We start from the raw sequence: 265131 nt of genomic DNA, 5'->3' as shown, positions 1-265131 counted from the left end.
TTTCGCGCGGGGTTCCGTTAAAAATTGCAAAACATTATATTTGAGACATAAGTTTGCGATAGCGTTGATGCAATCAATGACGTGAGCGATCAGCAATTCAAAAGAATCGGCTTATTAGAAATTGTTACATGAAGTGACACATTTTGTTCTTTCCTCGGAATATCTTAAAATCGTTTTTAAAGAAATTGACAAACGTGTTATTAGTTGTAATTCAGCTAATAACATGCAGCATACGAGTATGCATAAATTATTGCTGAAATTATTGAAGATTTATTCTAATATTGAAACATAATTTTTTAAATTTTTTACTTAAAGAAAATAATATATTTTCTTAGTTATTATTTATTTTTTACTAAAGTAGCGACAATGTAACTTTTGTGAGTCAGCAAAATTATAAATACATGCTTATTTGTACTATTTTCAATGATGATAAAACATCATACAGAATGTCTCGGGAAGTTGCGAGCTAGTAGAGAATTTTCCCATGGCAAATTTTGAATTTCAGCATCGCGCCACATGAATGAGATATCTGAATGCGATTCTTTGTCTCGCACTTTTCATCGACTTCAGAGTGTGGAAACTTGAAATCGCATTCAATCAGCGGTGATTAACAAGAAACCAGGAGAGTGCATTGTCATCGTCTGAATGGTAACGACAGCGTGAAATTTTACGAAACGCCGGAAATATTTCTTGCATACGCACGATAACGAAATTGCAGAGCGGGAAAAGGTAGCATAATAATCACCTTCGTGATCACTCTACGTGAACGCGAGGCGGCAAACATTACTGAACCTGCGCCTATTAAGTACCAATCAATGATCATATCTGAAATATTTTAAAAAATCAAGGATATATTTTTTTTAAATTCCTCATTATATGACGCAAGTTGTTGATCAACGAATCTATGATCAGTGAAAAATAAAAAAAGAAACAGCAAAGATTTGCTATTAAAGAAAATATTTTTTTTTAATGTGACTAATTTTCAAAGAACTATTGGTTTTTTAAATTTTACTTTCAGAAAACTTTTAAATTAACTAAGTATATTGTATTATTATCTGACGCATCGTAAATTTAAAAAGAATGGCGCTAGAAGTGCGCAAATGTCGTAAAAAGCATTCTCTTACCTTCTTCTTTTTGCGCGTGAGAATGTTGTTAAATTGCCGCTAAATGTGGGAATTCAGTAATTCAGTTTCGACTATAATTTACGCAAAAGGATTCGTGCTGCGATTATAATACTGTGACTGAATAATGTTCCATGGCAAACCGCCTACTTGTCGGATGGAACTAGATCTGGCTTGCCTTCCACGACAACGTTTGTGACGCATGACGTAATTGCTGGACTTAAAATTTCGCTGCGTTACCGCAATACTATGCCAGATAAAGCGACGTGGGCGCGTCAATATTTTTATCGTTTTCTAAGAGAGGCCTGCATATCCTTGTCGTCGGACATTCACCCGGGATCGTTGACCAGAAAATCATGAAAACAAAATCGTCGAAAATTTAGGCAGATTGCATTCGAAGATTTGGTCAGATATTTTTCATCTTTCTTCTCCATGAATGACTTAACATAAATTATCAATGAATTAATTCTTGTAAGATTTAAATATATAAATACTGCAGCTTATAAAATACTTGAGACTCCACGAATTCTCATGCATATTTAATTACTTTATCTCTAATGCAATATGACACAGTAATGACACGGTAAATGTCTTAATAAATTTTTTTCTGCGTCAATTAAATTCTCTTGCTAGATACAATTTTTTCTTTGATGATATTAAAAACCTACTGTTCGTTTCAAGTGGAAAGGGGAAGGATTACGCTAATATAAATACGGTATGAAAGACCATCAACTGCTATTTCAGTCTCACACAAAAAGATCCGTTTAAAATATTCTCATTCAATAAGCCAATCATTACAACATCCATTTCACAAAAAGCTATCGCCCGCTCGACTGAACACAAACGCGGCGCAACCACTTCTCAGATATAACTGTCATTCGAAACGAAAAGTTTTATGTCGATAATATCGTCTAATAAAAAAAGGTATTGTCCGATTTAACGTGCGTCATCTTGCTAGAAAAGGAATCCCAAGAATAAATAATCAAAGAGAATATGGAAAGAATCTCTGTTTATATATCTATATCTATCTAAAGAGTGAGGAGAAGAAAGAGAGTAACAAGAGAATGATAGTACAATTAAAAGAAAGCAGTATAGGCTCATAATGAAATAAATCCTTTGATAGCCGGAGCCCTTTGAGAATCGAGAATTGTAAATAATATCCCTAATCACGGTTCTCTTTATATTTTATAGCGCAACTGTCCCCATTACTATGAGTTTCTTAACTAGTGCCATTTTTTCATTGATGGAATGAAGAGAATCGTGTATTAAAAGTTTTAATGTTAATCTTAGAATACTACTTTGATTGAATTTTCACCCAGATGTTAATTTAAATTTATTACAGTTTTGTTAAAAAAAAATTTTGATAGTTTAAATTAATATTTTATAACATTTTTTTTTACATTAAAATAGATCAGTTATTTTAACATTTATAAAGTAGAAAAAATTTTTTTTTAAATTCTTTAAAGTGTAAAAAACTTTTTAATTACGTAGATTAATTTTCATATAGTGTTGATTTCAATAAAATATGAGTATTATACTATACGGTTAAGGTTATTATATAAAATCATTATATAAATATAAGTAAATGTGTGACAGGCAATATTAGATACTTACATCAGTACCTAAGCGGTAATAATCGGAAAGCAATATTCAATACTGACAGTTATTTCTTCATTATATTTAAATTATCGATCAGTTTTCGAGCTTGTTACTTTTACTCTGTGCATATTAAAGTTTTTACTTATATAATGACAAAAAATGTTTATAACATGTATATTTAAAAAAAAACTACAAAATATAAGCAATCAACTAACACTGTATGAAATTAAAGCGGAAGTAATTAGCACAGTTACTCTAGTTACACTTTACTAGTAAATAATTTTACACTGCAAAGCAGCAAGGATCGCATGTTAAGGTTTTTGATACATTTATTACTTTTATTAATGTAGAGGTGAGCTTTAATGGAGCCGATGATTGCCTCATCGTTACTTCATACTCTTCTTTCAAGCATCGCGCGTTGGGACTCAATGCCGGATTTAATGTTGCCTTCACTTTGGCCTTGCTCGCTTTTCGCATTTACCTAGACCCGCGTCTCGTTGAGATAAACGAAGCAGACCTCGTAATTATACAGATATGCCCACGTAACTTTTTTAGTAATTATTTCTCATGGCTAATAAAACAGTCTCATCGATACTTTGGAATTGTGTATCAAGAATTAATTTGTAATCGAGGCAGTCATACGTGACTTGTTGCCCTTCGTTTCTAACGAGACGCAAATATAATTAACAAAATGCGTAGTATAACAGATTTTACAAGTAGGTAACACATAAGGAGAAATGATAATCGGATCGACATCAAATCGATATCATTTTGAAATAAAATTAAATTTGACGTCTACATCGATGTTAAAGTGTTCGAATTTTGATGCTATTTAAATGTTAATATCGACATCAAATTAATATCAATTCGACGTCAATTCTATTATTTCTCGAGAATTGTTTAATATGGACTGAAAGAATGGAAAAATATCAGAAGTTAAAATATTTGATTAAAAATACATCTTATTTAAAAATATAATATGCCTCTTTTTAAAAATATAATACTTAAACCTGCCTATAATACTTTAACATATTTCTGAAATAAAAGCAGTAATATAATACTTCGTAAATTGCACATAAGATAAAATAAAATACCATTAATATAATACTTCCCAAATTGCACATAATTTATAAATTATTAAAAATTATTACAGCTTTGAACATGCGTATGAAATTGTTAGTAACATTCTTTATAATTTTACAAAATAAATATAATAAATATTTCATAAAAACAATAATGAGTAGGTATCTTAGCACACGATGCGATATCACACAATTCGATAGCACAGATTATTTGGTATGTTCACAATAATCGACGCATCTTTTTTATGTAAAAAAAATATATATAATTAAACAGTATTTAATATATGTTTCCTTATTGTGTTTTGGCATTGAAAATAATTTTAAAAATCTAATTTTAAAAATTACATTTTAGTATAAAACAATTTATACAAATAATACATTTAACACTAAACTTTTGATTTAACTTAATTTAATTTCTTAATGCAACTTTTAACTAATTTAGCTTTTTGTGCAACATTTAAATTTTTTATCAAGATTCATTAATTGCACATATTAAAAATTGAAAGACCTGTCGATGTCTGATTGAGATACCAAAAGGTAAAACATTTTATTAAAGCAAACAAAAGTGTACATTTAAAAGTATTATAAGTACGTGTGCTACGTGTACTACATGTGCTACGGAATGCTACGAATGCTATGGAGTGCTACGGAGTGCTACGGAATGCTACAGAGTATTACGGAGTGTTACGGAATGCTACGAATGCTACGGAAAGCTACGAAATGCTACGGAAAGCTACGGAGTGCTACGGAGTACTACGGAATACTACAGAGTGCTACGGAATGCTATGAAGTGCTACAATTTAATTATTTCTCGGGAGTCGTTTAATGAAATAAAAGGACAGAAAAATCATACCAAAAGTCAAAATATTTATTAAAATAATTAAAATAAATAATACTTCTAAATGTAAACTTTTAATTTAACTTAATTTAATCACTTAGTGCAACTTTTAATTTAGCTTTTTGTGCAACTTTTAAATTTTGTTTTGGGGTTTATTAATTACACCTATCAAAGATTGTAAATGCTATCGACGTTTGGTCAATCTGATTGATATTTTTTGATGTGGAAAAATTATTGACGCGCCATCAACGCCGAATCAATGTCAATTTGATTTATCATTTTTCCCTGGGAAACACAATGTATACTTGATAATATTTTTCAAAAGAGTAATGACGAATTAAGATTTACAACTTCGAAATTTGTATTTTATATTTTAACCCAATTTTAAAAATATAATACATACTTATAATAATAATATATCCAGTTTCTTATAAAGAATTAATTAAAAAGCGACGTGAATATGGATACCTGTCTTGTAGTAATAATATATTCTGAAAGCTTCAACCAATAGATAATGCATTTTGCATATCGGTGGAATTTTAATAACACTAGTTTGACAGTCAATGTAACTTTTATAAATTGATACGTGAGATACCTGTCTAATAATAGCCAGGTTTCGTCACATACAAAAATAACTCAATGATTAGTATACATATCCGATGCAAGCTACTTTAGAACATGCGTATCTTAAATAACGTGCGACGCACCATGCGTACATTATATCATTAGATGTTTCATGACGTGTTGCATCATCGCAAGGCATTTGAGTGTCAATGTTAACGCAATTTCGCGGTGATGCAGCCGCGGCTTAGTACGCTACCAGTTCTTCCGTCGACAGTCGATACACTTGCACATCGAAGATGGATGTTTCCTCCCGTCACCAACCTCTTTTAGGTGAAAGTATAAAATCACGATTATCCTATACACATGGTCTCCCACGAACATTAATCATAGCGTTGTGTTTAAAAACAATGACGTGTCATCAGATTTATATTGTCAATCATAATCATGAAAATCGTGGGCTAATTCTAACAGCAATATACGGTTATAAACAAGTAGCAAGACTAAAAGTCACTGGACTGAGCATTCACTTCTAGAAAGTGCTTTCAAGAAAGAAGTGATGAATAATATAAAATCCAGCTGTATTTGTTACAATTGGCGCCAAAATAATAGTTAATCACTATGAAAATCATTTTTTACTACTATTTATTTCATAAAATTATTATATACTTATTAAAACTATTATATATAAATCTGTGTATTTTTTATATAATAAGATGATGTATTCGAAACGAATATGTGTTTATGTATAATATATAAACACGTAAGATAAACTACTGTATAAAATTTTACCGACAGTTATTTTACATTGCTATACTTAAAAATAAAATCCAATCATTTTGGTTTTTTATTATTTTTATAATTGTTTATAATTTTCGTAAACATTTCTATAATTTAATCGTAGCAATAACAAAATACTTATTAATTACATTTTAGTATACAATACATTAATTTCATTTTTTTGAAATCATTACTCTGCTGCGATGCTTTATCTTTTGGTAAATGAAAACAATGCTTCTCAGAATATTATTTGCAGCATATTGTAATTTATAACATAGAATTGTATTTTATTATATTGCTAATGTGTTGTTTTATACATATTTAATGTATATCAAAAAATACATTTGTTTTTATTCCGCGAGTTGACGCGAGACAATTTTCAAAAGCGTGTTAAGATCTCCTTCAAGCTCCAAATGCAAAAGTCGGCAGGATAAATTCCATAATTTCTTGGCGTATTGTTCATCCCTTGCTCTCCATTGCGGAGTAGCAACATTACAGTTTCTATTAAAAATTAAAAAATGTGAAAAAAATATTATTTTTTAAAAAATAAAATATTCTTAAAAGTAAATTAAAATTTGCTCGGTTACAGCATAAACTGAATTATAATAGTAGTATAGTAATTCACATTTATATAATGTATTCTTACGAATAATACAGCCCAGTCTCATTAGCTGTTTTCTCATCTACTGAACAATATATCATCGTTTGCGCTCCTTGAACAATATTTTTGCAAAATATTCTCGTAAATAAATTCCAATAATAGTATGCTCCCGGAAACATCGAGCTATCGCCATGTCGAAATATTTTCGTTGGTATTAGACCAGGATGCACGGAATATACGTTTATTCCATGAATGTTCGCCTCTAAAGAATCGAAGTAAGATTATATTTACGAAGTAAGATAATAAAAACTTCTTGATAAAGACTTCTTTTTTATGAGCTTATTGTTGTTTTACATTACGATGTATAAAAAAATTTTAACACCATTATATGCCATAATAAAATACTAATAATAGAAAAGAACAATTTTATTAAAGTATTTAAAATTTTAGCTGAATATTGTTCTATAATACAATTTTTTGTTGGAATATCAAATTAATTATATAAGATGCTCAAGCGTAATGAGCAAAGGTTCAAAAAGTTTTGACATTTTACCAACCAGATTGAACGGTCCACATAATTATTTTGATCCAATAAAATTATTTTTATATTTATAGGTACCTTGCTAAATTTTAGACACTAACAGAATTGTTCTTTTGTGATAAAACTTATTCTGTAATATATTATTAACAATTAATTATTAATTAGTATTTAATAAATGATAATGTATGACTCATTATGCGTCGACGAATGAGAATTTATTGCTCTCTTTATAATATCTTTTATTTACTTACCTTGCAATCGACGTGCAAGTTCCTTAGTAAATAAAATATTTGCCAGTTTACTTTGATTATAAGCAGGCCAGTACTTGTAAGATTTTTCCAAATAAATATCATCGAAATTTATATCACCTACTGTAATAGAATTTCTTTGTGCGTGACTTTTTTTACGTAACAACTTGTACATGACAGTAAAAAATATTCAAATATTAGTCAAAGAAATAGATTCTTTCTTTCTAAAATTGTTAATTTTACATACGGAAATGTAATATAGAAGAGATGTTGACTATCCTACATCCAGGAGCAGATAATTGCATTTTTGGTAGTAATAAAAGCGTGAAAAGAAAATGACCGAGATAATTTATTTGAAATAACAATTCGTGTCCATCCTCAGTTTTTTGGAACGGAAGAAGCACTGCACCGGCATTGTTTACAAGTATATGAATAGCTGCTTCATTTGTCACCAAATTTCTGGCACAATTTCTCACGCTCTTCAAACTAGAGAGATCGAGAGAATAAATCACGAGTTCGCCTGCACCATTTTGATACTCGTCCACATCAATCCTAAAAGTTGCATCGCGAATTCAATTTATTACAAATTTACAAATAGTTAATTTAATTTATTTAAAAAAAATAATATATAACTTTAGATATATTTAAATTATACCCTGGAGGTGGATTATCTTTTATATCCTTGACTGCTTCCTTTGCCAATTCCATATTCCGACAGGCAAGAATTACTCTAGCACCTAAATACAAATATTATATCTAAACATTCTACAATTTTTTTTATTATTTGAGTCACTTATCTATTTGCAAAAAGATTTAAAGAAATTCGATTAATACAATTTTAAAAGTACGTATTACAAATTTTGTAATATTAGTATTGTTAATTACATAAATTAGTAAATCATAAATTTGTTTTTGAATCAAGCAGTGCAAAAGAGCATGCATAGTTACTTTTTAAAAATGATATGTAATTATATTTTACTAATTACATAACTTTCTGGAAAAACAACTCTAATACAATAATTAATCTCAATAGTTTGTGCATAAAAATATCAAGGTATAAATATTTCTTTTTCGAGCATCTCACTCTATTATTTTTATATTAACATAATGTATAAAAAATCTATTTACGAACAATAAAAAAGTACGATTTTCTTAAGAAAAAAGTGAAACTTTTTAGTGCACACATCATTACGCTTATGATAAAAAAGAGTCAATAGAAAAAAAACAGATATTATATATTATTATTATATTATCTTTAGAGATAAAATTTTGCCCGTACTAATTCCTTTTTTGAGTATTTGTTCTATCTTCAATAGAGAAGATATTTTTAATTTAAGTGATTTCCCGCATGCCAATTACAAATGTTTTTTCCAACAAGAAACTCGTTGAATAAATAAATAAATAAAAATAAACAAAAGATCTCTCAAACATTCTCAAAAATTATTGATTTATAAAAGTATTGTTACATTTATTTAGTTTTATTACAATATTTTATTAGAAAATTGAAATTTAAATCACTGTGGACAATTTGAATCACTGTTTAATGCAATATTCAAATACCTCTTCTGTAAAAATCTTTGACAGTTTCTTTGCCAATTCCACTATTTGCCCCCGTTATCACAGCAATTTTACCGTCAAGACGCACTTTGCTTGTACACATTCTATTAAAGAGCCACATTTTACAATATCTTTTTGTTCACTAATGTACATCCAACTTTGCTTCTATTTCTCGTTTTGTTCGGTTGATCAACGTACAATGTAACATTTATTTTTACTGCATATCTTATAATGTTCGTATCTGGAAAACGAGTGCAGTAGAAATGGAATTGCGTAATAAAAAAAGACTGTCATACTATAATTGCAAATATAATAGTTATGAAAATCGTGACATCTCCAATGTGACTTCTTATTTTAAATATAATACAGATTTTTAAGTCAGCTATTTATTATTTGACATACACATTTTCTTAGAATATTCAAGCTTATGCAAGCCGATAAGCATAAATGTTTATGTAATATAGTGATTATGTACATAATTGTTTTAAGATATAATATAAAATGTATCTTAAATGTTGTATTTATGTCATCAATACTACGCCGTATCAATACTATGAAATATTCACGACCATTTATATAGAGATAAAAGAAATTGAAATAAAAATCAAAATTATCGTTTAGAAAAAATCTTAAATATTATACTGAAATAAAAGAATACAACAGGTATAAAATTTTACGAAATCTTGTCTAAATATTTTAGAATGTTTTAGTACTATTAACTAATATATATATATATATGTGTGTATAATATATAAAATATAATATTAATTACCAAATTTTAACTTTTTGCCATAATGACTTTTAATCATTAATTACGGCTACAGAATCGGTGAAGATATATAAACAATAATTGTATATATATGTAACAATGTAGTCATCATTTATCGAACTAATTAAGCGTTTTAATTACAAAATAATCTAAATAGTAACTAAAATGCAAGCGTTGTTATGTACACGTGTTTTCTTCTCAACACATGTACATTGCAATACTATGTTGTAATAAAATAATTAAAATAAATGTCATAACTTTTAATATTTATAATACAGATATGCAAAGTAGACATAAAATACTTTTTTGTAAAAGTCATCTTACCCATGACAATGCTCGGCCACATATAGCACATATTGCTTTCGCAACACGAATATCTTACTGGGGCTTAAGTGAGAAGTCTTATTATACACGATCGATATCGTCCAGATCTTACTTCTTCCGTTTTTTATCTATTTTACAAATTTATTGCAATTTACATTCTATTACTATTCCTTATATTTCTAGATACCATACTACCATTCTATATACACTACTCAAAAAAAAATAGGGAACACTTTCCAGACACCAAAAATTAGGCTATTTTCAAATGACTGTAACTCGGTGAAAAATCATCGTAGATAAAAAATAAAAAAAGCATTTTGAAGCTTGAAGATTCAACTTTAACGTTCTATTAGCAGATTTTCAAAATTCTTTTAACTTCCTTGTCTTATGCAGTAAAAAAGCACACTCTGTTTTGTTCCTTAAAATTTCGTACTTTTGACACTTTGCAGCTCAACCAACAAATTTTTTTCGAATAATTCAAGTAAAGCTTCATAAACTACGACATTTTGCCTACAAAATGCTTTTTTTAAAATTTCTCTACGATTTTTTTTGGCCGAGTTACGCAACATGGAAGCTAAACCTGCATTTTTTACAAATGATATTCGTACTCCGTGAAAAATCATCGTAGACAAAAAATCAAAAAATCATTTTAAAGCTCGAAGTTTCAGCTTTAACATGTTATTAATGGTTTTCAAAAATTTTTTTAATTTCTTAGTACTCTGCCCCAAAAAAGATACACTGTTTTTTCCTTGAAATTACGTATTTTTAACAGCCTGTAACTCAATAAAAAATTTTTTCTCGATAAATCCAATGCAAGTGCCATAAAGTATGAGATTTTTTTCTACAAAATGCTTTTTTTAAAATTTTTTCTACGATTTTTTTTGACCGAGTTACAAGACCTCGAAGAAACACATTTTTTACAGTACATTTTTCTGAAAAATGACGTCTACCGACATTAGCATTACTCAATATGCACCACATGGAGGTTACCGGTCGGATATTTGCACATCGTGTGTGTGTGTGTGTGTGTGTGTGTGCGCGCGCGCGCGTGCGTGCGTGTGTGTGTGTATGCGCGTGCGCGCGCGTGTGTGTGTGTATGCGCGCGCGCGCGCATGAGTGTTCAATAGTGTGTATTTCCTCTTCTCTGATCAATTACTGCTTGCAAGTATTCTCGCATATTTATATATTTTGAAATACGATCTTGCGGAATGTTGTGCCAAATTTTCATTAAAATTTCTCTCAATTCTTCTAAATTTTGCGGCTGTTCTTCGCGACGCCTTAATCGTCGTTCTTGGCGTCGACGAAATAAACGCTATGATCAACGTTGCGTAATGCCAGTACGATCTTACAACGGCGGTTCCGTGATGGTGTGGGGGTGTATATCACTTACAAGACAAAGTGATCTAGTGATCCTGCCACCTCCGGCAATGACAGATGTTCGTTATATCAACGATATTCTACGACCACACGTTTTGCAATTAAATCGAACCTGTCGGAACTTTATTTTCATGCAGGACAACGCTCGACCTCATACGGCGAATATAACGCGACGTTTTTTTGAACAACACGCAACTAGACTGTTAAATCATCTCGTCAATAGCCCAGACTTAAATCCAATCAAGCACATTTGGGATAAAATAGAACGACGATTAAGGCGTCGCGAAGAACAGCCGCAAAATTTAGAAGAATTGGAACAAATTTTAACGAAAATTTGGCACAACATTCCGCAAGATCATATTGCAAGATGTATAAATATGCGAAAACGCTTGCAAGCAGTAATTGATCAGAGAGGAGGAAATACACACTATTGAACACTCATGCGCGCGCGCGCGCACACACACACACACACACACACACTGATGTGCAATTATCCGACCGGCAACCTCCACGTGGTGCATATTGGGTAATGCTAATGTCGGCGGTAGACGTCATTTTTCAGAAAAAGATACTGTAAAAAATGTGTTTCTTCGAAGTCTTGTAACTCGGTCAAAAAAAATTGTAGAAAAAATTTTAAAAAAAGCATTTTGTAGAAAAAAATACTTTATGGCACTTGCATTGGATTTGTCGAGAAAAAATTTTTTATTGAGCTACAGGCTGTTAAAATACGTAATTTCAAGGAAAAAACAGTGTATCTTTTTTGGGGCAGAGTACTAAGAAATTAAAAAAATTTTTGAAAACCATTAATAACATGTTAAAGCTGAAACTTCGAGCTTTAAAATGGTTTTTTGATTTTTTGTCTACGATGATTTTTCACGGAGTACGGATATCATTTGTAAAAAATGCAGGTTTAGCTTCAAAGTTGCGTAACTCAGTCAAAAAAATCGTTGAGAAATTTTAAAAAAAGCATTTTGTAGGCAAAATGTTGTAGTTTATGAAGCTTTACTTGAATTATTCCAAAAAAATTTGTTGGTCGAGCTGCAAAGTTTCAAAAATACGAAATTTTAAGGAACAAAACAGGGTGTGCTTTTTACTGCATAAGACAAGGAAGTTAAAAGAATTTTGAAAATCTGCTGATAAAGCGTTAAAGTTGGATCTTCAAGCTTCAAAATGCTTTTTTTATTTTTTATCTACGATGATTTTTCACCGAGTTACAGCCATTTGAAAATAGCCTAATTTTTGGTGTCTGGAAAGTGTTCCCTATTTTTTTTTGAGTAGTGTATAAAAATCTACTAAATGTGAAAAATCATATATTTGTTATTTAAAAAAATCCGTTCAAAGAAATATTATATATTTTCAAGTTGATGCGAGACAGTTTTCAAAAATGTAGAAAAGTTTTCATTAGGTTCCAAATGCAAAAGCTGGCAAGTGTAATTCCATAAATCTCGAGCTACTTGATCATTAACCCCTCTCGGTCTCGTAACACGGCATTCTCTATTAAAAACATAAGATAACAAAAATCATAATCGATAAAAAAACAAAAATTGATAAAAACTAAAATTAAAAAAAAAAATAAAAACGTAAAAAATTTATTATATTGCAAATTAAATAAATTAATTGCCTTATTTGTTGAAAAATATAAATTTAATATAAAGCCAATATAAACCCAAGGCACAAATGTATATTAAAAATTCAGTGTTTTTTTCCATTTTTCATTTATAAGCATTTAAACTATTCATACATATAATAAATTTTATTATTTAGGACTATTTGTTTTTTTATTTCTTTATTTATAATTCAATTTTATATTCCAGTTTGGTCACATAGATTATTTTAAGATTCCATGTAATCATTGAAATAAACGTAAAATATACTTAGGATCTTGAATATTAATTAGGATCATTATGACTCGATTCGATTTCAATCTCTTTATTAAGTTTCTCATTAATCAATAATCAAGGAATTAGAAAGGCTATTCCACATATAAATAATTGAATTGCAAACAAAAGAAACATTAAAAATTTTAACATACATTCGCAATTTTGCTTTGGACTTATATTAACTTTGAAGTTTATTATATTGTGTGCGTGTTTATTAATATAATAAAATTTATAGATATGAAAGTTTACTATTATATATATGTAATTTGCCCTTACGAGTAATAGAGACCAGTTTCATTAAGCGCCTTTTCATCAACTGCACAGTATATCGTTGTTTGAGCTCCTTGTTTCCTTGTTTCAAAGTTTTAATAAATGGTTGCATAATATGGTTTGTGAAAAATGTCGCACCAGGAATTATCGTTCTATCATAGCTCCGGCTTAATTCTGTACTTATAACCCCAGGATGTAAAGAATATACATTTATTCCGTCAATTTCCGCCTCTGAAAATGAAATTTTAAAAAATGTAAAATAGTGATAACATTATAGAAAAAAATTTTTTTTTACAACGTGAGTGTAAATAGTCACTTTTGTGTTTGCTAAACACGAATCCTTTAACAAAAATTGGTTATCACAATTTTCAGAAAAATGGTATTAAAAAGGTTAACATTTACGACATTTATAATTGATATTTATAATTGATATTTATAATTGATATTTTTTATCTATTTTTTCTAGATATATAGCAATACTATTCTTTATTGTATATATGTTATTTAATTATCTTACAGAATAAAATTTTAATCTAGTAGATTTGAACTGTGTTCGTTGAGCAATAAATAAAAATTTTTTAACAATTACTGAATCAGTGTTATTAATTTCTTTCCTGTTAAATATAGAATTTTTAATAATAAAATTTAAACATTTAGTTAGGTTAGTATAATTTTTTAGTGAAAAAAATCTAATAAATATAACTAGAAATTTTATAAATTCAATTGAAAACTGTTAATCAAATTTTAATAGTTGCATCTATCAAACATTCTATAAAATATTAACACCAATTATGACAATAATTGGTGTTAATATTTTATAGAAATTCTGTTTTCTCTCACGAAAATGTATTTTATCACATACGTCTTATTGATACAATCAAATATTTTTCTTAATAAATGATAACCACAAATGATTCTTATGTAATAGGTTGATATCTTTTTATCTGTTATTGTAAATAAAATAAGAAAATATATTAGATAAATATCTACTATGATATTTTCTCATCAGTGATCATTATTAGTAAATAATATAATCTTATAAAAATATTGTCAATTTCTAAAAACTACTTTTATAATTAATCACGAATTTTATTAGTTTAATTCCTCCACAACATTCCATTTTTTTACCTTTTAGTCGACGTGCAAGCTCCTTCGTAAATAATATGTTCGCAAGTTTGCTTTGAAAGTATGCTTTCCAAGGACGAAAATAGGACCACGATTGTTCCAGATTTATATCATTGAAATGTATCTTGCCATCTGCAATAAACATTGTTTAATGATTATTTGTTATTTACTCACATATATTGACATATAATATATTATTATTAATCTAATACATATTATTTTATATGTATATAATTATTAACAAACAACAATAATATATAACATGTAAATTAGATAATTTCTCAACAGTCTTATACAGAATTTTTAAAATGTTAATTAATTTTAATTATTTTTTTGCAAATAAATACTTTGTTTTATTCTATGCTTATAATAAATGTGATCGATATCAATTTAACAGAAAACACAATATTCTTTAAATCTAAAATTTTACTGATTTGCAGTACTATACTTATAATTGTGAGCATTAATGGTGACTATTCACTGTCTTTTAGTAATTTTCTTTAAGAAAGGAATACTTTTACTAATCGGAATTAGTGTATTATCACTGAAAAATAATTTATATATTACTGATTAACACAATTATGTATATAACATTGATATCAGACCATTCGCTGTCTTTCAGTGGCTAATACACCGATTCCGATTTAGAGAAAATATTCTTACGACAATAAAATATATAAATATATATCTAATATATAAAATATTTAATCTTAATAATTTAATTTAGTAATAATTTTCTTCTTTATATTTTTCTTACATCTAATTTCTCTGTTTTTACTTACATATATGAGCAAGTGAAGACACGTTTACTATTCTGCAACCAGGACCCGATGATTGCATTTTTGGTAAAAGTAGTAATGTTAAGAGAAAATGGCCGAGATAATTTGATTGTAACTGGATTTCAAATCCATCGTTTGTTAGTTCGTACGGAGCAAACATTATACCGGCATTATTTATCAGTATATTAATAGCAGATTCTTTCAGCAACAATTTAGCACATTTTTTTACGCTTTTGAAACTGCAAAGGTCCAACGGATATACCTCAAGTTCACCTAGTTGATCGTTTTCTGTTTCTCTGTTAAATGTCAACAAAATGATTTCATTAATGCAGTTACTCTAAAAAACATTCTATAATAAAAAATTATTTATTATCTAATTATTTATTTTATATAATAATTAATTATTTATTCTCTACATTAGCATAACATCTTTATATGTTTGATAAACTCGATGTTTTTGATTCTATTTTTGACCAAACATTTTGTTATACAATTGATCGATGAAATGATATAAAATAAAATATAAAAGAAAAAGAGAACGAAGGAAGTAACGTGTAATAAAGGACGAAAGAGGAATAACAGAGGTAAGTGAATAAATATGAGCAAAAAGTAAATAATTTTTTAATGTCCATTCAATTAATATTATTTTTACATTTTGTTAGTAAAATTATGACATTTGCAACAAAATTTTATTTTTTCTTTTTCAATATTAGTGATCGATATAATGCAGTATTTCTATAAAAAGAAGAAAAGAAGAAAATAAGCAGGAAAGAAAGGAAAAGAATGAAATAAAATATAAAAGAAAAAGAAAAGAAAGGAAGTAAGAGGAAAAAAAAATGTAGCGTGTTATAAAGTTTAAAGGAGGAAGAACAGGAAAAAGCGAATAAAGTGAGTGAAAAATTAATCAATTTTTTAATATCTATTGGATTGTGCATGGAAGGTGAAAGAAATTATAAGTTGGACCTTATAATGCGAGCGATTAGATACGTATATTTACCTCAGGTTATGTTTTATATCTTTAATTGCAGCTTGTGCTTTCTCCACATTCCGACAAGCCAAAATCACTCTTGCGCCTAAATGCAAAATTTATATATAGTTATTTAAATGTTACATTCTACATATATTTATATATGTAGAATGTAATATTTAAACGTTGTATACTTATTTGTATATTTAATAACTCACACAAAAATAAGAGCACAAATGGAGATTATATTACTCAAGATAAAATTAAAGATTAAAAACGAGCAAATTCAGGTAAAATTTTTTACAATAATTTTATTTTTGCTTAATCATTCAATATTCTGAACGTTTTGACTGATTTAATTTTTTACAGCAGTATTAATAAATAATGTTAAAATTAAAATAAAGTAAGACTCGCACATTCAGAGATAAGTATATAAATATAAGTGTAAATAAATAGAGTTGTCAAAATATCTAAGATTACATTAGTACTTCACATATCAAACGAAATAAAATTACAAAAGATATAAATTACTAATCTAAGGAATCCGAATAATAGGATGAAATGTAAAGTAGATAACAAGAATTAGTACATTGATTCTTGTTATCCTACAGGAATAGTTTTTTGAGTCTAGATTGATAAAAGTTGATGTCAAGTGAAAGATTGATAGTCAAGTGAAATTATTAAATGTAATTAAATTAAATGTCAATAATATTTCCTTATATTTATCTAATAGTAAGGAAGAAATATTTAGCCTGTTGTATAAACATCGTAAGTCAAAAATCCAAAAATCAAAATCAAAATACGACATAACAGACTATAAAAATCAACTTACTTGTACATACAAGATGATTATGTTTAGTTGGTTAATGTCTGACGTAAATTATATCTTATCTATCAAAGATAATATCTATCTAATATAATATCTTATCTATCAAAGATTATATCTATCAAAGATAAGTAAAGATAAATCAAATTACTTATAAGTGGTCTCCTTGGAACGGAATTCCAAGATCTTAGAGTTTGAACTCAACTGTTATAAAAGATTTCTGAAGTGTTTCACATCAAAGAATTATCTAATCAAATAGATTTCATTCAAATAAAAAATATCGAGCTTAAATCAGGCCTATTTTTAATAAACTTGCTAAGAAAATATAAGTGAATATCGGAGATATATTTTTTTATAAAATAATGGTTATCGACTAGTAAAGATTAATAATTATTCATACATAAGACATTGCGTCACACATTAATAGACCAATCAAACATAAGTCATCTAATACTTTTTTCTTGCGGCCATAGTGATTGTATATACTTTTGTTATTGTAATGTTATGTTTTATATTCAATTTCATTATTATACATATATTGTCCTGCTAACTTAATCATTCTTTGGAGGAACACTATTTAAAAAAAAACTAACAGCAACAAATTTTTTTCTTTGGCAGTTTTTTAGCAACAAATAAGCAACAAATAAGAAAATAGTTTTAATTGATTCTGCTCACTTTGTTCCGCTAACTTATAAAACGTTACTTTTGTTGACATATTTACGAACTTGAAAAATTCGGAAAAAAGAAAAAGTTCAAGAATTTTATAAAAAGAATTTTACTTTTTTGGCTTACTTTTACATAAGATATTGTTCTGGTTGTGATAGCAATTTATTACAATGCGCCGTGTATAATACAAAAAATAATTATCAAAAATAAAAATATCAAGAATTGCAATATTTAAAATAATTTAACAAAACTTTGGACTTTTGGGAGTTATCGTGGTTATCAGTGCGCTGATACAAATATTTTTCTTTGTATATTTTGTCAAATTAAAGTATCATGTAACATATTTTAATTACTTTTGAAGTTATTTTTAAACGGCACACTTTAAGGGAGAAACCTTCTTTATCGGGTCAAAAAAATCGATATTTTGGAAATAATCTTAATCGATTGTTAAACTATTCAAAAATATTCCCTGAAAATTTCAAGTCGATATCTGCAATATTTACGAAGTTACGAAGTTAAAGCGGACGGGTCGAGTGACGAGTTCAGACGGGCATAGCAACCATAGAACTTATAGTATATGGAACAGGAATACGAGCGCAAACGTGGGAGCAACATCTAAAGGACGGAGATATATCTCTGTCCTTTGCGCGTACGATCCAATGTTGTGTGCATGATCGCGCTCCGCCAATGAGCGTTCAGATCCTCTCCCCCTCTACTCGCCGCGACGTGTCAGCTGACGGAGGACAGAGGATCGGGAGGATACAGCACGGAGCGCTTTGCTTCTCATAATTATACTCCGTGTGATCATTAACATCGTTGTCGATTATTATTGATACGCAATTTACTGGTTATTATTCATAATAGGTCGTTACTACATTTTGTGTTACAATCCTGATAAAGCAAAAAAACAAATCAGACAAAAATTTACACGGACTCATAGAAAAAAAAATAAATGGAATTTAATTAACCCGAGTAAAGATATCATTGTTATCACAAGTGCGTGCGAGAAAATTATCAAGGAAAATAAAAATGCAATTTAAAAAAAAATGTTAAAGATTTCTTGGCGTCAAAAGTGTTAAATAGTATTCTTACTCGTTGTTTTCTTCAAGAAGAAATGATTGAACACATTCGGAATCAAGAAATGTTAAACAATTATAGAATTCAATTGGTTAAATGTATCATACGTTTATACATAAGAATTTGTTTATTTCACAAGACAAAGATTTATAATAATACCAAAAAAGAGCATATATACGTCATAAATACACAAAATTAATACACTTTCATCATAAATAAAAGACTAGAAAAGTCCATTTTACATTTACTTTTTATTTTTTCGCATCACATATTTAGAAATTATTATAAATAAGACAAAAAATGATTCAAATAAACGAATTAATGGACTCGAAAACAGGCACAATGGATTTCTAACTGACGATACGTGGTTCATGAATTATGCTCGCTTAGAAAACAGAGTCTAACTCAACGCATGCGCACTGTGTCAAGTAGGACGCGCAAAGGATAGAGATATATCTTCGTCCTTTAGATGTTGCTCTCAGTCGCCACTCATTGCGGAGATAAGCTATTCCTGTTCCATATACTATAAGTTCTATGATAGCAACCCTCGGGGTTTATACCTGCGTTCAAAAAGTCTTTTGGAAAGGTGTTTAGGCGGTTACACACAGAATGCAAATAAAAGTTTCAATTCTACCGTTTGGCGTTTCGCCTAAACACATTCACAGTAGAGAAAAAATCATCTGCATTGCTACGTATATTGCTGCATCGATATTTAACAAAGGCTACAATGCAGTGTTAATGATAATGAAGTTGGGATCAAAATTGGGATCTAGGCACACAATTTTGCCATAACAAAGGCCGAGAAGCGAATAAACAGACAGAACCGCCGAAGCTATAGCAGCTCAAAAGAGGCAAGAACGGCTCACTAGGATGCAGATAATGACTCAAAACGAGTTCTACGAGGAAGAGGAGAGGCTACTTTATGCAACTGGAATCGCTGATTAGCATGAGACTGCTCTAAGTTGTAAATATGTAGTATTTTTAGGCATCTAAAACTTTATACGCGTTTTTCTCGAAACACGTTTTTTCGATTTTGTGAACACAATTAAGAGAAATCTATTGAATTGAATTGGCTTTATGACCTCTCATTTTAAAGATAATTAAATTCTCTCTAATGAGACATTAATTATAAAAAAAAAAATTTCATATTCTTTTTTGTATTTTAAAGTCGATTTTTTTTAACAAAAAACGCACTTTCAATTTTAAACTGTGTAAAAACATGCAATTTCGACTTTTTCTTTAAAAAATCGAAATGTCACATAGCAGCTAGTATCATAAAAATTACAAAAAATTTTGGTTTTTTGTTTCAGATCAAAATTAAGGACGCTACAGTGTACACAGCGGAGACACTCCATAAGCGAAGCGATATTAATATGGCGTCCGTTTTTATAGTAAACATCTTTTTTTTTTGAAAAATTTCTGTATACTTTTCGATTGTGTATTAAATTGTCATAAAAATTTCAAAATGTTTCAAGTTATTATATCCGAGAAAAACATTTGTGAATATCATATATTTTGCGACCGTGTAAATGAGGTTTCTCTCTTAAGGAATGCAATAAAGTCAAGGCTGTGGAAAGGCAAAGAAGGTACATATCGAAAGTGCATATAGAAATGATCAATGGAAAAAACAAGTGTTATAAAACCAATCGTATTGATAAATTTTACAACAGTTGCAAAACAATTTTTTCCGTTGAACACAACCGATGGTTTTTTTATATTCTTTAATAAAAAAAATGAACAGTATATAAATTGTGTATGGCTCATATTATCTCCATTATTAAGTGACTTCCAGTAATAATTTATGAAATTATTTGTTTGAATAATGCCGTTATGTAATGCCGTTATGTAATTAATACGTCAACTAACATTACTTTCAAGCATCGGAACTTTTTCAAGGTATTGTTTAATATATAATTACACATACTTTTAATGTAACTTTCCATTTGACTGCACATTTAGAGTTTGCAAAGTTAATCAATAACATGGGAGTTTGATAATGTGAGCCTTTATACGTATTAAAGTGTCAATAGGCCTAATACAGCCTCTTTTTCAAAGTTTTTACGGTGCCGTAGTTATTTGGTAAATATAATTACAGTTTTACTTTTAATTCATAGTTTATATTAGATGTATTATAGATTTTCAATACTGCAGGATGTGGAAGGCTTATGTATACGTTTATACATTTGCACATATTTTGCAATATTTTCTTTTTATTTTGAATAAGCATACTCAAATATATGAATATTTCTTTTTATACCAAGTTACACTAAAATATCATCAATAGTATAATAGTGTTATTTATAAATATTTTTCAAAATATCGATTTTAAGTAACAAAAGAAAAAGTAAATTTAGTTACTATCAAACATTAAATGTACATATATTAAGAATTTGTAAATCTTATACGATAAAGTTAAATCAATAAACTCAATCTAACAGATCGTTATTTCAAGTAACTACCAATTTCTGTTGAAAATTTTCAAATTAATGTAAAGATACCTCTCATAAACAGATCTCTAGTGGTCTCTTTGCCGATTCCTGTGTTTGCTCCAGTTATAACTACGGTTTTGCCAACCAGTTTTGCTTTGCTGGTACACTGTGCGTTAAACGGCCACATTTTCCTGTTTCTTTTACACGATGCACTTCAACTCGCACTCACGGAAGTGCAGGCAGCCTCGTACTCGAATGCCAAAGATTGCACTTTGAGCAGTGATCCGATCGGGGTTATCCTTTTCGCGCATGTGCATCAGAAAAACCATCAACTAAGGCTGTGTATCAGTTTTCACCGGCAGAGCAGTAAATGTGACGTCATGACAGTACACTGTCACAACTGTTCCAATATTACTGCATTATTGTCAGCACTGCTATAGCATCGTATTTCGGACATTATATATACACATTATATATTTAATATACAGTTTAATTTAAAATAATTTAAATTTAATGTAACAAGTTTTCTTATTAATATTAAACTTTGCACGAGATGCAAAAAAATTAAAAATAAATAGTAAATGATAATATATATTAAATATGAGTTATATATTTATTATTATTATTAAAACTTAATAAGAATATAATTAATGGTATTATGGTGGAGGTGCTAAGATAATTTTGAAATAAAACAATTGTTTATATATAAAATAACAAATAAACTTTTATTTGGTAGAAATAATTAAAGAATATCAACATTTGTTGCATGGGTAAAGAAAAACTGTCAAAAAAACCTTACCAATATTCGTACAACAAAAATACAATTCTTCTTGTAATTGAAAATAAACATTTTACTAATTTTAGCGAATAAATTAAATATATTATTGTGATATATGCGCTAGTAATTTTATTATAGTTATTTTAGTTAGTCCCTATGTAGCGTTTGGCGCCTATGCGTTCCCGCCAAGAACCGACTCTCTCTCTCGTTGCAACCAAGGTCCGTGGATTGGCGTTGGAGGGGAAGGAAGGTCGTTGCATCCTTCCTCTCCAACGCCAATCCACGGACCTTGGTTGCAACTAACCAACGTGCGACTGCTCCCTTGCGTTACTAATATTCATTTGGCATTCTCAGTATAATAAATATAGTTTCGTTCACATATATTACTTATTTACCACCCATAAGACATCACAATTATAAATAAAAAACATAAACATTAATTTGAAATATTAACAATATAATCAAATTAATAAAATATTTAAAATTAAAATAATATTGCCAATTTTTTGGCTTTAATACAATTAATTATAAAAATTAAAACAATTGGAATTAGAATGTACAATAAATAATAAGTAATGTAATAAACACTGAAGTAAACTCTGAAACATAAAACACTTATATTTAGTACGCTATTATTAGTACGCTTAAAAAAAGTTATTACATAAATATAAATATTAATTTATATTTTATCATTCATAAATTTATAATCAATTTAAAACAAACATTGAAATTAAATAAATTTAGTTCTTAATTTTAAAAAATAATATAAATTATCTAATTTAATACAAATACGTTAAAAGTAATAGAAATAATAAATAATAATAAATAAATAATTTTATTTACTTATTTTAAAAATTATGCAATTTATCGTAAAAAACTCTTGTATGAAGTCAAATAATATATACATGTGGAGACATGTACTATTTTAGTTATAATTGCTTACTACTTTTTGAGTATTATTTTATTATTAACAATAGATTTATTAAATTCGACTTTTTAAATAATTTTAAATAATTTTTAAATAATTTTACATCATATCTCATAATTATTATATAGTATTTTAAGTGTATTTTGTAATTAATTTGTGCTAAATTAATAAAATAGTTTAAATATTCAGAAATATCAAGGTTGCAAAATTTGAAAATGTTTAAAATTGATTTACATATTTAATGTGAGTTTTTAAAGATGTTTTTGAATTCTTTTAAACAAGTTTTAAACAAATTAACAGATTCGAAATACCCAGGATGATAGAAACAAGGCATCATTTTGATCATGGTATTGTAAGGGTTAAGGATACTATATACACAAGAAGCAACTAAAAATACTAGCCTAAATAATATATCAAAACTTCTTTTTCCGTTATTACAATTATATTATTGTTGTACTCGACGAGACGAGCACACAATAAAACTCTCGCGAAGAGAAGAACAAACACCCAACACGAAATGATTACACACTTTTATAAAAAGGAATACTGACTTTAATCAAATGACTATGTACAATTAATTTGTAGCGGAATTATTTAAATATCGCTTGACAACTCCGCGTCCCGGAACAGAACAACAACCGGCCGCACTTTTTTTTTATCAAATCAATCGATCTTTCTTCGGTCAGCTTCTCAAACTCAGCCAAAAAGCGGGCATAACATTATATTACAAATATAATTAATATTATTTCAATAAACTAAATGTGCAAAACATATAAACAGCATAAAAATCTTATTAGTAAAAAATTTTTAATGTTAATAATTAAAAATTAAATTAATATTAATTAAAATTAATTACTTAAGTTTTAAAAAGTTTATAATTTATTTATTTTCTTTGTTTAAAGAAACATATTCTATATTATTTTTTTTACTCATAATATTTAATAATACATATCACTCTTTTAATTTAACAGCTCATTATTTTAAATTTAAAGTATGTTAAATATAATTAAATGCAGTCATATATCATAAATTTGCTGAGAAACAGTTTTCACAAAACTAATGAAGTCTTTTTCAGGTTCCAACTTCAGAAGTTGACAGGTTTGATTCCATAAATCTTTGGCAATTTGATTATTTTGTGCTCGCCAATGTGGAGTTGCAACGCCGCATTCTCTAAAAATACAAATCAAAATTTACAAAATTTATATAAAAATGTATATAAAAATTCTTTTGGAAACTATATTAAAATAACAGCAGATATCTATATTAAAACTTTCTGTTTTTGTAGTTGCATAATACAAGTACAAATCTAGATGTGTGTAACAATGAGATTTTTAAAAAAACTGTTGATTTTATGCACATGTAAAAGATATGATGCAACTATAAATTTATAATAAGCGACAACAAATGTAAAGCAACACACATTTATTTTGTGTGTTAAAATTATATTATATAAAGCATTATTCTACAGTATTAAGATTATTCTCTTGTGCATATAATACTTCCTGATAATAATTTTATATGTATTATATTTTTTCTTACTTATAATAGAGACCAGTTTCGTTAGCCACTTTCTCGTCTACTGAACAATATATAGTTGTTTGTGCGCCTTGTTCAGGATTTTTTAAAATTGGTCGCAAAAACGATCGAAAAACAGTATTTGACCCAAATAGTGTTGAACTAAAATATCGACCTAATTCTGTCTTAATAATACCAGGATGCAAAGAATATACGTTTATTCCATTAATATGTGCTTCTGAAAAATTATATATATGTATATATTATAATTTATAAATTAATCCTGCAATAATAATAATAATAAGATATATAAACAATTTTTACATTTTTTTCTATTTCAATAAATCGTCATAATGCATTACATATTATCTTTTAGCAGTAATTTGGGGTTTATCTTTTGTTGGCAAATCGAAATCATCTATTGTAATTTTTAATTGTATACTTTGGTAATTAAGTTTTAAATCAGAAAAATCTACATTGAAGTAAACACCATAAAAAAATAAATAATAAATATAATTATCTAATTTATATAAATTCTTGAAATTTTTAACTTATGAGAAAAGTTATTTTCTTTTCAATCTCTTAGAACCAAAAAATTGTTGATGTATTTAAATAATACGTTCTTGTTTTTAAAAAATTGTTTTTAAAGTGATCAAAGAACTGAAACAAAAAAGATTAAGAATATTCAAAAAGTGGGATACTGTACAAATTAAAATTTAATTAATAAATTATTAGCTAAAATTAGCAAAAATTGTCCTCTTTTTATAACTCTTAATGTATCTACAAATATATAAAATTCAGGCTTTCACCATAATATTTTTTTTTCAGATAGTTGATTTTATTTACCTTTTAACCGACGAGCAAGTTCCTTGGTGAATAATATGTTGGCTAGTTTACTTTGTGCATATGCTTTGAAGGGAGTATATGTTTCCACTAAATTTAGATCCTTATGTATGTCTCCAACTATGCATCAAAAAAACAATTATTGAAACATAGCATACAATATTGAATAAATTCAACAATTTCTAATAATCTTTTTGCAAGTCCAGTAATATTTTTTCCATAAGAATAATTAAATTTAAGCTTAGCTACAGCGTTAATAAATTTACGTACATACATGAGCATACGACGAAACATTCACTATTCTACAATTCGGTCCGGAGGAATAAATTTTTGATAACAGCAGGAGAGTTAGGAGAAAGTGACCGACATGATTCGTTTGCATCTGTAACTCTAATCCATCCTCAGTTTTTTCATGCGGGCACATCATCACGCCAGCGTTGTTTATTAACACGTGTATTGCTGATTCTTTTTTTAACAAGTTCCTGGCACATTCTTTTACGCTCGTTAATCTACAAAGATCTAAATGATAAACAACGAGCTCACCTAAATTGCCTTGAAATTGTTCTCTGTTTGCTCTGGAAATCATTATTTCACATTATTAACTATATACAAACATTGGTTCAACTATATAAATGTGTTAATTATTTTAAATAAATATTAAATGTGATAATAACTTGAACAAATATGATTAAAAATGATAATGGATTCAATGTCGACTCAATGATGAAGTAATGTTGATTTCATTACCATTTCTGTTGGAAAGAAACATATAAACGTAAAACATGACAATTAAGCAATTCAGTCAGTACTCAATATATTAAAATTCAACCACACTTTTAACTCAAATAATGTTAAAATTTTTGATTCTAGGCCTAATTATCAAAAATGAAATTAGAAATAATAGAGAAGAGTAGGATAAATCAAACCTTACTCTAAATAGAATCTTTTGAATTTAAATAAATATGATTTGGCAGATTTGCCTGACATTTATAAAGTAAAATTATAAGAAACCGAACATGTGAGGGCAATTTGATAGTTCTCCGTCATAATATTCATAGAATAGACATGAATGTGTACTTGCAGTCATCGTGCTACAATTTGATCAAAAATAGAAAATCTATGTTACTCCATGTGTAAAAGGCAGGGTTAGGAAGTAACACGTTACATGTAACGCCGTTACCATTTTTGTTACGGTAGTAAGCATTACTTTTTTATGTCTGTAACGGTAACGTCGTCACACTTTTACAGTAACGATAACGAATTCAGCCGTTACTTTTATCGTTACTTTTGTTTCTTATTATCTATTCAATTAATACTAACATGTACATATACATATATATATATATATATATATATATATATATATATCTTAACTTACTTTGAAGGAGGATTTTTTTTTATATCTTTAATTGCGTCGTTTGCTTTTTGAATATTTCGGCAGGCCAAAATTACTCTTGCTCCTAAATATAAATATTTAATTCATGTATTCAAATATATAAGAACATTCTTTATCACATCGTGAAATTCAAGTAACACTAAAATATCATTAATAGTATAATGGTGTTATTGTATATTTATAAATATTTTTCGAAATATCATGTAAGATTTCAAGTAACAGAAAAAAAAGAAACAAATTTAGTTACTAGCAAACATTAAATGCACCTGTATTAAGAATTTATAAGTCTCATGTGATAAAGAATTTTTAAATCTTATGCAATTTTTGTTGAAAATTTTTAAATTGACGTTACCTCTTCTATAGAGATCTCTAGCTGTCTCTTTGCCAATTCCTGTGTTTGCTCCAGTAATGACTACGGTTTTGCCAACGAGTCTTGCTTTGCTGGTACACTGTGCGTGAAACGGCCACATTTTTCTGTTTCTTTTACCCGATTTCACGATGCACTTCAAGACGTGACTGTCTGCGCTAACTCATGGTACTCATATTCGAATGCCAAGGTCTTCACTTCAAGCAGCGTAGGTTCCGTTCCTACGTTGGTTGAGGCTTTTCAGAAATGCGAACGAGTTAACGGTAAATCGGAGAAGCATTTAACGAGACAGTTCTTCTGCAGACATTCTCATGCTACAGTATCTTTATAAAGTTAGTTATAGGGAGGGAGAACAAAGAAGGTGAGAGAGAAGATGCTAAAGAGAAGGAGAATGGAAAGAAAAATCTTACTACATAAATCATACTATATAACTTTCATAAAATACAGCAAATACTTTTATTTTAAGTATTTATATTTTATCATTCATAAATTTACAATCAATGTAAAAGAAATACTAAAATTAAATAAATTTAGTTTTTACCGTAAAAAATAATGTAAGTTATCTAGTACAAATAAATGAAAAATAATAGAAATAATAATTAGTAATAAATAAATAAATAATACTTATTTTGGAAATATATGCAGTTTATCGTAAAAAAATTGTATGAAATCTTGTATGAAATCAAGTAATATGGAAACATGTCCTTTTCTAGTTATAACTACTTACTTCTTTTTGTTCATTATTTTATTATTAACAATAGATTCATTAACTTGAATTTCTTAAATGATTCTAGATAATTTTTAAATAATTTTACATTATATCACAGTTACTATATAGTATTTTGAGTGTATTTTGTAATTTTTAATTATTTTTCTTATTAAAGAATACAAAAAAAACCATGTTGTTTTCAACGAAAAAAATAGTTTTGCAACTGTTATAAAATTAATTAATATGATTTGTTTTTGCCCTTAGTTCCCGTCATATCTGAATGTATAAACTAATTAACAATTGTAGAGGTACGTTTTCTATTGATCGCATACGCACTATTTGCCAATCTTCTTTACCTTGCCACAGCTTGACTTAAAATCTTTAACTTTTCTCTATAGTTAAATTATTATTAAAAAATGAAAGAAATATTCTATTATCTTACGTGAATATGTAAATGAATTCTTTTTGTACATATTTAACATGTTTGTGAGTTTTTAGAGATGTCTTTAAACCCTTTTAAATAGGTAAAAAAAATTAACAGATTTGAGATATCCAGGATAGTAGAAGCAAGGCATCGTGATCGCGATTTCGTAAGGGTTAAGGATATTGTATAAAAATCAGCTAAGAATACTAGCCTAAATAATACATCAAAACTCTTTTTCTTTTTTATTACAAATATATTATATTATAAATATAATTAGTGTAATTTCAATAAATTAAATATGTAAAACATATAAAAGGCATAAAAATTATATTTGTAAAATATTTTCAATGTTAGTAATTAAAAATTCAATTAATATTAATTAATATTAATTAGTTAAATTCTAAAAAGTTTATAATTTATTTATTTTCTTTGTATTTAGCTTTGTTTAAAGAAACATATTCTATATTATTTTTTTTTACTTCTAATAGTTAATATTATACATATCACAATTTTAATTTAACAGCTATTTTAAATTTAAAGTAAGTTACTTATAATTAAATGCAGTTATATATCATAAATTTGATGAGAAACAGTTTTCACAAAACTAATAAAGTCTTTTTCAGGTTCCAACTTCAGAAGTTGACAAGTTTGATTCCATAAATCCTCGGCAATTTGGTTATCTTGTGCTCGCCACTGTGGAGTTCTAACGCCGCATTCTCTAAAGATACAAATCAAAATTTACAAATTTATATAAAAATGTATATAAAAATTTTTTCTCAAAAAATATATTAAGATAAAAGCAGATATCTATATTAAAACCTTCTGTTTTTGTAATTACATAATACAAGTACAAATCTAGATGTGTGTAACAATGAAACTTTTTAAAGCTATTAACTTTATGCACATGTAAAAGATATGGTGCAGCAATAAATTTATAATGAGCAACAACAAATATAAAACAACACACATTTATTTTGTGTCACAATTATATTATATGAAACATTATTCTGAAGTTTTTAAAATTATTCTCTTGTACATTGAGCATATAATGCTTCCAAATAATAATTTTATATGTATTATAATTTTCCTTACTTATAATAGAGACCAGTTTCGTTAGCCACTTTCTCGTCTACTGAACAATATATAGTTGTTTGTGCGCCTTGTTCAGGATTCTTTAAAAATGGTCGGAAAAACGATCGAAAAATAGTACTTGCCCCTCGAAATACTGTTGAACTAAAATGTCGACCTATTTCTGTCGTAATAACACCAGGATGTAAGGAATATACGTTTATTCCGTTAATATGTGCCTCTGAAAAAAAAAAAAAATATATATATATTATATGTTTATAATTTATAATTTAATCTTGCAATAATAATAATAATAAGATATAAGAAAAATCTCTACATTTTTTTCTATTTCAACAAATCGTCTTATTGCTTTACATATTACCTTCTAGTAAATATAAATACTTAAAATAAAAGTATTTACTGTATTTTATGAAAGTTATATAGTATGATTTATGTAGTAAGATTTTTCTTTCCATTCTCCTTCTCTTTAGCATCTTCTCTCTCACCTTCTTCCCAGATAGACAAGCATGCTGGACATAAGAATGCAAACATTTCATGTATCCTTTATGATGCCATTATGACAGCATAAAATTACAAACAATTAAATGTTGCGATTATGCTGTCATATTGCTGTTATATAATTTATATGTTTCACAATATAGCAATATGTTGCCATTTTACTACAAACGCATAACTGCAATTATATATGAAATATTTCTAGTAGAAAATTATGTTTTATTTGTATTATTTGTGAAAACAATAATTGAGCAATCTATTCGATGTATGTTAATTTAGCATTATGTAGTTGTAATGTATATATGAGATAGTTGCATTTTTATGCTGTATTAAATATGCATATTATCAATCAAAGTACACAACATTTTGTTGAAATAAAATATTGCATATTACAATTCAATTATAACTATAGGTATCTAAACCATATTTTTAAATACATAAAATCTTGGTATTATGCCATCATTTTACTGTTTCTCATTACTTTTAGAGAAATAGCAATTATAATATAAACAATCGGTTATTGATTTGATACTAAATTTTTTTCTTTATATCTCCTCTTCTAAATAAAAAAAGTTTTGGTTAAAATCCGTGAAGTGCGTTTTTGGTTGCATTATTATCACGCGGTGTATTAAAAGCCCACAGAACATATATAATAATTGTTAAAATTGTTGACCGCTTTCCGCGATGTCGATTGGCTGCGATTGAGATCGCGCGCGCGCGACAGCCGACAGCTCGCGTTTTGACGAGCGGTGAACGGTGAGGTTAAGTGCGTGGTGGCCGTTGGTGAGGTTGTGTGTGTAGTGTGTTCAACCGCTCGAGGCAAAGAGCCTGGTTGTTCCACCTTTTGGTAAGTATCAAGTAAATTTAACTGTCCGCAGATCGCAAGGGTTTACTTATCAGTTAAATTAACTTGATACTTACCAAAAGGTGGAACAACCGGGCCAAAGTCAAACCTGCAAAACGTAGAACAACTGCGGGCCAAGGTCTGCAAAAGGTGGCAAAAGGTTCGATCACAAACAAATGCCTCTGCCAATCAGTGAGAAATATTATCAAATTATGCAAAGTAATGCAGATAAGTTGAATTCTGCAATAATATATGATAGAGATTTTAATTATAGTTATGTTAATCTTTAAAATGATGGAAAGAATGATCACTTATTAAAAGTGAATGGAAAAATTGTTGAGAGAGCACATGTTAATGCAAGTTGCTGTAGATATTCACAGCAAAGATTAAGATTATTGAAACATATATTTTATGTCGATGCAATATTTCGTAAATTTTCGTACAATATGCTATACAGACAATAAATACTGCATATGCCGTTACACATCAAATAGCTAGGTGATTTTATCTTTATTGCTAACAAGCAAATTTATTATATTAAGTGTTAGTAAGTTATAATATGTTACTCAATAAATAATGTTTTTTTACAGTTTATTTTTATTGACAAAAAATGTTCGGTGACAGCATTGATGCAATATTGAATACATAGGAATGATTTGCTATTCTCTATCATCATGATGGCGAAGTAGGTTTCGTGCATTGAATTCGGGCAAAGATATGCCTATAAGAGGCACAGAGAGTGTGTCGGATGGATTGGTACCTATGTTAAAAGTGTATAATACAGCTATTGAGACTGTCTCCAAAATGGGTAAAAATGAAGGACCGATTACTGTATATTTATGCTGATATCTTTGAATTCTTGGATCTCAAAAGAAGTGTTAGTTATTATTTTTTATTGTTATTTCTTTTGCACGATTGTTAAATACATAGAAATATATATTTAAAACAATTATTTTGTAGGCGAGGAGCAGTTTTGAGAACATATGTTATAGGTTGTGGACTCCACATTTCAATGAAGTTTTCATCATGAAACGCGTTTGTGATAATGTATCTAACCTAATTTGTCCGCATGAGTGCCCTGTATTAATTGAAACTTGGGGTGATGAATTTGAAGCTTTGTGTATCAGGTAATTGATATGTATTTTGAATATTATTGAAAATTACACTACTGGAGGTAATATAATTTACGAAAAAATATATTTCTTTGTCATATTTAGATATAAAAAAAGGGATAGGTTCTCGAAGACAAGTTAAAGCCAAGGAATTGATGAGGTTTCTCATCATTCAAATACAATTTGAAACAGGAGTACCATATATGCAGTTTTTAAAATTGTAATCGCAAATTAAATCGTCAGAATCTGGGTACAATTGAATACAACAGTTTCTCTACTGAAGAACTTCCAATGAAGTTGTCATGTGTAACATATGGCTTCAATCGCTGTCAACATGTTTATGAATTCTACTTTCTAAAGTTCTCATAGAGAACTTTGATTTTTATAAACTTAACAAAGTAGCAAAAATCGTCACCTACAATTGGGATAAAATGATTGGTATTAATTTTTATTCTCTGCCAGAGGTGAAATTGTTATGTGATACACACAGGTCTATCGGTAAGCTATTTATACATAATTAACGTATTATATATGTATATTGCTGTTTTAAAAATTTATTTTTAAAACTAGGTATTATTGTACAAGGATTAGCAGATGCATTGATTTCAATGAGATACTCATTTGAAAGTAACAAAGCTAAGGAACTCAACGTCCACATTTTTGAGACTTTATTATGGCGCTCTAGAAACAAGTTGCGAAATGGTTACTGAAAAGGTCCTGATGAGTCATATGAAGGCAATCCAGTAAATGTGTATGTATTTAAAGTAAATATTATTCTATTATCTCTTTCAATAGTAAATTCACTAAACTAAAGTATCTATGGCAATAAAGAAGAAGGAATTTATTCATTTTTTAAAACAAAACTTTCCTCAGCCATTCAAGGTTAACTTTATTTCTACTACTTATAAATGACAAATATATCTAAAATGTCATGTGATAAATAATTTCTTAATTTTTCAGAAGCACTCTCCGAGAATAAACATTTTCAGATACAAAGTGGTACGGAGTTCCGTCACGATATGATTGAAGCCATTTGTAACGCTAAACAACGTAAAAGAAATACAATCAATAAAAAGGAAAATAGAGGGAAACGTTATATCAGAGAAGAAGAAATGCAAAGAATTTTTATGCAGCGTCAACAAAAGCATTTGCGAAAAGAGTAATAATATAGAAAAGTCAAGAGAAATGATATAGAAAAAAGGAGAAAGAGAATTAAATTATCGAAGAAAGTTTAAATTTTGTTACACAAAGTATTATTTTAAAAATTTATTTGATTTGTTTATGTAATTTTTATATTTATATTAATTTTTATATCTTAAGAATTTTATTTCTTTTCAATTTAAGTATAAATTAAGTGTGGTTCAATAATAATTTCAATAATTTTAACAATATCAAAAGATTTTTCATATAGCATTTATAATGGAAACATTTTTTCTTGCTTCGTCTAGTATTTTTTTATTATACACTAAGTATATTACAAATTTGTCTATTATATATTTTATCGAATGTTTGTTAGATTTTCATGCAATGAAATATTAAACCTTATTGTAAAATTCAATAAATTATCTTAATAAAAAAACGTGTATAAATTTTATTGTCACTATTTATAATCACACTATTTCTGAATAAAAAAGCAGCATATTGCCGCAATTTTTGCAACATTAGATGCACTCTTCCATATGCTGCAAACACATATAAGATTAAGCACACTCCATTTCTAATTAAATAAACAGCATATTGTCGCAATTTTTGCAGCATGAAAAGCCATCTTTTATATGCTGATAACATTTAACTCATTTGGCGACGCATCTTGACGTCTTTATACAAGCATTTTCAATCGGCAAATTTCGGCAATATGCAGACAATATGCCGAAATTTGTCTATCTGGGTTTGTTCTCCCTCCCTATAACTAACTTTATAAAGAGACTGTAGCATGAGAATGTCTGCAGAAGAACTGTCTCGTTAAATGCTTCTCCGATTTACCGTTAACTCGTTCGCATTTCTGGAAAGCCTCAAGCAACGTAGGAAGGGAACCTACACTGCTTGAAGTGAAGACCTTGGCATTCGAGTACGAGTTAGCGTAAACAGTCGCGTCTTGAAGTGCATCGTGAAATCGTATAAAACAAAAAAAAAATGTGGCCGTTTCACGCACAGTGTACCAGCAAGGCAAGGCTTGTTGGCAAAACTATTGTTATTACCTTCTAGTAGCAATTTGGAGTTTACTTTTTGTTGGCAAAAGTACCGAAATTATCTATTGCAATCTGTATATTTTGGTAACTAAGTTTTAAATTAGAAAAATCTACATTGAAGTAAAAAATTAAATAAAAGATATAATTTTCTAATTTATATAAATTCTTGAAATTTTTAACTTATGAGAAGAGTTTTTTTCTTTTCAATCTCTTATAACTAAAAAATTGTTGATGTATTTAAATAATACGTTCTTGTTTTTAAAAAATTGTTTTTAAAGTGATCAAAGAACTGAAACAAAAAAGAACTGAAACAAAAAAGATTAAGAATATTCAAAAAGTGGGATACTGTATAAATTTACATCTAATTAATAAATTATTAGCTAAAAATAGCAAAAATTGTCCTCTTTTTGTAACTCTTAATGTATCTACAAATATATAAAATTCAGGCCTTCACCATAATATTTTTTCTTCCGATAGCTGATTTTATTTACCTTTTAACCGACGAGCAAGTTCTTTGGTGAATAATATGTTGGCTAATTTATTTTGTGCATATGCTTTGAAGGGAGTATATGTTTCCATTAAATTTAGATCCTTATGTATGGCTCCAACTGTACACGAAAAACACAATTATTGAAACATAGCATATAATATTGAATAAATTCAACAATTTCTAATAATGTTTTTGCAAGTCCAGTAATATTTTTTCCATAAGAATAATTAAATTTAAGCTTAGCTGCAGCGTTAATAAATTTACGTACATACATGAACATACGACGAAACATTTACTATTCTACAATTAGGACCAGAAGATTGTATTTTTGGCAACAGCAGAAGAGTTAGGAGAAAGTGACCGACATGATTCGTTTGAATCTGTAACTCTAATCCATCCTCAGTTTTTTCTTGCGGGCACATCGATACGCCAGCGTTATTTATTAACACGTGTATTGCCGATTCTTTTTTTAACAAGTTCCTAGCACATTCTTTTACGCTTGTTAATCTACAAAGATCTAAATGATAAACCACGAGCTCACCTAAATTGCCTTGAAATTGTTCTCTGTTTGCTCTGGAAATTATTATTTCATATTATTAACTATATACAAACATTGGTTCAACTATATAAATGTGTTAATTATTTTAAATAAATGTTAAATGTGATAATAACTTGAACAAGTATGACTAAAAATGATAATGGATTCAATGTCGTCTCGATGATGAAGTAATGTTGATTTCATTACCATTTCTGTTGGAAAGAAACATATAAACGTAAAACATGACAAATTAAGCAATTCAGTCAGTACTCAATATATTAAAATTCAACCACACTTTTAACTCAAATAATGTTAAAATTTTTGATTCTAGGCCTAATTATCAAAAACGAAATTAGAAATAATAGAGAAGAGTAGGACAAATCAAACCTTACTCTAAATAGAATCTTTTGAATTTAAATAAATGTGGTTTGGCAGATTTGCCTGACATTTATAATGTAAAATTATAAGAAACCGAATATATGAGGGCAATTTGATAGTTCTCCGTCATAATATTCATAGAATAGACATGAATGTGTACTTGCAGTCATCGTGCTACAATTTGATCAAAAGTAGAAAATCTATGTTAATCCATGTGTAAAAGGCAGGGTTAGGAAGTAACACGTTACTTGTAACGCCGTTACCATTTTCGTTACGGTAGTAAGCATTACTTTTTTATGTCTGTAACGGTAACGTCGTTACATTTTTACAGTAACGATAACGAATTCAGCCGTTACTTTTATCGTTATTTTTGTTCCTTATTTTCTATTCAATTAATAATAACATATACATATATATCATAACTTACTTTGAAGGAGGATTTTTTTTTATATCGTTGATTGCGTCGTTTGCTTTTTGAATATTTCGGCAAGCCAAAATTACTCTTGCTCCTAAATATAAATATTTAATTCATGTATTCAAATATATAAGAATATTCTTTTTCACATCAAGTTACACAAAGTATCATCAATAGTATAATGGTGTTATTGTATATTTATAAATATTTTTCGAAATATCAAGTAAGATTTCAAGTAACAAAAAAAAAAGAAACAAATTTAGTTACTAGCAAACATTAAATGCACCTGTATTAAGAATTTATAAGTCTCATTTGATAAAGAATTTATAAATCTCATGCAATTTTTGTTGAAAATTTTTAAATTGACGTTACCTCTTCTATAGAGATCTCTAGCTGTCTCTTTGCCAATTCCTGTGTTTGCTCCAGTTATGACTACGGTTTTGCCAACGAGTCTTGCTTTGCTGGTACACTGTGCGTGAAACGGCCACATTTTTTTTTTGTTTTACACGATTTCACGATGCACTTCAAGACGCGACTGTTTAGGCTAACTCGTACTCGAATGCTAAGGTCTTCACTTCAAGCAGTGTAGGTTCCCTTCCTACGTTGCTTGAGGCTTTTCAGAAATGCGAACGAGTTAACGGTAAATTGGAGAAGCATTTAACGAGACAGTTCTTCTGCAGACATTCTCGTGCTACAGTCTCTTTATAAAGTTAGTTGTAGGGAGGGAGAACAACAAGGGACAGGTGGGAGAGAAGATGCTAAAGAGAAGGAGAATGGAAAGAAAAATCTTACTACATAAATCATACTATATAACTTTCATAAAATACAGCAAATACTTTTATTTTAAGTATTTATATTTTATCATTCATAAATTTACAATCAATGTAAAAGAAATATTAAAATTAAATAAATTTAGTTTTTAACGTAAAAAATAATGGAAATTATCTAGTACAAATAAATGAAAAATAATAGAAATAATAATTAGTAATAAATAAATAAATAATAGTTATTTTGGAAATATATGCAGTTTATCGTAAAAAAATTGTATGAAATCTTGTATGAAATCAAGTAATATGGAAACATGTCCTTTTCTAGTTATAACTACTTACTTCTTTTTGTTCATTATTCTATTATTAACAATAGATTCATTAACTTGGATTTTTTAAATGATTCTAAATAATTTTTAAATAATTTTACTTTATATCACAGTTACTATATAGTATTTTAAGTGTATTTTGTAACTTTTAATTATTTTTCTTATTAAAGAATACAAAAATACCATGTTGTTTTCAACGGAAAAAGTAGTTCTGCAACTGTTGTAAAATTAATCAATATGATTTGTTTTTGTTCTTAGTTCCCGTCAGATCTGAATGTATAAACTAATTAACAATTGTAGAGGTGCGTTTTCTGTTGATCGCATACGCACTATTTGCAAATCTTGTTTACCTTCTCACAGCATGACTTAAAACCTTTAACTTTTCTCTATAGTTAAATTATGATTAAAAAATGAAAGAAATATTGTATTATCTTACGTAAATATGTAAATGAATTCTTTTTGTACATATTTAATATGTTTGTGAGTTTTTAGAGATGTCTTTGAATCTTTTTAAATAGGTAAAAAGAATTAACAGATTCGAGATGCCCAGGATAGTAGAAGCAAGGCATCGTGATCGCGATATCGTAAGGGTTAAGGATATTATATAAAAATCAGCTAAGAATACTAGCCTAAATAATACATCAAAACTCTTTCTTTTTGTTATTACAAATATATTATATTATAAATATAATTAGTGTAATTTCAATAAATTAAATATGTAAAACATATAAAGGGCATAAAAATTATATTTGTAAAATATTTTCAATGTTAGTAATTAAAAATTCAATTAATATTAATTAATATTAATTAGATAAATTCTAAAAAGTTTATAATTTATTTACTTTCTTTGTATTTTGCTTTGTTTAAAGAAACATATTCTATATTATTTTTTTTTACTTCTAATATTTAATATTATATTACATATCACTGTTTAAATTTAACAGCTATTTTAAATTTAAAATACGTTAAATATAATTAAATGCAGTTATATATCATAAATTTGATGAGAAACAGTTTTCACAAAACTAATAAAGTCTTTTTCAGGTTCCAACTTCAGAAGTTGACAAGTTTGATTCCATAAATCCTCGGCAATTTGGTTATCTTGTGCTCGCCACTGTGGAGTTGTAACGCCGCATTCTCTAAAGATACAAATCAAAATTTACAAATTTATATAAAAATGTATATAAAAATTTTTTCTCAAAATATATATTAAGATAAAAGCAGATATCTATATTAAAACCTTCTGTTTTTGTAATTACATAATACAAGTACAAATCTAGATGTGTGTAACAGTGAAACTTTTTAAAGCTATTAATTTTATGCACATGTAAAAGATATGGTGCAACAATAAATTTATAATGAGCAACAACAAATATAAAACAACACACATTTATTTTGTGTTAAAATTATATTATATGAAACATTATTCTGGAGTTCTTAAAATTATTCTCTTGTACATTGAGCATATAATGCTTCCAAATAATAATTTTATATGTATTATAATTTTCCTTACTTATAATAGAGACCAGTTTCGTTAGCCACTTTCTCGTCTACTGAACAATATATAGTTGTTTGTGCGCCTTGTTCAGGATTCTTTAAAAATGGTCGGAAAAACGATCGAAAAATAGTACTTGCCCCTCGAAATACTGTTGAACTAAAATGTCGACCTAATTCTGTCGTAATAACACCAGGATGCAAGGAATATACGTTTATTCCGTTAATATGTGCCTCTGAAAAAAAATATGTATATATTATATATTTTATAATTTATAAATTAATCCCGCAATAATAATAATAATAAGATATAAGAAAAATGTTAACATTTTTTTCTATTTCAACAAATCGTCATATTGCTTTACATATTACCTTCTAGCAGCAATTTGGAGTTTACTTTTTGTTGGCAAAAGTACCGAAATTATCTATTGTAATCTGTATATTTTGATAATTAAGTTTTAAATTAGAAAAATCTACATTGAAGTAAAAAATTAAATAAAAGATATAATTTTCTAATTTATATAAATTTTTGAAATTTGTAACTTATGAGAAGAGTGTTCCTCTTTTCAATCTCTTATAACTAAAAAAATGTTGATATATTTGAGTGATACATTCTTATTTAAAAAAGAATTGTTTTTAAAATGATCAAAAAACTAAAACAAAAAGAATTAAAAACATTCAAAAAGAGGGATACTGTATAAATTAACATCTAATTAATAAATTATTAGCTAAAATTAGTAAAAATAGTCCTCTTTTTGTAACTCTTAATGTATCATCTACAAATATATAAAATTCAGGCCTTCACCATAATATTTTTTTCTGATAGTTGATTTTATTTACCTTTTAACCGACGAGCAAGTTCCTTGGTGAATAATATGTTGGCTAGTTTACTTTGTGTATATGCTTTGAAGGGAGTATATGTTTCCATTAAATTTAGATCCTTATGTATGGCTCCAACTGTACACGAAAAACACAATTATTGAAACATAGCATATAATGTTGAATAAATTCAACAATTTCTAATAATCTTTTTGCAAGTCCATTAATATTTTTTCTATAAGAATAATTAAATTTAAGCTTAGCTACAGCGTTAATAAATTTACGTACACACATGAAGACACGACGAAATATTTACTATTCTACAATTAGGACCAGAGGATTGTATTTTTGGCAACAGCAGGAGAGTTAGAAGAAAGTGACCGACATGATTCGTTTGAATCTGCAAGTCTAATCCATCCTCAGTTTTTTCCTGCGGGCACATCATCACGCCAGCGTTGTTTATTAACACGTGTATCGCTGATTCCTTTTTTAACAAGTTCCTGGCACATTCTTTTACGCTCGTTAAACTACAAAGATCTAAATGATAGACCACGAGCTCACCGAAATTGCCTTGAAATTGTTCTCCGTTTGCTCTGGAAATCATCATTTCATATTATTAAATATGTGCAAACATTGGTACATTTGTATAAATGTGTTAATTATGTTAAATATATGTTAAATACGATAATAATTTCAACAAACTTGGCCAAAAATGATAATGGATTTAATGTCAACTCGATGATGAAGTGATGTCGATTTCATTAACATTTGTGTTGGGAAGCAACATATAAATATAAGATATGACAAATTAAGATCTTCAGTCAGCACTGAATGTATTAAAATTTTCAACCACACTTTAAACTTTAATAATGTTAAAATTCTTGATTCTGAACCTAATTATCGAAAAAAACATTAGGAATAATAGAGAAGAATAGGACAAATTGAACTTTATTCTAAATAGAACCTTTTGAATTTAAATAAATACAATTTAGCAAATTTGCCTAATATTTATAATGTAAAATTATAAGAAACCGAACATGTGATAGCAATTTGATAGTTCTCCGTCATAATATTCATAGAATAGACGTGAATGTGTACTTGTAGCCATCGTGCCAAAATTTTATCAAAAATAGAAACTCTGTGTTAATCCTTGTGCAAAAGGTATAAAATTTATAAAAGATAATTGATATAAGATTATTAAGAAGTTAAACTTTAAGTTAAGTTATTCTGAAATTTATTCCAAAATTTGAAAGTGCTTGTGAACATATCATATCTCTTGCGTTTGGATGGTTGCCCACATCAGTGAATGGCTAATTTAATAACATAAAATTTTTTGATTGGTGGAACACTAATTTCTAGGCCGATGTGGATGGATGTGCACCTCTATTTTTTCATAAAATAAGACTCGAATTACATAACATCGAAACCGCGACTTAATTGTAACACTGGTGTTCGACCAATCAGATCTAGTATTAGAAATATTTTAGTAAACTACTATGAGTTATCAGACTTAAAATAAATTAAATTTGTTAATTTCAAAAAACTCATTTGCGTATTATAAAAAGCAAAAATTGCAAATAAGTTCAATTTACGTCACTCTTCCTTATATATTAAGACAAAAAATGGAATTAAAACAATTAGCGTATTCAGTTACTTGACAGTTTTTACCTTGATTTATTGAAGAAACTTGCTAACAATAACGTTTAAAATTTAGCACCTTAGCATTCTATACTATTATATTAAATCTATACTTATAATAATTCGTTACGTTAACGAGATCTGTATTACGCGCTAATACATATACCATGATTTAGATACGAACAATGGGTCCATCCAGATGCACGACCAACTAACAATAAGTAGCAATTGAAGATGATTGGTTGCATTCAACGATAAAAACCAATCATCTTTAATTGCTAATTAGTCACTCATTGAGTAATCGCGCATTTGGATGTCCAGTGTTAGTGCAAATATAATAAATAGATAAAAACTGCCGATATGACATGGATACATAGTCGACTCCGTTGTTAAAATCTTTTAAAATATATTAAAACGTTACATTAACATTATTAAAAGTAGCCGTTCATAATAGCAATTAGTAGTAATTTATTCTTTCGATTCTTTTACGAATCCAACAATTTACATGATAATGATTTTTGGCTTTTTCACTTCAAACCTGTCAGTCCAATACTATTAAAAATGTCATAAAATTTAATGAATTTTTAAATTACACAGGTACATTAAATTTAATGTATCTATTATTGAAAAGTATGTGCATAAAATTTAATATTTTGTAACATTAAATGTTTTTAATGTACCCGCTTGAAATTTGCTTTTGTTACATTACATTAAATTTTTCTGCGTATTTTTAACAATGTATACCTGTAAATATGCTTGTAAATTGACCATTATCTAGAAATCGATCGTTGATGTATACATCAATATTTTAATATGTATTGTGTAAGCTCTTTTAACTCTTGAAATGTTTAAGTACATAACATCGTTTTATATTTTTATCTCATAAACTTACAATTCATCAATGAGTTAGAAATAATTACAAACAAATTTGATTCATCAACGAACAACCTAGGCAGCATGAAACATTTCAACAATGTTGCAACGTTGTTGCAATATTGCTGTAATATTTTATGCTATCTGGAAAGTTTGTACAATAATGCATATGTATATATATCATAACTTACGTTGACGGAGGATTTTTTTTTATATCTTCAATTGCTTCGTATGCTTTTTGAATATTTCGACAGGCCAAAATTACTCTTGCTCCTAAATATAATAATTTATTTCATGTATTTAAATATATATGAATATTTTTTTTTATACCAATTCACTCTAAAATATCATCAATTGTATAATAGTGTTATTCTATGTTTATAAATATTTTTCAAAATATTAATTTCAAGCAACAAAAAACTAAATAAATTTAGTTACTGTCAAACATTAAATGCACATGTATTAAAAATTTATAAGTCTCATACAATAAAGTTAAATCAATAAACTCATTCTAACAAATCGTTATTTCAAGGGACTATCAATTTTTGTTGAAAATTTTTAAATTAACGTAAAGTTACCTCTTCTATAGAGATCTCTGGCTGTCTCTTTGCCGATTCCTGTGTTTGCTCCAGTTATGACTACGGTTTTGCCAACGAGTCTTGCTTTGCTGGTACACTGTGCGTGAAACGGCCACATTTTTTTTTTTTTTGTTTTACACGATGCACTTCAAGACGCGACTGTTTACGCCAACTCGTACTCGAATGCCAAGGTCTTCACTTCAAGTAGTGTAGGTTTCGTTCCTGTGCTGCTTGAAGCCTTTCACAAATGCGAAAGAGTTAACGGTAAAGCAGAGAAGCATTTAACGAGACAGTTCTTCTGCAGACAATTCTCGTGCTACAGTCCCTTTATAAAGTTAGTTGTAGGGAGGGAGAACAACAAGGGATAGGAGGGAGAGAAGAATTGAAGGAGAAAGAGGAGGATGGAAAGAAAAATTATACTCCATAAATCATACTATATAATATATTTCACAAAAAAAGAGCATGTTTTTTTATTTTAAATATTTATATTTTATCATTTATAAATTTACAATCAATTTAAAAAAAACTTTAAAATTAAAGAAATTTAGTTCTTAATTTAAAAAGTAATGTAAATTATCTAGTACAAATAAGTTAAAAGTAATAGAAATAATAAATAATAATAATTGAGTAAATAATACTTATTTTAGAGATATATGTAATTTATTATAAAAAAATCTTATATGAAATCAAGTAATATGGAAACATGTCCTTTTCCAGTTATAACTACTTAATTCTTTTTATTCATTTTTTTATTATTAACCATAGATTCATTAACTTTAATTTCCTAAATAATTCTGAATAAGTTTTAAATAATTTTACATTATATCTCGTAGTTACTTTTTAATATTTTAAGTTTATTTATAATTTATAATTAATTTATGCTAAATTAATAAAATAGTTTAAATATTCAAAAGTATCAAGGTTGCAAATATAGTTTTAAAGGCTCGGAAAAAAACTCTTTTTTTTCCAATTTTTTCGAGGATTAAAATTTTTTTTAGAAAATAATTAACATAAATATTAACTTAAATTAGTTGTTAGGATTTAAATTAGTTAGGTTTTTAAATTAGTTGTTAGGATTGTCTTTACAACAGTTTGTTTAATAATTAATAATTATTAAACCTTGGGTGATGTAATATAAATTCCAAATATAAACATAATTAGCTAAATATAAACAATTACTCAATATTATTAATTCTAGCGCTTATATGAGTCCTATTTTTATGTTTTATTATACTGTAAAATTAGGTAGCATGTTATTTACATAACAAAAACAATAATTTTTTGCAAAAAAAAAACAATTTTTCAGAAAAAACTGGAATCTTTCTGGTTTTTTCCAGCGATTTGAAAAAAGCGGTTTTTTTAAACTATAATAAAATTTTATAAAACTTTACAGAAAGGAGAAAAGTTATGAAACATATAAGTCATATATCATATAGCATTTTACATTTCACTGTTATAACATTAATTTATAATTGCATGGAAATTTTAAATTTTATTAAGCTGTGTATAAATCATAAGTGCATAGTTATAAATCTGAGCGCTAAAATTTATGTAAAGTTTCTAATATTATTAAAAGTTTATTTTTTTTGCATGATAGAATTTTTGAATTAATTTCTGTCCGGGATGCTAATAAAACGTAGGTAATTTTCGAAGCTTCATGACTTTCTTTCTGAAAATTTAAACACACTATTATTGTATAATATATAAGATAAAATATATAAATATGTTATACTTTTTTTATAATTCTATGTGTATTTTATAATTTATACCGTTTTTCATAATTCCATTTAAAAACATGTATTCTTTTACAGATATTTTAACACGTTTAGACGTTTATAGTACCGAATTATATGTAATAAACGAAAAAATATATATAATATTATGTCAAGGGTCACCGAAACATTGGTCAGAACAGTCGCTTTAGCAGTCAGTAACATTCGTCAGCTTGTGCTCATGTTTCCTTAAAGACAATATTATGAAGCGATGTCTGCTTTATCTGCCTAGCATCAAATTTATGCCAACGATTCGGAACCAGAATGTTGAGGGACTAGACGTAAGAAAGACGAAGGACAGGGAGAACGCAATTCAGGCAGTTCAAAATCGATCGAGATCTCAGGCAGTCTACACAGATTCGAAAACCTGTTTCTCTGGTGCAGTGTTTACGGCGCTCTCCTGAAAAAAATTGTAATTTGAAGATAAAGCTTTAATACGAAATATATATATACGTGTGAAATAGTATAAATATATCATGTGCTCACGAGGGAAACTATGTGGAAGAAAAGAGACAATACTGAAATTATGTGCTCAATCATACTCGATTAATCCGTGTCGCGCTGATGGTATTGTTGAACCCAAGCCTTTCGAAAACATTCCAGGCCCGAAATCTTTACCTCTTATTGGAACGTTGTATAAATATCTGCCTTTTATCGGTAAGCATAATGCGTATTTCGATGATTGATTAAAACGATTTATTATTATAGCAAATTTATTATTTCTCTTCTTTTATCCGTTTTCTCCATTTTTTTTCTTTAAACATTAATCTATTGATAAAATTAGATTCTACACTGAGAAAAAATTTATGTGAATACTTGCAAGTACAATAATTTATTAAATGTAAATAAATATTTTTTTTTAATAACAGTTAAATTACACTAGTGATTCTTGTATTAAACAAATATTTGTTTATGTTTAATAAATTATGTTGTTGTAAGTATTCAAAAAAATATTTTATAGAATTTAGTAATTTTTTCTCTCAATGCACATAAAATTTTATTTTTGTGTTTTGCAAAAGTAATATTTGTTTATCTCTCTCTTAAATTGTCTGATTAATTTTATCGAATGTACATCAACGGTATATTTAGGTGAATACAATTTCACAAAGCTGCATACGAATGGCTTAATGAAACTAAAACGTTATGGACCGTTGGTGCGTGAAGAAATAGTACCAGGTCAACAAGTCGTGTGGGTATTCCGACCAGAAGATATCGCAGAAATTTTTAAAGCTGAGGCGGGTCTGCATCCTAAAAGAAGATCGCATTTAGCTCTCCTGAAGTATCGAAAAGACAGGAGCAAAGTCTACAATACCGGAGGACTTTTACCAACGTAAGAATTGTTTTTATGAAATTTCGCATCATTAATATTTATAAGAATTTATTTAGGACGAGATCATAGCTCTTCGCTCGTTTCTTATAAATCACGAGAATATAAAGCCTATGACAGTCACAGCGGTTCTTGGTGCCGAATAATAATGACAAACATGCAGCGCACAGTTTGAGTTGGTGTTACAATAAGTTATGTTTCGGAAGTGAAAAGATTTAATGATTATTAATTACTTTGACAAAAAATATTTATTTTCAATAGACAGAGAAACGATGTGTTGTGCAATCGATCTCCAGCGGCCATAAAATATTCGTGGAACTTCATTGTGAGCGTCAATTTATTCAATGCGCTCTTCTGCTCGTGGATGGCAAAAAGCTTCGTCCACATTTCGGCTGCTGCAATGCGCAATAAGATATTCATGTTGTGAATATTCCATCGATGATGATGGAATAGACATTGCTGCAGCGTCCTTTTTAATCCAAGTATCTTGAAGATCACTGTGCACTTCTGTTTAACTTCAATGCCATCAACAATTTTCCAAAGATCATGCGCGAAAAGAATGTCCTTCATCTCGAATTTCCATAACTGGAATTTTTGCAAATTTTGTCACGTCTCTGAGGTCTGCAGTTTTACTTATCTTGCACTTGGTTTAGCATCTGTCAGCAGTAAATCACTGAAAAAAACTAATTTTTGTCAATAACTGTTCAATACCGCAAGTAAAAATGTGAATGGACACTTCTGTATATGATGAACACAAAGATGAATGTTTGACAAAAAAGATCACTTCTGAATAAGGAAACCTTGCGCTTCTGGGTCCAACCTGTTACAAGTTTCGAGGAGAAGAAAAGATTCGTTAATATTAATTACTTTGACAAAAAATATGCATTTTAAATAAACAGAGAAACGATGATTTGCACAAAAAGACGAACCGAGACACAAGACAAAAAATATAGTTATATAAGAGTTGCTGAGTAACGCTAGGAAATGTTATTAAATTAGATTAATTGAATTGTTTATGAAATTATATTGGCCTTGAGAATGCGAGAGTAAAAATAAGTATCGTAACAGTTGAAAATTGTAAAAAATTAAAAAAATTATTTGGCACCAAGAACCGTTGTGACTGACGTACGTCCCCTATCTTGCAAATATTTTTATAAAGGGCAGCGATTCTTATAAATATTAAAAAAAAGTGTTTCAATAAAGTGATTACTATCTCAATAACTGATATTTCATCAGTTGTATTATAATAATTAGTTTATTAAAATACTTCATCAATTCTTTGTTTTTTTTACAAAGATTTGTATCCCGATGAGACGGTAGAATAAAAAAATAAAGATTAATAAAAAAACATTAACATACTTTTTTATGTTTCATTTACCAGAAATGGCATCGAGTGGTGGAAGTTACGCCGCGAATTTCAAAAGGTCCTTAGCAAACCCCGTAACGTTGTCGATTACCTGGAAGATACCAACGCAGTTGTACAAGAGTTCGTGCAGCTATGCTCGCGGGAGAAACCTGATGATTTCCTACCTTTACTTTCTCGTCTCTTCCTCGAATGTAATAAATCCAGGCAATTTGTTTCCTTCATTAGCGTTATCAATTTTAACGAAAAATATTCATGACATTGATGAAAAGTGTCGATGTCTCATCTTCAGCATAAATTTTCAGTGACTTGTCTTGTTGCTTTCGATGTGAAAATGCGTAGTTTATCGGAAGAAGAAAAAAATCCGCATTCACGAAGTTCAAGGTTGATCGAAGCAGCATTTGTGACAAACAGCGTAATTTTGAAATTAGACAATGGCCCGAGACTGTGGCGATTTTTTGAAACACCTTTGTACCGAAAATTGCGCAAGGCGCAGAATTACATGGAAGAGTGAGTGTGCAAATATGAATTATTCATTAATACATTAATACAGACGTAAGATATTAATTGCTGTGACTTACTATTGAATAAGTAATAATTAATCATTTCATGAGGTGATGAGAAAAAAACTTAAAATATTTTTGTCTTAATATCACCAGTGACTTAAGCAAATGACTGGCATGTAACAGCAACTATCACTTGAACCAATAAAATTACTAAAATTTACCAATAATATCACTGATGCATTAATAATTAAAATAGATTTTTGTAACGTAGAAAATAAATTATCAAAACAAAACAGTAAAGTGGATTACTTATGATTACTTATGAAATAATTAATCATTTTTTATCTACCAAGTAAACTTTAAATTTTATTATGATAAAATTCACAAATTTAATAAAATGTTTTATAATGCTTAAAAATCGAATATTAAATGTATATAAAATATGTAGTCTTTTTATAAAAGAAGACGGTAAATTAAAATTGTTCTTGTACAATAAATAAGATTTGTGAAATAAAATATTATCACCGTAAAATAATTGGCAACTTAAATAAATTTTTTATATATAAATTCTCTGAGTTTTATTAAAATAAGATTTCGTTTTTTTTCAATTTTTTAATGATTTGAATGATTTAATGATTTGAATGATTTGAAGAAATGACCTTTTTTACATCGTACAAATCACCTGTCATATTTTAGAAGAGTTATGATATCAGCATACACCTCTGCTGAAACCATATTCATAATTTACACAATTCTGCAATTTATAACTTTTTTCATATATATCTTTCAGAGTAGCGCTGGAAATGGTTACCCAACGAAATCAAGATTTGTTGATATGTCGGAAACAATCTCTTCTCGAGGAATACTTAAAAAATGAGGTTTTAGACATCAAAGACATTGTGGGTATGGCGTGTGATATGCTGCTTGCAGGGATAGATACTGTAAGTTTTCAACAGATTTCAAGTACTAAATTATACGTTTTACATGAAATTTAGTTAACTTGCGATTAAAGATATGCTTATTACTAACAACAAAATCATGATGAGAGAAAAATATAAGTTTCATATTATTTTAGACTACATACAGCACATCATTCGCCTTATATCACCTTGCAAAAAATATATCTGTTCAAGAAAAGCTAAGATCGGAGGCATCGGCTTTGTTAACAGATCCTATGTCCCCGATAACGGCGGAGACCCTAAAAAATGCTACTTACACCAAGGCCGTAATAAAAGAAACTTTCCGGCTAAATCCTATCTCCGTAGGAATAGGTCGTATCCTGCAAACTGACGTAGTCCTGAGCGGATATCGCGTTCCCAAAGAAGTAATTTATTTTGATTTATAAATAAATAATTTATTTTTAAAGGTAGTTCTGTAAAAGATATGTTCTTTAAAAAAAATCTTATCAAAATGTTTCAGACTGTAGTTGTCACGCAAAATCAAGTGATCTGTCGGCTTCCCGAGTATTTTGACGAACCAAATTCATTCAAACCGGAAAGATGGTTGCGTGATAGTAACGACAAACTGAGAGAAAAATCTGTCAATCCATATACTGTACTGCCTTTTGGTCATGGCCCGCGATCGTGCATTGCAAGACGATTCGCGGAGCAAAATATGCAAGTTGTCTTACTTCGTGTACGTATCTTAAAAACTACGTATTCCTTATAGCATATTTCAATACACAATCGCATGATTATTTTTTTACAGCTCTGCAGAAATCTACAGTTCACATGGTCTGGAGAGTCTCTTGATTCAATTTCATTACTAATCAACAAACCTGATGCGCCTATCAAATTGAGATTCAAAAATCTACATGCATAGAAAAAAATAAGTCATTGGGATTGCAAGAACAAAGAAATTTCAAAAAAGTTTATACCAGAAAACAACGTTTATTATATATTCTACTCGAAGATAAAGTAGCATCTTGACTGATTCGATAGAAATAATTAGATTTATACGTCGCGCTGACAACTTATCGAACATGAAAATTAAACAAATTGTGGATGCATTCTAATTGTAGGTCATGTATTTCGGCGTTGCGGAGAATTTGGCGTATGATTTTATAACCTTATTAACCGCCTCGAGGAAATCCTTCTCTGTGGCGACTTTACGCCGTGCCCGAATCGCGAACATGCCGGCTTCGGTGCAGACAGATCGTATTTCAGCGCCTGTGCTGTTTGGGCACAGACGAGCGAGCAATTCGAATCTGATGTCTCTCTCGACGCTCATCGAACGCGCGTGAATTTTAAAGATATGCGTGCGACCCTCAAGATCAGGCAATCCAAATTCTATTTTTCTATCTAGACGACCAGGTCGCATTAGCGCGGGATCCAATGTATCCGGTCTGTTTGTCGCCATTAGAACCTTTATGTTGCCTCGCGGATCAAATCTGAAAAAGTTGATTTGCCGATAAATTGTAAAACAATTAAATGGCAGCTATTTAAGAATGAATAGTACAGCTTACCCGTCTAATTGGTTAATTAGTTCCAGCATAGTACGTTGGACTTCGTTATCGCCGCCGGCACCATCATCGAAACGGGCACCACCAATGGCGTCAATTTCATCGAAGAAGATCAAACAGGCCTTTTTACTTCGCGCCATTTCGAATAGTTCTCTTACCATTCTAGCACCCTGCAAAAGAATGGAATTGTACATGTTACTTATATAAATAATATATCCTTTAATTTTATATAACATAACTTTTTTTACACAACACTTAACATACCTCTCCAACATACTTCTGGACTAATTCTGAACCAATTACACGAATAAAACAGGCATCTGTCCTGTTTGCTACTGCTCTAGCACATAAAGTTTTTCCTGTACCTGGAGGTCCAAATAACAAAACACCTTTCGGTGGCTCAATACCCAGGTTGACAAACTTCTCCGGCTATAATTAATATTTATTACATTTTTCTACGCTTTACTAATAAATCGCTATAATAATACAATTGCAAACCAACATGTAAAAGTGGTGTCTCGACGACTTCTCTCAATTTCTCGATTTGCTCCTTGCAGCCACCAACGTCACTGTAAGTAACATCAGGCTTCTCTTCCACTTGCATCATCGTCACAGTAGGATCGATTTTCGATGGCAATGGAATATGAATTTGATATTTGTTTCGATCGACTCCTACTCTCATACCTTCCTCTATGTCCGTTGGCGCTACAGAATCTGCCAAGTCAACTACAAACTTCGCGAACTGTTTCACATTTATTATGTACTTTGGATCATCGGAATCCGCATTTATGATTTTGGTACAACGCGCCACTTGCAAGGGTTGTTCATTTTGCAGAGTTTGCTTGTCAGCCGCCAAGTCCCAAAGTGCCGGTGGTGCCAGGCCAGTATCAGACTCTTTGATCCCAGTTAATTCGTTCACACGCTTGATAATCGTTTGAATATCCTCCTCGACAACTTTAATACTCTTCGTGTATTGTCCCTGGCCCTAATTAAGACAAACATTTACAGGGATTCAAGACATGACAATCATATAACAAATGACAGGGAACATCATCCCTGTATCTAGATCTCAAATTTCTCTTTTAACAGCAAAGTAACAGTAATTAACTCACGTAAGTCTTCAACAAAGCAATGTCGCCTTCATCCAGTGCTGAAAATACAAAAGACAGTCTTTAGGAAATAAAAATTACAACAGAATGAACAACAAAGGAGAAGATTGTAAAATGGAGCTTACATTTTATCTCTTTTTCTTCTTTCTCTTCCTCATTCTTCACCTTTCGCATATCTTCTCCTAAATGATCCGGCATCTTTGCTCTTTGTTAAATCGTCCCGTTTATTATAACACGCTTTTAAAGTTACTCGCGAAGTTATCTCGATTGACGGACTGACTTGGAGGTTATGTTTCTCCTGCTTACAAGCGAAATTAGTGGTAGATTATCAAAGTGACATCTATCGAGGCTCGAATAAAATTTTATCTTTTCAACAAACGATAAATCTGAACTTTCTAAAAAGTCGATGATTATAATTGCCTTTGTGTTCCAAAGATGGCGCGCAAAACTCTCAGAGGAACAAGAACAAGAAGCGAAAAGACGAAACAAACGTGCTATTTTCGTACATGGTTAACGAGTCGTTTCAATGAAGTTTTTTTTCAAATCTGTGCATATTATTAAATAATATTACGTATAATACATACACACGGCTGCTGGAGTGACATTACTGCGTAAAGGAACATTAAACCTTCCGCGGCGTTTCGTGAAATCATTAAGGTATGTCCTGTTTTTTTTCTTATAATAAATTTTCTTAAGTTAAATTAATGTTTTCGTACACTATTTTCGACGAATCACTCACGCATTAAGTTTAATTTATTATTGATTACCCTGAAAAAATTCTTAGAATTTCTTACAATATTTAAAAAAAGTTTTCATACTTTAACCTTTACAGAAATTTGATACCAGTAATATGTAGATATTACATTGCATGGCCAGCAATTAATTATTTTTTTTTGCACTGTTGAAAGCATTGTTGTCACGGTTTTTAATAATCAAAATAATTAATTTAATACTTAAAATAAGTAAAAGTAGCCAGGATGCTCTGGCTAATTTAACGCTGCCGGTATTATTTCTGTAAAGAAAATTTTTATATTTCTATATTAAATAATATTTTATATAAATAAATATTTATAAACTTTTATATAAAATATAAAATATTTTAACTTTTATAAGAAATTTTCTATATAAAAAAATATTTAAATTTTTATAAGTTTTCTTTGAAAATTATAAAATAATGCATTTTAGAGATCTTGGAATATTTTAGAATTTACACATATAAGGAATTTTAAAAAAAGATGTAGACTCCAAATATATATGAAAAATGTTTTAATTCATGTAATAAAATCTCACAAAATTTTTAAAAAGTTTCAAAATTATGAAGAAGTGAAAAATTTTGAAATTTTTATAGAAATTCTAAAAAATTATGTGAATGAATTCTAAGCAACACTTTTGCTAGAGTAATGTTATTATTAGAGATAAAGTAATGAAAATTGTTGCAAATAATAAGTAATAAAGATATGCTGTTGATTAAATCGATGATTTTACTATCCAACAAATTAAAATTTTTTTTAACCCACGAAGATGATTCTTATAAATTTTTTGTCACTAAAAACAAAACTGGAAATAAAATTGCTTTATCAAGTCACATTTTTAGCTTAAAAATACCAAAAAATGCCACTTTTAGTATTTTTAAGTCCAATTTTCTTTAAATTGTAACGTAATAGAGCAATTTCATTTACGGATCCGTTTTTAGCGACAAAAGTCTATAAAAATCATCCGATCTAATTCGTGATCTAAAATCCGTATTGGACAGTGTATTTATTACTATCAAAAATATTAAAATTGAAAAACTGAAATTGCAGGCATTATTAATTGTTGATTAATTGCACACTCCGTCACGTTTATAAAGCCGGGGTGTGTTTCTTCTCACTCTTTGCTTTATTTATTTACTATTTCTCTTCCTTTCTCTCTTTTTCTGATTTTCTCTTCCCCCTGCGTCTCGCGCGACGATCAGACCGATCGAACCTTTCGAAGGAAGTGCAGAACCGCCCAAGTCGCGCCGCATGCGCCGGGCGGACGGTCCTTGACCGGGATGATGCGTGGAAGAATGCGAAGTAACGAAAGAGAGGCCGAGATGTGCGTACAGCACTTTCACCTGTACACTGTGTCCCACCCTGTTCGCTCGCTATGATTCATTTGAGGTGCATTTGCACACCTCGATATGCGTAACAAGGTTTTTTTCTTTTTTCCTCCTTTCTTTTTTTTTGCATATTCTTTATTCCACTGAAAATATTTTTTTTTTTGTTTGAAAAGTTAAATAAGAATTTCAAAAAAATGTTTCGAAACACATAGAGCACATAGGAAATGATACATAGAAGTTGAAGATGGGAAAGTTCTCAATGGTGAAGCAATGATAAAACATGATAAGGAAATATGAATATCGCGCCCGAGCATTTAATTTTAGTGGATTTATCATTGCGACTAGAATCCATATGTTCGCTGTACTATGAATGCATAAAGTGCTCGCTGCAGGCGTGGTGCACGCGAACTTCGTATGCGCTCTCTCATCCTCTCGTGTTGCATATTAGAGAGGTCAGGGTACTTGCAGCCTCGTTATCGCGAGCCTTTTACGCCACGAATTGTTTTCGTGCAGTACGGTTTCCGCCAGGATTCTTCACCGAGGCGTGAAAAACCAATATGCAAATCTTTTCTAAAAAAAAAAAAGAAAAAGATTAGCGAAACATGGATTTCATTAAATTACAATTTTTCTTGAAATCAGTGTGTTAAAATCCATTTTTATAATGATACAGAATATATAAATAAATATAAATGTCCAATATCTTTATTCTGATATTTCTATATCTATTTTACAGAAAAAATGTATATACATATATATATATATATATATATATATATACATTTTTCTTTTTTTATATTTTATACGTATATAAAAAATATATATATGTTAAAAATAAATATTATATAGTAAACTGACTATATAACGTACTGTATAAAAACTGACTGATATAAATATAAAAAATTACATATTATTTTCTGTAAACCGTATTACAGACTTAAATATGAAAAACGAGAATATTAAAGACTCAAGACGAGTATGAAGATTGTATGCACGGCGTGAAAGGTTTAAATGTTTCAGCTGATTTCGCTGCAGATTTTTAAATAAATCGCCGTTGGCGAAGTTGAACTTCACATACTGCCTTCACTCGCGATCATAAAGGTAATCGCGAAAATTTACGCTTTGCGTGCATCATTTCGTTTCTCGAGGAACAGTTAACGATTTATCGTGAATTTTACGACAGTTTGCCGCCCACTACAACGTTATTTGTATTTAATTGCGATAAGTGTTATCGCAATCTCATAGAAGAGCAATCGAGATTGAGTGACCTTTGGCGCAAAACATTTTCGCGTTTATTGATAAAACACGATTGTGTTTCTCGGACGCGACGCTATAAAGAGTATATAAATAAACAAAGCGGTAGCATCTTCTTGAAAAGTGTAATCGCCCGTCATAGCTAATTAACGTTTATTAGATCCCAAGTTTTGCGGCAAATTATAGACAAATAGCAGCGCAAGCAGACTCGTGCCTCGCGCAACTGATGATGCAACGACGCTACAGCTAGAACGGCGACGTTACGTGCCTGCAAAACTGGCATTTACTCGCCGTCTATGTATGTCACTGTGTCAGATCGGGCAGACGAAAAGACGACTTCGAAGCCGTCGCTCTTTAAACTGGACCGCGACTCCAGCTAGTGAATTCTGAGCCACCCGCGCGACTCCGCGTTGCTCCGAACGAAAATTTGCGCAATATGTCATCGCCAACCGATGTGGAGACTGACATTAAGTTTTCCTTGACTGGAACGCGTTCTTCCCTTCGTCGGAACCACAATATCATTATTATTCCACGTCGTCCGCCATTTTTCGTGGGAACGCGGTACGACGAACGAATGGATTGGATGCATGCAGCGTTCGCCAGAAAAAATCCTGAGAATGCGAAACATTCGCGGTGCATGATTCTTCCCACGAAATATCTTTAAATAATTGAGTACGCGATATAGCGAATATAACTTTTCGCGGATTGTAACAATACATAAATACGTCATAAAGTTACATTCAACGAGGAAATGGGGAGACGTGCAACTGAGCAATGATGAATCGACATTCCGCTCAATGTCAATACGAATGCGACGGTGAGGAAGGGTGAAGAATAAATTCGAGAACAAATAGAAACAATATATATTGATTTATTGCGTAACGGCAAGTTATATTATAGGGATCGATACTGTTTTGTTATCCACCATACTGTGTGTCCTATGTACACGTATCACTTCGCATTAGAGGCTGGGGAGGGAAAAAAATGACTCAAAGCCGTCACATGTATCGATATCTAGCCGAGCCTCCCTCCAGCGTATTCGCTGGACTGTGCTGGTCGTGGATGTATCGTAGAGAATTCTGCGGAGCGTACAGTGAAACTAGAATCTCCGGAATGGATTGGGATTGTACGTCGTTCCGCCGAATCTCTGCTGGAAGGGCCGGTCGTATTGTTGCCGGTCGTACTTCTCGTCATCGGGCCCAGGTGGATTCGCCGCGAGTGCTCTTCTGATGGCTTCCGGAATAGGCGGTGGCGTGGGAATATGGGCACCCTCGGCACGAAAACCGTTCTCATCAGCCGTGTACTGGATAGTGATGGGGGTTCCGTCGGGCGCTTGATACGAATAACTGCCTTGGACCACCTATACGAATTGATTTAGAGTTAGACGCAGTAATTAAAGTTTGAAAGCATTTTTTTAAATGTTTGGATCAATTATAATTGACAAGTAACGATGTTTTGATTGAAATTTTTTATTACCTTGTGAAAATTGTTTAATTTTTTCACCTTTTTAAGAAGCGAACCGAAATTCGACCGCTACATACATGAGAGACACTTTTTAATTAAAGATTAAAGAATAAATAAAAATTGTTTTGCTAATAAAAGCATAATAGAAAAATTATCTAAAATAAATACTACCTAGTAAAGCTGTGTAATTAATCATCGAAGAAGAAAGGAAGCGAGATTTGATTAAAATTACATATGGAAAAATTATATTTGCATATTACTACGCACACATAATTACTAATTTCTATTAGATGATGTAACATCCGTCACATCTGCGGTACATAAATATAGGAATTTAATGGAAGTTTCTAACAAATTTAGAATTTTAATCTAAAAAATTAGTTTCTCGTGTAAATTCTTATTTATATAAATTTTTTCATATAAATATAAAACGTAGCACATAATAAATATGCTCAATACTCAATGATTATACGGTAATAATTAGTTATAAAAAATGACTTAAAAAATTTTAATTAAACCTTCAGTTTACTTTTTAATAAACTTGATTTCGTAAAAGTAAAAAATAAAATTTCTTTCCGTATATGTTTTTTCGAGCACAATCAAATTGTTTTACCTCCGTTTGACCCTGAGGTCCAGCTTGAGGGTATCCTCTTTCAGAGACTGAAATTCCATTCTCGGTTTCATAGCCAAATTCATAAGATCCGTCCGGCGATGTATCCTTGTGCTGGCTTCGAATGCCTATAAACGGCTGCTTTCCGGGAGACCTACGGCAAAAAATCAAAAGGCAAAAATATCATTTTGCATAGTCTTGAATTTTAAACGGTATTATTTACATTTATATTTTATAACTGAAGCTGCTTTAGTTTCGTGTTTCTATGACTATTCCAATGCTAAACAGCAATTAACTCAGAAAACGGAAGCAACAGCAAACAGTATAAGACCAGTTTTTCTATAATTATAATTTTTTATGGAATATTTTTTAATACAAATCTTTGAAATTTGCATAATTATTTTAGACTTGTCAATTCTTTAGTATGCAATTAGTAAGACATACACATTTTATATTAATCTAGTTTTAAAATTAATTTTGCATATGACAATATAATTTTATCCTAATTTAGAGAAACTTAAAAGTACTTTATATATGAAAATATTTATATCAATTTTTTTACATTAATTTACTATAATTTATTATAATTCTATAGCAAAGATTCTCATGTATAATATATTTTAATCGATTTTCTAAGAAAATTATGAAAGGATTAAGTCGTTAGTTTATCATATACAGATTTCATACGTGTATTGATTGTATTGCGGTTGTGGCTGCGGCTGCGGTTGCGGCTGATAAGGCCTCGGCGTTGGTCTATATGCATTTTGGCTGGGAAAGCCGCGATACGATCCGAACTGTCCAAAGACGCAGCCGAAGGCTGCAAAGGCCAAGATCTGCAACCATACTGATGTTCTTATCCAATGAACCAACACACAAAAATATTTGAAAATATATTCTTTATATTTATTTATAAAATAACATTTATTTTATAAATACAAAAATATATTTTTCATACATTTGTAAAACTAAAGATTGTAGTGTACCGATGATAGATGTTATTTTAATTTTTAAACTCTATAACTATACAAGAACTCGCGCATTCGCGATATATTTTTACGCATTTTGTTACTTGAGATTTCGAGGCGTCACATTTTTCAACATTCGTCCAAGTCAGAGACGCGTAATTTAGAGGCTTATCAATTGTAATGCTCGTCCCATCGCGTTCTACGTCTTCATCCCACGTGAATTACCACCAACTATGCGGAATGTTTCGCTATCGAAGTATGCTCTTTGTGCAACGCAATCTGAATCGCGATTTAGTAAAGAAAAGACGTTCTTTTAGTCCACCGAGAAGTTCACCGAGTATCGTTCACCGAAGAACGCAAAGTAAAAGAGTGTTAAAAGAAGAGAACACAAAAAAAAGCGAGCGCGATCACGGGAGAAGAACGATCGATATCCAGAAGATCGCAGGCGACGAGACAGATCACTCACTAGATACTGCATGACGACGACGATTGTCGGCGGTTTGTGTACGGCTTTGTCGATTTGAACGAGATTGAATCTGTGATCCCGTGCCGCGAGCACCGCCGTCATTTATATGAAGACGCCCAAGAGGATCTTCCCTTCCCATTCTCCCGATTTCTGCGTAGAATCGCTCGTTCGCTCGCTCGCCCGTGCTCGGGAGAGGAGCATTCTCCTTCGCCAGGGCTCCTTCGTCGCCCTCGCATCCTCGCCCCACCTCGCAACCCCAAACGTGTATGTACGGCGTCGAGCCGGCGGCTACTCCTTACGTGATCGAGCGGGTTGCCGACGTGCCGCCGCCGCCGCCGCCGCCGCTGATCGTTCGCGCGAATTTAATTCACCGGCGAGCCAATTAATTGTTGGCACACATACACGCACGTATTTGCGAATACCCACGCCAGCTACTGTTTCACCTTAATAGAGTCATTCGTTAACGTATCGTTGTCGCTGCGAGAGACGACGATGTGGGTGTCATTGTATGTATACGTGATGATATTAGGTGATAAATATGTAGCTTCATACTTTGCGTATTCTCGACGAAGGCTACTTCTTATTTGCGGTTGTTTAAATAGTTTGTTAAACGAGCAATATTTTTGTAGTCGAGTCTTTGAGAATAATTTCCTAAGGACTCTTTCTCGACGAAAATGTCATAAGTGCAACATCAATGAAAGATTAGGCGATCATTGCAGCGATTATCTATTCTTGTTGAAAGATATTGGACAGCTTATCGAATCCATTAAATTTAATTACCAACTGTGTGAAAATATCACGCAAGTTTCTATAAATAATATGCAAAACGTTTGTCTTAGTAAATGTAAAAAGAGCATAAGCGGGAGTAGCGTTTTCTCCCGATCGTATCGGCAACTTCCAATAAATTTAAATGTTATGCCGCTCATGACAGTCGGTATTGTGCGCATTTGCATTAAAGAAATGCGAGATACGGGCACTCGGTGTATATGTGCAAATCCCACGCGGCCCACGGACAACATCGATCGGCAACGCAAACTGCGACAAGAGCATTTCGATTCGAGATCGAAAGCGTCGAACGGGCGCGACGCAATCGGCAGCGATGATTTCATTTTTCTCGTATTTGTCACGTGGCTTTCGTTTCTCGCGGCAAGATACCGTGTAATCGCATATTGTCCTCCGACTTTACTTTCAAAACGATTAATAAGCGCGACCACCTGTCGATTCGTGTGCACGCGTTTACGGTCCGCCATCGGTGTCTGCATCTACACACTCCTGCGTGTGGCAACGGACAAATCACAAACAATGTACTATGGGATACCCATTCATGCACCTGATTTCGTCACGTGTATTGGGAGCGTTACGTAATGGCGGTTACACACCGATATGCTTCGCGAGAAATCGACGCGCTCAGATTCTCCCTTACAACCTTGAGAATTCACATCTCTTCTTTATTTACATATAAAGTAAATTCTTTGATCCAAGAAACAAAAGAAACAATAGCACTTTGCATGGATCGAAGTCGATTGTTACGAATACCGCAATAATAACTCCATTAAAACATACTTATGTTGGGGTCGCAGTTTTGTATCAAGAGAAAGATGATATCCAAAGAATCTATAAAACGAAAATTAAATTAATTAATGCACATCGATGAATGTTTTAGTCTCCTTGTATATGTAAACTTATATGCAGTGTGTCAGACACACACACACACACACACACACACACACACACACACACACACACACACACACATATACATTATCTTTTTCGTTTTCACGTTCATATGAGCTTCATATTCTCATGACCATCGCAAATCGTTTTTGTATTTCACAGTACCATCATCCTTTTTACATCCGCTTTTTAAATCGCAACGCGTAATTTCTCACGAGGTGTGATCACTTCCAGAACAGAGTAAACGGTTCCATCCGTGTAGAGATCGCGATGTAACGCGTGCATAATCGTTCGCGAAGTCGTAATATCCTCTGAATAAGATCGCAATCGTCAAAATTGTCGTGCAAGAACTGATATGGCGCCGCGTTTATTCGCAACAATGCATAATGTGCCGTGTCGACCGATGCTCGCGGAAAGAGGCTGTTCATTATTTTCCATAAACGACGATTACCGTTCGATTAATTGGTTGAAAAGTGCATCGTTACTTATCGATTTGTCCTATCGACGCCGTCTAAATGAGAATTAAATGTCAACTTATGTCATCGCTTCTCGCAGTCGAGTATCGAAGTACGTTTATCGTATTAGATACTCTACGAGACAGCAATTGATCCAGATATTATAACAAAATTGAACTCTCGTATCGATAAAATTTAATAATAATAATAATAATAATAATCCAACGTATTCTAATATATATTGCTATATAATACTTGCAATATATATTCTCTTTCTAGACGACTTTTCATCCGTAATTTGTTACACAGTAAACATTCTTTATAGCTTAAAAATATTTAATTCAGGGGAGCTTCAAATAAATATCAATTGTAATTAAAATTCGTCTTAAATGCAATTTATTTTTATGCAGACGTGCACTCATTTTCTTGGTAATTATATTTTTTAAGTAATCGCGAATCTTTATAAATAATGATACGTCAACGTCAAATTAACTAGCTCACTTTGTTGTCGCAAAGTACGTGCGTACAAAGCCAGGTAATTCTAGCGTTCTGCGATTTTTGCGCAATACATTATGTACGTTACGCTAAGCAGAAAAGGGACGGTGCAATCTAGGAATCCGAGATTATGCAGCCGGCAACTCTACCCGGTCCTTAGAGCCCGAGAGCCTGAGAAAAACGATATACTAAGTATTGTGTGTGATGCAAAGTAATATGCGCGCGCAACGAGTAAACCCTACTTCCCTCCCCGAGTTTAATGCACGTTAGGTAAACTTAACGCTTGCCAAGCGATTTCCCTGGCCGAGTGCCATACGGTAATAACGCCGGTAATACGCGCGAGTGCACACATTGTAGTAAATAACGCGTCGAAACTCGCGAAATGCCGTCGAGTAAGTGGTATTCACAATTTTCATTAGGCGCTCGTCGCTGGACGAGTAGCGTCTCTTCAGCTCTCTTTCGTCGTAAATACATCTGACTGCGCGCGCTGCACACCCCGAAGTCAGCGAAATCATAAATTTAACACCTTTCCGCCGCACGCTCTCGCACGCGGCGATTAATACCAAGCCGGGACATCATCGTCGGTACTCTATCGCGAGTGCTGATTTATCGGGCGTTAAAGTCTCCCGTATCCGCCGTTTGTCACTGTTACGCAGCGGGAATATCATTCCTTTTGGACGTTATCTCTACGTATCTACTCGCTCTAACACTTTGGGATAGTAGCTACGCGAGTTTATTGCACGATGCGTTATGCATGAATTATTTTGTAAGAAAAGTAAAATAGCGACGTCGAAGATGTAATAGACTGTCATTAATCCGTACATAGGCCACTTGAGTTACGTCGTGATCGTTTTGCACTGTTTTCTGTTTCCCAGTCCTGCCATTATTATATGTCCAATTCCTCGCAAATATTTATGAAGATTGTCTTTCGCGAATAAACACACTAGACAGACAATGCTGCAATGTGGGCTTCATAGTCCGCAATTTCGAAATTATAAGACACACCTTTCTCTCTGCGTTTCCTTTATTTAGGAATCTATGATGAGGATATTTCATTTGAATCTTTTGTTACTGTACAGGGCGAAGAAAACACATTTAAAATATTTGTAGCATTTTTCTAAAGTTACACAATTTTGCTGAAGCATATAATAATTAAGCCAGATACAGATCTCTGAAAGTAATTATGTTACACTATTTAAATAATTATATTGGATGATAGTAATCGTGCAAAAATTGCTACAAAATGTTTCGATTAAATTAAACTTGATGAAGCAATCAGCTGAGAATCCAATACAACTATTTAGATGGTTTAACATAATTATTTTCAAATTGGTGTTTAGCTAAATTTTTAGATACTGTGCTTTTCATGTGCAAATCAAACATTAACTAACTAATTTTGCTATTCTAGAACAAAAATTAATAAATTGAGAACTTAGATGCGAGAACAGTATAAACCGAAATTTCGAAATAAAACTGAATTTCGAACAATTTGACTTCTTGTAAATAAATCGTGCGGCAGTAGCCGACGACGAGTAGCGTATCGATGATCCATCTTGACCGCGGAAGCGGCGCAGCGGGGTAGTTTCAGCAGCTGGCGAAGAATCGCAAGGCGCGGATCGGTTTGCACAATTCTCGGATAGGAGGATGTGCTCGCCTGGGAGGACCCCGAAGGTATGCGCCTTCTCGAACACGCGCACGAGCGCCTTTGTACCTCGCCGTATGATGACGAGGCATACCTAAGTCGACGTGGCTAATAAAACCAGAAAGGTCAAACCGGGGTTCAAGTGGGTCTCGTACACCCCGAGGCGAGCAGGCCTTCGGATCTGGAACCATCCTGGATGAGATTCGTGATCGACGGTAGAGAGGTCCTCCTCTCCTCTCTTGATCTCGATCGATATCCTCGCCTTGCGGGAGCAACGCCCAAAATTCGCCGTGTTGCGGTGTTTCGCCTACGACTACGATCTGATTCCGCCTGCATGATTCCCTCGCCCGTCGCGCTTGTCGTGTACTTCGCAACCCGTATCTTCCAAGCGAGTCGAATTTATGAGATGAAGAAAGAGAGAGAGAGAGAGAGAGAGAGACGAGTTTGTTGCACTGAAAGGTCAGTTGATTGACGAGTACTTCCTCCCTCTTAATAAACTTTCTCCTTCGGGATTTTGTTAATCCCACCACGTACTATTAATTACTGAAAATTCTAGAATTTGAGACTGACGAGATTAGCATCTAAATTTCTCAACTGCCTTAAAAACTTAAAAATTTTTTAAACTTTTTTTTTACGTTTCTTTGTCGTTTTTACTGCCGGAATTTTGGCATTTCGCAACCATCGTGGGCTATAACGAGCAATTTGTATTCACGAATTCGTGTGATGCACAAGATCTTTCCGATAAGTCTTGGTGTTCCCATTATCGATCGTGTCTCATTGTGTTCGACACAATTAAATCTTGCTCCTCTCCCGCGCCTCCCCCTTGTTCCGTCTTTCACCATCACGAAAGCCTTTCAAGGTCTCCGACGATCAGCACGAAGGGTGAAGTCGCATGTTTCTCGCACCGATTTGTCGGAGAGCGCAATACATTATGTCGATGATGTCACAACATGACTGCGAGGATGTAGTTACGATCGTGGGCACATGACGAGGTGCTTATTAGGGATCGTTCCTATCGCGACTATACCCGGATCAATCCGCGAGCGCGAACGAATTGCGAAGCGTTGTCGTCGCTGGCATTCGAAGCGTCTCCTTTCTTCGCCGTGCCATGCCCTTCCTTTCTTTCCGTTATAGATGACGAGCGGAGAAAGGAATTCATGCCGGGAGATTCTGACTGTCATTGCGGAGATCCATCCACCACGAGGATCCCACGACCACGATTGAGGAAACGCTTTAATTCTCTCTTGCGATATGCATTTGCCGTTAATTCTTTGACTCTCGTTTCCGTATTGGTTTTAAGTGTGTACTGATGTGTCACTCGCACTCGGAATACTGTGCGTATAAATTGGCTTTTTCTTCACTTTCTGTTTTGTTTGACATCTTTTCTATTAGTTTATATTTTCTTTATTTAATTGCAATTTAATAGATTTTATATCTCTAACTTCGTTGTTTTATTCGTGTAATCGTTTTCTCTTAAAACTCAAAATTTTTTAATTGCGAAAAAAATCTGTAACAGAATATAAATAAAATGCGTAATTTTAATAGTAAAACGAGTTTAAAAAAACTTTGTTATATATCGGTCAAGCATTAATCAAAATATTGACGGAAGTACGAGAGCAGTTATAAAAGTTCCTTGAAGTAAAACGCGTGCGAGGTAAAAAAATCAAATAAAAAAATTTGAAATGCGTTACGTAAATCAAGGTACATTGAGAATGGTTCTGCCATTTAATACCATGTAATTAGTTTTATTATTGTGCAAATCTAAATTTAGTTCGCGCATATTACGTCGTTAAATACCGGCCTTCCTACGAGATTTTCCATTTTCCTATCCGCGAGTATACGCACTCGCAAGCGAGGACGGTCTGTCAACGTCTGTTGTCAGAACAATAGCGGCGTATCACCAAGTTTTCTTGCGCAAAAGCGCGATGATCTACAGAGGATCGGCGACACGCGGCCTGTGTGCGATCGCGATTTTTGAGACAGAGTACGTCCGGCCCAGAAGTGTCCGATTCCTTGACCGACATCGTTGGTGCGAGACTGGCGCGAGACTCGGGCCAAAACTCTTCGCGATTGTATGCAAAATATCGATTTCGTGTATCGCGTGTTCTTGCGATAGTTGCAGGGTTCACTTCTTGCCACGGCACCTTTCGGTCGTGGATGCCTGACAATCTCGTTAGCGAGCGGTTTGTATGTACCTTGTAACTTGACAGGCGATTGTGCACGCACGAGTTTTACCGTTGTGATAACAGTGAGAACTTGTAATTCGGTGTACACCACTCAATTCGTACGGGAAGAACAAGTTTGCTGAAGTATCCAAAAATTTTTTAACTGAATACTCAGTTGAAAACGATTTCTTTGAACCATTAAAATAATTATAAAATTATTATAAAATGATTTATTAGAAATTATTAGAAATAATTTATTATAAAGTTATTATAAAATAATTATAATTATATTATAAAGTACTTATAAAATTTCAAGCAGGATAAGCTGCAAAAAGTTTTGATATTCTAACAACCCACTTGAAAATTCTACATATTTTGATGGTTTAACAAAATTATTTTCAGATCTGTATCCAGCTAAATTTTTATATACTTTAGCAAGACTGTGCTGTCCGCGTAGTATAATGCAAATAAATATACATCATCTTGAATATCGCGATTTTCAAAATTAATTGTAAAATTTTAAAATGTAATCTTGCGCGGAAAATAAAATAAAAAGTACTTTAAAAGCAACAAAACACACATAATACATAATAAGAATTATTAAAAGCATAAATTTTACTTAAAATTGTTTATATATATTAATTAATTGATATATACTAATATGTTATATTTATTAAGAGGCTTATTAAGCATTCAGCTCTTCAGAGATTCACGTAATTAATCGACAACATTATGCTATGAATAAATTGCAGATGCGACCATAAGTACGTAACTATAATCAATATTTATCTAAATATCTATCTTAAATCGGCTTGCAGAACATCTGAGAATTGCAACACAGGGGGACCTTTTGACCCTGATATTTAGAAATAAGAATACGCGACAGGTGCACGCATGTCTGTGACCTTTAACTCGTTATTTGTAATTATTATAGTTCTATTATAATCTGAAAATTATTTGGCAATTTTTTTAAATTTACTTGATGTCAGATGTAAAGATTGTTAAACATTTTTTTTTAATATCTTCAAAATGCAGTATGAAATACGCATGCTGTAACCTGTTGTTCGTAATTATTATAATTTTATTTAATGGCCACCGAAAATAACATTAAAATAATCGAAACTACTTTTAAATTTATCAGACGTATAACTGTTTAAATTTCTTTGGAGTGTCTTCGAAAACGATTGAATAGAAAATGTTCACATTGCGTTTCGTTCTCAAGAACGCACGAGAAAATTGTTCGATTGTTTTAGCCGCGATAGTTAACCACTGTCATTAATAACTGTCAGCTGGTAACGACTAACTATCAACGGCCGATTATCATTTTCAACAATACTTCACGCCAGTCCACATATGAAATATATAATAGTTCAAATGACCTTTCGATTTGCATCGCTTGCGCGACGCGCTAGCCACAATTTACACTCGCGATTTCACGTAATTTGACATCAGCTACGTAAATCATAACGAGGTTGCCAAATTCATGGATCATTCATTCTAGCGATCGGCAGGAATACCGCGATGTTCGTTCCTGGTCGCAACTGGTATTTCAATTAGCGTCAATTAATTTTAGAAACGAAATCGAGTGGCTGACCTTTTCGGAGTGACTGCCCCGTTCGATTTGCAAACGCAATTTGCATCTCGATAAGTCGCTCGTATTGTAAATGCGAGACGTGCCCGAAGTTAAAATACGTACCTCGTGCAATCGCACAAGCTAATTATCAACAATTATCGCGCGATGGTATCGCGCGAGCAATAAAATTTGAAACCTGCCAAAGGCCCCCTCGCGTCTCATCGCGACCGCGGGATCGATTTATAACCCACCTGTTTCATATTCCCGAACTATTCTACTTGTGGCCATAGAAAGTTCGGAGAATCACTAAATTCGATATCCCGTTATTTCCATCTCACGGATAAACCGAGGAGTCCCGGGAGATGCGCTCGCTCACTCGCTCGCTCGCTCGCTCAGTCGCTCGTTCGCGTGTTGTGCAATGGACAGGAGAGCGATGATTTGCTTTCACTGACTCACCTTTAACATGATATTACGATTACCATTAACATTAATCCGGATGGCATTTCCACGGCCGGTCGGTCCGCCTAAAATTTCGCGCTCAAGCGCGCGGCGATTAAAACCCACGCCGCGGCAATATAATCACCGTAAACCGCGCTAAACAGCCATTTATCGTCCGCGCGCGTCGCCGAACGACGGACGCGAGAATCGATTTTAATTAAAAGGTTGTTAGAGCCAGCGTCCTTTCTCGGGGCAGACGCGCTCGACGACGACGCGATCGCCGAGATAGCCAATAAATGAATCTGCGATCAATCGACGCGGAAAAAAAGGTCGATGCGTGTACAAGTGAGATTATTAACGTGTCTAACAATAAAGTACGTAATGTGATACCTTGAATAGAGTAGACGTAATCCTAGAGGACTCCTGAGAGAAGATCTCCAAGAAGATCTCCAAGAAGATCCGATGCTTTACGTTTGCCGACGCGTAATCAGATAATTGCGCAAGTTCAATCTTTCAATCGTGGAATTTAATCTGAAGGTGTACGAAATTTTGTGATATTTTAATATGAATATAAATATTAATATAAATATAATAATATTTATATTAATATTTATATTAATATAATATTATTATATTTATATTAATATTTATATTCATATAAATTTATAGAATATAATAATTAATATGAATATGCTCCTCGAGGCCAAAAATTAATACTTATTCAATCGATCCTCGACGGATAAGGGTCACGATGGCACGCGAGAAAGCGGTTCAGGCTCATTTGCTTAATTGCCATTATTTCGACGCGCACGTTGTTTCACACCGGGTCCATAATAGGATTCTTACGTGATTGAACAACATCGCGTGCCGTTAACCAAAAACGGTTATCGGCAAAATGGCAAGGTAGACATTGAGACTTTTTTCTTTTTTTTTTTCTTTTTTTTTGTTTCTCGAAGAAGTTTTCACCGGCTGGAAAGAATTGAGAAAGACGCGCTCCCGCGTCAAAATCAAATCCAAAACGGGGCCTGGAAAGCACTGTCCTTTCTCCTCCCTGCGTAGTTTCTGACGTAAGCGTTAAGCAATCGGGGACGTTTACGATGTAACGCGGCCGGGTCGTAAAGCATCCTTATGTAAACAATCAATGCGAGCCACCAGGCGACTTTGCCGACTTCGACTACGTCTTCGCGCGTAATCCTGAAAAATCGTCATGCGATCTATCGAGCACATGGCGATCTGCAATTTATCTTAACATCGCAACATAGTCTCAAAATCATTCTCCGGCTTATTACAAATACCGCTATTTCTGAAATATGATGCTGCGAGTTCAGCATTTATCATACGCGCGAGGAGTGACTAGCGAATAGCTCGGTCGTTGTTATAAATTAACATTATTATTGCTGAACAAAAGGATAGTCTATCTTGCGTATTAAAATAATTTATTATTATTGTACGGCATTCATGCCCGGGTTTTGTTAAAAATCGTGTTAAAGGCACAGGACGAGAGCGAACCCTTTAATACCTGAATACCTCGACGACGCGTTGTAATTATGGGCACGTGATACTCAGAATACGCGGAGAAGCATGCGCAATTAAACGATTTAATAGCCATAGCATGATACATTACAGCACAATTATGATATGACATATTGTCGCATCGGGCACCTGCACCGCGATTCCGCTCCTTCCAACCGTCTCCGCCGCTTCTCGCCGAGCGGAGAACGTGGAGGCGCGAGACGCTCGCGAGGGACACGCAGGGCCTCGATCGCACGATCGTCAGTTGGACGTAATCTCTTCGTGTTAGGATCAAAGTAAAGCGAAGCGGTACACTTCGTATTTCGGCAAGTCTTCCAGAAACATCCGGAATATCGTTGATTAGTCGGCTAACCCTGAACAGCATAACAGAATTCTGACGGAAAATTTCAATTCTTAAATTTATATAAGTATAAGAGATTATCGTTTCACCTGCAAATTTTATACAAGCCGACAAAGTTAATTTCCGAACTCCGCGCGATACACATGCTTGTTGCTCCAAGGTACACAGAATTTCGTATGCTCGCACGAGTGCTGTTTATACTGTTCAGGGTTTAAGGCACGTTCAGGCGACGAGCGAAATTCTCAAGAACGAGTACGAATTCCGGTTAATTGGGACGTGCATTACGCACCGTAATATTATTTATTTACGGGTCTATTATAAACGTAAATTTTCAGATTAAGTCTCATCGTTATAGAGATAAAGAAATAATTCGATCCGCAAATTGCGCCGCTCAACATAAACTCCCGTAATATATTGATCTTTCTTGAATAAGGCAAGGCGGTCTTGCGTAATTCATATTTAAGATACTATCGTGTCATCTTATATAATAATGCTGAACTTCACTGAACATAGCATGCCGCGCATAGCGCATGCAATGTACAATAATTCTGTCCAACATTTTATTTTATCTCTTTGATGGCAGTCGTATTATCGGCCGTGCATAAATTACAGAACGGTTTTACGGCTTCTCGTGTCGCGATTTCTTGAGACATCGACGCAGAACAAGTTGCACTCCAATAGCAATCCCCGTTGCGCCGATGTATTCCGAGCGGAGAAAATAAGTTTTAATTAAAATAATGAAACGTTCCAGAATTTCGCGAGAGAATTTTTTCGCTTTTATTTACAACCATTATTGGTCGAAATTTTGTAATCGTTAAGTATAAAATTTGCTTGTTAAAAGGGACTCTTCTGAATCGACTGACGAATAAAGAATTCATTTCTTTCGTTCTCTTATCCTCACTTTGCTTTTGTACTCCTCGATCTCGCGTCCCGTCGTCTCGCCTAATCGTGCCTTGTCTTGCACGCACAAGGTAGACACTAGCACTGCTCACAGGTTGATCATCGATATAACGATCGTGGAACAACCATACGACAAAAGTATTCCAATTTTCAAAAATGAAGACATACGTTTTTTTGCTTTTGACGTTTTGGGAATCAGTAGCCAAGAAATCACCCTCTTCAAAAAAAGAATTTCTCGTAGACAACGAGTAATATAACAGAAAAATATGATTGATATCAGAAAAAACGGTGTCATGTCGTTCCACGTCGATATATCAAAGCGTTGGGAGCAATCCTAGTGTAGCTATTTCTAATATCTCCTGTAAGGATCCTCCTCTTCGGGATGAGCCGCATTATGCGCCAGGGCGCGTTGTATCTCTATTGGTATCGGCGGCGGTGTCGGCAGATGAGCGCCGCTCGCCACAAAGCCGTTCTCATCGGCTGTATAAGTGACCAGAATCGGAGTACCGTCTGGGGCCGTGTAACTGTATTGACCTCTGACCGCCTCGATCTGGTTCGGCCCAAGATTCTTCGGCTGTCCCGTCTCCGCTACGGAGATGCCATTTTCCGTGTCGTAGCTGTAATAGAGGCAGAAGGTTCAGATGTGTTGCGAGGTACTCTTTACGAGAAGAAGAAAAGATTTAATTTTAAAAAGACAAATAAAATGAATAATAATTTATAAAGATGTAAAATTTGTGATAATTAGTAGGTTTGTAAGAGCCTCGATATTTCATCTTTAAATAAATTCATAGCGTGTGATTTCGCACGAGAATACACTTTTTTTTTCATGCAGAATCTAAGTGAATGTAATTCAAAAACCCATCGTCAAATTGTTCGGAACAATTGTTTTGTCATTGGCTTTGTGCGACAAATTTTTTCCTTAGCCGCTTGCCCACCGATCTGCCATCGGGAAAACCAGTCAGAGAAAAGCGCTACCACCTTCTAGATGTTAGGTGGAGCTTGGCCGAGTCTCGGTGTCCCAGAGACAGGTGGTGTCACGGGAGGGGCCCGAGTTAGGTGCGAACTCCAGGGTATCGAGGATGGGTGAGGAAGGTGAGCGCGTAGGTAGGCAGGCAGGCAGAGGTAGGCAGGTAGGTCGATTGTAATTGTTCAATTGCGCAATTATTGCGAGCTGTGCAGCCGAGTGGCGCGCGTACGATTAACATCAAAGCCAATTATGTATCCTTCCTTCGAGCGAGACGGGTTCACGGTTTTTGCGATTTCGATTAAAGCGACTGGCCGATCGTCTCAAGCAGCGCCTGGTGAACCATCCGGCGAGAATCTGACCTGCGCGCAAATGGTCCACGACCTCGGCACGCCCGACCGATTATCTTGAATGATAGAGTCGTACAAAGTTCCGGAGTTAGAAAGCGTCGAAAGATAATTGATTATTACGGAGGTATGGTACGTTGACACGTCGGGAAACGGTATTTGTATGGACCACTGAGCTGAATATAAAATATTAGGCCACTCGGAAAGTCGAATGTCGGTAATACGGAATGGATGTCGCAATAGTAATCGCAAGTTTTTAATTCCAAAGTCGATTGTTGCGATCGTTAATTGCGTGCGAGATGCATCGTGTAGATTTAGCGCGATGTAAATATCACGTTGCGGGAGAGCGCGAGATGATCGCATCACCTAACAGATAATTCGATAATCATCAACCTGCTGTCTCGTTGCGTTTGACTAATTATAGCGAATCGTGAGATCTATGTTAGAAAGTCAAAGCGGGGCGAAAATATTTCGACACCTCTATGCGATGGTCGACTTTTCTTAGACAGACTCTCGTGTAGAATTTTGCATAATCATTGGTGTCGTCTATCGATAATTATCCGATAATTCAAGATAATATTTTAGTTAGAGAAAACGAGAGAGAGAAAGAGAATGTGCGTGTGTGTGCATGTTGCAGAACTAACGTAATAATTATTATCGATGCTTATATACGTATATACATTTCGTGCAGAATTCTGTAAGCCTGAATATGTTGTAAGCATGTAATAATTATCATTAGTTATGACTAATCGTTTTGCACGCAACTCCATCTCTATTACCTATTTAATAACTGAATAAGTAAACATTTTAACGTCCCTAATATCGTTGAACCAAATTGTGATGTTAATCAGCCTTTCTCCGTCGCGTAATAATATTACCATATTCGCATTATATTGACGTTTTTATCATTTCTTTGTCCTACTAAACGCGATATTTTTTTGTTGTACTCGCAAATTGTCAATGATTTTTTTATTATTAAATGAGAGTATACAATTTTTTTGAAAAAAATTCCCATATAATACCTCAATATCAAATCAAAACACATGGTTCTCTGTTATCATTTTGAAATTTGAAATGTAATAACAGGTGCTTTAAGAATTAATTACTTGTGATAAAATATGACAAAATATTTAATCAAATTTCATCGCACTTTTGTAAAAGAATTACTTTAGACAGAAATTTCTTTATCATTATTGAATTATATTTTACACGAGAACGCTCATGAATTCGCAATGCAACGTGATTACTGCACCGAGCACGGACAGAGTCTGCACATTTTTGCTCGTGTGTCTAATTACGGTTAATAGGACAGACCGCATTTAGAAACACTCCCAAGCGATCATGTGAGACCATTAGCCTTCGCACGATTTGAATTTTCTTTCTCTTCTCGTTCGAGCGCTATTTTCACCGTATACGTCGCAAGATTCGAAAATTGCCTGGGTGGGCGGGCAATAAAAATAATCGCAAACCTGATTAACAAATGCACCTGCGCGAGCACGAACGACGTAATTACGATGTTCAAACTCCTTTTTTAGGCAGTAAAAGGATGTCGGTATCATCGAGATTGAAAAATAGCAGCTAAACAATGCTTATAAAGATACGTACTACCGAGAAACTACTCGACCCATCCCACATCTTTTCAGACAATCATATCGATTCTTCTCGATCAATTGCATGTTATCTTTAACGTAGTACTTACAACATAGGTACTCCTGAAAACGAGGTTTACATCGTTAACAAAAATTTTGTTTCAAAGGTTATATCGAAACTCCATTTGATGACTAATGAATCGCTAATTGCTTCCAAACTTTATATAAAACAAAAGAGTTTTTGATGTTTTCTTTCTCTTTAAAAATAATATTTCTAATATTATTTTTAAAAAGAAAATTAATAAAATTATTTTTCTAATGTTATCATCTATGAAAAAAAAAAAAAAGGAAACACAAGACAGTTGGGACGTCACATTTATTGAGAAATAATACGTGAGTCCTAATCATCAAGACGCGTCATCACTTTCGTGCGTTTCCGGTGCATTAATTACACTTCCTTCCTGCCTATTAATCACTCCTCGATGAAGACGCGACGAAAGGAAGGAGGAGAGAAAAAAAAACGTGCGGTCACGCCGAGCGTGTTAACTTCGCGATTGCATCGACCGAATGGCGCGAGCGTGTTTTCATACGTTCGAGGGCATCCGCGATTCCTCGAGCGTGTCGAGATCGTTCTCTCGAAACGTACGTACGTACGCACGTACGTACGTATGTACGTCTCGGCGCCGGGACGATCTCACCTGTAAGAATACGATCCGTCCGGCGAGGAGTCTTGCGTTTGTCGCAGTATGGCGTAGAAAGGCCGGCCGTAATAATTGGGATTATAATATTGCGACGGTTGTGCAGGATACGGAGTCGTGAACCTGCTGAACTGTGCGTACGCCATCGTCGTCAGACCGAGCAGCAATATCTGTGAAAATGATCGTTGGTGTAACATCAGTTGGAAACTAATGTATCAAGCAACAATTTCCTGACGTTCTTCGAATAAGCAGCGCATATTTACACAAATAATTACACTAACTAATAATAGTAACTTATGTACTTCCAATTTATTTCTAATTGAATTATTTAGCAGCAATTTAATAATAATAATAATAATAGGAGTTTGATAAGTTTAATAATTAATAATAGGAACTTTTGAGAAAATGCAGTTACTGCAGTTTGCGACCATTATTGCGCACCTGTATCCGAAACATTCAATTGCCATTCAGTGTTATTAGATTAGCGCGACGAACACTGCGGCAAGTCACGCGAAATTATATAACCTTGCGTATTATTATTCATGCAAAAGGGCCTGTTAGATAGATAGGTAGGTAGGTTGAGATGGGTAGGCAGTTTGGCACGCGAGAAAATTTCGATTCACCGCGAGCGCCGGCGCGGTTATAAATAATTACGCGTTATTCTATGCGTCATAATCGCCGTCTCACGCTTGTCGGAGACTTCCTCCATTGTGTGCTGAAAGCCGAGGAGAGTTAAGTGATTTGCGACACGGCGCGTAATATTTTTCACGCGTGCCAAACGCGAAAGAGTAACAATTGCAAATGAGCATAACGGATGCTGGAATTAATTTGTGTAACTATGCGCGCGCGCGCAAGGGTGTCGTTCTCTCGAATCGGCGCATCTCATTATCCGGTCGGTCGCGTAATAAAATTATTCCGATCCGAGATAATGTTAATATTTACGCGATACGAACGCCGGATTGGCGCGATATCGCGCGGCAATTGTAACAAACAATCGCAGTTGGCCGTGCATTTTTCCGAGAATATATACTGTGATCGCTGTTCGCGCGCGCCAAACGGAAATGACGAAATCAACTCTGATAAAATCATCTTCGCAACCGATACGTTCGTAGAAACTTCTTCGACGCGAATAAAATATGAATGTTTTATAAAACGTTTTATAAATTTGCACTGTGTAGATGATTCCATCGTCCGCCCACCGTGCCGAAACTTTCGTCATAATTTCGTGTTTGCTCAACTTTTTGATATCACGGAACTTAAACACATCCAGTTTAGCAAGAGACGATTTATACTAAAAAATTAATAAAATTTATTGTTATTGGTCACAACTGTCATTAATTGCGTTTGTTCTCTCTTTAGTTAAGAACTCGTGACAAAAACACTTCTCCGAATTTTTTCATGAGAGCAAAGAAAGTAAATGACGAGTGATAATACAACACCTAACAAAATCTTTAACAATTTCTATTAATGTTTCAAATTGAACAAAAAAAAAATTTGAAACTGATATTGATGTACACATTAATTAAAAATTCAATCAAATTTTGTAAATAAAACTTTAATTTCTTTATTTGCGACGAAATTTTACTACTTCTCTCGATCAGAGTTCCAATTGTAGATGTTATTAAATAACAAATTATTATTCGAATTAAAAAATAGACGCAACCAGACAAAGTTATTAATCTTTTATTCTTCACCATTTTTAGCAATTATTTGGAAAATAATTAATGAGCGATCAATTGCGAAAGCGTGAATAAAATTAAGGGATCACACTCACGAGGGTATTCATGATGGTTTTTGACGTATTCCGAAAGCCAGACGACAATTTCTCGATTATTATCGGCGAATCGGTGCGCACTTGCGTGGCAGCGAATAATTACACTGCGTGCGGGACACACTCGGACCTTCCGAAAAGCCACGTACGAAACTCTTGGGCTAACTGCAATCAGAGACACGAGCTTAGGTAGTCGGTGAGGTTTTATAGTCACCGAGACGTTCCGCTTGTGCCCCCTTTTCGCCCCGCCATCGACCGTTTTCCGGAGGTTGAAGGGGAAAATAAATCTTGTACGTAACTCGCGTAATCCGCAAACTCAGCAAAGGGTGGTGGATGGTGGTCGGGGCTTTCTGGTTAGACGATAGGTAGGTGGTAACCGATGGTCCCCCTCGCGTGTACTCGCGCCTCGTGTCGCCCGTGCATCCGTGTGCGCATCTGCGCCCACGTATCGTGATTCTCCGCAGGTGTGTGTATGGCACAAGCTTATTAGATTACGTACACATGCACACCGGTACACGTACGCACTCGCGGAACAGATACAGACGAACGAAGCGAACAGAAACTAGGAAGCGCCGCAAAAAAACTGCATATACACACGTCAAACGCGAAAATCAGAATTACGATATGTCCTGGAAAGTATGATTCGCGTAAAGAGATATTTAAAAAGTACTCAACACTTTCACAATATTTTCACAAAGAAGAAGCAGAATCTTGAGGTTGCAATTTATAGCGCAAAATGCATCCCAAAAACCGCATGCTTGAAATACAAAACGAAATAGTGCCTATCTACTCGGACATTTGTATCGATTACAAGTGTCTGCAATACTATCCAGCCTAGAGGTAAATTAAATGTGCATACGTAATACATGTCACGTCTGTTAACTGCTACATCTCGCACTTAGCGTCACGCTTTTCCTTGCGGTTCTCATGCACCTTGCAAGTATCTATATCTGTATCGTTCACATCGCATGTCATTTCTCTATGAATTGAATTCGTTGCGTGCGCATATTAGCATAAGTTCTTCTCTCGCAAAAGAGCTGGTTATCATTCTCGTGTAATGTATGCAGATGCATATTACTTGTGTCGCGGCGTGTGAAAATATGTCTGCATTTTTTACGTCTGATTACCTTTCCCTACCGCAGACAAACAATAATAAAACGTCGAAGAAATGATGAAATTTTTGCTAAAAAAAAAAGTCTAAAAGACTGTCTCGAAAATTTCTTCATATAAATAATAATCTTAATATAGTAACCTTAGTATAATTAACCTTATATAACTTTATATAACTTAATATAGTTAACCTTAATATAGTATAAAAAAATATATATATTAAAAAAAATTTAATAAAGAGTCTTCTTTCAGAAATTACTCTTAAAATCATGATAAACTTGGGACATTGAAGAATTTTGTTAAAATTTTAATAAAATTTAGCAAAATTTTATCAAAGTTATAATAAAATTCGTCAATATTATTCTACGATTATCATGATTTTAAAAGCAAATTTTCGGAGAAAGTTCTTTTCGTGTTTATAACGAAGAAACACCGTTGTTATTTATGACTAGCTTGCTCATATATTTAATGATTAAGCAACATCGGGTGTAAGATGACGTATGATTTAAATTACAGCCCAATAACATTTTTATACGATACAATTCACTGGAACAAAATTTCGACCAAGGTATTTCCAAGCTCAGAACCTATTACGCGATTGCTCCCACTATCTGTAGTAGTTACAGTGTGCTCTCTGCAACTTGTACATACATCCGCATCGCATCTAACGCGAATTGGGATAATTTCGTGCTTGCAGACTCATCCTTGCTCACTGGGATGGAACCACACGCACGTATCCGGCACGTGTATGTGTGCGCGCGTGTGTTCACGCCGACGTGTACGCTACGTCCACGCGGTGAGATCGAGCTTAACGAGGATACATTGCTCGTCGCCGGGAGAACCGTCATCATCTCGCGTCTCGTAACGTCTTGTACAGCGCGCGCGTGACGGGCACCGTCGCGGGATTCAGGATCGCCGCCGTCGGATTCGCCGCGGATCATCGCAGGGCGTATTCCTTTCACTGCTACGAGCCGATGCAACGCGATTCGCCGCACCGCGCATCCTTACGACATACCGCGGGTGGAACACCTTGGCGCATCCTTCGATCCTTCGAACGATCAGGATTGCTTGCGCGACTACTTCAAGATTCTTTATTCCTCTTGACCCAATTATGTTAATGCAGGTGCGATCGACGAAATAAATTAGTTTTCTTGCCAACCATTATTAAAGTGTGTACTCATAAATGAATTTAATAATAATAAAAATAAAATAATAATAATAATGTGATGTGTTGCAGATTTAAACGTTCATAATGGTACATGTATAATAAATACAATTTATAATAACGCATTATATACACACATTGTAATTAAAACTTTTTTTTACATGCGAGATCATAATGGCATTGTTATTTATCATCAGTATTTAATATTTTCTCTCATTTTATCTTTGTCCTTAATCACTTAATATTTTTCCCTCCAAAAGTTCATCGATCCGAGATTTGATTGTGGTTTTGCTCGATCTATCTGAGCTATCATAACTCTATCAAAATTAGATTGCATTCTACTCCAGCTTATGAAAAGATTTCAGAACGAAATAGCAAATGTATGAACATGATTACGTGTTTGTTCTACATTCTTTACAGATCTCACAGATTAGTTACGCGTGGGTACCTTGCGATTGAGTATATAACCGAGTACTTTGCGACGCATAATAAATAATTACAAGAAAATAATCGCTTATAAATATTTCATACGTGATTCCTACAATGCGCCATCGATAATCAAAGATGTTGTTATTATGCTAAGAGATTTATGTGCTTCCTTTTGTATTCGACTAATTAAAAAGACATTATGACATATAACAATCTTTTTAAGAGGCCAGTATCTATCGATTTCATTCTATTATTCGAAATGTTGAATGTTTAATAAGTAGGCATTGTGTTGCCGATTATTTCTATATTTTATACGTTTTATATAATCCTTTTATATAATTCTCTTCACATTTAATTAACAAACTTACCTACATTCCAAGTAAACTGAAAGCAGGGTATAACGAGACATGACAATGCTTGTGATAGTTCTCAAACAAAACCATGTATTAGCTTGTCTTCATCCCTCGATTTGTCAGGGTCTCTCTCTCTTTTTCTCTTTCTCTTGTCTCCGGGAAGAATCGAGATATCTATTTAATCAAGGAAAAAGGACGAAGGGGAGTAAGGATGCGGCTGAGAAACAAATCGGGTTGAACAAAGACATGACAAGCGCAAGACGGTGACTAGAATGAGTCGGTGCTGCACGTTTGACAGGTGGTATTTAAACTAGAATAGAACGAGAAGAATCGCGCATACGTTCGTTTTTCCCGAACACGTTGGTAACGAATGATATTTGCGGTTTCGCCATTAAATCTCACTGTGTTGCGCTTGCAATACACGCGCGCGTAGGTGTAATGGATACGTACAAGTTAATTCCGGAATTTGTGTTAACTGTTTTATCAGCGATATCTCTAATTACACGCCGGAGACATAACGATAGAGACATAAATGCCCGCGGAAACGTAGGCGAGCTCGCGGAATTGCGAACACCCTCTGCCGATATTTTCTGCGAAATTCGTGAAAGCACTATAATCATCTATTCGTTGTGTAAATCCTTGCACAAATAATTGCAATAACAGAAAGTATGTAAATAGCAAGGTTATTACATCCTCTCCTTTGTTTTAGATTTTAATATCTCGACTGTGTGTGCAAAATCAAATAGAAAATAGAGTTAATTAACAAAATCAATAGAGTCGAAACATTTGGAAAATATCTGCAAGTTGCTTTAAATTTTCGTTTTGAATTGATTTTATTCTCAAAATTGAACTGTATATGGTTTTTACATTACCAATTTCGTATGACATTAATATTCACGCTTAACATTCCCCGTTTGATATTTTAAACATATGTTTTCACGTGCCTTTACACAATATCTCTTATCGTCAATTATATTATTATCTGCTAACTCACGCTGCAATAAAATGCGGACCTGCACCGCATTCTAGGGCAAACCCGACCAAACAATGACGGTTTTTTTATCTACGAGCTTAAGCACATCTAGGATGAATCCTATCTTGCACTGTCGCTGTACGAGCCCACCCTTTCTTTTGTCTCTCAGTGCTTAGCATTCTGCGAGCGAGAATTGTTGCATTGTTTGGTGCACCGCGAAGAGGATTACGCTCGCAATAAACTCCGTGAATTACGGCATCGTTCTCAATAAAACAATTTGTATCTCCATGGAAAATGAGATACGCATCGTGAATTCACTCCTCGCCTACGATTGCCATGTTAAAGTTAATACACGTCGTGCGCGCGATGCACCCAGCTCCAAAGATTTTAATTTTGACAATTATTCAAATATAAATCATTATTTAGACTTGGTTCTGTTTGAAAATCATCCTAATTGTTGCGTAGATCACTTTCACTCTGTCCACAAGAAAAATTTCATCCAGGCGATACTTTCGTAAAATCTCATCTACGCGCGTCTGACATTTGATTCGTCGAGCAGAACATTGAGTGGCTTCCAGTCGGGACATTTCGACAACGCGGTCGTATTCGCGATATAACGCGCCTCTTCCTCGCCTAACTCTGGCCCGAGAGCGCAGAAAGGTGTTACCGGAGAGTGTGCTGCCTCAACAAAAGGCGGCGCCTTGACATTAAAAACTGCTCTTCCCGCGAGAAACGCTGACTTTATTGTGCGGCCGTGGAGACGCCAGAAAGAAGAGAATAACCTGCCAGTTATGCCGCTGCGGGCTTACCCAAGAGGAGGCATAACCCGCCCGCGGATTTACATCTCCGATTCCTGAAAGGGACACGTTCCTTGCCGAGGTCGAAACATCTCCGCGCGGCGCGCGCAGCATCTCGCTCCTATCGGACACGAAATCTTAGACCCGTTGCGCCACTACTCGTTCTTCTCCATCGGGCATGGGCCACTTTGTAATCTTTGACCCAAATCAGTGCAATCGAGTTTCTGTACAGACACAGGTCCTACATTCCTCTTGGAATTTAAATTTTCTAGGCATAAATTTCACAAAATGCAGAATGGTCGATGAAGCTTGATTTTTATTTCAGGATAACTTTAGAATGGATTAGAAGACAAATCGGAGATTAATTTCTTCTCGATCGCCGTTGAAAAACTTCACGGGGATTTCGTAATCGAACTTAGGGCCCTGCCATGTAACAGTACGTGATGTACTCGTAATCTAACGAGATCGGGAAAGAAAAACGTAATCCGGCAGTAACGCGGGGTTGCTCAAGCAGAGCGTAGTAATCCGCCCTCCCATCTGCACTCGTTCATCCGACGTACTAACTTCGAATGCTGTTATAACTTCTCCCTAGACAATTGCAGGAACCTATCCGCGCTGCTTGTGTACCTGATAATTCTAGTCAAGAGCCGCGTACACATCGCTCCAGTAATCACTATCTCAGGCGCATCTGAATCACATTCGGTCTAACGCTAATGACTAAGAACACGAAGAACTGGGAGCTAAGAGAAGAACTTTGTTTAACTCATAAATCTCTTTCTTAGCAAAGACTCCGATTTGCTTTTCACACGCTATGCAAAGGTCAGAAAATATTTAAAACGATTTTTCTAATTTCCGCAAAAGAAATCTCGGTCAGTTATTTAAAAATCGAGTAAAAAGAATTGATTGTTTTCCACGCAAGTAACATATTTTAAAAATGAATATTGAATTCTTAATTTCGGTTTACAAGGCGATGAAAAATTCGTAACTGCTGATCGAAAATCAGCGCTCGAAGATACGTAGTGTTCAATCATATATTACGCAAAATCGATCTCTCTTCCGACTCGGACGTGAGACCGCCGTCACGCCGCCGTCGCTGTCGTGACGTCCAGTATTTATAATACGTAATGAAATATAATCAGGTAATAGCGCGCGATTTGGTAATGGCGTAAATTTGCGCCTGCCGCTAAAGAAAGGCCCATCAATATAATCTGTCCTCGATATGATCTTCAATTACCGCCGTAGACCCTTCTCCTTTCCATCTGAGGAATTTCGACCAGATCTCTCGCGATCTGTGCACCTTTGAGAATCCTTCAACTCCGTGCCGCTCGCCATTATGAAATGAGTCATTTATTAACCGAATGCGGAATGAAATTTCGAAATTATTTTTACATCGAAGACGGGATTTTTTTCGATTGCATAACTATATCAGAAATGTCTGAATTTCCATATATATTAGTTCCTCTTATAAGTTCCTTTTATAGATAGCTGTAGAGATTTTATGTTTATGGATAGCACGTATTTTTTTATACACGTACAATGTATATTTAAAACTTCTTCGAGTGTAGAGTATCATCGTTTCGATCAGTATTTTATTATAATTTGGTGATAAATACAAAGCTTGCATAATTGTGCAAAATCCAAAACTATCTGCTAATAAATTAAATATAAATTAATGAAAAAATATCGATCTTCCGGTTTATTAAAGCCTTCGTAGAAGATTTGCCATTACAACTATACGAGTGATCATTCGCCATAAATTTAGCGCTTCTAATATATCTTTCACTCGTGTCAGCGTGATCTGCTCAAACTCATTCGCGATATTAAGGTGAGAATGTGGCGCCATTATAGCCGAATGATAATAAGAGCGAGACGCGAGCGATCACGACCCGATAAAAGCTCATAAGTCTCTGCGCGCGACGGTAAATAGCCCCTCGATTATGAGAGAGGGTTGCTCAACGGGCTCAGGTCGCTCGGCATAATCTCCCGTTTGTTCTTTCTCGAATCGATCGCACCGCATCGGCCATCGCGGATTTCTTCTATCTCCACATCGTACGGCGCGATGCATCGCGGCGCATCTGCGCCCACCGACATATGTCGTTACTCGTTCCCGCGGTCATGCCTATCAGGACCGCCCACTGAGGATCCAGCGATTAGAGACGCTCGTCTCGATATTCGCGCGCGAGAACGAGCAGGGAATTCCTCTCCTCTCGAGTCAGCCAGCGCTTATTACCGCCAATCACTTTTGTTCCCGTGGTGAATCTCAAAGTCCAACTCGATTCTCATTCGTTTGTCAAAAAAAAAAAAAAAATAATCGTCCGACATTCGTTAATACGTTGCACTTAAGAGAGCATCGGTTGATTACGACAGCCTTTTGAGATGATCGTTTGCAGTTAAGCATGTTAATTAATCTTTATAATTGTCGATTGCGCGATTGTACCCGTTTGTATCTGCTTTCGGTTGTATCAAGTGTGATGTAATTGATATATACATGCATATAAATAACAAAATTAACTTTTTTGTTCCCACTATAACCATATGGCTACACGTATTGTGAAATAAAATATTACTGTGCGGTTTGTATTTTTTAGACTTACATAAGTAGCTATAAAGATTTTACGTTTTTATATATAGCGCGTATTTTTTGATATATGTGTATTTAAAATTTTTTAATAATGTAACATATCATCGTTTTTCACTTGCTATTCTATTACGGTTTAATGATAAAAATTAGCATAAATACATTGCAATAGCTTGTAAAATTATAATTTCCTTGAAATATTAGATAAACTTATCAAATATAAAAAGGTTTTCAAGTATACTAAATTTGCAATATAAATTATTATTTACAATTGCAGTTATCGAGTTATCTATAGAAAAATCCTGAATGATTTCATGAATCGCTTATTTGTTATGTAACATGCATAAAAATGCAAATAATTTTTACAACTATTAAATAACTTGTTAATGGAAGGCCAAGTAATAATTATCTCGTTAATAGTTTGCAATAAATGATCATTGATCGTATTATAGCAATATGCGACAATTATTTGTTGTGTCCAACTAAAAATATCTTTCTCATCGACGATTATTTCTTCAGTTACGAAAATCTTTAATTATTAAATTATCGGTCCATATCTAATATCGATTAATAGCGATATAGTTTGCACGTTACGCTTGTGAAGCGCGTTACCGGTAATAGAATCGCGATAACTAGCGGGATAAGAATCTCAATGGATGATTTCCCACCTTTGCGTGCCATCGTGAGATGGACGTCACACGGAAAACAGGGTATTATCGATCCCCGCGATCTCACCCGTTTATTTCCTACGCAATGTTACACCGGTAACGATGCAGTAGGCACGAAAAATCGTTGCCATTTTATTAGCGAACGGTGCGCGTAATGATCGTGAGATTTCCTTGTAAATATCTTGCATATGTTGATTGAAATGATGCCGCGATACGGCCGAGGATCTACAGGGGGAATTTTATATTACGTTGCGTTCGAAAATTACATCTTAATCATCGGCTCAACGTTAATCAGCGCTAATTGTGCTCCTCACGCGAAGACAATAAACGATGACTGTTGTATAAAACGATACCACTACAATTAATCACGCTACTATTATTGCTATTAGAACGATGCGACTCTTGTTATCGGTGATCTATTAGTGACTGAGGTTTTCCAAATATGAGCAGCGGTGCTCCTTGCCGAACATCACATTGTATTCAAGTCTTGCGACATATCCTCAGAAGCAGGAAACTCTGTTCAAGCGTAAGCGCAATGTAGCTTTCTTGGTGCGGCTTCTATTCATAGCGCAACCGCGTAACAATAGATCCATAAATCATAGCATAATTCATCGAGCGGGATATGATACTCTAGCCTTGATACTAATTTTGGGTGATAATAAATTTTGCCGTCCTTCCCTCGATATTCTGTCGATTAATATTTATCTTATCCGCGCCTACACCTTTTCCTTCTACCGCGTTTCTTTGTCTCGATTCCAAGGCAATCGCATCGCGATATACGCAAAATATAATGTCACTTCCTCGTGAGAGACGCCAACTTCCCAAGAGCAAATCGCGAAAACGTGTTAGGAGCTTATTATTAGATTACGTAGGTGATATCTTTTACCTGACCCCAGCATCCGCAACCACATTTCTATTCGTTCCACACCTCCGCAAGTAGAAACTCCGGTGTGTCGTCGAAATATCTAAACTGGCGTTGATGGTGTAACATGGTGTAACATGGTTATACTCGTTGCGTAAGAATAAATGCCAGGGCCTCTTGGACGGAAATATCTGGCGCGCATACATAAGAAGACGTAAAATATTCCGTCGCGTCTTTCCTACGGAATCTGTGGAATCTACGTGACCTAGAGAGTTACGATTTTATAAATTCAAAATAGCTCGTCTGCAAAGAATGCGACGAATTGATTAATGCATGAAACCAAATAAAAATCGATTTCCCCTTTTGGTCCTTATAGCATATGAAATTATTATATGTAAATACAAATTTAGAAGACAATATAATTACTATAATATAATCGTACAACTTTTTATCGTACTAATTAATTTCTGCTGTCGTAATAAAATTAAAGAACCGCGTCTCTAAAAATTACGCTTTTCAGGTTTTGTTACTCTGGGCAATAAATACGATGGACTTATCAGGTCGGCAAATGAGTACGCGGAAAGAAATTTTTTAAAGAAATATTTATATTTATATATTAAGAAAACACTTTATATCTATAATTCGCGTAGCACGAGAGGTGAGCGCTTTGTCCGGAGATATTGCTAAATGTCATCGATTATTTAGTGCTGGTTCTCGGGCTGCGGGTGGGCTAGAACGTAGTCGACGGCCCTCGCGATCAATGCGGGTACAGGTGGAGCGATCGGCAAATGGGCACCCTGCGGGTGGAAACCGTTCTCGTCGGCCGTGTACTGGACAGCGATGGGGGTGCCGTCGGGAGCGGTGTACTCGAAGTGACCTTGAGAGATGATCGCATGTTCGCCCTTGGGTCCAATGGGTTGCGGCGAGCCCTGTTCAGCAGCGGCGATTCCGTTCTCGGTCTCATAAGCAAAGCTGTAGGATCCCTCCGGCGAAATGTCCTGCGCTTGTTTCAGGATGGCCGGCTGCTGCAGGTGTTGCTGGTGTGGCTGCTGGGCCAGAACCACAGCGACTAGAGCGAGGGATACGATCTAAACAATCAGAGTAATAAAACGTAGATACGAGCGGTAAGAATATTTTTTTTTATTTCCTAAAAATATCAGATTAGAAACTGTATGATGAAGCTCCTGCTTATTATTAACAAGAAGTAAAAAATTTTTATCGATAATTAATGTTTGGTTAATTGAAATCGGCAAATGAATCTATATCGAAATAAAATAAGACGTGTAAAAAGTTCGGAAAGAGAAAGAAACAATATTGAAAAAAATGTGAAGAACAAATACATAAAACTGACATGATTGGAATTTTACTAAGCGAGCGCAGCAATTTATAATATCGTTATTGCGATTGGTTATACTATTAATCGACAAGCATGCAAAATATGCCAGTTAAATAAGAGATTTCCGTTGTTTAAGAGTCAACGGCGTTGATTATGTAAAATCAATGTAATTGGCCGGAAAGTACAGAAGGCAAAAAAATTGCTACTTTGCGCACGATGTTGTGCGCTGCAAAGGAAAGATTACAGGTTTCGTAGCAAATCCGTGAAAAGAAAATTGGATATCATCGAGTTAAATAATCTTGAGATAAGTGAATTAATAGTTCGTCTAATAATTAAAGGTCCGCCGTTTTCCAACGCAAATCACTAATCACCGTTAATTTATTGCGATTGATCTGTTATTGCAATTAACACACTATTCTTCCCTCGATTAATTAGCCAAACATAAATTAGATCACAGGATTGTAACAAGCTGTTTCGCAACGAATGAGGAAGATGAAATCCAAGAATTATTCTAAGTAAATGGTAACACTGATAAATCTAAAAGGAGACTAAAAATTTCTTAAGAGCTTCTTTATTTAAACAACGAAATGTGCGCTGATTTGATTAATAGATTAACATGTTAATCAAATTAAGCTGGTAAAAGATTCTACAGAAATTTCGAAAATTTACATTAGAAAAACAGAACTGATTAAAATTTTATTAATATTAGTAATATAATATTAAACATGAGATGTTAAAACTTTAGGCTAAGTTTATTGTGAATAGCAGAATTGAAATGAAGACAAATGCAACACTCACGAGGAATTTCATTTTGTCGTGCGGGTGGCTCGAATCTGTCGATCCAACGGAGGAGCGTGATGAGATTTCAAGTGTGACCGTCATGAGACCCGATGCGCTTTTATACGAGTAGACCCCACTTTCCCTGGTCATAAAGGTAGCCAAAAAACGAGAAAAAGCGAAGGTTCGGTCCAGCCACGGCGGTCAGAAAGGACAAAGAGAAAGAGAGGAGGAATGAGAGAGAAAACTCAGACTGGAATAGAATCTTCTGCCAAAAGTAATCTCGAGTCGATTTGACCTTTCCACGCGACGCTTAAATCGATCGATTGCATAATAGCGGAGAAACCTGTTGACATTGTATTGCTTGTTCACACATCGTCCTTAAGAAACCAACGTTCACGTTTTGTAGTGCATACTGCGGCGAAATGCAAACGAAATATCTCGATAATGCTCCGAGCATGCATTGTAATTTAGAAAGTTTCGTCCACGATGGAATCTCGCTATATTTGGAAATTTAGATATTTCTTTAAAATTTCTAAATCGAACTTGAAAGAGTTTGGTAATCAAGTCTAATTACTAAGTTTGGGCAAAATGTTTTAATTAAATGTTTCAATTAAATGTTTAGTTAATATATAATTAAATATTTTATAGTATTTAGTAACCATTTGGTGTTATTACGTGTTTGGGTACTATAAATATATTATTAAATATTACTAAATATTTGATTACATTAATCAAACAATTTAATTGAAATGATTTCAAAGTTCGATTATTATAAAACTTTTTTTCCATACACATGCATCAAAAAACATCTTGCATGTTTAATTATTTCATTAAATCACAGTTGGATTATTCATTAATTCTCTTGGGTTTCAGAAGTAAAAAATTTTCTTCTTGGGAAACGCCGACTATTATTTCACTGCTCAATTATATTCATGAGATTTGAAAAATTCTAGGGGATGTGCGACTCTCCATAGACTTTCCTAAAGAAGTCTTATTTGCAAAACAAACGTACAGATCGCGTGTACATCTCGCTTGTCATCTTAATAAACCTAGATACACTGCTAGACACATTACTCTGACAAATGGGAAGGAAATGCGCTCGGCTGATCTCCACGATTTACTGGTTGCTTACGAGCCGTTTGCTCGAGCACAAATTCTACGTTGTATATTTTCCGTCTTTCTTGCTTAAAATTTTTAATCAATGATGAATTATATATTACGATAAATTATAAATATTTAAAATAATTATTAATTACCTGACCTTTCCCACGTTTGGCAGTCATATAGATTTAATACAAATAGCGTACAAAATTTGATGTTACGTTTTTTCGAAATAAATGTATATTAAAAAAAAAATCAACTTGAAATTAATTGAAAGATCTGGAAACAAAAAGAACAATTTGGGAATTATATCTCTGATTGTGACAGTGACAAATTGCAAAAGTATTAAAAGGTGGCATCATGGCAGTAAAATTAATGTCGATATGCCTGAGTCATAAAATCATATTCAAGAATGATTAATCGCAAGAGGAGACCATATGCATGTAAACTGCGGGAGACTTTAATGCCCGATCGTGCTTTCCCTCCCTATTTGCTTCTTTGTCGGCGCTTGGCCGCGACTCCTCCCATTTGCCCGTTTACACGTGTCCAGGCGAAATCCACGTGAACAAGATTGCGTCAATAATTCAGATGGATATAACGAATATTATGCCCTACGTGCAAAAATCGAGGAGCATAAAAAATAATCTTAAATCTCTCTTATAAAATGTAAATTGTTATGGCGCTTTACCTGAAATTGTCATGGCGAATTTATGTATGCGTAATAAATTTTTTTGAAACACAGTTTTTTTTTCTTTATTAAGCATAGCTACTCGGAATCCCTCGCCAGCCGATAATTCGTACGGGAGATAAACCCAAGGTGCGTCCGCAGCATATTGCGACATCGACCTTGCCTAAGAACGAATGTCTACTTAAGCACAGAAGGTCGACCGTCTTTTTTTTTTCCTAACACAAAAAGAGGAGACGAATTTCTCACAGCACTTGTATTACACTCAGGAACAATTGTTGCGATTGCAATTGCCCGCTGATGAACGAGCGTCAGAGGAATGAACGCGCCGCCGAAGCAGAAACGAAGATAAAACGCAGTTGAAGTCCTTGTGCTTCCTACGGCGCGCGTTACGTTTTCTACGGTGGCCATTACTCAAGCAAATTGTTTCTGAATGATAGTGCTTGGCCACTCTTACGTCAGAGTTTTCTGAATGAAACGCGGATCCCTGATCTTATGAATGAATGGAATGAAATTCATTACTTGACATACGTAAATCAGTGTCCATTGGCCCGATATCATATTCTATCACATAATCATAATAATAGTCATTGATATTCATCCATCGAATGAGCATTCATCGAGTTGACTTAATCGAATTTTTATATTGAATCTTATTACTGATCATCTTCTCTTTTCTCTGCTATTAGATTCATCTGTAATGGATATGCACATGCGACAAATTAATATTGCTTCAAATTGACGACGTTATTACTTTGTAGGCAATCACAGTCTATATCCAAAGTCGCGTGAGAAAAAACGTATAATTAATTCTTTCTTTGAGCTAGACAACACAGTGTGAACAAACGTCTACCGTAAATACCACTGTGACGGCTTAATTACGTGCGATGACAGATTGCTATAATGTTAGAATTTCTTGAATCAATCTTTACCTTGTTAAGCTACCGTGCGATATTGCTCGCAGCTTATTTTCGATGGAACAAAGTGATGCCAATCAACGTCCGCGCTAAGCGTTTAGTCACTCAGCAGCAAACCAATGTAGCAAATGCCGTAATCGATATCTGCTGCAACTTCATATATAGCCTATAGCGTTACATAACTACATAGAGAGTGGTGTTTCTGAATATAATATATAATATTTCTTCTTTAATTTTAAGATATATAATTCTGTCGTGCAAATTTCTACTATGTTGATCGCAAACTACTGTTGTAACAAAAATTTTTAATAAATTAATTGACTCGTTGACAAATTATAAATATACGATTTGTTTGTGTTAATCGATTAATTTAGATTTTCATTTATAAGAGTCTTAAGTAATATTATTATTGTCTCAATTGTGTCAAGTATTAATTAATATGTTAAATAAAAGATGATATAATCATCGCATGTTTCTCAATGTCAAAATTAATTGCACGGAGAATTATTCATGCGGAAGCAACGTCGTCTTCTTCTTGCTGTCACGAAAATAGATAACATCGATTGTATGGAATAAATAAAAAAAAATTATTTTATGCTGTAATGCTCATTAATCATGCATGCTTATTCCGATACCTCCTCTTCACTATGCAATTTATCACGGTTTTATATTTGATATAAAATTCAACATCCTGCTCAAAAATACATCTAATTACAATAAATATGCATCTGCACACGTTTGAAAAAAAGATACAAATCAGCAACTGATTCCTATAACACAAAAAATTAAATTATTCGCGTAACGAAATTGTGAAGCAATTTTGAGCATTTATAAAAAGGTGAAACGATCGTCCGCGGTGTTCAGTAGTGGTCTCCAGGTAAAAATTTATGAATGACTAGCTTTATCACATCTATATAGGACATTTCAGGATTAAATATCCTAACATAAAATATAAATTAATGTAAAATCTGAAAATAAATAAAAAAACTCTTCTTTAGAGATATGCCCGCAAACGCTTTTTTAAAAAGAGTTATTAATAAATAACTAAATAACTAAATTCTAAAGTAAAAATAATCATTATGTTACATTTTATTAATATTATCAGAAATTTGTCGGTATCGAAAATAAATATGTTAGAATTTCCATATTTTCTAGTAATAATAAAAATATATTATAAACAGTTAAAATATAATATTAATTTATTTATTATACATCTAATGTAAAATTACATAAAATTCTTTATTTAAAATATTTACATATATTTTAAACAAAGTATACAGGAGAGTATCTCTAAAATGCTTTTTTTCTAGAATGTCCAAAATTCATGTTTTTATTTTCATATTTTAATTGGATGTTTAATCTTGAAACACCCTGTAAGTATAATAGACATTTTAATCTACTACTCACACGCAGAAGTCGTCTAGAAATTGTTGGACGGGCAACAATCAAATCTTTCCGAATTCTTAACAGATGCTAATCTTATCAATCCTGTTATTCTTGCGACCAGCTTTTTGAAGGTCATAATAAAATAGAATTCACAGACGTCATTATGCAAAACAAAATAATTTTTATGCAATCGTGAACGTTATACAGACTACAATATTCAATTTATCATTTATTTATCATAACATTTTTCTTTAATTAAATTTTTAATTTATAATTAATATTGCAATATCTTTATTACAAATGTAAATGTTTATTAATTTAATGTCCAAGATTGTTTTTATATATAAAGTTAAATTATTCTATCTTTTATTACATTCAACCTTTTATGTTATAATTGTAATATAAAATATATCCTGAAAAGTTTATGATATATTTAATTTGTATTTAACTGTTACGCCCACGTACTGCATTAATGACAATCTCTTTAACCGAAACATGAAACATCACACAAGGAATCTTGGTAGCAATTGCCTTTGACGAATAAAATGCATACATGACTGCAAGGAGGTGTGTCCTGAGTTCTCATAGATCGTTTTATAAAATAACATGATTTTTCAATGAGGATCGCATCATAATCTGGCATGTAATTTGCTCGCGTACTTATAATTCTCTGAAACTGACAATGCATCGTTCATCATTGATCGTATTAAAAAGCTTTGAATTAAGTAAGGCAGTTGATGCGCAGTTGATATTGAAGATGATACATCATCGCATTACGCATTTATGCATCATCAAAATCAAATCATACTGAATAAAAAAATCTTTCGACTTACGTTAAGTTCGTGTAACATTAAATCACTTGACGTGAGACATTACCTCTCTTGACCTTCGTATAATTTCAACAAATCTAATTATTTTATTAGGATATCACCATGCGTTTGTCAAATCTCTAATCATGCAACTGATATAGAGATTTCGCAAAAGCTCTCTTGTTATTGTTTGCATAATATAGTTAGTGTTGAATAAGAAATGAAATAATTATTGCTCGGAACGGGGGAATTTATTGAGAACCGTTAAGATAAACTTCGAACGTCATCATTAAACGTCAATCAATAATCATTTTAATGTAAAATCGCGTGATATGGCATAAGGTGATTGAAGCACCAATTATATATTCGCAAAATGCAAAATTCACAGAGAGTACACGACTTCATATATACGAGACGTGACAGCCATTAAATTATTGACCTGTGTGCACTTAATAAGCGCGAAACCCATAATTTTTCTCTTTTTAACGAAGATGCATTTGTAGCTCATAGCTATTCACTCCTGTACTTATGTATCTGATATTTCTTGTAAAATGTAATTAGTTCTTATCCCTCGGTGCTGTACTTGCATTTGCTATTTTTTTATAAAATATAATTAGTTTTTATTCCAATAAATAATTATAATAGGAAATGGAGTAAGTCTTTTTATCAAAATAATTACTCAAAGTAATTGATAAGAATCGTTTTTGCTTTGTCCTTTTGATCTAATGATGAGTATTTAATTCGTCAGGATGTAAGTTCTTAATTCAGTACTTAAATCCTGCAAGTAGTTAATTTCTCGAATGTATATTTTCCAAGTATATATTTTTAGCTTCTTTTTTAATTTTCGCAAATACGACATTAATAAATAAAATAATTATTTTAACGTATGATTTATAAATCATTGACACTATATATTTAATCATAAAATTACAGCACTTTCCGAAATGCTACAGTAATTTCTGTTAATATAGTAATCATAAATGGCATTATGAATATTCTATTTATGCAATAAGCATGGTAATTATTTCCCGTTTAATTGTTTAGACGCTGAATACAGTCTCGTATCAATAAGTTGTTTTATTATGTTACAATTTTGTAGTTAAAGTGGATTGCAAAAAAAAGATTATTTCAATACATTTTGATATGTTATAATTTTAAAATGACATGTTGGATAAGTTTTATTTTAATCTAAATTGAGTTCATTTTGTTAAAACTTTCAGTCTTTAAAAAGAATTTTTAAATAGACTTTTAATGCTATAAATTTCTCTAAATTGTAACGTGATAGAGCGATTCGGAAAAGATTTTGATTGACTCTTAAAAATAATATATCGAACTTGGTTATGTAAAATAAGTGAAAATGCTCAGAAAGGCTACGTGATTGTTACAACGAATATAAAGTGATTAGATAATGCAATCATCTCGTTATTTATTATAAATGCTTTTATACGTTCCTCCATTATCATTAACCGACAATAATATTAACATTTGTTACTTTTTAATTACATTCTATAGTCACACTCATCCAAATGCAATTTCAATTCTGTTGCCAGCTTTTGTTTGAAGAAATCTTTTCTCTTAATAATAAACAAAAAGAATATAAAAATAAAAGCTAATTCAAATATTGATATTTAAAGTACAATTACACATAATTAATGTTTATTAGAATACACGACTCTTTGTAAAAAATCTTGTATCATTTGAAGTCAAATATTTCTAATATATTATATATAATTATATATAACATATATAAAAACAAAAACGAGAAATGAGATGAGCGTTCAAATTGATTTTTATGAACACATTTGTAATTATAATCAAATGTATTATTACTACAGCATAATCAAGATTTACAGTTTTTATTAATAGATCAACTGTAGATCACCTTACAGCGCCTTTGTACATCGATCGAAACTGTTAAATAAGTATTTTTGTTGAATTTAATGATAAAATAGATATCTGAATTATCTATAGACAGTATTCTTTGGCTATCTTTTGTATTAAGATCAAAAATATATCGTATTTTCTTTCTTACGTATTTGTTATCACAAATTTATTAAAAATTTTGTAAAAAAACGCAATAGATTATTGAGCCACATTTAATAAGCGATTAGTTATTTTATATTTATAAATGGAATCTCTACATACAACTTCTGCCACGTGAATTATCCATACAAGAAGCATGATCGGGTTGCATAAAGGCAGGGGACGTCAAGACGGATTAAAGATTGCAAAATTGTTGTAATTTAAAGAAAAAACTTTCAGTAAAAGGAAAATTAAATTATTAGTGTTTACATTCAAATGTTTACATTCAAAATATAAAATTAATGTATTTAGTATATAAATTGATGAAAAATAAAAACAATTAGTTGCGGACTTTTGAAATTTAAACACAATTAATAAATGGAAAATAGGCTAATAAGAGCCAGCGCGGGTAAAAGTGCGCAATCACAAGTATCAAAATTAGATCATTTATTCATATCTAAATTACAAACGAACCAACGTTTTTACTCGCAAAATAAAAAATCAATGCTCTATAATTTCCGTAATTGCATAAATTATATAAATTGTATAAATGTAATATCACTGTAATATGTTCGATAATAATGATGGATTAATGACGGGAAATGACGATAATACGATTTAATTAATCATACACTGCGAGAACTATAATTCTGAGATGCCGGAAGACACAAATAATTGAAATAAACGTTCCTAGAAATGATTAATAATAATCAATTTTACAAACTGGATTTATGATTTCATGTTTTCTTTTTCAATATCAATTTTCTTTAAGAGATACTTGATTATTATTGTAGTCTGTATTTAGCAATTTTAGAAAATCTTCAAAAATAATAAAATTGTTTATTTCCCTCCATTAAAAAAAAAAGATCACATACAAAGGAATCAAGTCAATATTCTTTATTGACTTTATTGAGAAAAAAATTTATTTTCAAAAAATTTTTAAAAAAGCATTGAAACAATTAAAATACAACTTTTTCTTATATTTATTGATTTTTGTAGATTATAAAAGTATTTTTTGTTATCTCGTGGATTATTTGCACAAAACATTGAAAAAGAGAAAAAATATTTTTTTATTTTATGAAAGTAACTTGACAAAGAGTTATTGATTTAAACCATACAAATTTTTAAAATTTCTTAATTTATATAAATTTATCAATTTACATTTTATAAATTAAGATCAATTTATACAAATTTATACAATTTTCAATATTAGCTGTAATTTATTCTGAAAAATAATGATATTTTTATTTTAAAAATTAATTTTTATTTTTAATTATTAATCGATATCAGCTTCAGTATTGGCTTCAAAATAGAAAAAAATAAAAATAAATTTTGACCTTTAGAAATTTCTAAAGTTCTGTAACTTTTTAAGCGATAAGAACACGGAAAACAATTCGCTTTCTGTGCATTTCATTTTTCACCTGCGTCGCTTTTACCTGTACATAAATTTTCGACTTTACATTTTTAATTTCATAAACTATTTTTAAAGCTTTTGATATATGTAAAAAAATCGACTTTTTTCAACCTAACAAAGAGAATACTTCCTTAAAGGGTTTTATGCTTTCGATACAATTTTTATACCTTTTTTTAGGAAATTTTTGAAAAAATATAAAATTATAAATACAAAAACTTAAACTTAAAACTTGGTACATTTATTTTTTTAATAATTGAATGTTCTTTACTTATAATGTTCAATTTCTTTCCAGAAAAAATATTTTTGTTAATTATTTGCAAATTTATATGGACATGTAAAAAAAAATACTAGCTAACTTTTACTATGATTCAAGATGCATAAATTATTTCAAATAAAAAATGAAAAGAAGTTCTGAACCTATATAAATGTATTTCTCGTCCGACCTCCACAATCAAATTCAAAAATTGAGTTTTGCAGAAACAATAAAATTTTGAAAAAAAAATCGACTTTTTCACTTCTTTTTTTGAGATTTTTTCTTACCAAAAACCAAAGCGTTGGAATTTTTATTTTATTATAAATTGGACAAGAAAAAAACTGTCGTAAATATCTTTTAAAAATTTTGAATGAATCGAATTAAAACTAAATAATTTTGTTGTGAAAAATTAGATGATATTAATGTGGCAATAATTTTGAAAAATGTTATTTCAAAGTAAAACACAGTAAAAATTTTTCAAATAGTTTATACGTTAATAAAAACGTTTACATTCCTTTTATCTATATAAACTGCTTTATTTCTCAATGTTCAATCTATTAATCTATGCGAAAAAATGTTTTAAAAATCCACAAACGAGAATATTCCCTTAAAGAAGCGCGCAGGATTTTCACTTTGAACCTATGCTACGCATCTAATCGGCTGACTATCTGGTCATGCGCCGACCAATTGTTGAACTCGCATTGGATAGCTGGTGGGAATCTCGTACGAGCGAACGTGCGAGCGAGCGTACGCAGCAACAATCAGTTCACACCGTACGCTCGGCGCGAAAGGCACGGCTGGCATGTAATATAGTGCGCGACACGTCACAACAGAACTCGCACGCGTGTGCGTCGCGTGAGTGATTTTCCCATTTCTTTTTTTTTTCTTTTTTATGATCCAGAAAACGCGACGGAAGAACGCGAATAGTTCAGGAGGAATCAAAGGATGTCGTGGGATTGATTGGACGAATCAACTGTCAGCCGGTGCGCGCCGTGGTAAATGAATTCACAACCGTTCTAGTGAATTCACGTCCTATTCCCTTCCTTATTTCCCTTTTGTTTTCTTCGTGGTTAAATTTTCATTATCAGATACACGCTCCAAGTGATACTTCACATCTCACTATCAGCACTCATCGTATTTCAAAAATATCTTCAAAAGTATTTCGTAAGTACTAACTTGTGCCTGACTTGTTAAATTTTAAAAGTTTGATTTTATTTTTAATACTATGGAGATGTCATCCTTGGACAGTTAATATTTCTAATAAGATTATATAAAGATAGATCTATTATATGTATATCTCTTATACAACACTGTCAAACAATGACAGTGACCCCAATATACTAACAAGATATGTGTTGAAACACAAAGTATACCGTTAATTTCTATTCTATTCTATTTTCTTTATATCGTGTTTATACATCATCGTGTTTATATATATCATGTTTATACATATCGTGTTTATACATATCGTGTTTATACATATCGTGTTTATACATCATGCATTCTACGATCACTCTTTTATAAATGCTTTTAATTACCTTACTTATAACCTTATAATAAACCTAGAGGAAAAATTAAAGTAGATTAACTTTATAATAGTTGGCAAGATTCCTAAGGTGGCTATTTAAACAGATTGATTTTAATGTAGATAAAATAATTATCTTTGAGACTGATAATTTCAGTCATCATTTAAACTAAATACCCGCTTTAAGCAATATGTCTCGCACATTCAATCACTGTCGAAAGTATCTTCAAAAACATAACATAAAGTGTCACCTAAAACGTGTATGCTCTTATGTTTATAGATTTTGTAGATAAATGTGCTGTATTATCCTGTTATCTCTTTTTAAATACCTTATATTTATTTTTAATTTTACATTACAATAGACTACAATTAATCTGTGCAATTAACCTATAAAATAAATCTATAAATCCGTATTATTATATCATTTTTTTTGTCATTAAAATTTCGTCGTCCATCAAACTCCTTCAGACGGATGATGATTGACATTTTTTCCACATTAACCCATGGTCACGTTTCAAGTTATTCTATAGAGAACAAAGAACTTGCACCCACATGTTTGACAAATTACTTTGAAAGCTTAATTATACTGGTTATGAGGATGATACTGTTTACAGAGCAGTGACATCTATTTAAACATGACAACAATGAAGATCTAATTAAAGTGCTAACAGTAATTCAACAATTTAGGCAAAAAAAAATCCAAAAAACGTTTTGACGTCTACTTTAGTTAGTTAACCTTTATAAGGGTTAATTGGCGAAAAGATAGCGATGTACGCGATGCTCTGTATCTCGGAACCGTGACTTTGATAAGCACTTCTTATTCAGCAACGTATCACTGGCATTGATACGCAGATATATCTCAATATCATTCTTCTTCTTATTTATTTGAGCTTTGTCTTGCCACTCTGACATGACGAAGAAAAAATTAATATATTTAGGGAAAAATTTCGTGTATAAATAATATGGAGAAATCGTACCTGACTTATTAAAACATAAAAATTGAGAGTTTGATTTTATTTTTAATACGTCATTCTGGAGACGTCGTTCTCGGACGATTAACATTTTTAATGAGATTATATAAAAACGGATCTATGTGTATCTTCTCTTATGCAATGCTAACAAACATTGACAAAGACAGCAATATACTAACGTGTGTTGAAGCACAAAACATTTTGTCTCTATTTCGCAATATATGACGGTGATGTATAAATATCTAATCACTCTTATATTAACTCTCAATCGCCTCATTTAAATAACTTTATTTTTGTGAGACCTACAGGAAAAATAGAAGTACATTGACTTTATCTTTGTAGCTAATAAAATTCTTAATTTCTACTTGAACAGATTGATTTTAGTTTAGATAAAATACGTAGTATGTATGTATATCAATATCGAACTACATGTATCAGAATAAGTATTTTTAATACATAAAATTCCAAATCGAAAAATTAAAGATTCTTATTAAATAAAACTGAGTCAAAACATACCAAAAGTTTTCCACGTATTAAAGGTAAAACAATTTTACGGAAGTAACTAAAGAGATGGCACGTATATGTCAAGCGCTTTACGTAATTATGAGTGATAATTGTCACGTTCGTATATGTGACACCATCTATATTGTACCAGATAACATTGACTGCATCCGCGATACGTGCGGAGTGATTTCAAAAAAGGAATACGCGTGCGGATATGCAGATAATATCAGCACACACGTCACTCGCGGGAGTCATTTGGCGATTCTTTTATGCACGCCTACGGATCATTTATTCTCATTCAAAAAGACACGTAAAGAGCAGAAAAGCAAAAAAAAAATAAACATTTTATGTCTAACAAATTTTTTTATTGTTATAAAAATTAATATATTGCCTCTGCCTCGTTGCAAATTTTTTACGAAGAAAAACAGATTGGTTGCAGTTACTTAGTTGCAGCAGCGATAATCTGTGTTTGATAAAATTTTAGCTTATGTATAACTGAAATTTAGGTACATTCTTGCTTTGCAAGTAATCTTTCTTTTCCGTGTGTCGATTTTGTTTTATTACATAAAAATTAAAGTTTATTTAATTCCATGAAAAATATAAAGTATCTTTTTTTATTTCCCTACTGTACTCTACGCAGATAGTAATTCAACATTTAGATTATAGCGTCTTTTAACGTTTTATAATCATTTGTCTACAGCAGAAAAGTATGGCGTTGAAAATGAAGTTTTGGAAACATGAGGGAATGAATCTAATACAATCGTATCCTTATACTGCAAATATCTCACATCTGTCACATACAGTGTGGAATTTAAAGTGGAGAAATTCAGGAACCAGGAAGCTCTATCTGGTCGTTATATCGCGCGACGCATATAAAAGTAACTTTTATAATTCTTTTCCTTGACATGCTTTTAGTAGTATTTTGTATATCCTTAAACTTTATTGACATTGCTAACTTTTATGACATATATAAAATACGAAGAAGAGATCTTTAATATTAATCAATAATAATCTTTATAAACTTTATTATTCTGCCATGCAATTATAGAAAAAATCTAAAGAAATAATTAAATATTAATTTCATTATTTAAATTTTGCTTTGCTAGCAAAACCACGCAATCTCGCTGTTACACTCAACTGATTTTGAGAAATGAGCTTACATCGAACGTAAAGAAATTGCTAAGGAAAAACGCATTCTAAGTCCAAGTTGTACAAATAACATAAACAATATAGGTTTTGATTTATAATATTAACAGTAGATTTACATCTGACTATAGTAGACTTTTTGCACTTAAAATGAAATAAGCGTAATACAAATTTCAAAAATTAGATATTAGAGAAAATGAACAAATTGTTATAAAAAAAAGCAAATAAATGACAGCGTCCTCCTTAGGAAAATTTTTATCTACATGTTCAATTACGACATAGCGAATGAGATCATTTGTTTGTCTGGCGCATACGCTATGAGGACCATTGACGCAAGAGTCATATTTGCGAAATAATCCGTTTCTAAACGTCGTTATTTTGAAGAAATTCTTAGCATCGAAAGTTCATGAAGCAAATGATAAAATTGTTTGTATCAACTTTTTTGATCTACGTGTGTTACATATGCAACCGACTACACACGTTATGAGTTCTTACATGTGTCATTTGCACTATTCTCGTACGAATTTTTATGTCATTAGCTATCAACGTAATTCTTTTACGTCAGTTAATTACACGACTAATAATTATAAATCATTAATATGATCATGGAAAATATGCCAGGTAAATAAAGACGATGCGCTCAATCGCAAATAAAAACTATTTGTATGCACGAGAATTGAACTTTTCAAAATTTTGAAAATTTTTATTTGCGTAACGTAACCGGAAATCTTAAATAATTTGTTAAAAGTAAAAAAAATATTAAAATAAATTCAGTAAATTAAATTTATGGAGATATTATTTCAACGAAGTAAATCTATGGCCGTACAAAAAGTTCCATTGAATTTTAAGTAAATGCACGGTGGAGATGCACTTGCCAAGTACATTCTGGGAACATATACAAATGAATTCCGAGGGTTTCGTTGAAGTTATCGATGGCGATGGCACTCAGTGACGTCACGTTGAGAGAGAGCGAGGAGTTTAAAGTAGGTTATTCACGAACACGAGAGACGATCGACTATTGGCCACGGAACATGGTCATGAACGAAACGTCGAATCGAGTTTGTCCGATGTCGTGGAACGAAAAAGAGGTCCCGGATTTATCGTCTGTTTATATCGATTTTTGGGTCATCCGCCCTCATCACGCGCACAGTATTACGCGCGTTAAAACATGCGAGGCGACGTGTATTCACGAGAGATAATATGAGCTTTGACAACCTTTCCAGCTGTTCAATAAAACTTACTGAATCGGAACTCTTTTTACTTTATCAAACTTTCATATCTTTTAAAAAAAGAGTCTCTTTCAAGATCAACCATGAAATTCATTCCTAATGCCTCTGAAATAATTATAAACCGTATAATATAAATTTTTTACCTGTTAAGATAATTTTATATTCCAAAACTAAATCGAAGAAATGGAACAAATTTTTTGCTGTACTTCAAAAATTTGTTTTTTGAGAAAATTAAAAATAGGAAAATTAAATTTTTTGTCATTTTAGAAGATTAGGTAACTTAATATTTTTGGAAAGAAATTGTTATTTATTTATTAAAGTTAAAGTTACACAAATTTATAATAAAGAGAAGATGTTACTAATTTTACAGTTTTTCCATTCAGTTTTCTTGAAACCAGAAGTTTATATAATGTAAAAGATTTTATCAATCTTTTTACGCTTGTATCAATAAATAATGAATAATATAAGGCCGAGAACGAGCTATTCTTTGGTTTTTCGAATTACAATTTATTTTAATCTTAACAACTAAGATACAATTAGCAAACCGCTAACTGGTTGTTAAGATTAAAATAAATTGTAATTCGAAAAACCAAAGAATAGCTCGTTCTCGGCCTTATATTATTTATTGCAAAAGGTTTTGCTCTACATTTTTCACATTTTTTTTATGTAGGTAGATCAATTAGATCCTTTTAAGTTAAGATGCTTGATTACTGATGAATCACCTTGTATCTATTATTTATTATAATGAAATGAAATGAAATTAATTATATTTATTATAAACGATTAAGAGGACTTTTATCACTGAATCACGGTATTTATAGGTCGAGCCTTTCGTTCTTAGATCTTACTTTCCAAAGTGAAATATACATCTGATTGAGGATCTGTCAAATGGAGATGCGATGAAAACAAGTGAATCTCGGACACTTATAATAGTCAAGTGTGAGACAGGGAAAGATCTCGCTCGCTCAACGTGACTTTACATTCAGGTCGCAGATGTTAAACGGAGGAGGGAAATACTCTTTGGGAAGGCCTTAATCTCGTGTCTCTATTCGTTTGTCAAGTTCGCATCCCTCGCGAATGGAGCATGTATGCCTTTACATGCGTTACACGGATTACGCATCTTCCTGCTATAAATCACTACGCTTTCACTGATTATGCTAATCGAGAGAGTATATTTCGCACAAAAAGACGATTCCTCTTAAAACTTGCTCATTCATGAATTCAGGTTTGATACAAAGGAATATTGAGTATACATTTCTTTCATGCTACGTCACGTATATCTGAGAAAAAGAAAACTAATTAAATGCTATGGAGGGATATCGATTCATATCATGTTGAAATAGTTTAAAAAACTATTCAACGTTCATTGGAGTTCCGAACAAATAAATATTATTAGCGTAACCTGAGGAATACTTATTTCAATGATATCAAATGCAACGTTCTCATTTTTACTCGGCTATCGTTTACAGACGTTAAATCGCGCGCTTACGAAACTGAAAACGTTTAGATATGAATGGAACGTTCATTATATAAAAGTTAAACGTGCATTGACCAATCCTGCGAATCTCGAGGTCGAGTGCAACATCTGTTATTATGGTCCGCTGACGTGTCCAGTTTTATTATCATTCTGTAAATACGCACGCATACACAAACACCTAGTGAAATCCACTATTGTTGGGAGAGTCGGTCGTCGACATTAGGATTACGTAACTGTAATATCTGTGAGAAGAATGCTTTTCAAAATATCGTGTAAAAGATATTTGTGGACGCGTTATTTGTAAGATGTTATCGCAAGTTATTTTCTGTTTTGAAATGCTGTTCTCCTTCGCAATTGATATATTGTTGGCTCAACGGATATTGTTTTATCTTAAAGTAATCTTTTCATTATCATAGATATGCAAAAATATAATCCGATATGATAAAAATATAATATGATTAAATAAGATTAAATATCATGAGTGATATTGAATACACACAGTGCACTTTATTAGTTATTTAACTATTTACATCATTGAATATTTTATATTAAATGGCATTTATTTTGTCACAAATGATTTTAAACATTTCGATAATGATCATCAGTAGTCAACGAAGCACCAGCAAAAGTCAGACATTCGTCACGGATGACCGATCGCCATGGCAGTCATTATATTAAGAAATAATAAAAACTTGAATATTTTTTATTGCATATTTTAAAACGAGGCTAATATTTCTTACAAGATATTATGCTTAAAAGAAAAAAGACTGCAAGAACATAGCCATTATTATATAGAAAATATATCTTATATATATAAAATTATTATATGAATTATTATTTATACGTTTTACAATATCAAATTATGCATTCAATCAATAAAATAGTAATACAATTTTGCAATTTTTTTATTTATTTTTGTTTTATTGTTTTATCTCTACTGTGTATTCCCAAAGTAACAATCTTCAAAGCTATTGGTCTTGCAGATTAAACTTTGAAATTAAACGTTTAAAAATATAATTTTAGAAATACATATTTACTGCATATTCAAAAAACATTGATAAGAACAGAATTAACATAAACGTAATGAATCGTAATGAATTTGAAATTATAAGTCAGATAAACAGCAACAGCCTAACCTTAAGAATTATAAATAGCAATAAACGACTTATTTTTTTGAATTAATTATAACAATTTTTGCATTGATAGCATATCATTAAGCACAAGGATAAAAATATCTTTAAACATGCGCAAAAATCGACGAAGAGCCAATCAAGTTCAAGGTCGCGAGAAGTTCCACTTTCTGTGCATTACTTTTGTAAGCGGTTTCGTACGATTTACAAGAGGAGTACGAAAGAAAAGTGAAAGGTCGAGTAATGCTATTTCGATACTCGCTTTTACTGCCGTTATTTTTTTCACCCGGAAGATAAAGCTTTTTAATTACCCATATATATTGCAATTTTTTTTGCTGCACCTGTAAGCATCCACTAATTTTTATAACTCATAAAATTTTATACACGACCGATCGTATATACGTACAACGGATAAATGTAATGTAAATCTGTAGAAAGTAGAGATTAATGTGCTTTACTCCTGCTGACGTTAAATTTAAGGAAAAAAAAAGTAAGAAAAATATTTTACGATCCCGGCAATATGCTGGTTTATTATTCACTGTTCAGTCACACTCCTCTTATCGACTATAATTATCTTTTTTTTCTGCAAAGAGAAAGAAATGCTAGTTTAAAAAAATAAATAAATCTCAGCTTAGCCGTAATATGACTGCATAAATATTTCTATGTGCTTCTTTTACATCTTAATGGCTGTATAATTCCATCATATATTAATCTTTAGCTTTACTTAACGCACGCGTTTATGTGAACATTTATGATTTGCGTAGTTTCTAGAATATAGTATAATACATTCTTGAACGCTATTTTTGTCGACGGAGAATTAAACGTCAAGAATTTTGTCTATAAGCGATAGTGAATTATTTGTTAAGTGCACATAAAACTTCAAGATTTGACATGAGATGAGGTAATTCTCGTATTGCGACTACCATAACGATATGTTCGAAAGAGTAAAGCTGTTGAACAGAAGTAAAAAAAAAAAAAAACATTCCATCGACCGAAGTCATTGTTCAAGAGACATTGTTAGCTGCACAGGTGCAGCAAAACGTTTATTGTATTCATCGAGGAAATGATCTCATTACATGATTGAATTTAATCACCTTTAACGGGAAATAGTGCGAATGTGAAACTAAACTGTGATGATGTTTCGATAAAATACTGGCAAAGCATTTAATCTCTTATAATTATTCTTAAGAATAAAACCATACTAATTTATGCACAAAACGCGGCTATAATTAAATGAATCATTTCATTGTTGAAAGAAGTCACGGTATTTGAATTAAGTAAATTGAATGCATCCATAATTTACTAATTTAACGAATCTGAGAAATGTTTTTTTACATACTTATAATGTACATTACAATGTATTAATCTGTATAATTATTAAAATATCGTTAGAAAGCCGGATATGCTCTGAGAAAATTGCATGAAGTGCATCCGAATTACGCTGCAGAAATATGAGGAGTTTTCATCGTGCGGGAAGCTGTAAGTTCACGATGATTCAACGATTACCATCGACGACGTTGTACGGATGTTTTTAAAATTAAGGGAAAGTTCGGCGAGAGGAAGAGAAATGTGTAATGTCAGAGCGCGCCTTTTGTCTGCCTGACCATAGTACGCACTGCATCAGTTTCTCGCTATAACTTCCCTCCGAGGTCGTAACATTGTTTTCCGTTTCTCGGTACGGCCTAATACGACGTCGAACTATCTTATTAATTTAGGTTTACGTTCGACGGTAGCGCGAACTGCAATGATTAATATCGCAAGAATGAATGTTGTGCAACTACACGTTCTTTTCAAGCATCGCCAAATCACAAGACTTCAACTTGTGACAAACAAAAGCATTTGCGCGCTTGCTTTGTAATAAAAATTAAATTTAAATTATACGAAACGAACGTCCTAGTTCTTTGAATACAAAGTATTTCAACAAAATAAGCTTGTTAAAGGTGCAAATAAATTGATCTCAATTTAATGATTTTAGACTTGTGTTTCCGATTCCGAGATACTTAATCGATCATCGTAAATTGTAATAAATCATAAGATTTGCTACATCACAAAGATTTGCTTCTCATCAGTCACTCGAGAACTGTGACATTATCCATCGTTAATTAAAAATCAGCGAGAAGCGTATGCAAATCACTGCAACAGCAGCCGACACCGATGATCGATCCACTGCGAATGCAATATATTATTAAATGTCTCTACGCGCGTTTTCTAGCCGGAAGCATAGTTTCTCGCGTCCCGATAGACTCTCAATGTCTCCATTCCGCGATCTTCTCTGCCATTCTTTCTTTGAAGCGCCCGCGGTTTCTCCTCTTTTCTTTGAGTTCTGCATAGAAATTTCTCTCGTGGAGATTTTTTTTATGTGCTTCGCGGCGCTCTCGTACATTTTGAAATAAAAAAGTTTTAAGCTAAGAGAAAATTTTATCAGATAATTTGCGAATTAAAATGGGAAGTGGTTTCGAAAGAGACGAAGATATTGATCAAATATCTTAAACAAAGAATCCTTAACTGTACTTTTATTTTCGGGTGATGTGCATGCGCGCTCGAGTTTATATAAAATGTATATTTTCTAAGTAAATCAGTAAAATTTACAGATGTATCCGTTTTATGTTTGCTTTGTCACTATGTGTAATTCATCTCATTAAATTTTACCAACCAGGAAAGGTACAGTGTTCCGTATCGTGAGTACGAAGAGATTTCTATATCTTTTATATCGAACGCGGAAGTAAACGCGTCGACGAAAGTAAACACGGACAAAATCATTTCTCCCGGATGATATATTGATGTCGATTGATGCGCCGTAATTGTATTATATATTTCATTTCTTATTTCTTTTTTTTTTTATTGTTTACCTGTTTACGAGAGCGACAGAATTCGACATCTCTTGACTCGCTTTTGGAGAAAGAATTATATCACATACTAAGATACATATATAAGATTTTACAAATTAATACGATAAATAAAAAATAATTATAATTGATTCTAAAATTGTGGCATTTAGTTCTTGTAAAATTTTATATAATTATAGTTTTTTTTAAAATATAATATTTATTTTTTTTAAGCAAAAATTCTGACTTTGTATAATGACTTAAAAGAATTGTTCGCTCAACAGTTATCATTGTTACTTTTACGTTTCGGTCGAATGGCATGACTATTTGTATGCATAGATAATTTAACATTTGATAATACGTTCAAAATACGTTTGCAACAGATAACTATTGTAGTTTTGCGACAAAAGACTATGAAAAACAACAAACGGTTTTTATGATAATAAAAATGTTACTGATTGATACAAAAATGATTTAAAGAACAGTATTACTTTTTTGAAATATAGACTGTAGAAATATACATTTTCCTATATTATAATCTGTCGTATAATCTGTCTAGTAAGGTGATGGCTCAACATAACTTTTATTTAAAAAACGTTAGACGGAAAACTCTTTACCATTTTATCGTATTTCTATTGATTACACAAAAAATTTAATGAAAGATATAGAGATTTTTGTGTCAATAATATTATCAATTTAGTGAAAAACATAATTTAATCAAATACGAATGCACACGGATGACTTACTAATGTACCTAAAAGCATCGTAGTACTAAAATCTAACAGTATATGTATATTCTTTTTATTTGTTTATTACTTATAATAAATAGCTTTGAGTTATGCCCTCTTATTAGATAAACTGAAATATTAGTATCACAAAAAAAATATCAGAGAAGCGAAAAGAATTAAAAGATTTGAAATTTACGTAAAAATTCTCCGATATAATTTGCATTGTTATCAGTGATGAAAGTGAATTGCTAAATGTCAAAGTGTCTCATAAAACTAAAAAGGTGACTGCAGCAATAATGAAAACTGGTTGCAACGCTTCCTGCATTTCCTCCGGAGCATAAAACTTTATAAAGACAGAAATTATTCACCGACAACGATCTTAACCATCAATGACGAAAGTGGATCCCTAATAATGTCAACGAAGCACAATGATTCGGAAAGTGAAAAAGCGAACGATCGCTGCGAGGAAGAAGGAAACTAGCGCGCCAATTTTCTGAAGCAGTCGAAGAAACTGGAACTTTGTAAATGGAAAATCACAAGCGGCGCAATCGTCAGCCAGCTGATGACGAAAGTGGATCATTCGCATCACTACCAAGAATATCTTTATCTCCCAGGAACAAATATTAGCGACCGCGCAAAATTACAGCTTTGTCAAGGAAACGTACAACGTGCGTAATTTATGGGCATAATTTTTGATTATTCAATGAAGAAAGCGAGCTATAACAGTAGCAACAATGCGCACGGATATTTCGATATGAAAAGTGAAAAAGCTGAATAATATGAATATGATTCGAGTCGGTCTAAATTGTTTGGAGGGCTATTTTATGCCAAGCAGAGAGTTCAAACTCTTTAAATAATATTACATTTACTGCGCAAATGCATTCGTGCATAAAAAAAGTTATTTGAAGTCCGACGATATCCGCACTGCGAGATAAAAATTACTAAATTTTAATAAATACCTGTTTGAATAGTTGCAATAAAATATTTACTTACAGTACATAAATATTTACTCAAGAAAAAAATTATAGTTAAATGAAATTAGTTGTTCTTGTAGTAAATAATTATTTATTTATTTTTAGTAAATATTTTATTGCAACTATACCGAAATAAATATTTATAAAAATTTATTATTCTTTTCTCAGTGCGTTTTCTTTCGTACATTCCTCTTCTAAGCAATTGCCTGATATTTTAACAATTAGCTTCTTTTTATATTGAATAAATTAAATGTTATTTCTCTTTTATTCTTAATTTTTTTTTTAAATCATCTTTATTATGAAATTATACATCCTAGGATTAAACTAATTCAATCTCATAATTCTCTCTACATAAATTTATTAAAATTGATGTAGAGAGAATTATGAAACTGAATCAGTTTAATCCTAGGACGCTGAAATCTTATAGCCGGTAGCTCCGGATACATTGCTCTCCGACAAATTCCTTCGGTATTCCCTGCGCCAACTTTCATCCTCCGCTCGAGGAGGAGAGCCTTCTCGACGGCATATGTGGCACAACGGCGTGGTTTCACGCGCTGTAAATTATCCGTGCGAGGCCATTTATGTCACGGCAATGTGCCTTCCTTCCCGAAACTCCCGATCGAGTGCCGATTTGCGCCGCTCGCGAGGGGAAATTATGAGGCTGTTACGCGCGACTGTGTGTCCAAGCGCGTTCGTGTGGCGCGTTCGTGTGGCGCGACAGTGACTTTCGTTTGTCGTAACATTGAGCAAGGGGGAAGGTCGCATATCCGTGATCATTAGCATTCGGGAAAAGATGCCGGAAGTGTAGTGAGCGCTAATCGCCCGTTGGTCGTCTAACATCAGGAAGTAATGCACTCAAATCACCGGAAGTTAGCAGAGGAAGCTGAAGCTCGCTCAGAAGTTTGAATAGTTTCCCATCTTGAGAAAGAGAAATTGCTTTTCAGTTAATTAAGGTGGAATCTTCTCACGATTTGCATCGTTAACATCGATCGCACATGTTAAAGCACACACGTTCAATGTAATGTAGAATTCATTTTCCAAAGTGTTCAGAAAGTTCCTTATCTATTTCGTTTCGTCAAATTTTTCAAAACATTCCTATATTCATATATTTGTAATATACACACTTTTAATGATTTTACACGAAGAAGATATAAAACCCTAATTCGCATGGTCTGAATTCTTAATAAAATCCACTCACACTCTTGTTAAAAACTTTTCAAATTCGCATGGTTGAATCTATGTATGTCATAGAGATGTTTTTTTCTCATTTTAATCGCTGTGAATGTACAAGCTCGTACGGTATTTTGAATATTTTCAGAGAAAGGCGGTCAAAAAAATGTTCTACTGCTTTCTATCTGGGTCGTATTCGGGGCTATATATCTCACATCAATATATAATAAGAAAGATATGTGCGACACAGGTGTGACAGGCTCTGAAGAAGAAATCAAACCTCGATGATTGCACGATATCCTTCTCCTTCTAGCAATTACATGAAAAACCACAGGAGTTTTCCACTGCGGTCCAGCTTCGTCATCGCGATTAGCGCTTAATTTACAATGGAACAGGATTTTAACTGATGATATGTTGTAACAATCCTGTTTCTTCTCATCACGATCTATGAAACTCGAACGCAATGTCAGAAGACACGAGTCAGTGTCTGATATCGCGATGCGATTGGATCGACACGTATCATATGTGAAAGGTATAAGTGAAGACATACACACATCCACACATGATATAGACATAACGTTGACGTACAAGAGTATAAACGCGTACAGAATATAAGTGTACACGGTCAAATAAGATCGGTGTAAGTTACATTATTTTTGTTAGATGTTTTATCAGTCTAGACTAGCTTACCTATGCATTTACGTAAGTTCGTGCGCAACATGAGCTTAAGTGAGTCTTCTTTCGTTGGGCCCCACGGTGGGTCAAATAACGGTCAACCGCGTATTCCACTTGGCCAGCCTGCTCGCACCTCGATTAACTGCGCCGAGTCGTAATTTCAGTGTCAGCAGAATTTTGAAAACAATTCTCGGGAGATGTTATTCTTTTTTCGAAAGGAAGAACTTCGAAAGGAAGAACTTCGAAGGAAAAAAATTTTTAATACAACCTTCGCTTTCTCGAAAGAAATTTGAAATTTTCTCGCAAGGAAAACAATGATTGAAATAATTGAAGATATTAGAAATATTTCTCTTTTGCGACATGTCCTCTTAATAAGCACAATAAAATTCAGAATTAATATTCCAATGAGGAGAATGGTACATTGAAAACGTGATCTCATAATGTCAGCTCTTGAAAAGGAATTTAGAAGTCGAGGTCCGTTCATTTAAAATGTTAAACTACTTAGGCGATTGTCAACCCACCTGATAAATTTTTATCTTTACTTCGATAGCCGCTTTTTTTTACCAGACGAAAGAATTTATATAGATAAAACGAAAAACAGGAATATTCGGAAATGCAGCACGCGCCGTTCGCCGTTCTGCGTTGGATATGCGATTGCATATGCAACTTTCGCCGAAACTGATCCCACTGACCCACTGCAACCGCCAATCCAACGGAATTGAAATAGACGATTAGCAAGCTCCGTGAAACTTGATTGAAACTGTAAAATGACATGGTAAAACTACGCAATTTGAAATTATAAAGCAGCAAAACGAACTTGGCTCCATATTTTTGACTTTCTCATCGCGGAAATAACGCAAATTGAAAATTTTCTATGAATTATTACTGCAATTATGTACAACAAAGTATGATATTATTTTGTTTAAATTAATAATCATGATGTTAATAATGGCATAATCTTGTTAGATAATGTTACACAATAAAATAATACAGACTATTCTTATAAATTATTTATATCACGTTATATAAATTATATATATCATTAATTTTTGAAATTTTGTTTTACAATACTTTACTCTCTAAATTCTTTGGAGTGGAATCCCACTCTAAAAGTGTGAAAATCCAGCCAGTCTTGATAAAGAGCAGGATTTTCACACTATTAGAGTAAAATTCCATTCTTTTAGATGAAATTCCACTCCAAAAAATTTAGAGAGTATGTACTCAGATTTCTGAAAAATTTAACATAATTTTTGTTGAAATCTTTTGTTTCGTTAATCTTATCATGTTTTTTTATAAAAAGATTCTTTTATGAGAAATGACTCTATAATAAAAAAATTTGCAGAGAAGCACAGATGCTGTGGGCACTGAGCCAACTGCCAAGATCTCGCGCTCGAATGACACGTTTAGCCTTGACATGCACGTGCAACGTCTACGTACATAACTCATCGTGTGTAATTTATTATAAACGACCCCGTCGGCTCCAACTCATTTCCGCTTCAGCTGCTTTTAATGCGATCCCAGTTCCGAATAATGAAAACAGTGAGTGATTCACAAAATCGCGTGCCCCGTTCGCAATGAATTGCTCGATATACCCCTCGGCGAATTACGTATCATTCGTCAAACTGCCCGGCGCCATTTACCAATCGGGACTTCGTGGGAAAAGATTAAAATTAAATCAATTTCATTTCTATTATCTTCTTCTTGCCATCTCTGTTCCAGGTAGCAAGCTGACGTTATTTATCGTCATTTTGATGTTAAAATGTCGTTAAAGGCATTATTTTAACATCAAAATGACGACAGGTAACGTTAACTCGCTGTCTGGGGTCCAAGTACCATAATAGATAATACAAGATAGAAATAAACAGAAATAAATACAAAATGAAACATAATTAGATTATATTCCATTTCTCACTTTGTCTTTATTGACAGTATGCATTCAACAATGTAACGGTGAAATTAAAAATGTTGCGGCCAACAACGGACGTGGACTAAATGTGTACTGATAGAAACATCCCAATCATGTCCAGAAGAAACTTCCGTTACTAACATAGAATCCGCTGCTAACACTGTAAACGAATTCTTGCGGGAGAATCAAACGGGTTCCGTTAACTTCGGTAACGATGCGACGCGTTCTGTTGATCCAAACGGGAATCATTATTATTTTCTACACATTCGAAGGACGTCGTCGTGCCATCGCTAACCCACTTACAAGTAACAGTAACGGGCGAAACCGAGCCCGAAGTACTTAGCCGAAAAATTTCGCGGAATGATGCAACGGTGTGGTGTAGATCAGAGGCGTGCAACGTCGAAAATAAATCGTCGCTCGTGCTTCGTCGCGCGTATTTCTCCCACGTTGCTTGACGTAGCGTGAATAAAGAAATTAAAGACCGCGCCTACGACCGTGAAAACGTCGCGCGGCTTTTCATCACGAGACTTCCTCGATAGCGTCGCAACAACGTGATTTTCGACGCCTCGTTTACCGCCGAGGAAAGTGCAAGTTACGCTTCGCCGAATGCAAATTCTTTCCCCGGTAATTGCGCGCACCTTTCACGAATATCTTCGCTGGACGATTAATCACTATTTTTATATAATGGACAGCCTTAAGTGTGAATGCCTGACGTGTAACAAGTGTGACGTTTCTGCAAAGTTTATAATTGAATATGTTCTTCCATAGATATGTTTGGATTCATCGATGCAGATATCAATTGAAATAGCAATTCCGCGACATTGTTTAATACATATCCGTGTGATTTTTATGCTCTTATTATTATTATTAAATGTTCTCATATTAATTATATTAACGATAATAGTAAATAGAATGGTATATCGTTTATAATTCTCGCATTCTTGAATTAATTAAAAACATAAGATGTACGATTAAATTTTAGATTTGCATTCACTATAATATTACATGTATTGTACATAAAAATTGACTTTTTTCATATTTCTTTATTTTTTCATCGTTGAGCATCTGTTTCATTTATACATTTTGTATGTAATTACATCTTCTTGAATAACATGTAATATTTAAATGTATTTATTTTTTATTGCATTCCTATATTTTGTAATTTTTTTTATGATTGCAGGTAACAATACCAAAGAATACAAAATAGTATGCCAAATCAAGGCAAAATAAGTCGCATCTTCATATTATGCGTTTTCCTGACCAGTTTGACATGGAACGTTGTGGGTACGTACATTTAAAAAACAATTTTATTAGATAATAAAAAATATACATCTAGCTACCTCTCTTTATGCGTGTAAAGTCTTTCTAACAATAGAATTGTTTTATGAAAATATTAAAGAAAAATTCACACATATTGAATATCTGAATACCGAGTTAAGAAATACAAAACAAATTACGTAACGAGAGCGAACAATAATAGTGGAAAATATGTAAATTACTCCTTATGTAACGGAAAAAAAGTTATAATGAGATGGACCAAACTTTACGGCGCGGCGATGTAAATTTTACAGCGGATGACACATCAGTGATTTAAGTCGAAAAAATAGAACGCGGTTCGTCGAACGTAACTTAGTAACCTCTTTTTATCGAGAAAGTATTTAAGATTTGCATGCAATTCGATCGATTATATCCCTAGAAAATTATATGTGACTTCTCTCGAACAGTGGGTTATAGACCGTTCCGAGCGTAACGGAGAAATTACAAGTTTTCGAGGCAAGATGTGTCGTGTAACATGTAATGCCTTTCGTGCTTTATGGGAAAGATCGACATACTTTGTCCAAACAATCTTTCAAGATCGTAAATGATCGATCGCGGGGGGAATTATGGGAGGATTAATCGCAGCGGGAAAAATGGACATTTCCTTCCGTACGAAACGGTTCGATGAATCGCATTGCCGTGATTGCCCATTTATTTTTATAAGTATTAACCCGCTAGAAAGTTTATAATATCGATCAAATGACGGAGAGAAAAGACTCTCTTCTTTTTTTTCTATCAACATTTTCACACCAATTTCACTTCAAATTGTCTGTAATTTATAATTTAATTTATTAAATTTTTATTTTTTATACGGCAGAACTTATTGTATTAATATATAAACTTGTACTGTGGTTTCGGAAACATCTGTTAAATTGTACATTGCCATTTTAGAGTTACGAATGAAAAAACGCTAATTGATTTGAACTTGACATTTTTGTTAAGCGTGTGAAAAGAAACGACCGGAAATGGTAACTACGTGTCAGCAGCTGAAGTAAGCTTTGTGATACGAATTTATCTGGCTCGAAAGCAAATTTTTCTCTTAGGTGACACACGCTCAATACGATAGTCAGAATCTCTCTTTATCTCTCTTTCGTGTTATTTAAGAAAGAGAATCCAATTTCTAGCCGCACTCAGGCAAACTTGCAATTATTTTTATCACAAAGCTTGCTTCAGCTGCTGGCAGTTGCATTTCCGGCTATTTTTTTTCCACAGCCGATGCTTCTTACGAAATACTAAAATTATCTTTGCAAGTGTCGGATTGCGCAACGTATACAAATGATCCACCGAAAACGAAGGACTATTCCGACGTGGTTCCGGTCGCGCTAATGGAAACGGTGGCATTCGTTTCGCTTTCATTCGTTCGCGATTTAATTGAACAACCGCTTTTTTCTTCCGGTTTTCGCAGGAAATCCCATTCGGTACAGGACGAAACGGGAAGCGGAAATAGCGTCGACCAACTGGACCGCGCTAGCCGACGAATGGCTCGCGGCGAAGACCAGGATCGCCGAAAAGATGGACGTCGCTCTGTTGCCGTTCAACGAGAGGTTTCGGCAACTACCACCTACGGCGGAGACCTTCGTCGTTAACGGCACGAATCTGGAGCAATTGGAACGGGTAAGGGAATTTCTTTCGTTTGCGCTCGTTTGCTCAGCCGAGATGCGAGCAAGATTAGTTCATCTGAGTTCCAATAGGAAATCTGCGTTGTCACTATTGATTGCGCAAGATCTTGACTTCGTTATCAATCGGAAACTTTCTCTGGCGAATAGTATAAGCGCTACGAGAAATTATTCACTTTTTTTCAGGTGAAATTCGATTAAGAACTTGTGCCAATGCATGTCATTGGCTGCGCATTGCGGAAGTCACAGAGACATCGTAAACCTTTAAAATCGTTAAAGATTTTATATTGTTGAATTCATTTGTAACTTATTTCTTCTTTGTTTATAATTTATAATTTTTTGTAATTTATACACAGAAAAAATTTAAGATCAAATCAACAATCTTTGTTTCATATATGTAAGCAAGAATGTAAAATCTTCTTGGAAGAATTTATAGCCTTAAACAGACATAATTTGCTTACATGAAGAGAAAAACTTTCTTCATGTAAGCAAATTATGTCTGTTTAAGATTATAAATTCTTCCAAGAAGATTTTATATTTTTGCTTATATAAAACAAAGATTGTTGATTTGATATTAATTTTTTTTCTGTGTATATGAGATAAATTTTTATAAGCTATATATAAGTTATAAAGAATTATTTTGATTAAATTTTGTTAATTTAAATTGAGAGATCTCTTATAAAAAATTATTTATTTATTTTTTTATAACAAGTACACTCGTACAAGTATACTCATATAATATGCTTTCTTCATATCCTTTTTTTCTATAAAAATTTTAAAAGCAGGAAAAAAGAGTGAAGGATAGCTGTTGAACACTCCGTAAATAATTTTGCATCTGCAAACATTGCATAATTTTAACGATTAATACTAACGATATGCGACTTGCATCGTTTAATCTATTTCTACTTCGCGTGACAATAATTATATGCCGAGCGCAATCAGACCGTTGAAAATACATCCGATGCATTCGATTAATAAGAAAAGTAGTATCCACCGTCGCATCGATTCGAGCTTGTTCCGTAAATAAAAACTTACGAAACGTATTGTTTCACGAGATCATTATCAAGTGCATGAATAAAATTGGAAAAATTGAAATCGTTAAGTCATAGCGTGATCACGAAAGAGACTATGAAAAAAGAATCTCTATGTTCAAGCGATTACTTTGCTTTTATAACGAGAAATGAGAAATTTGTCTAATTGAAGCATTTTCACTCTTGCGTTCACTTTATTCAATCACATGCGCGTTTCTACTCCATACACGAAATTAAGAAAAGCGTTCTTTAACCGCAAGTGTGACGTATTAACGATGTATCGTCTCATTAATACATCAAGTATTTTTGTGAAATTGTTAGTGATTGAAACAGCGCTGCGTTGAACCGGATGAGATTCATTCTGAAAAATATATTGTTAGCAATAAAATAATCTCGCGAGAGCGCTGTAAAATCTTGCAAAATTGAAAATCGTCTACGTTTTTGCAATTGCGTCTCGTCGACTTCGCCTTCTCTTGATCTCCTTTTTCCCCCCTTTTTCTTATCTGTCTCCTTCCTTCATTTGACACGACGATGTCGCCGCGGCTCTCACTTTCAGTGCCAAAATACTTTCACCAAGGCGACTACCGATCAACTTCGTGGCGAACGCAAGTACCTTCTATCCTTCCTATTCGTGTGTTTACACGCATACAGTGCGTAATACGGTGTCAATGACTTTCGCTCGCGAAAGTCGCGCGCGATCATCGATATCATTCGTCACCGCTTGCGTAAAAGAAAACGCCGGTGGGCACATCCACGCGCGGAACTCCCTTCGATCTCGAAAGAGATGCATGTTCGATTTATCTCGAGATCGGCATCGCAAAAAGAAAGTCGCGAAGGTGCAAGGGAAGAGCGACGCGGGGAAATTTGTTCCAATTCAACTCGAGTCACTTTATACTGTTAAACGATACGACATCGTGGATTAATTTCGCGCGTTAATTAATTTTCATAACCGTACATTTAATTACAGTTAAATTACTCGCGGATGCTGTGGGACATGGAAACGATCCAGCCGAGCGGGCATTTATCCGGATTTGTGGACAAAGCTCTTAAGCTATTAGACCTGCGACAGGTGATGATGGAGGTCGAAACCTCCGTGATGTCTAAAGTCTCTTGCACTGCTTGCAAAGTTGGTGCCGGTTTGCTACAGCATTACATAAAAAATGGCAAGAGCGATGAAGAAATCATGGCTAACATTTATCAGTTCTGCGTGTCGCTCAACATACAAAGTCCCCGAGTTTGTCAGGGGGTCACCATGCTCTTTGGGGTAAAGTCTGGACTTTATCAATCGTTAAAAAAAAATAAACACAAGTTTATTTTTTTACTAATCGACAAAAATGAAAATTGACAAATCTCTACGTTGCAGGGAGAGGTGATTTATGTACTGAAACAGGTGAACATGGGTCCGGCGCAGATCTGCAGCTTCGTGATCGGTGATGCGTGCGACGACACGTTCAATCCGCTGCACGAATGGGAAGTGGCTTTCCCACCAGTCAAGAAACCGCCGATCAAGCCACCGATCCCGCCGCAGGAAGGCGCGCCGACGTTCAAGGTCCTGCATATTTCCGACACGCACTACGACCCATACTACCAGGAGGGTGCGAACGCCGAGTGCAACGAACCGCTTTGCTGTCGGCTAACAAACGGCGCCCCGTTGACCGCCTCGGCTGCCGCCGGACGATGGGGCGACTACAGAAAGTGCGACACGCCCAAGAGAACGATCGACCATATGCTCAAGCACATCGCCGACACACATTCGGTGAGCACGATTAAATCGTCGCGCGAAATTTGAGAGAAGATGACGATAATGATGATGATGAGGAGGAGGAGGAGGAGACGTTTATCATTCCGGAGCAAACCTCGCGTGCCGCTCGAGAAGAATTTTTAGCGACGTGTTCCGATAAATACCAAGAAGATAATTGATTTATCGATTATGACGTAGTCTCGATTTTCAAATTAATTCGTTAATAATTATTGTCTACGCGTAAGAGAGGAAGTTCCAATCGCGTTCGGGCGTTTCTTCATAGATTTTTTGATTTGTCTTTAATTGTTTGATTTCCCCGTTCCATATTGAGAGAAAGGGAAAATTTCTCTTTATCGTTTAAAAAATTTCCAGGACATCGATTACATACTATGGACGGGAGATCTACCTCCACATGATGTCTGGAATCAGACGCGCGAAGAAAATCTCAAAGTCTTGCGTGACACGGTTGCGCAGATGGTGGAGATGTTTCCCGGCATACCGATTTTTCCGGCTTTAGGAAATCACGAGAGCGCGCCGGTCAACAGGTACATCCGCCACGTGCATGTATATAAATTCGTACTTTCACTTTTCTAGAAAATATCACTTCAGATTACGATTAATTTGCGATCCAGATCTCACTCACAATCAGACATAGCAGAGCGTTTTCTCTTAAGAGATTCTATCACATATGTATATGTAGCGCAGATTTTAAGTTTAAAAGATGAAAGTTGACATAGGTAAAACGAAACGCAAGAGGAAGAGAAAGGGAAAATGACTGAACCATCGTCAAATATTTCTAATAAATTAATGTCTTAAAAGACGAATAAATTAGTATTTTAAAAGGTTTTACTTGAAAGGTTTTACTCCAGGAAATAGGAAGCATTCGACAATGAATTTCACGCGCCAGGTAATGTACATACGCTCGCCGCTACGTTGCTAGTTGCCTCTGCAACTTCACCGATGTATGTCTGTTTAAAGGACGGCGCTGATTGGATTAGCTTTACTAAAAAATTATTGCTTTATTAAACATTATAGAAAAAAATTATTCAGGACTTTTCGACTCAGTTTTTAGCCAAGAATAACGCTATATAATTGATGGACGCTTTTTAAGAAACATCCTGTATAAAAATTTCTATCGTTCCATATTACCTCTATACTTACGGGAACAAGTTCTTCTTTATACAAAATATGTGTTATAAAAAAAAAATCGCGAGTTTTATTACGTATTTTTGGATCTTTTCTAAAATAAGTGATTTAACTAGGATATCTATGCCCAATATCGATTTTCTTTTTAGCTTCCCGCCACCCTTTGTGCCTGAGGAGAACAGTATCTCATGGTTGTACGACGCACTCGATAAACATTGGCGACTTTGGCTGCCAGCCGGTGTGTCCCACACTGTTCGTCGCGGTGCCTTCTATTCGGTCCTGGTTCGACCAGGTTTCAGGATACTCTCCGTCAATATGAATTATTGTAACAATAAAAACTGGTGGCTATTGATCAACAGTACGGATCCGGTCAGCGAGCTGCAGTGGCTCGTATACGAGCTACAGGGCGCCGAGATCAACGGCGAGAAGGTGCACATAATCGGCCACATCCCTCCCGGACATTCCGATTGTCTTAAGGTGTGGTCAAGAAATTATTATCACATAATCAACCGGTTCGTACTTGATCGTTTACAAATCGCAGTACGGCGCTAGCGTATTAGATGACACGCGTTCTCCTTCCGGCTTTACGCAGGTATGAATCAACGATCACGGCACAATTCTTTGGGCACACGCATTACGATGAGTTCCAGTTATTCTATGATACATCGGACCTTGGCAGAGCGCTTAGCATCGCCTACGTCGGTCCTTCAGTCTCGCCATATTATGATCTCAATCCCGGTTACAGGATATATTACGTCGATGGAGATCATTCAAAGACTACAAGGGTAAGTAAACTGATACTTCCTCATAAGTCAGAATATATTAGAAATGTTAGTGCCAGCGATTTAGCAATACTCCGTACGTATGTTTAAAGTGTTAATTATTATTTTCTAATTGACGCGCGTATTTCAGATGGTCGTCGATCACGAAAGCTGGGTCATGAATTTAAAGGAAGCGAACCTTTATGATTATCCGATCTGGCATAAGTTGTACAGCGTGCGGCAAGCCTACCAAATGGCGTCACTCTTGCCGAAGGACTGGGACTCGTTGATCGACAAGATGACTAACGAGCCAGCCCTATTTGATCTCTATTACAAGTAATTGCTCGTATTACACGATGATTAATATTGTGTCTCAAGGACATAAAAGACAATTTTGTCATATGATACATATACAACTATACGTATAATGTATAATTATATCCCTAACAGCACATCTGATTCAGCGGATGTCCCAGGAACATCCTTGGGACGTCCCACAAGCGTTCCATAGGAGATCTATGCTGTTAGGGATTATAGTATTATATCATAGTATATACATACATGTATATATGTATATATATAATCATATAATAATTAATATTTATATAATATTATCATACATTTCATTACAAATCAATTGGATTTCAACGAATAAAGATGTGAACAAATATGCTTTGTGGCATTTTAGAAAAGAAAACTAACGTTCGAGGTTCAGTATCCTACTTGAGAAAAATAACGTGACGTATTTGCCTTTGTTCTTTGCAGACATTACTACAAAAACTCTCCGGTGCGACCGGCGTGCAATGACGAGTGTCGCAAGAGATTGCTCTGCGATCTGCGCAGTGGAAGGAGCCACGACCGAAAGGCATTATGTCAAAGCTTGGAAGCGAGGATCGACACCGAGACGAGAACAGGTTGGCGAGCCTGGATCTACAAGGGACTCGCACTATCGTACGTAAAGGATTTGTGGTTCCAACTGTATTCCGGCAACACTACGACTAACGAAGTTGATTAATTAACTCCGAGTAAATGTGTCTCGATCGTCATTATGAAAACGTCATTGACCCGCCTTTATCTGTTTCTTAGTTCTCATAAATCTAAAACTTCCTCTTATAAAAAAGAATTTGTTGTTTAATCGTGTAGTAATTGTTTCACGATGTGCAAATAAGTCTGCTTTTTTATCTTATACGCATTTTTTATCTTATATGCAACACTAGCAGTTATATATTTGCAACAAAGTTGCATAACGATATTTAAAAAGTTGAGAAAATTAAAATGATAAGGCGTCTATGGAACATCGTAACTTTTTAATTACTTAATATCCAATCATATATTTGATTACACACATTATTGTCAAAATGCTAAAACATATAAAAAATATTTTAGATAAAAGTAATGGTTTATTTAACCATGGGGAATATAATTAACTTATAGAATATTAAAAGATTTTTTTTTTATTTTAACGTTTCAACAATAATTGCTTATAATTAAATATAAGTATTAACTTTAAGAAATTGTTTTAGCCTTTAATTTTTAAAAATAAACGTATAAAAATGTCTGTCTTTCAGATATTTACGATTATCTTGTTTTAAAAAAAATCAAAGAAATAAATTACATTTCTCAAACAATTATGACGTCTTGTTAAGATCAATCAATTTTTATGCGTACATAACAGAGTTGATTTAATTTTATTATATTATCTACCCTAGTTCCATATTATTTTAGTATAATTTGTTAAAATAAACTTTTTTCTGCTCATTAATATAACACATAAAAAACTATAATAATAAGTGAAATTTCAAGATGACAAAGAGACATGCATTCAATAGATATATTTAGCAAATTATAAGTTTACGTCTCACTCAACAACTTAAGAAGCCTAACGAACAAATATCGACCAGCTGCATTTAGTAATAGCACCAAAACATAATATTGCTTTATCTAAAATGCATGTACGTGTGTAAGTATAATATCACACTCGAAAGAGTTTTTTATAATTAATTAAACAAATGAATTATTATGTAACATTTGCATGAGAGATTGAGACTACTAATTTGTTCAAATGAGAAGCTATAACAATAAAAAAAGTATTTGATTCTTTTCATATGTTTCAGAGCTTTCTTCGCGAAACATTGACCGTCGTAATTCGTCAAAATAACTGCATTTTTATGCAAACTCATTCGAGTGTTTACTATATTAAAACAAAAGAAATAAAAAAAAACCAGAATTTCACTGTAAATTATAAAATATTACATTTTGATACTGTAGTTTAAGTCGTATGCCTTATTGACTGAAATGTATAGATATGTACGTTATAATCGTGTACAACGGTATAACTTTTTCTAACGTGACAATTTTTCCAATAAAACAAACAATACGTAAAAATGGTGTTGGGATTGTCTAGTGTAAATATCTTTTAACCATTTGAATTACTTTCAGCGCAAAATCTCGTATAACGAATATTGATGAACGTGCAAGTTGTTCCGTAATATGTAGAAATGCTTTTTTTAGAAGCACCTAATTTAATAAATGCATCACGGCATTTGAGCCAGCTTTGTCCTGTCGAAAACGTCAATTATGTAATTTGTACATATATATATCTAGAAGTACAATAATTTCATTTGGTGGTGGAGAATAACAACCGATGATTTTTTACTTCTACACTGTGCACTGTAGTAAGTAGCTCGAGTGTGTATAAATTATAAATAAATTTCATATTTATCAATTAAACCAGCCGCATAATTTCTGAGCCAACAATCGTTTAAATTGCGAAAAAAATATATATACTGTACTCTTTTTAACATTTTTGATCCATTGGATTAAATGATTTAACAAATTATAATAATTTTAAATAGACACTATCCATTTTGCAAGTTTGCTTCAAATTAATTAATCAAACAACCTTAGTCATTAGATAGTTAATATAATCGATACTAAGCAAACTCGTTGAAGAAAAATGTTGATTATAATAAATTATAGCGTTTTTAAAGTTAATTTATGCGGCTGGTACACGATAAGAAAGATTAGTTACAGTTAGTTGCAGCAGCAAATACATGGTAGCTAAATTGTAGCTGTATACAACTAAAAGCTACCACATATAGATTCTTGCTGCAGAAACTAATCTTTTTTCTCGTGTATAAATCGATGTTTTCTTAGCTGTCAAGTTATTGTTAAAGATGCCAACTTATCTGTAATGCTTGTTAATTGCTTCACACGATACCGATCAGTATTTATGAATTGCATTAATTTACTTTTCACATCACACTCATTTCGCATAAGCACGTAAAAGCATTTAAAATTTGGAAAATTCGATTCTTGCAAGAATATTCTTATTAATCAGATTTTTATTAAACTTGACAGCTGAGATAATAATACTTAGCAAACACCTTGTAACATAGATATAGTGTTATATAACATAAATATAATACATATACGATATATACGATATATGAAATTACATCTATGTTATATTCGGTGTTTGCTCGGTATATGTATAAATTAACATAGGAATGTCATCGTAATCAAAACTTCACATTTACAGAATGTCTGTGGTCATGGCTATTCCCAGGTTTGCGTACAATTTACCAAAGTACGTCCTAGGACTGGGTTAGAACAAGAGAATGGACGCCAAGTGCAAATAGGTGTGACTCAACTTGTGATGTTAAATTATTAAAAATACTCACGATAAAGAGTGTCATCGTGTTCGTAACACGACTTTTAGCGCCATTGATAATTAAGAATGCCAAAATTGAACATCGCGTTCAACTCGCAATTGTTTTGTGAAATCTATTATAACACACAATTTTTTCAATCCCGAAAGAAATAAGAAAATAAATACGTTAAAATAAATTGTTTCTACGAAAAGAATTGATCGACGAAACGAATTGAAAAATTAATCTACTCGATAGAATTAATTTTCTAATCCTTAAAGGTGTGTGTTGATATATTCTAAAATTTTTGTAAGAAGCAAAATTTTGATGCCACATTTTATTTTTGAAAACCGAAATTTATGAAATAAATTTTTTTTTAATGTACATTTTTAATATAACACAATTTTTTTCAATAAAATAGACGTATATGAAAATTTAAAGAAAAATGCCAACTGAACAAATAATATTTTAATATGACATTTTTAGATAAAGGTCGTAAATTTTTTTATTTAAAGAAACACGATCGCGAAGCTACATGCTTTCAGTTGGAGATTAAAAATTTTCAATTTCAATTTTCAATGTGAAAGAAAATATTTTACGTGGATCGTTACGGATTTTATTTATTTAGAAATGAACGTAATTATCAATACGTTCTTGTCGATAATTCTTACAAAGATCTAAGTTTAACGAAAATATGTTGTTTTCAAACGGCTCTGAATTCTTTAAGAAAGCCTTGAGCAATATATGTAAATACATACATATATGCAAATATAATCGCACAAATCAGATTTCTTTCTCAATACTCGTTTGTGATTAATCAGTTCAATTAATTAATTCATCAAACGCATAATACTTCCACGTGGTATCGTTCCATTTGCGCACCAATCGGATCGATTTCGACCAAACTCCGATCTAATCGAATCGACGATTAGTTCGTTCTGCATAATTATTAATTCTCGCTTATAACGAAATTACTGCATAATTAATTATCCTTCTTATCATGTATTAAGTAATAAAAACTTAATAATCTTATTCGTCTTAACAAAATATTGTAAGTAAAGTTTGATGAGTTGTGATTGTCGACTAAGTCAATCGGAATTTAATCGCAGTCGTTATTAGTAATCAAATCTCTCGTTTATCGTTACATGCTCTTGTTTATAGATGACATTATATACGATACTCATACGAGACAAATTAATTTATAGATTGGCCGCATTTGCCGCTAAACGTGAGGTATGATTAAGCGGATCCCATATATTAATCTCCTCTATACAGAAACATCCAAAACATGAGCGCGAGAATTAACAAATCGAAACGCGTGAATGCTCTTAGTGTTCCTAATACTCGTATTTCGATTGATCAGCGACCTAGTCCAGAATGCGCGTACTTCGCTTGTTAATATAGTATATTGTACAATGCATTATCGAAGTAAACTAACAAAGAGATGCTGGATTAAGTCGTTTTCAAAGATAGCAATTATCGCAATTTATCGACGGAAATATAAATAGTGTTAATAAAGAAAAAGGAAAAATGATGCTTCTAATACTCGTATAATTAGAAATGAGATAATTTCTGCGAAATAGACAAATATAAAATGATAATATCCTGAACTGCAGAGTAATGGCGAATAACATGGCGAAATTTATTGTATATAAAGGAAAAATTTTATTTATTCACGAATGATTGTGTTTTCGCTTATTGTTATTTTGTATTAAATATATTTTGATAAATCCAGCTTTTTATTCCGTTTCTCTACCTTAACATTTTTTAAACTCTACTAACTCGCGCTCTACTATCGACAAGATACTTTTAAATACAATGTTATGAAAGTTTGTGTAACTTAAATTTTAAATAGCTCAAAATACAATACTAATTTTATGACTTATTATATGTCATTATTATCCTATTTCTTATTTCTGCGCAGAGGAGATTTGCACAACATTGAAATACATATAATAAGAAAATTGATGTATAACTCACCGATCCGATGCGCAACGAGCGAAGTTATTCAGCCACGAAGCTGCGGTGATACTGTAACACACAAACATAAGATTTAAAAATTATAACTGCGTTCAAAATAATTGATACTTCAAAAGTTAATTCTTATACGCACAGAGAAAAATATCTTTGAATAAAAAAAATTTTCTTTTATTCAAAGAAACTTGTGCATTACAATTAAAAAAAAGCTTCATTGATTTGAAAAAAAGTTTTTGATTGTTCCTTTTATTAAAGTTAAAGAAAAAGTTTAGTTGTGCAACGCAATCATATTTAAATGAAAGAAAGATATTTTTAAAATCAGAACTAAGTTATTTCTTACATTTTTCAGTACTTTCATCGAAATAAATAATAATTTATTTAATTAAATTAAACAATGGGAAAAAGATTGTTGTAAAAGGGAAAAGGACTATTAATTTATATAAGAAATTATATTCACCCCAAGGTTGCTTCGCTGAAGCCCGATGCCTCTCCCAGGCCTCTTCCTCCTCTCAGATCCTGCGACGTTAATCTGTAATATACAAGTACAAGAAAAGTTACAGCAGCGCTCAAAACATTTAATATTTTAAACAACAATTATTTAGCACATTAAATTTTATTCTTATACGTTAAATGAATATTAATAAAAAACAAAAATGTAATTTTTCAAAATCTCTTTCTTTCAAGTATAAAATCTTATAATTTTACATAAAAAATTTCTTTGTTTAATAATATATAAAAAATAAATAACTAACCGAGAGATTGATACGCCGATGCACGATGCCTCCCAGGCCTCTTTCTCTTCTCAGATCCGAGTTGTCGAGCCTCCTTATCTCGCACTCGCGGTACACTCACGAATAACGTACTAAAATTGCGCCCGTGAACTAATTTAAATGACACTCCCGAAACAAACGCGCGACGCGACGAACCGGCTAGGGTTCGTTTATTTTGTAATAATCCACGACGATGGACGTTGGCTTCCTCTTATCGATACTTATCCCGAGAAATATCTGTAACATGCGATTGAGTTGATTAGATAGGTTATATATTATAAACTTTGTATATGTTGCAAGTATTACTCACCTCAAAGTTATCTCCCAGGCCTTCTCCTCTTCTTATCAAATCATCACAAATTAATGCACTCACTCACTTGCAAAAATATGGTTACGATCGCGCGATGATACTTTACACGGCACTCCCGATCGCGCGCGATTGGGTACTTGATTTCCCCTTAAAATTAAAAAGATAAATTGTTCGAGTTCACTGAAAAAGAGTAATAGCTACTAAACGCTGAGTGAAATAATATCAATTAAACATTTGATTAATATAAAAAATAATTTTACTTTTCTGAATATGTAGCGAATACTATTATATTTCGTAATATTTACAAAATATTTCAAAATGTAAAAATATTTTGTATTATATTATAACCAAATATTTAATTATTTAATTTTATATTATTCATCATTTGGCAGCTATTACTAAACTCTTTTTTTAATGTTCTATTTTTTGATCCTGTGCAGAAAACAATTGCACAACATTAAAATATAATAAGAAAGTTGATATGTGACTCACTGATCCGATGCGCAACGAGCGGAGTTATTCAGCCACGAAGCTGCGGTGATACTGTAACACACAAACACAAGATTTAAAAATTATAACTGCGCTCAAAATAATCGATATTTTAAAAGTTAATTCTTGTACGCACAGAGAAAGGTATTTTTGAATCAAAAAACATTTTTTTGATTCAAAGAAACTTGTGCATTGCTATACGAATAAAGAAAAATTTCATAGATTTGAAAAAATTTTGTTGATTGTTCGTTTTATTCAAATTTAAAAAAAAAGTTTAGTTGTGTGACGCAAATCTTCTTTAAATAAAAGAAAAATATTTATAAAATCAGAATAATTAAATTATTTCTCATATTTCTGTCAGTACTTTTGTTCAAATAAATAATTATTTGTTTAATTAAATTAAACAATACAAAAAAAACTGTTGTAAAAGAAAAAGAACTGTTAATTTATATAAGAAATTATATTCACCCCAAGGTTGCTCCGCTGAAGCCCGATGCCTCTCCCAGGCCTCCTCCTCCTCTCAGAACCGGATGTCTCCTCGTCCTGTTGCACTCGCGAAACACTCGCAAATAATATATTAAAATCGCTCCCGTGGACTAATTAAATCCATTAGTCCAGTTACTTTAAACGGCACTCCCGCAACAAACGCGCGACGCGACGAACCGGCTACGGTTCGTTTATTTTATAATAATTCAGCGACGATGGATGTTGTCTTCTCTTTGCCCCTCTCACGCCGAGAAATATCTGTAACATAAAATTGAGACACATTGATTGTAAGATTGTACGTTGTAAGATTGTAAGATTGTAAGATTGTACATTGACTAAGCTAGATGCGTTATACATTCAAAATTCTTCGAAAAAAATCAGCATCTCACCATATATGCGGAAAATTTGCTTCTTCGGAGGTTATTAATTTTTTGTTGATTAACTAATATCGGAAACCACCGAAACTCGTCGGAATACGCTTTAATATGTTGAGAACTGTAGGAAAAATATTTTTTCATGCTCAGAACTCTTTGAAAAAGATCAGCATCTCACACATAAATGCGAAAAATGGGCTTTTTCGGAAATTATTAATTTTTTGTTGATTAACTAATATCGGAATTGACCGCAACTCTTTGAAAGACACTTTAATATGTTGAAAATTGTAGGAAAAATATTTTTTTGTACACAGAACTCTTTGAAAAAGATCAACATCTCACACATAAATGCGAAAAATGGGCTTTCTCGGAAGTTATTAATTTTTTGTTGATGAACTAATATTGGAATCGACCGCAACTCTTCGGAATGGGCTTTAATATGTTGAGAACTGTAGAAAAAATATTTTTTCATGCTCAGAACTCTTCGAAAAAGATCAGCATCTCACCCATATATGTGGAAAATCGGCTTTTTCGACAGTTATTAATTTTTTGTTGATTAACTATTATCGGAATCGACCGCAACTCGGAATGCGCTTTGGTATGTTGAAAGCTGTAGAAAAATTATTTTTGAGACCCAAACTTGCTGCACAATGTCACAGCCTCTCATTATCATGTGAATTTTTTATTTATAATAATTAATTATTATGATCAGAAGTGGGTCAGGGGCTGCAACTCTTCACGAACTAGTGTATGGCGACACAATGCATGATTTAAAATAATTGTGGGACTCAAAACTTTTGACAGTGTCACAGCATCTCCCTATCATGTGGATTTTTTATTCATAATAATTATTTATAATTATTAGAAGTGCGCTAGCTGTCACAACTCTTTACCAGCTTGTGTGTGGGGACGTAATTTGCCATTTGAAACATTTGTACAGCCCAAAACTCGTGCCAAAACTGTAGCATCTCACTATTGTACATTTCTTATAATAATTACTGATAATTGTTGGATTTTAATTATCAGACCTATTCACTGAACCTATCTAAACTTAAAAACTCCACGAATTTTTACTCTCCCACCGTTAAAGATTCAAGATACGGTAAGATGCTATTTGACATTGTCGGAAGTTAGCATCTCATTTCTTAAAACCGCGATTTTTATAGTAAATTTGACAAAACTGTTGTTAATACTTATCAAAAATTATGCAACTATGCTAGATGCTAATTAATACGTAGTTTAATTGTGAGATGTTCACACTTGAGATGCTAACTTCATGCACTCCTCACTCACTCACTCGCAAAAATATGATTATTATCGCGCGCGATTATATTCTCGGTTTCCCATTCAAAAAATTATTCGGACCACTGAATAAAAGAGTTTAGTAATTGCTACCAAATGTTGAGCGAAATAATGCCAAGTAAACGTTTAATTAATTTTACCAAAAGTAATTTTACTTTTCTAAATATTTAGAAAGTATTATCCAATTTAATAATGTTTACAAAATATTTAGAAATGTAAAATTTATTTTTTATTATATTATTCATATATATAATTATTTAAATATATTTTATCTATATTTGGCAACTATTATTATAAAACTCTTTTTTTCAGTATTCTTTTCTTTGATCCTCCGCAAAAAGGACATTTGCAAAGCATTGATATAAAAAAGAGAAATAAATTTTGTTTCTTGACTCACCGATCCGATGCGCAACGAGCGGAATAATTCTGCCACAAAGCTGCAATGATTACTGTAACACACAAACATAAGATTTAAAAATAAAAACTGCGTTTAAAATAATCGATATTACGAAGTTAAAACTTAATTTTTACAGGCTCATCAAACTTTTAAAATTTGACTTTTAATTGAAAATTTAGAATTCATATCCCAAAAATGGGAAATTTCAAAAATCTATTTGTGTAGAATTTCATTTAACCTTTCTTTCTTTGAGTATTTTTGTTTTAATTTATTGAAATAAAACTAGATAAAAGAGAAAGAACTATTAGTTTTAAGTAAGAAGTTATATTTACTTACCCCAAGGTTGCTCCGCCTGAGCCGGATGCCTCTCCGGCCTTCTTTTCCACCACTCAGAACTTTTGAGTTGTTGCTTTGTCACGAAACTACGATGATACTGTATCACAAAACACAAAATTTAAATTAATGTAGCCTTTAAAATAATAAATTTTAAAATTACTAATTCTTAACCACACGTCAAAGTTTTAATCCTATTTTTAAAATTTCATATTTTCTAATATAGTTATATATTATTTGAAAAAACTTTACGCGAATATAAAATTTTATATCTTGTTTTAATTATTTGTTGAAATAAAATAATTCAAATATATAAAAAAAAATTATTAATTTTTCTTTCATACATGTGTAAGGAATGATACTCACCCAAAACATTGCTGCACCCGGGCTCGATGCCTGTCCTAGGCCGTCTCCTTCTTCTCCTCTCAAGACATTTTGATTGTCAGGTCTCCTCTTCCTTCTTTTCCCATTAAACATTCGTAAAAACACTTGCGACATTATATTACAATCGCGCGCGAATTAATTATTTACAAAAGTCCGATAACTTACTCAAACGACACTCCCGAAGTAAAACGCGCGACGCGATGAACAGGCAGTTCTTTTATTTTCAATTTAATCGGCGATGAGAGTAAGTCAACTTTATACATGGACAGAATGAATTTGCTGAAGCATATAAAAACTAAATTAAATATATATATATTTAAAAACAGTTTTGTAAGAAATCAAAATAATATGTAATTTAAAATATAACAATTTAAACATTATGTCTACAAAAAAACAGTTCTGCTAGGAAAAACGATTACTCAATCTTCTTACTTTTAAGTAACAGTTGTCTTTTCCAATAATTGTTTTCTAATGATATTCATGAAATATACACATCACAAATTTTAGAAAAACCCCTCACCTCGTAAAATATGTTTATACTTTAATTATATTATTTATACTTCAATAAATATTTTAAATATTTTAACATTTATCGAAAAAAAAAATCAAGACTAATAAATAAATTGAATTTTTGTTTTAACATAAATCTTGATAGCAATTTTCTACGTTTCTACACGTGGTTGCATTTCCATTTTTAATTATGTATACACTCAAAACATGTAAATATGAGAGAAGCCGTGCATTTATACACATGTATTCATGCAAATCATAAATTTTGGTCAGTATTGATCACCTTTAATGAATTCCTTTTTATCGAATAGATAGATTTTATTTTTCGTTGATCCCGGACAAATCTATTCTGGCTGTATATCAATCACATAATTTGAGTAATGACAAACAGAATAAGTTGGCTTTTTAGAAAATTAAAATTTTTAATATCATTATCATAGAGGTGACTCACTCGAGTATATTCTAAAGAAAGAAAATTACAAAAAATCCTATTTAATGATATAATTAATACTTCAAATATAATTTTTTAAGTCAATTACATATTTCCTCAGAATTTAATCAGTAAAGAAGACTGCTCTCTCGAGTACTGTATAATACCTAGAAATGTAACCAGACCTGCTATTTATATTTCTAGGATATAAAAAGATGATACACCGGAAGTTTAAATACAAAAAAAGTATTAACAATTAGATATATCATTATGACATACTGATATAACGAAGTTATATCAGTCAATTATTGATTATTAATTATCAGTCAGTTAATTATACATGTCAAAGTAAATAAAATTTTAAATAAGACAAAATTACAATCTCAAACTTATGTGTGCCCAAATCAAATAAATTGATGGCCAACAAAAACACAATAAACAAATTTAACAAACATAATTTTTATAGTGCTTTTTTTAATTACTACTATTATTATTAATATTCACGATAAAGATAACTAAAAAATAAAATAAAGCTAATTAAGTAATAAATATAGATATTGAGTAAATTTTAAAATAAATTTGCGTATAATTCTAATAATATATTCTACAAACTTATTGCGCACGCAATACACAATTTCAAATAAATATCCATAACATCTATTAATATTTGAGGGTAGAATTTCGATTTCCTGTTGCAACAAAGATTCGAATAGCATTCTTAGAACGGCTTTGGCAAATTTCCGACATTACCCATGAATTTTAGGTCTAAAGCAACTTCTCCGTGGCACATATTATACAAAGGATACTGTTTGTTACGCGACTCGCTAAATAACGATTTAGCAATTCGAACGCAAAGAATACGAGATCGATAGTGAGCTCGTTGCGAATGAGTTCTGCCTTTTGTATCATGTTTAACGCACGTCTAACGTCGACTAAGCTTTTTTAACCACGATCCATACGACACTTGTATCTTACAAGCCATAGTCGCAGGCAGCAAGTCGCTTAAAGGAGACGCACTTTCTGGGGTGCTTTGTCAACCCGCGACATGCTCACAAATCGTGGTTAATCCAGCTGATCGGCCGGTTAGACGCTAAGTCCAATGAGATATGGTCTCACTGAACCGATAACGTGACGAAAAGTCAGAGTGCACATTGCATCGATCTCCGTACCTCATAATTTCAGATGTGTTCAATCGAACGCGAAAATTATTTTCTGGACGAATCACAATGTCTAGCGCATTTATCACGAAAACTTAAAATAGAAATCAAAATTCTGCATGAAGATAAAAAAAATTTCTGCATTAATAAAATCATTTTGTAGCGTTGCAAGCATCTGATTGTGGCACCTGCAAGAGACATTGCTTATTACGCGATTAACGAACTGACAAACTAGCAATTCGGGCGCGATAGATACGGGATCGATAGTGAGCTCGTTGCGAATGAGTTCTGCCTTTTGTATCACGTTTAACGCACGTCTAACGTCGACTAAGCTTTTTTAACCACGATCCATACGACACTTGTATCTTACAAGCCATAGTCGCAGGCAGCAAGTCGCTTAAAGGAGACACACTTTCTGGGGTGCTTTGTCAACCCGCGACATGCTCACAAATCGTGGTTAATCCAGCTGATCGGCCGGTTAGACGCTAAGTCCAATGAGATATGGTCTCACTGAACCGATAACGTGACGAAAAGTCAGAGTGCACATTGCTTCGATCTCCGATACCGAATCGTACCCCATAATTTGAGATGTGTTCAATCGAACGCGAAAATTATTTTCTGGACGAATTACAATGTCTAGTGCATTTATCACAAAAACTCAAAATAGAAATAAAAATTCTACACAAAGATAAAAAAAATTTCTGCATTAATGAAATCATTTCGTAGCGTTGCAAGCATCTGATTGTGGCACCTGCAAGAGACATTGCTTATTACGCGATTAACGAACTGACAAACTAGCAATTCGGGCGCGATAGATACGGGATCGATAGTGAGCTCGTTGCGAATGAGTTCTGCCTTTTGTATCACGTTTAACGCACGTCTAACGTCGACTAAGCTTTTTTAACCACGATCCATACGACACTTGTATCTTACAAGCCATAGTCGCAGGCAGCAAGTCGCTTAAAGGAGACGCACTTTCTGGGGTGCTTTGTCAACCCGCGACATGCTCACAAATCGTGGTTAATCCAGCTGATCGGCCGGTTAGACGCTAAGTCCAATGAGATATGGTCTCACTGAACCGATAACGTGACGAAAAGTCAGAGTGCACATTGCTTCGATCTCCGATACCGAATCGTACCCCATAATTTGAGATGTGTTCAATCGAACGCGAAAATTATTTTCTGGACGAATTACAATGTCTAGTGCATTTATCACAAAAACTCAAAATAGAAATAAAAATTCTACACAAAGATAAAAAAAATTTCTGCATTAATGAAATCATTTCGTAGCGTTGCAAGCATCTGATTGTGGCACCTGCAAGAGACATTGCTTATTACGCGATTAACGAACTGACAAACTAGCAATTCGGGCGCGATAGATACGGGATCGATAGTGAGCTCGTTGCGAATGAGTTCTGCCTTTTGTATCACGTTTAACGCACGTCTAACGTCGACTAAGCTTTTTTAACCACGATCCATACGACACTTGTATCTTACAAGCCATAGTCGCAGGCAGCAAGTCGCTTAAAGGAGACGCACTTTCTGGGGTGCTTTGTCAACCCGCGACATGCTCACAAATCGTGGTTAATCCAGCTGATCGGCCGGTTAGACGCTAAGTCCAATGAGATATGGTCTCACTGAACCGATAACGTGACGAAAAGTCAGAGTGCACATTGCTTCGATCTCCGATACCGAATCGTACCCCATAATTTGAGATGTGTTCAATCGAACGCGAAAATTATTTTCTGGACGAATTACAATGTCTAGTGCATTTATCACAAAAACTCAAAATAGAAATAAAAATTCTACACAAAGATAAAAAAAATTTCTGCATTAATGAAATCATTTCGTAGCGTTGCAAGCATCTCATTGTGGCACCTGCAAGAGACATTGCTTATTACGCGATTAACGAACTGACAAACTAGCAATTCGGGCGCGATAGATACGGGATCGATAGTGAGCTCGTTGCGAATGAGTTCTGCCTTTTGTATCACGTTTAACGCACGTCTAACGTCGACTAAGCTTTTTTAACCACGATCCATACGACACTTGTATCTTACAAGCCATAGTCGCAGGCAGCAAGTCGCTTAAAGGAGACACACTTTCTGGGGTGCTTTGTCAACCCGCGACATGCTCACAAATCGTGGTTAATCCAGCTGATCGGCCGGTTAGACGCTAAGTCCAATGAGATATGGTCTCACTGAACCGATAACGTGACGAAAAGTCAGAGTGCACATTGCTTCGATCTCCGATACCGAATCGTACCCCATAATTTGAGATGTGTTCAATCGAACGCGAAAATTATTTTCTGGACGAATTACAATGTCTAGTGCATTTATCACAAAAACTCAAAATAGAAATAAAAATTCTACACAAAGATAAAAAAAATTTCTGCATTAATGAAATCATTTCGTAGCGTTGCAAGCATCTGATTGTGGCACCTGCAAGAGACATTGCTTATTACGCGATTAACGAACTGACAAACTAGCAATTCGGGCGCGATAGATACGGGATCGATAGTGAGCTCGTTGCGAATGAGTTCTGCCTTTTGTATCACGTTTAACGCACGTCTAACGTCGACTAAGCTTTTTTAACCACGATCCATACGACACTTGTATCTTACAAGCCATAGTCGCAGGCAGCAAGTCGCTTAAAGGAGACGCACTTTCTGGGGTGCTTTGTCAACCCGCGACATGCTCACAAATCGTGGTTAATCCAGCTGATCGGCCGGTTAGACGCTAAGTCCAATGAGATATGGTCTCACTGAACCGATAACGTGACGAAAAGTCAGAGTGCACATTGCTTCGATCTCCGATACCGAATCGTACCCCATAATTTGAGATGTGTTCAATCGAACGCGAAAATTATTTTCTGGACGAATTACAATGTCTAGTGCATTTATCACAAAAACTCAAAATAGAAATAAAAATTCTACACAAAGATAAAAAAAATTTCTGCATTAATGAAATCATTTCGTAGCGTTGCAAGCATCTGATTGTGGCACCTGCAAGAGACATTGCTTATTACGCGATTAACGAACTGACAAACTAGCAATTCGGGCGCGATAGATACGGGATCGATAGTGAGCTCGTTGCGAATGAGTTCTGCCTTTTGTATCACGTTTAACGCACGTCTAACGTCGACTAAGCTTTTTTAACCACGATCCATACGACACTTGTATCTTACAAGCCATAGTCGCAGGCAGCAAGTCGCTTAAAGGAGACGCACTTTCTGGGGTGCTTTGTCAACCCGCGACATGCTCACAAATCGTGGTTAATCCAGCTGATCGGCCGGTTAGACGCTAAGTCCAATGAGATATGGTCTCACTGAACCGATAACGTGACGAAAAGTCAGAGTGCACATTGCTTCGATCTCCGATACCGAATCGTACCCCATAATTTGAGATGTGTTCAATCGAACGCGAAAATTATTTTCTGGACGAATTACAATGTCTAGTGCATTTATCACAAAAACTCAAAATAGAAATAAAAATTCTACACAAAGATAAAAAAAATTTCTGCATTAATGAAATCATTTCGTAGCGTTGCAAGCATCTCATTGTGGCACCTGCAAGAGACATTGCTTATTACGCGATTAACGAACTGACAAACTAGCAATTCGGGCGCGATAGATACGGGATCGATAGTGAGCTCGTTGCGAATGAGTTCTGCCTTTTGTATCACGTTTAACGCACGTCTAACGTCGACTAAGCTTTTTTAACCACGATCCATACGACACTTGTATCTTACAAGCCATAGTCGCAGGCAGCAAGTCGCTTAAAGGAGACGCACTTTCTGGGGTGCTTTGTCAACCCGCGACATGCTCACAAATCGTGGTTAATCCAGCTGATCGGCCGGTTAGACGCTAAGTCCAATGAGATATGGTCTCACTGAACCGATAACGTGACGAAAAGTCAGAGTGCACATTGCATCGATCTCCGATACCGAATCGTACCTCATAATTTCAGATGTGTTCAATCGAACGCGAAAATTATTTTCTGGACGAATCACAATGTCTAGCGCATTTATCACGAAAACTTAAAGTAGAAATCAAAATTCTGCATGAAGATAAAAAAAATTTCTGCATTAATAAAATCATTTTGTAGCGTTGCAAGCATCTCATTGTGGCACCTGCAAGAGACATTGCTTATTACGCGATTAACGAACTGACAAACTAGCAATTCGGGCGCGATAGATACGGGATCGATAGTGAGCTCGTTGCGAATGAGTTCTGCCTTTTGTATCACGTTTAACGCACGTCTAACGTCGACTAAGCTTTTTTAACCACGATCCATACGACACTTGTATCTTACAAGCCATAGTCGCAGGCAGCAAGTCGCTTAAAGGAGACGCACTTTCTGGGGTGCTTTGTCAACCCGCGACATGCTCACAAATCGTGGTTAATCCAGCTGATCGGCCGGTTAGACGCTAAGTCCAATGAGATATGGTCTCACTGAACCGATAACGTGACGAAAAGTCAGAGTGCACATTGCTTCGATCTCCGATACCGAATCGTACCCCATAATTTGAGATGTGTTCAATCGAACGCGAAAATTATTTTCTGGACGAATTACAATGTCTAGTGCATTTATCACAAAAACTCAAAATAGAAATAAAAATTCTACACAAAGATAAAAAAAATTTCTGCATTAATGAAATCATTTCGTAGCGTTGCAAGCATCTGATTGTGGCACCTGCAAGAGACATTGCTTATTACGCGATTAACGAACTGACAAACTAGCAATTCGGGCGCGATAGATACGGGATCGATAGTGAGCTCGTTGCGAATGAGTTCTGCCTTTTGTATCACGTTTAACGCACGTCTAACGTCGACTAAGCTTTTTTAACCACGATCCATACGACACTTGTATCTTACAAGCCATAGTCGCAGGCAGCAAGTCGCTTAAAGGAGACGCACTTTCTGGGGTGCTTTGTCAACCCGCGACATGCTCACAAATCGTGGTTAATCCAGCTGATCGGCCGGTTAGACGCTAAGTCCAATGAGATATGGTCTCACTGAACCGATAACGTGACGAAAAGTCAGAGTGCACATTGCTTCGATCTCCGATACCGAATCGTACCCCATAATTTGAGATGTGTTCAATCGAACGCGAAAATTATTTTCTGGACGAATTACAATGTCTAGTGCATTTATCACAAAAACTCAAAATAGAAATAAAAATTCTACACAAAGATAAAAAAAATTTCTGCATTAATGAAATCATTTCGTAGCGTTGCAAGCATCTCATTGTGGCACCTGCAAGAGACATTGCTTATTACGCGATTAACGAACTGACAAACTAGCAATTCGGGCGCGATAGATACGGGATCGATAGTGAGCTCGTTGCGAATGAGTTCTGCCTTTTGTATCACGTTTAACGCACGTCTAACGTCGACTAAGCTTTTTTAACCACGATCCATACGACACTTGTATCTTACAAGCCATAGTCGCAGGCAGCAAGTCGCTTAAAGGAGACGCACTTTCTGGGGTGCTTTGTCAACCCGCGACATGCTCACAAATCGTGGTTAATCCAGCTGATCGGCCGGTTAGACGCTAAGTCCAATGAGATATGGTCTCACTGAACCGATAACGTGACGAAAAGTCAGAGTGCACATTGCATCGATCTCCGATACCGAATCGTACCTCATAATTTCAGATGTGTTCAATCGAACGCGAAAATTATTTTCTGGACGAATCACAATGTCTAGCGCATTTATCACGAAAACTTAAAGTAGAAATCAAAATTCTGCATGAAGATAAAAAAAATTTCTGCATTAATAAAATCATTTTGTAGCGTTGCAAGCATCTCATTGTGGCACCTGCAAGAGACATTGCTTATTACGCGATTAACGAACTGACAAACTAGCAATTCGGGCGCGATAGATACGGGATCGATAGTGAGCTCGTTGCGAATGAGTTCTGCCTTTTGTATCACGTTTAACGCACGTCTAACGTCGACTAAGCTTTTTTAACCACGATCCATACGACACTTGTATCTTACAAGCCATAGTCGCAGGCAGCAAGTCGCTTAAAGGAGACGCACTTTCTGGGGTGCTTTGTCAACCCGCGACATGCTCACAAATCGTGGTTAATCCAGCTGATCGGCCGGTTAGACGCTAAGTCCAATGAGATATGGTCTCACTGAACCGATAACGTGACGAAAAGTCAGAGTGCACATTGCTTCGATCTCCGATACCGAATCGTACCCCATAATTTGAGATGTGTTCAATCGAACGCGAAAATTATTTTCTGGACGAATTACAATGTCTAGTGCATTTATCACAAAAACTCAAAATAGAAATAAAAATTCTACACAAAGATAAAAAAAATTTCTGCATTAATGAAATCATTTCGTAGCGTTGCAAGCATCTCATTGTGGCACCTGCAAGAGACATTGCTTATTACGCGATTAACGAACTGACAAACTAGCAATTCGGGCGCGATAGATACGGGATCGATAGTGAGCTCGTTGCGAATGAGTTCTGCCTTTTGTATCACGTTTAACGCACGTCTAACGTCGACTAAGCTTTTTTAACCACGATCCATACGACACTTGTATCTTACAAGCCATAGTCGCAGGCAGCAAGTCGCTTAAAGGAGACGCACTTTCTGGGGTGCTTTGTCAACCCGCGACATGCTCACAAATCGTGGTTAATCCAGCTGATCGGCCGGTTAGACGCTAAGTCCAATGAGATATGGTCTCACTGAACCGATAACGTGACGAAAAGTCAGAGTGCACATTGCTTCGATCTCCGATACCGAATCGTACCCCATAATTTGAGATGTGTTCAATCGAACGCGAAAATTATTTTCTGGACGAATTACAATGTCTAGTGCATTTATCACAAAAACTCAAAATAGAAATAAAAATTCTACACAAAGATAAAAAAAATTTCTGCATTAATGAAATCATTTCGTAGCGTTGCAAGCATCTCATTGTGGCACCTGCAAGAGACATTGCTTATTACGCGATTAACGAACTGACAAACTAGCAATTCTGGCGCGATAGATACGGGATCGATAGTGAGCTCGTTGCGAATGAGTTCTGCCTTTTGTATCACGTTTAACGCACGTCTAACGTCGACTAAGCTTTTTTAACCACGATTCATACGACACTTGTATCTTACAAGCCATAGTCGCAGGCAGCAAGTCGCTTAAAGGAGACGCACTTTCTGGGGTGCTTTGTCAACCCGCGACATGCTCACAAATCGTGGTTAATCCAGCTGATCGGCCGGTTAGACGCTAAGTCCAATGAGATATGGTCTCACTGAACCGATAACGTGACGAAAAGTCAGAGTGCACATTGCATCGATCTCCGATACCGAATCGTACCTCATAATTTCAGATGTGTTCAATCGAACGCGAAAATTATTTTCTGGACGAATCACAATGTCTAGCGCATTTATCACGAAAACTTAAAGTAGAAATCAAAATTCTGCATGAAGATAAAAAAAATTTCTGCATTAATAAAATCATTTTGTAGCGTTGCAAGCATCTCATTGTGGCACCTGCAAGAGACATTGCTTATTACGCGATTAACGAACTGACAAACTAGCAATTCGGGCGCGATAGATACGGGATCGATAGTGAGCTCGTTGCGAATGAGTTCTGCCTTTTGTATCACGTTTAACGCACGTCTAACGTCGACTAAGCTTTTTTAACCACGATCCATACGACACTTGTATCTTACAAGCCATAGTCGCAGGCAGCAAGTCGCTTAAAGGAGACGCACTTTCTGGGGTGCTTTGTCAACCCGCGACATGCTCACAAATCGTGGTTAATCCAGCTGATCGGCCGGTTAGACGCTAAGTCCAATGAGATATGGTCTCACTGAACCGATAACGTGACGAAAAGTCAGAGTGCACATTGCTTCGATCTCCGATACCGAATCGTACCCCATAATTTGAGATGTGTTCAATCGAACGCGAAAATTATTTTCTGGACGAATTACAATGTCTAGTGCATTTATCACAAAAACTCAAAATAGAAATAAAAATTCTACACAAAGATAAAAAAAATTTCTGCATTAATGAAATCATTTCGTAGCGTTGCAAGCATCTCATTGTGGCACCTGCAAGAGACATTGCTTATTACGCGATTAACGAACTGACAAACTAGCAATTCGGGCGCGATAGATACGGGATCGATAGTGAGCTCGTTGCGAATGAGTTCTGCCTTTTGTATCACGTTTAACGCACGTCTAACGTCGACTAAGCTTTTTTAACCACGATTCATACGACACTTGTATCTTACAAGCCATAGTCGCAGGCAGCAAGTCGCTTAAAGGAGACGCACTTTCTGGGGTGCTTTTGTCAACCCGCGACATGCTCACAAATCGTGGTTAATCCAGCTGATCGGCTGGTTAGACGCTAAGTCCAATGAGACATTGTCTCACTGAACCGATAATGTGATGAAAAGTCAGAGTGCACATTGTAACGGTCTTTGATACCAAATCATACCGCTTAATAATTGCACATAAGCCCATGCGGACGCGAAAATTATTTTTGTTGAGTCGCAATGTCTTGTACGCATACCACAAAAATGATGAAATATAAATATGAATGCAATGAAAGTATAAAGTCTTATTGCGATATTTTACAATATGATTTGGTCAACCAATACGTCGGTTCAAAAATGATCAAATTAGAAATATCGTACAAATTACCAGTTTATAATAAAATCTATCAAACATACCGATTAATAAAATATTGAATTCTATTATAATAAACAGAAATTCTGCTAGTTTCACCAAAAACACGCTCACACAGAATAAAATCAGTGTTAAATCAACCATTTATTATTTCTTATTTAAATAAGAATATAAAATTTTTTTAAAAGAATTTATAAACACACATAATTTGCTTAGATAAAGAAAGAAATATTTTTCATTTAAGCAAATTATGTCTGTTTAAGATTATAAAATCTTCTAAGAAAATTTTATATTCTTGCTTACACTGAAAATGAATGATCTAATTATATTAACATATCTTGTATGATTGAGAGTTTCTGGTAAACCGAGAAGCAGAATTTTTGCTTTTACTTTGTTTATTTTGATTATGGGATTATTTCTAAATATTAGACTTATTAGTATTTTATCTACTGCCTATATCAGTTAATTTATCGCTTTGTTTATTAAAGTATAAAAAAATATATTATTGTCTGTATTCAAGTCCATTATTGTCCTTTACAAAAATTTAATAGTATTTGTACATTTCTGCTTCTATTCTTATGTATTTTAATAAGAAATATAAATAATTTGTCTGGTTAGCATTTGGATAGCATAAATCTTTTGTAAATACTTTATGTATTCACTAACATGAATTCCCGATGAAACAAGCAAACAAATTTTTATTATTATGGTTATTTCAAATGAGCGTAATTAATTGTACTTTTACGTTATTTTTTTATCTATGTTTCTTCAAAATATCTATACTGTATATGTATATACTAAAGCTTTATATTTTCTTCAATTCAATATTGTTCAATTCGTCATTATTTAATTTAGTATACACACAATTTTTTTCATTAAATTATTATATATGAAACACGATCAAAATTCGGATTTAGTATTATGTTCTGAAGTAATTATTATTCATGGAATTATTATTATGTCACAACATGGTTTTAATTTATGTAATTATTTTATGTTGTTACTTAATTTTAATTTATCCAATTAAAATTTTGTCACTACATAACATTAATTCGGACTTATTATTATGTCCCGTCATAATTTTAATTCATAGAATTATTATTATGTCATAAAATAATTTTAATAAATAAAATTATTATTTTGTCGTAACTTAATTTTAATTCATTTAATTAAAGTTATTGACAAAATTATTTTTATAGCTATAATAAAAATTACGAATTTTTATTACATCTTGATAATAATTCCTACATAATAATAATTCCGCGAATTAAAATAATGGATACGACATAATAGAAATACAGAATTATTTTTATGACAATTTTAGTTTATGGAATTATTTTTATGTTGCAACATAATTTTAATTTGTCAAATTATTATTATGCCTTGACATAATTTTTATTCGTCATATTATTATTACGTTGCGACATAATAAAAGTAAATTAAAATTATAAAGCATAATAATTCATTGAATTAAAATTATGTTGCGACGTAATAATAAATCCTTGAATTAAAATTATAATAATGTATTTTAAAAATAATGCCGTATTTTTATTATGTCACGTCCATAATTTCAATTTGTGGAATTACTATTATATCCGAACATAATTTTATTTATTTAAACTCATAAGTTTTTAAGACATTTTTTAAAAAATATTTTTACTAAAAAACATTTCTTTTATATTATTAAAAAAATAAAATAGCTTGCTATATTTCATAGTTTTGTTACCTTGTTTGATGCGTAACGGTGGAGTTATTAGACACGTTGCAACGATGAATCTGTAACGCAGAAATATAAGATTCTTATTAAAGTAACTCTGAAAATAATCAACGATACAAAAATAATTCTTATACACATTGAATTTTTAATTGCTTTTAAATTAAAATATGATTAAACGTTTTCAAAAAGAATAACTTCATAAAAATAAATTTATAAAATTTTATATTAAAATATTTTTACTCCTATTATTATTTTTTCATAGTTAAAAGAAAATGACTAAAGAAATAAAAATAAACAATTAATTTTACGTATGTAAGCAATAATGCTCAAAATAAACAATTAATTTTACGTATGTAAGCAATAATGCTCACAGTAAAGTTTCTCCATCAAAATCCCATACCTTCCTTAAGTCTAATTTATTTCAGAGTTGTCAGACCTCCTCTTCAAATTATATTCCCACAATGTGCAATAGAATTGTAGTACATACGGTACTAAACGATCTGTAATACAAAAAAGTATTCAAATACAAAAAAATGTTTAAATAGAAATAATATTGGAAATAATTATATAGGAAAATTATTTTTGTATGCAAGAATTGTTTTTTATTTACAATTTCGATAAATATGTAAAAGTAGAAAGTTTTAATAAAAGTAAATAACTAAAATACAAGAATCGCGCGCTATATCGCAAACAAATATCGAATGTATGTTTTATGCGTTAATTAAGTTTAGGTACCATGTATTTATTTAAAAATAAATATATGGTTAATGTAAACTTTGCTTACTAATTAAATGAATGGTAACGTCATTCGTTCCAAAGTTGATCCTTTTTGCGTATACCTCGTTCTGCAAATAAAAAGTAAATTCAATTAAGAAGACAAAACGGTTTGATTTCCCGCGCGGACAACTTCATAGCGACGCCGCTCTTGTGACGTAGCACATCCCGCTCTCAACTTCACATTCATGCACTGGTCCGCGTCTCAAGCAACAAATGTACGTTGTCTTTTATGACGATTATTATTTCGTAATATACGTTAGAAGCATATTAATATTATATAAGCTTGACAACCGCGCGCGTAACTTGCAATCCGATAATATATAATATATATCATCGTTGTTAACAGATAGCGCGATATACCTTTGACCAAATAATTATTACGAAATACTCGTTAATTTAAATAAATCACCGGTATGAATACAGAGTCATTGTATTACGCATCGGTTAAACTGATAGTATTGACGCGATCAAGATTGAAATTGATTTCACTTATTTGTTAAACGAGACTCGCGACGCCGCTCGCTTCAGCTTCGATCCATCTTGCACCCACCGCGTTCTACAATCAGACACGTAAATGTGAATCAAGATGGCGAGCCGGCTTCGTTCCTTCGCGAACAGTCAAATTTACGCGTCAAGATCGACGCCGCGCTCGCGTCGCCAATTCGCATCGTACGAATATTGAATCTACGTTACACGATTATTAACTTTTGGCAATAACTATTAATGCAGGGTTTCATTTACCAGTTGAAATAAAGCCGCAATGACGCCTCCGTTCCGGAGCCGATCCGCCCCGCGTCCGTTGCATTCTGTAAAAGAAACGTGAATATAACTGAAGATGGCGAGAAGCGGCTTCGTCTCCGCGCGGTTAACTTCACGCGACATACCGACGCGCCACCATGTCCCGCACTCACCTAGCGTTTATGCTTTTTCCGCAACATATTGTCGAACAGCAAACTTGTCTTTTATGATGATTATTTTGCATTTGCTAGAGTAAGCGTATTAATATGATAAAGTATCCGCGCTCGTCACTCGCAATATAATATGCTCACCGTTTTGTCAATCATTTGCGCGATACATTTTTTCGACACTAATTGTTACAAAATGCGCATTTTCGATCGACTCATTGATATGCAAGTACCGAATCTTTATGTGAGGATTAATTTAATAGGCGGTAATATCGCGAGATTAATACAAATTTTCCTATTAACGAGTTTGCCGCGCCGATCGCTCCCGCTCCGAACTGCATCGCGTCTACTGCATTTTGCAATCGGATAAAAATGGCAAGCCGGCTTTCTTCTCGTACGGGGGTAACTTTGCGCATCGCGACCGTGCTTACATTTCGATGAGAATATAGGCGTAATTAAGACGGATCCGCGCGCGTTACTCGCAATATCAACAGTATTGCATTAATGCGAGATTGATAATGGTTTCGTTTACCTGTTAAATGAGTCGCGAAGCCGCTCGCACCATTTCGGTCCGCCCGCACTCGTTGCGTTCCGCAAGTGAAAAGAGCGAGAAGTAGCTTCGTCTCCGCGCGATCAACTTCGATACGCGCCAAAATCGATACTATGTATATCGATCTTAACTTTGCATACATTTTTCGCATTACGATGCAAATTATTATGTTTAAGACGTGACTCAGATTATATTTATTTCTAAATAGCAATACAAAAATATAAATAAACTAAAATATGAGTTAAATTGTCTCTCTTCACGATATCGATCGATATCGATTCGATTATTCATTTCTCGCTTTTTAATTTGCAACACTGTCGATAAAGATGTACTGGCGCGATAGCGTATGAGGAATATAACCTCTCTAAATTTTGACAGTCCCACGTGAAACGCCGGGATAGTCGTTTGCAAATTTCGTTCTGCTGGAACAGTAATTTTTGTTGACTCTTTCTGTTACTAGTGTTCAGTATAGATGCCTCGTTCTAAATTTTATTTTTAATAATTATTATCGTTATTCTCTGTCTTCGTAAAAAAGTAAATAAATCTATTATGTAAATGTTTAATGTTTATATGGTAAAATCTGAAAATTGTGTCGAGGTTATATAAAAATCACATTTTATCAAACAAAACCAATTTGTACAATATAGCTTATTAAGTAATTTCCTCCTTTATTTAAATTAAATGTAATGTATATCAAACAGTTCATAAATGTACCATAGTAAAATATTTACAAATTTTATATTTATTAGGTAGATCAGTTATTTATTGACAAGAATTTATCAAAGAAAAAGATAATATAGTAAAACAATGAAATTTTTCACTGACTCTGTAGCACGTTGTGCTGCACGGATTGGTACATTAAGTGGATTTGAAAGATTACCAAATATTTCTTTCGAAACACCTTTACTTCTTATTTATACAAAGGTATAAGATCAATAAATTTTCTTATAATTGTACATGAATTTTATACATTAGTATAATTTTTAGAGTGGCAGCATACCACATTTAACAAAGGATGTCTTTAAAACTGTAACAAAGGAGGAACAATTACTATCTGTCTCACTTTCATCAACAATATTAATGTCAGATGTTATTAAAGAACTGGACACTTCTTTTGTGGATTTTGTTAGTATGAAGGTATGACAGAAACAAAATTCTTGAACAATCAATATGAGTTAAAAATTTCATTGTATTGTTATCAAAGGACTTGGTTGCAGGAATATATAAATTTTTTATCAATACATGATCCTGCACATACCACCAACTCTGGCTTTCAGCAATTAAATTCTATTTCTGTCTGGTCCAGAACAGGAAGAGTTGTTGTTACAGCAAATAAATATATGGAATTTGTGCAAGCTTATAAACCAGATCTATATGTTGCTTTATGCGATGGAGATACAAATATTAATAGCAGCGCAAAACGAATATCAAAGGCAGTGCTTCGAAGTAAAACTTTATTAGAACAATGTTTAGATATTCATCTGCGCTCGGATACTCTGAAATCGAAAGGAATACTAGGACCCGTGGAGGGTGGTTATAACTTGCAAGCTAGAAAGGAATCTATAGATTATCTGAAAGATAAGCCTTTGGCAGGATTTGTAATAGATGGATTACATAATAATGGACCAAGTGTACAGAATATTTCATCAGAGCAAATTAAACAAGTAGTACAACATACTATTGTAAGCGCCAATATAAAAAATTTTTAAATTTATGTAACTTGTTATTTAAAATACTTTAATAAATATGTGGTAATTTGTTTCAGAATTTGCTACCTACTGATAAAATTAGAGTATCAATGGGCTGTTGGAATGCTGTTACTGTACTAGATCTCATTGAATTAGGAGTAGATGTATTTGACTCGTCCTATCCTTATGTAATTACCGAACAATCACAGGCTTTGACTTTTATGTGTGATCATGACGTTTGTGAAAATAATCAATATGCAATATCAATAGCGGAAAAGAGGTAAAATAAAACTTATTTCAAATAAATATATAATGTAATAATATAAAATTACAGTACAAATAATAAAAATGTAAAGATATATAAACATTTTTATATGTACTTGTTTTTAGATATGCAGACGATTTTTCCCCTATTTGTAAACAATGCAAATGTCTTGCGTGTCAAAATCATACAAGAGCATACATCCATCATTTGCATCATACCAAGGAAATGCTTGCTTCAGTACTTTTAATGATGTATGTATTTATAAATTATGATTTATTAATCTCGTGTACGTTGATTAACACTTTGTTGTAATTTCAGACACAACATTCATCATTACCTTCAATTCTTCAGTGTCATTCGCACTAATATAAAAAATGGGACATTTAATCAATTTCAGACGAAAATTCGTTTAAAATATGCATCTACCAACTGAATCTACCACTGTATGAACATTGTTTTTAATAAATTATTTTTTATCTTATAAATTATATTGTACATTGTATTTTATTTAAAAGAAATTTATCTATTTGGATTATTCAGGCAGGAAATTTGGATCGAGATAATTGTAGGAAGAATTGCTAAAATTTTGTGGAAAATAATCTAAATCATAACTTCTAGTACATTGTGGAGGTTTTATAGGAATTAATCTATGGTATGGATCATGTAAGGGATTTTCTGCTTCCAATTGTACCACTGCACAATCACCACATAGATCAATTCCATTATGACATTCTGCACAATGCCATCTGGTACCCTTTAAAGGTTCCTCACCACACACTGTACACTGCAATAAAAATGTTGACAAACAATAGTTCTCTACGGATAATAACTAGATAAAAAGAATATAATACATACTTTGTAACCAACATGTTTGTATACAGGAGAATCCTGTTCCTTTTCAGCTTTTACTTGACGCAATAAATTGATTTGCCTTAATTCAGGATTATCATAGCTTCCTCCGTTTGATGCCTCATCCTCCTAAAAAAATAACATTCACATAATTTTTTCTAATTTTTTTAAATTAATTATTTTTTAATATCTAATATTTTATACAAGACTAATAGAGATTATATAAAGATTATACTAAATTATTTCTTTGAGATATATATCAAGATTATTTAAATATTAGATTATATTATTTGATGTATGAAAAAATGAGTGTATACACTAGAGAAGTGTAACTGTAGTCATCCAAGCTGCAAGACATAAATTATGAATATATAAAAAAAAGAAAATATAATACAGTAATATATAGTGCTTACAGATTCTTCTGCTACAGGCTGTTCCTTACTTTCATCTGAATTAAATGAAATGTCTTGATGTGGGAAGAAGGTTGAACGTTTAAATAAGTGATTACTACGCTGTTTATGAGTGAAACTTTTCTTGATATCCACTTTTGATGAAAGCTTAGGTCCTCTTCCTGGTATAGGCAAACCTGCCCTTAGAAGTTTTATAAAATACTTTTGAACTCTACTAGATACTTGCTTGGGTGTTCGATTTCCTATAAAAAGAAGTAATCTTAATGTTTCACTTGCATAGAAATATGTTATTAAATCTTAAGGTCCAATCATGAGTATCCATCCAATTTATAAAAATTTCTTGAAATTTTAAATATAATTAAATTATACATTTTATTTTATTTAAAAAAATTTAAACATTTGTTCTAGAAACTTAAAAGCACATTTATGTTTAGAGATTTTAACTTTAAATAGATGAAAGTAAAAAGATACCTATGATTGAATTATCAATAACTTTTTTTATATTGGACTAGGATTAACATACCTAATGCATTTGCTATCTTGGTCCAACGTCTCATTTCTATTTCTTCTGGTGGGTACTCGACTAAGAGTTCCTCGAGTCGCCTTTGCTCTTCCACTGTCCACAGTTGATTGAAAGTCTCAGGCTTGCTTTCATCGAAAGCACGACCTCTGACTAAAATCTGTAAAACCAAACAATCAAAGTTTCTTTCTTATATACTTTTTATGTACATGTGACGTTAATGCGTACCTTCCCATCTTCCTGTTCAGTTTTTATTTGCTGAGGCAGTACGTGTCCGTGTCGAGTTTGCGGCCTCATGCGTACATCTGGCAACGCAATGTTATATTGCGACCAGTCGACATATGGAATCTCCGCGATCTTCTGCGGACCGGGTAGCTCCGGAAGATCACCGTTCTGCAGTTGCGCCACAAATGATATCGGATCTTTCAGTGCCTCGGCACGCACGGACATAAGCTTGTCTAGATCTTCTATGGCTCGAGCTCGCTGAGCCTCAAGGATAACTATTGTTTTCAGGAAAGCGCTGTAATCCTTGTTGCCCCTTAGTGCAAGATGATCAGATTCGAAATAGAATTCGTTCTCTTCCTCGTTCGGATAGTTCACCTCGTCGTCATTCATTTTCAATTCGCTCGAATTTATAATAAACAGAGTATTCCATATGTATAATTGTCGTGCAAACTACAGACTCCTTGACGTTTTCAAACATTTGACATAACCTTGCATACGTCGATTTAACCTCACCTAACCTAACTGAGCGCTATTGCACTAGATAGCACAGAGTGTAGAGCAGTGCAGAATACAAAGAGTGACTTCGTGGCGATTATGGAGGATGAACTTTTTTGAATTAACCAATAAGAAATGCTTCCGATTTCGTCTTTATTAGACGTCGACCTATCAGAATTGTTGTCTAATCAATTTATAAATTTAAATACACACATTTCGCAAATTTTTACACGCATGAGCTTCTAAGAATTATCTTTTATAAAATAAAAATATGGAAACTGAAAAAGCATTTTTATAATAATATTATTTCAGGAATGTTACTTTGATTAGTAATTAAATTTATGGCATAATAGTGATCGTTGTGTAATTGCGCGTGTGTTTGCTTTCAAAGATCCAAGTTCAAGTCCATGATAGAATATCAAAATTTTAATTAATTATCACCTCGGAAGACAACGGTAAACCACCAAGAGTAGATTTTTGCCAAGATAGTCCATGGAGCAAGCATGGAGATCACGATTTTTAATCATGAAGGACCGACTTGAGAGAGAGAGAGAGAGAGAGAGAGAGATTAATTGAATTAATATATTATTATGTATCATATAATAAATTTATTTTATTTTACTTTGAAATATTACGGATAACTTTGCTTACCTTTCCGCTTTAATTTGCAATATTTAATTTATATTAATATCACGTTACGTAATGTAGATATTACAAAGAACCAATATGTTAAAAGTACTTCAGTAAATTTTTTCTTTTAATATTAAAAATTATATCAAGATATAATTATCTATCATAAATACCACTGATATAACCCTGCACAAATTGGTAGACTTGTCTACTTACTTGTCAATAAAGATTTCTCGTATCAAGATCCTATGGATTAGATTTTAATCAAATTATTATCTTAAACCAAGTATATATTTCCGTCAGAATTGAGATAATTTCGTTAAGACAGCAAAATAATGTTTACAACGTCACGTAATAATCATCACATGATATTTACAAGATTGTGTAATATATAACATAAAAATTTAGAGATAAGATAACAATCTGTGTACATAGGATGTAGCAAAGTGGTCCGAACGTCATGAGACAAAACGATTATTCACTTAAAACGTAATGGTACTTTCAATTAACGGTATGAAGTAATCTCTGTATTATCTCCACATTCTTTCTATATAATTGTATGTATGTACAACAGTTACTAACATTTTTCAGTAAAATTATTATTTTAGAAAAATATAATTTTAAAAAATATACGTTAACAATTAAATCTCAAATTTTATCAATTGTTGTGAATACATTTTCCTTTAAATTTATGTCATTTCCCAAAATTTATGTGCCTAGCATATATTAGTTTCAATACTCATTGTCAGATACAAAACAGCTAAAAATATCGGTCCAAGTAATAATATATTTATAATACATTAGTAATATATTTACAATAGAGGGTTCTTTACTCACAATCAGTATACTTGTGTGGCGTATTCATCATTTTTTGCTTCGATAGAAAGTACTTTGTTTTGAAGTGCTGCATCATGCAAATTTAATGGCATGAAGCGTTATCTATATTTGAAACGACATTGAACATTGGTAAGTAGACAATCTTTTATGGAAATAGGAAAGATAAAGAGTTAGCACAATTCTTCCCAAGAAATAATCAATCTTGATCTTTTGCTCGGTACTTTTTAAGTAATAAATGTTAGTTCAAAATACTTTTTTTATAAATAGATATTTATATAGCAGTATTTTACAAAGTAAAAACGCAGTAACTCTATAGCAAGGTTGAATAGTAACTAGTTAAAAAGTTAATAACTTTTAACTTAACTTGATTAGTTTTAAATGAGCTAATTTTAATTAATTAAAGTTGATTTTTAATCAGTTATTTTTAAAACACAACTTATTATGTAACATTTTTTTCTGAATAAAAAATTACTTTCTAAATAAAAGAATATTTCTATATGAAAAACAATATTTCTTTATTGCATGCAAATTTAATTACAAATAAAATATTAAATTTCTTTTATGATCTATATTGTAATTGTTTCTAGAGTGATCTAATTTTTAAAAAATTACATTTGAAATTTAATAAAAATAATTTTTTTTCAAAATTACTTTTAACTTATTTTGACGTTGAAAAATTAATTTATCCTGCTTTACAGTTATTGCAAACTTATTTTTACTTCATTTATATAAAGTTATTTTTACTTTATATGTAATAACAGTTTTAAGTTAAAACACGTGTCATTACTGACTTATATGTGACCTTCATGACACAACGGTATCAAGTCTAATTGCTAAAAATGGTAACTATTCGTCGTGATGCGGAAATAGCAAATATAACGGAACTATTCCAAAATACCAAAAAAGACAAAATTGAATTGCTATCTTATCTATCCGCTCGGTACTGCAATGATATCGGCTGCACACTGATAGAAGCATTATGACGACTTAGCTGATTAGATGTTTGCCGATTACCTGAGACTGGAATTCGGGCAAACAAACCGTTTAACATGGTCCGATTTTTTTTTTCATGTGAGCGATAATTACTAGTTGTCAGACACTAAATCACACGATCCAACGTTCAACGTCACATAACGCCAATTTCTAGAAACTTCGTTTTATCTTCCCCAACCCGTTGACCGATGATCGAAGAAAGATAGCGGACCGTCTATGACGAGAATGACTATTTTCTTATCAGCGTGCAAATGTCCACGCGAAAGAAAGAAAAAAAAAGAATAAGTGCCAAGCTGATCCATTAACAGGCCAGTCCCGATTTGAAGCTCCGGCAGCGCGTGTGATAAACTTATCCAATAGCTTTAGTCGCGTGGTCGAGCCCGTGCCATCGTGCGTCGGAGCGTCGACAACGAGTTCGCGGTTGCCGTCCAGAGCAAAAGATAAAGGCCACCACTGCCGCCTCCGCCTCCGCCGCCGCCACCATCGACAAACGGAAACTTCGGCAGTCCATGCGATGTGTCATTGATTTTTAAATCACTGTTGACAGTGTCGGTGGATCGGTACAACGTGCTTCGCGCTCCCGTTTCTCATCCCGTTCGAAGCGTACGACAAAGGAAAAAATGGCATTAGAGGAGGAGAAGATGGTCAGGAAAGTGGAGCTGAAGAGAGAGCTGGGGCTCTTCAGCGCGGTCAGCATCATTTTAGCGGTGATGATAGGTAAGACACGATTACTGACTGGAAATCCAACTTCTCGCGGATACGCGAAACATATGTAAACGGAATCCACGTGTGCCGTTTGGAGATAATAAATTAAACATCATACGCCGCATATGCACGTTTTGTTCGCGCGTGCGACACTCGTGTCATGCTCTCGTGAAATTCTCCGTGATATTCCGCAAGCTTGATCGAGATTGTAACACGGATTGCAACACATACGTGTGATAAAGACGAGAAATCCATGACACACATTATATTTTTTTTATTTTTACACGCAAAGCCCGATCTCTGACACTCTCGTTCGCAATCACGAACGAGCGATAAATCGTAGTGCATCACAAAGAAGGCGGTCTCGTTCAAATCTGCTGCATCGTGCTAAAAAAAGATCCGGCACGATGCGCGCTCTTATTGCAAGTCACGAAAAAGTTTTCATTTAGCATTGTTTGACGGTACAGTGAACAATTAAACTGTTGCGGATTTCACAATGCATATGGTAATGTAATCGTATTCGTTTGACCGCAAACGAAAAGAATTGCGTAAACGCGATATAAACCAGGTTTTTTTATTGCACTGATGGAGAACATCTGTGTCAAGATATGTCATCAAATTAAGAGAGATCAATACAAATACGAAAAAGCAATTCTGTGATAAAGATGAATGACAAAAAATACGCTTTATTATAACGATCTATTCTTTGCACAGATGTTTTTAAATTTGATGAAATAATATTAATAAAAACATGTTTGAACTATTCCATTTCTGTGTTCAATCTCCTCTTTCTTCAATTTATTGATCAAAAGTTATTACGTTAGTTCATCCTGAAAATAGAAAACAAAAGAAAATATTTTTTTGCTCACAAGTCAGTGAAAAAACAGCGCAAACGTATTAAAGGTCAAACAATAAAGTAGAACAGGAGGCTCGCGAAAGAATGGAATTAAAAAAACCGATGTTTTCTGAATCAATGTTTTGAAAATTAAGAATGTTTTAAAAATGAAGAATTTGCTTTTACAAAGAATAAATAGTCATCAATTCGTTTTAATTCCTTTACGTTTCGTGATCGTGAGTTTCGAATTTAAAACGCAACATCTTTAGGGACAAAGAAAGTCACTGCCCGCTTTTACTCATACCAATAAAATGTTCTCGTTATGATTTTGTTTTGATCATCACTCGTCATAAAGCGGCGAGAATTATCGCGTGTATATGCATCGCAAAAATTATATTTGATAACGCAAAACCATTTATCAATACTTCGTCAAAACGGCATAAATAATAATTACAAATTACGGCATTCTCAGAATTGTAGTGGTACCCTTTAATCCAAGATGGCAATTTAAGAGCAGTTAATAGTAATTGCATAATTGTGTAGACCCAAATAAGATACTGCTTTATACATTGAAGCTTTTGTATTTTAACAGTTGATTGACAATGTCCGGAAAGCTTTCTCACGCTGTCTTTAGATACCGGGTGTTAAAAAAGTTAAAAATATAAGATAGTAATGTCCATTTCAACTAATAAAAGTTATTTATAAAATAAGAAATTTTATATATGCACACGAATCAATAGCTACGTAGAATATTCCACGATTAGATTCTAAATCAGCTTGACATTTTTAAAACTGGAACATTTTCACGTGACATAATTTACTCAAGTTTAGTAAAAAGCTTGAAATTCTTTAGGCGCTATCTTTTATTTCTGGTAAAATCTTATACTTTATCTGTTTTAAACTCTCCAAAGAATTCACAGTTCAAGAAAAAGATTAATTACTGATATTGTATCTTTGATCAAATTATGTTATCCGATATTAACCACACTGTAATAGCACAATTAAATAACATTGTTATTTGTCAAGTCTTTCATTTCATTTCATTTATCCCAATATTAAAAGCCTAAAATAAAAATTTTTAATCATTTAATGTGTAACAAAGAAAAATTTAAATTTACGTCAGCCTGCCCACTCAAAAAAATAAATATTTATATAATTTTAAGATATTATTTTTTTCTATCTTTGTTTTTAAAAAATATTTTAGTTTTAAACGATATTTAGACTTAAAACACTAAAACTAAAATCTTGAACAGCTTTAAACTTTTAGTACTTTAAATTTAATCATCGTTTAAAACTAAAATATTTTTAAAATTAAACAATGTATAACAAAAAGAGACAAGCCTAGTCGAATGTATTTGTTAACAATTTTGTTTATTTAGATAAAAATTAACGATAATCACAAAAACTAAATTTTAAACCAAAAACAAACATTTCGACCTTTATATCAGAGATCAGATGTAATCAACAGGGCTGGACTTAAAAACAAGAGAATACTACTACGCTGAAATACACTCCGCAATATTCGACCGCCTTCGAAAAAATTGTAATATGTAATTTAGGTAGATTATTAAATTAGATATGATTACTACGTATTTTAAAAAATTGACACTAGATAAAAGAATGAACACTAGAGAATAATCTGATATAAAAGTCAAAATGTCTTTGGTTTAAAATTTAATTTATGTAGTTATTGTTAATTTTCATATAAATAAATAAAGTCGTTAGCAAGGTTAAGCTTATATGCTCTTTCGTTATGTTTTATAATCAAAAGCCTTGGTACATAATATTATTTTAAAAGTTTTAAATATAAAACAAACGGAGATAAAAATAAAACATTTTGTTATTATACAATTAAACATTTCTTTTATGAGTGTAGATATTAAAATCCCAGTGATTAAAATTCTAAATAATTTATTAATATGTAATAAAGAGAAACTACATCACTTAGCAAATGATTCAAATGCTCTCTCTCAAAGACCAACAGATTTGGTCTGTCAACAATTAATGGATACCAAATATTTTGTTTATCAATATAATTATATATGACTAAAACCGTCGAAAAGGTTAATCGAGATTAATCGGTCATTCACGTCATAAAAATATAGTCAACTTATATTGTCACGACTAACTATGCCGAATACTACTGAATTACCATTAATTGTAATCTCGTTATCTCTGTTGTATAGGTTCTGGCATTTTCGTGTCACCAACTAGCGCTTTTGAACGATCAGGATCTGTGGGATTTTGCTTGGTCGTTTGGATCAGCTGCGGCGTGCTGTCTCTGTTGGGCGCGTTGGCCTTCGCCGAATTAAGTACCGTGGTACCACGTTCCGGCGCCGAATATGCATACTTCATAGAAGCCTTTGGCCCGTTACACCCTTACGCCGGTCCGATACCGGCGTTTATTTGTTCCTGGATTTACGTAATGTTGCTACGACCGGCGGAAGTAGCAGTAATCATATTGACTTTTGCGGAATACAGCGTAGAGCCATTTTCCGGATACTTTTGCAATCTATCCGGTGAAAACATGGCAAATTTAAAGAAGCTCATAGCGATTATAACATTGGGTTTGATAACATACATCAATCTTATTAGTGTCAAGCTCTATGTAAAACTGCAGAACGTGTTCACTGTATGCAAAATAGTCGCTTGTGCAGTGGTAATCGGTGGTGGGATATGGTGGCTAGGCACAGGTCATGTGAAACTCCTCAATAATCCTTTTCACGGCACTACCACTTCGGCCGGTAATATTGCCCTGGCTTTCTACAGTGGTCTTTGGGCATACGACGGATGGACCTCGGCCGCGGTCGTTACTGAAGAAATCCAGAAACCCGAAGTCAATATCTTCCGGAGCACGCTAATCGCGGTACCTACCATCACCGTTCTATATGTATCCATGAATTTGATGTACATGGCAGCGTTGACGATGTCCGAGATGAAGAACGCGCCGGCGGTAGCGGTTCTTTGGGCTGAGCGAGTTCTGCCACCTTGGATGGGCTTCGCGATACCGCTCGGTGTAGCGTTGTCGACCTTTGGATGTGCTCTTAGCATTCAATTCAGCGTATCCAGGCTGTGCTTTGTCGCTGGCAGAGAGGGCCACGTGCCACGAGTCTTCAGTTATGTGCACATGGAAAAGATGACTCCGGCCACGGCAGTGGTTTTTCAGGGTATACTCTCGCTAGCATGCCTATTGCTAGGTAATATAATTGCCCTGATCGAATTCGCCAGTTTCCTCATGTGGGTGTTCTACGGACTAGCGATGATATCGCTCTTAATTATGCGACGGACCAAACCGGATGCTCCCAGACCGTATACCGTTCCTATCGTGATACCTTGGGTGGTATTGGCTGTCTCCATTTTTCTTGCAGTGCTTCCGATAGTTTACGAGCCATCGATAAAATATCTCTTTGCACTCATATTCATCTTCTGCGGTATTATCGTGTACCATGTATTTGTGTATAAGAAGATAAGCAATACTTTATCAGGTGAGAGTAACCGAATAAAAATATATGGAAGTCTCTTAGAAAGTTTATGTATCACTGATAAAAATGTTGTTTTATCTAAAATAAAATTTGTTTTTCTTTCTTTTTTAGCCAAGCTGACATACTTCCTGCAAGCGTTATGTCTAATTGTCGCTCCAGACGAAAAGGAAGACTGATTGCATATTTTTTTTTATCTATCGTTGTACATATACATACATACATACATACATACATACATACATACATGCATGCATGCATGCATGAATACATAGATACATAATAATTGCTCATAATGCATTCTTTGTGTTACATACGCATTTCGTAATTCACAAAAAATAGCACTATTTTATACTAGGTATCTTTTAGTAAAATAAATTGAAAATTAAGTACTTGTAATAGGTATAAAAAGAATCACTAATGTGCCTTATATTCAATTATATAAAGTAACTGATGAATTTCTCTATAGAATTATTTATATATATTATTTTGTATTTTAAGAATGTGATTTAAAGTATTCTATATAGAACATATCACGAAGGATGTAAAAGTAATATAACAGAGTTAGGAAATATAATTCTGTATTATAATAGTATGATATTATAATATTTTATTATTAAATTACTTTTTAGATATTAAATATCGGAACGACGGAAATAATGCGTCCATTGCAATATACTCTGTTTTATATACAATGTCATATTTATGTCACCTTTATATTTATTATACTACTCAGAGATTTATTATACTTAACATTATTTTACTATAATTAAAATAATATTTTGACAATATAAAATTGTAATTGATATCCCATTTAAACTTTTTATAACTTTTTCTTCAGCAGGGCACTAAAATATCCAGTAAAATTATTATTTAAATTTTTATATAATTAATGATAATTTTATATAAATAGAATAAGATGGATATACATACAATTTATAGAATACATAATTTCACATAAAATATCAAAAATATTACATACGTAAAAGCTATTTTTCATTCTCCTCAATCTTTCCTATAGCCGACTGAATAAAGTTTTCATCCATAGTAATGGAAAAAAACCAAATTATTGTAATCTAATGTTTAGCCCGCTAAACATTTTCAATTATGTAAATTTAACAAAAGTAACATAAAAACTATGACTGAGTTTCACAAATCTTTTCTTAGGGAATTGAGAAGAATATACTCATTAATCAGTATCTTATATTTTCAATATAAAAACAGATTTTCAATAAATATAAACTATAAATATAAATTTATATGTATATGTATAAAAAAATGTATGACATTTATATAAAATATCATCTGTAATTTATTTGAATAATATCAATCATTGTATTAAATATATAGTCAAATGCAAAAATTTGTGAATAAAATTTTATATGCAGTTTAGATTAATATTGATAAAATTTTGCTGATATATATAATTAATACAATAATCCTATGTATAAAATATCATTTCCAAAAATCCCACTTGTAAAATATATTCTTAAAAAATATTTTCTATGTTATATAGTACTTTTTAAAACATTGATTTAAAATTTGTACAAATCAACTCAGATCTAATATTACGAATACACAAAGTGTTATTCGCATCGGTCTTGCTATTTGCTAATATTACCTAATTTGTAAAAGTATTATTGGGTTGCACCACATTTTGAACAAGTTTGTCTTTCACTGAAACAGTTCAAAATATGATATTAAAAAAAAAAAATAAATAACACTACATTTTATTGTTTACCTTAATATCTGATGAAGCTTTTTCCGGAATTCATTACACAGAGCCTTTTCAGATGAAAGTGCTGCATCGCATTCTCTTAATTGTTGTCTCAAATTATATATTGTATCTTCCAGTGCTTCAAATATTGCCTGAAAAAATTAAATAATTTAAGCAAAATAATACATGGAAATTATATTAGGATGTATAAATATGATCTATGTATATTGTACAACTCACTCTAGATTCTTCTGCTGTATCAGATAAGACAGGAGGTTCATCCAAACAGAAGAATTCTCTTACACATGAAATGCCTATGAGAAGTGGGCTACTTAATATGCCATTAACAAATGTCTGAAGGCCACATATTCTTTCTTCTAAAAAACTTGGAGCAAAATTATCACCAAGCCATTTCTTTTTTGGTAATGCCAAATGGGCGAGAGGAACTTTTTGTCTTTTCAATTGCGCTAGTAATCGAACAAAGTCTGTGTATCTCCTGAACACAAACCAGCAATCACCATTTTTCAATTCAACTCGAAGTTTGTAGACCTGTGTATCAAAAATAAGAGAAAAAATCTTTAAAATACTCTGAAATGCAATGCAATAAAATAACTCTTCCATAAGTTTTGTATTTTAGATGATATTACTGTATCATAATTTTAACTTTATTCATTTATATATTTTTAAAATTTTATACTATTAAAAGTAATATAGATATTTAAAGTATACAGATATTGCATACACAAAATATTTATATTTATAGGTATATTATACTAATGAAAAATATATATTGATACAATATTAATAAAATTTAACGTTATAAGACTACTACAAAATTATTAATATATAATCAACTAACTGTAAATCTAGCTCTTTCTTCCATGATCTCATAACCAACAATAGGAATTCTCAAGTCATCACTAGTAAGAGGTGACTGAAGAATATCGGAGTTGGTATTGTTATCATTAGTATAATTAAATCGTTGCACAGTAAATGAATTCGAGTGGCTGGATCCATTGGAGTCGGGACTATCAAGAACTCTCATGGTACTTGCCTGAGAACTTCTTGCTTTACTAATCGCGAGTGTTACCTCACTAATGCATCCCACATCAGCCTCCGAATTGGACATTTTAACTCGAACAAAACTAAACAAAACCATGCATACTTCAAATAAAAACTATTTAAAGCTTAGCTACTGTTAATCCCAGAATGCTACTAACTTTTCTTACATAATACATTACTCTGAATAAAAATTCATAATTAAAAAAATTTTTTGCACTTTTTTATATTTATTTTATAAGTCAAAAAGTGTTAGATCAACTTAATTAATTCTATTTTAATGTTAAAAAAAATAAACTAAGAAAAATTTTAATAACAAAAACTGTAATAAACTTAAATTAACACTGTGAGAATTCACACACAGTAGCATTCCGAGGTAAAATAAATTCAAGCAACAAATAAATAAATATATATATATATATATATGTAAAAAAATTATATTTTAAGTTAAATAAATATATTAAAAAGTACATATACTAAAAAGTTTGATAAGAATATAAACTAAAAATGGATATAAAGAGCATTTAGAGCTAATTTTGAACATACTAAATATTTATAATCACATATTACATTAAAAAATGGTACATTAATAAAAATTTTGAATATCATAAAACAGTGCATAACAAGTCATCTATAACAAAAATTAAGTTCCGTGCTGTGTAATTAATAAATTAAGAATGCTTGTTGCACACTAACCTTAATTATTTTAACTCGCATAAGAATGTAATATGAAGCACTTAATTCTATTTATTGCATTTTTATTATTTCAACACAGTCATACATATCACAATTGTTGTGATATGTATATATTATGGTTATAAATGTATCAATCGTCTAGTCATAAAATCCCTCGAAAAGTATCGTTCACATTTATTCGACATATTGAAAATTTGCAAATAATTCACGGGCTTAAAATTCGTGAGAGAACAAGGGAAGTGAAATTAGAAATTTTTAGAGAAAAATCTTGAGATTTGTTTCTTTTTTTTAACTATGCGTACTGGGACTGAGATCGTAAAAGAAACAAGCACAATTACAAATCAGGTGATAAAAGTGCTAAAAAAATACTGTCATGTATTTTCAGCGGCCATCGCGCGACTGATGCTGCCATCTAGGAACTTGACACACATTTAATGTGTCCCCCCTCCCCCCGCCAACTCGTCATTAGCGCGCGTACACAACTTCAAATCGTTCCTGTTCTAATCGCTTTCACGCGACTGACTGATTCGTCGCACTATGCCGACGATATAATTAATTACGCGAACACAAAGAGACAAGGCGCGAATGCCGAATTGTAGAGACAAACGAACAATAGATACGTATACAAATTGACGCACCGTTCGCAGCTGGTCGCACTATTCAGCTCCGTCTCGGCCGCAACTTTTGAACGTACGTCCGAGATACAAGATCCTCCTCACGACGATTCGTTTTGATTCACACATTTCATACGAACGCGCGACCCTTCGTTTTCAGCACTCCTGGTATTCACATGCGTCGAAAACTTAAGATACGAGGCAACGAGGCAAGATACGAAACACGACGGAACGTGACACGACTTTTTCACCATGCCACGTATCAGACACGACGGATGTTGGCACGAACGCTCGATACTTTACTTTCGACACTTCACGGCACTCTCGAAACACTTGCACGCATCAAAATTTCATACGAGACGACGAAGACGCGAGTTGAAATGTGCTGCGACACGCCGTGACCTTCCGCCGTATTTCCTAACCGACCGATTGCCGCTACTGCGTGCTACTGCGTAGCGGCGGCGATAGCAGCGCAGCGGCACACAGGCGCCAGTCACGTGAGTCACGCGTCACGCCGCTACGCCGGCTACGCAGTACGCAGTACGCAGTAGCAGCAGTCGGTCGGTTAGGGAGTACGGCGGAAGATCATGGCGCGTCGCGGCGCAATTCAACCTATTCTCGTTGTCCCGTACGAGGTTTTGACGAAGTCATGTCGAAGTCGTGTCGCGTTCAATCGTGTTTCGCATCTTCTCCGTTGCCTCGTATCTCGTGTTTCCGACGCGCGTGAGTACCGTGAGTGCCGAAAGCGAAGTATAGCACGTTCGTGCCGAGTGTGAATCGAGACGAATCGTCGTGAGGGAGGCTCTCTTTGATCCTCCGTACCGCTCAGACGGCAATGGTCGGTCGGTCGGAACGGCATGAATTCGCGTCGTGCGTTCAATCGCGTCTTTTCCGTTACCCCGTGTCCCGTATCTCGAATTTTCGACGGGCGTGAGTATCGGGAGTGTCGAAAACGAGTATCGCGCGTTTGTGCCAAGTGTGAATCAAGAGGAGGAAGGAGGAGGAAGGAGGAGGAGGATCGTCGTAGGGAAGGTCTTGGATCAGAGAACGTTCGAGAACTGCGGACGAGACGGAGCTGGACGGAGCAACCAACGGCGAACGGTGAGTCAATTTGTACTCGTATGTATTGTTTATTCGTTCCTACAATTCTGTATCTGCGCCTCGTTCTCATTGCGTTCACGTAAATTACGGTCGGTACAGTGCGAAAGCGATTAGAACGGAAAGATTCGAAGTTCATAACATTCGTGTACGCGCTCTCAGCGCTCTCTTCGCCAAGTGTGCCAACAGTCGCCGGTTTCCGAGATCTAACCTGACCTAACCTGTACTATTGGCGTCGTAGTATATGTCCACGTTATAGAGATGACGTCTTGAAAAATCTTTTCAGCTAAATCGTGGGCATGATTACTCTCAGGCTTCTTCTTTTTTCTTTCGATTTTCTCATAGAATCTATCCCATCTAAGTTTTTTTGGTGCTTTTATTCTACAAAAGGATTCTGTGATACATCAAATCAATTCGAAAATTAATTTATTCTATAATGCGATTGATATTTAAAATCCTCTTAAGAAAATGACATGTAATACAATGTAATATTAATTAATAGTATGATTCTACGCTTACAATATTGTTTATTATAGTAAAATTAAATTGTATAACGCTTTCTACAACAGGTATCGCAGTTATCACAAGTTAAATAAAAATAAATATTAAAATTCTTATAAAATCTTACATTCTTACATTATAAAATTGCATAACACTTTGCATATAAATTTCCATAAAAAATATTTACTCTAAATGATATTGTAAGCGTTCAATTATCCCAATAAATATTACATATGTCATTTTCTTAAGATTTTATGAAAAGCGAATCTTTCTAAGAGTCTTAAGGTCAATGATTATGAATTGAGTAAGCTATGGACAGTACGATTATAATAAGTTCTTTATTTTATCACTAGTGAACAAGTTTCAGATTTGTACCCTCATCTTCCTGCTCTCGCCTGTTCATCTCACTTTTTATAATGAGAAATATGTTCGCTTTCCCACATCTGATGTGGAATAATTACATTCTGGATTCTAGTTTTAATATTACATATTGTCTGTCAGTATGTGAATCTGAAACTGTTAATTAATAATGAAATGAAGAATTTATTGCAATTGTGATGCCTGTAACTTATTCAATTCATAATCATAGACCTTAAGGGTCTTAGCAAGATTCGCTTTTTGTGAAATCTTAAGAAGATGACATGTAATGTTTATTAGAATAATTGAACGCTTACAATATCATTTAAAGTAAATATTATTTTATATGGAAATTTACATGCAAAGCGTTATGCAGTTTTATAATATAAGATTTTAATATTTATTTTTATTTAAGGTTTGTTATGTGATAACAACTATGATACCTGTTGTATAAAATATTATGCAATTTGATTTATAAACGATTGTAAGCATACACTCATTCTAATTAATAAAGAATTGCTAATTTAATATGAATAATGTCAAAATTAACTTTCAATGTAACTTTAATTTCAACGTAACTTTTAAAATTGAATTAATTTTCTGTTTATGTAACTTTTAGCATAACTAAATTAATTTTATAGCTATTAATTTTATAACAAAAAATTTTAATGAATGTTTTTAAAATTGAACTTTTAAAATATCAGTTGATACTTCATTGATTTTTGAAGAAAGCAAAAATGTTATTTTTTTATGAATCATTTTTTGCCTAATTGTCTAGACTCTAGACCAATTTGTGGAATTTCAGAAATTTTTTGGGTATATTTCAAATTTTTACAAATTTCAAGTTTTTCCGAAATGTTTTGAAGATACGAAAAATTGAAGAATTGCATTGTTAAAATAACTCTGCAGCCTTCTGACCGTACTTCAGATGCAATTGGAAGGTGCCAATCGGCTGCGCGTGGTCAACCCGACCTTTTCAGCGTCCCAAATGAAACCGAGCAGAATAAGGAGCCGATCCACGCGATAATTTTCTTGTCGCATAGCGTTTTATTAAAGACACAGGGTTAAGTTCGAGGGTCGGGTCTCTTTTGCGATGATCGCCCAGGCGTTACGCCCTTGGCAACTTCTGTACGACAGGACGAGCAGACCTTGTAATGTCCGGTAATGTTGAAGCGTACGACTCTTTATACGTTTAAGTTATTTTCGAGCTTATTACAGTTTTGCCCCCCTTTTTTCCATAAAAGAAATGAACGGTTTTCGACCTCGTGACATTAGACGTTCCGTTCGCGTTTCTGTTTGTGAAACAACCCTTGCAGTAACGTTACATCACAAAGTACAGAGGCTTGTGACCGTAAGAATGGAGCAGGTTGTAATTAACGCACAACGTGGATTGTTAATGGCGTGTACGGCAGGATATACGCCCATAATTCATTTACCGATATTGTGGGCAATAACATATCGACTGTGAATACTTGAAATAAAAAGAGGAGGGGAGCACTCAATCTGTCTAAAAATAAGGCGATTCAAGGGTAGAAGCGAGGACAATATTTAATATTAAAGGGAAATTACTCTCTAAATTTTTTGGAGTGAAATTTCATCTAAAAGAGTGGAATTTCACTCCAAAGATTTTAGAGAGTAAGGAAACGCTAAGAGCAACTTTGGCTGCAGGCTGCAACTAACTTGATCGTCGATTAATTCAATCGGCAGAACTGCAAAATTTCTAGCCTTTTTTTTTCTTTAATACAATTAATTTAGTTATGTTAAAAGTGAATACATGAACAAAAGACTAATTTAAAAGTTAAAATATTAAATTAAATTAAGTTAAATTAAAAATTAATTTTGAAAAGCATTATTTATCTTAAATTAGAAATTTCTAATTTTTTAAATTTAAATTACTCAAAATAAAATCAAAATATGGATTATTAAATAAATATATATTGTATTTATAAATTAAGTATAAAAGAAAGAAATATTGTTTCTTATGTAAGAATATATACATATACCAAATTTGTCTTTCGAAAAAATAAAGGACATACCTAAAAATGTTAAGGTTTTCTTTTTGCATGGTTTTAATAACTAAATTTAATAAACGTTTCATAACTGACAAAATTAAGTTTTACGAAAATAAATAAATCTAAAGCTCCCGAAATAAAGAACTGTCTTTTAGAATAAAGGACGTATGGTTACTGTAAATATAAATTATTTACCAAATACGTAAAAAACTGTAGCGAAAAAAGACACTATGCAACGAAGCGTTAAGGCTCTGAAAATCATAACTATGCTATTTTTGAACAGAATTCATTTGCCGACTCCCATCGAACAATGATCAGAGATCGTATTACGAATCGCGCGCGTGTACATGCGATTATCAATCTCGTGTCCACGTGTAGCACGCATGCGCATCACGCGTTTGCATGCAAAAGAACAGTTTTTCTCCGAATATATCGGAAGCACCGGTGTACGTTTCGCCTTCTATATGAAACGTTTTACACGTGCAAGCGATGACGACCTGGGCATGCCGAATTTTGTGCAGCTGCGCGAGAGGTCGGTCATCGACATTAGTCATTCTGTTACAATTACGCGAGCTTTGTAGCTAATTATACTGTTGTTCTCTATGAGCACGTGTCTCCATGCACATGCAGATATTATCGTCCATTGCGTTCTATAAAGTATTTACACAAAAAAAAAATTGAGATTTTTCTTAATGTACAATTTTCTTAATGTACAAAATAATTAAATTTTTAACAAATAGAGCAAATAAACTATAGAAGTATGTTATTAAAGAAAAATATAATCTTATTCACACAAAACTTTCATATGTATATAGTTTATTTCAAGTGTTAATATTAAACACATTTTCAAATTTTATTTATTTTGCATGGACCGCATGTCCAATGCATCTTTAAATTTCGCGGCAAAAGTGACGATTATGATACTAATTCCGTTATCGCATTGTCCCAGTGATCGCGATTGCCGAAATATGCCACGTTTCTTCTTCTTTTTTTTTGTTTAATTTTGAAAGTCAATGCAATTTGAAAGTCTCTCTCGGTTGGATATCAAATGTTACATTACGGAAGATGGGTAACAAATGACATCCGTCGGATGCAGCTGTTTGTCGCCACCTTGTTTTGGCGGTAAACTGGCGGATAAGCGTGGCCATAGCGTGGGCAACGTTGAGCGTGGCATTGTTCGGCATCGAACTGCGAGGAATTCGTGAAAGACAGTGAAAAAATAATAGGCTTCATTATGTCAGGAAGCGTATTGAAGTTCGCGAAACTGTCGGATAATGCCTTTGTACCGACCAAGGGCTCGGAGTATGCGGCAGGTTACGATTTACGAAGGTATGTGTCGGGTCCAAACGAATATTGATTTCCACCACTGACTTTCCTATTACTCTGCTCTACCAAAATCACGACTAACAGCTAATAATACAATGAGAGAACAATATCGCAGCACTCAACTGCTGGATTAGAGTTACAGATATCACATATAAGTAAAATAACTTTGATAGCGAGTAAACTAATAACCCTGAAAAGAACAAAGGGATCAGTCCTTGATAATGACAATTCATATATTTAATGAGCATTACAACATCTCTCTGCCTATTTAATAATCGTTGAAGTTTAATGGAGAAGATCGTCTAGATAGAATAATTTGTTTACTTCAACTTTGAGAGCAAAAAGGGACTTGGTTTACAATTTCATTTTAACCATACATATTCACACATCAATCCTTTATAATTATTAATTTGATTAGCTGAAATCTAATACATTTGTCATCGTACATATCATTTTTCTCTCATTTTTAAATAAACAGCTTTTTATATCCATACTTATTCATTTATATTTCAATGTATATGCTACTGTACCTTAATGTATAATATAAACATAGGTTTCTAATTTATAAAACTAGAAAACAATAATAAGTTAAACTGAGGTCAAAGTAAAGCCACATTGGTGAAAATAAATGTTATTATCCTTTTTTATGTATTGCTTACTATCTGATAAGATCATGTAGGTTTCTAACATTGCTGTTTTTCTCACGTGACACAGTGCATACAAATATATTATACCAGCTCGTGGCAAAGAATTAATCAAGACTGATTTACAAATAGAAGTTCCTTTTGGTACATATGGTAGAATTGCACCACGATCTGGCTTAGCACTGAAAAATCACATAGATGTTGGTGCAGGTGTAATAGATGCAGATTATCGGTATGTATATATGTATAGTTACAGTTTATAGACAAGGGTCATTAAAATATCAGAATATCTGTCTTTATTTATTTTATTTTATTTTTTTTTAACAGTGGTAATGTTGGCGTAGTACTATTCAATCACAGTAACGAGGATTTTGAAATTGGACCTGGTGATCGTATTGCTCAATTAATATGTGAAAAGATTACATATCCTAAAATAGAAGAAGTTGATACCTTAACTAATACAAATAGAGGTGAAGATGGATTTGGATCAACGGGCATGAAATAAAGTGAGGATTTCGAGCTACATTTCACTTGATTTACAAAGTACTTATTACATTAAGCTTTTTCTCTCATACCTTAAATAAAACATTGATATTTTGATAGAATATCAGCCTCTTTATTTCTTAGAACCATTCATGACTAGTTTGATTATAACTTACTGGTACTCTCATTAGTATAAAAATATACAAAAAAAATTTTTTAAAAGCATTTATATCTTAATATAATTTCTTCATGTCTTAGTTATTCATTACTGTATGTTGATTATATCTTATTGATATAAACATGTGTACATACAAAAAATTAAGAACTTTTTAAGAGTACTTATATTTTAAAAGAATTTTATTATTTTAAACTGTTGATAACTGTGTTTATTGCAGCACATATTCTATTCATATAAATATGTGTACATAGAAAAAATATAAAAAGAAACTTTAAGTATTTTGATAGAATGTTGCTTCTTTATTTTTTAGAACAGTTTACAACTGTCAATATATTGACTACAGTATATATCTCTGGATTGATGTAAACATGTACATGGAAAAAATATAAAAAGAACTTTTTAAGCACTTGTATCTTATATTTTGATAGGTTATAGCTTCCTTATTTTTAAACTTGTTCACAATTGTACATTGACACACAATTGACTGCAGTATACATGCTATTGGTATAAAAATATGTATATAGGAAAAATATAAAAAGAAGACTTTTTAAGAGCACTTATATCTTTGAGATAGGAACTAATCCTGTGTATGCAGTTGGTGTTTTGATAAGAGTTAGTAAAGTTTTGAATTGCTCATTACTTGCATCTCGTACAAGCTTGAATATAACATTTTCAGAAGTGGTTATGTGACATCCTATGTCTCGCAGTCTCTGTAAAAAAATATATATTTTAACAATAGTTATAGAGAAGAATAATAAGCTTAATACATGAATATATCAATCATGTAAGACATACCTCCAAAGCAAGTAATCTGTCTTCTTGAGTACGTGACGAACAACAATCTGCCACCATATGCACCTCGTAGCCGTATTGCCTCAAGTCAATAGCTGTATTCTCTACACACACATGTGTTTCAATACCTATGAGAACAATAGACTCTGGCTTTTGTCCATTACAAAGTGTTGCAATCTCTTTACTGATCTGAAGAAAGAAATAAACCTCATTAGTAGTACCTACTGTTACTAATAGAACAATGAGACAACACATGTACTCACTTCAGGAGTACACATACTGAATTGCATTTTAGCGAAAGGTCCCTTAGCTCCAGAGATATCAAATTCAGAAATAGTTTTCCCCAGGGATTTTGGATTCTGTTCAGTAACTAGCGTAGGTATATTCAAAATTTTCAGAGCATTGATCTGTGAACAATTTTATTTTATATTGCGTTATAATGCATCGATGCGACATTAATTAAAAAATGAATTAGCATTATGTAATTTTGAGAGATAACCTAACCTCAACTTGCGTTTTTGATACAACATAATTGTAATAAGTAATCTGATAGATTTACCAATTTTGTTGAATTTTGAACCATCTTATCAAATTCGAATATAGCCTTCCTGAATTTTTCCTGAACATCGCATATAATTAATGCAGTCTTTCCTTGCCGGAGTATAGCTTTCGCAGGATTTATAGCCATCGTTGTTATTGTTCACGTTATTACTTGATTTTAGCGAATGCACAAAAAAAGGATATAAACGTTGCGACAATCTGTGCTTCACCGTGGAAAACTGCAAAGTAAACATGTACGACGTATTCAACAGGCTTATATTGTGCAATATGGTCATGTGGTATCCGGAGTCCAAGGTTTCATTATCATTGTTATCAGCAAGTAATGTGTTTATTCTAAATAAATTAACATTGTAGGATGCAGACAAACGCTTCCTGCACATAGTTGGCTTCCTGTAAAATCATAGTTAAAATATCATATTATCAAATATTATAATTTTTATTGCAGTTGATTTCTATTTAATGTCTCTACTATCCCTAAGGCTTTATGAATGAAACTCATGAATGAAAAATAACAGTAATTATATATTGAAATGTAAGAACACCTCGTGTGAGGATCTCTCGCTTAATATAAACAAGAGGGGATAATTATTTTTTTTCTCTTCATCATTTTATTGAATTTATCATCTGTGGCGATAATAATTATACATACGAATAAAAATATTGTATCTCGCGTTTATTCTCGCATTACATGTGCGAGTGCATACGCGTTATGCGTCGGCGCAATCTTACAAAATCGAGCATTTGTAACCAAAAATTCACACATGCGCGATCAGTTCTCAGTCGCGTGCATATTTTAATTGTAAAAATGATATGTTATCAGAATAAGGAGGCCTATAACAAGATTATGTAAGAGTTATTCACAAATCGACCGCATAACAAAATTATCATTTTCCATGATTGGGAAAAGAAAAAAAGTATATTGTTATATAAAAGATATTTCTTCGTGATTTCATATCAACTTAATTTACAAATAAAATTTAAATATTAAATTTGCTGATTCATATTATAATTGTTTTGAGTAATTTAATTGTCAAAAATTACCAATTTCTAATTTAATATGAATAACTGATTTTATTAATTTTATAACTCAATTTTTTTTTTGTATTGTTATCAAATGTATAATAATTTGCATTGTCTGTTGTTTACAAGAAAAAATTCATGTAAACATAAAAGTACTATAATACGATCTACAGATAGACGTAATCTTGAAATTTATTAGAATAGCAGTCCTGGGCCGGTATTCATAGTCGATTCTTATATTTAAGATCGTCTTAAGTATCACCTTAAGATGCCATCAACCAATCAGAGAGCCGTATTAGCATCTTAAGACGTTGCTTAAGACAATCTTGAAATAAGACTCGACTATGAATGCCGGCCCTGGAAATCGCTCCGGGTACGGATTTGCCGAGGTGGCGGTCGTGCCGCGCAGATGCTTGGAGGTTCACAAGAGCGCCGCGAGGTGGAGTTCTCTCACTCGCTCTGGGGACACTGGCTCGGCCAAGCCGCGCTCTGGTGCAGTGATCAAACAATGCCCCGGGTGGTCGGGTGCGCGCGTCGCGGTTAAGAACGAGGACAGGAGCTCGAGGGTGACGCGTGATCGTTTGGAGTTTACGTTATGACGCCCGAGAAGCGCTCGGCGTGGTCCGCATAACGCGCGCGTGTCTCTTCGGTACGCTCGGCCTGCATCCCGATTTTAAGCGCCGTATTCCGTGTGTATTCCGGAGCAGGAAACGACCAGAAACGACAGGATGGCCGTGGAACCTCGCGTTACCGGGAACGCGAAGCCCCTGGTGCCGCTCTTCACGAAGGCGTCCGACTGCGTCAATACCAGCTGCTACTGGTAAGCGATCTGCGATTTGGCGGGTCGGCGGCGTGCCCCGACCCGGTCCACTCCGGTCGGGGACGCCGATCGATCCTCGGACAAACAAACGCGCCGTATTGCGGCATGCACCGTGCTCCGGATCGATACGTTGCGGCGGTGCGGACGGAGCGCGCGACCGTCTTTGCGGCGCGTTATTCGAAACCGGAGTGCACGATCTGGGCGTTCTCTCTGTAACGAGAGACAAAAGAACTCGTTATCTTTTAGCTGAACTTCCTGCGCGAAGCTCATTCATTCATTCATCTCTGCTCTTGTTCCTTTCATGAGCAAGCAGCATCTGCTTTCATCTCGCGGATTGAATTTTATTTCGAACGATCTCGACCGATAAGTACAAAGTATTAGGTGTATATATAATTTGAGAATGGCTTTATCCTCGGAAAATTTATATTTCGACGGAAAGTAACCTATTTTGGCGAGATCGATAAATATATAGGTCAGAGATTTGACGGGAGCTTATTCGTGTTTTCCGCCTCAGCTATGCGTTTTCCACGAGAGACGACTTATTTTTTTTTATTTTTATTTTTTATTTTGTGTGTGTGTGTGTGTGTGTGTGTGTGTTTCGAGGTGTGCACCCATCGATACAGCCGTGCTGGTGGCACACCACGCCGTTTATCGCCGGCGTGGCTCACGTGCCGTTTGAACGGGGCGCGAGTGCACGAGCCCCCGTTCGCTTTTATTGCAATTAATAATGCATGTGATAAATAATGCGCCACGCGAAATGTGGCGGCACGCGAAGCCGTTGTCGCGCTAAACCGCTCGCCATCGCCAGCGCGATTATGGATCGGTTTCATTTCCCTCGTAATTGCGCAGAACACGTAACCGGGATAAGAGAAAGGCAATTCTTCTTAGCCATTTACTAATGCGCTTGTGATTATCTGATCTAACAGCTGCGCACTATGTTTGTCGAGGCTGGTTTTCTTAGCTGCTTTTTTTTGTTATTTTTCAGGACGATTCTATGTGGTTTTTGCAATTTTCAAAGCAATCTTCAAAGATCGAGTTTCTTTTGCTGTAATTAACGCTATCATTAGAATATATTAGAATTCTAAAGACCACTTTACACGGTCTATAATTTGCGACAGAATTCTATTTATGATTTTATGTATCAAATTATGAATATAATTATAGAGAAAAAATTGTATTATCCGAACTAATTTCATTAACAATTGTATATAGAATATTCGGTTGTTTTTCTGTTTAATTCTGTTGCAAATTATAGATCGTAAAACGAATTTTAGAAAAATGGTGGTGTTTTTTTTTTTTAATAACTTTAATAGATATTAACGTGATACAATTTTTATCAACATTAGTTTGTTAGCTATTAAGTTTTATCGATCACTTTATAGGTAGAAGCTCATCGGATACATAAAACGAACGTAATTTACAATTTAGAAAGAGGGAAAAAATAATGCGTTTGTGAGATAGCAGGTCAGACGTGAAATATCATCGATTATTCATAAAAGGCATTTTAATCATAAAAATCATAAAAATCACAAATTAATTAATGTATATTTGTAGATCTTATACACTAATAAATGTCGCTAAATAAGTACATAATGTTTACTAGCAGCAAATAAATTATTTTAAAAAGTTATTTTTTAAGTTAAAGAAAATTATTTTCTGAAATTTTCAAAATCTTGCTTTATAAAATATATTTTATTTTATTTTCATGAACATTTTATAAAATATATTTTAGTTGAAAAAAATGACTTTTTAAAGTAATTTCTTAGGTGCTAGTAAGCATTATGCACTATGGGGGTTGTAAAGTTGCAAGAGCGATCTTACGCTTGTAATGCAGATGATTCACGACCATTTTACGATCTCTCTCACTACATGATATAACTTTATATATCGAATTATACGCACATTACGGCATACTTTAAATTCAATTACATTATTTGAAAGCTACATTTAAGGTCTCTAAGCTAGATTAAAGTTAAAAAATTAATATCTAATACACTTCTTATTGTTAATATTACATGAAGAGTATACATCTGCTACGTGCAAAACATTCACGTAGCTGAAATTCACTTTTTATATGAATACAATGAACACTAATGATGAGTAATTCTCTTACAATGTCTAAATAGACTGTAACGAAGTAATTTTAATTATTGCTTTTAGAATCCAAGCGAATTTTCCGAGATATCATGGTACCTCATTACTTCATACGTATTTCACGAGCCCCGTTTTTCCTTTATTTTAATATATTTGAATAAGGATATATTTTACTAAATCCTTTGTATTTTCTTTGCTGCACTGCCACATTGCTACAAAGTTCTATGATTTTTTTATGTATGCAACTCCTAATTTCTCCCAATGTGCTTTTTAAAATATAATTGTAATTTAAGTAAAGTTATACAGACTCACAAATTTTAAAAACCAGAAGGACAATGAGAATCTACGCGGTTCGACTACGCTATGTGATGAGGAAAAGTTCTTGATGCAATTTGCTGAGGATAACCCAAAATCGGGTCGAAACGTTCTTTTTGAAATAAACTGAAGATTTTTGGACACGCACCATCAACCGCGTAGACTCTCATTGCCCTTCTTGTTTTCTAATTGTAATTGAATATTTTATTAATATTATTTTTATTTTTTTAACTTTATTATTAATTAAGTCTACTAATTATTTTATTTTAATAATTTATTGATTTTTATAAGGTACACAATAATACACATATGGATACATAATTTAATCAAAATCTTCTTTTGATTTTTTTAAATTTACAATTTAAATGATCTTATAAAATAATTAAAATTAAGGATTGATATGTGCATGTATCAATTGAAACTTATTTATTAATATCTGTGATATTAATGATATATAAAATATTTTGTTAATCGTATACACACGAAAGTATTCCTTCGCAAATTGTTGTTTCTCGTAAAAATGAATCAGATTGTCCGAATGTGGATAAAAAGGCGGTATTTACGCAATTTTAGCGAGGAAAACGTATGGAAGCTCTGTCAGGACGTAGCGACTAGACATCCTGCCGAATTGCAACATTGTCACGTCGTATTCGTAAGCAACCCACGACGAAGCGTTCCCCTTTGGCGTCAACGATCAGGGAAGGATGAGGACAAATTAGTCGTGTGGGTTAGTACCGAGTAGTGGGACGATAATTAGTTAAGGAGCACTACAGTGCGCCCTCGCCTTTTGCGTGTTATATTTCCCGAGAACGTTGCCCTGTTTCCGTAGGATTACCACGCTTTTCTCATCTACGCGCCCGACGAAAGGGCGGTGGTGTACGATTTAGAAAGCTGCCTGCCGTTTCCCACGCACTTCTGGAAGTACGCGACTGAAACCTTCCGATCCGACGAGGCGTTGCGGCCTGAGTATCACAGAAGATTCCGCCTAGTGCCCGCCAGCGTCTACTTGCAGCAGTTCGCGTCGAATCGGCATCACATGAAGCGTAAGGACGGCACTTGGATCAAGACACCGCCAGATTATCCTCCGATCTCGACACCAAGTACGTACATTTTAATATAATGAGATCATTTTTTTTGTACGTACACCAAGTACGTATGTACGAACAAAATAATTTGATTTTATTAACAAAACTTATATGATTGTGTGTTTCTCTTTTATATTAACAAAACTTGTATGCTTGAGAAAATCAGAATTTCTGGTTATTATAATCAGAACGTTTGATAGCTTTTACTATAACCTGATAATTCCTACAAGACTTTTGATTCTTCCGTTTTTGAACAGATGTTTTGGTTGAATCTACTAGATTTCTAAATGATGTAACAAAACCCTTTTTCTAATATAGGAAAGTTTTGTAACCTGCGAAAGTTTTCCTTTACACTGTTAAAAATATGTAGCAAAATTTAATGTAACGGAATGTTAAGCAGGTACATTAAAAGCATTTAATTTTGTCAAAAATGCACTGAATTTTATGCACATACTTTTCAGTTCTAGACTTAATTTGGTTAAATGTATAAAAGTAATGCTAATATAGAGCTGACACTGATTGTGTATAATATATAATTTTATTATTCATAGTATTATAAAATTAACAATATAGATTCGGTCCTATGGTTTGGACTATCATTAGTACATATTATTAATAATTATAGTGATAATTATTATTCTTAAGACGAGCATATGGTCAGTTAACAATGCAATTATCACTATAATTAAAACGTTTACATTATTAATTTTATTGAATAACGTTTTATTTATTACACACGAATAAGCAATGTTGGCTCTCAACATTACCTTTATACATTTAATTTAATTCTTTGAGCCCAGTACTGTTAAGTTACTTATTAAATTTAATGTACTTGTATAACTTAAGAATACATTGAATTTCATGACATTTTTAACAGTGTACTCTTGAAGCACCTTCTCTATCGTCTTGGAAATACCTTTGGCACGAATGCAATCAGAAAATGGATCCATATAGTACTTCCTCTCAGTACTCTTCCTAACATCGTCTTCCAACGTTTATTTGCTCCAGTTATCTCCAATTTGTTCCTAGCATGATTTTATGTGTGTGGAACGATTTGTCGGATATTGTTTATTCATCGGCTGCATTTTTCATACGTTTCAGCCTGCAAGGATAATCTTGACTCGTTCATCAACATGGAACCAGGAAGCGGACTAGGCGTTGTAATGAGTTTGAAACAATTAGTTAACCGATTTTATAGGCCAAATGTCAACACACAGGCGTCGACGCCGCCTCAGCCGCAAGCCACAGCAACTTAAGTCGTGAGTTGCGGTGCGACGTTCGTACGCTTTGATTAAACATCTTGATGGAAATCAATTGTATGGCCTAAGGAAATCGGTTTGGTGCATGCACCTTCGTGGGCTAAAATACTTGATCGAAATTTGATAATAAAGTTAGTTAATTGCTGCTACGGCAGAATTTTAAATATAAAGTCGTTGTATTGCTGTTTAAGCGGGGATTCGCTCGAAAATCGAGCTGGAATCGAAATGGTTTTAGCTAAACTAAATTTGTTATCGTGTTGTGATGTTTTTGTCAAAGTTTTCATCACATTGTGAGTGTGAGCGCTTTAGATAATTCAGATGAGTTTCTATTGTTACATATTATTTTTCTTGCCATTCTATCCTTGGTACGAAAACTTTGCGCGTAAAACCTTCGGGTAGCGTGAAATCGATAAATACATAAAATAATCAATGCAAGTATTAATTATTTATCTGTTATTTTTCACTGAAATATCCGGTTCTAGGTAGAAAGATTTTTAAAAAATCTCATTTTATCCACAATCAAAATCTACATATATCGATAAAGAAAACACGCACTCTTTGCAATATAATAATGGGATTGACGTCTTATTCTCCATTCGAGTGATTTGGCTTGCCGCGCATGAAGAACGATTCTGCTGAGCTGCTTTTTGAATACTCTCGATAAGTGCTTATGCATCGTATTAATGGACTCCATCGAAATCCATTTTCTCTCTTCTACTAAAGTCTCCTTCGCAGAATTTACCCGGTGGGAACGCTCTTCCCCCGGCAAATGTAGCACATTGCATTTGATCACCTTTCCGAACTCGGAATCGTATTTTATATAAGTACTTTCGTCTCCATGCCATAAAGCGATACTTCTCATGGCTTTATTCTCTGTCAGTGGTGTTATTATAATTATTGTGTCAAAGACTGATGTATTTACAGAGGATTATCCGACTTGATAGAGATCCCTTTGTCTATTGGCGCGTGCTTGAAGCGCGGGACGCGATTAAAAGCGCTTATAATTACTGTGCGATCGATGTAGTAAGGTCAAGAACTTAATCTTTGCGACATAACGTAATAATTATTACGATTATTGTAATTCTTGTGATACTTTACACTTTCTACTTTGAATACCTACGCTATACTTATCTTACTGTTTATACTAAAAGTCGATTCTTAAGAGATACATGTTTGCTTGTTGAGCGGCTTCCCTAATAGGTGCATTAACTTGAATGAATACGCAACATCGTCACGCGACCAATTGTTAACATCGAAGAACCTGTTGACTCAACGAACGCACGTCGCTTTAATGACGATATAGGAACAAGTTTTACAACGAAAGCTTTAAATTCTTTGTCTATTCTAATAATATTGCAGCGAAATATGTTCCATTTGTTAAAGTTTAATATCTTATTATTTTTCTATTTTACATTTTATAGATCTTGAATATATTATTAAACCTACGTCATTTACCTCTATATTCTAAATTTTATCATAAACTTTTATTTTTGCAGATTTGCGATTAACTCTTTGTGATTCGAGTATGAATTAATAATGTACATTTAAACGTTCGCAATTACGGAGTGGCCTTGATACATCAGAATAGCCAACTTGGATATGAGTGCAAAATATGTGTAAAATGCTCGCCACCTCCGATCAGCATGATGTAACCTTGGAACGCAAAGGGTTAAATCGCGTGTTATGTTATGCGCATTTTATCAGATGCGACAGCCTTGAAAGTTTAGCCTTTGTGTGGACTTTCTTCCCTCGACCCTCACGTGCTATGCATTACTTAATAATGGTGACGATATGGAACGTAAAAATATTTATTCTCTCTTTTAATTTCATTATTAGTTGCTCCACTCGGACGAGTGCAACAGGGAAGTTTATCAACAAGCAATTGCTATCGAACTATCGACTCGACGAGTTGGCGCCACGAATGGTGTGCCAATCATTCTTGAGAAGAACCCACCGGTCGGGTCGATAGTTTTAAGAGTTCGTCCACTCTTTGCCTTCCAAAGTCTCTCACTAGTTCACTCTACCTTTCTCATCGACACATGTTTACCTCCAGTTCGCATATATCATGTTACTACGAGCGTACGTACTTGTAAGCGGAGAAGTTTACGATTTCGAAGTATCTAGTCACCGAAAATCGCTTTAGTGTAAATTGTGCGACAGCAGTCTTCACGACGAAGGTTTCTTTTAATGGACGCGCAACGCGTAAAAAATTCGGGACCGATCTTCTTAGCGAGTAATCTCGAGAAACTTTATCAAAAGACAAAAATACCGAAAAAAAGATTCTCTTTATCGTTCAGACAAGATATTGCTAATATCAGAGCAAAACTATTACGATTATGATATATATATATTGTACACATATACATATATATCGATATTTCATATTTATTATACAGATATATTGTAATTATATTGTATCGATTTCGATACACCGATAAGAGTTTAGTCGGAAATGTTAACTTATACAATGTTTTATATATATACATATATATTATATATATATTTGTCGGCGTTCGGTGACATATTCTCTTACCATTGTCATTTACGACCTGTAAACGCCCGGACTTGAAGATCATAAGTCTATTGCCACGTTTTCGCATATTTGCAGAATCATGAAAACTTCTTTACGACCTTCTCCTTTCGAGTATATGATGGGTTATTATAATAAATGGATGCACTCCGTTCGTCTAAGCTTCGAATTTTACAGAATACTTTCAAGCTTTCTGATTATTTCCTAAGATCCTATCCTTATCTTTTTAATTAATTATTAACCTCTTTCACCTTTAAAGCAAAAAGAGGTTAAAGATAAGGTGTTGATTAAATTTATTTATACTATATATTTAAAGTAAAATATTAAAACAAAATATTACCCGGAATAACAAAATAAAATAATATATAATGACGAAAGGATTAAAGAATGTATACTTTTATACACAAAATATTTAAATAGAAATTTTTCTTAATAGATAATGAAATCTATATACCTATCTTATTATTTTGAAAATTGTTTTATTAGAAATAATTGGGTTTAGAATTATAAAGATAAAAATTATGTTTTCTTGGAAAAAAATCTATATATTTTTTTGCGCTTATAATGCGCATTTTTTAGCGCTATAAAATTATTTTTTCTGCGACAATTTTACGCTTTTATAATGCGTTTTTTTAAACGAATTTTAAGCGTTATAAAACCATTTTTTCTGCGCTAATCTTTTAAAGCGCTGATTTCTTGCACCCGCAGTAACGTTTTTTAGCGCTTTTCCGGCGCTGCTGTGCTACGTGGGTTGGTTATGAAACGTACTAAATATAATAAATTTATTTCTGAGTGAAGAAACAAATTGTTACAGATTTGAAAAAGGGTAAAATATATTGATACAATAGATATGAAACAGTTCTATATTTTATATTTGCTATTTTATATCATATAATAACACAATTTTTTATTTCTTTATTTTCTAAAAAAATCACTTTTTAAAAAAATATATTATCAACATTGCATATAATTTACAATGACAAAAAATGTTGCAACATACATTTATACAATTAGAATATCCGCATCTATGGCACAATTATATACATACATATTTATCTTGTTGCACTTTTTAATATATTTCTCGATAAATGTGTTTGCGCGTTAAGGTAAAATTATAGAACGTTAATAATTTTTATGTTTACTTGTTTAAAAATATAATTTTATTTAGTTAGTGATTTATTTTCAAAACAGGTAACATTTGATCTTGAAAAGATAAAGACAAGGTTTTTCAGGAATATTCTAGCCTTTGTTCCCTGAATTATTTTTTCCTACGTATACTTGCTAAATCATTCGTGAAGGTTTAGCTCGATGTCATAATTAAATTATCAGGGTAATCGCTTATATATGCATGCTATAATTAATATAAAATTGAGACGATACTCGATCTTTTTCCTATCTTTTTTGTGTCGCTTATTATGAACATACAAGGCGAATCACATCGATGCAATCATTTTATACAAAAACAATTTGCATTTAAATATTGATATCGATGCATCGAAAATAATTTCTTGAGAACATTTTTTTAATTAATATTTTCCAAGCGCATCAACTTTGAATTAACCACAATTATTTATATTTATCTAGAACTTTACTTATATACTATTATAAAAAAAAGAATATAATGTGTATGTCTTTTACGCAATCAAATATACAAGAACGCTTACTATTTATAAAAATCTTACAAGAGTGTTTTGCTTTGGAAGTTTGCAATGGCATTATTGTCCAAATTTTGTAAATTTGTAAGTGAATTCCTTAAGACATTGTTAAAAATGTGGTAATTGATATCTCTTAGGCAGTTTCATTCAATTATATTTTACAAGATATTTTAGAAAAAAGTAAACAAACTTTAAAAGAGCATTCTATTCACTGGAAAAATAAGATGAGAAAAGTCATATAAAGTTGGAGCTGGAAACATTTTTTTCAAGTTATAAACACTTTGTTTAAGGAAAAAATTTTTAATAATTAATAATGTCACTCAGACTGTAAATCAATCACGCACAGCCTTTTGCGACAATTCTCTGACAGGCGTTACATTTATATTTTTGTGATTTATTTTTCATTTATGGAAACATCTTAAGATCCACTGATAATACTTCTATTGCTATTAAAAGCTACTACCATGGAAGTATTATCTGAAATTGTTTTATTTTGTGTGACAAAATACGAAATGGGAATTTTTGAATATTTTCGACAATAAAACGTGCGAGGCATGCATTGATGCGAAAGGAAATCATTTCCATCAATTTCTTTAATGAAACGTTCTCATTGTTGTAAATAACAAATTTGAAAAGGAAATTTATTACTTGAAAAAGAAGTGTTTCCTTTTTATATGATTTTTTTTCTTATTGTGAGCAGAATATGTTCTTAAAGTTTACCTACCTATTTCTGAAATACTTCGTTTTGATCACTTATATAATATAAACGATATATGCAAAATATTCAATTTGATTAATACTCCAGAAACAATTTGATTAATACTTCAGAATTATTTGGAGAATTTATAATTAGTTGAACATATAACTTCATTTTTTAGCTAAATATATTGTAACAGTCTGTTCAACGTAGGCAAATATCTTTAAATTTCTTTTGTAAAATGTGATCTTACATATACGCGCGATTTTAAGAAATAGAATTATTAATAACAATTAATGTAACAATTTTTTGAAAAAGTTCGTCAATGCGCAATAAAACAGGATAACGAACTTTGGTCAAGCGATTGACGATTAAATGGTTATCACTGATAATAACGTTAAAATAAGATTGAATGGAAAATCTCATTCCTGGCTTCACTCTATGAAGATTGCTAAAGATCTTGTCTTCCACGCTTTCGAAGTAAATAGCAATATATGGTGTTGCCTTTACGTGATTTGATTTTCAGAGACCATTGATCCCATCGCGAAAGTTTATTCAAATATCAGAACGAGATCCTCTCCTTCCAATCTCATGCCTAAGTTAATTTCAAGACTCTTGATTTTCCCTGCTCTAGGCGCTTGCACAACCATTTCCATCTTCATGGCAGATAGCACGACTAATGGTGCACCTTTTTCCACGGTGTCACCAACTTTTACCCTAATGTCGATCACTTCGCCAGGCATTGGCGCTCCCAGTTGATTGCTATCGCCTTTCGTTGCTTTGGGATGCACATGTAGTTCCTGCATTGAGAATAAAAAGATTTATAATATATCGCACTTTGTTTGAAATATTCATTTAATTTAAATTTAATGACAATCTTATTTTAACTTCAATTTTATTTTTTAATGGTAATCTCATTTTAATATCATTTTAGTCTAATTGTCATTTAACACTTTAATTTTATTTTAATTGTAACTTAATTGAAAAAATGTCTCAATGATATAAAATAATATTGAAAGTCTACGAATCTCGTTTACCTTGACAGCCTCTTTATCCTTGATGAACACAGATCTCAGTTGACCGTTCAACTCGAAGAACACCTCGCGTTCGCCATTTTTCGTGAGATCATCGGCAACCGCCAGAGTTTTGATACCGAGAGTTTTGCCTTTCTCAATCGTAACATCGAATACCTCGCCTACTTTAGGCCCCGTGAGGAAGATTCTGGTCTCGAATTTATCTACCGGCCCAAACTGTTCCTTGAAGCTCAAGAAGTCCTTCGTTACTTTGGGATAAAGCGCGGCCGACATGACATCCTTTTCGGTAACGTGCGGGTGAGATTCTTTTAGCTCCTTCTTCAGAGCATCGAAGTCGAGTGGTTTCAAACTCGCGCCTGGCCTACCCTGCACGCGTGGCATGTCCTTGAGAACTTTTGACCTGATCAAAATGCGAATTCAAATTAAATTCAATGAATTGGATTCCCGTGAAATTTCATTCGTCCGCACACACGAAATCTTACCTAAGAGGTTCAGGGAATCCTCCGTGGGGTTCACCTATGGCACCCTGGAGATACTCGACCACCGATTTAGGGAACGATAATTCCTCGGCCCTATTCAGAACATCTTCGGCGGTCAATTTGTTTTGAACCATAAATTGCGCTAAGTCGCCGACAACCTTGGAGCTCGGTGTGACTTTGATAATATCACCGAGCAAGAGATTGGCATGTCGATACGCCTTCTTCACGTCTTCGAAGAACTCGCCCAAACCAAGCGAGTAAGCCTGGAATTGTAGATTCGTATACTGACCACCGGGGATTTCGTTAAGGTAGACATCCGCGTTTCCGGACTTCATTGTTGTTGTGCACTCGAAGGGTGCATAAAGCGTTCTCGTTTGTTCCCAATACGCGGAATATTCGGAGACGTCAGATAGATCCAATTTTGTGTCAAGGTCCGTTCCTATCATAACATTTATTGATCATTTTTATCTGAATAAACTGATGAAAACACGTCATACCAGTAATTAAAGTAACGAGCGTAATCGAAGCTGTTTGTTGCCATTTAAATTAAAATGAGAACCATTTACAAGAATTATGCAGATACATAATATAAGATAAAATTATATGAAAAATCAATTATTAATGATCGCTCAAAATTAAAAGTTTAACAAACTTTACCCTGAAGAGAAGCAACAACAGCGCCCATAGAAGGTTGACTGGTCATGCCGGACATGCTGTCGACGGCAACGTCGACGACATCGGCACCACTTCTTGCACAGGCCAACATAGAGGCTACTCCGGCTCCAGCAGTATCGTGCGTGTGTATGTGAAGAGGTACATCCGGATGCTTCTGTCTAATCGCGTCAATCAACATTTCGGCTGCTTTCGGTTTGAGCAATCCAGCCATATCTTTGATCGCTAGGACATGTGTGCCCACTTTAACTAGCTCGTCCGCCAAATCGGTGTAATACTTTAGATTGTATTTAGTACGACTCGGATCGCTTACATCACCCGTGTAGGAAATCGCCCCTTCGACGATACCCCCGGCTTTGCCAGCAGCCTCCATACCTAAAGAGGAACTCATTTATTATAACACGCAGCAAAGAAATTTTCGTTTTTGAAAATATTCCGAATTTAATGATTTTTTATTTCGAAAAACATTTAATGTTATGTGATACTTAAAATAATATTTAATAACAATAATTGTGTTTGATAAGTAGTTATATAAAAATATTAAGAACAATCTAATCTAAGAACATAACTAATAAATTAATAAAGAATTTAACAAATTAATGAATAATTTAATTCGACGACTTTATAGATTTATTCGAATTAAAATAAATCAAAAATATATATATTTTTAAATATTTATCTTCTTAATTTTATTACAATGAAATTATATAGTTAAATTGCTTCAAACTCACCGACAATAAGATTTGGTAGGTAATTGAGCGAATCGAATACTCTGAAGACGTCCATGCCAGTTTTCACAGCCAGTTCGCAGAATTTGAAGACGACGTTGTCGGGGTAGTTCGTGTACCCGACAGCGTTAGCGCCTCTCAGCAGCATTTGGAATGGAATATTAGGGATGGCCTTGCGCATATCTTCTAGTCGTTCCCAAGGGCATTCATGGAGGAACCTCAAGGCCACATCGAAGGTCGCACCGCCCCAGTTCTCCAGCGAGTAGAGATTACTGAATTTGTGAGCGACGAATGGGGAGATCATCAGTAAATCGTGCGATCGTACACGAGTTGCTAGAAGGGACTGATGGGCATCACGGAAAGTAGTATCCATTAAAAGGAGGCCCTTGTGCTGTCTAATAGCCTTGGCGAAAGCTTCCGGACCTTGCTCTTTATAAATGTGTCGGAATCCTTTTGGAGGATCCGGAATTCCTGAAAAGGAGCGCAGAAGAGGATTAGATGCTTTTCCGAAAAGAAATTAATGAATTGTTATTTGATACGTGCTGTTGTTAGTAGGCGTGAAAAATGTTTATGAAAAGCGGTGGATTATAGATATTTATGATAAAACATAAGAATAAAAAAATGCAGTCATTTATAAAATAAATGTCTTTATACAGTCGTAAATTTAATATCGAGTTTTATTAATATTGGATATTTATATATAAATATTTTAAATACTTTTTTCTTTTTGATTTTTTTAAATCACTTTAATTTAAAATTAAATTATTTAGTTTTTATTAAATTATTTATTAATTCATTAAATTCTTGATTAATTTATTGGTTATGTTGATTAGCATTAATATTTTTATATAACTACTTATAAAACACAATTATTGTTAATAAATATTATTTTAAGTATTACATAATATTATTAAATATTTTTTTCTTTTAACATTTTTTTATTCGAACAATACTTAAAAATTTAAAGTAAAAAGATATTTTAAAGCATATAACAAGCATTTATAAATTAATATATTGTTATTAATTAAGTAATAAATAAATATTTCAATATTATGCAGCAATATTTATGTTATTGTTAATGGTATTATTATAACAATTTAGTCCATTGTATATTGTATACAATAGATATTAAATTAATTGTACGCTTAAATTTAGAAAAACAAGTGAATTAAATTCCAATAAACAAATGTCTGCCAATCTGAAAAAATAATAGTAAATTTAAAAATTTTGTTGATATTAATTGTACCCTCAAATAAAAAAATATGAATTAAATTCCAATAAATAAATGTCTGCCAATCTGAAAAAAATAATTAATTTAAAACAATTTTGTTTATATATACAAAGTGTCCAAATTTTTTTTAATATAAGAATTTTAAGCTAGCCATTCATAAAACTACATTTAGACAGTCGCACGAATAATAATATTAGTGATTGCATGATATCAAAAAAGATGATTATCTAAACATTAATAATGTAATAAATAACTAGCTTTAAGTTCTTATGTTTCAAAAACTATTGCTTGAAATAAAAAGAATTCTGCTCTTTTAGGTTTTTTGCGTACACTTATCAATTGTATTCTAATTTTATGTATATAATAATAGATAATAATAGAAATATTAAAAAGTAAATAGTTTTAGATCTTCAAATCTTCACAGAAAACAGTTTTAGTATTTTAAAGATCTTCTACTGGTCTTCTACTCTGTTGCTGTTCATTATTAGAGCTGTCGAAGCTGATAAATATGTCATTAATATCCTTAGAAGGTATTTGTATATCCTCAACGAGATATCTGGCATATTCTATGAATTAAATGTGAACACAGCAATCTATAGTACAAGTATCAGTTTTTACATGTGCAATAATATTAAAAAAAAATTATGTATACATATATATAAATTAAAAAAAAATAAGAATACAAAATATAAAAAATATGTTCAATGGAAAAAATATGATACAAAATATGCTTAAAGAAACAATTAAAAACATCATTTGTTTGTAATCGTCACGAGTTGTCCTAGCCGCAAAAATAAATGTTGTGAGAAAAAAATAAAAGAAAGTATTTTTTTTAAATTGCAAATAAAAGAACATCAGTTGATTGAAAGGATCTTGAAAATATAAGTAGAAAAATTAATATATTTCCCATACTACATTTATAAGGTAACTGATCTGCAGTTGTAGCAATTGACGCTTATGCAATTTTAATTTACTTTTTGTGTTCGATAATTTATCGTTCTACTGACTTATCTTTGTACGCAAGAGATCCAAATCTGTATATAAAATGAACGAGATTCTTTATAAATAATTACTTATTTTACTTTATTTTTCGAGAATTTGTTGCTATAGTATTTTGATTAGCGAATTTTGAAACATCCTGTATATTATACACAAAACTTTGTTATACTGTACCGGTGTTCAGTTTTTAGCTTCTCAATCTGCACAATACTAAATCTTAAAATATTATAAATAAAGAAAAGGCATTATGTATGTATATAACAGTGTAATCATACCTGGCGCGTCAGGATCATTGGTCTCTTCTGCAGCTGCAAGCTTAGCAAAGTCTAAAAAAATTGCCAAACAAAAAAATAAAAGCATGCGATAAAGAGTGAAGTGTGTACAAGTGGGAAATTAATATTTAACGATGTCGCTATATAAAAATATGATGAGTCTAAGGGAGAAAAGAACATTTTCGGGATTTCTCTTGATTTACTAGATTTATCCCATTCATGTAAACATATAGCATGTACCAATGATATTTTAAATTTAAAAGGGTTTCTTTTTGATTATGTATATGAAATATTAAATTACTGAAGAGTAATATCAATTGATAACGAAAAACAGCATGCCCTATTATTATTTGTTATTAAAATTATGACACAATAAGTAGAGACATATGAAGATGCTTCGTGAGCCCATTTACGAATTTTCATAGTGTGCAGTGTGCTCAATGTAGCGTGGTGCAGTAATTAAACTTTAGAATTTAGCCACAAGAACACATCAAAAAGAAAAAAAAATAAAGATTTTTGGAACGGTTAAACCGAGTGTATTCCTAAAAACCCAGCAGAAAAGCGGAAACGGTTTGTTACTTGTAAGCAAAAAGGATGTTTACTATTTTTTTTTATAAATATCATATTTTAATGTTATCACATAACCTTACGATTCAATGTTACTGCTTGCTTTCATTAAAAAACATTAATGATTAATAATGATTAAAATTTAATAAAAAGTAATTCTTTAGTATGTAAATTTGGGTATTTATAAATTTGTAATGAAATAAAACGAAGAAATCCTATATCAGAATGAATAAAAATTAATACATATAAAATATTTAAAAATTAATTTTTAGTCCTTTGTTAATAGTCCTTAAAAATAAAAATAAAAATGTTTTAATTTTAATAATTCATAAACATTCAGGATTAATTTGCAGCAGTCTTCTTGTAAACGTTAATCTAATCAGAGAATTAGTAGACATCCTGTTCACAAAAAGAAATAAAGAAAGAGAAAAAAATACGATCCCTGTTTAGCTGACCCACGCATAAAAGCACATCCTCCGTACGCCTCTGCTCTAATTATGGTTGAAATAATTTTACCACCTAAATGTTCACCTAACGTGGACATTTTTTTAATTTAATAGCTAATGTCAAAATTTAATAGGATTGGAAGTTGATTATCGAAATTTTCTAGTGTAATTTAAGGGGTACGTCACCCCTGATTATTGTTGTCACACTTGTTGGTAATCGATCATGTACCTAGAGCAATCTGCGGAATATGTGGTTTGATGTCCGCCGGCTTCAGCTGAGTAGCCAATGGCGTGCTCGGGCCGTTCACAAGGACGGTACCGATGTAATTGAGTAATTTTTGTGCGCGATTCTGGGTTGGCTGTAACTGAAAGAGCTGAGGATTTTCGTCGATGAAATATGTGTCGACGATACCGTTTAGGAACTTTTGATTTTCCAAGACATTTAAAAGGAAAGGTATATTCGTCTTTACTCCGCGCACGCGGAATTCGCGAAGGGCTCGATTCATCTTGGCACAGGATGATTGAAGATCGCCGGCGTGGGCGATTACCTGAAGAAATAGAAAATATTATTTGTATACTTCAAATATGTAGATAATAAGATTAATAATGTATATATTTGAAGATAAATATGTGATCAAGATCTTTTTACAATTGGGATCGTCATTCCTATGTCGGAATGATTTTCTTCAAAATAATGGAAATTGATTGAATTATTATATTAGCAAAATTGAAAATATTATTAAAATAAAAACTAAATATTTAATATGATTAATTGTCATAATCAGTTTAATTTTTTTTGGGGGGAGAAAAGTGTAACAATACCATTTTTCCTTTAACGTAATAAAATTACGAAAAAAACATTGTTATGTCATTCATGTTATAAATTACATATTATTTTTAAAAATTTAATATATTTAATGATGTACAGCGCGCGCGATGATACTTTCTACTTCATATTGCTTACCTTAACAAGAAGTGAGTCATAATACGGCGAGATTATAGCACCGGCGAATGCAGAGGCTCCGTCCAATCGGATGCCCATACCTTCGCCAGAACGGAAAACTTCAATTCTCCCGGTGTCCGGTTGAAAGTTCTTAGCCGGGTCTTCCGTGGTTACTCGGCATTGAATTGCAAATCCTTGAGGTATAATTTTTTCTTGCGTCATACCTAGTTCTGGAAGTGTTATACCCTCGGCGATTCGGATTTGAGATTGCACGAGATCAATTCTAAAAAGAACGAAAGTGATAAAGTGATATAATAATTGACGCTTGTATAAACGATATATTGATGTTATAATTATATTCAATCATTAAAAAATAGTAGAAGAGAGAAATGGCAAAGAAATATTTAAAAAAATATTTTTTTTATAATATTTCATTACCCGGTTATTTCTTCGGTTACTGTGTGTTCCACTTGTAATCTGGCGTTGACTTCAATGAAGTAGAAATTTCCAGATTCATCGACCAAAAATTCTACGGTACCGGCATTCGAATAACCAACGTGTTTTGCTAATTTGACAGCGTAGTCAGTCATTTTCTCGCGAACCTTGGGCGATAATGCTGGAGCTGGCGCTATTGCTGGAGCTGGCGCTATCTCGACAACCTGTTAAAAGTTTTATAAACTGTTTAGATTAATACTAAGTTTTAAGGGAATTTCTTAAGGTTGATGCCATATAATATAAAAATGATAAGGGTAACGACGAGACCGTTTGGACCGCATGTCGAACTATTATTAATTCGAGAATTATTATGCAAACTTGTAGAGTATAATCATAAATCATGTGTGATTGCGTCATTGTCCTTGTTTTGGACAAGACGAACGAACACGGTGAATGTACTTGCCTTTCGTATTTAAACCTTGGGAAATCCTTGAGAAAAAAACTCTACAAATTCTAATTCGTTCACATTAAAGAAAATTGCCCACTCAAAACTCTTACATCATATTAGCGCTTACAGCAGTAATTATATATAAATATTTCTATCCTGTGTTTTGCATGTATGCACTTTACACGGCATCAATGTATCTTTTGCATTGAGTCTCTCTAAGAATTTTATATCAGTTCTCTTCGCATAAAAAAAAACAAATGGTATCTTTTTTAAAACCATTATTTATGCTATCAAATTATTTACAATTTTTAGAAATGAATTACGAATTTCTAAAGACATAATGTTTCTTAAAATAGAAATAAAAATCCATTTGATTTATAAGAGAATAATAATCTCTGCTGAAAATATTATATTTCTATAATCAATATTCGAGTCATGATGTTTTAAACTGATTGTTACTTGTACTAAATTAAAATTAACCGGAGCACTGACCTTTTGGTGACGACGCTGTACAGAACAGTCGCGTTCAAATAAATGCACGACATTGCCAGCATGATCCCCAAGTAATTGGACTTCGATATGACGTGGTCTCTCAATAAATTTCTCGATGAACATTGCGCCGTTTCCAAAAGCAGCCGCTGCTTCGGAAGATGCACGATCGAACATCTCGCGGACCTCCTCCATTTGCCTCACGACTCTCATACCTACACGACGACGAAATTTTTTAATAATTTCACATTTTGATACATATATTCTATAATAATTTAAAAAAACATTGATAAAATATATATTCTATAAAATTTCAAACCATTCCTTAAATTTTGAATTTATAAGATCGAAATTTTTGTCCATCTTTAACATTATATGTGTTTTACTATTTTAATGCTAATTCGCATTATGTAATTATTATTTCAAAATCATTAATAAATTTAGTTTGTAAGTGTCCTCATTTTTCTTTTGTTAAAAAGTATAATAAGTGTATAATTAGCTCTACAGTACTGATTTGATGGATAGTACAGAGAAAACATTTATATGAGCAAAAAGAAAAATTAGAACATATTTATTATTCAATAAAATAATGAATAAAGCTTTGATATTATACATTTGAGTTAATAAAAATATGTCACTCTAACAAAAGAAAAAAGATATTAATTATATTGAAAAGACAAAGCAATTCTAAATTATTATTAGCAACATAGTATTGTAATTTCTAAAGCCTTTTTACGTGTTTTACACAATGTACTTAAATACCCATTAAATCATTAAGTTATCCATTAGTCATTTGTGTAGTAGGTATGCCAGTCGTTTCGCGATATTATCGCCGAGTAACTTGCCGTAAATGTAGTTTGTGTGCAGGTAATTTTCGCATTGTTTGATAACGAATAGACGCGCTTCCTATAGGTACAGGTAGAACGTTATTCAGCAGAAAAAACATTCTTATCATGTGATTTATACAATGATTGTTACAATCTCTAATGATTGTAGCCGATTGTGTATGTTGTTTTACAGTAAATTGACTTTCATTTTTCACAGGAATTTTAGCTTATACGCACGTGTATATAGTAGTGTAAAACTTTTTCATGTAAATCCAATAACGACATAATGTTGAATTATTTTTATTATAAATTTATTGCTTCTGATCTAAGGTTTAAAGTTAATACTCAAGTCTTTAAGTAGTTTTGCAGCGTTGTAAATATTTTTTTTTACTACAGTTTGGGTAAACTACTTTAAAAACGTCAGTCGGCTAGATTTTCATTCTTTTAGAGCGAGATTCCTCTCCAAACAATTTAGAGAGTAAAATAATATGATTGTTAGTTCTTGATGTTTCGGACATATACCTCGTCCTCCACCACCGTACGCCGCTTTGAAGATAACCGGAAGACCATGCTTCATACAGAACTCCATTGCCTCGTCAGAACTTGTTACTGGTCCATCTGTTCCCGGAACGATAGGCACGCCAGCTTGAATCGCGGCTTGTCTAGCTGCGACCTATTAATTAAATCACATTATATTTTGTGCCTTGACTTCAGAACTTTTCGAGAACTCTTGAACAATTAAAATTGAGAGATTTTCAGCAGGACGTTGAGTCTCAAATCGATGTTTTATCGTGCAAAGAAAATCCAAGGAAAAGCAATTTGAAATATTCACTTTTGTCGAGGTTTATGATTTAATATGTCATTTAATGTAATGCATGTTAAACATTCTGTCAATAATATTTCACCTTGTCTCCCATTTGTTGAACGACTTTAGGACTAGGTCCGATGAATCTGATGCCAGCATTAGTAATCGCTTGAGCAAAGTCTGCTCTCTCGGAAAGGAATCCGTAACCAGGATGAATAGCGTCGACATTGTTTTCTTTGGCTACTTGGATAATTTCAGGAATATTCAGATAAGCCTGAACGGGTGGTAATCCTTTGCCTACTAAATAACCCTCATCTGCTTTCTGACGATGCATCTGCATTTTATCCTGCTCCGAATAAATTGCCACGGAGCGAATGCCGAGTTCCGTGCAAGCACGAAACACACGAATGGCAATTTCTCCTGAAATGTTACGTCTGCGTATTAAGATTTTCTACAAAATCATAAAAAATTGACACAAAGTCGAACATTATATGCTTTATTTAATTTTATATTTGGTCTTATATTAATTCTATCTTAATTCGAAGCTGTGTAATATAATTGACGTTGAAAATTAAGGAAATTAAAAAAAAGCGATGCTTCTTTAATTAAATTTTCACTAAAGAAAATTAATTTCAATTTGATTAACTTATTATCAAAAATTTTATATGGACGTTAATATCAAAAAAATTTTTGAAACGTGTGCCATTTTTTCATTAGTCTCGCAACATTTTAAAAATAATGAAGCGAATTGAAAATATGCGAGTCTTATAATTCATTGAGATGTATTACGGCTTGAGTAAATTATGGTACGCGGTTTAATTAAACAGAGTGCCCAAGATGTATTCGGTTCCATATCAGGAACAATGCTGTTTCACATATTGATTAATTGCACAACCTTACCCTATACAAATCAACAAGTCATTGATAACATTCATTAACTTATCAATTGCTTTTCAGCAATGTCGAAATGTTGTATTCAGTGAAAGTAATGGTGATTGCTTCCAATGAAAGTGGCAATTATTTGAAATGTGTACTAACTCTTTTCTACTATTATTTAATGTTATAATTCTATAATTTTCTAATGTGTAATAATGTTACACGTAAAATAGCACAATATATTATGGAGGAATACAGTAAAGCAAAACTATACTTATAATTTATTAAAATAGCAATCTATTAAAATAGTGATAAAATATTCATAATCGCAAACTGTTATCAACCAACGAGTATTAGTGAGTTATCAAAACTAGATTTGTAATGCACGTGATGTACTGTTGTCTTATCAGTTGTCTACTCAAGATATTTTTTCTTTTAATCGCTGACTTTTATGGTCCGTTTAAAAAAGCTACTATACAAATAATCTTAATTGCGACACAATGACATAGGATATTTGGAGAGGTCAAGGTACGCTTTGCGAAGAGATCATATATGGAATATTTGTCTAGTGAAAAGAAACAGTTATTTTGTTATCTTTTCTTTGTATTATGTTAAATGTGTAGTAAAAATATTGAAATATTTTTATCTTTCTCTTTAATTTAATTTAAAAGATTCTCTTGTTTAATACAATAATAATGATAATATTTTTTGTAATATATAATGCTAATATATGTTTTCAATGTGTAGAAATGAATGATAAGAAGGAAAGTTTACTATAGTTGAACAAATTTAGTAAAAATGACTTTTTTTTATTTTACCGATTTTAAAAAAAAATTTTGTGTCTATAACGTAAGTTTACTGAAAATTAATAACAATTAGTTCACTCACCTCGATTGGCGACGAGGACACTTCTGATTGGTCTGTACTCTACATTCGTACCGAAGCATCTCGTAGCAATTTTCCATATTTGCAATACCGTTTTATGCTTGTTTAGCGCTCGATGAGCACGCATGGAATGCATTTTGTCTGCTTTTACGTATCTCTGTTCAGATTTTCAGGATCACGATATAATCACTTTTTCGTTACTTTTATTCAAAATACGTATAAAAAACTAAACAAACTTCTATACTTTATCTTCGCATGGATTATTTCCTTACTGTTTAGGTAGATTTCAATATTTTGCGATTAATGCTTAAATTATAAATTTCTACTTTTTTCTTCCACTGTCTCACAATCAGTCTTCTCTCTCTCTTTCTCTCTTCGTTCGAATTCGAACTCCAAATGTTCTTCGTGTAATTACGATAATGATATCTTCGAGAGTTATCGTTAGACGCAGTTTTCAGTTTCTCTAAACACTCGTTTTTTGCGACTTGATAATTCTTATCGTATAAATATCCCTTTTCTTGTTTGTTTCCTTTTCTAGTGTGTTGACCTAAACACTTCCGTCGATATTCCGGCAATTATTTCTGAAAACAGATAAAGTACGTATCGTTCTCTTTAAATGTTCCTTTCTTTTTACTTATTTTACGTATTTTGAAACAAATGTTTTTTGCATACAGGGGATAACAAATTTTTTTTGTTTTTATACATTAAGATATATATTGTTATGACTAAAATGAATATTTGGACTTGTTTTAATACTTTATTTTATATGATTAATGCGAAAACGATAATAGATAACAAATGACGTACTATGCACCAAATTACTGTTTTTGTAACAAGAGGTATCTGTATTTTTGTTATTCCACATATTGAAATATCAAGGTAAATTTTTTGCTACCAAAAAAACGATAGATAGAACTAATAAATGATCAAGTATGGGAAAGATCGAATTGTATCGTAACACTTGTTGAAGTTTATCCGCAAATTGGCTCATTGACGCATCTGTGGCTGACATTGAGCGTAATGCTGCATCACTGCGTAAGCTGCGAGCGCATCTGAATTAGAGCATTAGAATAGTATTCAACTTGCTACGCATATAAGCCACATCATATAACCTTTGTTGACTCCTTCTTTTGGCGTGCGAGCCAACTGTTGGAGTCACGTGCAATATTTGCATTACTTATTTGTGAAAATGTGCAGCATTGAGGTATTCTCGCGGAAATGTCAGACTTTGTGACAAGCAAATAATTATAATGATTACTGAGCACCGATTGAATCAATATCATAAATTATTATTACGCGCATTAAGGAATAATAAAAATTAATTGGTATAATTTTTTATACCTTTATCGTTCATACGTTTCACAAAAGTTTAACGAAATAACTTTTGCGTAAGAAGAAATCAAAAGAAATTATTTAAAAAAGATTATACTAATATAAACGTAAATATGTGATTTTCTTATACAGGGTGATTATTAATGAATGTCCGCACTTTTTACCATAGGAGCACGCATTTATAATTTCTAATATAATAATATGATGTATCCGTCGGTAAATCATGCTCCTATGGTAAAAAGTGGGAACATTCATTAATAATCACCCTGTATATCAAGATATACTTGGATAACACTATACTGACGATGTTTGTGTGCATTCTGTAGAAGCATGATCAATGGTCAACGACCACTCAATAAGTCATCACTTTAATACTGGTAAATAACCCAATAACATTTATGTCATTTCAGTTTAAATTTCTTTTTAAAAAAATATTAGTGAAAATATTTTTATGAGTCTCTATCATTACATACGTTTTATATCTAGTTATATAAAAATGCATCTTAATACATATGTTAATATCAGGAAAAGATTGCAATGCAATAAATTGATCAATTAGATCGCGAAAGTACGATGAACATTGCTATTTTTATCATACTTTTATATTCTATTTGATCAATTGATCGCATTGTGATCTTTTACTGACATTAATGTATGCGTTAAAATGTGTTTTACATTACTGGATATAAAACACATGTGTAGTGATTGAGACTCATAAAAATATTCTTTATTAATATTTTTATGAATCTTAATCATGTTTGGTTAATTTACAATTTTTGATTTATATTGGTTCTCATTTATGTTATCGTTTACATATCATTTGGATAGAGGATATATCTATAAAAAATTGATAAGTAAATATATGCACCGAGAGATTTGTTCACATACGATGCTACGTAAAATAAACTCTGACGTAACTAGAAGTCAGCGCAAGGTGAAAAATTGTCTCATGAATAAACTCTATCATTTACTAAACGCCACGATAGTAGAAATGCAAAAGAACAGAGTGATTTAAGATTGAGTTAATCTTAAATCACTCGATCTTTAACATGCAGCAAATTGATAATTTTAGAATTATATTAAAAGAACTATTTAGATCGAAATATTCTTCAGCATTTCTGATGAAACGTAAGTTTGTAATTAATAGATTTTTTATTAATATTTTTAGCACAATAAGTTTTTAATAAGAACATGTGTTCACTTAGGTGTTCTTATTAAAAATATGTTTACTTAATCAAATATTCAATTTTTTATAAAATCTTATTATTCTTGCTATTTAAAGCAACAGTAATATTTTATGCTAGTTCATCAATCACATATATTTTAAATGTTAGTTAAATATTTCTCAAGATATTGAATATATTGAATGTAAATTCATAGCAGGTTTTTTGTATGCATGATAAACGTATGCACATATCGACATAATCTGTTATGAAACCGTGAGAAAATGAGATTTATTTTCTTCTCTTCAGACACATTGGTGATTCACGTCGTCTCTCTAGTCTGTTATACGTATGACATATACGATAACAGAATATGCTTGTAACACCAGGAATTGCCAGAAAATGATTTGTCACGCTGATAAGACGTACCTTTGCATATCAATCAACGGAATGCATTCATAAATATCATTCATAATTACGAATCGTAAGAACAAAGGTCGATCGAATCTACGCGCAGTTAATGAAAATTATTGCGAGATATTATCTGTCCTGAACGGAAGAGATTCTCGAGTTGATTAGGAATAGAATTTTGTCTTCGTGACATACCGGGAATTCCGACCCGAATTGTTATAAGTATTATGTAATGGCGTGACCAAGTTGACGCAATGTAAACGTATATTTTAGTAATACGGTATACAATATTTCAACAATACATTAAAGAGATCACGATGTGCAATGAATTCTCTTGAATTACACGATGATAAATTAAATAAATTCAAATCGGTAACAAAGTTATGATAGAATATTATTATTTTATCATACACTTTGCTTTATTGAATAACGCCTCATTTTATATATACATATATTTTAGATTCTCATTCTGGTGCAAAACATATTTGTTTGGAAAATAAAATGATATAAATTATTCATAAATGACATTGCAAAAATTAATACGCACTAATTATGCAAATCTGAAAGTATCTAAATATGTAACGGATACATTTTTTAAATATAGAACTGGACTTTGTATTTACGACATGTTTCTTTTTTGCTAAGTTCAAACTTTCGAAATTTCATCGAGTAGACCGTTCGGTCTTTTAACCGAGGAACCGCGTCTGCAGATTTTCGCAAGAACTTTGTCCCGAATACAATCTTGAGCGACCTCGAAATCTTCGATTGGCGTAAATGAATTATTCGATTTGACTCGTCGGTTACAAAATCGAGACGTCCAAGCATTTAATCGCATGAACTATTCACCTTTCGTGCGCACACACGACGTTGTCTCGAGATTTTACTTTTTTTTTAACATATGTGATATAAAAAGCACTTGACGCGATTTTTTTCGAAAACGTGACTGATATCCGCATGCAGACTTGATGGATTTACATACGTCGTTACAAAAAAATCGTGATTATAATTATTGATCTAGCGATAAATGGAATTTAGATAAAGGAAGATAAAACAAAATCGATCAACGTACGTATACGTGAAGAGACAGTCAAAATATTCAATATCTAATCTTTAATACTAATAATAATAATAGTTATGTCTATTGAAAAAAAAGAAGGTGTAATAAAGTTGAAAATAGAATAAAAATTAAAATTGTTCTCAAAAGTTTTTAAAAGATTTAAATTTTAAATATCTAGGTAATATCTAAATAAAGTAATATTCTTTAAGGTAATGTGTTTCTATTTGTTAATCTTTTTAACTTGGATTGTAACATTAAATATTATTAATATTTTGAAACAAATATATGGTGCGTTTTGCTTCATCACTATCAGTACAGTCGGCTGACAAATAGAATCTTCTTATAGGCAACAATTGACATAAATCATATTTCACCACATCCGTAGTGTAATGATTGTTGTGGTCATGATTCGCATGAAGATGACCTTGTAAGCCAATTAACGTCTGTTTTGTATATCAAATAATTTTGAATGCTGGGAACAAATTAAAAAATATATATCTTACATCGCTTATTACTGGTTATCATTCAAATTCTGCAATCAGCGTATAATTAAATTGGTATGTAAAAAAATTAATTGCTGTATATCACAAATCATAATGAGGCTTCATTGCTGATATTTGCTGTCCATATATATCTGCAATATAATTATAGGATAGCAATTCAATCAGAGGATAACGAATGATAGCTGGCTTCATTTTCACCAATCAACTTTTTAAGGTTTGAGTACGAGGCTATAATTGAGTGGAGTTTCTATGTGTGCCAACTGTCGTCAATCTCGTGCATCTTATTGACGTGCATCTTATTGAGTCATACATATAAAAATCAGATAAGAAAAAACATCCGATACTTTCATTCTTATCGATCGATTTTATCAGGATTTCATTATTGCGGTACAAGTTTAAATCTCAAAATTTAAATTTAAAAAAAAAACCAGTTTATACCGTTTAGATTTTAGATAATTAAATGATTAAATGACTAAATTAGATGATGAGTCAGTGATTAATTTATTGAAACGAAACGAATAACCGAATTTGTTAATTATGTGTTACTGCATTAATGGAGACATTTAATTGTTAGTAGGATACGTAAATCCTCATGACACTGTAGAATACTTTTGATCCGCATCAATTCGTAGCATCGTGCTTTCAGAAACAGTTGATCTACTACTTATATACATGGAGTTTAGCATGACAAGTTTGATATTTTTATATAGTTGCTTATAATGATGAATAAATTATATGCAATTAATATGTAGCAAGATGAATAAAATGCAAATTTGCAGAACGAATACTACAATAACTGTATGATAACTGTTTTAAATTTTATTCATTAAATTCAGCGATATGATTTGAAATTAAAAATTAATATAATCACAATTGCATTTTTGATTGATTGTGTTATGTTTTCACAGAACACGATTATGAATTATAAATTATAATACATAATGAAATAAGAACACATGTCAGAAATGAATAGAAGTAATTTTTTCTACGAATTGGAATTCACAAGAGAGAAATATTACGATCAATATAATTATAATGGCTGAAAAAAGAACAAATAAAAATAGAATACGCTACAGAAAGGACCGGAGTTCATTGGCATCATTTCTTGGCAACTCTTAGAAGAACGATTATAACAAGACTGGGTCAATATGTATGTTAGAGCTGTATTGATTCTACACAATGAGGACCTCGCCCACGCAGAATCTGTCGAAAAAACTGATTTATCATCTTCAGCTAAATGTACTTATAAATAGGATTATTCGGAAAAAATATTATTATTGGTACATATCGAGTACCAAAGATCTGCTATTTTTTTTTTCTTAAATAATAAGTACAATTAAAAAATATATTAATGAATACGATGAATAAAAGATGATTTACGAATAATATAAAGTAACGAAAAAAAATAACGAAAAGAAGAAAGAATCGTGAGAGAAGAAACAAAAGAATATTAAACGATTCGCAACATGCAACGTGAGACACACGTGCTGTCTGCAGTTTCACGATACATCAGTCGCGCGTATACGATTGACCATCAAAATACATTGAAATGAAGGTTGTCTCGTCGATGAATAATCTGCCGCGATTATCTAATTCATTCATCATAATTATTATAAAAACGGAAGATACTGATTATTTTATATGATGTTTAGTCTAGCTATATCTACGTGTTTTATATTTCTTATACGTGATTTGCGAACAAATTATTAACTGTAATCTAGAATTGATCAAATCTGTTTAAAAAAAAAAGGTTAAAATATTATGAAATTATAATTAACGTTATAACATTTTAACGTTAATCATAAAAAATTATAATTAAAAATTAATCTATGAAAGAGCGTCGAATTTTTCTATTATCATTATATTAAATTTTCTTTGAAGTCAACATTTGTATTCAAATTTAATATCAAATGCTGTAATTTGATTCTCGATTTTATTTGAATCACAAGTCAGGTATACATATTTAGCGTCAGAGACGTGAGTAAACGTATTTATACCACAGTAAATGTATTCTGTGGTTGTAACGTAATTTTATTGTAAAAAAGAAATGCATTTTGTTGCTGTTACTCGTTATTAATATTAAAAAAATAACACGTTATACAAAGAATAGAGACTCGATACTTTTTCGTTACTTTTTTATAATGGTAAAATAAAACATTAAATTTTAAAGTTATATTATTTGAAAATTAATATTGAAACTTTAATATTTATATTTTTTAGTACACTTATATCTATAGAAATTTAGATTGCAAATTACAAGCATGCACATTTTATCGATAATTTCATTAAGTATTGTTTTTAAACATTATTTGTTATTAACCCATTCTAATATTCATTGAAAATGTGCAATTCACATTCATGTATACTATGGATTTTCAGTGTATCAATATTAATAATAACGGCAATGTAGATTATTGCAATGTAATTTAAAATATAAAGTATAAAAAATATTTTTCAATATTTAATTTAATTTAAATATAAAATATAAAAATAAATAAAATTTACAATTGCATTTGTCGCGTACAACCATAGATCTAGAACATTGATTGTATTTATCCACTGAATAATTGTGCAAATCTATTGAAAATACACAGAAAAAAATTAATATCAAATCAACAATTTATTATTTCAAATAAAAACAAGAATATAAAATTTTTTTGGCAGAATGTATAATCTTAAACATACATAATTTGTTTACAAAATGTTTTTATGTTAGCAAATTATGTCTGTTTAAAATTATACATTCTGCCAAAAAAATTTTATATTCTTGTTTTTATTTGAAATAATAAATTGTTGGTTTGATACTAATTTTTTTATGTGACCACAAATATAATAACAAATAAAGTAACGATAAAAGTAAATTTGTTACTGTAAAAATATAATGACGTTATCATTACAGACAAAATATAAATAACGATTATTGTTGAAAAACAAGTAACGATAATAATAACGATGTTACAAATATTATTTCCCTATCATCAAGAAATTATTATATTTAGAGATTCAGAGGTTTAGAGCCTCATTCTAAATAAATCTATAGGTTGCACAAAACCGGTTTAGAGGAAAATAATGGGGATTATTACCGCTGCTTTCGTCACTTTACAAATTTTTACAAAGTATTATGTCAGTAAAAGACTTTTTCTTCGATTTCTATCGTAAACGCTAAAGCTACTGTGTGTGTGTGGATAGAAACAGGTTATGCAAATTATTCGTCTAACAATAAAATATGTATAATCGAATAGTTTGTTTTCTTTTTTCAGTGTTTATATCCTTCAAGGATGATAACAGAAATGTTATCATCGTTGAAGGATACAAACATTTGAATTTCTGTCTTTCCTGATTTTCGTTTTTAATTGATAAGAACGTCATTTCTTCGATACTTGTTTGATATCAAAGAGCGCGACCTTTGACCCTACATTAACACTCTATGACTGCAAAGATTTACTGTTACCCATTAATATGCATCTGCTTTTACGACTTTGTTCGAATTGTTAACACTTGCGCAAATAGATAAGTGACATAAGTCCTCAGTAACGTAATGCTCAAGAGATTTCTATCGTGGAGAGAACTGTTTGCTGTACTGTAATATATTCGATGTTCTTAAATTAAAGTTTCTACATCGATCATATTTACTGTTTGCGCAGACGTAAAATATTATTTTAAACGTTATGCGACCTTCAAAATTAGAATAAACTTTACAAAAGAAAAGAAATAAAGAGAATCAGATTAACCTTTAATTTATATAGAATTTATAACAGTTTTTATTTAGATAAAATATTAATTCTTTATCAGAATTTTTTTTCTTAATATTTAAATGTTCTTATCGATTCAATGAAATATTAAATGTATACTAAAATATATTGTTTATATTTAGTCTTATTCTAAATGGTAATTACAATTACTAATCTTTAATTACTGAAAATGCTATAACAGAAATTATGTAAGAGAATTTAAAATTGAATAGGTTCGTCATCTTCATTATGCGTTCTTTATCGACGTGCCTCGGCGAGGTATTCACAATATTTGCGTGTCGGAAAATTGATTTGAAAAATTAATTTTCCTGTTTCTCTCATTGCGAAACCGTCACACTTTTACACGTATATTACGACACACACCGTTCACCACTCGGCACACTTCGGACCTTCGAGTGAGGTTGCACTCCAGTTTCGGCGAACGCGACTAGGCATCAACAACGTACCAGTCGAATTGAACGTACAGCCAGTGCCGTTGACTTTAGTCAACAATTCGTGTACTTACTGTGTCACTCGCCGGGAACGAGGTATAAGCCCAGACTCCGTCCGGCTGAAGCCTAAGCCGCACTGAACGTTCGCTCTGGCACACGCGCTCGACGCCTACAGAAATAGAGGCAGTCGAACCTGCGCCTTGCGCAGTGTCAGAATCTCTGTTTAACTGGATGGTTGAGTGTGCTGCTGCCATCTTCTGGTGGAAATGCCTGTCAAAACTTTTCTCATTGTTTTTTTTTTTAACATTTTAATTAGTAGTTTGCGTATTAGATATTCGTTTTTTCTTGCGTTTCTCGTTCTTTGACTTTAAAATGAAGCAAACACACGTTTGCACTTAGGGAAAAAAAGATTTTAAGTCGAAGGTATAACCAGAAGGTGGTTTCTGCTATAGCTTCATTGGAAAGTAAGGAGAAGAGATTATTAAATTGTCATCATTAAAAGATCGTTGCAATGTTTCGCTTTTTCGAATGTCTTAATTATTCCGTTTGATGTTAGAATGTACTGGTGTTGAATTCTGTTGTCGCTATCTGGAAACAAAATTGAAAAGTAATTTAATTTTAAAGATAAGTTTTTCTCTTTTAACACACTGTACACACGATTTGGCAATTTTGTTCTGCAGATTTCTTTTTACAATATTCTAGAATATACTCCAGAATACTAGCAAACGAAAATAAATTTAAATGAATTGAATATTGCAATTCATTTTAAGTTATTTGACTTCCCGTACTTTTCAGAGCTCCGGAGTATTTTTGAATTCAAATGAACCTAAAATGGATTGAAAGACGAAATGCGCTATTTATTTTGAATTCGGATGGATTCATGTTCCTAGTATATTATTTTTGGATTTTAATTAATTGAAACACGAAATAAACTTCATCGTGTTGTATTCAAATATATATCAGTATTATATTATTTTTTAATTCAAATGGATTTGAAAAATCTGAAGCGCGAATTCGAAAATGTCAAAATGCATTTATTTCTACCCATTTCAATTAATTTTCGTTTGCTAAGATATCGACGTCATATATTGTTAGGAAAGAAACACTGAACAATTTTTTTACACTTATAAAAATAATAAAAATTAATTGAGAAATGTATAGACAAAGTACCAAAAAAACAACATGTGTACAGAGTATCAATGATGAATTAATTACTATTGAAACTACGCTTTAACGTGAACACTGTGGAACTTGTTTCTCAATGTTTTATTTGTTTGTATACACTTATAGGTCCTAATTAGGCGTGAGCTAGTCCATTTCCAACTTCAATTAACAATTCAATTCTCAATAATAAACAGACCACGATCGGTAAGCCGTATCGTGATTATCGAGACATACGTGTAGGATCGAGGGATCCGACAGGATTATGGCGGTAAATTAGCACATATGTTAGACCTGAGTAGATCAATGGTTATCCACAGCATGGAAAAATCACATTTCGCTTGATAATCATTACAGAAAAATTTTATTTATCAGAGGAAATAGAAAACTGATAATACACGAATGTATTTCAATATTTAAGTATATAGAAGTATGCTCGAATATGCAAAAATGCGCATGCGTATATTTCAGTTTTTTTACTTCTTTTAATAAATAAAATTTTCAATTACTGTCACGATAATTGTTTCAAAATTTTGTGTTTATTTAAAGTCAAATATTAGTCGATTATATTGTCCACCATATTCTTAGCAGACACCTCAAAACTACGCACATACAATGCTTATAATATGTATATGCACATATATATATATATATATATATATATATATATATATATACACTCACGGAATTGTGTTTTTGGCCTACCTAAGCTAGCTAATGCAAACTGGCCGTGCAGCGCTGATCCAATGTGGATCGATATATAATAATCTAACACAATGCCCTCGAGCTTGTAAACAATCTTGTATGTAAATGAGTAGACGCCATGAGTATTTGATAATCAAAATTATATCTTAGTAAACGCATACATCCTATCGTGTTGATTTTCAATCAAATTAAGCTCATCATACATCGAATAGAATTTCAGATTAAAGCTCTGTTACATTGGCAAAATGTTTATGTTGTCAGAGAAATTATGTCTTTTCTTAAGTTAATTGATTATATAGTCACTGATTAAATCTTTCACAGATTTATTTATAAAATATTATTTGAATACCTTGCTTTTACGAAATTTCATTAAAATCCGTGACTGTTTCATCTAATCTTTTAATTAGCATTAACAAATTAAACCGTCTCGATTTTGTGCGCTGCACGGTTTTGTTTAAAGTATGCGTATATATATACAATAGTCCATTACTGTTTCATCATATTTATAATTTATATATATATATATATGCATGTATATATATATATATATATATATATATATATATATATATATTTGTATTTATTTATACATGTATATATATATACGTAGAAGTCAAAAATTAATAAAGTTAAAAAAATATAATCTTTAAAATAGAAACTATAACCGTCTTTCTCTTTAGCTACAGCGCTATTGTGTCACTTATGAAACTCTTATTTCTTTCGAAAACGCATCGAACATCATTTTTTTTGTGTATATGCTCTACTAGTGCATACTGCTGTTTATCGGTACGGAGTCCTCGGGACGTCCATCTCTTGAAAATCGCGCGATAGATTTTAGAACGATTTTACCTTTGTGTTCTTCCACTTTTACTTGTTTCACGCAATTTTCACGAAACGGCGAAGATCTCAGAAAATTATTGATTTGAGCGTTATATCTCTCAAAAGTCCTCAAAAGACGTTCCTAAAAACCGATTTCTATCACATTTAAGTAAATACATGGCGGAAAAGTGTTCTTGTCTCTATCCTGTTGTGAGTTTATCGTATTTTTCTTCTTTCTTTAATTGTCCATTAGGTGCTTTATAAATAATTTCGTAAATTATAAATCTCCCAAAGTGCCTTCAACGAAAATCGCAGTCGCGTTTGAATAAGTATCATAGGGTTTATATTAATATACGAAAAGTCACGAATAGTTAATTAGTATATTATTGAAATTTTATATTCTTAAATATTTTTTAAATATTCCATATAGATGATTACCGGATTTCCCCCGCTTTCTTATTTATTTGCAATATAATAGTTATAATTTATTCACGATTTTTCCTAACATATCGAATTAAATATAATTTTTCGATATTCGTTGCTAATTTCACAAATATTTGAAATTTAATCATGTTCTCAAATCACTATAAATTTAATCATTTATAAAAAATTTACGATTAACATTTGTACAGCTATCTATATATTTTTAAATTGTCCAAAACTTTTCAATAAAATAAAGATAAAAAAAATTTTTTATCTTAAGATATTTTAAGTCGAAAAGAATAATATAAACGTAATTTTATCATAAAAATAATAATATTGTATTAATTCCATTCAATGAAACATTTCAGAAGAAAGCTACACATGAAGAATACGATATCAAGTGAGCACAATTGTACAATAGATTTTAATATAAAATGTTAATATAAATTAATGTAACTTATAAATGTACATAAATAGCCTTTTTTGCAAGTATCAATATAACATTTGTAAATAATTAATATTTACAAGGAAAAATAAAATCTATCGAATATCGAGAGATTATCATAAATATTTTGAGTTTTATTTATGAGCAAGATTGATTGAAGTTACTCTTGTACAACTCCTTAACTACAAATAATAAATAAGAATTTTGTTAAAAATTTAATACGATCTTGAACTAAATGCAAAAATATACATTATAAAATTTTCTTTTTAATTATAATTGATTCTTCATTATAAAATGCAGTCTATGAGCGTGATAATACATTTTATTGTATTTTGCATTTCTGATGAGTATACCCAGTTGTATTTGTAACAACGATTTTATGAATTTGACTTTTATTGGGCGAACCGCATGTAATATATATATATATATATATATATATATATATATATATATATATATATATAAAATTAAATGGATTCTGTGAGATCGCGTAATTGTAAGATTGTAGGTACAATTCCTTATCTTCAGTTCGAAAATGTTGCGTAATACTCATAACAATAATAATATTAACGAAATTGTCCGCAAACTATTTTTCAGCATTTATTTTCTATTAAATTGCACTTTCAACTCTTTAATGATAAGACAATTCAGATTTTTTATAGCAAGTTTTACGAAATGATTATATCTGTTTTTTTTTTAATGTGGCATTGGTAGATTATTTCTGTAAAAAAATACGCAAAAATTTTGCATAAATAATTTCTAGATACAATATTATCAGATTTAATTTATAATAGCCATTTCCTTTTAATTTATTACGAGACTTTTGCTGGTATTAAAGAGATTTAAACTAATTTGTTTTCTATTTGTAGAATAATATTTAATTGTGAATATTCTACAACAAAATGCAGAATGTTACAACTTATTGCAAGTAAATTGCATCTCGCTTGAGAGATAACGGAATCAGATAAATATTATGAAGTATGGAATATAAAAGCTAGAAAAAGTGGAAAACGTGTTGTGTACAAAGTACAAATTATCTGGTGATGAAACGGATCTTACAAAAATAGTAAATAACTTGCAAGTTACGTCAACTTGTTATCGTCATTAGGTAATAAATACATACTAAATTTTTTCAATTCGCTCGCACAAGCGTTTCTATATCGAATAGCTATCGTCACGATTTTATCTTGTGCGTTTTGCTTCGAATGAAATAAAATAACAACACTGACTCTTGAAATCAATGTTGCGGAATGTTCTTGGCTGAAGCTCGGGTAGTTGAGTCACGTTTTGCGTATCGTCCTAGATCGCTTGACAGTATAGTTTAAAATTTACAATTTTACGTTAACAGAAACAAAATTAGTTATTGTGAAATTTGTCAAGCGCAATTATTGTCAAATATTAAATGGCATAATTAAAATAAAGTGTTGCAATTAATAATTTGAATAATAATACGTAATATGCCGTGTAGTACCAATAACCAAATACTCTTTACAGTTTCAAAAGACAAAAAGTAATTTAACAAAAATATTAAATTATTTTTATATCTTAAAATTATGTAAAAGTGATCGTAAATTATTGTATAAGCTGGAAAATCGCAGCTTTTAAAGTTTTATTTTAAGAACGTTAATATGTCCATTTGTTTTAAACATTGTATTTTTAAGTACATAATATTTCGCGATGTACTCTGTTCTCATGACGACGTCGTAACGTATGCCAATGTCAATCTTTTTAACATAATACGATTTGTTTAGCCTTCCTCGTGAAAGATATCATTTATACGAAGATATATTTGTTTTACGAAACAACTCCGTGCCCCGATTCTGTACGCTCTTACACAAATATCATTTTATCAAGCAATGAACTGATGAAGCTATCTATAATTAAACCTCCAGTTGCCGTGCAAAGTTCGGTTTAATTGAATATTTCTGTCACACAAATATTTCTGACATACTCCCGATTACAATATCGTCAATCTGTTCGTTACATTTTTGTAAAATATGATATTACACTTTCCCGCGCGACAGATTTCGCCGACTAAACGTGTGGATATCGATTAAGCGATATATCTGATAGCACGTTCGTCAAACATCACTTTTAATTAAACGGGACTGGAAAGAGAGCCCTTTATTGTAGCTGGCAGTACGGCTACTTTTGTACGCAGATAGAATTCGACTGACGTCAGAAAGTTAAAAAGCATTTATCGCTTTTTCGAGATCCTCTAGAAAAGGTCGATGACACACATACATAATATCGTAATAATCGTATATCGTGTATTTATATACGTGTACATTATAGAAAGTTTAGCAAATATAGGTGGCCGAATTAAGGAGACATCTCTTTCGGACCTTAATTGTTTATTTTTTAAATGTTTTGACCCTAAGTCGTTTCAAGGCTTTGCGGTACGTTCATTTTTAACTTTCTCATTTTTTTTTTTACTTTCTCACTTTCTATTACGTATGTACTACGGATGAAAATTGTTTTTCTTCTACTAAATCCTCCGATTAATTTTAACCTACCTTTTGGCAGAGTATGCAAATTTACTATTATGCACAGAAAAAGAAATAGTATCAAATTAACAATTCATTGTTTCATATATAAGCAAGAATATAAAATTTTCCTGGTAGAATTTCTAATCTTAAACAGACATAATTTGCTTACACGAAGAAAAGAATTTTCTTTATGTAAGCAAAATTATGTCTGTTTAAGATTAGAAATTCTTCCGAGAAGATTTTATATTCTTGCTTATATATGAAACAATGAATTGTTGATTTAATAATAATTTTTTCCTGTGTGTAAAATTACTTCTAGTTTCTGCGCAAGAAACTTTGTTCGCTAATTAGAATTTTGGTTGTATCATGTGTGTTTTGTGGGATACCTCTTTATCAAATTTTCAATTTTGTAGGAACTTTCACTAGGAATTTATAAAAAAGAGTGTAAGTGGTCTGTTTTTCGAAATAGCTTCTAAAATTTTGGTCTCCTTAACTTGCCAGTGAGCTACGTAGTTTTTTTTTCTCCGTATATTCCTTTTATATATAGTTTGTCAGCAGTCGCAATTGTGCGCCCGTCATGGCGGGGTTTGTAAAACCTGCCGTGCCTTATCGCAAACGTATGTAGTAAATAATAAAAATTTTTTTACGCTACCTCTTTTTTACGATCAGCTCGATTATCGCAAGATTAATGCCGTCGATGTTGTTACGTAATCGTGTCGCTAGTCGAACTACACAATTGCAACAAACGTATAACTGGTCCATCGCTAATTTACTTGACGGGCATGTAAACCGGACCCTCGAAATGAAAAATGTGACGTTTGAGAATAGTTGTACTTATAACATGATTGTTTCTGCTTTTGCGAAAAAAGCTCTTGTTCAAACATCTATATCGTGGCATGAAGATAAATTTATCGGGCGTAACGACAACGCAGTGAGCAGTCTCGCAGGAAACGAATCTCGCGAACGGATTCTCATCTCAGGCGGGACAATCACGCTGGTCGTGCATTCATACCGCGATTCTCTACAGCTGACTACATCGTAAAAAAATCTTTCTCGCCTCTCTCTCTCTCTCTCTCTCTCTCTCTCTCTCTCTCTCTCTCTTTCTCGCCCGCGTTTTTACTGATCTTCTATCCTCCGACGTGGAAGACGCCTAAGTTTAAGCGACCGTTTGTGTTTGTAAAAATAGGCAAGTCTTACGCGCGCTATGTACGGGTGCGTCGTGTTCGTCGTTGCCGGGATTACTCCTTTTCCTCGATCTCCTGGCTCTCCGCGCCCAGCAGGGTCGACTCGTGCTCCTCGACTTCCGGTTCCTCGACGTTCTGCCCTGCACGTCTAAACGCCTTACGTGTTAAACTACGTTGCACGTGAATCATCAGAGCGATTAGGCCACACGCTGTCGCGCACATCCCTCCAAAGATTGCATAAACTGTTATCATCGGCATGTGGTTTACGGCCTGTAAATTCAATAAAACAATGTTACTTGCATAGCAACACCTTTAATATGTGCTTATTTTAAGTTTCTATTATGTGGCAACCTTTGAACAGTCGTGCACTCTTATTCGTTTTGTACTTTTTTGTATTTCCTTCAATTTCTATTGTGTGGAATATTTTTATTCAAATGAACTAAAATATCGTACATTTTAATTAATACATAATTAATATGGAAAGTAATTAATTAAATTACTAATATGTAGATTTAACAAGAAGTGTTAGATTGATACTTTTCTAATTGAATCTATAAGATTTCCAATTCATGCAACCTGATTCTGTTTTTCAAGATATCAATGTGCAAACCAGAATTAAATTTATTAAAAATTAAAAAGAATTGTTTACAATTTTTCGGGACAGTGACTCTTATAAATGCATCAATATTATTGATTAGCAATTTAATACTGCGCTGAAAAAAGTTTTATTTTATTAATAAGAGTTCTGTTAGATTCAACCAGTATGTCTGTTCCAAAACGAACGAATCAGAAATTACCAGATTATAGTAAAATTTATTAAACGTTCCGATTATAATAACCAGAAATTTATATAAATTTTGTTGATATAATCAGATTATTTTTCTCAGTGTGTGATATTATTTTTCTGATTTAATTTGAGAGTTACTCATGAGAAATTATTAAGTATTAAGATCCGCTTTGATTGTGGTTATTTCTTGATTTAAATGTTAAGAAACGCAAATTAAATTACAATAAAATAATTTAGTGAGGTAATAAAAATAATTGTATTTAATTCTATCAAAAATTCTATTGAATCGCGCAATTACACGCTTCAGCTATTTTGGGGCTAATGAATATTGTTTAAATAAATAAGCTTCCTCTGAAATCGATTGTTCACCGACCGCTTTAATTTGCTATTAGGTCAAGCGTCGGCCTACGGCTTTGCTTTGCGTGCACGATAATACGTTTTCGCCGGCTCCCGTTGGCCATCGGCGCAATAACCTGCTTGAAATTCTGATTTGTGCACCCCGTAATGCACGGAATTCACGATAGTGTTCCGCTTAATATCACTGAGTCTCCGTCCGAATAGCTATTTGCGTTTGTCGTTCATGGAATTTTGATTTAACATTTTGATCGAAACATGTAGCAATCAATTATGTGTTATGCAATTTACATGCTTTACAAATACTTTTGACAGATTCAATAAATTAAAAGTATATAGAGAAAAATAACGTAAGATAATGATCACTTTATTTCTCAAGGCACATATTTTTACATGAAAAGAACGGTTTCTTTTTGCTCAAGTGTCTAAAAATTTAGATGGATATAGATTTAAAAATAATTTTGTTAGTCCATTAAAATAATTATGTTGGACGCTCAATATAAACTGGTTCGTAAAATGTCAAAAGTTTTTTGCAGCCTTTCTCATTAGCCTTTAGGTATTTTTTATGGTTCAGCAAAATTATTTTTAAATCTGTATCCAGCTAAATTTTTAAATATTTCAGCAGTGAACTTTTAGCAAACCGTTTCTTTCTTTGTGCAGTTACGTGCAGAGAAAAATAATAACTCTATATCGAATAAAATAAATTCTGTCGAGAGAAAATTCGTTTTTTTTTTATTTCGCAAACATAATGTAAATTTTACATTATTTTTAATTTAATTAATGTGTAATGTAGGCACAGAAATACGATAAAATGATAAACTAAAATAATAAAATAATAATTTACGCAAACGATAAGAAATTATGTCTTTATCGTTTTTTTCGTTGCATTTTTCGAATTAGGAAGCTCGCATGATTTTGCGATCTTTATCAGTGGCTCTCGTGTAACACCGCGATTTATCTACACCGTTCCTTATCCATCGAGAAATGAATATTCATCAGAAAATGTTGTTGCTATTCTCTGTTACCCCAGTTACTGCTTAATATGCAAAATACAAACCAGCAGACGCCGCTGCGTCTGATAACTACCAAGGATACCGGTAAATATATGAATTAGCAGGTACTCAAGATCCTATTAATCCCCTGTGCTGCCTGTGCTGGTATTTTCAATCCCGCGATAAATTAAGCACTCCGTTTGTATAAGGTATTCTGCGCGAGACGTGTTGTAATAAAGCGTATTACACTATATGTGTGTTATAGATCATTTATGAAAATTGAATAAAACGTGAGGATTTTGCTTGACGTGAGCAGCTCAATAAGTCAACTAGAATATACAATAACACGGCCATCAAAAGTTTGAAACATGCAAGAGCCGTTGAAAGTATTTGATGAAAATATTTCAATAAAAATACAGAATCTGTTTATCTTGCAGGTGAATGAAAAATTGATATATTTTTTTTTTTACGGGAATGTTATTCTTTCAGTAGACGAATTCGTTGTAAAGTGCGATATATTAGCAAAAGTGAAAATTTATCTCTTTTTGCAAAATTACCGCGACGAATGTTGAAGCAATACTGCTTTTTTTTTATCTTTTTCATAAACGGCTAACGTATTTTGCGGGTTTGCTCTTTCCTAATGACGTACGTGTACTCCGCGCAAAATCTTTAAGTGCAGCGCAAGCATTTTTAAGCAACGAGTAAGCATTATCGGCTCAGAGGAGAACACGCGGCTTTTATATTGATTGGTCGGTAAGTCGAGGTGTTATAAGAAAGCAACTTTTTCTCGCGTAACTTTATTTCTTGCGAAAATCTCGGTGCAGAAGATAAAAAAAAGCAATAGAAGAAAAATATACGGCTTACATGCATCTATGAAAAAAATATAATAGAGTGCGACGTTATGAAACATTTCGCAGAAATCACGTCCCGCAATTCTCCGGGAAGTCAGTTAAAGTACGACTGCTGTCCCAATGGGAAACATGCGGGAAAAATAAAGATTCCGAGCGATTCTTCGTCTGCTTTTAGATTCACGAACATGCTCTGCCTATCGATCGGACAGAGTGCTTCACTTTTAGATGTCTTTGGTGCAACGCGATCAATATTTATGCAGGACGCGAAATTTCGAGTTGACGGTTGGACGATCGCTAAATTTGAAAATATGGGAAAAATGTGCATACGGACGGGACATAGTATATCTTGCGGATCAAGCCGGAGATATAAAATTTACCTATAAAATTTTACTTTAAAGTATTATAACGGCGGCAACGAAGTGAGTTTTCTCGGAGCGACTGATATAAACTTAGAATCATGTTAAAATGAAGAATGCAGAAATACCTGGAACGGAGATTGATTTTTTTTTAAATCGCTTATATTTTTGGAGTAAGCAAAAATTTCTCTCTATTCCTTCTTCCCCTGTAACACTTTGAGTGCTTTTCAAATAAAAAAATAATTAAGAGATATATGTAATATGAAACAAATGTATCATATATACTGACGAAAAAAGTTATTGAATTGATTAAATTTCTTTAGTTCAAGTATTTAACTCGAATACATAAAACATTTGAAATTTAATTTAAATATTTATATATTTAATTTAAACATATACATACTTGAAGTAAAAAAATTTAATCAAGTTGAAAAATTTAGTCAAGTTAATAACTTTCTCTCAGTTAATATATGTATGGTAAAATTTTAAATTAGTAACAGTTAAAGCCTTATTCAAATAAAATAATTAGTAAAAATTACAAAAACTGTAGACTCAACAACATACGAGGCGAAAAGAGCTTGTCTAAGAAGATGCTTTACAAGGCGATTCCGGGATGAAGAAGTAAAACCCGTAAGAAAACGGTGAATTAGCGAGTTTTGCATAGGTGAATCGCATGATCGATGCGACTCTATCAAAATGCAGGACATCCCAGATCCCCTCGAACGCAATTCCTTGAGAACGTACGAGCGCTCGATCGAGAAATACGAGCACTTACGAACACTTTCCACGTCTTGACATCGGAATCGGAGGGCTCGCCGAAGAACCACTTCTGGGGCCAGGGTTTTATCGTGCCTTCCGGCGTTTTGAATATCAAGCCCTCGAGACTGAGACGTGGCGCGAGGACGCTGGTGGTGATATTGCCCTTCTTGTAGGAGGCTATCCCCGCTTTCACGTACATCTGCGGTATGGTCTCGTTCTCTCGAAGCTTTAGGGTCACCTTCGGCATCTTTGGCTTTCTGGGTGTGCTCAGCGTCTTTGTGCTCTCCGTCGTACCGCTCGAGGATGCTTTCGGTGTCGACGACGATGCTAAGAGGATCGTCGTCGGCGGTACAGCGGAAGTCATTGCCATTTGACGGTCCCTCGTCGACGTTTCTACGCTCGAAATCACTTGTGTACTGATTTCCGGCGCGTCTGAAAAGAGATAATTGTCTGAACTTTTGCGTAGTCGTCGGCGAATAACGTTGGCTCGCAACACTGATAACACAGCGCTTCGATGAATTATATTACGACTCCAATATTTTACGTAAAGCTGGAATCTTATTTTAAGCTCGTCATTTGCATGTTTTATCGCGGTACTCCGAGGTATTCTACAAGGGAAAATTAAATTTCGTGCTCGATCTCATGTTGCTCATCTTAATTTAAGCAAACAAAGAACAGGGAAAATTTTTAGACAAAGAAGTGAAAATATTGTTCTTTAATATAAAGTTACTTTAAATATTAATACACTTATATAATATTTTAATATAATTAAAATATAATATTTTACTTCCTATAAATATACTAAACAAAGTATTTTAGTATAATTTATTAATAAGGTATAATGTTTTAGTTCAAAAATAGCGTAGAATTAATTTTATGAAAGTAGGTCTTCTATTTTTCAATGAGTACTAACGGATATTGAATATTGCGACGTTTCTATTATTATCTACAACCGGAATAGCGAAAATCATTTGTGTAACATATTATGGTAACCATATTATATCTGCCTTTCTCGAGAATTGAAGCAAGACAATACCTGCTAATGTGGCGTCATCAACCATAGCCTCCTCCTCCTCTTCCTCACCCCGAAGAATTAAAGGGGTCGTGCCATCTTCGAGGTCTTTCCTCCTTGTTACCTCGGTCGTCGATACCGTCGTAGTTGAAATCCTGCCTCTGTTCTTACCCTCGCTGACGTTTCTCGTTTGATTCCTCGACGTGTTCCTGATCGGCTCTGATCGGCCGATCGCTCGCATCGTGCTGGCGAAGAGGTTGTGATCGTTCTGATTCATCAGAAATGGCGTGGCCACGCAGGACAGTATGATTAGCACCATTACAGTGGCCATCGTATACTTGATGATCCTCGGCCGGGGCTTGCCGGAAGCCTGCGGGAATCCGCCGGACGAGAACTGATCTGTCTGTGGCAGTATCGTGTACTGCAGACTGGCATCGCCTTTCCGCACCGTTTTGTACATAATTATTCAACCTGTCAGGATAGAGATCTTGTTAGAGATACACAGCGGCGATTCTTCAGCTGGTCGGAAATATATGGTTCTGTCAGCCGAACGTGGCCTCTCGTATTTATTTTTGCGAGCGCGACTATTCAGCGCCGGATTTTGCACTGTAATCGGAATATTCAGTTTTATTGAGGAACAATAGGGAGAGGAATGAATCGACAATTTATAGTCTTTAAATTGAATTTGTATCCTGGAAACGAAATGGAAATTAAATGATCTAAATTTTATACGGGAAATTTTACTGCAAAATTAAAAGCTGTATTTGACAATATAGCTTTTCCGGGGAATTTATTTAACTTTTATAACAATTTTTGTTTAAATAATTTTTATAACATTTTAAAATAAATCGTAACATTAAATAATATTTATATGAAATATTAATTTTACAAAATATTTTGTAAAATAACACTAACAATTTTGTTTGTGTACATCGTTCTATATTTTACAATAAATTATTTACATATCATTGTGCACTGCAATTTATCGATTTGTTTTTACAGGATATAAAACTCAATAAAAAAGCTTTCAGTGATACATTGTAATGAAGTTATCGTGTTGTATCTCTTTTTTCATAGCAATTGCACTACCGATATTATTTATTATGCTTATTTAAATTTAAAAATCTATTTTAGAATCAATATCGTTTCTTTGTAAAGAATTAGAAAATATATCACAAAGTATAAATAGAGATGTTCACGAAACACAGACAAAAATTCATGAGATGCCAAGTAATTTATCTCTCTCTAAATCGTCGCGGTGTAGCTAAAAAGAATTTCGTGAAAGAACAGCATTACAGTCTTGGACAGACAAAATTAGTTTCATTGTAATTTCAATTTTTAAGAAGTTGTAAACTTTCTTATCTAACCTACATTTGGAACAAAACCCGCATTTGTTATTAAAACCTTGCTGTTGTTATTAATTTGAAATTTCTGATTTTCACGGATGGACACAATAGCAATTTGTTTATCTCTAATTACTTAAAAATTAAATTGTGACTGAGCGTCACTAAGTTTTAAATTTGATAAATGTAATGAATGTACACTGAGAGACAAAAATAGTTGCAATTATCTTAATGTAATTTGTAGTCACTTTTAGTAACTGTATATTTATAGTTGCGTAAATAATAAATGAATGTTAAGAAAACAATTACATTTGCTGTAATTGTGATTGCATTTAGTACATAGACATGTTTATTTTATTTTTGACATTTATGTCTTGATATTTTTTATATTAATATTTGAAATTATTATAATCTATAATATAAATTTTTTTATAGTTGAACAGGTTGTTATTATTAGGTTATTATTATTATTATTAATATTGCAGCAATAAAAGAAATGGAGCTCTCTCTCCTAATTATTTTATTATGCATTTATAATCATAAGTACCAACCACTTTTCTCTCAATGTAAGTTTTATATTATATAAATGCATCAAATGCAATAAATAAAAAATTCTTAATGTCGTATGTACGAGATGGCAAATCTGTAGGAAGTTCACTCAGATTCTTACATTATGCTTACTTTAACGAGGCGATTGAGCTATCACTTCATTTCGTAGCACCACGTTTTACACCTCATACATAATTATTCAAGCTGTTAGAAAAGATCTCATATTGTAAAACGAAGAAAAGCAATAACGTGGCCGACGTGTTCGCGTGCACTACCGAAGTCACAAATGATCAAACAATCTTCTTTATCAGAAAATTGTTTGCAAAATAATACTTAATCAGTATTAAGTTTACAACTTTCTTAAAAAGTTAATGAATATATTAAAAACTTTAATTAACATCAAGGCGATAACTTTTGACGTGGATATTTTCTTGCATGTCAAAGTCCATACATTAACTACTGCATTAAGTATGTATTTTATAAAAAGGAAAAGATATTATAGAAAGAGGGGAATGACGAAATAACTCAGAAATTATACAGAACATTTGCTTTTTATAATTCAGAAGCAGCTCTTTTTTGTCGGATTGCTTCATAGAAAGTTTATAAAATTATCATAAAAATGTGTTTTTTGGACACTTTTCAAGAACTGCCGGTATAACAAAAATTTATAGCGCAAATGGAATAAATTGATAGAACAGTATTAAAAATATAGGATTTCTCCGTACGCCTAGAAACGACTTTAAAATTTTATTATAAAAGAATTAATAATACCCCATTCACGCAAAACTTGCTATTATAGATTGCGTGAGCGTTTTGAATTTGCAGTAAAGTCGGTAGGTCGCTTATGACTTCAATCATAAAACAACAATGTTTAATTAAAGTACAAAGCATTGCAGAAACAAAACGCATATGAATTGGCTCGCACAGAAAGCGCTTGACATTTAAAAGCCGTATTATTGAAAGCGTATCAACAAGTTCGAAGATGCGAGGGGTGAAAACTGAAATATTTGCGATTAATGAATATCTCCGGTTTAATGAGAACTTGACATGCTTGACCAAAAGTATATCCACAATAAAATACGAGCGTCACTCTGTTTGATTAGGCATTTCTCTCTCGCAGATATTCGTAGAATAATTTATTTGTCAAGGAATTGTTGATTGTTTAATATTAAAGAAAATAATATAAAGATAATAAAGTAAATAATAATAATTGATAAGAAGATAAATATAAATATAAAACTAAATTAATAAACTTACTGTTAAATGAAGATCTTTTAATCCACCACCACCACACACATATATTTAGATTATGCCTTTTAGTTATAACGTTTTTATAGAAAAATACTTGCATTATGCACGCTTCGTTAACGCTATTGAAGTCACGACGAAGTACACGTCTGGCGCATAAACACAACGTGCCGGAAATTAGAGCCAAAACGGTCAATTGCACTTCGCTTAACTGGTGCCGACGCCGACGGGGGCATGTTTAAAAAATTACCGAAGGGTTATCGAGCGCCGTTGAGCGAAGGAGACTGGCGGCCGACGCTCAACACTTTCGCGCGATTAGCGGTTGCTAACGTCGCTGCACGCTGAATATTTAACCGTGGACGATTTCGATAAAACATCAATAGCTCTTCTCGAAAGACAGATAAATTATTCTCGACGCGTCCGTCTACCTGTCGAATAAAGCTGATCTCCGCGAGGGAAACGAGAAAACGGGGGTGAGGAAGGGGGCTACGCCAGGCTCGCGATCACTGATATGACGATGTACTCACGATATGTGAACGGTAGACGAGAGAGTTTTCCCTTGATTACCCTGCCGGTCTGGTGTGTCGGCTCATACGCGACGATCCGGGACAGGCAGAACCTCGCGCCTGTGAGGGAAACTCACAGCTGGAAAATGCGCAGATGCGGCCCGACGACGACGACGGGGTGCGCGCGTCGGCGCGTACACTACCCCTGACTGCCGGAAGTTGGTTCGAATATCGCTGAGCGACGGATGTCCGCGCGCGGGTTCGCGGGGCCAAGGGTTCAAGGACGAATCCAGAAGGTGTCGACCGTGAACTTCTTTCGGTGCTTATGCCATCGAATTTTAGGCGTATTTTCGCCCGGCGCCGCCGCCCGCGCGCGGTTGTTACCGAGCGATCGATAGGGAAAAATGTTGCCTGTTTGCTGTTCGGTATTTTGCGAGTTTTACTGGTAATTAAATTAAAGCCTGATAAAGAGATTTCGATGGGAATTTTGGAATTTATCGTGATCACTGCATTTTTGATTTATTGAACGTTTATCAGCATAAATAAATTTTTTGATGGTTGCACGTGAAAATTTTTCATAGTCATTTTGATGATAATATCATCAATGTGTCGTAAAGAATAAATTTTATTCACAAAATATATTTTTTCAATATCTAATGATTAGAATATAAAATCGAACAGATTACGCAGAAATACAGGAGTATAAATTCTTTTTGAAACTGAATTCTGTATATAGCTTTTTCAATTAGTTTAATTAATTAACTTTTTATGCCTAAGGTATACATAAAGGATTGACATTTGAATTACACTTTATTATGGTATAAAAAAATATATGTAGTCTATTTAGGCTATAAAAATATGCTCAATATTAGTAGGAACAGCGATATGTACACAACAATAGAAGACATTGTTTACAACTGCGTGATGAACTGCAGAATTAAGTTTTGTTAAATTTCCTTACTCATAAAGTTTGAGAACACAATGAAGTTGAGTGAAGCTTTTGGTACGTCGTAATGCCATGTAAAGTTACATATAATTACAGTCTCATTGCATAGTAGGCATCGCCGTCGACGATGCGATATCGGTAGCATCACCAGATCTCCATAGCTGTGTTACTGTCTTCGTTTGTGTGTGGAAATTTACTCCCTAAAAAAAAATTAATAAAAGCGCGCGTTATAATATTATTTTACATTATACATCTTCTAAAAAAAATTCTGTTTGTTATTTACCATAGTGCTAAATGATACATGCAATAACATACAAAAAAGAGTTATTTATTAAACAATTTTATTTTGATGAGAATGAGATATATTTTTATTTATATTGCTTCAGCTATATTTTTAAAGCTTTATTTTTAAAAGTATCAATTAGCTTAAATAACTAAACGTTATTAAAAAAATTATTGTAAAGAATAAGCGATACGACACATTTTGATAAATGGATTGATTCATCAAAATAAGGTCACGCGAAGAGAGTTACAAGTACTCACGTATTTGCCATAAAAGTTCATATCGCCGAGGAAGGAACCCTTGTTCCCGGTAAAACTGAACATCGGTAGGGGCACGGGTATGGGAACATTGACGCCGATTTGGCCGGCTTCGATTCTGTTCACGAATGCCCTGGCCGTCGCTCCATTTGTCGTGAAAACTGCCGTGCCATTGCCGTAAGGGTTTTTATTGATGATGTCGATGGCCTCGTCGGTAGTGTCAGCGAACACGCACGATAAAACGGGTCCGAATATTTCTTCCGTGTAACACTTCATTGTCGGCTGTAATATTCATATCAAGTAGTCTGTGATATAAATTAAGTTAATCAGATGTGTTAAATGAAAATATAACGTTGATTAAAATATAGCACGAATTTAGAATTTGTAAGAAACTTATAAGAAATTATAAAACTTATAACAATCTCATTAAATAAAAAAGATTTTTTGTTAATGAATAAAATTATTGTGTATCGTGAAGAATAATTTATTTAATTTTCAATTTTGATTTGAGGATGTATAAGACATTTCTCAAAACATAAAGAAAATTATGCAAAGATTGCAGATTGTTTTATATTGCATTTGAAAAAATTTTGCGGCAATTTTCTGTCTGGATAAAAAATTATTTCAATAAGAAGTAGAACTATGTTTTAATGAAAATATAATTAATAATGAAATAAGAAATAATTTTAAAAAATTTCAATTTTTTCAATGTAAGTACCTTAAATATTCAAAATAATGTATGCGATGTTTCATTGCAATGCAGAAATCAGTACTGTAAAATAAATAAAATTCATTTATTTACAAAATAACTAGACCGACAATTACAATAAAACTTTGTACAAATCGTCTTGAAGTACTTAAAGTACTTACACAAAGAAATTGAGATTTTTCTTAATGTTGTAAACAACATTTAATTTTTAACAAGTAGAGTTAATAAACTCTAAAAATATGTTATTAAATAAAACTAAAATGTATACACAGTTTATTCGAAGTATTAAGATTAAACACATTTTCAAATTCTATTTACTTTGCGGAAACTGATGTACATACATTCGAAACATCCTTAAGAAAACATTCAGAAAATTTCTAGTTTATTTTTAAAGTTTAAGCTGTATTAAGCGTAGTTGAACAAGCGTAGTTATTTTACCTTAACGTCAGTTAACACTGTGGGTCCAACAAAGTTTCCGTTTTCATAGCCGGACACAACGATGCCCCTTCCATCGAGTGCCAATTTCGCGCCGTCTTTAACGCCGGATTCGACCAGTTCGCTGATTCTCTGCTTCGCTTGCGGCGATATAACAGGTCCCAGATCCGCGCCGGGCACGTGACCGGCGTTTACCTTCAACCTCTTAGCCGCCTCCACTAGTTCGGGTATCCATTCCTTGGATTTACCCACAAAAATAGCTACCGAGAGTGCCATGCATCGCTGGCCGGCGGCACCGAAAGCCGCCCCGGCGATTTGCGACAGCGTTTTGTTCTTATTCGCGTCTGGGAGAACTATGCAGTGATTTTTGGCGCCCATATTACACTGTACCCTTTTGCCATGCGCGCTGCTCTGCTTGTAAATGTACTTGCCCTGAAAATAGAAAATCAATTGATTTTATTATTAATCATATTATCACATTACAACTTATTTAACTGGGAACTGGTTTGTATGGCAAACTGTACACGAAAAATACACTTGAGCAAAAATGGACAGTATCTAATAAAGATATACAGCTTAGAAAAATTTTTAATAAAAGCTAAAGAAGGAAGTGCTCTCGGTAATGCAGAACACTTTTCCGACTCTCTGATCTCATTTTTCATCTTCGCTTACCGCCTGATCGGAACCGACGAACGAGACAGCCTTGATGTCGGGATGTTCGCAGATGAAGTCCACAGCTGCATGTTGGCCGTGTATTACATTTAAAATGCCAGCTGGTGCACCGGCTTTCTTGAAGAGATCAGCGAGGATCATGGACGCACCTGGTACTCGCTCCGACGGCTTCAGGATAGCCGCGTTTCCGCATGCGACGGATATCGGAAACGACCAAAGCGGTATCATGGCGGGAAAGTTAAAGGGACAAATAGATGCAGTAATACCGAGAGGTACTTTGTACGAGATAATGTCCATGTCCGTGGCGATGTTGGTCGAGGATTCGCCCATTTGGAGCATCGGGATCGATGTGCACGCATCGACCACCTCTGGCAATGCACAGTTAAAAAGTTAAGTTACGGATGTACACTGGAAAAAGAGTCTTGTTGCAACATTTAGAAATCTGGTAGATTCAACTAATGCGTCTGTTCGAAAACGGACGAATCAGAAATCTTGTAGGAATTATCAGATTATAGTAAATCCTATCAAACGTTTCGATTGTAATAACTAGAAATTCTGCTGGGTTTCACCAGAAACACTCAGTCATAAAAGTTTTATTAATATAATCAAATTATTTTTCTCAATGTATGTGTCATATTTCAAAACATTAAAAATATGAAAAGATCATAGAATATTCTAGAATTATATTTAAATATCTGTGTAAAATATGAAAACAATTCACATATTGGTTTAAAAGTTATTTATTATTTTTTTTATGTAAAATTGCGAGTAGCACTAGCAGTTAAATTAAATTATTTACATATACTAACGAAACTCTAATAAATATTCGTGCAAAAATTTATTTATCTCCACTTACTTGTTTAAAAGTAATTGTTTTAAAACTGCAGCAAAATATAATAATTTTTGCTGCAAAAACCATTATAAATCAAATTTTTTATTCGCGACTAAAATTTCTTGTTGTTGAATAGGAAGAAAAATATTAAACCTAGAGAAGCCTTCAGTTTTTAATTTTCAATAATTTTTAGCTCGTATTGTGTAACTAAAACATCTTTAAATGCTATCCGCGTGATTTGTTTAATATTAATCGTGATCGCAATTTTAAATATTACATTTTTACAATTTCAATTTACCCTGGCTACTGCCATCCATTTTTTTTTAATTAGAATTAAAATGATATTTATCGTCAAAATTAACTTTTTGCATCCTGGTTTAATGCTTCCTTGCTTTCATCGCAATTTCAAACAACGAGTTAAATAATAAATTAGAGAGCCCGATCTATATAATAACCTATGTAATAATTTAATACGATATACTTACGAAGACCGCGAAGCACATCTCCCTCCGCATCAGCCATGGTCTTTCCATTTTCTTTCACGAGGTTTGCCGCAATCTCTTTCTGTGGTCAGATAAATAACACGTAAGAATTAAGAAAAACCGAATAAGAAGTGACGATATAATGAAGCTGTAACATGAGATATTTGCTCTGACTCTGGCGTCGAGAATGCTGATTGCGATTATTTAGCAGCGAAGGTTCGCGCGGTGGCTGGCTACTGCCATCCATTACTACTGCCGGTTTGCGCTACTGAACTTTTCAACTTCGCCACGCTCGTTAATCATCTTTAACCCGAATATACCATGTGTTATCACTCCTCTTCTGCTTTTCTCTACCTTTCCAACGTGATATTAATTAATCAGTGAAATAACTAGAGTGAGGATTCTCATTGGTGGGTCACGAGTCGATTTCTGGTGGATCGCGAAAAAGTTTTCAGCGATGAAAAATCTAATAAAAAATTTTTCGTGATTAGAAAGCAATTTTAGAAATGAACTTGAATTATCAGACTTCTTGTACACGAAAATGATTCGTATCAATATCGGCGTTAAAATTATCATTAACAGAAATGGGAAATATGTATATATTCCCCATCTCTTCACATCTTTATATTTTATTATGCATTTAAGAAAAAGATTTATAAAATTACGTTTAATGAGAAATTAAAAGTAGGAGAAGTAGAGTGGTATAAATAATCAATTTACTTCCTCTTCCTCTGCGCTCTTTTATATCACTTAAAGCTAAAATGGGTCGCGGATGTCCGTCATTTAAAAAAATTGATCGCAGTAAACACGAGCTTGAAGAACTCTGATTTAAATTTAGAATGTATTGATTAAACTAACCGAGTGTTCGCGAATAAGAGCCTGGTATTTTAGCATCAAATTTTGTCTCGTTAGCACACTGGTGTGCCGCCACTTCTCGTATGCTTTCTGTGCACTCTGTACCGCATTCTCCATCTCGTCTCTCGTGCATTTTGGAGTGCGACATAGCAATTGATTTGTCGCTGGGTCATGGACATCAATGAACTCTGTGGTTTTTGACTCTGGAAAAAGAATTATCGATTTATAGTTTGAACTGATTTATATATATATCGCATTATTGGAACAATTAAATTCTGTACAACAAATATTGCAATATTCATATTTTTTATCAATGTATTTATTAACCTAACAAGAAGGATGTTATTTAGTTAATTTCTAATTAATATAAAGCTATTTATGCTTTTTAATATCTACTTTCCCTATATATCTATGCAATTTATAAATAGATACACATATATCATCGCAAGAGTGATGCAAACATCACATTGTAATAACGTAAAGTGCATTTTGCTTGAAGATATGTGTAAATCATCTTCGACTGATCCTACATCGCTTCAGAAGAATGAATATTCTTTCGTACATCTGTCACGTTTGCGATGCACTTTGTTATAAATATTTGAATTGCATTTTACCCGTATTTCAAATATGTCGATATATCATCGATATAAAGAAAGATATGTTTTAATTATCGATTAAAATTTCTGAAGGAAAGATCCTATATTATTTTTACACAGAAAAGCATGTGGAACTAATTATATTTTATATTATTTGCAAATATAAATACTTTCCACGCAGATAAATTTCATCCGTATTTATAACATAAATTAACAGAAATACAAATAAACAATGAATTGAAATAATTTAGAGAATTAAAGTGTTCAACAATAATTACCTACGAATTGTCCATCGATGTACATTTTAACCGTCGGGGCGGCATTGCTATAGGATCTGGTAAACCGAGTCTGGAATATTTTTATAATTGGTGAAAAAAAACATTATATCTCATATTTTTGTTTAAATAATTTTTCCATACGCGCTAATGTGTATAATGACGTATTGTTAGAAATTAATTTATAGATATTAATAATGAGTAATATTGTCTTAATAAAATATGATTTTAATTAACTGCTATCCATTAAATCATATTTTATTTGTAATTAGCAAAACTTTTTTTTAAATAATATATAAATGTATTATACTATTTTGAAAGCTAATGTGTATATGAAATATATATGCATTTCAAAATTAATGTAAAATTAGTCTGTTAAATGAATATTTATTACTCCATTTCAATATCCTTCATTTTATTCATAAAAGTGAGTACGTTATCGTGAAGCGTTTCTCTCTACTGATTTTATTTACGGATTGCATGATCGTATGATCAATATGCATTGATAAATCAGTAAAACTGCGTCATCCAAGGTATTTGAATACCTTTAAATGACAAGCAAATTTACGTGATATCGCTGCATTCAGGTCAATAAATGTATGATTTGCTTTTACAAATCCAAGCGTGCACGACACATAACTGTTTCATCGTTTGTACTTCACGAAGTTAAGAAGGTTTATTTCAATAGAAATCATGTTGTGGTGTTATTCTCCCCTCATACAAACGTCATAGTCTACGGATGAATTGGTCAGGCGATCATCACTTCATAGATTTTATTAATGCATTGAAGTATTTTAGACAATCAAGTTGATACAAAAAGATTTTGCATCTTTAAACCGACTTAAAAAAAATATATATATTTTTTTAAATTAAATTAAAAAAGAAAAAAATAGTTTATCTTATTTAAATTTTATAATGGCAAATGTAACATTTTTAAAGTGATCGAGATGATGTGTGATCTTTTAAAAGCAAAAATTATAATTATCAAAATTTTGAATCTTTTTAAAAATATTTTTTTTATATTAATCGAGGATATTGTTTCTAAAGTTATACAATTTTTCAACACTTATACAATTTTAGCAATAAATATACTTTATAACAATTCTTTCAACACTTATACAATTTTAGCAATAAATATACTTTATAATCTGTATTCAATATGTTTGCCTGGGTTATTGGATTACAAATGTTACGTATGGTGATAAATTACTGATAAGCACACACACTCGGTTAGATAACATTTGCAGGAGCTAAGTTTAGTTGCACCACACACGAAGAATTTTTTTATAGAGACATTTAACAAAATATAGCAGAGTTACAAATTAATTAAAAATTATCACAAAATATTTATTGTTTTACATGTGGATTTAACATATCTATAATATATAATTTTTTATTTCAAAGATCGATTTTCAAACATTATAGCACGAGCATGCATCGACAAACACATTATAACGCTGTTAGTGGCATCACATTAATAAATTAGCATACGCATATGCATATATCTGACATACATATTAATTCCTTTTTATTCTAAAACCGCAAGCATAATAGAGGCCAAGGTATTGGGTTGGAACAAAAATAGCGATACATATGCAGTTAAATAAATTTATGTACAAATATCTGAACATTGTCTTCGAATTTCACTTAAGTAACGCTACAAATCTTTCATCCCAACCCAATATTTTTTTTGATAATATGTTCACAGTAAGTAAATCAACAATCTGCTTTATGTTTCTGTTTAGATTTTATTAATTGAACACTTTGCACATTTATAATATTATTTAAATGATTTTAGCAAACGTACAATAATTATTAACACATGGGAACAAAGCAGAAGGGGGGTATTAAATAAAGACAAATATCATCTCACAATTCATGTTGATCTATTGTTAGCACTAGATGTTCGTTATTGCGAAGTATAAAAGTAATCGTTTAGTTTAGATTTATGGGCGCAACTGGAGAAGAAAAAATCGTCGGAGCATGATGTGCATGAAATAATTTGCAAATCGATTTTCGCGCTAACGTGGAGCTCTTGCAGTTCGTCGGATATCCACTAGATGGTCCGATTTGCTGTACTATTACGTTCAAATGCAGCTTGCACATGCAGCTGCAACGCAACGAGAATTTTCGAAGAGCGTGCGAAGTGACAGTCTACCGGCGTACCGCGGGCGCGACAGCGACAAATATTTTCGTACCTCACACTTAGCGATTCTCGCGAGGAGCGCCATGCTTTCAGTTAACACGTTCAACGGAGCTGCTTGTGTGAAACTGAATTCGTCTCGAAAAAATGACCTTCTATTTAACCGACGTGGCACACAATGTTTTCCGACAAGATAGTACGTGTTTGTTTAGAACATCTCACGCGATCGATGTGGCACGATGAGTCGAACTTAACTGCTAGAATTGCGTAAAGAAAGAAAGTTGGCGAAGAACTCGATGGTCAAGAGATCGACGCAACTAACATCTCGATTGATGGTACAATTATTTTGAAATACGATCTTACACCAATTGATCTTTATTTAATAAGAAATCGGCGACAAGGATGAATTCATGAATTTACATTTATATTATTACTGCAAACAAATCCTAATTAAATATAATAGATATGTAACAACCATCTTAAGAAATTGGTTTCTATTTTAAAGTATATTTGAAAATATGTAGTTTGATATACATAATTTTTTTTAGAAAGGACTGATATTAAAAGAAAACTAATTATTAAGAAAACAAAAAAATCGAATTAATTTTGTTAGAAATATTTTTCCAAAGAGATTGTTCTTGAAAAATTTGTTTTCAAAATTGGTTTTATATTATTTTAACATATTATAATTGATAAATATATAGTTCAATTTTTTTTCAACATAATTTTAATTAATTTTATTAAAAATAATTAATATAACTCTAGATATAACTTAAGTATTACCTTTATCAGATAAAATAGTATTCGTAATGAAGACCAGCTGTTGAGAACTTGATGGCAACATTCGCGCGAAGCGAACATTACTGGCCTTTTATTCGGTGCCTTAGATGTCGCTACAATGTTGCATTGGATACTGAATACATAAGTTTTTTTATAATAAATAATTTAATTTTGCTAAGTTAATTTTCACTTTACAATGTGCATTTCAATTTGTTCGTAACTTCAGACATGTGTTTAAAATGTTCAACTGAACTAAAGTCATGATTAATTTTGTTTTAGTACTTCATATATACATATATAACATAAATTATAAAAATATGTTATCATCATTATCAATTATGAATTATGATACATTATAGAATTATATTGAACATTTATACAGGTTTTAGAATAATACTGAAGTAACATAGGTAATTAAATTTCATTAATTTACATTATTGATTAGTTTTTAAAATGCAAGTAATATTTTACATGCTGCGATCATATTTTAAATGAAAAAATTATACGATATAAGTTATAAAAAGGAATAAAATTGTACAAGCCTTTTTCGTAATTAGCAAGATGATTTATTAGAATAGCATTTATATGAAAATACTACCATAAAAAAATTTCAGAATAAGATAATTTACAAATCTCATAAGAGATTTTTAAATACTCGTGACATTTTATTTCCTGCTAGAAGTAGTTTTTCAATAAGATCTTCAAGGTCCGCGCGCGCGCGCGAACGTCAGGATGGCTGATTAAGTCGAGAGTAAAAATGCTGTAAACAGTACTTTTTTGTCCACGTTTAGATTCTGCGATCGACTGACTGTGCGTGCTTGGAGTCGAAGGCAAAAGCTGAGCTAACGATTGCCGGCCGTACACGTCATGTGATTATATGGGACTTGATTGGCGGACAATCATCGGAGGCAATGAAGTCCTACCCGTTATGCTAAAGTAGACAGTCCGCTCGACTGTCTACTTGCACACATTTACGCGCGATTTCTAGATCACGTCGACGGTGTGATGTGGTGTGCGAGGAAAGTGAAATGCCCTAGAAACCCAGCTCGGAAATACAAACAAACCGCTCGCTTCTCGTTAGCAGAGTAATTACAATTTAGTGGCGGAACTCGTTATTAGAAATTATAAATTATAAATCAAGCGACAATATATCGCGAATTCAGTGACATCAGCTTTCTAAATTTCCTTTCTAGATCTCTTCTCTCTAGTTCCGTTCGCCGCAGATACGTTTACTTGCATCACTGCAGCTTTCGTATAATTTTAAAGATTGCGTTTTTATTATTCTCAAGTTCACCATTTTCATCCCGCTTATATCATATTGATATAACAAATTTTAAAGTTTACGATGCACGCAAATTAATTACTTAAAGTTATCGTTTAGTTTATTTAAAGTGATATTTAATTTATTTACATGGAAGACTTATATTGGTCGTAAACTTACACGGAGAGTTGAAAAGAAATTTGTAGATGTTGAATTATATTATAGTATGTACGCAATAATTATATAAAAAATATTTAATGCTTTAAATTAGTATATAAATAAATTAACGTATTAACGATTACATACAAAGCATAAAGCACAAAGATTAGTTTTTTAAACAGCAGAAAATTCTGTAAAGACACTGTGCGAAGAGGAGATACAAAATATCTATCATTATCCTTTCATTCAAATGTTGAAGAAGAAAAATGCAGCGTGTATGAAACGTTAACGTATGTAAAACTGCTCATTAACCTCCGTTCCCGCGAAGAGGGTTAATTGTATCCTCAATGAAATCAATAGCTTTTTTTCTCTCGAAGCGGTCGGGCGCCTTGTTTTATGCGCGGACGATCACTCGTAATGAATTACGCATTGCCATTAAATGCTTGATCACCGCAGCTCGTCGATCGCAAATACGAGATAATCGAAGTGTGCAAAGTTAGAAGCTGCTGTGCTTCCTGCTCCGAAACGCGACGCAGCGACGACGACGATTTCGAATGCACGCTCCGTTCCGTCATAGTCGCAGCTGCCAACGGAATAATAAAAAGTGAAAAGCATTGGCGAAATATATGTTTTCTCGTAAACGGGAGTCAGTCTTGTCAGGTCGCGTGTGACATAACGGCGACGATAATCTCTTCGGCGCCAATCGCCGCGAGCGAAACGGCACATACACGGTTGTTTTCCGCGCGTCATTATTGCGTTTCGATTTACCGGGAACGGTGCGGAACCCATTAGCGTTCTCCAATCAAGCTACTTTGTCAAATTGATTATTGTCGGAACGACAATTTGTTTAACGTTGTATCACGTTAATCTTTTTACCCATATTCCCATGGTTAGTCCTGTATGACTGCGACTGGCGTAGCGCGCATGCATAACGCCGAAGGTATTGATTCATGAATTTTGTTTTTAAAATGTTTAAAATGTTTTTCCGCGTGAGAATTTTTGCACGAAACTCATCGAAAATTTGTTTATAATAATTTTCTGTACAACAGAGAAAGCAATGATTTTTTTTTAAATATCGTTTTTATGTAACATTTATTACTGACACGATAATGACTGGCAAATTAAATAAATGAATTTACGTTATCAATGTTTTTTACATGCGACACTTGAAACTATAATGTATTTCATTTAATATATATTTACATGAGGTAAATATCAATGCGATAAATTTTATGTTTATCGCAATAAAAGCTTAATTTCATTTTATACGACTCTTACTAAGAAATGAGATAGAAAGTTGGCAAAAAATCTTCTAGATAAAGCAGTATTTGCAGATAGAACGTATTTTAATAAACATTTATATTTACATTGAAAAATGTGATTGCTAACGCATCTACTTCTGCCTCCTTGCTATGAGAGTTTTCTGAGCTGAGTTGTGTAAAGATTATGTTATCGGCCTGGCTAGGGATAATGTAACGCTGTTTTGTAACATGCTGTTCGACACGCTGAATGTTAAGTCAGCCGTACAACACAGACCACTTTGGAAATTAAACAGCGAATTGTCACTGTTGTGCGAATTAGAAAAAATATCAATTTACAAAGAACAGAGTTGACAGAGTTTGCATGAAGGTTAAAGTTAGAATAAATATTTGTCACATTTATTTAATACTTAATAGTCAATAATGTTTTCAGTATAACGTACAGTGAAAAAAATTATCTTTCACGTAATATTTGATCATTGTTCAAGTAAAATAGAATTTTGCTTTGCAATAAAATTAAAAATAACAATAAATAAAAAGTGGTCATGTTGCTCTAAAGAAATGTACTATTTGCTTAGATAAAATAATTAAACATAGCACAGTAAAATGTTAATTAATTCAAATAAAATCGAAATATACTTAGAAAGATGAATAAAATCACGTATCTTAAGATAAAAATTATATTTCCATACGCATTACGTATTTTTAGCTATGTAAAGTGTGCATTGATTATGTTTGCAGAGATTGTGTTAATTAGTAACGGAAAATGAGCAGAAATATAAATTGGTGCAATGCAAGGTTGGCGCTGTTGCCATCTAAATAGCATTTCCTCCTCCGCTCGTGTATCCGCTACACTTTATATACGCCTACGTCTACTTGTAGAACGGAATCACGTGTCCGATTTGAGTGAAATCGTGTGCCGAGATCGGCGGACGACATAAAATTTCGAGATTAATGTTCGCACTATATAATTTTTATTCTTGCGAAATTGATAAAAGTTATTTAAATGCATTTTCTTGGAGTAAACGTCTCATTACTTTTTCTCTCGAGCATACGCGTGCCGTAATTAAGCGGAATACAAATTAAGTAATTACACTTGTAGATATACGATAAAATTATAGCACATAGAATTAAAGCAGCGTGATTGAAGAATAAATAAAAACATTTTTTTAATATTGCAGTTATTTTAAATAGTTTCACGCGCACCAGATTAAAGAGGAAGAAATAAGAAATAAGAAATATCTCGCAATAAAAACACAATTATGTTTTACAAAAAAAATACTAAATTTAAACGCGATGTAATGCTCAATTTTATTTTTACACGGTACATGAATATTTATTTAATAAAAAATAACGATAGTGTGTTAAATTAAGTGGATAGTTAATTAAAAACATTTGTTTACATTTAGTAAATATTTCATTGCAAACATTCAAACAAGCATTCATTAAAATTCAGTAATTTTTTTCTTTCAATGACTTGTATTATTATTCCGGCCGGCCGCTCGATTGGGAAATGGCTTTTTACCATTCTCAATTTCGATGAAGGCACTGTCGACCGCTCAAACATCTCACGAACAAAATAAAGGTTTCGATTCTGGGACAAGCTCATAAAGTGACAGACGTGAAAGTTCGTCACCTATCCTAGACAAAGTAGAAAGTCTTTACCGTCCCTTTTCCGCGCCAGTTGGGGACCCTCACGTATACGCGCGAGTTCATGACTTGTATATGCATTATATTTATCCGCGTTTACACGCGTGTATTTATAATTCATATCGACGTATTCCTCGCCGTGCGATTGGAAATCGTGTACGTACGCGCGCACGTGTGCGATCGAATAACGTGTACGTACGTGGGTACGCCGACACGCCGCGATTCGATTTGTCAACTCGAAAATAACTCGATTAATGCTGATCGCACAGAGTAATGTTGCAAAGCACGGCTGCAAGATATTGTGGGGCTCTGCTTGCTTCATGTTTCTTATTTCTGCGATTGCTTATTTCATTTCTTTCGGCAAAAATAGGCACCTTAGCGAACGTGTAAACCATCCGTTCTCTTTTTTTTTTTTTAACTCACGATCTGCGCGGAAGAAAATACGAAGTAGCATGTAATACTCAAGTACCCGCATACTTGACTTTATCATAACACACATAAAATGTATTGAGCATTTTGTTATGAAAATAATGTAAAACAAAAGTTCGGCAAAAATTTTTTTATATATAATTATATATCTACAATTTTATGTTTATATCTACCTATAGATAGTATATATTTTATATCTTAATTATATATTTTTTATTTTATATATATATTTATTTATTTATATTTGGATATATTTGATATATAATTATATATGAAAAATTGTTTTCTCGAGACATAATACAATGTCTCGCGTAAATCGCAAAATGCAGAGTTTATTCGGTTTTGCTTCCTTGAAACGGCGATTTAAGGAACATAATGACCCTCCAGTTATAGCTGTCACAATAAAGAAGGAAACGAAGGAGAATTTTACAACTATTTTACGCGTAATCCTGCATTTATTTTAATGTTCGCTATTCCGTCGGTAGATTTTTTAAACGTCCTCGGAACACGCGGTTTCTCCCGCGGTGGCGAAAGAACTTAATATGTGGGAACATTATGAAGCTTTCTGCAGCACCGCGGCACATATTAATTACACAAATGGACACGTGCACGTAGGAGGACTCCCTGCGTCGCGTGTTCGCGGACAGGACACGAAAACGCGTTCGCTTCGCTCTCGCGTAACGCCGACTTTAATATTCAGCGCGACGAAACGGCCCGATTGCGAAACCGCGTTGCAAGACACCTGGTAATTCGATAATAATGCACGTGGGTTAAGGCGCGCGACATGCCATAAGACGGCACCGATCCGAGGACGGCGAGCTGCAGTTTCGAAATTTCGGAGAGCGAGAAGCTGCGACACGCACGCCTGCCACGATGCGCCGCCGCCGCAGGTGCATTTCCGAGACACGGTCGTCTCGTCGTGCCATGTCGTACCGATCCATCGATGCCGATCGTTTGTCTCCCTCTGATCGAGAAAGCGTTTGATGTCGCAATCCGTCCGCTCGACCGTGTTTCCAGTCGTTTTCGAGGAGTTTCGGCAGACCCGAGGCTCCAAGAACGTTTTGGCTATACAATACGAGCTAAAAGTTGTCGAAATTTAAAAACCGGAGGCCCCTGTAGGTTTATTCTTTTTTTTTCCTAATCAACAACAAAAAATTTGGTTGCGAATGCCCGAATTTTGGCCCTGAAATAAAAAAAACGAAAAAGTTTGACTTATAATGATTCTTGCAGCGGAAATTATTATATTTTGCTGCAGTTTTAAAGAAATAATTTTTAACCGAGTAAGTGGATCTAAATGAATTCTTTTTCAGATATTTTGAAAGGCGTAAAAAGCTTTGCAAAGGTATTGGCATCGACGCAGATACCTAACGGTGATATAATTTTTTATCCGTGCAAAAGTATTCCTTCTTTTCCATTTATTCGGATTGCTCTATTTTGAAAATTCGAAAAATAATAATTAAGGAACAATAATTGCGAAGACCTTGTAAAAGTTGATTTTCTTGTAAAGATTTTTTGCATAAAATATACAATTATTTTAATAATCGAATTGAAAGACAAATGAAAAATTCGACTAGCGTAAGAATTATTTTTTGAAGCATTTATCAACTTCTGCGCTGCTTTAATTTTGAATTATGTGTTTGTGTTACAGACTCATCGTAGCTACACGTGACGCTCGCTGCCCATCGAAATGGTGAGTGATGAACTTTTTATATTGCAGTAATGAATCTGTGAAATGTATCCAAGATAAATACTTATGTATTAAAACCTAAATGAGAATACGTAGGAAATGACAAATATTTATTAGAGTTTTTTTAATATATGTAACAATTTTGATTTAATTGCTAATGCTACTTCCCCATCAAGTTTGTAAATAAATGCTGCTAAACGTGATTTTACATAAGAATCGAGAGTAATCAAAAAATTAAATAACTTTTAAACCAATAAGTGAATAATGCCCAAATTTTACACAGATACAATACGTAATACTAGAATATCCTATCAAATTTTTATATTTTTGGTAATGTTTTTTTTGGGGGAGGGGAGATATGACACATACATCCTTAACGCGCTGCTACAGACAAAGTTCGAAAACGGTACTTGTCTCGCGTGAATGAAAAAAAAATACGACGCCGGAATATAAATCGAAAATACGCGCGATCGATTGGAGTTACTTTTAATATGCGACTCGGCGACGCGACGCGATCTAACGATCTTGTAAAGCCAGTGACGTAGAAAAACAACGAACGGCGGCCCGTCTGTGACGTACGAAACGTGTCCGCGACGTTTACACGGTCCGTGGAAGATTCTCGAGATTCTTGGCGATCGTCCAAACACAGTGAGAGTTAAAAGTCGCTCTTTCTCTCGCGAGCGTGCTGCTGGCGGCGAGAAATTTGCAAGTTCAATTCGTCGCCGCCGTTGACCCGAGTCTTCGGTTACCTCAGGTCATTACGAAAGTGATTATCAATTGTTGGAATAGATAATTATGCAACAAACTTTATAATTTTAATTAAAAAATGTATAGAATCGCGTATCATTTTTATTCTATTATTGAATCATTTGTTTGTTATACCTTGTTTTCTTCAGTTTTCCTCAGTCGCTTAATGCGAGATTATTGCTATCAAATTCTGATAATCTAAAGATAATTAGTTATGTTGTATTGATTATAGGAAAGATATTAGTGCTTCCTTTATTTATGATTTATTTTAACGCAACATAGATGATTCACTAATATTGAATTTCTAATTATAGAAACTAAAGAATGTCTTGATGCTTTGTAAAAGAAATATATCTTCCTTCATTTATCTTCATTTAGAAAAAATGTAAATTCTTTCGACTTATACGTCTTGTAATTTAGAAATATTAGAAAGATCTTGAATATATTAAATATATAATTTACGATACACAAATTGTATTTGCATGTGTATCAAAAATTTCGTTAGAGTTTAAAGAATACAGGACGTTTCTCAAAACATTAAGAAAATTATGAAAGAAAGATAGATTGTTTTATATTGCATTTAAAAGTAGTAGATAAAATTGGTCGGCGATTTTCTAGCTGGATACAAAATTATTTCAATAAAAAGTAGACACGTGCTCTATAATAAAAATATAATTAATAATGAAATATTGAAATAAGAAATAATGGAAAAAATAAAAATTTTTTTGTTCAAGTACTTAAAATATTCGAGATGATTTACGTAATGTTTTATTACAATGCAGAGATCAGTTCTATAGAGTAAATAAAATTTATTTATTTATTTACAAAATAACTAAACAGATCAACAAATCAATAAAATTTTGTACAAATCATGAATACTTAAAATTGAGAATTTTCTTAGTATTGTAAAATTATTTAAATCTTTAATAACAAATACGTTAATAAATTATAAAAATATGTTATTAAATAAAAATATAATTTTATTCACGCAACTTTTATGTGAACGTAATTGAAGTAATTAAACACAATTAAACACATTTTCAAATTTTATTCACTTTGCAGAGACTGTATGCCCGCGGTACATCCTTAAATCGTTTTCAAAACCTTTAAAAGCTCAGTTTTTAATCTCGATTCTAAGCCGACGAGATTACCCTGCAGATACGTAATTACAGAAAATACAGAAATGCAGAAATTGAAACGTAATTATTTCTCCAATTTGTGATCCTGAAACACGCGGCAGCCGGCTTATCCTGGCGTGTTATCCGCGTTGCTAAACATTTTTAGAATGCGGAACAGGGAAACCGGCCTCAAGGTCATCACGGTGACTGGCGAACCCGGTGCGAGGAACGCAACCTCCGTGACGCGCGTCTGGCACCTTTTGGAGAACGATCAAGGAACGTCCTCCCGGCTGGTATCTTCCCGGCGAACGCTCGTCGTCACTGACTTTTATTATGTTTCCTACGTTCGCTTACGCACAACATCGCGGCCTCGCCTTAATCCCCACCTGGCCGAGGCTTCGTCTTCCGGGGTCCGGTTGACCCCGCGTGCACAACCGATTTATAGCAGTCGCAATCAGCGAGCTAGCCTAGCGGCTCGCGCCGACCATTTTTGCATTTTCGGATACCTCTTTTATTTTGTCTCGCGGCTGGGAGCTACGCAGACGAATTCGCGCGATCTTATCTCCGTGTGTATCTTATCTTCCATTTAATTACCCGAAAACACACCATCGCCTATCTTACCGGCATCTGCGATCTGTTAAAGCCAATGTGTCTTTTAATTACAATATTATTGTCGATACGGCCTCGCTGCTGACATTTTTTTCCGAAATTTTGAGCACAGGGAAAAAAATACCCGCAAGAGAACGCATGTGAACAGAACAATTTCAATTAAAAGTTTTGCATAATTTCGCAATTGGATTTAATCGAATTCACGTGCGCGAAACGCACGTAAAGTAAAGTAACTTTCGAATAGCGTAGAAAGCGCAGTAAAATATAAAAGTTGGGTATAAATTTATTGCGGCGCGTTATTGCAGCGCGATGCAATAAATATCGATAGCGAATGTCTGTTAGCTATAAATCACGAGGGTAACAATGAACGCACATAGATAGTCTTCCGGTACCAAGTGCACCGATACAAAGCCGATTTGCAGTACCAATTACCGAGCGTTTCAAACTAATTGAAGCGTGCAGATTGATACGTGATATTCATTGCGCAATTAATGCGGCACAATACTCAAAATGTAAATATCGCCTATTGGTATCACGATGATGACCGGATCCCTCTCAATAGCCCTCTCAATATTTACACACGCGGTTAACAAAGCGAATCTGGAACGTGTATATAGGCGTATGACTGTAATTGCACTTTGAGAATAGGATCGCGAATGTCAGTACGCGTGTCAAGAAAATCGAGGTATTTACAATTATAATAGCGGCTCGATCGACCGCTATATTTTGACGCGTTCGAGCGGATCAGAGTCATGCCCATTAATTTTACAAAGCGCGATTAAGCGCGTCAAAAATCAATTCAATGGCCGGCCTTCTGTAAGAGATTAAACCACTTTGTGCACACGCCATATATGGAAGCGGAAGGAATTACACTTCAATCGAGAACGTACGGGCGAGGCTGAAGTTTCGCGCGTGGATCGATGTTGTTTAGCTCGCAGCCTCATTGTATTTTTAGCTTTCTACGAGTGCGTACGCGGATCTATTTTTCCAACTATCGTACCGCCCACGCGGGTTTCTCGCTTGAGAAATACTCGCGCTCGGCTTCATCGGCTTTGCTTCAAGAACGAGAAACCCGCTTTAGGAAAATTACTTAGCAACAAAAATATCGAATTAAAAAATGTACACACTCTGAAAGAAAAAATTTGCTAAATTTCAAGAAATATTTATTCGAATAGTGCTAATGAAATATTTACTAACGGTACATAAATATTTACTCTATAAGAAAAAGTGATACTTATTGTTAAATCAACGATTTTTGTACTAAATAAATATATATTTACATTTAGTAAATATTTCATTAATACTATTCGAATAAATATCTATTAAAATTTAGTAACTTTGCCTTCAGTGTATATACATACGCATATACACACGCATACGTGTGTGCACGCACTCCAGTAAAATTCCAATAAAATTTGATAATATTGAGATAACATAAAGATAATATAAAAAGAAAGACGTAAGAATGTTATTTTGTGTGTGATATCTTTAAAGTATGATAACATTACATACGGTAGAGATGATAATAATGCATTATTATCTCTACTTTCTTTGTAATCTCTATCTAGAGAAATTTCTATACAGATTTTAGCCTTCAATAAGTACACAATCGTGCAAATGATAGGGAGAATAATTTCTTTACGCATTTCTTACTTTTTTGTAATTATTATAGATAAAATTACAATTACCAATTTATTTACGAATAAACGAATCGGAAAAAATTAACGTGTCTTTCGACGAAAAAAATAACTTGCACAACGAATTTCTTTTAAACATGTGAAATAATATTTTTAGAATGGAAAATCAATTTGTCAGAATAACCTGTTTAATACATCTAAAAAAATGAATTTTTTTTACGTACGTTTCTGTTTATATTTTCTTTCAATGGAAAAATAGAATAATCATATTAATCTTTGTAAATATTCAAAAATTAATAATTAATATGTCAATATTTTATTTAAGTTAGCTTATTTGAGCTGCCCGTGTTATTAATAAAACGTAAATGCCTGATGGTCATATGTAACAAGAGATAACGAGTTGCAAGAGCAAAACCTACTAACGAAGTCGCTTCAACTTCTGCAAACTAAGTGACTCATTCTTGATTCTTCATTTACACGCGATTCGCATTATACGCGGTAGGAAGCGTAATTATAGTCTTCCTGGGAGCCTACAAATTCGCACACGCTCGCTTACCGTTCCCGAACGTCGTAATGTTCCTATTTCGATCAGGTAAGAAACGTCGGCACGCACCAGGCCTCAGCGAGGGCGCCGGGATATTTCGTTTTATCTACCAACGTAAATACGTACTGTAAATAAAATTTTATCTTGGCAGATGCTTCACGTACGAAACGATATATTTTATCTGGCGTTCAAGGGCGAATGCTTACCCTCCGAAAAGGTGAACGAAATGCGGTTCGTTTTTCAGCGATGCATGTGCAAGTACATACAGTGAAGAATAGTTTTTCTAAAATCTTGTTACACAATTGACCATGCAGCTCCAAAACATTCACGGCTTTTATCTTACAGTTTTCTTTGTTCTTGTTATCTGTTTGTAATAGTTTGATGCAGCCTCTCGTCTGTTTTTTTCTCGTCGATTTATAACAAACAACTTTTTTCATATCACTTATTAACTTCTTCTCTTTTAATTCATGTTGTGCTTCGCATATTGATTTAACATTACATAGCTGAAAAAGACCCTGTGGGATTCGAGACATTCAAATCGCCAATCTTTTTTAAAAAGATATAATTTTTTTTTATTTCAACACTTTTTTTGTCAGAATCACTCGTTTCTCGGCCTTTTTAAACGTTTTTTTTTTTTATTTTGCTTAGCACACGCGCTTGACACGTCATTTCCATTTTTACAAGTTCCTAAAATGTTAAAAATTAGCACGATTATTAATCCGTAGCTTTCGTTTTAACGTCACTAATTCGTTTCGCGATGGTTTTAAACCACGCCATACAGACCACAAGGATTTTTCAAGAGAGTGAGTTTACACCAACGAGGCGGCCGCTACCGCAAAATATTAATCATTTTTGCGAGTTTGCGGCTTAAACGCGAAGCTGGCGAGGCTCTTCTTCTCCCGTGCGCGTCGCGCGAAATACGATCTTACGTGAATCGCCCGGTGGGTTTCACGCCGTGAAATTTCCCCATCGCGCGCACGTAATCCCGCACGCACGCACGCACGTAAGCGGCGCGGCGCGGCGCGGTGCGCTGCCGTTGTTTGCCCACGCACGTTGCCACTTTTTCTCGTCGTGCTGCACAATATAACTCTCGTCCTGCGGCGTGCACCGCGCCGAGGAGGTACGCTCGGCGGACCCGTACACTCGGGCGAGCAGCCCGAGGTTTTGCCCTTGCGCGGTTTCCTTTCCAGGCGCAGCTATACGAGAGGTATACACCTCTCGATATTTCAGCCCCGTCATTTTCCATCGGCATTATTGCCTTCTCAGTTCTTGCCGATCTTTTCGAACTTTCACGCTCGCACGCTCATTGCACGCACACGCGGCGGCCACTTCGGAACACTCCTGGAACACTTCGCGTCTTAATTCGCGATACCTTCCGACGAGATGTGCGTTGCGCAATTGCCGGAGCGATCCTTTCGTGAAAAAGCCATCCAATTTGTCGCGTGTAATGAGTTATTCGCTAGCAAATAAACATCGAATATATCAGAAAGAGGAATACGTCATCTAGGAGTGTTTTTCGTGGCGAGAGTGGCAGTCGTCAAATTTTTCATGACTTTCTCGGCTTCTGTGGCAGCTTTGAAATCCGCGCGATAAGTCGACCGCATCTGCGGAGCCGGTTGTGAGACAGAAGAAGCGAAGTGCCTGTGTACCACGATAATTGCTTAATTACCCCCTCGTTACTGTGCGCTCCTATATACTTGCTCCGATCATCCAATTAAACGTCCACCAACCCGAACTTTAGTCGTCTCGAACTTTAGCCGTCTCGATTCCCGCCATCGTGTGCGGGAGCGTGTAAACGCGAGACCTAAAAAGCGTCGCCGGCGCGGCGCGGCGCGCCGACGAGCTCGTAAATGTCAGTGACAATAGCGTTTAGCGTGCAAAACGCTGAATCGAGAGCGCGGCCCTTGACATCCAATTCTCATTTCCCGTGCAATTAACGTGCACGCCGCGCCGCGCCATCGAGATGCATCGCTTGCGTTTCCGCGCAAAATACAATGCCCGCAATAAATCCGCAATAAGCGAAATTTATGTCCGCGAAAGACTTCGTAAAAATACGACGGATGCGCTGAAAATTACGCTACCAATGTTCTTTCGTCGTTAAAGCATATGGTAACATAGCATGTTTTATTAATTATAATTAAAGCTTTAAATAGCTGTACTGTTTCTTTTGCACTTAAAATTTTTTTTGCTTGTGTGTAATAACACATAAACAAAGAATGATGATTAGGAAAAAAAGGCGTAACTTTGACCAATTTTGATGTTTTTGTACAATTATATTTTGATATTTAAAAGTACAAAAGAATTTGTTTACTAGTCTTGAAATTGATATATAAATTTTTTTTTTAATTGTTATTTTTTATATATGTACTAAAAAAAATTGATTTCTATATAATTCATGATGTACTTTGACTAATACATATTAAATGCTACTTATAATAATAAGATATTTTTATATTTATATTTTTAACATTATTTTGCATTATTAATTTTACATAAAAATTATAAAAATTGACGGAACAAACTAAAATTATGTAAAGTCAAAAATTATATTACTTTAAAAACTACTTACTTTGTATATCCAATAAATAATTTTGCATATTTATCATTAAAATCTTTATCATTAAAATTTTACGTTATAAAGCACTTTTGATAAAATCGTAAATTATATATTTTTATTTTTATGAATGTTTAATAGACAGTTTCATAGGACAATATGGTTAAATAATTAATCAAAGAAACACCATCTTCTCCTTACTTGTCTGATACTGAAATATAGTTGAAAGAATTATCTTTTCAAAAATAACATTATGGCTTATAATACTACGAGAATTCAGATATTAATAATGCAGCAATAATATCTTTTAATTGGAGCATTCTCATTTGAGTCTTTTAACTTTCCTTAAGAAAGAATTCGCAAGAGCAAAAGGGATATGAAAATGGCGAACGCGTTCTTCCTCGCTGGTCGCGCGGCTTCGCGGGGCACGGCGATGGGCACATTTGAAAATAGAATCAGGGAGCCGCGAAACTCGTCAAGGTCGGCAGGCTGAGAGAACGAGGGAGAGAATCCGCTCTCGGCGGATTTTCGTGGCCAGGGCTACGGAGCATCCGGTTGCCCAATGTTTTTGTCGCGTGAACGTGCGCGAGAAAGCGCACGGCGAAGACTTTCGCTTTCGAAAGCTGCGCGCTACTTATCGGACGAACTTTCTTCTCTTCTGCTTCTTCTTCGACGAAGAGGCGCCTCGGCTTCGACCCTGTCGTGCTCGATTTCCGAACGGTGGCCCCCGGCGGAAATCTCACTATCGAGTGACGTAAAGAGAGGCAGGTAAAATCACTTTTCTTTTATTCGAGTACGTTTTGACATTTCTCTACATTTGTGCAGACATTGTATACTCATCCCTCTTTCTTTCTCTCTCTCTCTTTTTCTATAGTGTGAAATCGTATCGTCTATCTTCTATCTTCGCGAGGATCTATTTAGTTCTTGATTCTCTCGCGGAGTATTACATTACGAATTCATCTGTAAATCAAGCGAGTCCGCGATTCTTCCGGGTAGTGAGGGGAGAAAGCCTTTCGCGAGAAATTGCAACTACATTTCCCCGCGCACGTTGTTAACGTAACGCTTTTTTTTCAATATTATCACATGAAACTTCATTTACATTGAATAATACGTGTACGTCTTGTTCAGTTAGGTCGTTACATGTATCTACTTTTTTTTTAGACGTGCTGGAGATATTTTCAATTAACATGCTTGTAACTTTTACTTCAGAAATGATTGAATTCTAATTACAATCAAACAAATAAATGCATCTTGAATTCCAAGCTGCAAACGGGAAAATTTGCTAAGCGAGCGTAGCAAGATCTATGACAATTATGCACGTGTCACGTGTAACTTTCGCTTTCGGAAACGTACGTCTCGTTGCTAATCGCTGCTGAACGATCTTCCTTCGAGAAACGTCTCGTCTAGATGCGCCGCCGTAAATGTTGGGTACGAGTGTCATGCAAACATCGAGGGGAAAATCCACCGGAAACAGCAGATATACACAATGACTGCACATAACCGAAGACGAAGAAAATAACGCTCGCGCGGCGCGTGGTTCTCTCTATTTTATTTTTGAACGACCGGAGTGTAAATGCTCTGAGCAGTCGCTAGTAAATTACCGTTATTGCTTCCATTATCGTTTGACATAATGCAGTCGTAACTTTCTTAAGAAGAGATGCGATAACAACTAATTTTAATTATTACGCACTCCAAAAAAAAAAAAAATAATAATAATAAAACAAATTTAAGTATGCTTGCGTCATCTGTAAGTCATTTAATAACAGAAATTTAAAGAATTATTTTAATTATTGCTTATCGATTGTTTTTCCTTAATATCGCTCTATTTATATAATGTATTGTTCTTTGTGCGCATTGTTATTTTAAAATGTAAGTATTAAAAAAAGTTCTTAACATAGTTGATACGGATCTTTACTTACTTAAAAAAAAGGTGAATAAATTGATAATATTTTGTGCAAATCATCACCTTTGTATTAAATGACTAAGCGTGATATGAATGATATAAAGTTATGAATGATATAAAGATATGAATGATAGAAAAGTTATTTTCATTTATTGAGAAGTATCAAGAGGAAATCCGAATGCTGATAAAAGTGTCCCTTTGAAATCAAACAATATGTCACGATAAGACGCAATCGCTCAAACAGAACGGGCTCCTGATAGGTCGTGTATTTATGTTGCGCATAGGGGTAGGGATGTGCGCCGGCGGGAAAGGAAAGCGATTTTCCGGCGGAGCGAGATATCCGCGTGCGTATTCCATTTTTTTTTTTTTTTTTGTTATCCGGAAGAGCGGAGCCGCCTCGTTTGCTGATACCGATGTTATTGCTAAGCTAACGTTGGGTGCGTCGCGTATATCGCGAGAGCTGTCCGATGGAAAAGCATTCGCGGCGATCGAAAGTGCATTAGCCGCACTTCCTTTTCACGCAATCAAAGCGGAGCAATTAGAGCCGTGATTAAAAGGCTCGTCGCGTCGCGTGCACTCCGGTATAATGCAGGTACCAGACATTTTCATTTACTCCGTGCAATCGCGCTTCGCATCGTCTCTGCTACATTGTTGAATAGCAAATCGTCTAACGGTTTTTCGGAATTAATTCTATGTTCGTAGAAGAAGCTCTGACACAGTGGTCTCTTGTAGAATGTCTACCGAAAGATCGCAATTGGTTTCCTGTTGAGGGTAGACAGATGCACATAGCAATCCAAAAAATTCGTGATTTTGAATAAAAATTCCAACTTCAGTAAACTGTAATGAATTAAACAGATCGCGGGCACAGATATAAATCATGCGAGCGTATCTGCAATCTGTTGGGCGATATTCGTCTTGAGAGATGCAGATGCATATCGTCTCGGACCCGCGCCACTCTACCTACGTACAGCTGAAGAATCTTTTACTATCGCTTTTAAGATTTTCTGACGTATCGTTTATTCATGGCGCGCGCATTCACCGAGACATCAAAACGTTCATAAAAAAATCCAAACTGTCGTAACATCGGGATTGCAATTTTTAACTGCAAAACAACTATAATATATGTGCGTCTCATTTGACGCCCGCTCTGCCGGGCTGTTATTTGTCTCGACGCTGCGATGTGAAAATGCATTTGCGCAGCGCTGCATTTTACGCGACTATCTTTATTAATTTTTCTCCCATTTGCCTACAGCCAGTGAAATAATCGAAAGGTCGTAATTTGAATCGTAATATTTTTTTTTTCCTTAATATGTTGAGTCCGGAGGATTCTGTTTTATGTACATTGCTGGAAATAATTGCCACGTGATGTTTCGTCATTTTTACAAAGTATATGCATTCTCATAGTTGTACATAAATATTACTGACAGAATTTTAAGAAATTTCTTTCAGTTTCGCAAATTAAAACGCAAATAATACTGAATATATAAATTGAAAAAGCAATTCACCTTTCGTGTAAACTTTCGTTCTGATTTGCCTGATCTATTTTGTCTTTTGATTTTCTCTTAATTGCACGAAGTTCTTCTTTCTTTACAAGTAAAAATTTGCATTAAAAAAATGCAAGAATATTAAAAATATATGAACGATCGATAGGTTTTGAGAATAATATGCTTCGCGTATCGATCGCGAATTTAAGGAAATTAAAACGGCCTTCGTATTTAATCCCGCATGAGGCAATGGACAGGCGGTACGAGGTCACTCACGATAAACGCATTATGCTAATGCTAATCCCAAGTCTCATCTGTGACGAAATGTCATATGTAATAATCATATGGCTGGCAGCGGCAAATATACGCTATTTAATATATTTAAAAGTATAATTAAGGCCCATAACTGCGAACGCTTATACAACATTTGTTTTACAACGTCTCGCATCTAATCTGTTCTCAAATACATAGCCGACGGTATATTGAACCTGTTCATGGTGTGCTAATAAAAAAATTGGCAATTCAAAGTCATTATCATAGCGAGTGAATAGATAATGTTATTGCACGAGATTAAATCGGAGTCAGTGTATAATCATAGTTATTTCGTGTATTCCCTCGCATCGATACGTGTCGTTTTGCGTAACAAGAAATTTTATTATTATGGGGCTGCATTATACCTTATACACACACACACACACACACACACACACACACACACATATATATATATATATATATAAACTGTATGATAAGATCAGATCCTCTCTCGATCATACAATTTATGCTTCTTTTTACCATGTTCACATCATTAAATAGAATTAGGCACGCGAGAATTTATAATCATCTTATCATCGTTTTATTACTTCACGGCAGTATCTACGAAAGTCCTTAAGTGACGATTTTTTTTTTTTACCGTCGTGTTTTTCAATCTCTGCATCGGATTCTTCTGCCCATTCACATGATTCTTCACGCGTACGCCACGTACATTGTTTATTGTTCAGAATCAATATAGCACGTACCATAGAAAAGTCAATCTTTGTAATATTGCATGTATATATTGACTCGTCGAGCTATAAAGACATTCCTCAAGGAAATTCGTTTGTCTCTTCAAAGAAACTCTATCAACGTGTTACACGTTTGCCATTCATCTTTCATACCTATTGCAAACGGCACTTTGCGTTTCGGCGGTTACATAAAATTAAATCATTCATCCAATAATCCTCGGTTCCCGGCTGCGATTACGAAACCGTAACGTGAAAGTTTATATCGCGACAGCGTGGCGTGGATAATGGACTACCAGAGCGCGTCCGCGAACACTCGCGCATTATCGATTAGTGGAAAAAATTGTGCTGCGACGCGGCATGCACTATATCGAATATCTGCAAACGCGATAAATAAAAAAAAAAAAAAAAAAAGAAAAAGCGAATGCTCGCATTACTCGAAACCAACAAAAATCGGAGCGTAATGAATCTTGTCTGTTCGACTTGACTTGAGCTCCCCCCCATTCTTTCAATTGCATACGCTGTGAATTCACGCGAATCAAATGTAACACGAGCGGGTTACGTTTCGCGCTCTAAGGCGATAATTCATTGCGATAATATCATTTAAAGTAAAGTAAAAAAATAAATAAATAAATAAATCCGAAGAATGAAAGAAATGGAGGAAACTGCAAAAAAAAACGAACTCTCGAAATCTTCACTTTGCACGAGTTCATTCACATAGATTACGCTATTATTCACGCATTCTACAATGCAAATAAGGACAAGCTCAAAACATAATAGTCCGATTTGCAATGTGGCTCACATCAGCCAAGGTCCCCTTCCCCTACTCTTTCCCTCACTAATACCTTGCTCTTTTTTGTTGTATGTAAATTAACAGTCGACAACAGCGAATATGATATCGAGGCACAAAGACACCTTGCCACACCCCGAGCACGTCTTGCACTCTAAGCGTGGAATTTCTCTCGGTATTAACTCTATGCAAATTTATTCTGTAAACACGCGATTGTAAAAATATGCCCCGACGCTGAAAATTTTGCCGACGAAACCGGACACGTCACGGTTTGCGAGCTCGACTAGAAATTGCACTTTGATCGCGTCTGAGCTGTCTGAGCATTCAAGCTCTCCTACAACGCGAAACATTTCCACGTCGTTCGTCGTCATAGAGGAGTTTTAATTATGATCATTTCTTTTTAAGGTTTGAAACGTTTCCCAACTCGAAATAAAGAGCCAGTTTCCTAATGTTTCGTACACCCAGCGTCGTTGATTCTGTCCCTCAGGAAATTTTCCAAATTGAGAAGTCACCATCTTTCTACCTACTCGCGGTTCATGATTAATGTAACGACTAGAGCTTATTGGTCGTTACGTTAATCATAAACTGTAAGTATGTAGAAGGATAGCAACTCAGTTTGGAAAATTTTCCGAGGGACAGAATCGATGACGCTGGATGTATATACGTTATATGTTGCACGCGCGTATTACATGTTATATGAGCAAAACTTCCTTGAAGTTTAAGAGCAACGTTTTATCTCGGCTGTATCCGCTACACATCACAACACTTTTATGCGTTGTCTCCTCCTCTCGCTCGGCCAATTAGGGCTAATTAGTGCTTGGACACGCAAGCTCGTTCTCCAATCCACACTTGCAGTTTGCGTTCTATGAAGAGACACAATAAATAAATGTCGACTTTATTTTATATTAATCATGCAATTGGCGAGCTTATTTTTTAATATAGATCATAAAGCGTCTTTGTTACAATTTCACGGAGCAAATTTGATGTCGTAAATTTTAGTGTTGCAACGCTTGCAACAATCAGTAATAAAGGAACTACGCTTGCGTACATATCAAAAAATCACATTAATATTACTGAGGTATCCCAAATTTTGAAATAATAATCTGAATTGTTAAACAACGATACGTAAATAAGATGAATGACCAAATTATTGAGTCCCAAATATTAGAAATTTGATCTTATAAATTCTATTGTAAATATTTAAATTATATTATTACATAATTGTATTTAATTTTATTTGAACTTTTTTCAAATAAAATTAAATACAATTTTGTAATAGAAAAATAAGAAATCTACTTATTATTATAATATTTCATTAAACGTAAGACTTTAATCTTGTACTTAAAAAGAAGCATAACGCTTTAAAAATTGAAAATTGTTCATCATCATAAAAATCGGCTTTATGAGAATCTTTGCATTGTATTACATTTCGTTTTTGCAATTTATTTCTTTTATCTTGGGATTTCTCTTCTTGGTAAATTCCACTACAGATGTTTTTACAGTCTTCTGAAAAGTTTATAGGTGTCTTAAAATGCTTAGCAAATAAAGCGATTGCGTTCTCAGCTCTAGATTTACATACGGTTCCAAAGTGACAAGACAATTTTCATCACAGACGCTCTTTCCAATTCAATTTGTTACATTTCATCACCATTAACCATTAATTATACCTGTATGAACTTCCATCTGATCAGATTACACCTGTGCTCGTATAATTAGTAGACCCGAAATATAAAAGACACCTCAGAATGTGTTTCAATATAATGTATCGTCGCATATTTTTCTCACATTTTCAACCGAAATTGTGCAGCGATGGTGTGGAATAATGTTGCGTGAATATTTTTCGCAATACATTATATAATGTAGTGTATAATTAAGATCATTTTTACATGGCCTTGCTCATTTAACTCAACATCGGTCGATGTATTAATAGTAAAAAAGAAATTATTTATGTAAACTGCTATTGCAGAATTAAGATTACCTCAGTTTAATTAAGAAATGTTGCCAAGAAGATATACATTTTTTTACAAGTAATTTTACACATGAATCAATATTATAAAATTAGTAGGAAGATTAAAAAATAAATGTATATAAAGAGATATAAATACACTTTTACAATTACACTTACAATGTTCCAAATTAATATTTTTTGTAAAAAAAAATTATATATATCGTTATGTGCCAGACAAAAAATTGTTACAGTTATCATTTATATGTTGTACTAAACGACGAAGTAATATCGCAGAGAGATTATTTTTTGTGAGATTGTTTTTTCATATTTTATAACGGCCGGAGGAAAGTTTTTTATGTGTAATTATATATAATCACATATAAATATGTAATTATGAAAATTATATGATAATTATATGTAATTGTACATAAAAGGTTTTTCCCCGGAAACCTTCAAAAAATGTTAATTAAGTTAGTGGAACATGATGCCATTAAGAAACTTTACTTTTCCATCTTCATTCTGCCAGCAGGATGCGTTCACCGTCGCAACTGTCCCAGCGAACTCGTTTGAAAGATTCACTCTTATCGGTTGTCTTATCGCCCGTGTGCCTTATCGCGTGTTGTTTAATATGGTAAGCTTCATTATCTCGTTATTATGCCGCCAGCGAAGTGAGCCGATGAAGCCGACACGAGTCTTATTGTCGCTCTTATTTTAGTCAACTTAGCGCTATTGTTATTATAATTAAGCGGAATGCCAAGGCAGGCCGGCACGGAACGAAGTACACTCCCTCGTGACGTGTCGTCAATTGACACTGAGTCACGATTAACTTAAATTCGATCGGTCGCTATCGTGCGCCGAATAATTGTCGAATAAATTAAAACGCGCGCCTCGCTAGACGATGCCAATTTTATTTTCACCGAAGATATTTATCTTCAACGCGCTAGTCGCGCTACACGCTGAGAAACGTTTCTCATGCGACAGCGTTATCGCGTGTAGCTGTGCAAAGCTACTTATCGCATCGAGATTTAGCGGCCGTGAGTATCAATTTTGATATCCGTCAATTCGTTGCACAACGTTCTATCGATTTGTTATTATTTATGATGCGGTTTCTGCCCGTCACACGTTTTACGCAATTAAAGCGCTTATATGCCGATTGCGGGATCAACACGCTTCAACAACACGGGGACTGTTTATCGGCCGTTTGCGCTTGTCGATGTGTCAGCTAAGCTGCATTAAAATGCACACCGAGGCAAAGGTTACGGCGCTATTAAGAAATCGGTAGTACGCTCGCGTACGGCCGCGCCGCGCCGCGCCGTACTCTTTACGGCGAGCGCGAGTAAACTACATATATCTACGCCAAAACAATCGGCTGTCGCTTCGAAACAACTGGCGACGTATTCGGCAACGTATTCCGCGCTCCGCCCGCAATAAAGAGCGAGTCGGCACAAAAGCATTCCGCGAGTCGACGATTCTCATTAACGGAGTCGTTATAAAAATCGGATATCGTTATATCCCTAAACACGCGCGCTAACTATTCTCCGCTGCAGTAAAGCATGTTTTTTATTTTTTTTTTTTTACTTTTACGTGCCATTTCTGAATTGCAATTTCATCTGTCGTGTCTGATAAATGTGGGTCGATTTCACCTTGACGAAAGTGTCGAAATATGTATGTATGACGAATTAAATGGAATTAAAGTAACAGTTTTCTTTTCCCTCGGCACGGCGCACGAGTCCCGAGCTTAATTTATTGTGTCGGCACGGGATGTCCTATCCGCAACCCACTAAGCAGCGCGCTTGTGCGGCGGCGTTCCGTACGCGAACGGCGGTAAGAAAACGGACGCATTGTTCTGAGGCCGTTCGCTGGAAATAGCGCGCGAATTCGACGAACGTGTCCCTTGTTCTCTCAATAACGCGCTGACGAACCGCGCGGCGGAAAGGGAGGCGACTCGCGAGGGGGAGGGGAAGGGAATATTTCACTCGCGTGCGTTTCATTAATAGAGTTTATGAAAACATGAGGCCGTCCTTGTCGAGTGCATCGCTCCCTCGCACGTTAAATGGGCGGCAGCCTTGTTCTCAAGGAGCGTTTGGTACCGAGTCTCCGAGAACAAATTGAGCTAGCGGTGCTCTTTTAGCCGCGGAAAAGAATTACACTTTCATGAATCAATGATATATATACAGCTCTCAAGCATGTAGAATGATACAATTAAGGATGTGCGAGTCATATCCCAAAACATTATCGAAAATATGAACATTTTATAAAGTATTCTAGTACTATGTTTGAGTATCCATGTAAAAATGGAGCATAATTTGTTTATTGGTTTAAAAGTTATTTAACTTATTGTTTTAATATATTATTTATATACTAATATATTAATAATTTATATATTTATATGTTAATATTATATTATACTTATTTGCAAATTTGATGGAGAAGTAGTATTACCAATTAAATCACAACTTTTACACAAACTAATAAAACTCTAATAAATACTGTTGCAAAAATTTATTTAGCACCACTTACTCGTTTAAAAGTTATTTATTTAAAACTCCAGCAAAATATAGTAATTTTTACGGTAAAGCATTATAAATTAAATTTTTCATTGTTTTCTTCTTCGAAGCTAGTTTCAAAGTCAAAGTTCGGGCATTCGTGAACAAAATTTTTTTATTATTGATTAGAAAAGAAAGAATAAAATCCTAGAGAAAAGAACCTTCAGTTTCTAAATTTCGACAACTTTTATAGCTCGTATTGCGTAGTCAAAACATTTTTAATATCTTTCGTACGTATTTTGTAATGTCTCTTGCATTGTATAAAATCTGCGAAGGTCGCCGTAAAATTTCTCTTCGATACAACAGTGCCAATTTTCAGCTTTATGCTCACGAAAATATATACACATGTTATCGCGAATCTTTCCAGCATCTCTTCTGCGACGAGAGATATATATATCGTTGCATCGGGCACGATTTATGCCCGGCGCTCGCGACGCGCGTATTATTTGTCATCTCTTACAATTAATCTTTAAACGCGAAGATATTTGCAGCTCTGTTGGAAAACACCGTTCGTCACAGTTAACGAGACTTCAAACAACGAACCTAGATATGACGCGGGAAACGTTATAAACGTTATATCTCATTATTAAAAAATATATTGATTGATGCTGAATACTGATGTTAAAGTCTTTTTTTTTTATAATATACGTAACGTATATCGGACGTTTAATTTGTCGTTTTTTGCGGCGTATACATTTTCCCACGTTTTCCATAAAGCCACGTCCTCCTATGATCATTGGAATTTTAATGGCTTTTCGTTAGATTTATCGGCGAGTTTAAGGAGGATCCGTTATATTAATTGCGCTATGTCCCGCAATTATACGAGACGTCCTATAGCTACGCGTTTACGGCCTGCGCCAACGAGACATTCTAATTAACTAGCCGGAAAGTTCTATTCTACTCCCGGATTATAAATTGGATTGTGCCAACCAACTGTTTACAAAGTCGAATAATTAGATTAACGCGTTAATTACGCCCCGCGGCGCATCTCATACGTATTTCCTGTGACGATAAATAATATCTGTAACCTAAACTGTATTATGTTCCTTTGATTGTGTGCAAGTGCAATTAACTTTAGATAGAATGTGATAAGATTCTAGTTAATTAATGGCTTGATATTCTCCAAGCATTGTTTTCGTTATCATTGATAATGACCATGGCAGCGAATGCGATGCACAGAATTGAAAGAAGCTATTAATCTAGAGAAATTTATTATTATTGTTGTTGGATTTTTTGAAATGAGAAAGTTCATAATTTCATCACAAGAACCATACGGCGAGCAACAAAATATTTGAATGTTGTAATTTCTACAATTATATTCATCCAATTAAATTTGTATGTAATCTTTCCAATTTTCCATTTCGTAATGGCATATTCTGAAAGATCACAGCAGAAAAGTTAAACTCGGAGACTCACTAGCTTGTGTCATACGTGCATGTCAAACAAGCATATCCATCGAGTTACGATAAGTAGTTGCACGACGGAACGTTACACGTAAATACTCGACGTAAATTGCGCTCGAGCGGATTTTAAGGCTGTTTTACGGGAGCTATACAATACGACCTAAAATTATCGAAATTTAAAAACTGAAGGCTTCTTTAGATTTATTCTTCTTTTTTTTTCCTAATCAACAAAAATTTTGGTCGTAAACGCCCGAATTTTGGCCCTAAAACTAACTTTGAAGAAGAAAACAATAAAAATTTAATATACAATAATGGTTTTTGCAGTAAAAATTATTATATTTTACTGAAGTTTTAAATAAATAACTTTTTAAACAAGTAAGTGGATCTAAAGAAATTTTTGCACAAATATTTATTAGAGTTTTATTAATATATATAAAAATTTTGATTTAATTGGTTATGCTATTTTCCCATTAAATTTGCAAATAAGTATAATATAATATAAATATGTAAAAATATATAAATATATAAATATACATTATTAACATATTAATATAAATTATTATTAATATATTAATATAAAAGTATATAAATAAGATAATATTGATATAAGTACTAAAAAATGTGATTTTACATAAAAATCAAGAATAGACAAAAAGTTAAATAACTTTTAAATCAATAAGTGAATTGTCCTCGAATTTTACACAGAAACTCAAACATAATACTACAATATTCTATAAAATTTTTATACTGTTGGTAATGTTTTGAGATATGATTCATAACATCCTTAAAGGAAAGAAAGATAGAGATGCTCGCGACATTTTGCAATCTTTGCAATCTTCTTTTCTTCTCCGACGTTCATCGTAGCCCCGTTGATAAGCTCGTTGTTTTCTCCCAGCAAGTGTAGCGGCGACTCACCCGTGTGCAGCGATAGAGAGTCCGTCTTTGCCTTCGTCGATCTTTTCCCTTTCTTCTTCTCCTCCCACTTTCCGCCTTCCCTTTTCTTCTTCTTTTCCTCCACCGCCGTTGCTCGCACGCATCTTCTTCTTTCACGCGGGACGTTCATCTATCCTCGTCGTTCTCCCGTTTTCTTGCGAACAACGCACACACTGATGATGGGCCGAAGCCCTATGTACACGGTGGCTCGTACATACGACGAGACTTTATCTCAGAACATTTCCACATTTTTCTCTTATCACTTACGCGTAAAGTGAAAGTATCGGGCGAAATAAAACTGGGCTTGTGTTTCTTTAAAATAGCTGCCCTTTAAAAGACGCGTGTGAATAAACTCGATTCGCGAATAAAGATAAAACCTTCAAGACTGTTGACTACGTCGATTTTGCAACATTTTAACCTACGATAACTGCACGCGATATTTGTAGTCTCATTAATAAACGTGGCACAAAATGTTGCGCAAACTTGTTTCCAATTTGGCATTAGCGCAGCTTGCACAAGGTTTTATCGTAACGTATAAAGTTAAATTAGCTAACGCATTCCCGCCAGTGTTATGACATGAAAAGAGATAGAGAGGTTACTTCTTAGATAAGTTGAGCCGCCAGTTAATAAAGAAGTGAAGAAATCGAACGAATAATGCGGCTTTTACATTATGCCATTTACATTCGGCTTATGTAACATTGAATGGAATGCTTAAAAATAATTACGCAACATAAAAGTAATTTAATATAATTATTTTTTTGCGTTACGATCTATTAAAAGAGCGTCAGAGATAAAATTGAGCTTCAATTACACAAAAAAAAAAAAACACCACTAATCTCGCTCATTCCATTAAAATGTTTTTGCAGCATATTATTATAATGGTTTTGCATATCTAACTATAAACTCCGAGGTACATTTTCTAACAAACGAGATAAAGGCAGCAACTGTTCCCACATGTCCAATTTATAACCGATTCTCCGACAACGTCGACGTTCTTTTTCAAAGATCCCACCGTATATGCAGTTGCGTCTTCAAACAGGAGATAGAGTCCGTCTACCGTAACCTTGCACCGTGGAATCAAGTGTTGCTAACCGCGGTAACTTACCTCGTAACCTAGAACGTCGAAAAATACCGACTCGACGAGCGGCGCGTACCCGCTAAACAGTGTAATTTACCTTGACGCGTCTTAATCACGCTAAGATCTATGATTCGGTCCTTGCGAGACGGCGGCGTTACTACAGAAATCCGCGAGTGGCCGCGGACCTCGGTTGCGCAATGTGCAAATTGGTCCCCGAACGACTGGAAGAGACAGAGTCACTCGGAATAATTAACGACGTCAAAGTGTTTTTTTTCCCTTTTTTTTTGACACTTTACTCAATCATCGTTCGTAAAAAAATTCATTGATTTTGAGTCATTAAAGGTCTTACTACTCGCATTGTGATTCATATCTTCGAGACTTTCTCCAATTTCGTTGTTCGTGTCGCAACTTCGTGCTCTTCCCAAAACACGACGTCCGCTAGAAAGCATCGCGTTTTACCTCAGTGTGCTACAATTAGCCTCATTGTGCTCCGATGATTACATTCAACTGTGATCGTTGGGTGAGCCAGCGGAGAAAATAATATGCGGCCCTGCGGCTCGTTATGCGTCTGCGACAGTAATGATTAATCTCTGGAGACAACGTATCATTTTATAATTGCCCGGTAATTGTTTACGACACGTACTTAGTACGACAACAATCCTCTAATCGGAATCGGCGTAACGAACGACCGATCGATCGTCTCCCGTGGGAATTAGATTATATAAATGCAGTCGTTGTTTTCTACGGTGGCGGAGAAGAATACGACGCGTGCGCACACGCACACGCGCGAAGAAAGAATAAAGGCACGCGGAGGAATACTTTAGCGGTTACTTATTAACTATTTATGCGCTTCCTCAATTCACTCACTAGATCGTTACGAGAGAGGCCTACGGAGGGAACCCAGTTCCTTCTATATTAAATAGTTCTAATATTAAAAGTGAAAGTGTGCATTGGGAGGAGAAAGTTTTTAACGATCGGAGATGATAGGAAAAGAGGTGATCCTCTCTCGAAATTGTTTTCAATTTTGGGTCAGTTTAAGCGTTACGGCATTGACTACACACTGATAATTAAAAGATGAGTTCTTCAAACGTTTACATAATTCCTGGAAGCCATTTGGTACGACGGACGAAGCGCTTTTCAACTGTTCATAATTATCATTGCAATTATAATAAATCAGTATATCTTGAAGCATAAAAAGACGGGGGACGTCTCAAAGAACGTATTGATCACGAGCTGGAGAGGGATGGGGAGAATAAGAGAGAGATAGAAAGGTTTTTTCGGCTTGACATACAACATCGGCGATCGTCACTTCACGCGCCAAGCAAAATGTAATCAATGAATGATGTGAACGTCAAGACACACTTTATTTATATATACACGCGTTCATTCACCCCTCTCAATCTCCTTATCTCGCGCGCCCCATCTCTTGACCTCTCCCCCTCTCGCTCGCTCTTAACAGTACTATTGATACTTCTAATTCATCGTTTCCCCCGGGTATCATTGTCCTCTACGTTATCCAGTATCTCTGCGAGTACTTTGTGACAAATAATCCGTTGACGAGTTACTTAATATACGTTCTTTTCCATTTTCTCCGATATCTGCTTCCTGAAAATCATCAACTATGATGTAATCGCGTTTAAACGTTCTAGGCTAAATCGATCGGGTCAGATCCCATCTGTCGCTTCCTCAAAACTGAAGATGCAAGATCGTAAAAACTGTTCAAGAATCACTTCTTCAAGATGGAAATGAAGATTTACAGTTCTCTGTTGTTCACGTTAAGACGTGGCACTCTTCATCGACAGCAAAAAATTATTGCAATTACGATAATTTAATTCAGTTATCTTTTATGCTAACTATATATTTGTAGTTCTCTTTAACCATGCAAATTATAGCTAAAAGTTATTATTACATAAATAGTAAGCGAATGTTTAAAAAATAGTTATATTCACTATAATTTTGATTGCATTGACCACACAAAAATGTTTATCTTATTTTTACCATCCTTTTTAGTATTTTAATATATTAATATTTAAAATTATAATTTATAGTACATTTTTTTATATATATAGTAGAACTATAAATATAATGTTATTGTTATTAACATTATAATAGTAATAATTATAAAAATGGAGCTAATCACAATCATTCTACTTTACCAAATATAGCCAGAAATATATTTTTCTTTCATTCAAGTTTTTACAGCTACATTTGCGATTCTGCGACACGAGTCTCGAAGTTTCGTAATGTATAATAAAACTATCGTGATAGAAAAATAACGGATGTTTGTTGATGTATCTAAAAAGTTGAATACAGATCTGAAAAGAATTTTGTTGGACCGTCAAAATAATTATGTACGACGCTCAAGTATGATGAACATTTTAGAAATTTTTGCAGCTTACTGGTGCAAAAATTTGTATTCTAGTTACATTTTTAGATACTTAAACAAAACCATTCTTTCCGTGTGTCGAATCGGAGAATCGTCTCATCTACGTGTTACATAGCCTGATAGCGTTTCAGTTATGGTCAGTTATTACAAGTAAAGCGCGGAAGCAATCGCTGCTAATACACTTCAGATGTACATAGAACGTAAAAAGAGGAAAGCTCATTTTCGCATCGGTAAGTTCAATCTAGCTGCGTTTGCGCAACGCACGCCATGCGGCCCTGGCGGAGGGGCTCGGTGAGATGAGTATGTTTGAAAATGTGACCGAGTCGAGAGATCCGGAGGAGAGCGAGATGGCAGAAAGGGAGGAGATAGCGGCGTCAAAAGGAGTGAAACAGCGAACGCGGAGACGGAAAGAAAGGTGGAGGTTGAAGGAGGAAAACGTCTGCCTGAGGGACGTGCAGACGCACAAGCGCGAAAGGGACGATTATAGCGATGGTAAGGAGAGAAAGATGAGGAGAGGGCAGGGAGGGAAAGAGAAAGAAGGGAGAAGCAGAGATATGGGAAGGAGAAGGAGAGAAATAAGGAGAGAGAAGAGAGCGAGACGGGCGAAGGCGAGTCAAATGTTAGCGAGTGCACGGCGATGGAACGTCTTTAAGACCAAGGAGGGACTTATATAAGAAAGCAAGATGGCAACCGGTTGTCCCTGAGCCGCGACCAGCGTTTATTCGCACATTTTTATCTATTTTTCGAGCAGGCCAAAAAACTCCGCGCAACCAGTTCGGTCGACGGCGCACATGAGCCCGTCCGCGTCGCGAACGCCGCAGATTTTTCTTTCTCATACTGGTGTATGACTTCTACATTGTGTCAGCCAGGAGTGCGAATGCTCCGCGAAAGACCATAATTAACATTCATATTAATATATCGGGGACATTAGTCTTATCAACTTTTCGTCACGTTAATATTTAAGAAACCTTTTACCTCCTGTTTAAAATCGGCTTCGTGACAGTCTCCTAATTTTTTCACCGCTCAACTATCTGACTCGCAATGAAAATTCAGTCCCATTTTCCAATTTATAAATATAACTACACATACACCCACACACACACACATTGGAGCATAACTTCAAAATATAAAAAACCAAGGCATTGCATTTTATTTATTACGACGTTACAAAATTAATATTAACCGTTAGCGTGAAATGTCTCGATAACGTTCGACATCCTCCGCCAGCGACGACAACGAGCGCTACTGTTTGCCTATCGCAGATGTCCATTCTCATTTGCATGTGCATCTGGAAGTATCGAGTGTCTCGTTGTAATTTTCGTACAAATACAAATCACTCGTTCATCCCGTGACGTAATATTGAAATAACCGACTGCCCGCTCTCACATCAGCGTCCGTGCCCCGATGGGCACACACGTCCCCGATCAGTTTGCTCTGTCTGTTTGCTCACATGTGACCATGCTCGCGCGCATCTTCGCTGTGTCTGTCAACCTGAGAGAAGAACATACACGACCGATGTAATGGAATCGATATTTCGATTTGCGATCGCCGGCCGTCTCGCTCGCGCGACTCTTCTTCGTTTTCCACGTGGAAATGCGACTCGTTCATCGACGTTTCTAGTCGAGTAATTTTATCGAGTTCTTTTCAGCAGCCTTCTGCTACAAACACACAAGTGACGTGTAAAGAGAGGATTTGTTTCTCGAAATACTTTTTTCATTACGCAAAGTTATTTATTAAGAAAGGATAATAAAAGATTCTACTGCTCTATAATAATATATATTTGAGATTTAAAGTATCATACTGTTTTTTCCATAAAATTTAAATTTATTTAAAGATGTATAGGACACTCGTCAAAATATTGAGAAAATTATGAAAAAATTACAAATTGAACGTAGTAGAAAAAATTTGACGGCGATTTTCTATCCGGATTAAAAGTTTCAACAGAAGTATATATGTGCTCTAATAAAAATATATTGAATAACAAAATAAAATGAGAAATAATGAAAAAAATTCTGAATTTTTTATTTAAGTATCCAAGGTGATTTATGTAAAGTTTCATTACGATGCAAAAATAATATAATTTTTAACAACAAATGAAAAGAGTAAACTAATTATAAAATTATTTTATTAAATAAAAACATAATCTTATTCACACAATTTTCATATGTACATAGTTTATTTGAAATGTTAATATTAACACAATTCCAAATTTTATTTACTTTGCAAGAACTATATGTCCGATACATTCTTAATTTTAAATACAGAAAAATGTAAAGAAAGACATGATAAAAAAATCAATCTGTTACGTACAAAAAATTTTTAGACACTTTTTCGTAAAATAGAATCTATATTTCGTCAGAATTAAATCGTGCGCTGTGGGTTAGGTATAAGCACCAAGTACGCAGTAAAATGAATTCAAATGCAGTTGTAATTCCGTGCATCTGGTTCGCTTCCGTATGCAGTTTGCCTCGATCGTACGTCGACATCAGTTTATTTTTCACATACTGAAAAATCTAATCAGATAATTTTGAAACGGTCGAGATTACATATCGTAATTGCTTATCGCGCGAGTAAGAACGAAACGCTCGCGTCTCGCTGTAAGTAGTATCGAATACGAATGACATTAGCAAGTATTTATGATACGACGTGAGCGCTGTGCGATTATCAATCTTCATTTTACGAGAACACCGTCTAAACGTCAGATTAAAAAAAAAAAAGAAGGATATTAAAAGCAACACCGCAGGCACGTCGGCTAACGCTTTAATTCATTGAAGCGTGAAATAATACCAGTAATTCCACCCACTCGTAAACACGCATTCGAAATTACTAGTCATTGTTCAAATGTCGAGATACGTTGAGTTAGTTATCTCGAATGTTATAAATTACACGACCAATGATATATTTCGTCGATAGATATAATTGTCCGTTACAACGGGGTTTTGCAACCTCGCTGGGTTTCCTTGTGTAAGACTAATTAACCGGAATGTCGAATGGTTCCCTTTTATTTATCACGCGATTACGTCACGAGACCGAATCTTAGAGTCTCGCCGAGCAGGAGCCGGGTGAATTTTACATACGTATAGCGTGATAAGGAAAAGCTCTAGTGTAATCTCTCGTCGCGTGGAAAGGAAAAGCTCGCTTGATAGCGAGCGATTAAACCGACGCGTAGTAAGACTGTGCAAAAAAAAAACGCTTGGCGCGCGGCCGGCGCGCTTTAAAAAGAAAAACGCTGCAATTTCTGGTACCGATACGGCCGTTATCATTATCTCGGGTAATTCGAATCGTGTCCAGACAATCAAGATACGCGGTTTATGTAATTCTGCCGTTAAGGCGAGGCGTGCGCGCACACTACCCGGACGTTAAAAGGCCGCGCATTAGAAACGGCGCGGCGCGGCGCGGCGCCGCGAAATTCACTCTCGCGTCGTGCTGTTACGCGCGGACGTTTCGTTCGCTGTACGAAATTAGCCTTTCGTGGAAATTACTCGGATTCGAACTGCGCCAGTCCTTTTAAATTAACGGTAGTTTACGACACGTAATCGTCACTCGCCGGCTCGCATCCGCGCTCCGCGTGCCGCGCGTTTTGCAGCGCATAATTCTCGAGAGTGCAATTGTACACCGTATACGGGTAATCCTAATTTAACGACGAGGCTTCTTCCTCTAGCTGGACTCGCTAGATTCGCGTTTTATAAGCGAAGAAAAACCCCGTAGCGTAAGCTTGAAAGCTGAAGGTACTGAAAAATTATGGGGGCGCACATTTGTAAAATGAGCGTTACGATGACTTTTATAATAACGAAATGTTAATTTCGAACTCCCGAGTTAAAGTCTTCCGCAATAATATGCTGTCCTTCTGATTATACCCTTTTAACCGAATGCTCGTAATCCTTTTGACGCTCGAGCTCGGGAGTTACGTGTCGTCCGCAAAAATTTGCAATATCGATTAAAAACCGTCCGCCGGTGGGCCGGTCCATATTTCGGAAACCGGACATACTGAAAATGGGAGTAAATTTATTACCTGTTCCCGACTTTTTTTACGGACAGTAAAAACAAGGTACTATTACTCCACGGGCAATTCCTACGGTGACGGCAATCGGTTTCTTACGCCGACTTCGCCAGCTCCCGGCGCGACGTAATTATAAATTCTTATTAACTTTATGCCGTAAAAACGCGCGTACGTGTGCGTCTTCCATTAACTTTGGGCAGTCCAGAAATGTGGGGAAGGTAAAAAGAACCGAAAGGAAACAGTGAGATCCTTTAACGAGGCCATTTATAAGGAAAAACGCCATTCGCGTGAGCGCGAAAAAATGAAGATGGTCTCGTAAATCATTGGCATCTCACTTCGAACGTTGACACACGCCGTGCTTTTTATACTCGACGACGTACAAGTTTGTGTAATAAATATTACGAATTTATATCTATGCTTTACGCAATGACAAGAATACCAATTATTCAAGGATGTGTGTTATATCTCAAAACATTACCAAAAATATAAAAATCTCATAAAACATTATTAGGATTACGTTTGAGTATTTGTTGAATATTTATTGGTTTAAGAGTCATTTAATTTTTTATAAAATAATTCTTTTTACTCTTGATTCTTGTGTCAAATTGCGTTTTGCGGTACTTATTTGATCAGGAAGTAACACTACCAATTATTGCATTATAAATCAAAACTTTTACATATACTAATAAAACTCTAATAAATATTCGTGCAAAAATTCACTTAGATCCACTTTAAAACTTGTTTAATAGTTATTTATTTAAAACTGCAGCAAAATATAATAATTTTTGCTGCAAGAACCATTAAGTACAAATAAAATTTTACATTATTTTCTTCTTTGAAGCTAGTTTCAGGACCAAAATTCTGATATTCGTGAACAGAATTTTTTGTTGTTAATTAGGGAGAAAAAAAACAAACCTAGAGAAGCCTTTAGTTTTTAAATTTCAATAACTTTTAGCTCATATGCCAAAACATCCTTAAAATCGAACGATTCTATTCTCTGTGTATTGAGAAATTATATTACTAAGTTATACTTATTCAATTTCTCTCTTTTTCATCTCAATTTTTAATATCCTCGAAAAAATCAAACATTTTAACGCCTTATACGATTATACACCTTCACCGGCCTGAGGTTCTTTCTATTCTTTTTTCTCGGCGATACCGCCACGGTCTGTAACCGAGTAACCAAGTAACCAAGCGACCAAGTGGCTACGCACCACGGACTCGCAGGATGAACGAGGGGGAGAACGAGATAAGAGAAGAGATGGTTGAGCATAGAGAGAAACGTGGAAGAAAACGTGGCGCCGGCCTTAGACGAAGGGCCACGAAAGGTAAGAAGAGACGCACGGGTAGAAGAAGAGGAAGAAACGGCGACGGCCAGGCAGAAGACCGAGAAGAGGAGCATGAGGAAAAAGAGCGATGGAGGAGGTTAATGGCCTCTGGTACACAGCTGTGATAAAGAGTCGGGAGTAACGCAGTAACGGAAACCGCAGGGAATTTGAACCAACGTAATATCTATAGTGATCAAGGTGTCGTGCTCTTTCGTGGTAGAACAAATTGCTGCGCTTACAACGAAGTCCGAAAGACGTTCGAAAAATCAGCATTTCAAGCTGCAAATTGGAAAGGAAATAATCGAGTGTCTACAATCGAAGGAAAACTCGCGAGATTGTAAAAAAAAAAAAAAAAACAGTTATTGTCACATTTTATTACGACATGCGCTACCCCGCTAATTTCAGGTATTATCCGAATAAGAGAGTGCCAAGGATAATTCGGGATGAGGAGCAAAGGAAAGGAAGACGCGAGAGGAGTTGCCTTTTTTTTTCGTCGGTTCGCTCGTCCTCACCAATCTTGCCGTTGTCCACTTTTTGAACGTCGACAATCGGACATTGGAAAGGTCGACAACCCGCGCAGGAGACACGAACGAAGGGACAGGAGATGAAAGTAGAGGATAATATTCTTTTTGGATAATTAAACTCTAGAGTCGCGGAGAATATTGTAGTGTCTTGATATTCACTCAACTAGGAGTAATTTTTAATCTAACAATATTTAGAGTTAAAACTCAACGGGTAGCAGAAAAATGGAGCACATAAACGTATTATCTAGGAAAAATGATGGTCTAACATAATTAAGGACACCCTTTATTATGTATTAGTATGGTGGATTTTTCTGGCATGTTCTACAATTATTCATCACGCGTCTTTGGTACCTATCAAGTTTAAAAAAAAAAATATTAAAAAAACTAGCATCGTACATTTCGCCCTTATTTAACCGAATTCACCCTAATTTTCTCTATTTTTCCCTTTTGATTGGAAAGTACGGTTTAATTAGAGATTCTCGAGAACTCCGTTGATTTCTAGATCGTTAAGCAGCGAATCAATTTCGAAGCGACGCGGCGTCGTAACCGTCGCTAATTAGATGCCGTTTAGAGACGGCTCCGCTAATAGAAATCAACCTAGCACATTCAGATTCGTTATACGCTAATGCACCGCACGGCGTGGCCGAGCGCTGCGCCCACGTTTAAGTGTAACCGGATGTGCAAACCGTACCAGCAAGCCTTGGAACGTGACTCTTGCGAGCGCGCGCGACATGTCAGAAACTTCTCGAGTACCGTTTCGAAAGATCCTTTCAGCTGGCATTGGCGCCTAAATATAATAACACACGTGTAATTCGCAATGGAATTGGAATTTTTCCTCCTCCGATCGCGCGTTGTCCGCTCGATTCTTTATCTTTAAATTACAAGCGTCATAATACGATACTTCTGACTTTTTTATCATCAAGACTTGAAGACATCTGTTCTTTTTTTTTAACGAATTTTAAATTTATACATATGTTGGCGTCAAATATTAAATTGACATTTATAAAGTTATGTGGAATTGTGTGTTGCAAATTAAAAATGTAAATGATATGCGCCACCAGATTCTTTGTACGACAGTTCTGTGATCTCATCGGTTTTCGTGTTCGCTGCGTTTCGTTATAATCACGCAAACGGGGAACAAGTATATGCGCAGCACTGATTAAGACAGTTTTAAATTAGTTGAGTACGGCCGAGCGATAAAGTCGCAAATTAGGTCTTTTTCTGCATAATCGTCGGCGGTAGGAGCAACGAGACCGGAACGGTCAGGGCCGGCGAGCAAGGACCTGATATAATCGAGAATAACACAACGTTGCTTATGACCACTGACGTGATAACTCGCGTTTGTAGTTTAGTTTAGTTATGTGTAATAATAATGTTTAATTCATCGACGAGTGACTCATCGCCTGGTAATACAACTTTCCTAAGTAAAATCAAATTTACAGACACGCAAATGTCGTTAGTACTAATTAACCATGTTAAGCATTTACAATATACCGTAAAAGATATGAAAAGTCAAAACAAAATTATGAAGCACTAAGGCATAACACGTATAATTGTAAAAACATAATTGTATATAAAATAGAATATAAATATATCACGAATATCCTATGCGTTCCGCAACTGTTTGCCTTGTTACGCCAATAAGTGAAGCATCAGTGTAAACAAACACGCGTAAATGAATTTAATTCGGTATGTCATTAATGCTAATACCGTAAACTTTTTTTTTTTTTTAGGAGTGTTAAACTTCGCAATAAAAAGATGAGGGATAGTTTTGCATTTTAGGGTGAATTCAAATTTCATTTTTTTTTCTCAAGCCGCACATTTAGAGATCGCCATAAAACAAGAGTAGTAAAATGTATTTGCGCGTGGTTTTAATTGTAATAAATCTACGTTGCTCGCGTTTCGAAGAGAGAAAGGTGCGTACAGGAGGTGGAGAAGGAATGCGAGTAAACTCCGGGCACAGCTTGGCTAACTTGCCGCTGATTGAATTCAATTAAATGTTACTACGTTGTACATAGAGATTCGTAAAAGTGTCTTTGACGTAAAGCGTGACGTTTTCTCGTCTTGACATCAGCCATTCATGTTAATGGAAAAAAAAAGTGCGCGGAATGCCGTCCGTTACAAAAGCCCGCGGCATGACGGTGAGTGTGACCGGTCGCGTCGCTTTCCTCCGACTTTCATTTCACTTGCAATCTTATCGCGAGACCCACACGCACTGCTTCGGTCGACGGGAGCGGTCCGAATTAACAGTATTATTTCTCGTCGTTATGATAAAACTTAAGAAATTTAGGGAGAATATATTACAACTCTCAAGGAAACACACAGTCCTTATTTCTGTAATATTCTCAGGAAATATACAATATAAAAGATACATATAAAAGATAAATGTAAAAAAGATGGTTTCCGTATTAATTCGCTATTAGTAGTTCTAATCGCTAAAAGTTCAATAATCGCGTTAAATTAATTTGGACGTTATTATTCAAATGGGCGGCAATAAAGACGCTATTAAACGATCGACGAGAGACGAAAATAAAAAAGGACATTTCTCAACGACTGATTCGCCGGCCAGTTTTATCGATGATTTGTGTATCGTCGCGCTCGCGTGATGGGATCATTTGGATGCGCATATTGTTGGCATGTAAAATATTGCTAGACATTTCGCAGTTGGACTTACGTCAGCCGTTTAGCGAGCTGCAAACTAGGAAGCTGCGCTGATTGACCTTGTGACGTCGCTCTGCTCGAGAATGAGAAAATTAGCTGACGTAGCCCACGACTCGCCAATGACGTAGAGGCTCATACAGGATAATAGATAAATCAATCGGAAGCCAATCAATGTCAAAGTGATCGGCACGCCATGAGGTACTAAAATGACGAATCGTTCTCTTCTCGATGCGATAGTTAATAATCGGGCCAATATTCCACTGTTGACTCCCATTACTACTGTCCATCATAGGAGTTATACGCAGAGAGCCATTATTTTTCGAACAGACAATACTTGACTGAACGTAAATATTCCCGATATTAAAAACTTAGAGAAGGAAGCAAATCCAAAGCAATTGCCATCTAATATAATGTATATTCGCATTTCTATAATCAAAAATTTTTTGCAATAGATAATACAAAGAATATAAAAATATAATTTAAACTTGTACATTATTTTCACATTAAGATTCAAGAATGCACAAGTTTATTTGTTTCAAAGCGGATTTCAGTAAAAATTGATTGTTAAAAAATCGTGATGAGATACTCAATTAATCTTGCGTGAAAGAAAAATTAGAAAAATTAAAAAATTCTACTTGTAAAGATAGAAAATATGAAACATACCGTTTAAAGTGAGAATGTCATTTAACTTACCTTGTATTCTGACGTCATTATAAGCCTGGGTAGTCCAAAAAAGTTGTGCGATGAGTAATAGCATCCAGCATTTCCATAAGTCGTTTATCAATAGTAGAAGGAGATTCATTAATAATTACTGCTGACGAATTATCGACGAACCGAGTAGTAAATACAAACAGGAATATTATAATTCAGAGAAAAATTGAAAGATATATTTGTAATTAAAAATTATTCTGCAGTTCTTATAATTAGCCTAATTCAAAATGATAAAAGCTTTAATATTTTGGATCATAAACATCGTTAACAAAGTGTCGAGTTTATTTCGAAAGTGATATGTACGATAAAAACGCTAAAAAATTGAAAGATAATTAAAAATATTAAAATTTCAAATTGAATTGAAAGTAAGAATATATAAATTAATATAATTTGATGAAACATGAAAAATTCATTCACCTGTAATCTTTGTGGGATGGGAGGTAGAAATAACAACGCCGATTCCATTATTTTGTAATAATAAAATGTATTAAATAGATAGCGTTGGCAATACTTATCAAACTACATTTTACATTTTCCTTGCATTACATGAGACTTCGATACTCCGTATACTCCGTGTATACCGAGTGTGTTACTCTGCATAACAAAACAAAAGAGAAAAAGATCATCGGGGAGAGGAAACAGTCGGCTGAAGGTCTCGAAAGTGGACAAACCGAAAAAGGAACAAAATGAAAAATCCAAATCAAAGAATCGTTTAGCCCTCCCCTCCGTTTTTTTCCGAGGCCCCTCTTCGAGACAAACGGCACCTGCGATTCCTCTTCCCGTCACAATTCTTTTCATAAGCCCACGAGTCCTCTGACAACGAAAATCTAAACGCATTTCACGGTTATCATTGGTTATGTGGTCCCATTGTGGATTAGACCGAAGCCGTTCGAGAATACCCGTCCACCCCGTCTCTCGCGGAACTTCCGGAGCGATCGCCAATCGTTCTTGACTTTGTCAAAAATATCATTTGTCTAACTAAAAATCAATTTCCTGTCACGGAAGAATACACGAGGTCAAACGAATTTACGACTCAAACAAATTAAACCGCTCAAACGAAGTTCAAAAGAAAGAAAGAAAGAAAGAAAGGGCGATCGCGCGATATGTTCGGGGTAACAGGACGGAAGGCAGCGCGAGACCGTGCACGAGTGGGACTCGAACGACTTCCGCCAGCCTATCAATTGGCTCCCGTTGTTTCATATTTCGATTGTCGCACAAATCTATAATATATATTTAGTATGTATCACCGAAGACACTTTTCTTTTCACAGCTGAGTATCTTGCGCGCGAGAGAATACCTTTCTCCCGCGCGCGAGGATAATTGGCCGTGTATCACATTTGAGGCGTTAAGTATACGCGGAAAGCTTTCGCTTTCCTCTCTGTTTTTCACTCTCGCCGTGCCTCCCGGCGAATATCTTCTTCGGCCGGGAAAACGAATTGCGCTGGCCGACGAAAGGAAATCGGAAAAGGGACTCGGAAGCGTTACAAAGGAAGAAACGGGCCGCGAAACATACGCGGGATGTCAGTCGCGTATGTATGTACGTTGGTGTATGCGTATGTGTGTGTACATATATTCATATTCTGTACACATACATACGCATACTACATGTGTGTGTGTGTGCACGCGCGCGCGTGCGTGCGTGTATGTGTGCGCGTGTGTGTGTGCGCATAGGCGGGATATATCGGTTTCCTCTGAGAGCCAAGAGATCGACCTGTTTCACATTACATCGTAACGCGCATTACATATAGCGTGTATCTAATCTGTGAAGAGCGCAGTATAAAATATTGTATAAATATATAAATACTTGATTGAAAAAATAAATATATTAAATTAAAAAAGAGACGTACACGTAAGATAATTATTGGTTATTTTAATTATTTTATCCTTAGATATTTATACGCAGAAGAATATTAGATATTTGATATGCAGGTCAAGTCTATAGGAGGATAAACGCGAGACTGGCTGGATACGCGTGGAGTCCATCGGTGCGTTCGGAGCTCGATCATTAATCCTTTAGTTGCGATACGGTGAAACGTTGTTTTTGTTTTAAGTTTTATAAACGAAATAAAAATGCGATTACCGGTACGACATACTATTTAAATTTACTATTTCCCTACTAGCTAAAATAAAATAATGACCTCACAAATTAACAAGAAAAACTTCAACGGATTAATTATTCCTAAAATTATATATTCGCTTTTATTAAGTTATGAAGTTTTCTAATTAATAGCTGGACGTATACGT

At 33.4% G+C, this 265131-nt stretch overlaps 20 protein-coding genes, 1 long non-coding RNA gene and 1 pseudogene across 32 annotated transcripts; 6 read left to right on the top strand and 16 right to left on the bottom strand.

Moving 5' to 3' along the window:
• Nucleotides 1-4995: 4995 nt before the first annotated feature.
• LOC105192797 (retinol dehydrogenase 11) lies at nucleotides 4996-10349 on the bottom strand. Of its 3 annotated transcripts, XM_011157039.3 has the most exons (7): nucleotides 10022-10349; nucleotides 8932-9169; nucleotides 8027-8108; nucleotides 7619-7923; nucleotides 7375-7494; nucleotides 6628-6844; nucleotides 4996-6482 (listed from the first exon to the last, which is right to left on the bottom strand). In XM_011157039.3, the coding sequence occupies exons 2-7, from the start codon at nucleotides 9047-9049 to the stop codon at nucleotides 6332-6334; spliced, it is 993 nt and encodes a 330-aa protein (XP_011155341.1). In that variant the 5' UTR covers nucleotides 9050-9169; nucleotides 10022-10349; the 3' UTR covers nucleotides 4996-6331. The 3 variants fall into 3 exon arrangements, with proteins under 3 accessions (XP_011155341.1, XP_039309263.1, XP_011155342.1); XM_039453329.1 differs by having other exon boundaries at nucleotides 8932-10349; XM_011157040.3 differs by lacking the exon at nucleotides 8932-9169.
• Nucleotides 10350-12638: 2289 nt separating this feature from the next.
• Nucleotides 12639-21731, bottom strand: LOC105203476 (annotated as a pseudogene).
• A 2326-nt stretch (nucleotides 21732-24057) lies between these two features.
• LOC105192806 (retinol dehydrogenase 11) lies at nucleotides 24058-27540 on the bottom strand. The gene is made up of 6 exons (XM_011157055.3): nucleotides 27230-27540; nucleotides 26860-26941; nucleotides 25752-26056; nucleotides 25485-25601; nucleotides 24663-24876; nucleotides 24058-24293 (listed from the first exon to the last, which is right to left on the bottom strand). The coding sequence occupies exons 1-6, from the start codon at nucleotides 27345-27347 to the stop codon at nucleotides 24140-24142; spliced, it is 990 nt and encodes a 329-aa protein (XP_011155357.2). The 5' UTR covers nucleotides 27348-27540; the 3' UTR covers nucleotides 24058-24139.
• A 1341-nt stretch (nucleotides 27541-28881) lies between these two features.
• LOC120358625 (retinol dehydrogenase 12-like) lies at nucleotides 28882-36627 on the bottom strand. The gene is made up of 6 exons (XM_039453330.1): nucleotides 36300-36627; nucleotides 35940-36021; nucleotides 34865-35169; nucleotides 34598-34714; nucleotides 29470-29686; nucleotides 28882-29095 (listed from the first exon to the last, which is right to left on the bottom strand). Exons 1-6 carry the CDS (start codon nucleotides 36415-36417, stop codon nucleotides 28942-28944), a joined length of 993 nt encoding a protein of 330 aa, XP_039309264.1. The 5' UTR covers nucleotides 36418-36627; the 3' UTR covers nucleotides 28882-28941.
• Nucleotides 30652-33120, top strand: LOC105206557. Of its 2 annotated transcripts, none has more exons than XR_005575516.1 (7): nucleotides 30652-30808; nucleotides 30889-31303; nucleotides 31396-31682; nucleotides 31766-31932; nucleotides 32023-32415; nucleotides 32488-32668; nucleotides 32878-33120. It is a non-coding gene; the product is annotated as an uncharacterized LOC105206557 (long non-coding RNA). The 2 variants fall into 2 exon arrangements; XR_005575517.1 differs by having other exon boundaries at nucleotides 32488-32681.
• A 1298-nt stretch (nucleotides 36628-37925) lies between the features above and the next one.
• LOC105192805 (retinol dehydrogenase 11) lies at nucleotides 37926-42745 on the bottom strand. Its single transcript, XM_011157054.3, has 6 exons — nucleotides 42426-42745; nucleotides 42039-42120; nucleotides 39625-39929; nucleotides 39358-39474; nucleotides 38537-38753; nucleotides 37926-38162 (listed from the first exon to the last, which is right to left on the bottom strand). The coding sequence occupies exons 1-6, from the start codon at nucleotides 42541-42543 to the stop codon at nucleotides 38009-38011; spliced, it is 993 nt and encodes a 330-aa protein (XP_011155356.1). The 5' UTR covers nucleotides 42544-42745; the 3' UTR covers nucleotides 37926-38008.
• Nucleotides 42746-44342: 1597 nt separating this feature from the next.
• On the top strand, nucleotides 44343-49666 carry LOC105192796 (cytochrome P450 302a1, mitochondrial). The gene is made up of 8 exons (XM_011157038.3): nucleotides 44343-44854; nucleotides 45287-45527; nucleotides 46906-47081; nucleotides 47193-47397; nucleotides 48184-48334; nucleotides 48469-48717; nucleotides 48813-49028; nucleotides 49101-49666. The coding sequence occupies exons 1-8, from the start codon at nucleotides 44674-44676 to the stop codon at nucleotides 49212-49214; spliced, it is 1533 nt and encodes a 510-aa protein (XP_011155340.1). The 5' UTR covers nucleotides 44343-44673; the 3' UTR covers nucleotides 49215-49666.
• Nucleotides 49263-51176, bottom strand: LOC105192795 (26S proteasome regulatory subunit 7). The gene is made up of 6 exons (XM_011157037.3): nucleotides 51089-51176; nucleotides 50967-51004; nucleotides 50357-50839; nucleotides 50119-50283; nucleotides 49858-50024; nucleotides 49263-49782 (listed from the first exon to the last, which is right to left on the bottom strand). Exons 1-6 carry the CDS (start codon nucleotides 51159-51161, stop codon nucleotides 49404-49406), a joined length of 1305 nt encoding a protein of 434 aa, XP_011155339.1. The 5' UTR covers nucleotides 51162-51176; the 3' UTR covers nucleotides 49263-49403.
• Nucleotides 51177-55145: 3969 nt separating this feature from the next.
• On the bottom strand, nucleotides 55146-57937 carry LOC105192794 (endocuticle structural glycoprotein SgAbd-2). The gene is made up of 4 exons (XM_011157035.3): nucleotides 57800-57937; nucleotides 57056-57201; nucleotides 56372-56522; nucleotides 55146-55654 (listed from the first exon to the last, which is right to left on the bottom strand). The coding sequence occupies exons 1-4, from the start codon at nucleotides 57899-57901 to the stop codon at nucleotides 55394-55396; spliced, it is 660 nt and encodes a 219-aa protein (XP_011155337.1). The 5' UTR covers nucleotides 57902-57937; the 3' UTR covers nucleotides 55146-55393.
• A 9676-nt stretch (nucleotides 57938-67613) lies between these two features.
• LOC105192793 (endocuticle structural glycoprotein SgAbd-1) lies at nucleotides 67614-74590 on the bottom strand. The gene is made up of 3 exons (XM_011157034.3): nucleotides 74387-74590; nucleotides 72613-72782; nucleotides 67614-69631 (listed from the first exon to the last, which is right to left on the bottom strand). Exons 1-3 carry the CDS (start codon nucleotides 74396-74398, stop codon nucleotides 69364-69366), a joined length of 450 nt encoding a protein of 149 aa, XP_011155336.1. The 5' UTR covers nucleotides 74399-74590; the 3' UTR covers nucleotides 67614-69363.
• A 9312-nt stretch (nucleotides 74591-83902) lies between these two features.
• LOC105192792 (endocuticle structural glycoprotein SgAbd-8) lies at nucleotides 83903-85599 on the bottom strand. The gene is made up of 2 exons (XM_011157033.3): nucleotides 85453-85599; nucleotides 83903-84406 (listed from the first exon to the last, which is right to left on the bottom strand). The coding sequence occupies exons 1-2, from the start codon at nucleotides 85582-85584 to the stop codon at nucleotides 84020-84022; spliced, it is 519 nt and encodes a 172-aa protein (XP_011155335.1). The 5' UTR covers nucleotides 85585-85599; the 3' UTR covers nucleotides 83903-84019.
• A 9180-nt stretch (nucleotides 85600-94779) lies between these two features.
• Nucleotides 94780-121742, top strand: LOC105192791 (sphingomyelin phosphodiesterase). Of its 2 annotated transcripts, none has more exons than XM_011157030.3 (11): nucleotides 94780-95185; nucleotides 111462-111565; nucleotides 113004-113212; nucleotides 115213-115509; nucleotides 115609-116001; nucleotides 116359-116531; nucleotides 117282-117644; nucleotides 117725-117917; nucleotides 118045-118229; nucleotides 118659-118844; nucleotides 121435-121742. In XM_011157030.3, exons 2-11 carry the CDS (start codon nucleotides 111490-111492, stop codon nucleotides 121502-121504), a joined length of 2145 nt encoding a protein of 714 aa, XP_011155332.1. In that variant the 5' UTR covers nucleotides 94780-95185; nucleotides 111462-111489; the 3' UTR covers nucleotides 121505-121742. The 2 variants fall into 2 exon arrangements, with proteins under 2 accessions (XP_011155332.1, XP_011155334.1); XM_011157032.3 differs by lacking the exon at nucleotides 121435-121742 and adding an exon at nucleotides 120008-120278.
• A 1331-nt stretch (nucleotides 121743-123073) lies between these two features.
• On the bottom strand, nucleotides 123074-143305 carry LOC105192789. Of its 3 annotated transcripts, XM_011157028.3 has the most exons (10): nucleotides 143043-143291; nucleotides 142347-142411; nucleotides 141613-141673; nucleotides 141229-141328; nucleotides 140838-140887; nucleotides 128531-128644; nucleotides 128348-128441; nucleotides 127985-128081; nucleotides 127649-127700; nucleotides 125498-125833 (listed from the first exon to the last, which is right to left on the bottom strand). In XM_011157028.3, exons 6-10 carry the CDS (start codon nucleotides 128626-128628, stop codon nucleotides 125818-125820), a joined length of 357 nt encoding a protein of 118 aa, XP_011155330.2. In that variant the 5' UTR covers nucleotides 128629-128644; nucleotides 140838-140887; nucleotides 141229-141328; nucleotides 141613-141673; nucleotides 142347-142411; nucleotides 143043-143291; the 3' UTR covers nucleotides 125498-125817. The 3 variants fall into 3 exon arrangements, 1 of the variants encoding a protein (XP_011155330.2); XR_005575522.1 differs by lacking the exons at nucleotides 128531-128644; nucleotides 140838-140887; nucleotides 141229-141328; ... (1 more) ...; nucleotides 142347-142411; nucleotides 143043-143291 and adding exons at nucleotides 123074-123574; nucleotides 123978-124049; nucleotides 124273-125143 and having other exon boundaries at nucleotides 125558-125833; nucleotides 128348-128524; XR_005575521.1 differs by lacking the exons at nucleotides 125498-125833; nucleotides 127649-127700; nucleotides 127985-128081; nucleotides 128531-128644 and having other exon boundaries at nucleotides 143043-143305.
• A 100-nt stretch (nucleotides 143306-143405) lies between these two features.
• LOC105192787 (queuine tRNA-ribosyltransferase accessory subunit 2) lies at nucleotides 143406-145498 on the top strand. Its single transcript, XM_039453342.1, has 7 exons — nucleotides 143406-143715; nucleotides 143810-143984; nucleotides 144048-144197; nucleotides 144278-144742; nucleotides 144826-145028; nucleotides 145139-145264; nucleotides 145332-145498. The coding sequence occupies exons 2-7, from the start codon at nucleotides 143868-143870 to the stop codon at nucleotides 145444-145446; spliced, it is 1176 nt and encodes a 391-aa protein (XP_039309276.1). The 5' UTR covers nucleotides 143406-143715; nucleotides 143810-143867; the 3' UTR covers nucleotides 145447-145498.
• On the bottom strand, nucleotides 145140-148755 carry LOC105192788 (ZZ-type zinc finger-containing protein 3). Its single transcript, XM_011157027.3, has 5 exons — nucleotides 147021-148755; nucleotides 146796-146952; nucleotides 146276-146514; nucleotides 145869-145991; nucleotides 145140-145797 (listed from the first exon to the last, which is right to left on the bottom strand). The coding sequence occupies exons 1-5, from the start codon at nucleotides 147405-147407 to the stop codon at nucleotides 145546-145548; spliced, it is 1158 nt and encodes a 385-aa protein (XP_011155329.2). The 5' UTR covers nucleotides 147408-148755; the 3' UTR covers nucleotides 145140-145545.
• Nucleotides 148756-150222: 1467 nt separating this feature from the next.
• On the top strand, nucleotides 150223-156044 carry LOC105192786 (b(0,+)-type amino acid transporter 1). Its single transcript, XM_011157022.3, has 3 exons — nucleotides 150223-150689; nucleotides 153699-154997; nucleotides 155106-156044. Exons 1-3 carry the CDS (start codon nucleotides 150593-150595, stop codon nucleotides 155168-155170), a joined length of 1461 nt encoding a protein of 486 aa, XP_011155324.1. The 5' UTR covers nucleotides 150223-150592; the 3' UTR covers nucleotides 155171-156044.
• A 361-nt stretch (nucleotides 156045-156405) lies between these two features.
• Nucleotides 156406-159527, bottom strand: LOC105192785 (sorting nexin-16). 2 transcript variants are annotated; one of them, XM_011157019.3, is made up of 5 exons: nucleotides 159102-159527; nucleotides 157568-157853; nucleotides 156949-157257; nucleotides 156733-156860; nucleotides 156406-156668 (listed from the first exon to the last, which is right to left on the bottom strand). In XM_011157019.3, the coding sequence occupies exons 2-5, from the start codon at nucleotides 157835-157837 to the stop codon at nucleotides 156629-156631; spliced, it is 747 nt and encodes a 248-aa protein (XP_011155321.1). In that variant the 5' UTR covers nucleotides 157838-157853; nucleotides 159102-159527; the 3' UTR covers nucleotides 156406-156628. The 2 variants fall into 2 exon arrangements, with proteins under 2 accessions (XP_011155321.1, XP_011155323.1); XM_011157021.3 differs by lacking the exon at nucleotides 159102-159527 and adding an exon at nucleotides 158464-159018.
• A 4444-nt stretch (nucleotides 159528-163971) lies between these two features.
• LOC105192784 (protein N-terminal glutamine amidohydrolase) lies at nucleotides 163972-176333 on the top strand. Of its 2 annotated transcripts, XM_026134673.2 has the most exons (5): nucleotides 163972-164374; nucleotides 165086-165247; nucleotides 171852-172005; nucleotides 172108-172378; nucleotides 173465-176333. In XM_026134673.2, exons 1-5 carry the CDS (start codon nucleotides 164280-164282, stop codon nucleotides 173617-173619), a joined length of 837 nt encoding a protein of 278 aa, XP_025990458.1. In that variant the 5' UTR covers nucleotides 163972-164279; the 3' UTR covers nucleotides 173620-176333. The 2 variants fall into 2 exon arrangements, with proteins under 2 accessions (XP_025990458.1, XP_011155320.1); XM_011157018.3 differs by lacking the exons at nucleotides 163972-164374; nucleotides 165086-165247 and adding an exon at nucleotides 168533-168869.
• LOC105192783 (isochorismatase domain-containing protein 2) lies at nucleotides 165953-167398 on the bottom strand. Its single transcript, XM_011157017.3, has 4 exons — nucleotides 167028-167398; nucleotides 166732-166875; nucleotides 166472-166657; nucleotides 165953-166386 (listed from the first exon to the last, which is right to left on the bottom strand). The coding sequence occupies exons 1-4, from the start codon at nucleotides 167154-167156 to the stop codon at nucleotides 166234-166236; spliced, it is 612 nt and encodes a 203-aa protein (XP_011155319.2). The 5' UTR covers nucleotides 167157-167398; the 3' UTR covers nucleotides 165953-166233.
• A 587-nt stretch (nucleotides 176334-176920) lies between the features above and the next one.
• Nucleotides 176921-199824, bottom strand: LOC105192780 (pyruvate carboxylase, mitochondrial). Of its 3 annotated transcripts, none has more exons than XM_011157014.3 (14): nucleotides 199364-199823; nucleotides 190644-191221; nucleotides 188980-189299; nucleotides 188597-188747; nucleotides 187251-187462; nucleotides 186314-186534; nucleotides 185897-186158; nucleotides 185162-185480; nucleotides 183923-183973; nucleotides 181421-181888; nucleotides 180675-181064; nucleotides 180021-180456; nucleotides 179542-179938; nucleotides 176921-179304 (listed from the first exon to the last, which is right to left on the bottom strand). In XM_011157014.3, the coding sequence occupies exons 2-14, from the start codon at nucleotides 190774-190776 to the stop codon at nucleotides 179056-179058; spliced, it is 3609 nt and encodes a 1202-aa protein (XP_011155316.2). In that variant the 5' UTR covers nucleotides 190777-191221; nucleotides 199364-199823; the 3' UTR covers nucleotides 176921-179055. The 3 variants fall into 3 exon arrangements, with proteins under 3 accessions (XP_011155316.2, XP_025990457.2, XP_011155317.2); XM_026134672.2 differs by lacking the exon at nucleotides 199364-199823 and adding an exon at nucleotides 199222-199330; XM_011157015.3 differs by lacking the exon at nucleotides 183923-183973 and having other exon boundaries at nucleotides 199364-199824.
• Nucleotides 199825-205787: 5963 nt separating this feature from the next.
• On the bottom strand, nucleotides 205788-215432 carry LOC105192779. Its single transcript, XM_011157012.3, has 4 exons — nucleotides 215294-215432; nucleotides 211651-212097; nucleotides 210631-211046; nucleotides 205788-206785 (listed from the first exon to the last, which is right to left on the bottom strand). Exons 2-4 carry the CDS (start codon nucleotides 212084-212086, stop codon nucleotides 206570-206572), a joined length of 1068 nt encoding a protein of 355 aa, XP_011155314.1. The 5' UTR covers nucleotides 212087-212097; nucleotides 215294-215432; the 3' UTR covers nucleotides 205788-206569.
• Nucleotides 215433-215996: 564 nt separating this feature from the next.
• LOC105192778 (probable methylmalonate-semialdehyde dehydrogenase [acylating], mitochondrial) lies at nucleotides 215997-223997 on the bottom strand. Of its 2 annotated transcripts, none has more exons than XM_011157011.3 (8): nucleotides 223813-223997; nucleotides 221618-221687; nucleotides 220747-220946; nucleotides 219892-219970; nucleotides 218575-218942; nucleotides 217906-218334; nucleotides 216762-217040; nucleotides 215997-216418 (listed from the first exon to the last, which is right to left on the bottom strand). In XM_011157011.3, the coding sequence occupies exons 1-8, from the start codon at nucleotides 223843-223845 to the stop codon at nucleotides 216317-216319; spliced, it is 1560 nt and encodes a 519-aa protein (XP_011155313.2). In that variant the 5' UTR covers nucleotides 223846-223997; the 3' UTR covers nucleotides 215997-216316. The 2 variants fall into 2 exon arrangements, with proteins under 2 accessions (XP_011155313.2, XP_039309273.1); XM_039453339.1 differs by lacking the exon at nucleotides 223813-223997 and adding an exon at nucleotides 223488-223600.
• Between the last annotated feature and the right edge of the window lie 41134 nt (nucleotides 223998-265131).

This window comes from Solenopsis invicta, chromosome 9 (assembly GCF_016802725.1).
Source record: "Solenopsis invicta isolate M01_SB chromosome 9, UNIL_Sinv_3.0, whole genome shotgun sequence".
NCBI lineage: Eukaryota > Metazoa > Arthropoda > Insecta > Hymenoptera > Formicidae > Solenopsis > Solenopsis invicta.
This window is presented reverse-complemented; position numbering and strand designations above follow the sequence as displayed.

Coding starts and splice junctions, on each gene's coding strand:
- LOC105192793 (XM_011157034.3), bottom strand. Junction 69,632..72,612: donor GACGGATCGTATTCTTACAG/GTGAGATCGTCC, acceptor CCTCTATTACAG/CTACGACACGGAAAATGGCA.
- LOC105192789 (XM_011157028.3), bottom strand. CDS start 128,628: ATGTATAAAGTTGACTTACTCTCATCGCCGATTAAATTGAAAATAAAA. Junction 128,082..128,347: donor CGGGTGCAGCAATGTTTTGG/GTGAGTATCATT, acceptor TTTGTGATACAG/TATCATCGTAGTTTCGTGAC. Junction 127,701..127,984: donor TCAGGCGGAGCAACCTTGGG/GTAAGTAAATAT, acceptor TGTGTGTTACAG/TAATCATTGCAGCTTTGTGG.
- LOC105192795 (XM_011157037.3), bottom strand. CDS start 51,161: ATGCCGGATCATTTAGGAGAAGATATGCGAAAGGTGAAGAATGAGGAA. Junction 50,284..50,356: donor TCGAGACACCACTTTTACAT/GTTGGTTTGCAA, acceptor TATTAATTATAG/CCGGAGAAGTTTGTCAACCT. Junction 49,783..49,857: donor CTAATTAACCAATTAGACGG/GTAAGCTGTACT, acceptor CAACTTTTTCAG/ATTTGATCCGCGAGGCAACA.
- LOC105192778 (XM_011157011.3), bottom strand. CDS start 223,845: ATGGCGCTCCTCGCGAGAATCGCTAAGTGTGAG. Junction 220,947..221,617: donor CATCGATGGACAATTCGTAG/GTAATTATTGTT, acceptor TTCTTTTTCCAG/AGTCAAAAACCACAGAGTTC. Junction 218,335..218,574: donor TCGTCGGTTCCGATCAGGCG/GTAAGCGAAGAT, acceptor TTCTATTTTCAG/GGCAAGTACATTTACAAGCA.
- LOC105192783 (XM_011157017.3), bottom strand. CDS start 167,156: ATGGCTATAAATCCTGCGAAAGCTATACTCCGGCAAGGAAAGACTGCA. Junction 166,876..167,027: donor TTCAAAATTCAACAAAATTG/GTAAATCTATCA, acceptor AATTGTTCACAG/ATCAATGCTCTGAAAATTTT. Junction 166,658..166,731: donor TCAGTATGTGTACTCCTGAA/GTGAGTACATGT, acceptor TTCTTTCTTCAG/ATCAGTAAAGAGATTGCAAC.
- LOC105192796 (XM_011157038.3), top strand. CDS start 44,674: ATGTGCTCACGAGGGAAACTATGTGGAAGAAAAGAGACAATACTGAAA. Junction 44,855..45,286: donor TAAATATCTGCCTTTTATCG/GTAAGCATAATG, acceptor CGGTATATTTAG/GTGAATACAATTTCACAAAG. Junction 45,528..46,905: donor ACCGGAGGACTTTTACCAAC/GTAAGAATTGTT, acceptor TTCATTTACCAG/AAATGGCATCGAGTGGTGGA.
- LOC105192787 (XM_039453342.1), top strand. CDS start 143,868: ATGAAATTTTTCACTGACTCTGTAGCACGTTGTGCTGCACGGATTGGT. Junction 143,985..144,047: donor TACTTCTTATTTATACAAAG/GTATAAGATCAA, acceptor TATAATTTTTAG/AGTGGCAGCATACCACATTT. Junction 144,198..144,277: donor TGGATTTTGTTAGTATGAAG/GTATGACAGAAA, acceptor ACTTGGTTGCAG/GAATATATAAATTTTTTATC.
- LOC105192794 (XM_011157035.3), bottom strand. CDS start 57,901: ATGACGGCGGTGCTCGCGGCACGGGATCACAGATTCAATCTCGTTCAA. Junction 57,202..57,799: donor TCGTCGTCATGCAGTATCTA/GTGAGTGATCTG, acceptor GTATGGTTGCAG/ATCTTGGCCTTTGCAGCCTT. Junction 56,523..57,055: donor CCGCAATACAATCAATACAC/GTATGAAATCTG, acceptor TTTTTGCCGTAG/GTCTCCCGGAAAGCAGCCGT.
- LOC105192791 (XM_011157030.3), top strand. CDS start 111,490: ATGCCAAATCAAGGCAAAATAAGTCGCATCTTCATATTATGCGTTTTC. Junction 116,002..116,358: donor ACATCGCCGACACACATTCG/GTGAGCACGATT, acceptor AAAAATTTCCAG/GACATCGATTACATACTATG. Junction 116,532..117,281: donor GAGAGCGCGCCGGTCAACAG/GTACATCCGCCA, acceptor TTTTCTTTTTAG/CTTCCCGCCACCCTTTGTGC.
- LOC105192786 (XM_011157022.3), top strand. CDS start 150,593: ATGGCATTAGAGGAGGAGAAGATGGTCAGGAAAGTGGAGCTGAAGAGA. Junction 150,690..153,698: donor CATTTTAGCGGTGATGATAG/GTAAGACACGAT, acceptor TCTGTTGTATAG/GTTCTGGCATTTTCGTGTCA. Junction 154,998..155,105: donor GATAAGCAATACTTTATCAG/GTGAGAGTAACC, acceptor TTTCTTTTTTAG/CCAAGCTGACATACTTCCTG.
- LOC105192792 (XM_011157033.3), bottom strand. CDS start 85,584: ATGACCAGGGAAAGTGGGGTCTACTCGTATAAAAGCGCATCGGGTCTC. Junction 84,407..85,452: donor ACGACAAAATGAAATTCCTC/GTGAGTGTTGCA, acceptor CTGATTGTTTAG/ATCGTATCCCTCGCTCTAGT.
- LOC105192779 (XM_011157012.3), bottom strand. CDS start 212,086: ATGTACAAAACGGTGCGGAAAGGCGATGCCAGTCTGCAGTACACGATA. Junction 211,047..211,650: donor TGATGACGCCACATTAGCAG/GTATTGTCTTGC, acceptor ATCTCTTTTCAG/ACGCGCCGGAAATCAGTACA. Junction 206,786..210,630: donor TCAAGACGTGGAAAGTGTTC/GTAAGTGCTCGT, acceptor TTGAATTTACAG/GCCGTAAACCACATGCCGAT.
- LOC105192805 (XM_011157054.3), bottom strand. CDS start 42,543: ATGTGGCCGTTTCACGCACAGTGTACCAGCAAAGCAAGACTCGTTGGC. Junction 42,121..42,425: donor CAGAGATCTCTATAGAAGAG/GTAACTTTACGT, acceptor TATTATATTTAG/GAGCAAGAGTAATTTTGGCC. Junction 39,930..42,038: donor AAAAAAAATCCTCCGTCAAC/GTAAGTTATGAT, acceptor GATGATTTCCAG/AGCAAACGGAGAACAATTTC.
- LOC105192806 (XM_011157055.3), bottom strand. CDS start 27,347: ATGTGGCCGTTTCACGCACAGTGTACCAGCAAAGCAAGACTCGTTGGC. Junction 25,602..25,751: donor TTCGTCGTATGCTCATGTAT/GTACGTAAATTT, acceptor TTTGATGCATAG/TTGGAGACATACATAAGGAT. Junction 24,877..25,484: donor ACTTGCTCGTCGGTTAAAAG/GTAAATAAAATC, acceptor ATAATTTTTCAG/AAGCACATATTAATGGAATA.
- LOC105192785 (XM_011157019.3), bottom strand. CDS start 157,837: ATGTCCAATTCGGAGGCTGATGTGGGATGCATTAGTGAGGTAACACTC. Junction 157,258..157,567: donor AAGAAAGAGCTAGATTTACA/GTTAGTTGATTA, acceptor TTTGATACACAG/GTCTACAAACTTCGAGTTGA. Junction 156,669..156,732: donor AAGCTTCATCAGATATTAAG/GTAAACAATAAA, acceptor GAACTGTTTCAG/TGAAAGACAAACTTGTTCAA.
- LOC105192788 (XM_011157027.3), bottom strand. CDS start 147,407: ATGAATGACGACGAGGTGAACTATCCGAACGAGGAAGAGAACGAATTC. Junction 146,953..147,020: donor CTGAACAGGAAGATGGGAAG/GTACGCATTAAC, acceptor TTGGTTTTACAG/ATTTTAGTCAGAGGTCGTGC. Junction 145,992..146,275: donor AGCCTGTAGCAGAAGAATCT/GTAAGCACTATA, acceptor TTATTTTTTTAG/GAGGATGAGGCATCAAACGG.
- LOC105192784 (XM_026134673.2), top strand. CDS start 164,280: ATGTCAGGAAGCGTATTGAAGTTCGCGAAACTGTCGGATAATGCCTTT. Junction 164,375..165,085: donor GCAGGTTACGATTTACGAAG/GTATGTGTCGGG, acceptor CACGTGACACAG/TGCATACAAATATATTATAC. Junction 172,379..173,464: donor TCCTCCGATCTCGACACCAA/GTACGTACATTT, acceptor CATACGTTTCAG/CCTGCAAGGATAATCTTGAC.
- LOC105192797 (XM_039453329.1), bottom strand. CDS start 9,049: ATGTGGCTCTTTAATAGAATGTGTACAAGCAAAGTGCGTCTTGACGGT. Junction 8,109..8,931: donor CAAAGATTTTTACAGAAGAG/GTATTTGAATAT, acceptor ATTTGTATTTAG/GTGCTAGAGTAATTCTTGCC. Junction 7,924..8,026: donor AAAGATAATCCACCTCCAGG/GTATAATTTAAA, acceptor TGCAACTTTTAG/GATTGATGTGGACGAGTATC.
- LOC105192780 (XM_011157014.3), bottom strand. CDS start 190,776: ATGCATTCCATGCGTGCTCATCGAGCGCTAAACAAGCATAAAACGGTA. Junction 186,535..187,250: donor TACAGCGTCGTCACCAAAAG/GTCAGTGCTCCG, acceptor AACTTTTAACAG/GTTGTCGAGATAGCGCCAGC. Junction 181,065..181,420: donor CCTACCAAATCTTATTGTCG/GTGAGTTTGAAG, acceptor GTTCCTCTTTAG/GTATGGAGGCTGCTGGCAAA.
- LOC120358625 (XM_039453330.1), bottom strand. CDS start 36,417: ATGTGGCCGTTTCACGCACAGTGTACCAGCAAAGCAAGACTCGTTGGC. Junction 36,022..36,299: donor TAGAGATCTCTATAGAAGAG/GTAACGTCAATT, acceptor ATTTATATTTAG/GAGCAAGAGTAATTTTGGCT. Junction 34,715..34,864: donor TTCGTCGTATGTTCATGTAT/GTACGTAAATTT, acceptor TTTCGTGTACAG/TTGGAGCCATACATAAGGAT.